A 288,358-nucleotide genomic window follows, 5' to 3' on the forward strand; every position below is an offset into this window, starting at 1 on the left:
CTCTTCAGACTCTGATTAAGACCAAAAGGAGAAAGACTATTTTTCTTTTTAAGTGACAAATTTAGAATGTGAAATGTTTGCTTTCATGACAAGTTGAAGCTTTGATTACACAATAAAACTTTGTGAGTTAAGACTGAATGATTCCTTCTAAAACATCCTGCCATAAATTGTATTTTTTTACCCTGATTTAAAACCCTACCTCCATATGACACACGCCTGGTTTGTGTTGACATTTGATTTATTGTGCTGCGCTGACATGTTATGGACCTCTGGTAGAAAGAATGTGCCATCTGTGGGACTTCCTGATCAGCTGCTGCCACATGATCGTTTAGAGAAAATGTTTGTTTTATTATTCCCATCTGCTTTATTCCTGCTGTCCACTTGGACCGCCTAGACAGGATTCATAATCAAGAATGATTTATGTTGTGACAGTGCATTCTTATCTTTCACTATGTTCAAAATAGCTTGCTGCAAGTCTTAAAGTGACATTATTGAGCCATTGAAAGCCATTGAAAAATAATTTTTTTGCAAATCAAAACGTGTAAAAATTTTATAAACTGCAGGGAGTGAAATATTTTAAGCATTTATTCAGTTTGGATGACTATTGCTTACATACATAAATAATATTATGCAAGACAAGTAATATATCTTAACAGAAATATGGGAAGCATATTGGAAAGTTGAATGGAAGGAAAGGTGCAGCAGAAAAACTTGCATGGATAACCGCAGTACTAAGATTTAAACAAAGCCCATTCTGAATTTGGTCTCAATAGCAAGGCAGTGTAGAGTGTGGTAGGACTCTGATCTTTAACAGCCACCTCATAGGTGAACCTGTCATCTTTCCAAAATAAATTAAACGCTTTATTCAATTTGGAAATCAAGCTCCCAAAGTCTGCAGGACAGAACAAAAGTTGTAAAAGGTCTAGTGTGGAGGTTTCATAGTCACATTCTGGGCCGGTGGTCCATTGGGTTTTATGAAGTCTAAAGTCAGCCATTTACAGGCCTTCACTCTTCCCAGACCCCAGAGACAACTAGGCTAATAACCTGTGATCTATTAAAGGAAGCTGGTCTTCTTTAACACCTGCAACACTGATGTAGCAAATGAAGTCCCATCCAGACACTGACTTCATGCATTGTACTTTATGTAGACATATTTCTGAGTAGTCCAACCTTCCTGTGTTAACATTTTTTCTTAATTGCTCTTATGTCATGTTAAAAATTTTCTAAGAAACTCACTTTTTATTTTTGTGAGTTATGCCAAAACAATTAACAGAGTTTTGCTTTTATTAATTTGACAACAGAAATAAATTAACTTCTCAATTATATTTTATTTTTATTATGATGTTCTCAATTTCTGAACTCTTTTTTTTTTTAACTATATCTCTAGTTTTACAGCCTTTGTCCAAATGTGATTCATCACGTCAAAAGCTCTACGGGGAAGATTATCTGTCAGCAGTTCTGTAAAATGACACCAGCAACCTTTCAGATATAGGTTTGTTTCTTTGTTTTTTTATATTTCCATTTTTTATTTTACTAAATTAACTAAAAAACTCATCAGAAAGGATTTCCTTGCTTCATCAAACAGTGTTATAATTTGATGACACGCTTACATAACAGTGTTAAATAAATCAACGAGAGACTCTACACTCAAATTATACCCCTGTGTAGAGTCAGCTTCCTCAGAGTGCCATGCAGGTTTCCAGTGGTGTGTGGGTTGGATGTATGAGGCTCTTCTGAGGCATGTCTGAGAATTCAATAAAGATGTGAATCTTAATACCGAGCCCCTGTGCTTCAGGACTACACCACTGAACCCATGCTTCTGGTCTGGAGCATTTCATCTGCCCACGCTCAGCTGTGAGCTGGCTTTCTCCTGGCTTCGTGTTGCTGGATTCCCGACAACTTCTGATTATAGCCATAATAATAATTTCTTCATTTTAAATAATATGCAATCAAATTCATATGTGGGAAAAATAATTTGAATATTTATAGGAGGTTATGATTAGGCATGGTAGGAGGCTGAAGAAAGCATGTTTGAAACGCCTGCATTATATAACACTGGGCTGTGAGATGTATAAAGAACAATCATCTCCTTTGATTTTAAGATGTTTTAGATTTCTTGAAAGCTATATAAACTAGAGGTGTGCTATGCTTCACATTTTGGTATCTATCCGATAAAGTAAATACTCAGTCAGTACCACCAATACCAATACTGATACTGATACTATTATTTAAGTTTGACATACCATCAAGCTTCTGATTGTTTTATGTTTTTGTGTTTTTTTCCTTTGAATTATTTTTGGTAATACATAGGACAAAATTTGGAAGACATTTATAGGTGTTTACAAGATACTTTAATAACAGACAAAATAGAAAAACAAATGTATGTTCTTTTTACTTCTAAATAAAATGTAAAGAAATCTAATTTGAGAAACTCCAATAGAAGAATAAAATGAAATTTAAAGATGATATCTGAAACTAAAGTATTGATTTTACCACACTAACACTGACCCAATACTGATATTGATATTATTGATATTTTGGATCAATCCACCCACCTCTAATATATACTTACCTGTGCAAAAATATAATTGTCATGAGTCAGTGTCTGACAACTGCCAGGCTTGTAGAATCAAGACAGTAGTTGAAAAGAACGTCTTCGACAATATAAATATCTGCCAAAATGTTAAGAAATACCAAGTCGATATCTGTCAGGGGGGAAGAAGTCATAAAGTCATCTGTAAGCGCAAGAGTTGAACCTGCTGGCTGACCAAAATTACTCCAGCAGCACATCAACAACTCAAGATCAAAAGAACAAAACATCTAAAACCCTGCAGGCCTCACGTTTTATACATGATTCAACAACAAGAAAGAGATTGCATGAAATTGGCATTCATGGGAGAATACTAAGGCAAAAAGCCTTAGAATGATGAGGCTAAAAGCACTGCAGTTTAAAAAGAAAACAAAGATACAACTCACATTTGTCAAAAAAAAACAAAAAACAATTTAATAATCCCAAGACTTTCGGAAAACATTCTGTGAACTGACAAAAAAAGAGAGAGAAACTTTTTAGAGGATGTGTGGTGGATGTTTGTCCAACTGGTGTAAAACTAAGCAAAGCAAAGCAGTAAAAAAAAACTACGATGAGATCTCTCCTAAGATTTTGTTAATGCTTCTATGTTGTTTTATATTTTATCCCGAGTAAAAAGAAAGTTATGAATTACAAATTAAATGTTCCTCAAAAAAACTGATCAGCTTAGAAAGTAAAGTTCAAATAAAAATATAGCCTTAAACAACAATACCAATTTGATTTTGTTAAAAACATTTTTTTTTTTCTTAAATGTGTTCATTATAAGAGTTGCATGTTCCAAAATGTTTCAGTGGGAGACGTTCCTGCTGCAATAGAAAATGAATTTACTTTAATACATAGTACATACGTTCAAACAGACACGTTTTTATATTTCTACAAGATGTGCCATAAATGTAATTGTGGTAGATGTGCTCTGTGTGATTTACACAAACTGGAATAGGGAAGAGATTTCTGTGAAAATGAAAATGTGAAAATAAATACATAAAGGCAATGGACTGCTCTTTCATAAGATTTTGTGCTCAGAGATTCCTCTCAGAGAAACAGCAGGATGCACAAAGTTATTGGATCATTTAGCATGTGAACTTAAATGAAGTCATTTAATGAATCCATATTCCAGAAATCCACTTAAGCATCTCAATCTCATTTTCATTTCAACTTAGCTATGGTGTCGATTTCAGCACTTTATCCCAACTGCAGGCGCCATGTGAAGTCTTTGCAACCCTTTCGCATCGTGTCTGACATGTGGGGTCATGGCCGCCCACCAGCTGACTTAGCTCTCATTTATTTAACTGTTTCAAAACTGTTTGTTCTGCTTTGTAGGAACTCAAAATAGTTGGATTTTCCAGCATGCACTGACATATTCTATTCTAGGAGTTTGTGTGGGACGGTTATACAATGATATTGTGGCTACTGTTGAATCACTGACAGCAACAATAATCTAAACTGTCTAGACTGTCAGTTTTTATGTGCGTTGGAGCTGCAGAGGGTTTGTTCCGTCAACACAAATAAACACTTTTTTTTATCACAGAGATTTGTGTTAGTCAGCAACCAGGTTAACATTATGTAAGGTTGATAATGAACCTGGGAAGTGTGAGTGAATTTAACACTAACAATAAGCAAGGTGAGATTTGTTAATATTGATGGACAAATAAACAAGGGGTGAAAAGGTTTTTCCTTTTTTTTCTGCTCATTAGCATCACATAATTTTCTTATGTATTTTAACTAAAAATATATATTTTTCCTTTGCACTGCAGTTTCAGTTTTCCAGGTTCTAAAAGTCAACTCCGTTTCTTACAGGTTTGGGAACATCTTTGAAAAATCTCTCTCCACAGGGTCCAATAAGCATCAAAGACACTTCCCATGAAGCCCCATCAGCATTTTCTTTAAACCCCACTGACTTTATCTAACATTTGACCTTACATAAATTTTGAGTTTTACAGCTGAATGGTTTAGGGGGCCGCAGGCTGGTATGTGCTGCCATGATCACAAAGTGACCAAATGAAAGCTGTCATCGAAGTGATAGACTCATTTGGATGTCAGGTGAGCTTGAACATTTCCTATTCTGTTCTTTTCTTCATGGACACATGATGGGGAAAAATCTCTATTTGGATCATTTAAATCCTGTTTTCTTAAAAACTACTTTCTAAGAGTAGGTTGTAATAGGAACTCATCTCTACTAATGTGAATAATTAGTTTCTATTCTTAATCTATTTAGATTAAGAATAGAAACTAATTATTCACATTAGTAGAGAAAAAATATCTTCTAATGTGAATAATTTTAATTCTGTTTTTAAGAAACTACTTTGGAAAACGGTATTATTTTTTTAAGCATCAAAAAGATGCCAAAGGTGCTGCATGTTTCTTCTCTAAATCAAACAAGTGGACCATGAATACCATTGAAAGTCATCTTAGAACTCTTAATAGCCTTTAAAAATTTGCTTCAAATACAGAAAAACGTTTTAGAAATCAAACTACTGTTAGCTCACTCTAGCTACATTTCTCCATTTTGATCACCATCCCAGCTAGTGAAAGGCATAATATTGTTCTATATTCCTGTCTAAATACTGTTAAAAAGATAATGTGCCTAGATAGATTTGTACTTATAGCAAACTAATCATCTAATTTGAATTGTTTTCACTGTTTGGGCAAGCAATGAATTTACAGAGGAGTTTATTGCTTACCTGTTTGATTTTTGCCAAACATCTCTGGTTTATATGTCCAAATCAAAACCTTCCAAAGGTCTTGTTGTTCATTTTAGATGCAACAAGTCATGCCATATTATCATGGCATTCTCCTAACAACCTTTCCAAGCAAACAATACTTCTGCAGTCCTGCATTCTGACTATTGCATATGACTGGAGGGAGTTTTCTGGAAATGTTAATATTAGTATGCGACGTTAGACTTTTGCAAAAAGCCTTGTAGCAATTCTGAGTTTGATGAGCAGCAGTATTTTTTTCTGTGAGGTCATTGCTGATTTGCTTCTGTCTTGATGTATTAACTCCTGCCAGCACGCTCAAGACCACCAAAACGCAAAGCATCCTGTTTCTATAGTCATACCTCCTGTAAATCTTCATTAGCAGCATCCCATTAAATACTCTCTATCAATAGAAAGTACAATCAGCAGTTTACTTTCACTCTGGTGTCTTGTAAAGTGATACTACTGTCTCCAATTACAAATATACAGAGAGAATTTAAAAGCAGAGAGCAACATCAATGCTACATAAAACCCCACTTAAGCAAGTGAACAATTTCTTTGGAACAAATGTTGTCGACAGAAACGTCTCGGATGTGAAAGTGAAGTCTTGATTTTCAGACAGCAGGATTGGTGGATGAATCACCATGGGAAGTTGTCAGGTTTCCAAGGGGAAGACTTTTTACATTATCGCCCTTTACAGGCAAAAGCTGTAAAGAGTTGTTATTGAAAGCAGGCAGCTGGCAACAACATGGTGTGAGCTGATAAGGATGCAAAAGACCCGACTTACACTAAGGTGCTGCTAAACAAAATTCTAACATCACACTGAGCAAAGCTAAAAGCAGACAAGGTTTGACATTTACAATGATTGGAGCAGTTAATTTCTTTGTGCAAATATGATTTCGTCTATGTAAAGTTTTAAACTAAATGTTGAAACTTGTGGAGCAAGTTTCAACATTTAGTTTAAATGGGACTTATATGTTCAAGTCCCAAATATAACAAAAAAATCTGTATTTGATATGGTACATTTCTTTTTGATAATTTCAGAATATAGTGCAATTTCAGAATATGGTGCAGGTGTTGTGGAACCAGAGCCAGACCATCTGCTGGTAAAAGTCCTGATTTGCACACAAATCAGGGCAAATCTCCAAAAAGATGTCCAAAATGAACGGATGCTTATAGCTGCTCCTGTACCACAAACAGAAAGTCTGATAATTATCTAAAATTGGTATTATTTTTGTCTGTGTTTAATCAAAACTTGCAGATACACATTTAAGGTGACATTAACTCTGAGGTGTTTCTTAGACTTTATTGAGTATCTTTTTATTTTTATTAAATGTTTATTCACCTTTTGTAATCAGATTCATTAGGTCCGTCTAAAAAGATCTCTTTATACAGAGTGGGGGTTTTCAACCCAGCAGCTTTAGGAACAAAAGGTTTCTTAGTCATTTTTGTAATTTACTTGGAACCTTTTTTGTATATTTTTTTAAAAGCTCAATTCAAATTCAATTCAATGCATATCTTTATTAAGGGAACTTTAGTGTTGTGGTAATTCATACCATCCGAGTTTCTTCAGAATCACTATAGATAATGATGGCTTGAACTCTTTACACAAAACCACCACAATTCATTCCATAAAGTTGCATTTCAAATTTAAGAAAATATGCTTTGCCCATGCCTTTATGTGTGCCCCAAGGGATTCCTATGCACACATCCACCTGAAGATTTACAGGAAAAGTCAGTGCCTGCTTGGTTATTGTAGCTTGTACTTTGCAGCTTATCAGTGTGTAACAGTGATCCCAGCTCAATGCCAAATCCCCAAGTACGATGCTGTTATAAGGGGTGTGACACCTCAAAATGCAGCACAGTGCTCATTAGAGACAAACCCCATTAAGGCCGGATAGTGCAGTCTTGTGCTCTACTATCAGGAGAGTACTGTTCACATCTTTAGCTGTAATTGCTCCAATCTGTACCACACAGCATACATGCTAGGGAGGGTCCTCCGTTAATAATTAATGTTTGGTTTTCTGCCATAATGTCTGTGAAAGGGAGGAAAGTTTAAAAGCTCAATTTGAGGGGGGAAACATTAAAAGAAAGTCCTCTGGAGATCTGTGGGAGGAAAAACATAAAAACACTCCCATACAAAGCACATAGCAGCGGAGAGGTTTGGGTTTCTCTGCAAAACATTAAAGCTGCTCTACAGGCTCCACACCTTCTAATGACAGTTTCAAAATGTTTTTCTCCCTGTGATTTGTCTGCTAATCTGCTGTTATCACACTTACTTCTATCAAATATGTGCTGAGAAGAGAGAGGCAGTTGATATCTGTCAACAACAAACTGCACATGTTGACTTTATTTTCCAGTTATCCTAAAATGTCACACCGTGGAATTACTTTGCATATTCTTTCACACATTGATGCAAGACTTTTATGTTAACGTTAAATGCAAATTTCTAATACTGACATGATAAGAGGCAGTTCAGCTATGTATCTAATTTTATATAACTATCTTATTGCATTAAACCATTTAAAATTAGAGGTTGGAAGCAGTCACTCTGAAACAGAGATGAACCAATAAATTAAGTCTAAACAAATGGGAGCTTTGATGGATTATTCCAAAGACTTATCTTGATAATGCTTGAATTTGATCGCAGTTTGGTAGCTTTTGGTGGAACACTGACTTTAAAAAAATTAAAAAGGCCTTTAGTTGGATTAAGATCTATGGAGTTTCATGGCTCAAGGTTCCAAATTTCAATATCTAATCTGTCCAGTTTTGTTCCTTAAGACTCTAAAGGTAAAACTGAAGGAGGGTTTGTAGTTAGATGTAACTTGGCATAAAGTAAAAACAGCTTCATTTATAAAGTAACAAATCATTTAAGTTGATAAAAAACAAATTAATATTTACAGTTATAGAAATAACTTGAATTATTAAGATAAAAACTAAAGGTGTAGTTTGAAAAACCTAACATTTGCTTTCCTGTCAAAAAGTTTGGCTGTGGGTCTTTATTGCAAAGGGCTTCCAATACTCCAAAATGTTTTTGTTTTGATTTTTATTTTATTTTCCTTTTGAGAACATAGGACCTTATGGCAAACCTTTCTTATTTTTGCAAGGATAAATCCCACGCTTTGATGCACATAACTGTCTCTGCACTTGTTTTTGTCAATACTTTTCAAAACAATGGTATTTGTACTACAAATGATGGTGGTTTATGGCTTCAAGTAAAAGAAATTGCATTGCATCATATTGCATCATATTTGTGTTATTTCTTCATGTTTGGCTTATGGGACATTAGGTTTGATAGAAAACAAATCCTTTATAGTCAGCATATCATTTTCATCATTAATCGGCCATTCATAAAGGCTGAAAATTCAAGCAGTAGAAATAATGTAAAACAGTCTAATCACAAACTTACAGCATGTTGCAGTAAAGTCACATTTTGTAAAACGTTAAGACTCCTCACACTTATGATTAACAGAACTGTCTCAGTTATTCCTGATATTATCAGGCAAGTGTCAAACATTACAACCTCAATTTTTTTAAATAAATTTCCACATGTGGAGGTAATGAGATTTTTTGATCCAAGATCAAAGCTGTGACAGATGTTGACTTAATTGCAGGTCATTATATCATATATACCCCAATGCTTTTTTCCTCTTCTTTGGTTCGCCAGGATGTAACTTTCCAGAGTTGCTGAAAGTTGTGAAAACTAAACTTTTTACCATTCAGCCGCTTGAGAAATATTGGTTATTAAATTTGAGGTGTGGACTGTTGTGAATTTGCTGTCGAAATGTTTTTCTCATTAATGTGTTTTTGTCATTTCTGCAAAGATCTCCACTCACAGCACTCTGTGAAAACACCGGAGACCAAATTAGAACGATATTAGAGGATAAATGGGCTTGATTGTTTTCAAATCATTTGTGATGTAATAGAGTTGGTGTTGCGTCCCTCATTGTACAGTAGGGGTCAGTGTTAAGGCAAAAATAAGAAGGTAATAATTAACAATCCAAAGTTCTTGCAAATGCTATCTTCAGTTATATCTCTACATTAATTGCTCGTAGGCAGAATAATTTCACAAATGAAAACCTTTTACATATATATTTCTCTTCTGCTGTATTCTGAGAAGTCTTTGGGGAGCTGACTGTTTCCATAATAATGCTCCATTAAGAATGAGTATGTTATTCATTCAACTAAAATATTATTTCAGCACTTTTTTCTAATGACTGTGTCTCACCAGCCTGACCAAAGACATTTAGATTTTTCGATTTTGAAGCTCTTCTTTCATTGATGGGTCTCAACTGTGTACAGAGCCTTATCAACAAGTAAGAATATTGAAAAATCAATTTATTTCAGGATCTTTGTCACCAAGTGAAACACATTATATAGATTAACTGCACAGACACTGGTGTTTTCCATCCTTTATTGATGTTAATTATGCTGATTTTCTACTTAGAGTTAGATAAAACATGAAATTTAAAATTAGAATAATTCCTCAGAGCAATAAAAAAAGGTTATTTAAATAATTAAAATGTAGGTTTAATGACAAGTAATACTTCCAGGTTGTAATTTCCAAAAGATACTTTTAATCTGACACATGAGACTCATCTGAATGCATATTCAAATTTACTGAATACTTGCAGAAACAGTTTTCCACCTGATCTTAAATGCCATAAACAATTAGTGACTCGGCTTTCATCTCAGCAATCTTTAAAGACAAAGTAAATATGTTTTTTTTAATAGACTAGAACCTACAGATGAGCGATATAGTTCACTGACAGAGAAAAATGTTTCACCAGTGCAAGGAAGAATACACAGAAATTATGTGAAGCAAACAAAATACCCAGGAGAACTCATTTGTGCATGAAACTAAATGTTTTCTTTTTCCTATGGAGATTATTCATGAATCATGTTTGTAAATGTGATCACTTTTTAAGTTTCCACTGAAATCCACTTTCTTAAATAAATTACAGATCACAATAATCATCCCCAATTGGCTGGAGACAAGTAGGAAGGATTCTTTCAACATACTGGTCAACTATTAATTGCCTAAACGTGCTGGTTTTCTTTGCGTCTACCTTGTAGCAACTAATCTCTGAGGGGCATTTACATTGTTCTTCCATTTCCATTAAGTAAAGTTTTGCTAATAAGAACCATTGTTTTTTCTAATGTGGATTTTCATCTAACCGCCTTAAACGGGGAGAAAACAACTTTAAAAACTTTTCACCAAGACCCCATGGTTTATGCAAACATAGATGCCAAACACAACCCCAAGAACTATTGTAAATGTACAAAACATCAATGTAAATTAACTGTAAAAGGCATGTTTGTTGCTCTTTTCGATTTTGCTTAAATTGTGATTTCCAGCAGCTTCTGTAGCAAACCACCAACCTCCACCCCCAAGCCTAACCCACTCGCACATGCTCTTTGGCTCTCATTAGACCAGCTTCAGCCCAGACACAGACAGCTGGATGTAGCACCCTTTAGCCACCCCCACAGCAGACTGTGTCTGGTGGCAATGCAGACGCACCTGTAAGCTACTGCAGGACATGGTGGCTATGAACAGTCTGTGAAACATCTCCGGAAAGTCAGAGTGCCAAAAGATTTGGTAACTTTTAATTGTTCTCTTATGATGATAAACTAAGGATTAATTGTGGGGGATACGGATTTAAAGTTTTATCACAATGTTCTGTGGTACTATTCTAGTAGGGATAAAAGTGACAAGTACTATTTATAACTTCTTTTTAAGTAACTTTATGGCTGATTTCATGACACAGCAATCATAGCCCCACAAACATGTATTACTTCTCTTAGCAGCAGGTTCTTCAAGTCCTGTAAACTGGCTTGTGGTACTTCAATGGGCAAGACTAGTTTGTCTTTGATTCCACAAATGCTCAAATTGAATCAAGTTTGGGGTGATTTATAGGGCATGTTAATACTTCACTTGTCTTGTTGTGCTCCTCTGAAACACTTTGCATTGTGACAGGGAACACGATCCTGCTGCAAGATACAGTCACCAGGAAACAATTTCAGTGAAAATGATTGTGATGGTCTGAAACGATGCTTAATAAATTATACATGTTAGAGTAACATGTACACAGATGGCAGGACCCAATGTTTCCCAGAAGAATATTGCCCAAAGGATTACACTGCCTCTTACATTCGTTTCTATGGTGTCCATATCTGGAGTCAATATAAATGTTACTGATGAGTAAAAAAAAAAAAAAAGAAAACAGATTGAAATCCATACAAACTGCATTCAAGGATTCTTTTTTTATTATTAAAATTGTGGCTGCTGGAGGAGGCAGCTGCGAAGAAAATAAACAATGTAACAGGTATCAGGTGTTGTGGTTTATCAGGAAACTCATAAAGATCACATAAGACACATTCTAAAGGACCTAAGTAAATAGATTAAGCCATCACTAGTTTGAACCTTCTTTGGCATCAGGTAACTTTTTATCATTCTTTCCACATTAGACTAATATTTAGCTGCCAGATCTGCATGTTAGTCTATTTCAGTTAATTTAGTATGAAAATAACCAAATAAGTCGGATCAATGAGGCTTTAGTCGAAGTGAAAGAATAAATTGTTAGAATGATTAAGAAAGATTTATTAGGAATATTTGTTTTTCACGATTAAAAATTCTGAGATTATCATGCAGGCTTGGTTTTTTGTTCAGTGCAAAGTGACATCAAGAATGATGGATTCATAGTTTTCTTATCTTTACCGTGTTATTCATTATTTTGTTTTTATTTGATTTTAATCATATGCCATATCCTTTATCCTTGTGTCTCTAATCATAAAATTTTGAGTAGGAAGAAGAAAAGCGAGGAATTGAAATTGAATCTGCCATCTAATGCCTCCCACCTACCCTTTTCTCTCCATTTATGAGTTTGTGTCTCTGTTCAGTGCCAAACATGATCTTGGTGCATTTCCTTTTCAAGCAGGAGCTAAACTCCAGTATGTTAAGGTCTTTGGTACTATTGTCCTTTAGCATTTAAAATTATTAAAGTAAATTTAAAAGCAAAATTCAGTTTTTTATTTTATACACCCTCAAATCATGCACACACACATACATACTTGGCATGTTTTTTTTGTAAAAAACAAGGTCCTTGTTTTACCTTGCGTTGACTTTAATTCATTTTTTATTTATTTCTATAGCCTAACCTTTGCCATTACCCTAAACATAGCCTAAAATCAATTCACAACTTAGACCTAAACATAACCGTAATCCAAAAACTCCGCTTCTTCTTATGGGGCTGTGCATTGAGCCCCATAAGGAACAGCCAGTCCCCATAACGTAGTATGTGTTACGAAAATGGTCCTTACAATGTATAACATACAAGGCCACACACACACACCAGCACTCTGATCTAGTATAAAGATCTTTGCCCATGTATGACTGCACTCCCACACACACACACTTTCTAACCTCTTGACTTTGCCAAAGATAAGCAAAGACTGTTTTGTGCTACCATTTGTGACTATTTCAGCCTGTGAGAAGCATACATCAGGAAAATTCCCACAACTAATTTTGGTTCCTACTAAGATCATGACCCATGCTTTTAAATCATGCCTGAAAGTAAGGGTATTTCTGGGTCACCACTGGTTCTTTTCAAGAAACAAACACTATATTTACATAAACAATTCATTAATTTTTAAAAGAGTGTATACACTTCCTTTGGATAAATATAACGGTCATATTTGAGTAAATATTTTCAGTGTCTGTTAGGAAAGTTAATCATACAGCATGTATAATGTTAGATATTCTCCTTTGAAACATTTCTCCTCTCTAAAAGATTCCCAGTGGGACAACATCTTAAAAATTTGTTCCCACCTGCTGGTTGCATTGTACACCTGTGATATTTTTATGTTAAGAGAACCACTAAAATTAATCATGTTGAGTAGACCAAAGCCAGCACATTAACTACTTAATCCTTAGTATTGTCCCACCATGGTTGTTGATATTGCTTCCCAGTTGCGCATCAGGATGCAGAACAGTGACAATTGTCAAGTATCAATGACATTCAGGTCAAATGAATGAGACCCGGCCGTAGACTCAAGTCTAGATATTGGATCTTTGAAAAACAAATCCAACACGTATCAGATCATTGAAAAGATCCGATACGTATCGGTTTTAGGACCATCGATGTGGTCAGGATATGTGGTCCACGGTTCAGATTTTTGAAAAAAAATATGAACTGTGTTGTTTAGACTGTCATGAAAAGATCAGATACATGTTGCATTAAGGTAAAACAAAATTTGGATTTGGGTCACTTCAATCTGCAGTGTGAATGTAGCAACCTCTTCGAAAAATAAAACCTGAATGATCAAGATTAGCATATCATTCCCCAGAGATGCACTAACCTCATTCTTTTCTGCTTCAGATTACTTCCTTGTCTGCTACTCAGAGCATAGGCTTCTTCCAGGCATTCTAGGATAATTCAATTATTCCTTAAAGCTGACTCAATGGTTTCAGTGTGTTCCTGCATTTTGATCAAAGAACCAAACCTCCAGCAATGGTAATGTAACACTTTCCCCTCAACTCTCAAACTATGTGAAATATTTTTATTAGTTGTCTCCTGAATATCTCTTTCTTGTATATCTGTATTTTGTTTCAGGTATCCTTCAGTCATCAGCAATACCTTTGTTGGCTATGGGAGGATATGATTCCACAAATCTAAAATGATGCAGGTTTACAGCTCAGAACCGTCATGGCGGTAAGAAGCTAATTGTGAATTTTTCAAGGAAAAATCCTTAAAAGGGGGACAGTGTGCAAAATGTACGTTTTGCACATTTTTGTACTTCCATTTTGGGTTTCTACTGCTTCTGAAAACAGCCCAAGCACTTAAAAAGGAAAAAAAAAAAAAAACTCACCCAGCCAGGTTGAAAATGAACCCATTTCAAAAACCTCTGGAATGTAAGACAAATCAGTAGGCACTTCCCGTTACCTAGCAACCCCAACAAAGCCTAGCCAATCACCTAGCAACCCAAACTGAGTTCCAGCAGGTTTGGACAGCTGGTTTCACTGCTTTGCAGTCATTTTCACGTGTGAGTGCAAACGTTAAGTTGGGGGGCGTCAGTTTATTTGCATTTAAAGTGACAAAAAGCCCTAAAACGTTCTGAACGAAGTTCAATACACTGAACTATTCAGACTAAAATGTCATTATCTAAGAATGATTTTGTGTAAAAATTTAACCTATTGTAACTTATTCAAGGAGGCATAACAGGTCAACTTTAAAACATTTTGTCATGCCATTGTGTAATATAGAGCCATAAAGGAAACAATTTGAAATTACATAACCCAAGAGCTAGCATGTAACAGCAGTTCCAGCACCACACAAAATATATAGCTTATTATATGTAATGTTACAATGTATCATAGATAAATAACCAAGGCATAGAAAACATAAATCTGATAAATGGAGCCAGATATAGCAATGCAATGTGTACCTAGCTGGCACATCCATGAGAATGTTTATGTAATCCATAATCATAGAGTGAACTTACATTAGATGCAGAGGCTGCAAAACGATGCTTTAAATGAAGACAGAATGTTGCTTGTAAACTAATGCTTAGAATTACATTGTGATTCATCCACCAAGCTCATGTAATGCTCCTATATATTTTTTCTATTATATATGCCTCTGGGCTGCTCACTGAATCTGACTGAGCCTGTTTCCCTCTCAATCCGTTTTTAGACACTTTGGGAGCATAAAGAGAAAGCATCCAGGTGGGAGAGAGCCTGAGCTGTGCTGAGACTCAACAATGCTCATAAAATGTGAACAGCGAACACATGTTGGAGATTATTAGCCTAATGGATGCAAGTTGTAGGAGACAGCATGATTTAAATGAAGCAGCAAAATTACTGCATAACTGAAGGGTTCTTTGCAAAAGCTGCATTAGTCAGAGCTGACAGATGGAGTTTCAGTGACAGTAAAGCAAAAAGCACAATATAGCATAAAAATAATTGTTTTTTTATTCTCTATCTCACAAAATGAACCCCAATTGTGCAGATGGCATTGCATAAAATGTATTTAGGATTATTTTTCACATAAATGGATCACATTTTCAAGTATCCAAATGTAGATCTTTACTGGTTCTTAATTACCCAAAACAAGCAAAATGTTAAGAGTTTGAAAGAGCTTTTATGTTTCATAACAATTACTATACATGGAGTGATGAAAATAAATGCTGTTATTGAGTTAAATGTTTCTGATCAAGTATAGAAATGTAAAAAAAAATTGTTGGCATTTGATGAATACATGAAGTCATTTGAAAATGATGGGGAAATGAAAGCATCAAAAAAGGAACAACATAAAATCGTCTGATGTACCAAATAAACAAGAATTAACAAAGGATTGCATATCTTTTTAATTCACTAAATGTCAAATTTCTGTCCATGTTTAAATAAGTTAAGCTTCCATTGAGAAAAATTGACAATACATTTATGCACAGTACCGAAACAGAACTAGGCCTGCATTTTCTGAAGTATAATCCGTACCAGCATCCTCATGACTTTCTGTCGAGCTAAAACTGAAATAATATTGAGGCACTGCATGTCACAGTGTGGCCCATAAGCTGCAATGTGGCAGATAAGATATCCATTATTCATTTCTCATACTGCCACAATCCAATAGCACACATTTTCAGTCTGAAAGCAGCATTTCATGTCTTTTGTTCTCAAAACCTTTATTACTTTTGCTTACATTTTTAATTTGAAAGCAAGATTTCATGTCTTTCTTCAAAAAACCTGTAATGCTTGTACTTAAAACTTCTCCTCGTGTTCATACTTGGTCTCTGCTCAGACTCTGCTCGCTTACGAAACATTTTCTGCTTGATTCTGGAACAAAAAAATGCACCGTCGCCAACCAACTCCCTACATTCAGTGGGTGGCACAGGTTGCTGCAAATGATAAAAGTCTTCAGTCTGGTGCTTTGGTGTCAACTAGCACCATTTTTGAAGGATAATTTTGTTTACAGAGACTTCATAATTCCTTTTATTTTTTATTTCTCTTTATTTTGGATGTTTAAAATGTTTTCCAGTTCCAGTATCAAATACTCAGAATTTAAAGAGTATTGATCTTTGAGAATGTGTTCTTGCATTACTATGCTATTGCCATTATATTAGTTGAAAATGGTATTAAAGCAATATCATCTCAATAACTTCTGGGACAATTTATGTTGACTGTCACAATATGCTAAGTTTGGCTGGATAATAAATTGACCCAGAAGTTATTGCAATAAATTATCATGTTTTAATACCATTTTCAATTAATGTAATGGCTAATAATGCAAAAGCACATTCTCAAACTTTAAATTCTAATGAACATTTAAAATATTAAAAATAATTAAACTTTTTTAAAAAAAGGAATTATTAAGTCTGGTCTCAACTAAGCCCTTTATTTCTGAAGGACCATTTGGTAATGATCGGGGTGTGCGTAAGACTGACATGACACAATGACATAAACATGACATAACACCTGTCTTGAAGATGGAGTCTTCATGAATATTTATCACTGTTGTCATTAGGTAAATAATGACACTTTTATTGCAAAGTTGCAATAAAAGCTGCCTTGAAAGTCCATTAAAAGTGCCAACTTTGTATTAAAGTGTCATTATTTGCAAAAATAATGCAAAGTTGACACTTTTAATGGACTTTTAAAGCAACTTTGCATTAAAAGTCTCATTTACCAAATGACGCTTCATGACAACAGTCAAACATTCATAAAGACTCCTTCACGTTTATGACAGTGTCATGTGAGTTTTATGAACATGACATAAAAATAAAGTGTTACCCACTATTTTGTTTACAAAGCACCAGACTGAAGACTTTATTCATCCAGTTTTTGGTAGAGAAACAATAAATCATGCAGATGGAAATTGAGTTTGGAAAGGTGACAACAGAACGACCTGCAGGTTCCAGGTCAAACAAAAGGCCAACTCAGAATGAAATCACTTTTCAAAAATACACTTCTAAATATCTCTTAAATAACAGCAAAAATACCTGCATCATCCCTAAGGAACAACATCATTGCTAAGAAAGTTTCAAGTCAAGATGGAAAACAATCAGGAAGCGTCACCTGGGAACGCTTCCAGTGTTTCCGCCAGAAAACTTGCTGAGCCTGGTGGAAGAGCAGCTGGGGTCGTCCATCAGCGGCCTGCTGTGCGTTTGGGTTAAAAAGGTCCAGCATCATAACTCAGAAATAACAGTAAAACCAACAGGCAACTGATGGGATGCCACAATTGGTTCACAAACCTTCAGTCAGTTCAATAACTCAACTATAAACATTTAGCTTAATCCGTCTTTACCATCACTGGTGTAGGGAAATCCTTACTCTACTGGGGTGTAGGGATTTCTACTAACAACCCATAGCCTAGTGGGGGGAAAATAAAGCCTGGTGGCCCACCAGGCTGATCAAACTCTGGGGGAAACTCTGACTTCTGTCTATATCTTTATCTCTGAGCAGAAATACTCTGTTTATATTTCTATGTGACCTTTGGGCTGCTCTTGGTCAGATCCCTCACCTAGGGCCTGCTTGCGTCAGCGGACCTGACCCAACTAGAGGAATGAAGCTTCTGACAGCTCATAGGATCATCGGGACACTCAAACCCCTCCACCACGATAAGGTGGCAGCCCATGGAGGGGAAAAACAAAGTCAGAAACAGTTATTAACTGATCTGGAGAGAGGCCAGAAGGTGGCGCTCTGGTGTTTCTAACTAAAACGTTTAGTTAGAAACAAAGCTTTTTGTCTTCTCAGTTATTTTTCTCTCCATAGAAGCTACACCTGGTCTGGCGTTATGATTGGCTGTGGTTCCTTCCTAGAGGACGGGCATTGGCTGACATGATGCTGCCATCAGCTAACCTTTCTATCTTTTCCTGCTGTTAATTTTTCACTTCCATGAACATACAAAGTTCTCCTGGATCAGATGATCTGTTGTTGTGTCTCTGCTCTGTAGTCTCTCAGCTCCAGTTGGTAGTGGCAGATGGCTGCTGGTACCGAGCCTGGTTCTGCTGGAGGTTTCTTCCTGCTAGAGGGGAGTTCTTCCTCTCCACTGTGGCTACATGCATGCTCTGTATGAGAAATTGCTGTAAAGTCAACGACAACACAATAGATTTGCTGTTGCCTCCTGCTGGTCAGGAGGAGTGAATGCCGTAAGTAATTACTCCATACAATCTACTGGGTTTCGTTTGGTACAAACTTTTTTAACCAACTTAATAATAAACCAAACCTAATGCATTTATAACTTGGATGAATAGTAATCTATGACAGAATTTTGCAAAATGCTTTGGCAACAACATTGTTGTGAACTAATGTTATATGTTTTGAACGTTTTGGTATCCTACTTTTGGGGTTTTGAACATTTTGGTATCCTACTTTTGGAGTTTTGAACATTTTGGTATACTACTTTTGGGGGTTTTGTTTGCTGGTTGAGGCCATTTGTTAGTTTGAAAGTAAAATTTATATATCACCAATTCACAATAAATGTTGTCTCAATGCACTTTGAAATAATTTTTGTTCAATCACATGTTTTCCAATTGCTATTAGTTTACAGTACAATAAGCTCAGTTGATTATGAAAGTAGTTTAAAAAGTTTGTACCAAACAAAATCCAGCAGATTGCATAGAGTTATCACTTACAACATTTACTCCTCTTGACCAACAGGGGGCAACAGCAAATCGCTTGTGTTGAGTCGATGTCACAGCAATCCTTCATTCTGAGCATGCACGTAGCGAAGGTGAATGCTCAGAGGGGGATAGTCCCCTCTACCAGAAAGAAACCTCCAGCAGAACCAGAACCGGGCTCAGTACCAGAAGCCTTCTGCCAGAACCAACTGGAGCTGAGAGAAGACAGAGCAGAGACAACAACAGGTCAACTGATCAGAAGAACTTTCCATGTTCATGCACTCATGTCAGCCAATGCCCTCCTCCAGGAAGAAACCACAGCCAATCAGAATGCCAGACCGGGTATACAATCTATGGAGAGAAAAATAACTTAGAAAACAAAAACAGTTTAAATAAATAACGTAGTACACACAGAAAATGACAAACAGCAGCATAAATACAGAGAAAGATCACAAACCCGTCTACGTCTTTTCATAATCAATGACAAACATGGTAATGCCATAATGATGCAAGAACATTATGCATCATTATGACATTTAACACTGAAATTGGAAGACATTTTAAATATCTAAAATAAAAACAACAAATAAAATTAATTAAGTCTCTAAACAAAATCGTCCATAAAAAAAAATTTGATAAATGTTTCAAGTTCAGCCATTTTCCTCTGTCAGTCGATGGGGGGCGATGAAGGGCAAAATCCTTGACAAAAACAAAATGATCCAGGAGGATTTCTGAAGGACAACAGGGCAGGTACAGGTTTAAGGTCAAACCCTTTAACAATCAGAATGAAATTGTAACTATTCAGAAACATCTGTAACTATCACTTAACAGCAAAATACCTGCAGCATTTCTTGAGGAATAATGCCGAACCCGATGGTTGGGTCACTAAGGTCATCCATCCGCAGGGGGGCCATGTTGGCCTTTTCCGTCGTCGTTTGAGCAATAATCCAGGAGGATTCCTGAAGGACAATAGGACAGGAGGACAACAAAAATACAGGTGCAGGTTTAACCTTTTAACAATTCAGTATGAATAGTCACTTCAAAAACTCGCACTTGTAAATATCAAACAGCAGCAAAATACCTGCAGCATTTCTTGAGGAAGAATACTGAGACCAATGGTAGGGTCACTAAGGTCATCCATCATCAGGGGTGTGGAGGGAGTGATGAAGGTCTTTTCTGTTGTCGCCGGAGCGATGAGGGCCTTTTCAGTCGTCATTGGGGCGATGAGCCAGGAGGATCCCTGAAGGACAACAGGACAGGAGGACAACAACAATACGGGTGAAGGTTTACCCGTCGGTCAGGTTCGTTTTCACACAAATCCCACCGAATGGCAACTGGCCCTTTACCCGTCGGTCGAGTTCGTTTTCACTCAATCCCGACCGAATGGCAACTAATCTTTACCCGTCAGTCGGGTTTGTTTTCACTCAAACCCCACCGAAGGGTAACTAATCCTTTACCCGTCGGTCAGGTTCGTTTTCACACAAATCCCACCGAATGGCAACTGGTCCTTTACCCGTCGGTCGAGTTTGTTTTCAGTCAATCCCGACCGAAGGGTAACTAATCTTTACCCGTCAGTCGGGTTTGTTTTCACTCAAACCCCACCGAAAGGTAGCTAACCCTTTACCCGTCGGTCGAGTTCGTTTTCACTCAAACCCCACCGAAGGGTAGCTAACCCTTTACCCGTCGGTCGAGTTCGTTTTCACTCAAACCCCACCGAAGGGTAGCTAACCCTTTACCCGTCGATCGGGTTCTTTTTCACTCAAACCCCACCGAAGGGTAGCTAACCCTTTACCCGTCGGTCGAGTTCGTTTTCACTCAAACCCGACCGAAAGGTAGCTAACCCTTTACCTGTCAGTCGAGTTCATTTTCACTCAAACCGGACCGAAAGGTAGCTAACCCTTTACCCGTCAGTCGAGTTCATTTTCACTCAAACCCGACCAAAGGGTAGCTAACCCTTTACCCGTCAGTCGAGTTCGTTTTCACTCAAACCCGACCGAAAGGTAGCTAACCCTTTATTTGCACCAAAAGGTCTGCCAGTAGCTTACTCTAGGAGAGAAAATTGGTTAAATACAGACTTAAAATACTGAAGGACAGATCCCAGTCGATCCTCTCTTCAGCTGAAAACCTGCAAATAAGGGATTACAGTGTGAACATTACCTCTGTGACCTCCGGCCTGCAGCTCCAGGTGATCTCTCAGTCGTTTGTCGTTGTCCAGAAGAAATGAAGGCGCATGATGAAATTGTACGAGATCGCGTGTTGTTTCGGTGCAAAAATTTATCGGTTTTCATGTTTAAATTGAAATTGTTGAACTTAAATGAAATTTGTTTGACTTATTGAATTATTAAAGTATGGACCCTGTCTTTGAAATATGTAGATTAAATTTCAAACTAAATATTAAGTAGGTACAAAAAATAAAAAAATTATGCATGTTGAAATGTAAAGACCTTATTTTCACCCAAAAATATTTGATAATATTCATCAGAAAGACAAATATTTTAATGCAGCTGTATTAATGTCAAAATGGCCACATTAAATTAGTACTAATAAGTAGGTATGTCAACAAGGTATGTTGAGCCTAAACTGAATCACTTCCTACAGCCTTTAAACTGAAATCCTTGGCAGCCATCTTTCTTTCACAACACTAGTGACTTTAAACCAAGAACTTCAGATTATATATCAAATTCTAGTTACACCTAAATCTCCACAGGTCATAAGACCTCAGCAACTGCTTCAAACAGCACTAAAAAAAACCCAAAGACTGAAGGATTTACAACAGCAGAATCCTTCTCAGTTCTCACCAAACCAGCACACCAAGAGGCCTAGCGTTGGCCTTCAACAAACATTACCAGCAGCAGCTTAGCGTAATGTGTAGCTAGCAAAACCCGCAACAGCTCCTACCCTGAGATGTCTTCTGGACCCGCCATTGCAACAGTTCTTTGAGTTAACCAACCTTTGATGGGTTGGGCGGATCCGCCAGGCAGCTTGTAGGGATTCCTCAGCTTGATGGAAGCGATCCTCAACTTGATAGTAGCATATCCATAATCGATCAACTGCTAGCCATCCTCAGCTTGATTGTAGAATATCAACTGCTAGCCATCCTCAGCTTGATTGTAGAATATCAACTGCTAGCCATCCTCAGCTTGATTGTAGTATATCCATAACAGATCGACTGCCAGCTCCAGATGCCATTATTTCTCCTCAGATGTTTCAGGGACGCCACCAGCCAAACAAACCACCACTGAGAGGCCATGGTCGGTCTCTTGTTTGCTGCTGTTTCACAAAAATGGCTTCAATAATATAATCGGGGGAACAAACAAACAACTTAGAATAAGGTTTCCCAAAAATAACTTACCGAATAACCAACGCAGCTATTTCAAACATGGCGCTCCTGCGGCCTTCTTGTCAAACTAGGCCTCGATCAAGACTGATACGATTTTAGTTGAATCAGTCATTAGGCTGGGCGTCCACCCGGATTCCTCATCTTGGGAAATCAGGAAATGTCTTTTTTTAATCCGGGTTCAGGCCGCCAGTTTCGTGACTCCGTGAGCTCAGGTGCAGCCGCGCCTTTTTAAAAAACACTTGCGTGGAAGCTGCGTCATATTTCTGTCCAACACGGCGCATGCGCCTCACGCTCATTAATGACAAATATGGCGCCGTTCGCGACGGTTGCCAGATTTGACATTTTCCAAGGTAAAACCCGTAAAACCCGGCCAACTGCAAAAAAAACAACAAAAAAAACAGTCTAAATCGCAGCCTCTAAGAAAGCTCATATTAATAGCGCTATAAGTTTTATCCATAGTCTATGTCTAATATAGTTTTAGAATAATAGAGAGAAACAGCAACATTTTATATTTATTTTTTATAATGTAGGACTGAATCCTTTTTTTAAGTTTTCAAAATGTTAATTTTTCTAAGAACAAGCCAGTTCATCTCTAATACAGTTTCAAAATGATTTAGAGAAACAGTAAAAAAATACTTATATATAACTATATCCCTACGTTCTTAACCCTAATCCGGGTTAAAATAAGGATAAACTTGCTTTTTCTTAGATTAATTTATATTTTCTAAGCTTAATACTAAACTGCTGCTCCAGTATGTCCTGACTCTTATGGAGAGTGAAGAGTGCCAAATGACAATATCTCTTATGAATAATTATTTAAATGTGTCATCAATTTATTAAAACTCTTCACTCTCCATAGATTATGGGTCTTTTCATCCATCTTTAAATAATATAAGTTTATTCATAAATCGTTTATTTAAAAAGTATAATACAGCTTTCTAAAATACTTTTTTTTTAAAATTTTGAGTAATTTATAAAAATATAAGTCAACAAATCGTAACTCTTCAGCTTGGATTTAATTTAAATGTAAATCATAAACTTCTTCTCGTTTTGATGTTTCTGAACTAACTGAACTGTATTTCCTGGTCAGAATCCAGAACTGTGCAGATTATTAGCCTACCAACGTCAGCTGTGATCTCTACAGAAACAGAGACAGTCGGCCTTCAGCAAACCACCAGTCAGATACGACGCAGCTGAAACACTTGCTGTTTTTGCGCCCTCGTTGATAATTTCTTTGCTCAGTGTGTCAAATTAGCCATAGGAAAAGTTTATGTGCTTTCACTGTGATATCCACTGATGACATTAACAAGACGAAAAAGTCCAAAGTATGAAAAAGGCATTTCAAACAGCTCACGAGAAACTTCTGTGAAAGAAAATATTGCTTTAGTGTAGACTTTGAGCTTTGAAGATGTGCAGAAATGATTAAGTAATTGGGGGAAAACAGAAAACAATCTTAAATCATTTTGAGATTGAGACTAAACCCTTTAGGGGAAAATTGGATATTTTACTATAAACCACCATTACAGGAAACAAATGACTCAATCATAGTTCTTGATTTAACTGTATAAACATCCACTGATTGGCAGCAGAATCGCATAATGGGCTGTGACGTACAGCAAATCGGACGGATCAAAAGGTGATCCAGAAGTCTGTGGGAATCCAGATCCTCGTCGAGATAGAGCGACAGAGTGAAAGCATGAGTGGTTGTGTGGGCTCCAACATGATGACGCTCAGAGCTCTTTCCCCCTGGAGAATAATGGGCTGAAAAGTGGAGGGACTGAACACAAGGAAGGCGCACACAGAGAGCGGCACGGCTTTTTCCTGAAGCAGCGGCGTCTCCCACTCGCCCTGTCTGTGCGCACAGAATGAATATTTTCTTCAACTTGAGGGGGACTATTGTGAGACAAATAGCAGAAGACAGAGCTGTTGCAGGTATGTTATGAGATAAATTACTTTTATTGCCGTGTGTGCAAGCAGAAGTTGTTGCAGACTTGTGGCTTCATAACTATTATTGAATCACAAAGATGAAACAAATGCTAACTTGTAATTTGTGCGTTGGTTCTGTTTTGGGGATGCTTTTGATTAAATCTGGGTTTAAATGTTTTACGGTTGCATTTACGCAGTAATATTTCTTGATGTAGAACCGCAGTTGCACTTTCTATCTTTACCACCAGATGACTCTGACTGATGTGGGCATCATTTGAATTTAATGGAGCAACACTGATATTTCACTCTGTTACAGTAACAAGAGGAAGCAGGGGGTTTTTTTCATACAAGAATCAAGATGAGTACTTAAATGAATAGGGACACAGATTTACGGCAATAATAACTCATTCCACTAAAAGCCCTTTTATGAAAGAATCCCTCTCAACATGAAACGCAATAATTTCCTCAGCAGAAAACGCACTACGTCAAGGTTGTCCAGTAGATGGCGAGACTCCAGTGAGTGACTTCAGGTTGGGAAATCAGCAGCCTTACCCCCGCTGTGACTGTTCAAGGGAGGATGCGGACAGGGATGTATGAAAACCGGGAGGACAAGCCGCTTTCATGACGTCCCTGTGTGAGAGGCAGAGGCAACATGGCAGAGGACTCCAGCGGAGAAAGCGCCAAGATGCGGCTCGGTTTGCAGCTGCTTTTTTAGATCAAGCGCGGTTATTATATAAGCGCGGCTGAAAGCGGTCACACAGAGAATGCGAGCTAATTGGAAAGAAGGGAAATGGAGAAATCAAGTTTTAACCTTCAGCATGTGGACTAAAAATAGCGTTAGGTGAACACGAACCGTCCCTCCGCTAAGTTATGTAGTTCGTCAACAGTAGCAAACAAAGTTGTTGCTAGGCGACGGCGAAGTCTTGACCCCGGCGGTGCATTGGTGGGTCGCGTATTGATATTTAGATTAACTGTCAGGTGTGCAGGTAAAAGCGGTACCCTTTTAGGAAGTGCGTCAACCAATCAGCTTTGAGTGCTGGGATTATTATTATTTATTTATTTATTTATTTTTTCAACTAAAACCAAACCTGCTAATGCACCATGCGGGCCTGTATATAAATATGTAAAACTGACCGTTTCTTTTTGTGAAAAGGATTAACGCTGGATTTGAATTACCCGAATCTTTAAGGTAACCCCGCTGGACTCCCCCGTACCTGAACCATCATGTAACTGTCATCATTTAGACATGGCAGAGCATTCGCTGGGATTTGTTGATGGAAAACAGGCTGCGTTATGGAGGCAGTGGTGTATGCACAGTTTATTTAAAGCAGGTTATCTAAACCGAACCTGTGTTTAGAATGATGGGACCTCGGATTAAAACGGGGACACCTTTAGGTAAACAAAGTTGCTCTAAGAACATTGTGCATGTTTTCTGGTGTTTTATCTGTCACAACATTTCTGAGATAGGTGTCTGTATTACTAAATATAATTTGTTTCTTTTTTTATTGATGTTCGTAGCTTGTTTTCTACAGAAAGTAGGGCATGGAATATTTCCTTGCAGACTACAATTAAAAAAAAAAATCTTTTTCTTTTCAGTTATCTTCAACCTTTACAAAATCATTCATTTTCATTGCTAAAATTGAGAAAAAAAATGTTGTTTAATATGTGGGAAAAAACGTGGACAAGGTGACATAAAATGTAATCAAAACTTGCTGAAGAATAGGAATCAAAGCATTGCACAATGGCTACAAGGAGAGTAGGGATATCTTGAATTTGGGTTCATAAAATGAAACTTTTTAAAGGAAATTTAGGTAAGTATTCTCTGAGAACAGTAGCTTGAAGACTTACCAAACAAGCATACTACCCAGGAGTGTAAAAGCACTCTCTTGATGAGCTCAATTTGCCTGTAATTGACTGCAGTAGTTTATAACTGCAGGTGATTAAAAAAAATGTGATTCAATTATTCAGGTAGAAACAATTTATGCTCCAATTCTGAACAGCATTGTTACTGGTATATGTCTGAACGTCAGCACTCCTCATGCAGTGATTGCACAATCTTTGCTTTAATCAGTGTTTACTTGTGAGCATATACATCAAATTATATTGTAAAATATGGGGGCAAATTTGGAAGATAAAGAGAATTAAACCTCTACTGCTACTGAATGTCACCATCTACTTTAGGTCCTATTTAAGCCAACAATTTATGACACTACATTGATTTAATGAACTACTCATATCCAATGTTTTTTCTTTAGATAGCAGCAACTACATACTGCGTAATAAGGCAATTTGAAGGGTTTAAACCTTTATTGGAAACAGTCCCTGAGATGCTGCTCTGACAAGTGGCAAGAAGCAACATCCATGTGTTTTCATGTTGCTGGCAGACAGTTTTGTTGCAGTGCTATCAGAAGTCACAAGCATTACCCTAAAGTTGTAATGCTGGCCAAAGATTTCAACTGTATTTTTTTTTTTTTTTTTTTAGGATTTTGGTGAAAGTGATGCAGCACTGTTATGACACTTCACAAGCTAATTAAGATTCTTTCCATTTTACATTTTTAAAAATGGGTTAGCAATTGTTCAGAGACACTTGTAAGGCTGAAACTGTACAATAGCACTGTAGCTTTAAAAACAATTCTGAGGACAATTCAGTCACACTCTTTAGCACAGCATGCCTTTCTGCAGTTAGTTTTGGCCCAAAATGATCGCTTCAAATTGATGCTACATATGTGGAGGCTGAAATGGAATTTAAAATGGTCAGGCCTCTGCAGTCAAATGTTTTCTGTCTTTTTCTTTTCCCTACTCAGATACGGAGAAAAAAAAAGTGTGGCCCTCTGCAGGTAATTGTTGTATTCGCAAGCGTGCACAGAGTTGCATGATGGCCTGACTGTTGCTTCCCTGCTCGAGTCATCTGTCTCAGCCATGGCATTAAATGTTTCAGGTTGTCTATTCCTTTAAATCCAATGTTACTTAATCCTGGTGCTAAACTTGTTTACAAAAGGAGAGAGTTTTTCTGATAGCTCAGTAGAAACCTGTCATCTTCATCTGTTTACTTCCACAGAGCTCATCTACATTTCCAGCACTAATTGTGTTTGTAGTAAAAGGGCTTTCTGCATCCTTTTTCTCTGTAGCTACACTTTCATTCCACAATTATCCAAAAGAAAGATTGTTTTGTCAATTTGCTTCATCATTCATACATGGGCATGACTCATGAAATTCTTTTTATGTCATAAATGTGTGATTTAAAACTACTTTCCACCATGAAAAAATGGAAAGCACAATGCCGATTTATTAATATATCCCACTTTGATAATTTTTAGGTTTCTTGGCTCTTTAATCTGATCATATTTAGTCCTTGATGTTGTGTTTTCCTAAATTATGTCTTAAAGATGCATTTTTCTACATATGTTGTATTTGACAAGTGTCATAATGTTTTTAACTATTCTTTTCAGAATGAACAGTATGAACTAAACAGCTTTGTTTAACATGCAGCAAATTTATTTCGATATGATGACAAAGTTAAGTAAGTTTGAAACAGTTGCGGCTTTTAAAACAGAATTTTAAGCACATCTGCTGCTTTTTACAGATATCGAATTAGGCTGCACGATATTAAGGAAACGATTATCATATCACTTATCAAAATTAACCCACATTCTGATCCATAATCTTTATTTTTCAGTATTTACTTCAGTCTCCTGCAGTTTTATGATCATGATTACAAAGAGTTATATTTGTTGTGGGCATAAAGGGCAGAAAAAGTCAATGTATGACTTGAAAGCATCTATTAAGTAAACGTCTAAAGAATCAGTTGTTTTTTCCCCCTCTTAAATAAAGGGTAGATTTCCACATTATGTTAATTTCTTTTTATAGTTTTCCAGTTATTTTTTTTTCACAACAACATTTATTTGCTGATCTCACTCTGCCCTTCCTCTGTCAGGACTTGTTAGGGTCTTTGTCAGCACTGATGAGGGAGATCATGTCTGGTGATAGTGGCCCACACTGTACTGTGATGACCACACAGGAACACAAACACACATAGTGCATAGATCTGGATGATTAACTTACCATTTGCCTAGTTGGTGATTGAGCAATGAATGAAAACAAAAGCGATAAAGAAAGTTCCACAAATACGAATCTGTCTCAATATGTTCAGTGTGACAGCTCATACATTGGGTAGGTGTAGAGTTTAGGTACAACAGAAGTAGGTGTCCTATTTTTGAAATTATTTATTTTTCCCCATTTGCTTCATAAGCAGAAAATAGGCTTAGAATCCCCTTGATATGAGGATTCCACGTTACCATGTTTCCAGAAATTAAATCCTACTCTAGGGTGGGTTTAATAAACATGTTCTCTATGTAGATAATGGCCAATTAACCCCTCCAGCGTTGTTGCTTTCCTTGTCATCAGAATGTACACCATAAATATAATTGCATTACAATGTGTCAGTGTAATTCTTCTCGGTTTGAAGAGCAGCAACCTGACAGAGAGAGAGAGCTTGCTTACCTCTGGGCAGTCTTTAACTGAGAAACAGTCTATGTAATCATATGGTATTCCTGCAAAGTCCTAAAGAAGTGTAAGTTCAATAATCATCTTTGAATCCACTTGTTCATGTTTCTCCCTCTTCTGTTTCTCTAATTTCTTGCTTCAACCCCCCCCCCCCCCCAAGAGGCAATCATGAGTCCTCCACGCCGATCATCAAGTTCCCATGCAGACAGGTAATTTCCTGAAGCATTTCCCAACATGTGCTAGGAACAGTAAAGGGCACTGTTTTGAAGTCAAAACTGTAGACTGTCTAACACTTTGTCCACTTTGATGGTAGGAAAATGGTTTGATGTTTTGAAAAGAATCCTGATATTACATCAGTATATTCAGTTGTTTCATGAAAAAGTATGCTACAGTATGCTATTCTTGAGAAACAGCCAACAGAAACACGTTTCTCCACAGCGAGATATATTTTAATCTTTATTTTTCAGTTTTGTTGCAGATTGTTTACTAGCTTGAAAAACACTGTAATATTCTGGGAAAGGTATTCATACCTTTTGAACTCTTCCAGATTATGTAATGTTACAAGAACAAACCTGTATTGTTTTCACATTTTATGTGACAGTTCAACACAAAGTAGTGTATAATTGGGAAGTATAAAGAAATTGCTACCTTTGTATTTATCTCCTTTACTCTGTTTTCTCAAAATCAAAACAACTGTTTTCAGAATTCACCCAATTAGTAAAATTAAATTGTGTAATTTAATCTCAGTCTGAATACTGTCGATTTCCAAAACCCTCCGATGTTTATTAGAGAACGTAAGTGAACAAACACCATTCAGACAAAAGTAAACATTTAGGTTGTAAAACTATAGCTAAAGTGTTCAGCTTCTCACATAGCACTGTTCAATTCATCATTTAATATGGAATGAACAACTGATAACCTACAAAGACAGTAAGTTTTCTTTTACACAAGCTATTTAGAAGAGACAGCAATTTGTTTGAAGTGAAACAACCGCTGCTTATCTCCCTCAGCACACTTGTTAAACAGCACCATGGTCAGGGCTGACAGGAAGATGGATGGACTTAAATACAGAGAAGAAAACCTGTCAGAGACAGCAAAACATACGAGACCAGAGTGGAGGTTCATCTTCAACAGTATAACAACCCTAAACATGCAGGTTTAAATAATTTATATGGCCCAGTTGAAGGCCAGACCTAAATTCAACTGCAAATGTCTAAATACTCTCCATCTGCTGTGACTCAGTCTGAAATATTTTGTGAAGACTGAGCAGAAACGTCAGTCTTCAAATAGGCAAAGCAGGTAGACAAACACTGTACCTGAAAAGACTTGGAGCTGTAATTAAAGTGAAAAGTGATTTCTACAAATTCATGCAACACTTTTCAGGCTTATATGTATCATATATTTGAAAACCATGTGTCATTTTTAAAACTATGCACTACTTTGTGCCAATCTGTCACATAAGATTCTAGTAAAATACATTGAGGTGTATTTGCCTAAAGGTCAAAGGACTAATAATACGATTACAAGAAGCTTTAAATCCTCCATTTTCACATGAAGATTCTAATCATCCTAATATATCCAACTTTGCATCTTACTAGCACATAAGGTTTTAGTGTAAAATTATGCTAAAATGTGACAGTTGCTCTACAAACGCTTATATGTTGATGGAACATGTGCTACTCTGCTTTTTGTTGTGCAGGTCCTCCTCTGAGACCCTGCAGAAAAACAATAGCAGCAACTCTGGTGTTATTCTGGATATCTCGTCTCTTAAGATGGCAGATGTGGATACAGAGGTGCCTCCTCTTCCACCTCGCTACCGCTTCAGGGACCTGCTGCTGGGGGACCAGACGTTTCAGAATGATGACAGGTAGCAGGAAAAGCTTGTATTTATTGTGCTATAACGTTTGATTGCTTGTCACTGGATATTTCTAGACTGGCCTCTGTGCACGCGTGTATTCTTCTCTCCTAGGACGAATATATTAAGTGAGGTCCACAACACTACTTGTTCTTTCTTTTTTATTTATGGCTTTGCTACATTTTCCATGATTAGTTTTTCTTATGAGCCCTTAGAGACAGCAGCAGGACCTTATATTTTGGTTTTATAAGTAGTTAAAATAAAACATAGAAAGTAAACAGAGCTGTAAGAGGTTTCTTTGGGAAAAAGGGTTTTGCTATTCTTCAAACCTTGACTGCTTTACACTTAATATTTGTAAAATGGCAGCAGAGAAATTAACTTTTTGGATGATTTAATAAACCTTCTCTAATTACTTTTCACATTTTGAAATCTTTTTTGTGCTTGAAAGACAGAGAATTAACCACAATGAATTCTGTATTAAAGTAATCTGTCCCTGAAGCAACAAAGCCATAAACCGATCAGACTTAGCTGAAAAAAGCTAGGAAAACCAGACTGTGACTAGTTTTTTTTTCCTTTTTAATATGAATTCTTTTAGTGCTGAAAAACATTTTGCTATTTTGCGCCACAGTTACTAGTGTTGGGGATTCTGGGAGTCTTTTAACACTGGGAGGACTTTTTGTCAGTGCTGCTGTTGGGGAGGCAGACCAACAGATGCTGTTTATGACCCATGAGAGGAAGAATTAGCCTGAACCGCCGCTGAGTACCCTAGGAGCTCTCCATGGTGCTGAATGCAGTCATTTCACTGAAGGATCAGCAGTCGCTGTTTCTCTGGCCGTAGTGCGAGAAAATAGAAGACTGCTGTGTTGCTGTGTTTTTGTTTTGGTATGTCCAGTAAACTTGCTGCGCTACATGTTTTTTACATGTTAACTTGTATTTTAATCTACTAGCTGGATATGACATAATCATAAAAGAATGTTGCCTCATGGACCAGTGTGAGCAGGTCTGCATGTACACCAGAGGAACAATTAAAGAGAACATATCTCAACTGAATACCTCATTTAGGCTTTTTTACAGATTTTGTACTTTTAGTTACAGCTTGTCTGAGATTTCTTTCTTTTGCATCTCCTTTGTGATCTTGTTGAATCATCCATCATTCGTTTATAATACAGAGCTGGTTGGTGATATAATAATTATTATTAAATTAAAACAAACACAAAAGTAATTTGGCATAATAAGCATCACCAACAGTAAAAATATAGCTTTGTGTGTATTTTCTTTAAAGTAGACCCTTACCTTAATTAACTGAGATTTCCAAAAGACTGACACCATTTTTTGTGACAAACAAAATTGTACTTTTCAAAATGATAAAACAGAGGACTTTACTGTAATACATTCAGCTTCCTATATCTGTAATGTATAATTTTTTGTTGTGAAAGCTGAACATCAGGTTTGTTTATTCTCAACAGAAGTCATGTTGCAGTAAATACACTGTGATTTATTTTAGGCTTTCTGAGCTGAATGAAAAATAAATATGATCAGATTTCAGTTTGAGTCAGAACATTTATAAGTAAATATACGATTCTGTTTACCAGCTCTGCTGCTCTCATGCCTATGTGTGTTCACTCTCTCTGCGTCTCTGGGGCTTCCTGCTGTAAATTGTTGCCAGTAGGTTTTCTATCAGTGCAAGGCCTTTGTCTGCACATAGCATCTAGAACGGCAGGGCTTTTGACCACCTCTCCCCCACAAATGGTCGTTTTGCTTTCCCAATAGGTCCAGTGATTTCTCTGTTGGCAGGTATATTCTCTCCAGTGGTGCGTGCCAGTTTTTTCTTTAATGTTGAAACATTTATCAATGGCTTGAATGTAGAGTGGATCATTCAACAGTTTATACACATTAAAGTGTTGAAAAAATCAGGCATTTATTTGAACTGTTTTATTTATGCTTTGTTCCATGTTGTATATATAGCTATTATAATATTATGATTGTTTGGCTCATATGAACGCTTCCTCCTGTTGGTTCCTGTTTTTGCTGATCACTTTTTAGCTCCAAAGGGAAATTAAAGCTTGTTGCTGGGCTACCAACAAATGATTGGTTGAGAAAAAGCTGGCATCCACATATATCTGTATTTGTATGTGTGAGTATATGTATGATGGATGCAACCACAGACCTATACCATTCTCGGACAAGGCCAAAAATTGCATTAGAGCGGAGACTTTGCTTCCTCAAATCAAATAAGCTCAGTTTCACATGCGTATGTGAAGGAGTGGGCAGTTTTCTAATTCCTGAAGTGGAATTTGAAACCATGACACCGAGCTTGACAGACAACATTTTTTATTCAATTTTTTTTATCCATTAAGAGGTTAATTAATTGTGATGCTAATTTTTAGTTTATTTACTGTCTGTCAGATTGCAGTGGATGCAAAGAAGGAGAATATGCAGTCCAGTGCTCTAATGGCCTTAGTCTTTTTTTCTTGTATTTATTACACTGGGTGTTGAGTAGAAGGCATAATGGCTTCCAGGTTATTATCAGGGGCAAGTGTTAGCTCACTAAGCACATCGTTATCTCTAATGGTGTTGGCAAAACATTAATACATTACTAATACCAACAAAAAATTTAAATAAAGCAGATTCTTTCTTTACATTTCTGTTTTACATTCACTTGTTTTTACCAATTCTCACTATAGTTAGCATAGCTAACAGATCAAAGCAGCAATCTGTGGAAAAACATTAATGGTCACTGCTTATTGCATAATTTCCAAGCTTTCTCTATGCATTGCTCAAATCCTGGCAGTTTATATCTTACAACACGCACGTTAAAAATGAAAAGAATTTGTTTTGTGATTTTAAAAAAATGGATCTCAGGAAACAGCGTGTCTTATATGTGAAAGTGTAGTCAGTAACAGAATCCATGCTGGTTCCATTGACCATTACTCTGTGTCAGTCTCTAAACTCGTTAGGAAAGGGGCGCGGACTGCAGCAGCAATGTCGTGTTTAGAGACACAGATATTAAACAAGTCTATTGGGATGAGAGGTAAAACCATGGCTTCTTTTTTTAAGTAGAAATAAAGCCGCACATCATATTATTGGAAAGACTGACTGAAGAGCAGCCAGCTGATAAATGTTCTCTACATTTTTCCTATATAGGGTTCGTTTTTTCCGCGTTGTCACTAACACTCACTAACACTTACACAGTAATAAAAGATGGGCCTGCTTGGTAGTTTTCTGGTTTCATCCGTGTTTTGTATCATTGAGATTTTCATTTAAGCTAGCAACAAAGAAGCTGCCTTCTCAAAACATTTCATTTTACATGACAAACACCAGTAGGATGCATTGCCCATTTGTGTTGGAATTGCCCCCACTAGAGCCCCGATTTACAATCCATTGCAAATTAGCATCTGGTCGCAATTAGAAAATAGCACCGTTAAACTGTTTATGCTTGTGTGAAATATCCCAAAGTTTAGCTAATCATTTTCACTCAAGCTGAAATGAATTTTCTCATTTTGAAGATCACTAACTTAGTTTGCGAAGGGCAGCAGAAATTAGTGCGGATTGCAAAATGACTTGATTATCAGACTTGTTATTGAACACCACAGCTAATATAAGCATTAACCAGGTCAAGCGTGCATGTTTGTTTTTCTTCTGCCTTTGCTTCTCCTGGCTTCTTGCTCTTTTGTTTCTTTTTACTTGCACTTTAAAGAAAAACCCCTGTAAGCACTATTCCTCAGTCCTGTGATGTCTCATGCAAATTCTGCTTTCAACATCCTGACTGACTTTTTACAGGTAAACCAATGGCCTTTCACAGAAACACAGAAAAACACACATGAAAAGTGATATTTGTCATCTTAAACATAATATTGTCATTTCAGTGACCTAACATTTAAAAAATGGGGATTATGAACTGAAAACATGGGCTCTCGCTACTTATACTTACACATTTATCTGCCTTGCCAACTCCTCCCTTCTTTCTTCTCAAAGAATAGAGATAAACACATAGTTAAATTCTGCATTGATACGGCATTATCTGATTTTAAATCACTGAGAATGTATTAGTTATGTATTTGATTTGTATACTTTTAAGAATTAATTGTTGGTTGTTTTGAGAATTAGATCATGGATAGCAAATCCAGGTCGACATGCTTATGAATTATTATCAATCTTAAAAGACCAAAGTGAACCGCAAAAGAAAATGTAAGGAATACAAAAATAAAAATCTAATTATAATGATGAAACCACCTTTTCTTAGGACAATAAATCCATTGAATATTTATTCCATCCTGAATCCTGAAACTAACTTTGCAGTAGAATTCAAAATGATGTGAAGTTCAACCTTATGAAAATACAATGATCTTGTTTTATTCCCTTTCGCTTTAGTCACTAATGTCCAACATGACCCTGTATATACTATTATCTCTGATACAGCCAGTGGTAAAGAGGGTACAGCAGCAGTGTATGTCTCTGACTGCCAGTGGCCAGGTGAGAAATAATTAGTGCCAGCAGTCAGGCTCTGCCAGCTACCTGTCCTCTGGGATCACCTCTAAGCAGAGGTGGAGGTGATTTATATCTGCCCAGAACTATTGTGGTTGCAAGCTGGCCTGTAAAAAGGTCCAGTGTAATTGCATGGGGCCTGTTGGGGCAGTGATCCAGATTTTGAGGGCATCATTCACTGGAGGACTGTACCTGTAAATCGTGGGTTTTATTGTATGTAATTATGGTTTATCTTTACCATCAGTTTAAAACCTTTATCTGGTTCTTTTATTGGTTTTGAAAAGTCATCCAGTTGGTTGTTACTGCTTGATAGTTGAAGGTCTCCTTCTAAAACCTCTTTTTATTCTTCTTTTATTATTATTTTACACCAGCATTGTCCATGGGATTTGATTGCGTTGCTTTGCGGTCAGCCCTGTTAATCATGTTAGCTTCTGTCCACACAGAGGCCATATTGGGTATATCAGCAAACGTTTTTAGTCGTTTAAGCTGTGAATCCACACAGATTCAGTGGCTTGGGAAACCAGAAACGATCATTTTTGAAACCGGGTTCCAGAGTAGATAAATTTCAGAATGCTGGTTTGGCCATGCCAGCCATGTCTTATTTAAAAACAATGACATCATAACTCCATCTCAGGCTCCTCACTCTCACAAATAACAAAAATGGCAGCATTCAATATTTTCTGTATCATTCTGTGCCAGTGTTACAGCGCCACCAATTGGCCCGGCATACCAACAACATAATGTTTCGTGCTGCTGCATCCTGTCATGTGGGCGCACATTTTTTTTCTTAATCGGTAACAAATGTATACATTGCTTGTCTCAGTTTGTTGAAGGCCATAGAGTGACCAATTTGTAACTCATCTAAGATTCGTCTAAGATGAGCGGCTTCTGGATTTGACTGTAAGTCAAATCATCTAAAAGAAACAATACTGTTTTTACTCTTTAGCCATAATTTAAAACTTCTTGAACGTTTGTACATTTTGTCAAGTTCCAAAAACATAGTCCAATGTATTTTATTAGAATTTTTTGTGCTGGACCATTCACAAGAGGTTGATGGACAGATGTAAACACTTGATTGTTCTAATGTAGAATGACCAAACAATCTTCAGATGACATTGCAATAGCTTAATGATCTTCTATTCAACAGATCTATGGAGATTTTGAAAATGCAGTGACCATACAAAATAAATTTATATGAATACTTAATGCTCTATATAGTTAACAAAGTACTTCAGTGCATGCTGCAGACCTTGATCACACTCCCTCCAGCTTTAGTTTCTTAGAATACTCTCCCTCTGAAAGTGTAAAAAAAAAAAACACACGGTTACGAAAGAAAAACAATTCCTCTTTTAGTCTTGGTTTGATATTCTGTGCCCATCGGATGTTGACTACAATCATCCTTCCCCGGGCGGACAGCAATACTGGGAGCCACTGCAAAGTTTTTCTGCAAGGATTTTCTTCAAGGATTTCATTTTCCTATCAACTCTGACCAACTTGCCTATTGTTACCTATTACTGTAAAAAAAAAAAAAAAAAAAATCACAATCCAATAAAGGGGGGTGTGTAGTGTTAGTTACAAATACAAAATATTGACAGCTATATACCCTGCCCTCTATTTAATAATTATGGATCATATTGTGTTATTATAGAACATAAAAATTCCTAATAAGCTGCTCTGAAATTGGTGGTTGTGACACGACAAAATATAAAAAAGTTCAAGGAATTAAAATGTATCATTTAACAAACATTATCCTTTAACTCGAATGTGAAATGTCCAACTCTTAAAGTAATAGCAACTTGAGAATCAATCTTTGACCAGAGCATGAATCCAAGCCTCTAATATTATTTCTCTGTAATTCCATTCTCAGACACTCTCATAACGTTGGTGAAGAAAAGAAATGCAATCTCCTGTGCTGGCCTCAGGAGAAACTGTCCCTCCTTAAATGACATTTCAGAATGTGGACGAGCTGGAGATTGAATCCCCGGCTCTCCGATTAGTGCACAAACGGGTTGAACCACCTGTGTCACAGTACAGCAGTTACTAATATCAGCTGTATCAAAACAATAGTTAAGTGCATCCATACAACACATCAAATGCAATAAAACTTGTATTGAGCTGCAAAAGTTTTTGTCATCAGAAGTTTTCAGAATAACTTAGAATTTAGTTGAACCGATTGCGATTAATTGTGAGGTTGAGGAGTAAATTGCAGGTTTTTGCCTTCATGATCATCCTCCTTTTTATATGAGTAAGTCTTAAAGAATAACTCTATCAGTTCTGCCTCACATCCAGTCTGGAGTAAGTTGGACTACAAGGTGAAACCCAGTTATTGCTGGTAGTATTTAGTTTTTAAATAACTCAGTGGGTTTTGTTTATGACATCTGTTACGTTGTTCTTTGCTTGTCATGATTATTCAGACTACCAATAAACTCCAGACTTTGATTGAGGAGCTCAGTTGAGTTTGGGTTGAAAAACAGCTAAAGCTCTAAATGTTGTTCTGGTTTTATCTGCCTTTATAAATCTTACACACGTTGAAGAATCTATTTCGATGCCTGTATGTGTTAACCAGGACCAAAGCATCATTGACTTCCAAAATCCTAATATTCAGGAGTTTTCTGAGGGTAGTAATAGTTTTTTTTTTTCCAAGTGTGTCAAATGCTATGACCTGAAGAAGGCTGAAAATAGTGATAGAGAATAACAGAAGGCACTGAAAATCCAGACATTTCCATACTAACATTTCCTCTAACTTTGGTCTGTACTGAATCTCAGTTTGTACTTTATGCTAATTTGTGCTCCACAAAGATTTACTTTTAATAAACAATACATTAAAAATCATTTGTTATATGGGTGATTGTGCACTTAAGCTATTAATTCATAGACCAAACATATTCAATTCATTTTAGGAATTCTAACATATCCAGTTCTGCAAGTTGTTTTCAGTTCACACCATCCCGCAATGTAAGTTCTTACAAAATGGCAGGAACTGTGGTCAAATGAGTTGATAACTGAGATTCATAGACTGAACTTTAGTGACTTTGCAAAACATATTGGCATAATTTTTATTCTATATGTCTAAAGCTGGTGGAAAGATACTAACCCAAAAGACCTGCAGTTGTAATTGCAAGAAAATTGAGTTTTACAGTGACTCAAGGAGACTGAATACAAATCTACACCACAGATTTGTTTGTACAGTCATGTATTATAATATATTTTATTGCTTGTCTCAGGCAAATAAAAATATCAGTATCACCTTGAATTTTATTATTCATGAACTGTTTTGAAAACCATGTACTGTATAATTTCCCTTCCATTTCACTACATGCACTACTTTAATGTCTCATGGCCCAAAGTTAGCATCACAATAAAAATATTTCAAATAAAATTCAGTTTTTATCTTTATGTAGATTTGTAAGCAAAGCTGTAACCTTATCCATACTTTAAAAAGCTACTAGCTATAATCTTAATCTTATCTGTACGTCTGGCTGATGCTCCTAGTTCAGTTAACAGTAGTTATCTAAGGCTGATAACATTTTGCATCTTCAAAGTAGTCGAGTTTTACTTTGCTCTAATGTCACCACATCTCGTGTGAATCAGCGCCTGTCACTGAGAATGAAATTGCCGGAGTGTGCTTTGGCAAAGTTTGTTGACATTTGTCACTTTTACAGTATCATGCCCTTCTGTGCTGCTAGAATCAGTGACTTCTTGTGCTGTTGTCTTTGTTTCTCCAATGTGGAAATGAGAGTACAGTTTGAATCTGTGCAGGCGTGTGCGTGTGTGTGTGTGGTGCATGAAATATCCTTCCTAGATTGTCATTATTATAAGGGTTGAGTGTCAGAGGGCTATAATGACAACTTGAGTGTGTGGGGGCTGAAGAGGAACAATCAAGCTGAAGCTATGTGTCTGACAAGCAATTAGTGTGTCACATGGTGTGTGTGTGTGAGAGAGAGGGGGGGTTCAAAGTGTGGGTACAGTAGTGTGCACACCTGTGGATCTGTTACTGAGTGTTTGGCTTTTATATGTGAGCTTATTTCTCACACTGTCATTCATGAAAGGGGGAAAATCTTTTTTCAGAGTCATAAACAGAAATTAGGCTCCTCATACAGGCGCATCTCAAAATTTTAATGCCGCTAAAAAGTTTACTTTATTGCGTCTTGAAATATTAAACTAATAATTTAATTATGCACAGAATAATCTGTGAATTTATGCCTGTTAAATTTGATGATTATAAGTTTTAGCTAAAGAAAATGAGAATATCACAAAACAGAAAATAAAAGGCATTTTTTAATGCAGACATATCAGCCTGCAGCAAAACATCTCTTTGTACTGCACAATATAGGCGCTCAATCATCGTCTGGGGCTAGTTTTGCATGAAGTATTGCAACAATGTGTGTTTTAGTGTTTTATGCAGTATGACATAAAACACACAAACACAGTTTTTTCTTCCACTTACCTTTCTTACACTTTGATAGTCTACTGTCTTACCTATAATTTTTTCTAGACCATAAATGAACAAATGTTTGCATGGAAGTGATTCTCTTACTTTGTCTTATGGAATGTTATTTTTTCTCATAAACTGAAGTTCAGGTGTTATCTATGAGCTATAATCTTAAGGTAATGATAAACATCTGTCTGATGAATCTAGGTATTAAGTAAACTTTTTTTTAGTTAAATTACAGAAATGTTTTGAGATGCCCTTGTATTTTACATACATGCATAGAAAACCTCTGCATATCTGTCATTATGAGGGGGGGGTGTTCTCATTTAATCAAGACAGTGTGTTGGTTGACACAATGTAAACAGAGTGAACACTTTTAATTGGTCACTTAATCAACTCTTAATAGCATGTTCAGTGTCAAAACGTGGCACTTGAAAGGAAGATGAAACACTAATGCTGACAGCAACAGCTACTCTCTGACATTGGTTTCTCTCTGGCATTCCTTTTGTTTTTGGATGTTTAATGTAGAAATTTGTTTAAATTGTACAGGAAACAAAAGCTATGATGTGATGTAAACTTGTTGGATGTTTTTCAAAGCAGCCCAATTCTAATGATACTGTAAGTCAAAATGACATGTTCAATTAAAGGGGGTTCTGGTTGACTCAGCCAGATACTGTTATCCAGAGTCATAAGCAGAAATAAAATGTCCTCAGACAATAGCCATGCTCTGATGGCAACAGCTGTTTTGTTTGCACCGATTCTGTAGCAGAGGGGACTGCTGGGACTCAATGCCTGCATTATTTCCATCTCAGTATGTTTACGAGGCTGATAAGACCAGGAACAAAGACAAACACAGAAATGAGGCGCAGTAAACCCAAAAACCCGCAGGAACAGAAGGATTATGTCGATTACAGATAAGAGAAAGGAAGGAAACAGGGGAGCAGATAGAATAGCTACTGAAAGTTCTAAATAAATAATATGTTTTGTGATAACTGAGCACCTGATTTCTTACAGTTTATCCTTACATTTAAAAATCAACTCCAAATAGATAAAACAGAGCTTGTTTGGTTTTTTTATTCTAGATCATTCTTTTGATCGTTTGTTTATAACCCATAAGAGCTACTCATATTAGAATCCAATTTAGTAATGTCATCAGAAAAATGTTCTGCTTTTTAAAGTGGCTGTTATTTCTGCCTACTTTTCTGTTTATGTGGAGCTACTAGAGCTTGCAGTTCAGACCATAGGTGGTATTAGTCATCACCATCAGCACAGAGTGGGTGGGCGACACTGAAAGTCCTCCAGACTTGTTCTCATCAGCAGCCTAATGGCTGTGTCTTAAACATGTTGTTAGTGCAAGGGTTATTGTTGTTACTGCAGTGGCACAGAAAACCCAAATATGTCCGCATAATGTTTTTTAGATTATGCTTTGTATTGTGTAAGGGTGTTTTCTTGAGTCGGTTGTTGGGAACATAAACAATCTGCTAAACAGGAATTTTGTTACAGACATACTCAAGTTGTGAAAATATAATTTTTAGCACTTTCTGTTCTGATTTATGTCTCCCAAGGGGCTTTTAGTCGTCTACATGTGGGATTGTGTGAACATTTCAGTGGCTCGGGGCACTTCCCAGGAGAATAACACACATGGGAAGGTTAATTAGAAGTAGAATCATCAGGGGACAGGCTCTGAAAAGAGAGAAAAATCTGTATTTATGTACCCCATAGAATTAGCTCATGTTCTGGACCATTACAACACTTGGACTGGAATTCTCTGATGCATTTAACATTTAACTCCTCTGCTTTGTCTTGCCAGTGTAATTAAGATCAGTGGAGGTGATTTTGTCAGGACTTAAATGGCGGTAATGATGGAGGCAGATCATTGGAGAGGATTTTGGTATTGTGGCGTTTTGTACAGCTTTCACCCATGGATATACTAGCTCTAAGAAATGGCTTTATTAATCCAAAATATTTTCCTCTTGTATAACATACAACATAGAATTAAAGTCAGTTACAACTGTCTTTTCTTTCTAGCTTTTTAAAGTAGTTTTCAATCAATCCGTCCTTAGTTGCCTGCTTCTCATTTTTTTATTGTCCAAAGCAATTAGGGAAATGTGTCATAATCACTGTCACATTCTGCTTTGCTGATTATGGATTTGCAGCATTAGTTTAGAAAAACGCCCAGTAGCAGCCTTTTAAACTCACGACTCGGCTGCCTGTCAGTTGACGGATGTATTTTTTATCTTCTATATAAACACAGTTGAAGTTTAATAACTGCAGCATTTTTTCCGTAATCTTTTTAATGTAATTCTTGTCCTCACTATTTAAAATTCTGGTCACTCTTAAGCCTGACATTCTTTGGTTGGACTCATGCAGGCTTCTGTAAGTTGCATCTAATTCAAAACAGGAAATAGGGTTTGGGAGTCATCACATTGTGCAATTTGAGAAAATTCCTTTTATTTCTTAAGTGTATCTAACGTTCTGAATTAAAAAATACACACTAGCACAATTCTGTTCCCAAGTATGATTCAAAGTAAACACATTATAAAGGAAATGTCAGATATGTTAGTGCTTATATTGCACTCACCAAATATGTTACTCAAGATATTTCCTTTGAATTCACTTTCTATCAACATGAATTCAGACCAGCACTGTTTCAAAACTATAAGCACCATTGCTACAAAATTGATTCAAATCTCCTGCCTAAAACTGACAGCATGACAGAATTAATTTGGTGGGAAATATTTGCGTATTTGATTATTATAGTGTTAAATTCCTCACCAAATGCTCAGCTGATTCTTAAAGCTGCAGTAGGTGATTTTTTTTTACTTTTAAATTGAGCTTCTCTGCTTCCTCCCTGTGGTCCTACTGCCATCTGCAGAAATACATTGCTCCCAGTCAGAAACAACCAGTCAGAGCCAGGATGAATTTCTTAGTTGACTGCATTCGTTTATAGATATTTTTGCCGTGCTAAATACTCAGCAAATACTGTGGGAGATATCTGCTGTATTTAATTATTAAGCATTAGTTGTTTCAGCTCAGTGTTGCTTGTCCTGTTCCTGCAGGTTAATGTGTGTTAGGCAGATAGGTTAATTAAAAGAAAACAGAAATGGAAAGAGATGTCATTTTTAATTGCACTAAAATGCTGCCAAGTAAGTGGCTCGATAGACAACTTCATAAGCAAGCAGTGAAACTCTGAGGGAAGTGTTTCATAATGCTACAATCAGAAGTAGATCCAGGCTGAGGAACGCTGGGATAGAGATGGTTTTGGCGTCAAAGATTCTTTCATTTAATCAAATCATTATTTGATTTCATGTTCATAGTTAGGTATACATAAACTTTAGATCTTTCCTACATAAAGAAATCTTCTGAAACTATCTTTGGATTTATCTTTTCTAAGATTCCTTATGAATTTGCCATTTTCTAGAAATGTCTTTTTTTTTTAAAAGACACTTTTACTATGTCAGCCCAGTGTGTCCTGATATATACAAGCCATTGAAATAAAAGAGGGAAGTGTGTTAGGCTAAAAGATTTGGTTTGTGTTTGTTAGAAAATGTTTGAAACATTCTCAATAGATGGCGCCGTATCACAGATGATTGTCTTAGGTGTGATTTATCTTTAATTTGGTACAAGTCAACTTTATTTATATAACATTTTCCAAACACAACTGTAACCCAAAGTGAAATCCAAGAAATACCTGATGTAGAACACAATTTAAAAAAATAAATAAAAGATTAAATTCCATAATACAATACAAAATAAGCTGTGCATCGGTTCATAAAATATGCAATGCAAATAGGTATGAGTTAGGGACTTTTTATTATTTCATGATGAAATGATGAAATAGTATAAAATGGGAATTTGACTGACTTTGCCTTTTTTATATATATATTTAATTTTTTATTTAAATATAATGTTTAAATCTTATGTGTTACAGCATAAGAAAAAATAGTGCAAAGTTATTTTTAAAAAATTGCATATCTTCACCCTCTGTAAAGTAACAGCCTTAGATTTTGCCAAAGAAGAAAAAAATCTACCTCTTTTTCTGCCAAAAAATGATTTAGGGGGGAAAAACAAGAACAAAAAAACAAGCCAGGTCATTATTTTTGGGAACAATATTGAGATTCAAAGAAATCCAGAATCTACAAGAAATGTATACATTTCTATATTTTAATATATATTTTTATATATATGGACGCACAAAGAGAGTTCTGCTTCATGCAAGGAGCGTAAAAGGGCATAACAAAGGTTCAACAAAAGGATCTAAAGCACTCAGAGACATTTAGCTAAAAAGACTAAATGTTAAATTTGAAGAAGTCACTGTCTGTAGCACACTCGTCTAACAAAAGTGAACATTCCCACTGCCTGTCATTTCTTAAAGATTATGCAAGGTTGCAGCAAACAAATGGCTAGTTTAGCCTTTTTGCACAAATGAGCCACAGGCCACGAAGCAGCAGGGAAAAAAATAACTGCCTGTGTAGCTTGGAAGTGTGTATATGTGTAAGACTGCCAGTGTCATTGGCTAGACTTCTTCCTCCTCTCTGTGCAACACTGTGCTCAGGCAGACAGCTCGCCCACAGCAGCACCAGCTCACCGCCCTAATATGTTTTGACAGAGGAAGCATTACCGCAGCTCTCATTGCCCTTATGCAGTAAAGCGGGAGCTGAGGCGTGCCCAGCGACTGTTGAACACTGATGGGATCACGAGCTAATCGATCATCTTCAACCATCTTAATGAGCAAAATAATTCTCCCCGGTTTGAGCCAAAAACAAGATATTTTTCCCATTTATTTATATTGTATAACTATTTATTTAAAGCAACTATAGTTGATTTAAATCAGTCATTCTCAGTATTTTGTACTTCATAGTATACTTCATAATGTCAAATCTTTGGCAGCTGTGAGACATCATAGCTCTCACAAACTTCTGTGTCTCCATTTTTGTTGTGCCATCATGTCAGAAGATAGCTATGATCTTGCAGAATTCATGAAGCTACTCCAGGCATTTTGAAGATAATTTTTTTCCCCCCTTAGCTGTGGCCAATTTTTAGTTAATATGCCTTGCTGCTTCATGTCAATATCTGCCATATCCCTGCATCAGGATTTACCTTGGGGCTGACATAATGTGTGTTAATATGAAGTGTGAGCATGAGACGGCGTATTTGATTTATCATGCTTATCATTAACCTTCCCTCGTATCGACGTTCAATCTGTTCTTTTTTTTCTCATTCTGCTTCATTAGTGTTCAATTTGTAAATTATTGTGTAGATTCTTGCTACGCCTGGAAAGGCAGAACAGGTTTGAGGAGCTGATCCAAGCGTTGTGCATGAGTGCAACCTCAGAAAACAAAACCTAGAGCTATACTGCCATCTGTCATTAGCTGTACAACACATGAAGCAAACGGTGACTTTAATTTTTCTCTCTCTCACTCTGTTATGAGATCAGCAACACACCACCTGTAGTTCTTCCCTTAGCCACACAGTGTCTCTGTGCTCAAGTGTTTTCTCATTTTTGTTTCTGATTAACTTTCTTAGATCAAACATTTTCATTATTTAATACTAGTGTTTTCTCTTGTTTATTTTAAATTGTTAGTTTAACCCTTAAAGGTTTGATGCTATTAATCCCAGAGAGAACATCTATACTTTAAAAATTCAACTTTTTATTGAAGTCATTTGACTTAAACCCACCCTTTAATTTCAGAGGATCTTTTTTTCAATCTTTTTTTAATAACACCAGAATTGGCATATATGTTGTGAATACTTTATACAAACCTGTTGGGCAACAGGGCAGCACGGTCATTTACTTTAACTTTTTACAATCCAGTGCAGGATGAGAAGGAAGCTCATTGGTTAATCTCATAGACTTTCTCTTCTTCTCAGCTCAGCCCACAGAGACATATAGGATTTGGGATGTGTAAAAAACATTTCTTGAGACTGAGTTGGTCATGGAACAAGTTTTGTTTTGTGTTTGAACAAAAAAAAATCCTCCTGAAAACAGAAGTGCAGTGGAGAATATTTCAAGGAATCCCTGCATAAACTGAAGTGAACAAGAAAAAAACAAGATAGTGGCAGCAAACCTACCTCTGAAATGAGAACAAGGACCCAGGAATGACACCAAACCCAATTTAGCCTTGTTGAAATTGAAGGTCAGAAAACCAGTGGGAAATGCTAAATGTTGTTCTGCATGATACGTTGACTTTCACTAATAGATGTTGGGGCAGCTCTCTATATGCAGTATAATAAATCGGCATTAATACTGTCATAAAACCTGGAGTTGTAAGAGAAAATCTACTAAACTAAAGTCATTTCAGTCCAGGAAACATAATGATGTAAATTAAACACCAATCTTTTTCAAAGATAATAAACGGCTCATAGATAGAAGAGATCTCACATTGGTTTGCATCAGCCGATACATCTTCCAGACTCCCACATCCAATTGGGGATTAAATAATCACACTCCCATCTCCTGCGTCCCAACATAACCAGATGGGTAATGTGTTTCCTGGAGGCAAAACTCAAAATATCATAGGATATGGAACATACTGAGTGCCATGTGCTTCCTAAAAGCATTAGTTGTGGAAGTGGTGCCTGTGCAGAAGATGCAACATTATTAGCAACAAACATTACGAAGAAGAAAACATCATCTAGCAAACTCTAGGTCATTAGTACGGCAGACGAATCGAGAATAGAAATGGGCAATATAAAAAATTGTATGTGTTAAAAGAGATTTAGGGAACTATCAGTTGGCTTTTTCGTTTTTTAGATTTATCAAACATTGCTATTAGTGGTGGTTAGCTAACACTGTCAGTTGTATTGTGCCACACATGTGAATTGTTTGCATTTCCTCAAATCCAGGCTTGAATGTTTTATTTATTTTCTGTTTATTCAACTGTTCAAACACAAATCATGTCAACTGAAGAGCAAATCAACTTAAGCAGAGTCTGTATTGTATTTTTTTATTTTTCTGATTGATAAGATCAGCGCACTGTTGACCTCAAAAACAACAGAACACTTAATTTTACTCGGCTCTTTGCTCTTATTACAGCTGCAGTGAGGAAAATTAGATCAGTTACTCTTTAGTAAGACTGTTGTTTGTTTCTCATGTGTACCAATAGGCATCACCGCACCCATTTTACGTGAACAAAGGCTCAAAGAATATCTTCTGTGCACCTGTACATTTCATATTCAAACCTCATCAAAATGTAGCGATTTAACAATAAAATGGCACTTTAAAAGATTCAGAGATAGATTGATTTGATAGAATATAAAGGAATAAGTAAATGGATGCATAATGAAACCAGTTTAGATATGCATCATAAATGATTTGAACGGTTCAAATCATTTGTGAACCGTTAGTTGGAAAACTTTGTTTACTAAACTTGCTTTTCCAAACTTGAAAATCAAAAATTTGTTTTTCAACATAAAAGAATGAAGTTTTACAAAAAGATATTCTTGTACTGAAGAAGCAGGTATCAGAAACATTCCGATGAATGTTGCTTGCTTTATTAGCATCAAGCAGCTTCTGCATATATGTTGCAGGTTGTTTGCTGCACATCCCACAGATACTCTGGTTATATATACAGTATATTTACTGTATATAGATAGATAGATAGATAGATAGATAGATAGATAGATAGATAGATTTGATTTTAAAAGTTGCCCTTTTACTGTTTATTTAAAAGCATTACTGCACCATATGTTAAAGTTTAAATCAAATGTGATTACATTTAAATTATATAGGAGTGGCATATGCTGCATTTGCTTTGCTTGCTGTTTCATAAATAAATAGAGATCAAACACTGAAAAGTTTGCTGCTGTATTAATAATCTACAGGCATTGCAATTGTATGATGGTGTTTGCAGACCGGGTGATCTGTGTTTCTATGCAAACCAGCAGGACCATGCCGTGGAGTGTTTACCTGGGCCACCTGCTCATTTGTATATGCGGGTTCTCATTACTCCTGACTGAACTGTGAATTGGATTCAAACAGAAGGCTGCATTGTTTTCTTGGCGTTTATTATTTCGTATATTCTAAAAGAACAATTGCATATGATGCCGTTTTCAGGTCATTAAGAAAATGAATAGCTTCTTGATCGTATGAGAAGAAAAACGCGATCAGTAACTTTACAATTGGTTATGTAACCCGTGGAAAAGCCCGTCGGGTTGGTTGAGCGCTTGACGTTGGATCGTGACGACGTGTGAATGTGAGCTGCACAGGGCGCTCTTATCTCCATCAGGAATGGAGGAAGACTTCACAACACAACCAGGAGTCTTGCTAATTCCCCCCTCAGTGCATCGGAGGACTCTGTGATGCGGCAGGGAGGGAGACGTCCCCCCTCCGTCTCCGTGCGCCGTCAGTGAGACCGGGATGCAGTTTTTCCTCGGCAGGGTCGGCGCCTGAACCGAGCCTGTTCTGACACCAGGAGGAGGAATCGCACTGCTGGAAGTATCGCTTGGCAAGCATGGCAGGCGCTAAACTGACACCCTCGCCATCGGAGATCGACCCAGACGTCAAGACCGACGTGCAGACACCCCCCGAGCCCACCTGGGTCAATCCCTCCAACCCTCTCCGGAGCACGGGCTCTTTTGGGAGCGATGTCGGCCAAAGGTAGCAGCCGCATATCCAAACCGCAGCGGCATGTTTCTGAATGCAGCAACCCCGAAATAACTCGACGCTGAGTGCGCATAGCGCCTCAAGTATTACAACTTATTTCGTAATTATGCATGACTGAAAGTTACGCTGCATTACTACTGACGCTTTCCATGCGTAAATCTGTATTTCCCATAGGAATCTATTAGAATGTGTCGAAGCGTAACGCTCCGTTTCTAATTGATATAGCTACCTCGTAGATTATTACATCTTGGGCAACTTCTACGTCAGCCTTAAAGTCCAGATCTTTATTTTTGCAAACACCTGCCAGTCATTTTCTTCACAGCATCACTGTGATTTAATGGCTGCAGTATAGCGCTTACATAATTCAGTGGATGCTGCATTCCTATCACAATTTTATGAATTGAGATTCTCTTTTTGGGTCAAATATATACCAGAACACTGCTTAATTAAAGTTAAACAGTTTTTTGGACATATTCTAATGAACTACATTCAGAATGGATGTTGAAATAAAAATGCAAATCACAAGAGATCGTTCAAGTCTTTATGTTTAACATACTCTACTAGCATGTTTTATTTTAACATGTGTAGAATCCAGAGAATCAGTCTGCTCTCTCCTGTGATTTGGTAAACAAATTGGATGTGGTACATGTGGGCTGGCTCACTGTGTCACAGCCGATGGACTTTTTATCCTTTGTCACACAGAGCGACAGAGATTCATGCTTTACATTGTCTCTGTTATCGTCAGGCTGCTGAAGACTGAAGGATTTTGCAATGTTGGCAATGTTGCATAAAGCTGCTCTGCACAGCCAAAACTGCTGGTGATGCATCCATATTTACACATGCATATCTCGTTTTATCGAATACCTAAAAGCAATAGTTTCAGTGAGAATTGTGATGCTATTATTTCTTTGAATAATTCTCTAAAAAAGTAGCTTCTCTAAATGCGTACTCATCTATTTTTCACCCAAAAGTTGATTTGTCCTTGATGTTTGTGGTGAGCAGAAATATTTTCTAGTCAGCTGAAGACAGAGCTCTCTAGGGAATTGAATGAAAATGCCATTTCCATGTTACCCCCTGGGGCAAATGTCACTTGTTTAAGCCTTTCATTGTTGATGGCAGGCTGGTCGGGTGTCACAGTTTGTTAGGAGAATTGGCACAACTGTCTAATGTTCTGAACATCCAGGTGAACATAAAATGAACACTTTGGGTCAGAGTTTGACTCTTAAGCTGGCAAATTTCCAGGTTTCTCTTTCTACGTTTTAAGCGGGAAACAGTTGGATAAAGGACAGTAATGTCAATTTAAGAAAAAATTATCAACAGCTTAAATACCAGTATCCCTTGTTGTGATGACGATGTTGATAGAAGTGGTGGTAATGAACTTGGAAAGGAAAGCAGAGAGATATATAACAGATGAAATTGCTAGAGGATGGGTAGTATAAGCTATTTCAAAAATCCCAAAAATGATTTGCAAGGATTACATGAGTGAAAATGAGATTTGGTGTTGCTGCTGTAATAGAGGTGATTGTAGTGATAAGTGATTATCTGTTTCTGATCAAAATCTATTTTCTGAAAACCAGCGATTCCACCAGCAGTCAAGCAGAACAGATTGACTCTTAGTAAACCCAGAAACTGAGTAATATTGCTCATACATAAATCTGTATGTATTCTAATCTAATACACAATATCTTTGAATGGCTCGGGCTCTAAAACCTAATGTATCATCTGGCTGGTTGCCCAGGAAACCAGATTTCAACCATTGTTGTGGTAAGGTTTCTATTGTTGGCAAGACGATTATAGAGATTAGAGGGAAATAATGGTTTTCCCTATAATTATTTTATTTATTTAGTTGGAACATTTTAGTAAGTTTTTATTTATACGTTTTGCTTCCTGGTTGGATTTTGTCTGGAGTTTCAGAGTTTCCTAGGTTGAGAAAAGTGATCAGTGTGGGATTTGCGTTCAGATGGCTGGAGAAACGTTGGAAGTGCAGTCCGTAAAGAAATCAATCACATTATACGCAATAGAAAACTTTTATCTGCATGATTTACAACATTTTGGAACCCTGTTAAACTTCAGCTAAGCAACAACAGACTAATCTTTTTAAAAGCCATGCATACTAAGTCATGTCAGATACATTTTTTCATGTTTTACCTTTGGATATTATTGAGCCTTATTCGTTTTGATGGTTACAGACGGCAGTATATCCATGTCCCAAACTAACTGGCTAACACGCAGCCAACTACTCATAAATCATAAGTTCACAATCACATTATCTTTACCTAAAAATCAAATCCACTGTTTTACAACTCATTCCTAGTTACACCTGTGTGATTTGTATTTACAGCTCCTATTTGATGCTATATAGCCTCTCTGCCACATGTTAGACTATTTGCTTTGTACTCTCTATAAACTGTATCAGTGTTAATCTTTCCTGCCTCCAAACAATCACGTTTGGACATTTATTAACAAACTCATGTCTCCAACTCAATGCAAGTCGGTAGGAGCAACCGTGTAGCCAGAATACTTTATATTTGTGAGCTGTGCATTGCTTGTGTTACACATAGTGAATGGAAGCAGCTGAAAGTCTCACTTTGGAACCCAAATGCAGTCCTTCTTTACACTTTTACCTTCAAAATAATACAAAACGTGGTTGATGGGAGAAATTTATATATTTACCTACATACAATCTGAGTACAGCTGCTGTCTAACGCTTTTTGTTAAATTTGATTAGGCGTTGAGAAAAATTGACTTAGAGGACAGGTAATTAATAAAATGTTATTTAGTGACAGACAATTATCTATTTTCCTGACATAGATAATTACCAGCCCTAACATGGATGTCAATAGTGCAACCCTTGGACTTCTTGTCTGTGGTCCACAGTTCAACAATGTTATACAATTGACCCGTCAAATGGAGCTGATGCAAATGAGCACTTTGTAATTTAGTTATAATGAGATTTTTATGTGTAATACGTGCTATGTCTGAGTTGCTAACATGCTCTATAAGCACTTGCTGCTGTTTTTTGTCTCAGTATTTGCCTTTTGGTACTAATAGTTTTAGGTTTAAAGTTAAAATTGTCGGTATAATGGGTAAATTTTAATCTATAAAACATTTTTAAACCCCAATTTACAACAAAACTCTACTTTAGTAAGTAGAGCTCAAAGACAACATTTTTGAAGACACTCATTAACTAATTTTAATTCTTTTGGATACTTAAACTGACCTTAATCTTTTTCTAGTCCCATGATCCCTCCAGTCTTTTTTAAAACTTTTTATTATCCCATTCTATTGAGCGTTCAAACATTTATCCTTGGGGTACTTTATATTGAAGATGTTTTTAGATGTGTTTAAGAGTGAAAAATTAACTAGACTTTATTCTAAAATTGCAAGGACAAGTCGCCTCAGGTAATGCATCTTCATCTGTTTGCAAAACTGGAAGAAAATGTGTTTTTAACTAAGCCACAAACCGATGTCAGGTAGTGGAGGGATAAGAGGAATGAAATACTCCAGCTTGTAGGATGTAAAACAAATGAGACAGCTGAATCTTTGTTGCATTTTCTTTGTGCTGTTTTTATTTAGTTTTATCATCACTCCAACACCATTTTTACATTTGTTCATATTTTTAAAAGACTCAGAAATGTTCAACTAATTACTTGTTCATGTCCTTTCTAAACTCACTGCTTGCTTGTTTCATAAAATAATGTTCAGTGTTACTCATTTTTTAGAGCGAGGAAGGTCGGGTCTTCCTCGGTTATCTTCATGTTTATTTATAGCTCTCAGCTTTCATGCCGTAATTAGCTTAATTTGATTTAAACACCCCAAACTCAATGGAGGGATTTAATTGCAGTAAACTGCATGCCATCTGTCATAATTGTTCTATAAACATTCAGAATAATGTCTCTTTTAAGGTCAGAACTTTAAAAACAAAAAATGTTTTCAGGCATATATGTAACCATTATACATACTGTATATGTCTGATATGTATATTATATTATACCATATATTTTTAGCAATATATGGATGCTATTATCCATGTCACATGCTTTATGTCAGTAAAGTAACTTTAGGTTGAATAATTAATTATTAATGAACCAGTGTTGGATTCCCATGAAATAATAACATTAAGTAAAAGTAAATTTAAAATAAAAATATTAAAATTGATCTTTTGCTAATATTTAAAACAAGAAAGAAACAATATTTAAAGAAAATAGAAACTTATAACAAAGTTAATAACATTTATTTTGATTTTCAAACATTTAACAAACCAAACAAACTGTGGCTAAATTTACTAGCTGCACTGAAGTAAATGTGTTTATTGAACTAAATGTTGCACCATTTTCATTTCTCCTGTAGAGTAACATTTGGTGTCAAAGCCATGATGTTAGCTCATTAATCAACTATCACCAGCTGCTGAAGAAAGACTGCAGTTGGCTGCTCAGCAAGCAGGCCTCTTGTATTCAGCCAACTGTCGTTTTAAAATAATGTTACCTTAAAAAGACGGATGGGTGGATCTCTTTCAGTTTCTAAACAAGGACTTGTCTGTTTTTTTTCTCCTTTTAAGCTTGGAAATGGCGTAGTAGCTTTTTTCAGAGCACTATATTCTATGACATGGGACTCCAACTCCTGTCATAAAAAGTCACCGTCCTGCCCCTTTTTGATACATTCCTGTTGAAAACACGTGAATCAAATGAATGCATCATTATCAAGGGAAGTTACTGCTGAGGAAGTGATGCAGCCATTTGATTCAGGTGTATTTGAGCAGGGACGCATTCAAACGTTGCAGGACAATTGACCCTCTAGGACTAGAGATGGAGACCTTAGTTCTCTACAGCTACAGAAAAACTCTGGTATCTCATTAAAAGGACTTAGAGAAACCTTATGGTTCAAAATTGCATACTTTTAAAAGATTAAAATATACTCAAATTAAGTAGGAAACCATCAACTTCCACACAATATATGAAAAATGTTTTTATCTGGGGGGTTGTAGTTTAAGAGGAGAAGGACATTTTAAAAAACAATGTATTTGAAAAGCCAATAAAGAGTTTTTGTATATCAGTGTGTGGAGTAGATTTATAGAATTGATCAGATGATGAGCTTAAACAAAGTACAAACATAAACCAACTTAAAAAACAGTTTTAAAAGGAGCTTATAGGATGGGTGTCTCAAAGACCAAAAATACTACTGTTGATATTAATGTATAAATAATTGTACATTTAAGGATGGAAATGTGAGGTTTAATTGACATTCAATAAGAGCATATCAAGTGTTTGGAGATTTAAATGTTTGTAGGTTGATGAATATGAGAGGAGCAGGAAAACATAAGATCTTGTATATTCTACCTGCTCCTTTTTGAATAAATAATGTAAAATTGCACATTATTGGGAATGATGATCTGTTTTATTTTTTTTTTTCTTGTTTTTAGTTTTTGTCTGTTCTAAATGAATAAATAAATAAAATGGTCAGGAAGAGCCCTACCATGGGTGGTTTAGCCAAGACAGCAACACCAAAACAATTTTACACTCAATAATCAAATACAAAAGCAAACAGTAAAACAGAGCATCACTCTTTAAAAGCATTTACAATCACATATACTTATTACCAACCCCATTAAAAACCCAGTATTTTATGAAGATTTAAGATATTCTGATTTGAGGTAGATGTCGCAGCATATTGAAAAGCCTTGTCTGCTCTTCATTTCAGACACTCAGGGAAAGTGACCTAGAAGTTTCTAGGAGTGAAGTGAATAACAGGACGTGCCAGTAATTTATTCTGATAGACGTGGGCGACTAGCCCACCCTATATAAAAACAGTGGTGATTAAGAGCTTACTGAATGGACTATAAATCTCAGTGTCATGATAGACTGAGTCCAACATATGCAGAGACTGAGAGGAAGCATGCATGCATTCAAAGTCCCCATAGTAGATGTATGAATCAGTGAGCAAAGAGAAACAATATTTAAATCAGTTAATGCTCCTTAAATGTTTACAGGAGCATAAAATGTTGCAGCCACTTCATAGAGTAAAGCTAAATTGTAATGACACTAATTACAGGCTGAAACAACATAATCACTACTCCCATTGTCAAAGGATATTACTTTCTGTGGCTGAACTTACTTCATATTTTAAATAAATAATTTTAAATGCCTCTGCAGTTCTCTCTAGTGCAGTCTGGGAAATGTAGTTTTTAGAAAGCTTTCAACAAAGCGAGAACCACAAATCGATTCTTGCTTGGAGATGATGTGGAGATACATGTGTGAGGTCCTCCCACTTTCAGTGTTTCAGCCCTTAAGGCGGTTCTCAGTAAAAGCAATTCAAGGCACGCTATGAAAATGCTGGTCCTCAAGGGTGCAGCTCATAGGTGCCATTTCAAATTTCATAGAAGGAGGTAAGGATCATTTCACCTCTTTTACTATATTATCTTAATTATAGTAAGAATGACAATTTTTTGTGCTACAGCATGTTACACTTTCTTTACATATGTTGGTTTCTTCAGTATATTTCAGTTTTAAGCTCTTCTTGTATGTTGATCATAGTTGCTGCACGCTAACAGAGCTTATAGGTTCAGCTGTTCTCTTTACAGCTGAACTAGCTAAGCTCTTAATAGCTTTATTGCACATCAAAGTGCTGACAAATAGCCACAAATGGTCAGTTGAAGCAGAAACAAGGAGCTAATGCTTTTGTTGCTATGTAATATCCCAGATATACTGTAGGTGAGCAATCACTTTCTGATTGCTTTATTTTTGTCTCATTAGTTGCCAGACGATTAAATCCAGACAGAAGAAGGGCCAGAAACATGAACGAGTAAATATTCCAACACTGCATACTTAAGTAAACCTGCAGGCTCATCTCTGCAGGTTTGAAAGGATCTTTTCACATCCTTTCAAAGTAGGAATTTGTTTTAAGTGTCAGTTTAACAATAAGAATATATTTTTCAAATATATCTTTTTTACATTATTTACTAGGTTATATAGAGATTTTATTTTGTTATGTTGTGATAAAACAAATTATTTTTAGAATTATTATTATAATCTTTAAGGATTCTTTTTGTTTTCCTCCATGTTGACATCAGTTATTCAACCATATATTACTTGTACAATTGTAAAACATTTTTACATACATTATGATAAATGATTCATTTTCTTCTTAGGCTGTTTACATTGTGAAGGCATTATTGACATTGAATCTTTAGAGAGTGCTTCCACTGAAAGCTTTTCCACTTCTCTGAAATCTGTCCACACAACATGAATCAGTTATTCTCTGTGGTTGACAAAATGATTGAGAGTCTCTGTCCTTTTGACCACATTCAACTTAAAAGATGCTCCATTTATAGATGCTTCTTTCAGACCAGACCTGGATCAACTAAATCCTCTGCCAAATATTGATCTTTTATGTATCACCTCCTTTCAAGGCTTAATACTCTAGACGATGATTTACAGCCCTGCAGGGAATAAAATTCTGCTTGCATTAAATATCTACGGCTTTAACAATTCATAAGTAGAGCATGTTGCTTCATTTTATCAGCATATTTATTTGCTGGTTTTATGTTTTTGCAAAATTTATGTGTGCAGAGTACAGAATAAATTAATTTTATACCTTTTTCTGTTAGCTCTGTCCATTAATTAGTCCTTTACATAAATATGTGTATATCTTCCACTTTTGTCACACATTTCTTTCTTACTGATCTCCTGTGGTTTGCATTTTCTATCAGCTGTCATTTCTCTTGCCAACATGTAAATAGCAAGCCTTTTCAATCAAATATATGTAATTATTTCTGGTTTGTGAAAACTGATTTCAGTAAAACCTTGCTGGGGATGGATCAGTAGCAGAAATGTAATGAACCGAGCACATTGAATGTTCAGCTGACTGAATTTAGCTAGAATACTCTTTTTTTATAATTTATATAATATACAGTGGCATCTCAATAAATAAGAATTTCATCAAAAAAGTTTATTTATTCCATTAAAAAAGGAAATGTTACATATATTTATAACACAAACAGGGACATGTTTCAATTCTTAATTTATGTAAATTCTGATTATATCCAGCCTTACGTCCCTCTGAAAATTAGTTTGTTACATAAGACCAATAATAATAAAAAAAACAGAACTATTTGTCTACTGAAAATATGCCCATGAAATATACAGTTTATGCACTCAGTATTTAGTCGAGGCTCATTTTGCTTAAATTGCTGCATCAGCATTGCGTGGCACTGAGGCAATCAGGCTGTGGCCCTGCTGAGGTGTTGAGGAACCCGGGCAGCGCCATTAGTCTGCGTGGTTGGAGCTGATGTTTCTCATCTTCCTCCTGACAGAAGCACAAATAGTCCCTGCAGAATTCAGGTCAAAACAGTTTGATGGTCAATCAGGCACAGGGACTCCATAATCATTAGATCAGATATTGATGCCTTTGGCAGTGCGAACAGGAGCCAAGTACTGCTGAAAATTTTAATCAGGATTCTTATAAAGCTTATTAGCAGGACTGTCATAACAAATTTTGCTGGATGATAAATGTCACAATAATTTGTTATCGTAACGAACAATAGTATTGTTTCAAGTAATATATCGATAAAGGCATAATAATAATGCAAGTTAACACTTTAACTGGAAGATATCTTAAAAATCCAAAATGAAATGCAACAAGCAAAAACAAATAAAACAGAAATGGAAAACTTACAACCAAAACCATAAATCATTTTGTCAACCAAATTACCCTTCAAAAAATATTAATGACCTGAATGGAAATTTTGAGCTAATTTTAATTTTTCATGTGATTAATTGATTACTTATGTATTGTGACAGGCTTGCTGGTTAGCAGAAGGAAGCATGAAGTGCAGTAAAATGTGCTGATTGTTTCTTGTTTTAAACGGGTTGCCGTCGTCGTCGACTGTGGAAATGTCATGTTTGATCTTAAACTATTTGGATTTTATTATTCTTTAGTTGCTCTGGTCTGTGACCTACATTTTCAAAAATTAACATTCAACTGAAAACCTGGCTTTCAGTCTAAACATTGTATTATAATAATTCTAGGTTTAGTTGCAATGTGGCTTTTCCAGCCACATTTTTTCCTTCCTCTCGACCCTCCAGTAATATTGGGATTATTCTGTACGATAATCTGAATAACCAGATTTTTAAGAATGATTTATTGTAGTTTGCCATCCTTGTGCAGGATGTCAGTAACTGTCTTCTGGAGAAATATAAGCTACAACTTTACCATAACATAACAAGTCTGCTTTGAGAATATATATATTTTTAGTAGTGCCATCTTGTGTTCTTGTTTTCTGAGAAACTATGTTTTTGCTTTTCAATAGTCGTAAATTATTGAAAGCCCCAAATAAACAGATATTTAATTTATAAATTTAAGATGCATTTCTTAAATGAATAAACTTTTTTATGATATCTTGACTTATTGAGATTTCCCTCTGGCACCAGTTCTTGCTTTGTTGTTTGTTGCTGCATAAACTGCTTTAGTTTGTGAAGGTTATGAATTTGTTTTGTTTTCCTCACAGCTGTAAGTACATGCAAATAAATTGAAGTGGGATCCCGAGTGGTCTTCTCTCCTGTCTTTTCACACTTTCCTTCCCTCGCCTGCTGTCTCAGACTCAGCCTAACATGTGCCTGTCTGTGTTCATGTGTGCTGCGTCCAGGTACCAAGAGGAGTACAGTATGGACTCAACCAATGCTCAGTAAGTTTATGGCAGCATCATGCTTGCATGGCATGGATTGTGTCTGCAGTGAGAACTGGACTGCAGTTTACATTGGGTTTACAAATTATTCATAAATGTGACAGATTTTGCACTAAAGATGGAAATTTCTCATACCTTGCTACCTTTTCACCAGTCATATTGGTAATATTTTAGAGCACACAGAAGAATTTTTATGTTATTATTTTACAGTACAAGGTGAAAAGGTAGCTCGAGTGTCTATCTGCGTACTCTTCGTGTATTGATTGAATGTGCACGCCAGTCTTTTCACACCTGGACTTGAAATCTCATCCATGTGAGCCGAGATATAAATAAAACCTCCAGCTAGTTTCGCTGGGTTGTAGATTTTTATTGCAATCACTTTGGGGAATTTGACAATCTCTGATGAAGCTATCAGAAAAAAACTTTCACTGTAGTTCCATAAAATAAATGAAAGTATAAAATGAATGGGTTAACATTGTGTTTCAGGGGTTTTTTTTATGTTCCCACCTCTAACTAAAACGTTCTGCTCAGCTGTTTTATAAAGGTATTTAAATATGAAAGTAAGTCACCAGATTTTACAGTACCCATCCCTTTGGATGTGTTAACCTTTCTGTTACTTTAACAGATCAATCACGACGAACAGAATTTGGCTTTTTAAGAGCACAGCATTGAACTGTCAACGCACTGTCACATGATTTCAAACTTTTTGTTTTCACACAAACCCTTCAGGGTCCACAAGACAAACCAAACTGGAGGAAACTCATATTTTTACTTGTTACAGCCCAAAATCAATATTTGCCGAAGTTTTGCTTAAAAATTTGTGTTTTCTCGTTTTCCAAAAATGTTGCATTTTGACTTTGGCTATTTCATCAGGCTAAAAAAGTTTTTCACTGTCATGGGGTAGTAATTAGTTTTAGCTTTGATATTGAAGTTAGTTTTTCATCAAAAAAGCTACATCTTATTGCTCATGATGGATTTGTAAAATCTTTCAACAGGGTAAAACATCCAACAGGGTGAATGCTTTTTGAAGGCTCTCTCATACAGACTACATTTTAACCTTATTTTTTATTTTTATAGTGGATCCTGCTTGTAAGTTGCATCACCAATGTTATCACTGTGCAATAGTGGTTCCGCTTGTGCATGATATAAACCATGTTAACAGATGAAAGGCGTCGTCTCTGAGGCGTACACTGCTTTGCTGTTGGATTTGTGTGCAACTGCATGATTTGAAAAAAAAAAATGTTTCAACTTTTGTCAAAACCAAGTAATGTTGGGAATTTGTGAATCGATAGTAAAGACAGATAATGTGTAAAACCTATTAAATGTTTTCTAATCACTTTGATTTAAAATCCAGTTAAAGGTTATTAGAAGAATCAGTCAGAGGTTATCACTGATCAAATCAAGAACTAAATTTATTAGTCAGGTTCTTTCTGATATTCTTTCAGTAATGGTTACTTGGTTAAAAAAGCATACTAACAAATAAAGTGAGAGAAAATGTCTACTTGTAAATAAACTTTAAAAATGTTGCTATCTAAACTAATAAAATATATAAAAATTACCAAAGGTTTGGTGGTTTCTCAGACACCTAAAGAGAGGAAGTTTATTTTTGAGTTCAGATTGTAATTTTTAATCTGAAACAAATTCTGAGAGAAAAAATGGAAAAAGTAGATTTGGAACCAGCCTTGATCCGTCAGATTTCAGCATTAGAAAAAATAAATTCTGAAAATACATTTTAAGTAATCAAATCCGTAAGGTTGATCAATCCTCTCTGAACTGGTCAAACATAGATTGGAAGATTCGGTCTCTGAAGACGCCTGCTTCCTGGTAAAGGAGTCCTCAAAAGGGACAGATCAACCAATCAGAGACATACCTGGTTAACATGACAATTACATATCATTGTACAGCCAACCAAAGGGGTTTATAGTAAAACTTCTCATTTAGATGTCAGAGAGACTTTTACCATAAAAGATATGCTGTGACCTCCTTAATAGATATTTTCTGCTGCTTTTGCACCTTCTGCCCACATGCTTTTAAATATTTTCCAAAGTGGACATTTTTGGCTACTATTTGTAGAGTATATGTCTTGATAGATAGATACTGCACATAGATGCAACCAGTTTGACACACATGGCAAAAGCTGTCTAGCTGGTGTACTGCTAAATCAAAAGGCTCTGAGATGTCTAGTGTCAGAGTCAAAGATGCAGGTTCTGCTCTAAATACCGACACTTCATTTTGCACAAACGTTTGGACTAAGGCACCTACTGATTCTCACACCTGTCGCTAGCAGCTCTGAAAGTAATTCACCTGTTGAAGTACTTCCACTGATTACCCAATGTATGCCCTTCTGCTTTGAAAGATTTTTAAAATAGTACATTAAATGTTCGTATTTTTTACTTTAAGGACAAAGTCAAATTTAAATGCTACAATCAGATTGTCTTGGCCTGAAAAATGTTTTTCTGAACTGACTCCAGCTCATGCTTCGTCTTTTTACTGGTTAAATCTCACATCGCCTCAGACAAACTCACACCTCAGTCACACGAATAGAAAGGCTAAAAATAAAAGCATCATCTTCATCTCGGCTCACAATCACGACAAGCGATGGTCTGCAGTTATCTCAGCCTTTTTAGTTTGATGGGATGAGACACCTGTCTACAGCAGTGGACTGTGTCTCTACTGGATCATTATGAAACGCTCTGCATTATTATAAGAAATAAAACATCAGTACATTATGAGAAAGATTTTGACGTTAGGTCTTGGCAGCACACCTCCTGCTGAGTTTATTACCTCCTTTTTTGCTTCTGAGAGTGTTATTATTCATCGTTGTTAGTGCTGAAAATGATATTGGAATCGGAGAGGATAAACTATACAACAGGCCAACATTCAGTGCCCTTATGCATTTGCTTCATTATGTTCAACCTCTTTTTGTTTTAATTATCTTAATTGAAATGTAGCCATGGAGAGCCTATTACATTTGGCATAATATAAAAGTTATGCACTAGAAAAGCTGTTCTTTATCTCACAGCCGGAATCGTTTAATTCAAGGCAACACATCTCAGCTTGCAGGTTCAAGGAACAATGATTAACTGCACTGTGAAACACATTCAGGTGCTGGTAATTGTTTTCCTGATGCAGTAGTTTATCATTTGTTACACAACCTTGAAGTATTCCCTGTAGTAGCAGAAAATGTTTTGAAGCTGTCAAAAGAGTTTTCTTCCTTTTTTATAATCCAAACAGATGATCATTTTACTTTCTTCTGTTAATAGCCAGAAGGATTGGAAAGCGGCGTTTAAATTGTTCCAACATTGCCCTTTGAGGTTTCTGATTCTAAACTTTCCTTCACACTCGATTAAAACGACCATAAATTATACTTGACCTCCAGGATCATTCAAATCTTGCAGGACTGTGGCTAATCGGTTGCACTTTAGTGGAATAAATTTAGCCTGAAACAAAATGTTGTACTTCTCATTGGTGCTGTCTGAAAAAATTATGCATCATTATGAAACGCTCTGCATTATTACAAGAATGTGTTGGTAAAGACGGAAGTTATGCTGCGGCTGTGAAATTATATTTATTTGCTGTTCCTGATTGTCTTCCTAATGCCTCCGAATTGCTGAATGTGATACCGGACTTTCTCTTTGGCAGCGTTTGCATTAGAACTGCACCTTGAAAACACTCACAACTTACCTACGCTGCTGACAGGCAACTAACCTATATGCACGATTTGGAGGTGTGTGCACTTCTCCCTATCTGGCAGCCCTGTTGTATGGGAAGCCGAGTGCCTATCAATCTCAATTTGCAACAACCCTGATTAAGGAGCTAGCTGTGTTTCTTGGTACGGAGATTGTGAGTTGTTTGCAGTTGCTGGATGAGATCATTTTGGTTGTAACTGGAGCAGCTGCTGGATGCAGTGAGCATTGCAGCTGTGCGTTAAATTGCGTTAAATTAACTTACTTGGAGTGCTGCCTGCCTGCCATGAGCATGATTGGGTTGTAGCTTTGGCATGACTTCAGCTTCAAATTCTCTTATGACCAAACCATGCAGGTGCAGCTGGACCAGTGCTGCTAGCATTCCCCGCCAAGCAGCATCCAGGAACTGGATGAGCTGCCACCTGGAAATGAACCATCAGTCACCAATCCCATTCCTCACCACAGACGTTTTCTTACTTGTCTAAAGCACTCAAGGAACTCTTATGCTCAGTCTCATTCATCTCCAGAGGATCTTTGCAAGACTCTGCAAAGATCACCCACATTCTGGCTGATTTGCAATGCCATGGTGCCCTAGGTCCAATGAGAAGGGGGCATAAGGCATACGTTCAGTGGGTAGGTTGTCATTTCTTATATGAATATTAAGCGGGACTTAGGAGTATTGCTCTAATGACTTTCACAAAAACTTTTTTTTTACCTCAAGCTGTAAGAAAATAGCACACTTTAGCTTTAATAACATAAAGCTACATATTTTTTAAAGTTTAATCAGTAACACTTTTATAACAAATTTATGTCAGATCACAATTTCTTGGTTAATGTCAAGTTGTCCTAACAAAGACATTTTGAATAATGTGAACTTTGTATTAAAAGTGTCATGATTTACCGAATGACAGTGTATGACAACATTCATAAATATTCATGAAGACTTACTCATGTTTATGACAGATGTTACGTCATGTTAATGACAGGGTCATGTCAGTCTTATTCACAACCCGTCAAATAAAGTTTTACCAAAATGGTTTATGACTCTTTCAACATCAATCATCCTTTGTCCAGAAATAAGTAATATTTCTTTTTCTAATTGCTAATTCTTGTTTCCACTAAATGCATACTTATTACAGTAGTTTGGGTTTGTTTTATTTATTTAGTTCTTTGTGTTGATGAAATCTTTAAATCAACCAGAAAGTAAGCTGTTAAAAACAGCAGGAACACTGCTCTTTTAACAAATTTTTTGTAACAAAATGTCATTAATTTTGGCCTCGTCAGTCTTTAAGCTCCCTATAGCACCTGTAAAACAAGAATGGGTTGGTAAAACAGATATATTTCATTTTCACAGACTCAGCATTTCAAGGTCCTTTCAGCCCAGTTTTGTCTTGAAGCCTTTTCAACTATTTTTGCACAATACGGACTATTGGTCTTTACTCTTCAGCTCAGTATAAAAAGTTTTAGCTTCTCCTCAAAGGATGCAGCACATAGCAGCAACGTGTCTGCTTAACATTCAAGTATTATATTTTTGGATCCCTGAAGATTTTAGGTCAAATACCTCTCAAAGTGATGATGCATGGGAAATCTTCTATTTTCAGCCATTTGTCCTGTGAGAGATGCATTGAAGCAAACCTGATACAAATACTGTTAAATAAATTATATTCAGGTTGTGTTTTTAACACAGTATCCTATTGAGAAAATTGTGTTTTTGTCTGTTTGCAGTTTCTGACACCAAAAGCTGAGTCTCATCACAAGCTGTGATCCAGTTAGTTGTTTCTATCAAACAACTAACTGTTTTATATTTGTCATTACTGTAAATTGTTTACCTTCATATAATGCTTTTAAACTTTAAGGTTCTCATGATTGGTTATAATGTGTTTTTTTTACATAGTCACTATCTAAAAGACTCCAAATCGATGATAAACAATTTGTACATGAAGGTGTGGCTCAGCAACTGAAGGAGTTGTCCTGCAATTGGAAGTTTGTCGGTTCGATTCTAGTTTCCTGTCAGACGTTGATGTCCCCTTGGGCAAGGCATTTAACCCCAATCCTCTGGAGTACAAACATGGGTTGGGGTGGATGAATGTGTGTGTAGTGTAAAGCGCTCCGAGTTAATTTTCAAGAAGCTCTTTGAAGCTCTTTTTAAGTCGAACAGTGTACGTTTTCACTGACATGTCAACATGCAACAGGACTTGAGTTAAACTGAGACGCTTCCAGTTTATTGGAAGGTCGCTTTAACTTGTTACTCAATTTATACAAAATCTCAGCAGCCAGTGTTTTTGGTTATTTTAGCTGTTTAAGTGAGGTAAACTGGGGTTAATGTTTGTGGATATGTAAATAAAATGCTTTCATCAGAGGCAGTAATAATACGTGGCTCTGCCTTTACTCAACAAACTGTTCATTATAATATAACCTTTAAGTGACAAGTAGCTAATGCTGCTGCTCTCTTGAATTTGACTCTTACAAATATTCTGTGTTGCACAAAGCACCTGTCAGCTATCAGTGTTTTCTTTTCCTGCAGCACACTGAATTAGGCTGAGACTAGGTTGCGTCAGGCAAGGCTGCATTAACTGAAAATTGTTCTGCATTTTGTGTACATTTGCAACCTGTACGATCTTTCACATTAGAACTGGTACATATCTTTACCGCCATTTTTCATTTGTTTAGTCTGTTTTTTTAAATGATTTTTTAATTAATATGAAGCTCCACTTGTGGCATTAACTTGCAGAATGGAGGCACAAGGCCTTATAATGCATATATTAAGACTGTGTGAACATCCTTGCCCATGCTTGGCATTGTTATAATTTAGTGAAGTGGGTGTTTCTTCAGCCTGCTGCAGATGCTGTGTGACTTCTTAAATGTGCACCCAGCTCCTGTTTATGTTTGACAGTGTGGCTGGTATCCCTACATGGCGAGTGGTGGTTTGCAGATTTTAGATTTGCTGCAGAAAAGACAGTGAGTACTTAAATGGTTTGCTGTGGTTCTTTAGCTGCGACTAGTCGTCTGATGATATTTGTTGCCTTAGTCAGAAGTGCAGTACTTGTAAACACAATGAAAGGCACTGTGCTTAGGAGGGTGTTTTGTCATTGTCTGTGTTCTAGTGCCTATTATGTGAACAAATACGCCCACGCTGAGGTCTGTCTGTTTGATTTCGACTAGTTTCCTTTTACTTAGGTCCTGAAAATCTGAAACAGTGTTTGAATTTTGTAAAGTTTCTCTTTTTCTTTTTTTTGCAGAAATTGCAACCAAAGTTGTTGAAGCAAATGTTTTTTGCTAAACTGTAAATCAGTACTCTTTAACTTAAACTCAGATAAACACCAATAATATTGTATGGATTTTGCAGTTCTTACACATGTTGTGATAAAAATTAATGAGTATCTCAGATTTACCAGTTTTACTGTACAATGGTCCCTTTAATCAAATTCAAATCAAAGGCCTTTCCAGTTGCCTAATTTGACTTAAACTGTGACTTTAAATTTGTCATTTTTAACAAGGAACTAACAACGAAGGCACCATTGAAACAGCATGTGTCACAACACAAATAAAGTCAAATCAATTCAATGGTATACGGTTCATTCAATGCACATAAAAATACTTTTTATTTTTTATTAGTCAAACAATTACTTTTAGTAAATAATTCATTTTGTTCTGTGTTGATGTTGTTATGCAGAGGTCAGTCTATGAGACCATGAAGCTCTATTGCTGCAGGACTCACACTAATTGACTGGTTCAGTGATAAATAACTTCCTTTACCAAATAGATCAAACTCAGACGTTTCACAGCGTTTAAAGAAAACACTCTTTTTCATGTTTTTCACATCAACATCTTTGCAGGACAAAGTTTTTGTTTTACTTTCTCAACATAAAAGCTTTGGTGCTTCTATGCCAGCTCTGCAACAACTTTTAGCAACCTCAAAGCATGTAGTATTGGATTTTCAACACAAGTGTGTTGAAGTTAGAAGGTGCAAACAACAACAAATAGGATGCCAAAGCACTTTACAAGACAAACAGGTTAATCCATATACAATTTTGTAGAAATATTTAATCCAGTATCCTTTATGTTGATACAATCTAATTATATAGGTAGATTTAGATCCAATTAAATAAAAACTGAATAATTACACGATACAGTTAAAAGCAATTGTCATAAAATAATCAATGGAAGCATGGCAAGTGCTTAATTTATTGAGAAGGAAATGTCTCATGACAAAGCATGTAGAGATAAACGAACATTGTTAGAAAAATTATCCTCCTGTTCATTTACTCATGAGTTTATTTTACAAGTTATGTTTTCATATTATTCTTTTCATATTATTCTTTTCATATTATTACTCTCATATTATTCTTCTTTTTATATTTACTTAACTTCTCTTTCTTTTGTAGTATATTATTAACTTTGTTTAGGATGTTTGCCTGGAAGCTGATAACGTTAAACATTCATGTGTTATTAGTTCCATATGTAACTGATTAGTTGTGGTCAGTCACATGCCCTTGTAAGGGCATGTCCATAGGAGGGTCCAGAATGTGAAGACGGTTGGTCAATTCTCTGTGTGAAGAAGCCCAACCTCCTTTTTCTATACAATAAAGAGAAATGCAAAGAAAGATTTAGCAGAATTGATTTCAGACAGTGTTTGACAGCGATTCGTCGCGTCTGTTCTCAATTCTCCTATTCTGCAGAAAAGAAAAGAAATTAAAAGAAACCTAATCTCTGTCTCTGGCTGATTCTTTGCAGGTTAGGATAAAATAAACCTATCAAACATTTTCCTTTAAACATGGAAAAACTCTCCAGCAGAACCAGGCATTGTATTAGCCACCATCTACTGCGCCCAACTTGAGGTTGAGAGTACAGAGGAACAAAAAAAAACACAGAAAAATTATGCTTGGGTATATTTCTGTTTTTGGGAAAAAATATTTCTAAAAGTCTAGAAGTTGATGTTGTTAAATTCAGTCTGTGTGAACCTGCAAATATATGAAAAACATTCTGAAAAGCTTGTTTGTAACTCACTTCACACTGTATGATGCAAGATCCAATAGATGTTGCCGGATTGTATAATTTCTTGCTTTTGCATCAGAATTGTGTCACAAGCAATCGACAGATATGACATGGAAATAAAGAAGGCAAAAAGACAAAGCTTGTATCAGAATAAGATTCTGATGCTGCTCGATATTTATCAAAGGTCGTCTTTGGTTGTTAAAATGCTAAATCGACTGTCAGTGATCGCCAAAGTCAAAAATATTCTCTCCGTTTCTTTCACAGTAAACATTTATTTAACTTTTTTTACCCCATACAGGGGGTCTTTTGTGGGCTCTAATGTCCCTTATATGAAAGTAGGCTGACAGGAAAGGGGGAAAGACATGCGGCAAATGTCGCCGGGTCCGACGGCCGCGCCGAGGACTCAAGGCCTCCAGACGTGGGTCGCGCTGTCCCCTACGCAACCACAGCAAACATTTTCAATCAATCAAGATTATTTATATGACACATTTTAGCAACAAGGCAGTTCAAAGTGCTTTAGAACATAAATATATAAAAATAATCATAAAATCAACATACAGTTGCCAATTGAGAAACCAAACATTACATTTTGTCGAGTTCCCTCATCAAAATCATCAAAACACATCAAATGTGTTGGTCAATTTTCCGTTTATTATGATTCTAAATATGGGTTTTTAGTTTGGATTTAAAGGAACTCAATGTTTCAGCTGTTTTGCAGCTTTCTGACAGTTTTTTTTTCCTTTTACAACTGAAGTTTGCACCGTGTGAATCTGATTTTTGATTGGTTGTAGCTTTCAGCTTGACTCCTTTAGTTAAATTGATTCCCTGATCTGGAATCAATCTGCTATCTGCTGCAGCTCAGATACTAACTACTGCAGGAAGCCACCTAAAAAAAGAACAGTTCGAACTTTGTACTCTCATAATAATAGGGGAAAATTAAAAAGCTATGACATAAATTATGTTTCTCTGAATCCTTTCCGTGTGAATTGTAGGTGTTTACTTCTTTGTGTACACTGCAGTAATCCAAATAACGCTGTCAGAACTAGTTTATATTGGTGTCATGCTTATGTAGGCTTGCTGAGTAAACACAAACCCTCCGCTGCCTTCATTAATTCCTTTCCTGCCTCTCAGTGGGCAGAAATATTAATAAAAGGATCTTGCCTGGCATAATGCATCATATAAAATTGTTTGCATTTATAGAATTCATAGTAATTGGAGTTAGAAGGGGGTTCTAGGCAAAAATAATTGTTTTTTGCAATCATCTCTTTTAATTTTCTAATTGCGAGAGCATAACACAGACAGGGGCATTTCCTGCAGTCGGTTGTCTCTATGGCAATGAATCTGGATGAAGGGGGAGGGGAAAAGCCCGCATCATACCTCATTATTTCTTGTATCCTCTATTCACACACACACACACACACACACACACACACACACACACACACACACACACACACACACACACACACACACATGCTGGGCTCCTCCCATAATAATTATCCAGTTGCTTCATCCTGAACTCGCTGTCTTTCTTTTCTTCCCTGTATTCATCTTCTCATACAATGGAGACGGCTCCAAGAAGCCGCTTTGTGGCCATTATTACTTCCCCTCTGTACTCATTAGTGACAACAAGTTCCCTGCCTCAAAGAAACGAACAATAGGGCTGCTTCATTACCTGCAATCATCTAACCTGCCCACGGTTCTCTGGCTACGTCACCAGGCCTCCTGAGTCTCTTAAAATACATAAAGTATTTTAATACATAAAGTATGTGGAGGTTGACTGTTTCAGAGGTTGATGTGCAGCTGTTTTTATGGAGAGAGGATTTTTAATTATTAATTAAAACTTTTCTGTTTCCGCTCAATATGAGCGAGGTTGTTGTGTTCTCATTTATTTATGGCCTGAATCACAAAGCCTGGACCACAAAGAGAGTGAAAGTGCCAATACATTTTATGTGATACAATTGGATTGTGAAAGCACACATTAATTATTCAGGGCAAATTGGTGTAATTAAACCTTGTTTGGAGATTTATGCTCGAGCTTCACGGGCTGGACTAACGTTTCAGTGAAGAAATCTAAGACCATTACCTGACTTTAAACTCAATAAGCATCATGTCTTTAGATTAAACATGTACATCAAGGTAAGTACGCTGTTATTAGAGTGTTGTTGTGTGGCAAAATGAATCAATATTTATACTTTAGCATCCTTTAGAAAGGAGGAGTTACGTAATATACTCACATCACGGATGTTTAAACTGAGATGCTTACACTGGCTTACACTGCCACTTGTTGCATTTTAAAAAAAAACATGGCACATTGTTATATTTGAAATGCATCATAAATGTTTCTAATATTTTTTCTTGCCATGACAAAAACATAAAATAATAAGTATAGTAATCTCATTGTATGAAAGGATGTGTTCTTTGTGCTGAAAATAATATTGTAAGGTATATTAGCAGTACTGAATCCATTCATGTGAACCTGCAAATTTGTTAAAAACATATTTTAATGTTTGCTAATCTCTGAAAGTTAGAAAATTTTTAGCAGTTTGCTTTATGTTATTGGTATTGTGCCAGTCCCATAGTCAGAATAGTTGACGTAATTAGTACAAATGTCATAAACACTCACATTGGAGATGAAGTAATGCTCCAAATCCATTAATAATGACTGACAGATTATGTGGTGAAGGTTTTTAATTCCTTTTTGAGCATCTGCCAAGTTGGTCATCTAAGTGGAGCCACTGTTTCATTATCAGGATCAAAAGATTTTAACTTTAAGCACTGGCAACATGCAAAGCTGGGTTACAGAACCAGGGAGTAGGGGTTCACTAATAAATCTGCCCTGATTTCCTTGATTTTTATAGACTGGGGATTTCTTGATTCTTACATGTGAAGGAAATATTATCTACCTCCGCAAAGATTTAAATATCAGACACTTTCTACTTTTGCTCTGCTGAGTGGACCGACCGACAAATCTTCCCATAAAGTCACATCTACATGTGTGCGGTTAACAATAGTCACCCCACTTTTGCCAATTTAAAGACTTTGTTTTTATATTTAGTGACTTTTCAGAGAAAGAAGAAAAATATTCCGTCCAAAATCGGAATCAACACATCAGGCTTTTTAAAGGTCGGTGATCGGCCAGAAAACTGCAATCGGTGCACCCATACCAGAGGGGTTGTCTGTCAAAAACAAAAGTACAGCCTTATCATACCTGCACAGGTAGCCTGGAAGAAGCAAGTCTACTAGCAACTGCAAATAAGCCATGTTTTATGTTTTATTCAGTAGATGAATACAAGCAGTGAGATGTCCTAATAGCAGGGAGATATTGGGCAGCTGCATTTTCCTTTACTACAGATGTGGCATCATTAACCTTCTGTGATTTTCTCTATAACAATTTCTTACAAAGCTCATGTTCAGCAAGTACCACAATTATACAGCACACTAAAACAAATACGTTGTATGGGGGTGGAGGGACAGCTTGCATATTTATGAGTTTGTCACAGTTTTTTTTCTAAATCCTTATGCACAACATATAGTAAATAAAAACCTGGTTTTTCGAGATGCATCATTGTTTATGGGGTGGATTGTTTATGCATGGAGTCCACAGGCTCGGCTGTGCATGTTTTAACTGAGATCTGATTGTTCCTCTTCCCGCAGGGTGCAGGTTGAGTTTTATGTGAATGAAAACACCTTCAAGGAGAGGCTGAAGCTTTTCTTCATCAAAAACCAAAGGTCAAGTAAGTAGCAAACAGGAAGCATCAGCCACTCTCCTCTCATCGTGTAATGAAAATGGTATGATCATTGCTGCATGATGATAATGAACAAATAACAGCATCAGAAGGAAACTGAAGTCAGTGATGCTGATCAGGTTACTGTTTCGGTTAGGGTATTGTTATTAAATTTGCTATCTTGTCTATTTGTTGTCTTGACTGTGCTTTTGTGGCCTGATATACAGATTATGGTCCATTTACTGAGAGGAATCTGAGCTGCAGTGTTTCTCTCATTAGAGCTTCAGCATCTGCTAAAACAACCACACATCAACACTTTGCTGTCTTGTCTTTGCAACTTATTCATTTGCATCTAGTTGTGAAAATGTGCACAGCAAAAAGCCTCCAGCAGGACAAACTATTAACATATCTTCTTCTCTGCTGACGTTTTCCAAACTTGCTGTTGTCTGTAAGCCACCAAAGTTTAAAAAAATAACAACACAACAGAGTCCAACAACAGATCCCTTCCAGGCCGATGACCTTTTGTTTGGTTTTAAACTGTTCAGACATTGATGCAGACTTCAACCATCAGGACAAATTTAGCAGCTGTTGCTGAGGTTGATTGAAATGTTTATTGCAGCTAGCACCACCCCATGGATAACATGTACATCTGCACCAGGTTGCAGCTTTACGCAGACCAGGCTATGCTGGTTTTGTGTTTACTTTTTGGAGGACTGTATGTTAGGGCTCATTCAGACAGATAATCTTGACTCCATAGAAGGCATTGTGCATTTAGATAATAACTCTGTAAATTTCAGACCCATCTTTCTTACCCTATATGCCTGCATTGTGCCCTTTGCCCCGAAAATGTTTGTGTTTTTGTTGGAGGATTTTAATGTGTGTCATGGAAAATAATTTAAGAGTGCCAGGGTGTTATTTGTTTCTTTAGAGTTATAGGCAAAGAAATAAAAACAAAATTTCCTCAAAGCAAGTTGTTTATTTTGTTTTTTATTTTTTGCATAAACCTTTCTCAGCCATATTTATAAGAATACATGGTAAGTAGAATAAAAATAAAATTAGTGTAGCAGCATAATCTCACAATGGAGAATGTTGGAACCCTTTCTGCCAAAACGTTTCCTAATGAGACAGGATTTTTCCTCTCACATTTGACAAAATTTAAAGCATCTTCTTTGCACAATCTTTCTGGATCACCAGGAATCCTCTTTTCCTTCTAATACTTTCCTCTAAGATTACCACAAAGTCTGCTGAAGGTATATGCAAGCCAGTGTATCATCAGTCAGGACAAGATGTTTGTTTTTGCTGCTCCACAGGCCTAAGAATCCGTTTGTTCAACTTTGCATTGAAGATTCTCACCTGTGCCCTCTACATCCTGAGAGTCAGCTTGGATAATCCCACAGAAAACAACAGTATCAATGGGTGAGCTTCACTTTCAGCAGTTCCTGCTGTGCATTTTAATTGTACTCAGTTTAAGAAAGCAATACAGACCTCAATAATGCATTTTCATTTCTTTATATGAGGTTGTTACATGTTTATGATAAATCATTTGTAAACTAAAACAGCAGTTCTGCTATTTGACTTGGAGACATGATGACATTTTGTTTTGTGGGTTTAGTTCAAACCTGGTACCAGCATGCGTGCTGGATAATTCAGTCACAGATAAACAAATATAAGCATGAATGTTCGTTCCTGGCAGACAGTACAGAGTTTTTCCATTATAGTGATTCCATAAAGAATCAATTTCTGATGAGGAAAAAAAGTTTACTATAAAATAAGTGAAATATTACCACTGAGAAGCTCATTACTTCCAGTAATTTAATTCAGTAAGTGTTATATAGATTCATTAAACAGGGTGAAAAATACAATTTGGTAAATTAATTACATTGAAAATTATTTTCCAAAATATCTGACAGCCCACAGTGGAAACAAAATATTAATTCTCTAATGTGTGAAGCTCAACATTTTCTGTTGTGCCAGAATTACCTCTCAGCTGTTTTTAGCTCTTATTTTGGTTGCAATCTGTTTAACTTATAAATATTTTTATAAATCTGCATAAATATGAGTGAATTTTCTCATAAATGTGTCTGCCCTGAGTTTATTTACCTACTTTGATGCTGTTGTTGTTGTTTTTGTATGTAATTTTTGCAGCACAACATGCCGAAACAGCAGTTCACTGAATTCTACTGAGGGACCTGAAATCAAATGGTATGTTTAATGTGAATTGAGCTCTCTGTGTTCAGTTGTTTCTCAGTTGTGAAGAACTTTGAGAGAAATTTTTATTTTCCTTTTGTCTTTGTTTGTTTTTTTGTGTGTGTGTTTTTTTCAGGAACCTAATTTTCTGGGTGAACAGACTCCAGCCTGTGTGGGCAATACAGGTGATGCTGTTGGCAATTCTGGGGCATAAATCGAATTGCTCTCCATGAGCTGAACGTGTAATTCAACCCTAAAACCTGACTGTCATTTATTAGACAAACCATAGCACATCGTATTTCCTCAGTGAAAGCTAAGAATCCAGAGGAGATGAGCCAGCAGATGCCAGGTTCATTCATCTCCTTCTCCCTCTGTGCTGCAGGTGACAGTGGCCTTAATCAGTTTCTTGGAGACTATGCTTATCACATATCTCAGCTACAAGGTAAGGGACTGCTTTCCTGCACAAGTTTTTCTCAGTCCTCATTTCTGCTGTGGTGCAGCTGGGATTTTGTTTGTTGTGTTTTGTGAACCAAAAGCTTCAAATGCTCAATTCATTATATGAGGTAAAAACAGCTTTGGTGCATTTTTATTTAATTTAATGTAATTTAAGTTTTGAAAAGGCTGCAGATTTGAGACACACAACAACCCTAAACATTTAGCCAGAGCAGCAGTACATTTTTCATAGATTGAACTGTATGTAGTATCTGGTCTTGTTAAAGTACAGATGTGCAATTAAAAATCTGGGACCAGATTTCAAAAATGATGCATGCAGATTAGTGATGGGAATTTAGATTCTTTTCAGAGAGCCTCAAACAGTTTTAATTTGTTATCATCTGCAACTTCATATTTTAATCTAACTTTGCAAATAGGAATGTTTTGTATGATAAATCCTTTTGCATTCAATGTTCCCTGTATGAGAATCCTTATCTTTCCTTAATTTTATGTATTTGTTTTGTTGCTAAATCAGACATTACTTTTGTCTGATATTTTTAAACAAACTTTTAATTTTACCGCTGCAGGCAAATCTACCAAACAGACCCAAAGTAATAATTTGTTATCATATAATATCTTTAATCTTCAGCCAGATGCTGCTTCTCTTATAAGTGTCATTTATATTTATGTATTTTTATGCACTCTGACATGAGCAGAGCCAAGGAAAGAGTGAGAGCTGAGCAGCAAAATGAAAAAAATGTCCCTCTTTCTTTCTCTCTTTCTTTTTGTCTCCATCTCTCGTGTGGTGTGCTCTCTTCTGTAGATGCTAGATAGATTCTGTAGGTGCTTCTCCTTCTGCAAAGCATTGACTGTTGGAGACTGAATACAAATTCACACGACACTCAGATTTTTTTATTTAAGAAATGTTGATAACTATGCACTGTTTTCTTTGCAGCTGAACATTATGCAGTAATCCATATTGGCTTAACTAGTAAATCTTTATGATGTCAACAGAAGTTTTTGGTTTAAGGCATAAGTACTGTGGAGACGTTCTGTACATCATAGTCCATTTACATCCAGAACTTTAACAGCTTCACTCCTAGGATGGTAAACATGTTGTACAGCTGGTTTAAACTGCAGTCATCCGGTGAAACGTGTGCTCAATTCTTAGTTAATCCTTTTATTTTCAACCGTGTCATATTCTTTTTGCCCCATGTGAGTAGTTTGGGAATTAGGAAGCATTTATGAAACAACGTCAAAATGTCGTGCTGTTCTTAGCTGGCGTTAAATTGAAGCCTTAGATATTTTTGTAGACATTTTATTTGCTCCTTCACTGCTGCATGTGATCAACATGCTGACCTGTTAATTTGTTGTTTCGTCGTTTTCAGATGTAACGTTGAATCTTACTGATTATCTGTTGTTATATTAGCAGTGTCTGTACGTAGGCTGCTTTTATATGTTTGTGAATTTACTTTTTCCGAGTGATATTAGCTACACATAACTTGGCATTAAAATACTAAAATTAGATGTTTAAACAGCAGAAAAAGCAACTTAAAGATAATGTAGATGGATCCTCTGTTGTTGTTTTTCTTGTTGAACACATACAGTAAAAGCTCATCTTTTTTATTCATTATTTTTCTCCTGAAAACAATCCACTCTCTAAACAAAATATTCAATCGATTCCCATATATTTCCATCCTAGGGGAACATTTGGGAGCAGATCTTCCAGATATCCTTCATATTGGAGATGATTAATACGGTACCATTTATTATCACAGTGAGTAATTCATCTACATTTACTAAATTTAATTTACCCTGCAAAACATTGTGTGTCTTGAAATATCCAAACTGAGAGGTATTCTAATGTTAGCAGCATGATATTAGAAATTTTACTGCTCATCGTTTTAATGCTTTATTTGCAAAAAAAAAAAAGAGAATCAGAAATTATTTTAAAAGTAATTGTCCAGTACATGCTTTTACTACTTCTCTACAATCTGTACAGAGAACATAATTTAAGTTTTAAGCTTTTTCTTGTCTACTTTTTACTTATTTAAGATCTTCTGGGCTCCATTGAGAAACATATTCGTCCCTGTGTTTCTTAACTGCTGGCTTGCCAAAGGTGCTCTGGAGAACATGATCGTAAGTCCTTTTTCCATTACAAGATTCTGTAGCTATCAGCTGTAAACGCTACTTTTTATAACTGTGAAAGGTATTAGCTTAAAGGTGAACAAAAAAAAAATATTTGCAGGCGACCTGAATAATAAAAATAAATAAATAGTTCCAGTTTTGTTCCCCCATTTTAACTCTTGACATTAAACTTTTAGGACATTCTGGCGTTGAAGCTAGTTAGTAATAAATGGAGCTATTTACTTTTACTTTTACTTTTTACACACTTTTTAGGGGCATTTTCAATATTAAGAATATTTTCACTGGTCTTGTGTCCCTTGTGAAAAACACAAGGTTTCAAAACCTTGTGTTGCAATAGTTGTATGTTAACCAAAAATAACAGTACAATTGAAAGGTACCTCCTCTTTGTGAATTGACTTACTGAAATAAATTAATCTTCCCAATAATATTCTAATTTACTAAGATGCATCTGCGAGGGATATTAGCCAAAAACCCCACAATAGGGCCAGATTTTTTAGTTTGCGGCCCATAAAGTTTTGGACGTTCCTGTGTGTATTTTTGCAAATCCCCGTTGTGTCCTGTTCCTTCGAAAGACGTTTTATTTTTCAGTATTTTCGCAAAGATTCCTCCAGGTGAAAATGGCTGATCCCAGTTCTGGTCAAGGTTAACGAGAGGTTTTGTTTTTCACAAATATAATGTATTCAAAGATTCAGCTTTTCATGGATTCTTTATGCCTCTTTAAATATTATCTTGTTCATTGACTTAAAATGTGTTGCTCACCTAAAATACTTCAGTTGCAGAATCTTAAGTTCATACAGTTTGTACTTTTGCAGGTTTTGATGGATCATTACCCTCCTAGCAGCTTTTTTAAAGCTGATTAATGTTGTTAGATGTGGAAGCTGTTGATTTTACCAGTGAACAGAATTTAATCGGATGAGCTTGTTCCTTCCTTTCGGGTTAGTTGTCGTCTCTCGTGTTGTAAATACATCTAATCTGTCCACAAGGCAGTGCATCTTTTTGAAGGCAGTAATACTGATGGCATCCATGTAACACTGTTAACAGAAACTCTGGGTTCTTTGATATATTAGTGTGCTGTTTAATTAGTTGGCCTTTAAAGCTAAAACCGGTGACTTATTCAGCTTCAGTCGGCTGATTCGCTTGAAGAAAAAATGCATTCACAACCAGTTAGAAGTTGGTTTCTGCAGCAGAGAAGTCATTTGTTTTGCCTTGTAGTGTTATGTATACATTCCAATAAATGTATGCAAGAAGAAAGGAACAAATGCAAAGAATTGTATCTGCCTGGATACTTTTAAAGGAGTCAGATCATATGTAACTGGTGTGATCTGTGCTATCACTGAGATTCAGACGAGGTCATGACAGGATGAGCGCTTCATGCCAAGGCTGCAGTCAGCAGATGGTAAAATCTGGGGTCAGTGGGGAGGAGGTGGCAGGATGGACATGCTAACAAGGTGCAACTGAGAACCACTCATTAGCTGCTTCATATGAAGATGGACAGTATGCTAATGTAGACACACTAGTGTAGTTTGCATATAATAAAAAGTATGTTAAATTTGCGCGGATTTGTGCACATAAAGAACTGTAATATAGAAAAATGTTGTCGATTTGTGGGTACAGTTTAGTTTAGTGTTGTGCTTTTTTAGAAAATGACCCAGTTACCGTTTATTCTAGACTACAATATGTGACAGTGTAAATATAAACCAAAGAGTTTCCTGTAAGGTTTGCATCAAATTCGGTCCTTTCGCTGCACACGTTGTAGTTTGTAAGGCATTAGAGAAACCGCATTTCATTTCTCAGCTGATGACATACAGAGTATTCACAGGAGAAAATATGGAGACAATAATCTTTTCTTCTGCCCCCAGAATGACTTCCATCGTGCCATCCAGAGGACGCACTCCGCAATGTTCAACCAGGTGTTCATCCTCATCTGCACCTTACTGTGTCTGGTGTTCACAGGGTGAGGGAACATCTGCTCTGTAAACATCTGCTGGCATGCTGTCACATTTCCAGTGAGGCCAGATGTGCGTAGGTTTTTCTGCAAGATATAAATCTACTGAAATACACCGCAGTAAAATATAAGCTGCTGTATATGTACTTAAAATTATTAACCTGGTAACTTCTACTGTAGTCAACCAAGTAAAAAACTGATTGATTAAGGCCTAAGTATAAAGGTAAGATATTTAGTTAATAAAGATAATTACTTTAATTCTCTGTGTTTATTAGACATTCAGCATTGAGAATTTTTCTGTACCAATATGTAAAGCTTTGACCTGCCAATTTTAATTGTTGATCATCCCTTTTTAAGATTTTTCCCCATAATAAATACAATGTTCTTTGAAAATTTACAAATAAAACAAACAGTTTTGGTTATAAACCAAACTTAGCTAAAATTTAATTCAGTTCAATTCCGTTCACAACAATAAAATACACCTTGTAAAAAGGAGCAATAGCTACCTAAAATTAATAACCAAATAACTTCTGCTGTAGTCAACCAAGTTAGAAACAGTCTGATTTATGGAGGCATAATATGTAGATTTTTATGTAGTTTTTAGATTATAAATTAAGCCTACCTAAAATTGAATTCAGTTTATTTGTAACGGCAGACCACAATACTAATATTTTCATACTTTTTGCAAAGTATTAAAATATTAATTGTTTTAATTGTATTAATTAATTAATTGTATTAATTGTTTTTATCTTGTAACCAGGTTGCTATGTATTGCAAATTTTTTGCTCAGGTCCCTCTTGAAAATGAGATCTAGATCTCAACTTACCTAGATCTTACCTGATTAAATAAAAGAATATAAAGTACCTTACTTTGCAGAAAGAAGGGGAAGAAGGAAAATTTTGTGCAGTCATTGTGGAGATTGCATTGAGTTATCAACTTGCAGCATTCACTCTTCCTGCACAAGCAAGTAGCGACATCTTATGTCAGTTATTTTCCTGACTTTAATCATCCTGCCTTGTATCTGTTCTGCAGTATCTACAGCTAACCCAGTAAAACACATGAACATTCAATTGTTCATCTGTTCTTCTCTTTGTGTGTTATCGATTTGGACTTTTATAGCACCAATTTATTTTAATCCAAGCGGGCTCCTCCTTGGCCATCGCTCTCTGGCGGTGTTTGTGAGCCGTGACGACCGCCCATCTACTCAGGCAGCTTCATTTCCCGTGTCTCGGGGTTTGATTAAATCTTCAATTTATCTTAGAAAGAAAATAACCAAATTAATTAGCACAGCCTCTGAAGGAGATTACCAAAAGAATAATCAATGTTGTCACTTCAAAATGAGACACCGAACAGGAGCTGCTCTGACTTTGGTTCCCTTTGGTCTTGATCAAATAGAAAACTAAATTGTGATCCTGAAGCAACTTGTCTTTGTGAGACATGCATCACATGTAGACATGAGCTTAAATTTCAGTAGAAATAGAACAGTTTCTCTCTATCATGGTATTTATATTTTTAAAGGTGACCTATTGTACAAAGTTGACTTTTTGCAAGGTTTTATACTTCCATTTAAGTCTCAACTGCCTCTAAAATAAAGCTCAAATGCTTTAAAAAAGACACCCAGCCATTTTTTGTCAATAAATTAATGCTTTTTGGTGTCTGGAAAGTGAGCTGTTTGAAAAACCTTCTGAATGTAACATCACAAATCATTAAATGTGCTGAGATCCAGCACATTTGGTCAGCTGGTTTTACAGCTGCATGTGCTGTACAATGGCTGCTGGAAAAGACACGTGTTTTGCTATTGACTTACCAACCAAAAAACACTTGGTTGATTATTGCTGATTGTGCAGGAGGTTCTACTTCTGCTTTTCAAAGGCACATGATTGTATAACTGCCCATCTGTTTGCAACCGAGTTTAAGCGTTGAGTTGGGGGCGTAGCCAACAGCAGTTTATTTGGATTTAAAGTGACAAGAGGCACTAAAACAGCTTACAATAAGCAGAACTGAACAAACTAAAATTTTATTATCTAAGAATGATTTTGTATAAAAAAATTCTTCATATAATAAAAAAAAATTTTTATAGTCGATAGACCAATTCTAACCTATTCAAGGAAGCATAATAAAGATCATCTTTAAAATAAAAATATATAACATGCTTTTATTTGAAATTGAATAACCACATTTTTTCCACTGACTATAAAGTAACGTTTATTATTCATTAAAATGATGTTATGTAAACATTTTTATTTGTTGTGTTTCCTTTGGCAACAAGAAATATTTCCAGTCAAATTTGTTATTCTTTTAGCCAAGGGTTCAAACATGATTCAGCTAGCTAACTGGTAGCCCGGAGAAACAGGTGGGGGAAGGGCAGCGCAACAACCAGAGAAACCTCTGGTTGTCTTAAAACTGCAACTTTTTTAAAACCTTGGTATACCATAAATAGCCAAGCCTTATCGTGTTTTCATTTCAGTCATCCTTTCCTGAAGGACATTGGTTTCATGTAAATAATTCATCCTATCTTTCCGCAGAGCCTGTGGGATTCAGCATCTTGAGAGAGCCGGGAAAAACCTGTCCTTGTTTGACTCCTTTTATTTCTGCATCGTCACCTTCTCCACTGTGGGTTACGGCGACGTTACTCCACAGATCTGGCCCTCACAGCTGCTGGTGGTTATTCTCATCTGTGTTGCTCTGGTAGTCCTTCCGCTGCAGGTATGCACCACGTGATTAATGAAACAAACTTCATATGAACCGTCGCGTAGAATTGTAAATTCTTTGACTTTCTGCAAGCAGAGATGTGCTTTTTATGAGTCTGTTATCAAATTTTAATGTGAAGTTGTTTGCAGCTGATGTGGCCGGACAACAAATCAAAAACTAATGAGGATCTTACATTTTCAGACTTTAGGCTACAGGAGGAGTTTTTGCATCTCAGTCAAAATGTCGGCCTAATTAGATGCTCGCTGCATTATCCGGCAATTCTGTCAACTCTGGAAAACTCGACTGCGTCACATTTTCTAATGAGATGTTTATGTAAAACTAATCGTGGGAGTTTAAGTCTTTTAAGTGTCCTGCCTAAAAACGAAATCGGTCCCCTTTATGGGTTTTTTAACCATTGTTTCTGTTTCACTGTTTCAGTTTGAGGAGCTAGCGTACTTGTGGATGGAGAGCCAGAAGCTTGGAGGGAACTACAGCCGTCACCGGGCGCAGACGGAGAAACATGTTGTGTTGTGTGTCAGCTCGCTCAAGATCGACCTGCTGATGGATTTTCTCAATGAGTTTTACGCTCATCCTAGGCTCCAGGTACAGAAGCCAGTGTTTTTAGAGTGCTTTTCTTTTCTGTGTGACACCTAAAGGCATTGCAATGTAAAACAGGGAAAACCAGAGTTTGAACCAACTAGCCCACCAGCATATTCTTAATTGTCTACAAATATTTCCTACTGAATTCACACCACACCTTTAGCATTGGCAGTTACAAGTTTCCAATTTGTCTGTTTGCTATTGTAAGCTTTTGCACAATGGGATCATTTACATTTTTGTTGCTTTGGTCTGTGGATGCAAATGTTGAGAAAATCCTGCTGGAGCATCCAAACTTAATTACATGATACTCTTTCTGTTAGCAGGAGGAAAAAATGTAATCAAAACAGTGCCTCAACAAAGTAGCAGTTTAGTCGTGTTTACACTAAACTAAGACACGTTATAACATTTCCCTAGAACAGGTTTGTTAATTTTAAATTGGTTGTGGAAACTCTTCGTCACATTTTAGCCTTGTATATGAAACTGTTGCTGCACAAGTTACTCAACAGGCCGTTGCTAGGTGACCAAAAAGTGAGGGAGTTAGTTGATGCCACCAAATTTGCTTAGCTAGCTGTCAGAGAGCTAAAGTCTTTCCTCTCCCAAATTGCTGTTTGGATCTCGATCGGGGTTCAGTGAAGTTCTTGAATATTCTAACAGATGTATTGAATCATATATTTTTCACCATATATATTTATATTGACTTATTGCCCAGTCCTAGTCTCACATAAAGTTTGATGATTTTAAAGGAAGTGATGGAATCCCTAAAAAGAAAAAATCAGTCTGTTTTGCTTCACAGGACTACTATGTGGTGATCCTGTGCCCGACAGAAATAGACATTCAGGTTCGCCGCATCCTGCAGATTCCTCTGTGGTCCCAAAGGGTCATCTACCTGCAAGGGTCGGCCCTCAAAGATCAGGACCTGATGAGGGCCAAGTGAGTTTTGGCCTGTACACGTCTACAGTATAATCTAAACATTTAAAAAGTCTCAACTGGTTGTAAAATCAAAGTGGACAAGTTGCAGCACAAAGCCAGTAGGCAGCAGTTACACGGTGCATTAGCTACAAGTCCTCTTGGCTGCCCTCTGCTTGCACATCAATGTAATAGGATTTTACCCTACATTTATCATCTGCACTGAACAAAGGCTACAGACATTAAAAACATAAGTTTCCCAGATTTTTTATCACCTACAATGTTTTTCTGTATCAGTAAATCCTTTGCTGTATAATTTTATAGCCAGATACTGTTGAATATCGTTTTACGACCGAGTCATAATTTATTGGTGTTAAAGTGCTTCACAGATCAGAGTGTGGTTCTGTTGGTAGAGGCTACACCCCATAATGTTGGTATCTTTGGTTTGATTAACAGTTTTGGATGATTTGCTGCATTTCTTCCCTTTGTGTCCTCCCCCTTTTTTATTTTAAATTAAGCAACAAAATATTGTTGAAGATTCAAATCAACAATTTCAAAATGTTTCAAACATTTCAAAAGGACGTCACGAAATGCCTTAAAATACACAAACAAAATTAAAACACGAATGTTCTGCAAAAAGATAAAAACAATAATATTAACTTCAAATTATTCCATCAATTCTATATCATTTAATATCATCTTGCAGATTATTTTATTTTATTTCTTTAGCTTTTGTGTGGGGACATTTGAACATTTTCAAACTGAGCATGAAGTTATCTAATTATTAAATTGTGTGATCAGCTGAATCCCTGCCTGGTTGTCTTTGATTCATTTAGGATGGACGATGCTGAGGCGTGCTTCATCCTGAGCAGCAGGAATGAGGTCGACCGAACTGCTGCTGTAAGTAAAGTAACGAGGCTGCTAATATAAGATCTCTGATGTATGGTCAGCTTACAGGATCCTGAATTAATAGAGAGAAAGTTGAGACTGTAAAATTCTTGAAAATTGTTGTGTTGGTAAAGAAAACCGATATTTCTCCTGCTGCAGGATCACCAAACTATTTTGAGGGCTTGGGCTGCGAAGGACTTCGCTCCAAACTGTCCTCTCTACGTCCAAATTCTCAAACCGGAAAATAAGTTTCACGTAAAATTTGCAGGTAAATTGAAAACATATACATATCTTCATGAATACAAAATGTATATACACTTTTCAGATCTAGAAATGATTGTAAATGATATCTTTTCAACAGATCATGTTGTATGTGAAGAGGAGTTCAAGTACGCCATGTTGGCTCTCAACTGCGTGTGTCCAGCCACGTCCACCTTAGTGACTCTGTTGGTTCACACCTCCAGAGGACAGTGAGTAAACACTACTGTTATTGTGAAACTTTAAACAATCTTCACCTTTTTTTGTAGAGTTACTTTATAATTATTCAACTTCAATTCAAAAATGTAACAACAAGTTCAAAACATTGGCACCTAGCTAATAAAATCTACTTTTACATCACATAAATGACTCATTTAAATGTCTATTTGTAATCTATAGGGTTAAACAAAGAAAACAAACATGTAGCATCTTGATTTACTGATCTGTAGAGGAGCTATCCTGTAGATGGTTTCTCTGAGACAAAGCCAAGCAAATGTTTGTTTACTGAACATGACTAACTCCTCAAAGGAGAGCATTTCTTACAGAATTATTCAGTGTTTTACTTTGAATATTGATGTTTGTATTTATGATTCTATCATGTTTAAGTAGGCAAAGAAAGTCACTGCAATGCAACTAAAATGTCATTTTGTTTAAACACTCAGAGATTTGGTTTTGCCATTTTTGTTGGATCTCAGCTTAGATTGAGAAAGATGAAGGAGGTGCTGCAGCAGCAGTGAACCAGATGAGAAAATAACATTTCCGTGTTATTTCTGTTCTAGATCTCTAAGATAAATTAGTTTGGCTCACAGATGTGGTATCAATACTTAAATCTCCTGTGTGGCAGGAAGAACTGTCAGTGATACCAGACTTAAAAGCAGAAAAACTGAAATTTTTCTAAACCAAATTTGAATTATTCTCTAATCCTGAAGAAAAAAAGCTTTGGCCGACATAGAAATAGTCTTTTGATGCATGAGGAGAAATACACCCTAACTTTTGCTTCCATGGAGTTCACCCCCATTTTCTGCATAGAGGGTCTTTGCCTCAAAAGTGCTTTTCTGTGTTGGAGATAAGCAGGCATCATTACTGCTGAAAGGGTGTCGGTTCCTGGAAACCAATCTGTTCTGTGATCAATGTGAGGGATTTCCAGGTTCTGCTTCTAAACGATAAATGTCCTCTTCCATAGATGCAGTTGTTTTCTGTCATGCTGTTGCATTTTATTTGCAACAATATAATTATCAATTTGGTAGCTGTATTTATTTAAGCAACCACTTGCTGCCAGTTTTTAAGGCGGTTCTTGTAATAATTTAGTGTTTGGCCTGAGTGTTATGTTTCTCCCAAGGTTTCACAGCTGGGATTACTACCGAGTCCAAACAATCAATAGCAATCAAAGGCCGAGCTTGAAAAACAAATGAGAGACTTCATGCTGGCCACGTTCTTTTCTTGTACTTACATTCTGGTCATTATTCACTTGAGCAGATTTAACTTTACTTGACAGTTTAATCAAAAATAAATTCAGTGGAAGCGTCTTTTTAGCTGCACAGACTCCAGACTGACTGATGCTCTGCCAGCACAGCAGAAATTGTGTCACTGAGCATCACCTGTTTCTACTTTTAGCCTGTAAATCTGCCCGTCTATTTGATCAGCTTCTCTCGCCAAATTAAAAGCATGGCACATCTGTGTCTATTAAGGAAACTTACACTGGCTTCTGCCTGTGAAGGTGACAAAAACTCAAAGTCAGTATATCAGCCACAGGTGTTAATTTAACCGCTGTCAACACAATTGAAAGTTATAGCATATGTGTCCAGCTTACTTTCATGTGTTTGTTATTGTGACTAGACCTGAGGAGGACGATGAGGACTGAGTAGGAAGGGATTACATTTTTTAAATTGTAAATATTTTGCAACCAAATTTAAATAAGAGCTTGAAGATGTTATGGTTCCATTATGTAGTTTAAGCATAAATTACTATTCTCATTCACAAGTCTACACAGCTGTGCTATAAACCTGTCAGAAACGGTGTGATGAAGGCGGTGAGGCAAACACTGTAGACCCAGGTTGAGATGATCGATGGTAGTTTTAATGATAAATAAAGTCAACACAGTCCAAAACTAGTCCAAAAACACAGGCAGCACGACTGCCAGGGCTCAACGCCGGTAGCAACTGATTTACCAATGGACACATGAAGAACTGAGCGCACATTAGACAACGACCCGACAAAGACACAGACACACAGGTGACACTAAATACACAGGGGGGTAATCAGGGAATGAGAAACACCTGGGAGCAATCACGACAACACGAAGACTCGGGGACACAGAAAACTCTAAATAAATACACAGAACATGACAAAACCTGGGCTGCTAATAATTTATGTTACTCCTCTGGAGTTTAATTAAAGGCTTAACGCAGTTCTTCGTTTCTACAGCCATTTATTGTGGACACGTCTTACAAAGTCCCAAAAATGCCGTCAGAACTAAAAACAAAAGGTAACACAAACCCAAATCAGTTCACAATAAATGGAGTATTTACATAAATAAAAGATACAAATAAACAAAACCGTACCTCATTAGCCACATTGACTCCAGAGGAATAAAGTTTCAGCTCTAAGTGTGCCAGATAATGCTTCCCCGGGCAACACATGGTCCGCGGAACAAAATAAAAGGTCCCCCCAAATTTGAATGTACACTTAACCGAACTTAATGAGCATCAACACAAATTTACTAAAACTACCACACATATTAAACTTAATGTTTAATATTAAATAAACTTTAACTCCTGCTACCTTAAACCAAACATAAAAACAATAAACCAGATGCAGTTGTCTTGACAGCAGCTACAATTTATCTGAACTATTCACACAATGTCAAATTTTTGATTAGTAAGAATTATGTGTACAAGTTGAATTATATGTTGTATTTTCTCTGCTTTCTCTGACGTATACATACAGTGACCGACATATTTTAAAGTAGTGGTTTTAATTAGTTTGATGCCATTTGAAGACTCTTATTGTGAAGGATCCCATAAATGAATTCATAATCAGACCCTTGGATCCGACGCTAGCAGTTCAGTAAATTAAACACAGCATTCCAGTCTGCAGAACATAAACATCCAGCTAACTGTTGACGTACTCTTCATCTGCCAGCAGGGTTCTGGTCGTCGCTGGACTTCTCGTTCCCTCTGCACTTACTGAAGACAAAACATCCTGAATAAGCTTTTCTGCTGCAGTTGTAAAGTCCAAAGTAAAACTATTTCTAACAGTCGGTGCTCTTTGGTGGTTGAAATATCCCTGCCCTACTTTCACTGGCAGGGAAAAGTAGTCTGAAACAATTAATTGATAATCAAAAAATTTTGTTTGTTTTTTTAAAGCTCACTATTGAAAATGTAGTTTTAATTAATTTTTTTTAATTAATTCACTAACTATACAGCTATGCTACTATGTCAGTAATCATTAAAAGAAGGCCCAATTTGATCTCTGCTACAAAAAAGTTGAACGTAATGAAGGAAAACAGAACTTGTGATCAAGAGTATTGAAACCTCAATGCATAACGTGAAGCCCAGCAGATTAAATTTTCATATTTTACTATACCCAACCTGCCAGAATCCCAACTTAAATCTGATTAAAATTGAATTTAATTCTTTTTTGTAATAATCCTGAAAAAAAAAAACAAGGACAATGTGACGTTATTGACCTTATAGAGTGTAAATTGCGTCTGTAGTCATCTATAACAGGATGATATGAATTGTTGCTATAAATAAAACAGTAAATAATAAAGTGCTCTTTTCCCAGGGAGGGGCAGACATCCCCGGAGCAGTGGCAGAGGACTTATGGCCGCTGCTCTGGGAACGAAGTGTACCACATCCATTTAGCTGACAGCAAGTTTTTTGGGGAGTATGATGGAAAGAGCTTCACCTACGCCTCCTTTCATGCCCATAAGAAGTCAGTGAATTCTTCTTTGCCAAATTTTGGATTAATTAGTGGCAAATATGACACAGAATAACTTATATCTGAGGTCCGTTTTGAATTTCCCTGCAGGTATGGTGTGTGTTTGATCGGGGTGAAGAGGGAGGACAACAAGAGCATCCTCCTGAATCCCGGACCGCGTCACATCATGGCTGCTACCGACACCTGCTACTACATCAACATCACCAAGGAGGAGAACTCGGCCTTCATCTTCAAACAGGAGGAAAAACATGGGAAGGGTCTCCCCGTCACCGGGCTCTACGACGCCCCCTCCAGGCTGCCTGTGCACAGCATCATAGCCAGCATGGGTAAGACTGAAATGACATGAAATAATCAGTGGGAGGTTATGTAGGTTGGTGTGAAAGAGAAAATAGATGTTTTATTTCTATCAAAACTGCATTTTGTACATTTCTGAATGGTGGCTGGCTTGTTGATGCTTTTGCATGATTTCTTTACTGACCTGCTTTCCTTTACTTTATCGGCTGACTTTATTGTTATGTGCCTGTTTTTGTTTTTTTTGACCTGTGAAAGTTGATCAGGCCACCTCATATGGTAAGTTCATGCATGATGCATCCTTGTTTCTTTTTACACCATAATGTTATTATGTATTTCTTTACAGTTTTAGGGATACCTTACTTAATCTGGATGTGCTGTACAAACAGCTGTACAGCACATACACTCAATTTGGGCTGCAACTAATGATAATTTTGGTAAATAATTATTCTACCTATTAATTAATTGGATTTAAAAAAGGAACATTCTGCAGATTTTTTTATTTTACCACCTGAGTCTTTTTTTGTTCAATATTAGAAGTACATTAAAAAGATTTTTGAATAAGAAACATTTTATTACCTAAATAACCTAAAGTGCAGCAACATAGTTCTCCTTTAGGATATGCTTGATCTTTTGTAGCAAAGGATGCACCTGCAGATAAATAAATCCTTTTAACAACAACATGTGATGTTTTTGCTTGACTTATCAACACAATGTAGGACTAATCTGTTGATTAATTTTTCAATTAACCGGTTAATAATTGAATAAAAAAAGGTGCATATTTAATGCAATTTAATGTAAATACATATTTTTTGTACAGTTTTGGCTTATTTACTTCTCTCAGAATGGCCTTTTTTTGGTTCTTTATACCCCAGCTAACTAATTGATTGACTATTTGACAAATTAATTGATTTCTAAATAATAGTTGACAGTTATTTTAATAATCAATCAATCAAATTAATTGTTTTAGTCCTGAACTCAACAGATGCATTATGGAGTTTTCATGCATCATACTATGAGCAGTTATATGATGTATGTCAAGAAAGTATTTTTTGTATTTATAGATAAACTTCTGTGACTGCAGTTTGCATGCTACTCTGTGTACACAAAGCATTTTTCTGAAAAGCAAGACATTTTCTCCTCAAGACGAAACAGGAAGTTCTGCTGAGTAGACAAAAAAAGTGTCAGAAATGTACAAATGGAGATTAGTTTTATGTGCAAAGAGCTGTAAAACTGTTGTGCATCATCTAATTTCTGCTTCACTTATGAAATAATCTAATTTAGTTGACGCCGCCCGTGTAATTTTTAGGGACAGTAGCGATAGATCTCCAGCACCCCGATCCTCCGGAGGAAAGTGGAAAACTGACCCTTCCCACCGAGAACGGAGCTGGAAGTCGAAGGCCAAGCATCGCACCCGTCTTGGAAATTGCTGACTCCTCCACCATCTTGCCCTGCGACCTCCTCAGTGACCAATCGGAGGACGAGACCAACCAATCAGATGAGGAGGGCTCCGTGGGGTTGGAGTGAGTAGCGCGAATGTGTTTCAGTGCATGAAGAAACACCGGAGCGCGGGAGATTTCTGGAGTTTGGGGTGTTTAGTGAGGCAGCTGCGTCCTGCGTATTGAAATTGATTGATCTCACCTTTCTTCCTCTCCGTCATCCCTCATTGGCTGTAGAAGGAGAGATAGATGAGGTTTCAGCAGGCGTATAATCGGTGTGTCATGATGCTGGAAAACGCAGTGACTAATATCATGACAGGAAGGTCAGCTTTTTTCTTCTAGTGATGCTGATGCTACTCGGATCCTTTTTGCCAATGTCCCTGACGCAGTCGACATCACAGCATCTCAAGAAAATCTTTAGTAATCTTTCTGATGACAGAAATGTGATAAATAGGGACTCGGATGCAGTGAGGAATCAGTCACTAATCCCAAACAGCAACTGTTTGACTGACCCCAACATTAGCAGGTCTCTTAAAGTTTCTCATAACATAACATGTTCTTCTGAGCCTCTGTTACTGCAGAGGCGCAGTGCTAGTGTTGAAACAAGTTAAGAAAAAAGTACAGAGTGAAATTCAAGGTCCCACAGTGCCATCATGTGGCGATTAAGTGGCAACTGCATCTACATTAATGCTGGAAAGTCAAACTGGCAACTTAACGAGATACAACTGATTGGGGTAATGCATCACAAATTAAATGAAGTAAATCAAGCTGCCACTTACATGCAAATCAAAAGAAGTCAAGTTGTTTTACTTTAACATGCATTTTACGCTGCAAGTCATTAGTGAATTGATTAAAGCTGCAGCAGAATCTGATAAAAGGCTGGGAACATGAAACTTTCTTCTGAAAACACTTATTTATGGTGAAAGATTTATTTTATTTTGAAACCAGATACCGGATGTCAAAAAAATAAATAAATAAATTCTTTGCACAACTTGAGGACATATTTCTAAGTCTCAATCTTGAACAATTTTTGTCATATTTCAACCACAAACCTCAATGTAATTTATCGGATTACATGGCTTGCAAATTATTTTTACAAATAAAAATCTGAAGGTTAATGTTGTTTTCAGCTTACTTTACTCTGATCTCCTTGAATAAATCCTGTGTCATCTCGGATTGCCCACATCTTTGCTTCATGTCTTCCTCCCTTCTCTCTCTGCCCATTTCCTGTCCTAATGCTGTCAAAAAAACATAAAAAAATGTGGTGAAGGTTAACTTTCCAGCAGGACAACAACTCTGAACAAAGAATGCTTTCGCTAACAACTAAGTCCTATTTCTGTCACATAAAATGTGTTGTTTATTTCACAAAATATGCAATAGATTGATAAAATTCTTTACAAGGCTTTGTATTTACTTTGTATTTTAGCACAGGTTTCAATCACCTCTAAATTTCTTTGTTTCCTGTCCATTAGCTTTGTGAAGGGCTACCCTCCAAACTCCCCCTACATCGGCAGCTCGCCAACTCTGTGCCACCTGCTGCCACAGAAAGCTCCGTTCTGCTGCCTTCGCCTCGATAAGGTGAAGCTGAAATGGCAGTGTAACATTTCCCTACATCCTTTCCCTTTCTTTCTTCCTCTTACTCATTACAGAGACAATAAGTAATGTGATTTCTCTGCTAAAAACCTGACGACTTCCTGCTGAACTTTGTCTCCACCCAGGGCTGCACACATAACAGCTTTGAGGATGCTAAGGCCTACGGCTTCAAAAATAAGCTGATTATAGTGTCTGCAGAGATGGCAGGAAATGGGCTCTATAACTTCATAGTTCCCCTGCGAGCTTATTATCGGCCCAGAAAGGAGCTCAACCCAATAGTGCTGCTACTGGACTATCCGTAAGACTCTTCAATTTCTGTTCCAGCTTCATGTGTGACTGTTTCACTCGTACAAAGATGCAGAACCAGTGGGCATGCTGTAATGGCATTAGGAACTAATGACTACACCTAATGACTTGTTAGTTTGCAGTCATTTCAAAACAAGCTTGAATAGCATCTGTACATCCCTTACTTTGTTTATGCAAGCATCCATTAATTTTTTGGATTAGTTCTTTTTCTGTTTAAATTTTCAATCACTTTTTCCAGAAAGCGAAAAAGAAAATCACACAAATGTGGAGCCAGGAAATGTCTTTTTCTCGATGAATTTCCATTAGCAGCTCATTTTTTAGCAAATCCTCCCACTGCTTTGCTCAATTAAATACTGATTCCACTTCTGTTTCGAGGGAAATTCTAGCAAATATTCCCATTCCTCATCAGCACGCAAATTTCAGGAAATCATTCAAATTGTCTCATAATCTGTCAGTGAGGTTTTGTTCCATAATTTCTGTTTCCTGCAGACCAGACAACCACTTCTTAGAGGCCATTTGCTGCTTTCCAATGGTTTACTTCATGCCTGGAACTATAGATAAGTAAGTGATCTGAAGTAGGACATGATGATTATTTGTTTTATTTGAATCAGAAAAGCAGCAATACCAGAATTCCTAAATACTTGTTTCTCAAATGCATCAGTTTGGACAACCTGCTCCAGTGTGGAATAATCTATGCTGATAACTTGGTGGTTGTGGACAAGGAGAGCACCATGAGTGCTGAGGAAGACTACATGGCGGACGCCAAGACTATTGTCAATGTCCAGACAATGTTCAGGTAACAAATGGAGAGGCTCATTGTTTACAAATATTAACTCCGAAACCTAATGCTTTAGCTCTAGTGAAAACAGGATTCACTTAATGGATTCTGTCTCTTTTCACCACTTCAGATATCAGAATGAGTTCATTTAAAACTTCAACTTAGCTGTGAAAGTACTCTTTTATGTAGTAAAAGAATTAAAAACATCCGTGGTTGTTCTGAATGAGCGTCTTCTGAGTACCAAGCTTTTATTTCAGTGAAAAAAAAGCCGTCATCTTTCCTCTTCCTCCTCCTCACTCAGATTGTTCCCCAGTCTCAGCATCATCACGGAGCTCACGCATCCGTCCAACATGAGGTTCATGCAGTTCAGAGCCAAGGACTGCTACTCACTCGCTCTGTCCAAACTGGAGAAGGTTGGTGTTTCTAGACAGATCTTTAACTTAGAACATCCTTTTTCTGTTTGACAAAGACAAAAATCTATTTTGCAGCTACTTGGTGAGCAAAGATATAACTTTATTGCACCATTACTTTTTTTTCTTCTTTTTTTTTGCATTGGTAGACCGTGCGTACCCGTATGTCTTGACTAGTTTGCCTGTCAGAAAACGTAATAGTTTAAGTATTTTTCCATCAGTCAGTAATGTCTGTTTTTAACAAAAACTTGTTCTATAAAAGCAGTCTGGTGTTAAATGAATAACACCTTTTGAAGAAAACAAAAATAATACATTTTAACATAAAAGTTACACTGGACAAAGATAAAACAAATTCACCTGGTGAAGCTTTGGTGAGTTATGTGTAGACCGTGTAAAAATTAGTTATTATACATTCTTGAAACTCAGTTCAATTGAGTTTATTTTAAACTTCTTGTTCAGCACAAATGTAACCTTATTACATTTTAAAAATGAAACAAGTTCAATTTACATTTGACTAAAAATAATATTTTTGTCCAAATCCAGTTCAAATCACTTCAGTTGATTCCAGAACAATCCACACATTTAAATTGAGTTAGAGCTAATTCCATCCTAAAATAACACAATAAAGTCTAGTTAAGAAAGCTGAGCTGTCGTTTCAAAATTATTTTTCCAATATCCCTCATCGAGAAACAAGAACATGGCGACAGTAGAGAGGAACCACTCCTCTTTAACAGGAATCTGTGTTCAAATTACAAATGTGTGCAAAACTTTGTCAATATTCTGTTAATCTCAAACAACACAATTTTGTAATTGCTGTGTTTCTAGTAAATAAGGAATTAGATATAAATCACATGTGAATAAGTTTATTCACTTGATAAGTCACTGAAAAACAAGCCGCGGGAAGGAGACACAGCTGAACAGAGACATTGACTACAGAAACTGTGGGTAAGAAAAACACTTTCTGTGGAGTCATTTCTGTAAAACACAGAGCTGATGACACAGTAGGTCCCTCAGTGGCTCTACCTTTAAACGAGACACAACTGAACAAAGAAACTTTGGGCTAGATGTGCACAACAGGCCAAAAGTTTGGAAGCTACATTCATTTTCCACAGATGGTTTCATTAGTTTACTTGGACCAAAATAAATTGCTATAAAAAAGGTCACTAATAGAATCTGTGTTTTGTTTATTTTCCAGTTATTTTTGCATGGACTTGGCTTTTATTCATCTAGTTTACTAATAATGGCATAACGTCTGCACGATATGCAACTGTATTTTTTATTTTTGCACTGACTCTGAGCATTCTTGTCAGCAATAAAACTAAGCCTCTTTTCTTTTAACATTCATTCAGCAATGGTCTGGTAACGTCAATTGTGGGAAATCGTGTATATCAATGAACGAAAAGTCTGAATATACAGTAAGTACTTACCACCTTTCTTAAAGACAAAAAGGTAATTGTGAAGAGAAGCTTAGAGTCACTTCCAAAACTGCTTGCAAACTTTTGGCCTTTAGTGTATTCCGTAGAAAACAATATTTGTCCATCCGATAATTTCTTGCCCTGCATCACCAAAAACTTATATTCAGGGTTTTTTTTCCTTTATGTAAAGATTCCTTATTCATTTTGTTAATGTTTTTTCAAATATTTCACATAAAACTTAAAAAGTATTTGAACTTATTAAACCTAACAATTTAAGTCTAAAATTGAATCAAAACATTTTTCCCTTCAACACTGCAAACACACAAAATCCTACAAAGTGTTTTTGTCTAGTTTATACCACAAATTTTATCTTATTCCAAGTGTACTAACTCATAAGTAACTTTTCACAAAGATTGAGGAGCTATTTTTAGTCAATAATACCCCAATATTGATTTTTTTTTAAAGTGCTAATTCCAACGGCAGATTTTTGTTTACATATCACCTTTCTAAAAACATTTTGCCAAACCTTTTTGCCTAAATCATCTTCAAAATAATGACTATTATTAAAAATGGTTATTTTAAGAAGGTGACAATATAACAAGACATTTTTAATAATAAAGAAACTAGTAGATTTTTATTAACGTTAAAGACTTAATATTATTGACTTAAAACCAACCTAAATCTTGCTGAAAAGTCACCTGTAAGTTGGTTTTAAGATATTTGCAGTAGAAACTTCACAAAAGCATTTGATAATTGTTTTGTGTTTTTGCAGAGCATGCTGGTGCAAAATAAAATAACAGCTGTTGAATAAACATAAAAATGTTTTCATTTCTACTTGGACATTTTTTCCCTCATTTTTCAGATTGAGCGCGATAAGGGCTCCAACCTGGCCTTCATGTTCCGGCTGCCGTTCGCTGCCGGCCGGGTGTTCAGCATCAGCATGCTCGACACTCTGCTGTACCAGGTGGGAAAGCAGACCTGCAGAGTTGACCTTTATAGAAAAGATTAAAATGATAATAGACCTGAGGCATATACAGATCTGTTGCAGAGCCTAATTTCTCTTGCTGTACCGCCGCAGGTAAATTATCACATGGGGGTTTTTTTCTTCTCTTTTGACAGTCGTTTGTTAAGGATTACATGATTGCTATTACACGGCTTCTGCTCGGACTGGACACCACGCCCGGATCGGGCTACCTGTGTGTTGTACGTAACAAAACCTGAGAGTTTCAGTAGATAAAACTTGTGTGAAATGAATCAACTCGATCGCTTTTTTCTCCGTCCTCAGATGAAAATCACGGAGGAAGATTTGTGGATCAGGACTTACGGCCGACTCTTCCAGAAATTTTGTTCTTCCAGTGCTGAAATTCCCATTGGGATCTACCGCACTGAGTCGCACATGTTCTCTACATCAGAGGCAAGCAAAGTTTAATGAATCGCCTCATTTCAGAAGCGGACCAAACCATCAAATCTGGCTTTATTTTCCATCTTATTTTTAAATCAGAGAGTTTTATTTAAATAGCTCTGTTAAGACAGAAGGAGTCTTAACTTTGGGATATCTTTATTCTTTCTCACTGATTCTTTCTATTTGCATTATGTTTCTTGTTATTTTTACTTTGCTCCACTTTAAATGGATTTTCTTACCTTGTTTGCTTCATTAGTTGTTGTATTAGATGAATGTTGCAAGCTGGCAGCAACTAATACAAAACAGAAGAAGAAAATTAACTTTTTGCCTGGTTAACTCTATTTATTTTGTGCTTTATTTGATGGTGATGAATTATTTCATTTAATTTCAAACTAATAAATTGGTTTCAGGTCATTTTACCCTTTTACTAATTCAGATGTTGAAAGTTTGTACACCCCTCCTGCAATGCCACAAGACATAAAAGTAATGGACAGATTTAATTTCAGTATTTTTCCACTTTTAGTTTACACATCCTGTATATCTTTAAAAATTTTCCTCTATAAATTTGTTTTTCAATTATATATCATATTGAGGATGTAAAATAGTTTTCATTTGGTACCTACAATTTCACATATTGTCTATTCCTGCTTCTATTTTGTTCCCATAAGTAAATAATTGCAAATAAGTTCATTTCTTTTCATACTAAAGTATTTAAAAACATTGTTGAAATGAATGGTGTAATTTAATTTGATTGCGTAACATTTCATATAAACTTTATAGCCTATTATAAAGTATGACAGGTTATGACCTCCAATCAAACCAAATTAACTATAAGTGGAGTTTTTTTCTTTTTTCTCAAAGTCATAAGTTATATCTCTTTACATTAGCCTATGTATACAATTTAGAAAATTACTTTAAATAATTTTTGTTGCCAAAGTGTGTATGAATTCACCCCCTAGTGGATTACGGATTCTGAAAAATTTGGGTACAAAATGACCAAAACAATTTAAATATAAATGAGTGAAGGGGTGAAAAGACCAGCAGCCAATTTAATTGCTAACTTGAATTTGAGTTAAATAAACATTAACATTTCTATTGTTAATTTCTTACTGTGTAAGTGAATTTTGAAATGGTAAATATACAATATTTACTATTTAACAAGCCAATTTTTAAGCTTCAATGATTTCCTTTGCTTTGAATGCTTCATCTTTCATTGCATCTTTCTTTGTTTGGATGTCTCCTTGGCCTTCTCTTTCAGAGGAAGGACAGTAATGCGCAGGTAAGTCTCTGTTTTGATAATCTACCGGGTTAGCAGAAGTAAGACAGAGAGAAAGATGTGTATCAGAGGCAAATGTTTGTTGCTTTCAAAGTTTCATAGAAAGGTGTTTCCTCTTCACCCTGCTGCTGTAGTCTCAAGTGTCCATCAACGCCGGACATGGGGAAGAGCATCAGGGCCGCGCAGGGTCCTGGAAAGAGAAAACAGCCCACAGAAACTCCACCACAAGTGACCAATCAGAGCATCCGCTGCTGAGGAAGAAGAGCATGCAGTGGGCTCGGCGGCTGAGCAGGAAGAACGCCAAACCAGCGAGCAGAGCGGAGCGCATTTCGCAGCAGAGACTCAACCTGTACCGGCGCTCTGAGAGGCAGGAGCTGTCAGAGCTGGTCAAGAACCGGATGAAGCATCTGGGCCTCCCGACTGTGGGATACGGTGAGCGCGACTGTTTAAGGAATGCAAACTTCAAACAATATTTATTGTGTAAAATACTTGAATACAGTTGTTGACAATTATTTGTGTTTATCTTTCTTCCATCCAATTGCGATGATCATTTCCTCTCAAAAATTATCAGTGCAACTGCCAATGTTTGCTGCAGATTGGAGGGGTAGTTCAATAAATAATTTGAATTTTGGAGGCAGATGTAATGTAGTTGGTTGAATTTATACTCAGTGAGCAAACTTTACACACATTTAGATCTGTAAATTGGTGAAATCTGGAAAAGAGTGAAGAGTCTAAGTTGTACATCTACTGATGTACAACTGAGACACTATTTAAAATGCAGAATCGACCAGAGAAAGCTAAACATCAGATTTGCGTTTTGCATTTTTTAATCGTCCAGCCCACTTTTCTATACATGATTAACCCGACTAGTCCACAGTCTCAACTTTTACCTTATCTTTTGTCAAACGCCAAAGTGTGGTTTGTTCCCACCAAACTGATTCCAGTGGTAACATGAAGCTAAAACACTTTTACCGCTCTCACACTATGGACTATCAGATTCTGTGGCCTAGGAAGACACAACTCCATAGTAAACAAATGCTCCAACACTAATGTTGCACCAATGACCCAGCAGCATTACTTAGTCTCACACTACGCTGTGCTGTCTCAATTGATATACTGTGGATTCACTCACATCAGCATGTCGGATGCTTGAAACTAACAGTAAAACATATTTTCTATTAGTCATTGGACCACTTGTTGGTGAAAACAACAATAAAATTATAAATAATTTTAAAATATGACATATAAATAGATTGCTAAACTGTCTTCCTGCATTACAATCATCCATAAAAATTCAGAACTTGAACTGGAAGCGATGTCTGCTGTAATGAAAGCTGGTAAAACCAGATAAGATCAAATTCATTCACCATTCTTGTTTGGCACTGGATTTGTTTTGGTGGAAGAACTATAAAGAGGGTTTTTATAAGACTTGATGTTGACAGAGACCTGTTCTCTGCTAAATTAACTCACTTTAAGTGATTTTACTTAATTTATAGAGGAATAGTGTTAGTCTCTCACTTTTTTGGCTCATATGGTTTGTACATTTTCTTTTTTGATGAAAAATGTGACAAAAAGCCTTGAGAGGATCCGTCTGAAACCAGGTATCAGTATTGTTTGAATAAAATAAGTATTGTTTACTTCCATCAAAACACCTGTTATACAGTAATAATATTACTTAAACTTATAAAAGTTAGAAGAGTCTACAAGGTCTCAATGAATGCTTTGCCCACTGAGGCTCAACTCAACCAGTTAAATTATTCTGTTGTGGGATCAGCTGTGTTTAAAACTCCAATCTGTGATACAGCTATTTTACCTCATCCCATTTCTCTCCATGGTGGATTTCATTAATTTCACTCAGTACCATGATCCTTCAGAAAATCCCATCTCCTTGGTAACCCTCATTAACATCCATGCAGCCATAATTCACACACATGCGATACAAACAAGTGAACATGAGCAGATACTGCATGATGATTCAGGAGCATTAAACTTTGAATGAGTTGCATTTTGCCTGCATCCTCCTTCAGTTTCATGCATTTTCTACTTTCTGCTTCATGCTTAAAATCAGAACCACTTTCCAGATGTGTTGCAGATGTAAGCCTTTGTGTTTAATGTGGATATAAGAAGCATACACACCTTTGTAAAAATGCAATGTTTTTGTGATTTAAAAAAACTTAAACCCAGTCAGCCTACTGTCATATAAGGGACACTAGAGCCCACAAAAGACCCCCTGGAGGGGTAAAACAAAAAAAAAAACTTTAAAAAAAAAAAAAAAAAAAAAAAACTTAAACCCTGATAAATCATTTCAGAAATGTTCAATGCAATGATTTTGTCCATTATCTTCCACTAAATATGGGTTTATTTTCTACAATCAACTCTTTTGTTTAGTTTACTTTCAAAATTGTCCCAGAAACAATGGCATTGTTTTTTGAGACCATTTTCAACTAACATAATGTTGATGGCATAATAATGTAAGAACACATTCTCAAAGAGCATTGGCTTTAAATTCTAATAATCATTTAACACTGGAAGATAATTTAGATATCCAAAATAAATAAACAACAAATAAAATAAATTATAGCGCTTCTGTAAACAAAATTGTTCTTCAAATAAAGAGCTGGTTGAGACCAAAGCACCAGACTGAAGACTTTTATCAGTTTCCTGTAGAGAAAAGAGAAAAACGATAAGTTATGCAAATGGAAATAATTGAGTTTGTTTTAATTTATCATGCAATTATCTGATTTATTGATTATTGTGACAGGCCCAGACAGGAGTCGGACTTGTGCTAGAAGTCTAAAAGAGAATGGAGAGAGTACAGTCCCCTGTGGTGCTCCAAAGATTTTATGTTGGATTTCATTTCAAAAGTCAAGTTCGTTTTGGTGAAGCTATTGGATGTTTAATATGGATGTACACATAATGTCTCCATCTTCAGTTTTTACCTGAAGACAGTTGAAGAAAAGTAACCCCATATCATGATGCTGCTGCCACCCCCATATTTAACTGTGGGTTTGGTGCTTATTTCATTTTGAACCAAATGTCACCATCATAGCACATCATTTCTAATGGTTTTTGGAGATTTCAGACAACTCTTAATGATTTGTTTGGGGGAAACGTATATGTGGGGAATACTGATACATATTTGATCAGTTTTCATCTGGTCTTTTTTACCACTTATGGTGAAGAATCCAGTTTTAGTAAGATTATTGTTGATAAACTGTAGCTTCAGCTAAATAATTCAAATCTCTCTATAAAAGCTCAACTTTTGTATTGCAGACTGATAGTTGTTTCACCAAATAGGTAATCTGAGTTTATTCCAGCTTTTCTATTTCTCTCCTCTAAACGTTTTGTTTGTTTATCAGTTTTTCTGTCACAATAGAGTTGGAAATCATCCTAAATTATTTACCTTGGCTGCTAAAATCACAAAAACTGGGCATTGTACCAGGGATGTTTATGCCTTTGCTGCAGGATATTTAAAAAGTAAATCATCTGGAGGTGTTTCCATACACACAGCAATGCATGAGCTCTTTGCTTTGCTCTCACGTGTCACCAAAAAAAAAGTTTCCAAAGCTTTCACTGCCTGCCTGATCTTTTTTTTATTTCTTCTTCTTCTTTTTGTTTTTCCCCTTCTTTCTCTGACTCCTCTGTCTCCCCTCTCTTGGCTTGTAGAGGATGTTTCTAATCTCACTGCGAGTGATGTCATGAATCGAGTAAATCTAGGATATTTGCAAGGTAATTTATGTCATTCATTACCCATTTTTTACAAAGTGAGTGCTTATGTCCAAGGTGGAGAAAGGAATTTGTCCTTTCGCCAGCATCCAGTAAAAGCCAGTGCTTTGAATTATTAAAGAGATTATCAAATAGTTTTGTATTATTACATATCTAATTACGTTAATGACAAGAAGAAATGAGGACGTTGACGTTAACAGTGAATACCGTTGCTTAGAGTTGCAGGATATCTCAGAGCAGCCGTATACAGAGGGGACAAGGCCGTCAGGTTAGCTGGTTGATCACAATACTGCAACTTCACTGCATGGGTGTGTGTGCGTGGGGGTGGGGGTGTTTCTCTGTGTGTGTGTGTTTCCTGCCAGAATGAGTGTTAGATCAGCAGCCAACCTCTCACTCTCCTGTCTCTCTCTCTCTCTGTCTATCTGGTCTTTGCTGCATTGTGTTCCTGTGAGGTGACGTCCCAAATGGCTAGAGTCCTGCAGGGCATCAGAGTTTGGCTTAAAGAGTGGAGTGGAGTGCATTATGTCTGTGGATGGAAGGTTAGACTCAGAAACAAAATTTCTTCTAAACTTAGAGGAGGAAACGACGTCCTGCTCTGCTCCGTAGCGTCCTGTTATCTGTAGCCTGTTTCTTTCTGAACATCAGTGAATCTCTGAGTGAATTATAGCTCCATCTATACCATGGTCATTAAATCAGTTCTGTAAGCTGGTGCTGCAGAGCATTTCACTGAAATGTTAAATCTGCTGTAGGAAAATCACAGAACATAACTGAAAACACTTCATGAACACAAAATCTTATTACGGTTTAGTTTCTAGTGCAAATATCTTATTGCACTTGAAATCAGACAAAACTAACTTACGCGTAACTTTTCAGCAAGATATAGGAGATTGTTTTAAATAAATAATTCCTTAATATTGATGAAAAAAAACTAGTTTCACTGGCTGATTATTTCACTTTTAACATCTGAAGGATTATTGACATGATTATAAGTGATAATCTGCCAGTGGAACTACAACTTTTTATCAATATTCAGGAAATATTGATTTAAAACAAGCTCTTATTTTTTACTGAAAAGTTACTTGTTAGTTTTGTTTGATTTAAAGTCCACTAAGATACTAAACCAAAATTACTTGGTATTTGTTTTAACTCGTATTTGAAATTCATCAAATTGATTTAGCAAGAGACAAGTTTTTAAGTTCTGGTAGCTCATTAATCTTTAATAGTGAAGTATTGTAACTTCAAACTGTAGTTTAAACAATTTTTTCACATTAGGTGAGATAACTGCTCTGAGGTACACATTTCTGTATTTTCACTCACGTTGTCAAGTTAGAATAACTACTTAGTTTAAGTTAGAAGTATTTAAATCCTCAAACAAATATCTAATCTGGTAATGCATTTTATTAAACATCACAATAAATTCTGCTTTAAAACTTTTAGTTTTAACAGGGCTTAAAGACGATCTCCGACTAACAGTTTCAAAATGTATATTTTCCTTAAAAACACACAAGAGGCATGTTAAAGTAACTAACTCACACATGATAGAAAACATGCTATTAACAAAAAGTTAACACAACTTACTACTGGATGTTTATCTTTCACAAACCCACACATTGAAGTCTAAAACGTTATTTGATTTAAAGAGTAGAAGTTAGTAGACACAACTGAAAGTGTCTCAAATGTTTTACAGTGTAGTATTCATCATTGTCGGATCAATAAATATTGGCAAACTGTCAGTAAAAAGCTGTTGGCCATGGTATATAACCCTGATCTAATCCTCTGAGGATTTTGTTGTTAGGTGTGGAATAGAAGAGAAACTAACAAAAACACAAAATCTTTCCAAATATTTTTGTTTTAGTTTCTAGAGGAAATGTTTGACACTTGGAATAAAACAAAACTAACTTTTCAGCAAGAAATATGAGCTTGTTTTACATTAGTAATTTCTTAATATTTATGAACAATTACTAGCTCAACTGGCAGATAATTTCACTTAAAATATGAGGGAAAATATCTTGTAAATGAAATAATCTGCTAGAGGAAAAATTACTTTTCATCACTATTAGCAAACTATACTGTCGATAAAACAGTCCTGAGTTCGACTCCCGTCCTCGGTTCCTTTCCTCCTTTCCCTCCACCTCTTCCTGTCAGATTACTGTCAAATAAAGGCCACTATTTTAAAAAATATTTTTAAAATACATCATTTGAATAAAATTAAAGTGCTGTGTACTTTTTACAACAGTAAATTATCCTTCCACTGAAGCACAGCCAGTTTATAGTTAACATTTCTAAATTACATTTTAACCAAATGACTTCTTTTATAATATTCAAGCCTTTCTGAATATCGTCACTTTCCTAAAATAATGGCTTAAGTTATTCTGTCAAAAAATAAAAAAAGAAATTCCTTTTGGCAAAAAATTACTTGGGGACTATTTTAGGAAAGTGACGATGTGAAAACTGAGACAATGAAACATTTTCTTAAACTTTTTTTTAAATTTTCATCTTCACATTCAAGTTGAGCATAGTGATTAATCGTAGAATGTGATTAATCTGATTATACTTTTTAATCGATTGACAGCAAGCTCTTATATCTTTTTGAAAAGTTACTTGTAAGTTGTTTTTTTTAATCTCATTTCAAGTCTTCTGAGATATTTGCATAAGAAACTCAACCCAAAATTCTTGGTAAGATTTAGGGGTTTTTTGCAGCGTGAACAAACGTTACGGTCAGTGAGTGGATCAAACCTGACCTCTTCCACTCTCACACTCCCGATGTGTTCTGCTTCACTCTCAGTCTGGTTTGAGTCGTTCTGCGTTTGGTCCGGTCTGACGGATGCTGGAGCATGTCCTCTGTGTCTGTGGGCTTGTCACCTGTCACCTCCGGGGCTTCAGCGGGGGAAGCTGAGTGTGCTGTCCTGTGGCATGGCCCCACCAGCCTGCTGCGCCCGTGTGGAATGCGCAGGACGTGCAGCGAATGCAATGGAGGGGTGGGGATTATATCTGTGGCGGACTCTGTCTGCATGTTGGCACCGTTCTGACGCTGCGCATGGTGGTTCTGTTCGGGTCAGCGGGCAGCATGTGGGCCTCCCCTTGTTCGACGGAGTGGCCTGTCAGTAACGGTTAGCCCTTCTCTCTTTCCCACCCCGCCTGGCTTTGTAAAGGGCCACAAGCAGGTGGGTGATGGAGACACACGCGCCCTCCTTTCCTTTCCTCCGTCCATCACAGAGTCCAGTAGGAACCACAGGCAGAGAGCACAGCACCAGCACACCAAAACACAACACACTGACAGAAACACTGAGACTTTCAATTCCTGATTTAATGAAACCTGTTCATTTTGCTCAATCTGGATGTATAATTAAAGTTCGCCAAGAATATTTAATGCTTAAAGATGTAGTTGATTTACAAATGTCACATGGTTCCTTTTAAGTAATTTGTACAAAAGAGGATTAGGACCACTGAGAAAAAAATTCTCAGGAGTTTTAAATAAAAGTCAAAATTTTGAGGAAAAAGTCAGAATTCTGAAATTAATATCAAAATTAGAAGAAAAAGAGTCAGATTTCTGAGGGGAAAAAATTAAATTCTCAAATTAAAATCAGAACTCTGAGCAAAAATTGGAATTCTGAGGAAGAAAGGAAATATTCTAAAAGATACGGCAGAATTCAGAAATTAAAGTTAGAAATGTGAGAAAATAAGTTCTAATTTTAAGAAAACAGTAAAAAAATCTGGAATTAAAGTCAAAATTCTTACATTAAAGCCAGATTTCTTTTTCAGTGGCCCTGATCCCAAATTTATGAGGTAAACCTACATAAATCTTTGGCTTCTTTCTTCTGGTGCTGCTTGTCATCAGTAGATGCAGCTGAATGTTTTCTATATTTACTGACAAGTTCACTTTTAGAAAATCCCAACTCGTCCCTATTAAAGCCTTATTAGCATTTTTTTAGAATAACTCATCTTTCGCATTTAAATTACATTTTTCAAACTCGAGAGGGCCACATAAGCGTTGTGTTCTTAAATTTCATTTTATTAATCAAATTAAAGCATGTTTTTGTATCTGTGCTTCCAGATTACAACAATATGACTTTAAGAAGTACTCATCGAACAAAGACAGCAATTTATTCATATTTTAACCATTTGTTAATGGGTAGTTTTATCAATACTTTCAGCCACAACTGGTCCAAAATGAAAATGAGTTTTTCACCCTGATTTAGATTTAACTCTTCAATTTGGAGTCGATTGGGTGAAATTTAAGATGAACACTGCCACCATCCTGCAGCTTGGAACAACTTCAATCTATTACACATTCATTATTTTATGTGTAAAACATGGTGGAGGCAGTATCATGGTTTGGTTTGATGAGTTATTAAAGGTTCTTATTTAATCTGGTAAAACACATTATGAGTGTGAAACTTCTTCTCCACATTATTCAGATTAAAATCTCTAACTTCAGAAATCTAGGATAGTTTTGCCTCTCAGATTTGTGATTTTTTTTCCCTTATAGATATAATTGATCTCTTTTGCTCCGGTTAAATTTGTGGTTACATAAAAGCTTGATATTCAGAATAAGCTTAAAGAAAGTTGCATCACCAGAAGCTTTCAAATGTTTAAATGTAAATTTTAAACTGAACTTGTTTAAGCAGAATTGTGACAAATTGTCTCAGTTTTTTCCACATGATTACTGCTATAAATAACAGACTGATGATACGAAACAAATTAGACTATAGATTTACATAATCATATAAACTTATGGTTCTTATTCATTCATTTCATAGATGTAAGATTTTCCATTTATTCTTTGCAGCACTTATTCTAGAGCATAATGTATACATCATGTAAGTATCATTATTCTCTAAATTCAAATACTGATAATGACTAACGTCTGCTTCTCAACACTAAATAATAAAAGAACACTAATAAAAAAATGCATTCTAGATGTTAAACTCAAATTACTTTGCAGACTTTAAGGTTTTTACAGTGTCCGAGTTTAGAGGTCGTGTTTTTTGGCTGATTTGTGGTCTAATGGAGGAGGATGAGGGAGGGCTGCAGAGCGGCTCTCATGGTCTCTCTTGTCTCTTTTTACAGATGAGATGAACGACCACCAGAACACGCTGTCCTACGTTCTCATCAATCCTCCTCCCGACACCATGCTGGAGATCAACGACATCGTGTAAGGACGCCGTTTCCTGTCAGGCAGCTTTGGTTGCATTTCGTCTGGTTTTACCTCCATCCAGGCGTCTGCAGCATCAATCTCAAAAAATTATCAGGACAACTTTGTATCAATATTAAGAAATTACTGATTTAAAACTAACAAACTAACAGTAGAAAAGATTCTTCTGTGCTTCTCTTTTAGATAGAGAAGCCCAGAGAAATCAACTATTAGCCATCAGAATATTTTCTACTTGACCTGTTCACTACAAAAACACAAAATCTTACCAAGTAAGATCTAGTTTCTAGAGCAAATATCTTGAAATAAGACAAAACTGAGCAAGATATAGAGGCTTATTTTAAGTAAATATTTCCTTAATATTGATATGAAAAATGTATCAGTTCCATTAGAAATTACTTCATTTGTAACGGCAGAAAAATATCTTGTAATAAGTGAAATAATCTGCGAATGGAACTAGTACTTAAGAAATCACTTAATTAAAATAAGTTCCTATTTCTTGCTAAAAAATGTACTTGTAAGTTAGTTTCATCTTATTTTAAGTGTAATAAGATATTTTCACTAGAAACTACACAAAAATGCTTGATGAGATTTTGTGGTTTTGCAGTGTAATCTTTGAGATATAAACTGAAAAAATAACTTCAAAATCTAATTAGTTTGAACGTGGCTTAAAGAAAATGCAAAAATGTTAATTTTTCATTTTGCATAAGTTAAACATAACTTTTTCATGGGGTTTAGTGGATACATTTTGCTCATCTGAAATGATGTTTAGGTTATTGATTCTGTCTGACATATTGATTCATGTGAGGTTATTAAGATATCTTTATGTTTTCAACATGAGGCAAACATTAAGATCAACATTAGTGAACATACAAAACATATGATAGAGACCTGTATCTTACTTGTAAATTAGTTTTATTTTGTGTATACTAATACATTTGCACTAGAAACTACACAAAAATATACTTGTGTTTTTGCAGTGCACTGATTCTGGTTACTGGCTGATTTTTTTTTTAGCTTCTGTATGAATGTTAGCTAGCAGGTATAAACAGAAGTTAAGCAGCAGGAGGTTGCATAATATTTTAATCGTCTTAGAGTAACAGATGAAGAATAACATGGATGATTTTGTCCTTACAGGTACATTATTCGCTCTGACCCTCTGGCTCACATGCCAGAGGACTCACAGATGGGACAGGCGGCCCGAAACACCAAGAACCAACAGGACTTTGGCGCACAGTCAAGAAATGAGACTCACCTTTAAAAGCTTTGAGTCTTTGGTTCTATGAGCGTCGATAGATCTCATATACCTCGCACAAACGAAGGCCAGACAGGGGCGGTGATGAGGTGTTCATAGTGAATGTGCATTAAGTGTCTCTCAGCCTGAGACCAGAGATTAGCCACATCCTAAAAGACGGCCTTGAGATTCCCGTTTTCATCAGAGCTGCCATTGGAGGATGCATGAAGAGTGCCTAGTCATCACTTCCCCTCACAAAACTCCCTGCAACCGAGAACCTGAACGCAGCTTCCTCTGTCCAGCCCGACTGCAGAGAGCAGAAGGGTTATTGGACGTAATCGGATGGTTAAAGCCGGTTTCTGTGCCGATAGATAAAATAATTTAATTTCATGTTTAGCTCAGGTGGGGGGAAGCTGCCCTTGTGCCACTATCAGCTTTTTGCCAATTTCTTCACCTGTTTCTGCTGATAATCAGAAACTAACTGAAAACCATTCACATCCGACAACTTAAACATCACAGTTTGCTTTTAAAGAGAGCTGATGATTTAATTGGTTTTCAACATTTTCAAGTATTACCAGGAAATTAAGGTACATGTGCAATTTTCTTCTTTTATGTCACTTTCATTTATTCTTGTGAACTTTTTGTCTTTACAGGCACATTGTTTTAAATTTATTACGTGCTTACACCAGTTGCACCTTTATTAGCCAAGATAGCATTTCTCTCTGTAATTTTGTCAGTTGTTGAAAAATGAACATTGTTAAATTATTTCCCTGTTAGAAATCATGACAGCTCCACATTATGCCGTTTTATTTATTTGTAAATACTGTTATTACTGTGCCATTTTTCTATTTATTTTGTGACACCAGTGGGGTTTTTTGTATCATTTTCAAACCTGACTGCAACATCTGCTGCTGCTGCCATGCAAAAAGTAAACGTACAGAAGAAAGAACATACAGTTAAGGAAATACATATTTTTAAGGAGGCTAATATACCAAATTATACCTGATCAGTGCCAAATTTAACCAACTGTTGATCATAGTACTTGCTATTTAAATCAAATTTGTGTTACTTGTTAGAAAAAATTAATTTAATGGAAGTTGACTATGGCCACTGGAAAAAAAATAATCTCAAAATTCTGACTTTATTTATTTTAATCTCAGAATTCTGAGCTTAATCCTAGAATTTGAAGAAAAAGTCAGAATTTTGACTTTTGTAGTGGCCCTAATCTTTTTCCATAGATTTTTTTCAAAAACTTAAATTAGAATTAATTATTTTTATTATTTATTGTGTTTGTCCATCCATATCATGGCTAAAGTTGAAAGAAATACTGACTTTTACAAAAAAATGTTTTATCGGTCTGAGAGTTTTAGACAGGAAAGTTAGATGTGAGAGACATGCAGCTAAGACTTGAGCTGTGCTTTACTCCTGCTCCTCCACACTACCCTGAAATACTGACTTTTTAAAATATTTGGGAGGAAATTTTCTTTTTTGTTGCAACATGTGACTCTTAAACTAGCAAACCATTAGCTCAGCTAAGTTTAGTGTGAAGTTTTAGCTACTGAGCATGAATAGCCAAACTCTACACATGCCGACTTCAGTGAACTGGTTGACATGTAATTTTTGTACATCTGAAAAAGAGCAAACACTTTTTCTCTGCACTGTAAACCATATAAATATATAAAGTTACAACTACAACTGTTTCAGATAGATCATTAGTGGAAGTCTTTTTTCTGTTTTTGAAAACTTAAAACCCGATTTGACAAAAAGAATCTGAGCTATAAAATCATTTTGATTGTAAACGACTAGCACACTTTAAATGGCCTTTTAAGTTCTGCACAGCAGGATATTTTGCACAGGTATTCACAAACATAATCTAGTGTTTGTCATACATTTTTAGATTTATTTTGAAAACTAAGTGCTGTGGTTTGTGTACACCGCAGTTTCAGTATTTATCCCCGAGTCATTAATTTTCATCTGTATCTTGGTTTAATCACTATAAATATGAATTGTATACATGGCTTTGTAGCCATGAAAAGTAAAAAGGACTTGAACTATTTTTGCACTAAGCTCTGTGGCGACGTGCGGAGCGTGACAGCATGACCCTTTAATTGGAATCTGTAGAACATGGACGATATTTACCGGCAAAGCAAAGACCCATAATGCTTTCATTAGCATGACTTCAGATGTTTGCAGATTTTAATTTTAGGTATGCTGTTCTTATTTCTCATTCCAAGCAATCCTAAAGTGATAGAGAAGGGATTGCTTTGTTTGTTTGTTTTTAAATGGTCCAGAAATCGTGTTTCACAGAGTCAGAAGTAACAGTTCAGTCAAAGCGACTGTGATGGAGGATGCAACCACTAACGTAACACCTTACAGGATCCTCACAACAAACCCTTATAGCACTGAAGGACTTCACTTGATGTCTTCTGATGTCCGGACTTAACACACGGGGCATGTTATCTCTTAAAAGCATGTTTTGATATAAAAAGCTTGCCAAGAACGAAACATTTCCTACTGTTAGCAGGACAGTTAGCGTGGCGTCCTGTCGCTAGATTAAAAAAACCCATAACTGAATCAACTGCTTGCAAGTTGGAGCCATTATTTGATACTCTGTATTTATATGAATGGAACGTGCATGTTGTCTAGATGTTATCAAAATGTATTATGTTTACCTCCACTTTGGTTTTGATTCATTGTCAAACAGAGGACGATTCATTTTGTACTATTTCTTATGAGAAGTGCACATACAGATATGAACAAATAAATGCTGCATGCAGCCAAATCCACCGACTGGAAGATGGTTTTATTTGACCTCACACTAAGTTTATCACCAGCAGTTTGAATGTGTCGCATCTATTTATTTCAACTCGCGAAATTATACAATTGTACATTTAAGAAAAGCAGAAGTAGAGGCTCCTGCACAATCAACAAGACTGTATATTTTCAGAACATTAAGTCAACAAACACTTGTATTTTCCAGCAGCGGTAAAACCAGTTGACCAAACGGGTTGCTTGTGTTGCTAGGTGACAGGTTGGGCTCAGCTGGGGTTGCTAAGCAACAGCGCAGTGCCCGTGGTAATCAGATTTGCTAGTCATGGGGCGTGCTGTGGTGGCGCAGGGGGTTAGCACGCCCCACGTTTGGAGGCCTTAGTCCTCGACGCGGACGTCGCGGGTTCGATTCCCGGTCCCGACGACCTTTGCCGCATGTCTTCCCCCCTCTCCTCACCCTCCTTCCTGTCTGCCTACTGTCTAAAAAAAATAGGAGCCACTACGCCGCAAAAACTCTTCCGAGAAAAAAAAGGAAAAAAAAAAAAAGATTTGCTAGTCACAGAAAAAAAATACAGTAAAAAGGCAGGCAGCTGAGTCCCAAATGGAAGGGGAAAAAAAGCATTTTGTATAATTATGAAGTGAATATTTTAACTTTAATAAGCTCTCTTGTAACTGTCCTGTTGTCTAAACTAATAATCCACTCTGACAGGATAATCTGCAAAGAGTGAATTGTTGAATCTGATTTCATCGCCGCTGCTTGTTAACATTATTCTGTTTCCACCTCTCTCTCGTCCAGCGGCCGTTGTTCTGAACCACTTCATGAAGCAGGTCCATGAAGGCGTATTCATTCCCTGACAGCAGAGTTTCGTCATCTGGAGAAGCGCCACCAGAGGGCGCCTTCGCCCCAGCAGCGGCTCTGTTTTCTGCCCTCTGTTTGACGATCGCAGGCCGCTTCTGGTCCTGCCTCACATCTGCCTCTCTCTTCTTCTGTGCCGGATGTTCCTCGGACTTCAGCTCTTCGCCGGTGCTGACCCAGATGTCTGTCTGTGTTGCAGAATCTGGATTCAGGTTCGTTTCTTCCCCCTCCGATGCGCAGACAGGAGTCTCCAGTGGTTTGAATGTGTCTGAAAGACTCAGATTTATGTTTGTTTCCTCGTCTTCACACCGGTTAGAGCTGCAGGGATGCTCCATCATCATCTCCACATCTTCTGAGACCTTTGTAGTTACACTCTGAGTCCAAACAGTGAACTCATCAGCTCCCTCTTCCTCCTCTTTGGCCTTGCATCTTGCCTGCCACTGAGCTGCAGTAGGAGGCCAGGTGGAGATCCTGATGAATTTTCCTCTCTGTCGACTCCGACCTGGACCTTCTCCAGACTCTTCATCAGGATTTGGTTTGTTCTGCTTGGTGCCGATACTCAAGTACGGTACAACGTCCATGTTAACATGATCACACTCCTGGTTTTCGTAGGGACTTCCATCATCACCTTCCTGCATCACACACTCCTCCATCGAGTCCATGGTAGTGAAAGTTTCTGGATGAACTTCTCCCATTTCAGCTCCCATGTTCTCTTTTTCAGAGTTTTCAGAAGTGACTTTGTCTTTCTCAGACACACAGAAAGGAGATGAGAGGATGATTGCATTTGCAGACTTTGCTCTGATGCCAGTGAAGGATTTTCTCCAAGCCTCTTCCAGACATCCAGACTGATCCCGACTCGACACGCCGTCTCCTTCCCGCTTTTCTTCTTCTGTTGGACATCCAGGCCTCACAGCTTTGTTTCTGCGATTCCTCCTATGCATCAGTGCCATGAAACACGCAAAAAGCAGCAGTACGCATAGGACCACTGCACAAGAACAAAGCCATAATCTAATATCAAGATGAGATTTTTCCAACCAAATTAACTAAAAATGCTCAAATAAAAAGAGGATTCATACCAATAGCAGCGATCAGAGTGCAGATCTTTGTGTTTGAGGTTGTGGATGAACCTGAGCATGAAGGAAATACAAATTAATACATTTGTTTTTAAATATGAGAGACTGATTCAGAAGAATCACACACACCTACGGCTCGTGAAGGTGTAGTTACAGGTCTGACGACTGATGAAAATGTCGTCACATAATGTCCTGTCAGCAACAAAGCATAAAAAATAAATAAAAACTCTACAAAATGAAACGTATAGCATCTTTTCTTACGGAAGAGGATTAGGGCCACTGAAAAAAAAAAAATTATGGCCCAGAAAAAAAAAAATCTCTGAATTCTCATGTAAAACAAACAAAAAAAAATTTCAGTGTCCCGAAAAAAAAAAAAAAAAAAAAAAATTTCAGTGTCCCAAAAAAAAAAAAAAAAAATTTCAGTGTCCCGAAAAAAAAAAAAAAAAAAAAATTTCAGTGTCCCGAAAAAAAGAAAAAAAAAAATTTCAGTGTCCCAAAAAAAAAAAAAAAAAAAAAATTCAGGGGGCTCCGTAACTTTCAGTGCGCATAAAGATAATTTAAAAAGTGTTGCTGTTTATCTCGATCATGCCATTTGATAGTTTTTGCAATGTCTGATAGGTGCCCTCTAAACAGGACTTCCTGCACTGCATTTAATTAGACATATTGTGTGCAAGCAAACATAACATTTTCGACATCATTCTGCTAGAACATGAAAGTTTATTGCTGTCATAATTTTATTGTAGAGTTCTGATTTGACCTGACATTAGTCTTCAAGCTGTTACTGTGCTGATAAAAGTAAAACATACAGTTTTGTTGACATGTTTTCATTTCCCAATCCATAGTTTGTTTTGCTTTCACACTGTCATTTGAAGAAACAACGCTGATGCAAAGTTAATTATTGTTCTATGATAATCAGTTATGTACCAAATATCAATCCTTTTAAATGGGTATGCATTATGATTAATGAAAAATATAATTTTTTTTCAAACACAATGCTGTTCTGTTAAACTAAAGATATTGACAATGTATGGTTGAGATGTGAACAAAATGGCAGTACAGCAAGAATTACGTCATACGTCAATTGAACACATGAAAACCAGTTCTTTGTGAAATACAAATGAACTTCATTGTTTTGTTTACCAAGAGTTTGCATAGTAGAGTTGATACCAGATATTTATGAGCAGTTGATTAATGTAAAAAAATATATATAATAAAAAAATAAATAATAATAAAAAAAGTCATGTGCAATTTTTTTCTCACCGTCTGACGTTATAAGACAAAACTTTTCCTACTTTTTAAGGTTTTATTTGCTCTTCCTTTGAGAGTGATCAGACAGGAGAGCCAGTAAGGAAGCTACACAGCACAGGTCATCAGTCCGGGGCTTGAACCTGTGATGTCCACATTCAGGACTGAGGCCTCCATACATGGGTTGTGCTTTTCCACCGCACCACCCCAACGTTTCTTGTTCTAAGTTAGTTAGAATTAGCAAAATTGTATTTTCTAAATTCCAAAAAACATGAGAACATTTTTAGAGCGCTTTTGTGACTTCCTTCAAATGCAACAGTTTATATATTTTTAGCAATTATCAGGGATAACTGTCTTTTAATGCATTTAGACTATAGCTTTTAGACCTGTTCAAATGGAAAATGAGCTTAATCAACATATTGAAAACCATACCAGGAAAGTATTGGGTAAAGTAACATTTTATTAGCAAAAAGTCAGAATTGTGGTTTCTGAATTTTTTTTTTTTTTTTTCTTTTTTCTGGGACACAGAATTTTTTTTTTTTTGGGGACACTGAACATTTTTTTTTTTTTTTTTTGGACACTGAAATTTTTTTATTTTTTTTTTTCGGGACTGAATTTTTTTTTTTTTTTTTTCGGGACTGAATTTTTTTTTTTTTTTTTTTCGGGACACTGAAAATTTTTTTTTTTTTTTTGGGACACTGAAATTTTTTTTTTTTTTTTTTTCGGGACACTGAAATTTTTTTTTGTTTGTTTTACATGAGAATTCAGAGATTTTTTTTTTTTCTGGGCCATAATTTTTTTTTTCAGTGGCCCTAATCCTCTTCCGTATTTTCTTGGTATAAGATTAATCTCAATTTAATTTTTGTCATGGAAGCAGTTACATGTTCCACTGGCGCCGCCTGCTGGTAAGAAACAGGATTCCATGCCAACTCTAGCACGTAATTTCTGTTTCACGAAGCATCAGACCCGACGAGAAGCGCAGTGAAGTACAGAAGTATTTGGCTGAATTTGTTATTAAATCACAATAATATATTTCAACTGCAATGGAGCGGCGACCTGACAATGACTGTTGGATCTCACAGAGTTTTATCCTGAAAATAAAGTCTGAATAAACGACTGTTGATCTGCTGGGCTTTTTTCAAGTCCGAAGTTACTTTAGACGCCTACCAGGAAACTTTAGACTACTTCATAATTTCTTAATTAAACAAAGCTTTGGCTCTGGCTAACAATACAAAAATCTGGCTTGACCTAAAACTCAGAACCCAAGAAATATTGTCAAAAGAAAGTTAAGAGAGACCGGAAATAAAGATAAAGATACGGCCGCTATGAAAGCAATCTGGGCTTCCTCAAGGCCTTAGCAGAACCACAAGCTGATCATCTCAATGCCAAAAGGCTGAATTTGGTGTTAGAAAAAAATTAATAAAAATAATATCCGAATGAAGAATGATCTGAAACATGTAATTTCTAACTATGACCGCTTGGTGGTGCAATTGGTCTCAAAGCCAATTTAACTTTATTCTTGATGCAGGAAAACTTTACTAGTGTGTTTGTCGTCCTTATTTTTTTCTGTATAAAATTAAGGCATACATGTAAACATAAAACAAATTCTACAAAATCATATAGCAATTATATAAATACCAGTCAAGAAGTATAATATTATCTGGGTATTTAAGAAAGAGCTTTTTACCTGGTGTCTAAATTATTTTTAGCTGAGTTTATATCTAATACAAATTCACAATTCAAATACCATAATATACATTTTTGATCATTTATTTAATCCAGCCTCCTTTTATACATCTTACTTGCCACATATTCTTTATTTACCTTTAAACTGACTAAATGTTTGCCCTTAGTTTTAAACTGATATAAAAAGACCCTAAAAAGTATCAGCCTGCACATACCAAGTAGGAAGAAATATGTCTAATGTTAAATAATTAGCCCAGATGTACCAGGGGATGAAGATGACGCTGTGGCACCAGGTGGTTTTGTTCTCTCAGTAGTCTCTGAAGAGGAAAGTGTTGCTGAGAGATGAAGATGAAGAAACATTACTTTTAAGAGATTAAAACAGAAAGGAGGAGAAATAATCCGCACGTACCCATGAGAGCAGAAGTTGTTCGAGTTTGGATAGTAGATTTGGTACTGAAAGATGTGTCTGTCTTTCCAGATGTTTGCTGTGAGCGAGTTGTTTGAGTTTTACCTGATGATCAAAAAGATATTCATAGAAAGCGATTTTTTAAAAAAGGATCTAAGAATTAGTCTTTGATCACAACCAAAAAAGTTAACCAAAATGAGAGATATACTGGTTGGAGTCGCTGAACTCCTCAATGGTGGTGTAGCAGTCGAACACACAGACACGTTGAAAACTGGTCGACCTTCCAGATGTGGAGGAGTCTTACATTTCACACTCATCGGATTCACCAGCACAGATGTATTCAGTTCTGAGGACAAGGAAGGAGTTTTAACCTTTAAGTGTTCTGAAAACACTTGGAGCTCTTAGTGTCACAAGTTGCAAACCTTTCAGAGAGTCAACAAAGACCTGGGCATCACAAGAGCAGTTCCAGGGATTCCCGTAAAGTCTGATGGACGTTAGAGACTTTAGAGACATGAAGATCTGCGGGGAAAGCCTCGTCAACTGGTTGTCTGACAAATCCAGATCAGTCAACTTCCTCTGGGACCTGAAGGCATCTGGATGGATGGTGTGGATCTTGTTCCCTCTCAGACTGAGCTTCTTGAGGTTTGAGAGCCCTGTCAGATTCGACTCGTTCAAATATTTAATCAGGTTGGAAGAGAAATCTAGCTCAGTGATAGTAGCAGGGTTTGTGAACCAGTTCTGGTTAACGCTGGACAAACTGTTACCATCTAAAATGAGAATTTTCAGATGTGAAAAAGAGCTGAGGGCATTCTCAGCGATTCCTGTGATACCCGAGTTTTGGCTTTCGAACTTGGTGATGGAGGAGAGGTTCACGCTTTGCAGAACCGTGGAGTTGATTTCTCCAACATTCTTTAAACCCACAAGCATGGTTGTACAGTTAGGGATGAAATCTGAGAGAAAAAGTGAAGCACAATGATACGTTTGTCTCCTTTGTTTTATAAATATGAAATACCAGCTTATATATTTGTCTACATTATGGCAAAATGAGTACACCTTTCTAGAGTTTAAAATGCATCATTAAACTGATCAGGTTTTGTTTGGAAGGAATGCCAAAAGAAAGACTTGAATATGAAAGCAAGCCAAAGTTTTAAAAGTTGGATTGAGAACATTTCAATCCAACACTGTTGCATTTTGTGAACCAGTAAGTTAAATAAAACCAAAACAGGTCATCTTAGGGAAATTATCTTCCTAATACAGCTGAAGATTTGATTTAAGATGTATAGTTTAAATACAAACTGTTGGATCAGAATCAAATTCCTACTACAGTCGTAAACATCAGTGTTTAAATGCAATAAGTTTCATAAAAGGTCATACCAGTTTCTCTAAAAACTAAATTTTAATTATTTTTCAGTAAAGCTGTTGCTGTTTAATCTGTCAACTTTATTCATTTCAAAGTTTAAAAGCTGGAGTTCTCACTTGTTAGAGCGTCAAGGCAGAACAAAACTGACTCCCCTTTTACACAGGGACGGCTGAGACGAACACTTCCCAACAACACGGCGAGCGCGACTACGCCTGTGGAAACGTAAAGCATCAATCACACGAAAACTCCGCATTTTAAATGGAAAAGCTCCTGGAGCAACAAATCTGACAACTCACCTTTCATTTTGAGTAGATGGATCGAACGCTGATCTCCGTTTGACTCTGGAAAGAAGCGTCCGCGGAGTTCGATGGTCATCACCTGAACAACCAGGACTGGTTGCCAAAGAGGATCATGTCTCGCCATGGTTACGAGAGCTGGCGTTAAAAGTCGCAGTTCCAGTTGGTTGGTAGAGTGAGCAGCGGTTTGCACCGGGGGGTCCCAGAGATGTGGTTAATTTAGAAACTTCAATGTAAACACAGGAGAACCAGTTTTCTGACAAACATTCCCGTGAAAAAGATGCAGTGGCATGACAAAGTAAAGCAAAAAGAGTGAAGCCAGTGCAGTGCCAGTAAAAGAAAAACAGAAAGAGTGATGGACAAATCAAACAGAACAGAAATGGAAAAAAAAGTGACTTTTATTTACTTGGAAATTTATTGTTTCAGTGCTTCAATTTTAAAATAAATAGATGACATGGGATCAAAGATAAAATCAAACATGGATGAAAAGTACAATAGTGTAACAAAAAAATGGTGATCAAATGCCAATACAATCTTTTAGTTAACATAAAAATATACTTTCATACATTTAAAGACCACTTTCCACCACTTAAGCACCCCTCCACACACACAGACACACACACACATCAAAATGCAGCAAATGATTCATCAAGTATTGAGTAACTTTTGGAGAGACAGCAGTAGCAACATTTCAGTGATGCCCTTAGCTACAGCCATCAGTATCAAATCTTTAGCGTTTGATTTTTCTTTATACAAACAGCAGTGTTACGGATTAGTTTGTCAAACTCTGAAACCGAACAGAAAGTAAAGTGCTTGTGCGACACTTCTGGTTGTTCGAGGCCAACAAATGGTTTATTTAACAAAAAGAAAGAAAAAAAAGAAAGGAAGAAGAAGAAGCACTTTGAAGTTTTGCAAAGACAGTGAAGAAGAGAGACGATGTGGCAGTGCTTGTCAACACCTTGGAGGAATGTTCTTTAATGTTGGTACACAACTGAGCCACAAGCCCTCCCTCTACCCCTCCCCCCAGCGTGAAGATATCAAATACTGTCAGTGGAGCAAAGCGAGAAGCACCCTTCACGACGAGAGTGTCCTCTGCTCGTGTGAATAAAGACGGGATGTAAATACTCAGAGGGGAGGAAGAGGCGGAGGGGTTACATTGCATGAAAAGAAGCTGTCGACAAGTATTTTGAGTGCACCTTTGTACAGGACAATTCAAGAGTGCTCGGTGGAGAGAAACAAAAACAAAAACAAAAACACAACTAAGCTCTAAACATCAGAGAATTTCCGTTATGATGAAAACACATAACATCTGAGTAAACTTGAACCACATCGCTTCAATAAAAACGATTTAAAAAAAAGCTAAAACGAAACAAAAACTGTTGTACCAAGGCCTGTAGTTTCCCCGTTTTTCTAAAACTCCTGAAGGGAAAAAAAAGGGATTCTTCAACAAATAAAAATGTAGTTAAATGATCAGTTTTTTCCCTTTTTTGCAACACACCTACCTGGTGCTACACGATCAGCGTCTAGTTTAAAAAGCGGCTGTATAAATGGATGATAGTACCACGATGTGTGAGAGAAGGCAAAAGGATGTCTGGAGTTTCCTCCATCCTGACAAAAAGAAGAAAAAAAAAAGTTCAGAGCAGCAGGATTCTGGAGATCGGTGGGGAGGCAGAAGTTGGCGATCCCAGCCTGATTCAACAGTCAACATGGGAACAGATTGACGGAGCGGTCCGATGATCCTAAACGGTTAAAACAAACGTCTCTCCACCTTCATGCCTACAATTATCCGAAGGAGAAGAAGGGGATTTAGTGCTGCGGCCGAGCTTTCAACCACGACAGTGCTGAACTAATAAATACTCCATGTAAAAATGGACGTTCTCTACATATTAGAGAAACAATGCCACATGCTTGCTTCAAAATAACTAAAATAAACCTGAAGCAATCACACCGATATCACAGGGAGGAGGAGATGATTCACCAGTCCCTCCACCTAGACGTCAATCCTCCCAAGCAGGTTTCCAGGCCAAGCTGGGCGGCGAGATAAGACGGTGCAGATCGGAAAGCGGTCCGCTACTTCCCCGTTTTCTTTGGCACAGCGCTTCTCTTGGCCTGCCACAGGTGGTTGTGGATGGTCAGGGCGTCCACGCTCACCGACACAGTCTTGGCAGGGATGACGGTGAACTGTTTGCGGTCCGAGCTGTACTTGTACAGCTTGTCGATCATCTTCTTGCTGATGCTCTTGGGTCCGGTGCCCGTCAGCTTGTGGATCTCTTCCGTGTCGGGGAAGTAGGAGTAGAGTGCCCGGAACTGGCAGCCGCCATCACGAAACAGGATCATCAGGTGGTTGGATTCACACTTCTCCAGCTCCTGGAATGGAAGAAAAACGTAGAGAAGAAATTCAAATCTGTGCGCAACAATTCAAAACACTGAAAGGAAGAAAAACCAAAACAAATAACACTCTTCCTAGGAGAAGCTTGGCAGACAAGTGAAGTTAAGAAGTTTAAGGATGGGTTGGCACATCTCTGAACATTTAGAAAAATGCAAACACTGACAGGCAGAGCAAGTGGACCTTTAATGAGGAAACTTTGTATAAACAGTTAAACTATGAAAATTCACTAATCTCATAAGTTGGTCTAGTTCAGGTAGAAAACTGACCTCCAGGATCTGGTTCTTCTGGGGTTCGTTGACTTTCCCCGCCAGGCAGCAATGAGAGATTGCATTGTGAATGATGGGCTTATTTGACTTGGCACTGGGCTCCTTGAAGAGTTTAGGGCCTAACAAAGCAAAAAAAGTTTATTAAATTATAACATAGCAAAACAAGACAAATGGTAATGTGTCAGAAAATTAAACATGAAGTTTTGAATTCTGAAAATGACCAACAAAAGCAAAGAAACTGAACAATTAGCTTCATTTTCAGTCAAAGAAACAAATGGCAACCTATTATTAAACCAGTGTCGACTAAAAACCAGCAGAACACACACTGTGTTCTCACTAGACCTGAAACTATTAATCGGATTAATTGGGATAAATCAATTATTGAAATAATCGTCAACTAACTGAGTAATTGGTTAATCAGAATATTCAGGCTCAAAAAAAGCCATTTGCTGAAGAAGAAAGCCCTTAGTTACTGCTCCAAGCAGTAATTGCAAAGTAACGCATTTCAATGAATTTTTTTGTTTTTTGAACAATAACAACTTTTGTTGTTAATCTGTTGCTAAGAGATGAGCGCGTTTTCTGGTAACCAAGTGCCACGAAGTAAATATCTGATTTTTACTTTTGCGAAATTTAATCAACTGTAAATTTCTTGTGTTTAAGCAGATAAGCTGTACTTCAAAACATTATACTTGTTACGTTTAATAAACAATAATATTACTTGTTTGATGTTAAGAGATGAGCGTTTTTTTTTTTCTGTTAACGAACTGTTATAAATCAGATTTTTACATTTGCATTTACATTTACATTCTTCAAAAAGAATGACTAAAAAAAAAAAAAAAAAACACTTTCACTTTTCTGAAAATTTCACCAACTGCACAATTCTTGGTAGGTAGTAAGTATTGTAAGATAAGTGGTATTTCAAAAGACCAGAAGAAATCTTATGTTTTTTGAACAATAACAATATTTGTTGTTAATCTGTTGCTAAGAGATGAGCGCATTTTCTGGTAACCAAATGCCACAAAATAAACATCTGATTTTTACTTTTGCTAAATTTACCAACTGCAAATTTCTTCTATCCAAGCAGATAAGTAGTATTTCTAAAGAGCTTTTGTTTTATAAACAATAATATTACTTGTTATTAATTTGGTGTTAAGAGATGAGCATTTTTTTTCTGGTAACGAACTGCTACAAAGTATAAATCAGATTTTTACATTTGCATTGAATGTCTGTTTTATAATATGTCCACTACCAATGACAAAAAACAAACATTTTCACCTTTCTGAAAAATTCACCCACTGCACAGTTCTTCTTCACTAGTATAAGTAGTATTTCAAAAGAGCACAGGAAATCTTTTGCTTTTTGAACAATAACAATATTTGTTGTTAATCTGTTCCTAAGAGATGAGCGTATTTTCTGGTAACCAAGTGCCACAAACTTAACCTCTGATTTTTACCGTTGCAAAACTTACCAACTGTAAATTTCTTCTATCCAAGCAGATAAGTAGTATTTCATAATAAGTAACAGAATATTACTTGTTATTAATTTGGTGTTAAGAGATGAGCATTTTTTTTCTGGTAACGAACTGCTACAAAGTATAAATCAGATTTTTACATTTGCGTTCAATGTCTGTTTTATAATATGTTCACCAAAATTACAGAAAAAAACAAACCTTTTCACCTTTCTGAAAAATTCACCAACTGCACAGTTCTTCAGTAGTACAGGTAGTATTTCAAAAGAGCAGAAGAGATGTTTTGTTTTTTGAACAATAACAATATTTGTTGTTAATCTGTTGCTAAGAGATGAGCGCGTTTTCTGGTAACCAAGTGCCACGAAATAAACATCTGATTTTTACTTTTGCACAATTGACCATGTGTAAATTGCTTGTGTCTAAACAGATAAGCTGTACTGCAAAAGATTTATACTTGTTCTGTTTTATTTGTAATAATATTACAATATAAACAATAATATTACTTGTAATTAAAGTTAAGAGATGAACGTTTTTTTTCTGGTAACAAACTGTCACGAAGTATAAATCAGATTTTTCCATTTGCTTTGAATGTCTGTTTTATAATATGTTCAAAGAGAACGACCAAAAAACATTTTCACTTTTCTGACATATTCACCAACTGCACAATTTTTATTAAGTAATAAGTAGAGTAAGATAAATAGTATTTCAAAGGAGCAGAAGAAATCTTATGTTTTTTGAACAATAACAACATTTGTTGTTAATCTGTTGCTAAGAGATGAGCGCGTTTTCTGGTAACCAAGTGCCACGAAATAAACATCTGATTTTTACTTTTGCAAAAGTAAAAATCAGAAGGGAGTGCATTAACATTAGCAAAACATTAGCAGTAGCCTTTTCCCTAAAATAAGCTTTTTAGCCATTTTGTTTATTTATTAGCCATGTTTAGCACACTGAATGGAGGAAGTCAGTTTAAGACAACATGCTAATTATACCCCACATGCCACTGGAAGCATTTAGGCTAACGTTAGCCTACACTAATTACCTTAGCTTTTAGCTAAGCTAAGCTTAATATACTGAAACTAGAAAATTCCTGAAGAAATTTAACCGGGGCCTGCCAAAGTGTGCCCGTCGGTTTGGACCCAGCGTTCTGATGCTAGAAATTAGCATCAATGCTAAAGAAAGCTGCAATCATATGAGGACAATGACAAGAATGTTGACTAACATGTACTTGCACCGTTCAGTATGATAAAGTAAGTGTATCAGCTAAAATTAGCAAAAATGCTAATGTTAGCATCATTGCTGTCACTAGCATGTGGGACATCACTAGGATGTTCTCTATAATGGACTTACTCCATTCAGTATACTAAACATGGCTAATATGTCAAATAAACAGCTAATAGCTTATTTAAGCTAAAATGCTAATGCTAATGAACTGCCTTGCTGCGCAAGGCAGTTCCCTAACCTGGGAGAAAAAGATAATGCAGAATAATATTATTGCACCGCCTGCGGCGGTGCACTAACCTCAGGGGCATGTTGAGGCTTTTATTTTGAAATTTTTGTTAAGCTTAATTTCAAAGGTCCACACTAATCCCATGTGTAATAGTCATTGGGTTAAATCAGTTATATAATGCTCAAAACACAAGTAGTTGATGTAAAAATATTCAAGGCTTTTATTTTGAAATTTTCTTTATGCTTCATTTCAAAAGCCCAAACTAATCCCATGTGTATCAGTGCTTTGGATAAAAAAGTCACATAAAGCCAAAAAGAGCAATAACATGATGTAAAAATATTCAAGGCATTTATTTTGAAATTTTCAGTATGCTTCATTTTAATATTCCAAACTAATCCCATGTGTAACGGTGACTGAGTTAAATCAGTTAAATACAGCCCATAGCAGCAAGTAGTTGTAAAGGCCAGTTCAGTCCTCCTGGTCTTCCACTATAGTTAGAACTACAGTGATGCGTATTTGTAGTCCTAACCAGCAGCCAATAGCCTCCTGAGTTCCGTTGCTATGGTAAATAATTCTCTCTGCCAACTGTCAGCTGTGAGTGAGACATGCAGGTGGAAACAATTCTCTGTTTGAGCCAGCCAGTTTGAACTAAAAAAAGCATTGGAAACAACTCCTTCCCGTTCGGGAACCGTAATACATATTCGAAAAGCGTTTGAAGCGTATGAGAGGGCTGTTTGTCGTCTCCGATAGTCCCGCAATTCATATCTCTACGTCACTCACAGTATTAACAGTGATAAGAGAAAGAAATGGTGTGCCCAGATCTGAAATTTTTGAGAAATATATGAAAATACATGGGAGAGAGCCTGAGAGAGCGACAGAAAATCCTGTCGCATGACTTTGCTCTGAAGCACCGTGACAGAAAACCGTAAGCCCTAGAGAAATTTCGAAAACATTTTACCGGAGCAGACAGGCGTATCAATGTCAGGACCGAGTTTGATACCAATCGTGCGATATTTGTGGGCGTGACGGCGATTTCAAAATTATTTTGGGCTCAAATATTCTCTTCATTTCTCACTCTAAAAAAGCGGCAGTTGGTGTCAGTTATGCTCTGCGTTTCGGCAGTTGGAAATTTGGCTCGTTTTTCGCTTTTTACGTCGCCATCGTAAGTCCAATTCCTTATAAAAATAATAGCTCCAATGCCGGGAATAAGCCGCACGTTTTGATACCACTTTTGTGGGTGGGCTCGCAGGGGTACGAGCCGCATTAACGGTAGCGGAATAAGTAACTATAATAATAAAGAGACATTCTATTGGGTGTAGAATAATAGGTGCCTGCCATGCAATGCATGGAGGCAGTACTGACTTGCTTCGCAAGTCAGTACTGCTCTCCTTATGCATTGCTATGGGCAGGCCCCAATAAAGTCCATGTTGCTCAGCATACTTGTGACTGTCCACAAGCTATCGAGTATATTGTAGCTTATTTTAGCATTATTGCAATTTTTTTTTATGTCTTTATTTGTTCTTTATTTTGTGTTTGACTGCAATTCACGGAGAAGATCGGAAACCTCTTAAATGCAGAGACGTCAAACTGAATGCAGCCACCATAGACGATGAAGGCAGAACGTATTTCTTCGCAGGTAACATCAAAAATATAGTTACATCAAACCCCAAGATGGTCTGGGAGAAGGCGGTGGAGAATCCAGGTCTTCCTCAGCTTGGACCAGCTCTATTAGATTGGTTTTATTTTCCCTGGTCCACCCATGTTTGTGCCGGTGTGTTAAAGTTTTCACTTCTTCACTTTATAATTAAATGGGTCTCTACGTTTTCTGATAGACCCTGTTGCCTGACCTGTTTTGTTGGGAAATTTCCGCCCGTTGATCTGGTGGAAACGGTTAGAGCTGAATTTTGTTCCCCAGAAAATAACAAGTCCCACAGTCTTCTCATCGCTGTTGTAACTGTGTATCAGACGGCAAAACCCATTGGAAAAAAGTAAACAATTGTTATTTTCTCTAGTTCTTCTCCGAACATGTTGCCTGCGTCTCTCGCCTGATGTCTGCTCCTCTCTGAAGTCTCTCCCGTCTGACTTCTTCTGCTGTGTCATTAATGCTAAGTTTTAGCATCAGAACGCTGGGTTCCAAGCAACAGGCACACTTTGGCAGGCCCCGTTTAAATTTCTTCAGAAATTTTCTAGTTTGCATTTAATATTGTATAAAACAACCTAAGGGATTGGATGAAAAACCAGCATTTTAAAATCAATAACAGATAGTTGCAGCCTTTTTTCTCACCAGTGTATTCAGCCATGGAAGTGATGGAGGACGCAGTGGAGCCATTGTCCCAGTCTCTCTCTGCGGCTCGGCTGTTGTTCCGACTGCCTGGAAACGACTCCACAGAGTCACAGCTGGACACAGCAACAAAAACAGAGAGTGAGAGAAATTATAGGATGTCGTAATTCATTACACAACAGATTCACAATTAACAAGATTATAATTACAAATGCAGTCGGGGTGTAATTTACCGCTGGGAGCCGGCCCCTCCGGAGTTGACGCTGTCGGCCTCGTTTGTCGCCGCAGAGGCCAGAGACAGATTGGAGCCTGACTGGGCGTTGATCAGGTTGTCTGCTGCAAAGAAGAGAAATTCAATGTTTAATGCAACTCAATTTGGGGTTTGGAAGGAAAATATATATACATATATATATATATGTCTTTAGATGTAACAAAAGTAAAGCAAAGAACTGGAAAAGATGTGAATGTGTGTGAAAGCTTTTATAAAAAAAATATGTTTTTTGACATGTCGTAATCTTATGAGACAAATATTCTATGAAAAGGTCAATTTCCTTCACCTCCTCCCTGAACTACTATTGTTGTATAAAAAAATGCAATGCTCCCTGTCAAAATCAACCAATCAGAGCCAAGAGGAGAGCCTTAGCGCTGTCAATCAACATCATGTACTTGCTGCTAAATGAGCTAATGGAGGAGAAACAACTCATCTTTACAGGAAAACCAATTATACACCATGTTTGGTGTAATAAGACTAGTACATGCTAACTAGCCTTAGCATTCACTGCAGGCTTTGCTAGCTGCAGCATAGCTAAATGGGGTAATGAAAAGGGAATGAGCAGCGCTACAGGAGATTATGATTTACAGCGCTGAGACCCACCTCTTGGCTCTGATTGGTTGGTTTTAGTTATCACTGGGAGAAGGCAGAGGAGCAAAATTTTTTCACAGATTATCTGTCTCATAACACACATTTTCAACATAGTGAGTTTCACCAAATATATCTAATAAAAGTTACACAATGCAGGTTAAATTGAAGGGAAGTTCTGATTTAATAGTCTCACGTGTGGAAGAGCACTTGGAGAAATGATCAGTGGCAGATTCCTCTCTGATAACTGCCTTGTGTTTGTGTTTCTGCTTGGGCTTGGGCGTTTTGGGCTTCACCAGGCCTTGCTCCTCAAACATCTCCTGCTGCTTCCGCCGCAGATACTCCTGCTTTATCAGCTCCCGCCGCGTCTTCTCCTCCTCTTTACGCAAGCGGTCCTCCTCTGCCTTTCGCCTTGTTCAAACCAAATACAAATTTTAGCATTTTGTGGGACGGTAAGATCCCTTGGCCATTACTGATTGGTCTACCTGGCTTCGTCTCGTTTCAGTTCGGATTCAGCTTCTAGTTGCTGTTTGCGAATACGAGCCTCCTCGGCTTTCTTCTGTTGTTTCAGCAGGAATGCTGCCCTCTTCTTCGCAAGTTCATCTTCAGCTTTCTGCTCATCCTAGGATATGGTAAAATGTTAAACATCATTTAACTACAAAACAAATAGACCAAATTTTACTGTAGAGATAAAATTAATACTTTATGACTATTTGGAGTGGTAATGCACCATTTCTCTTTTCAAGTACTCAACTAATTTTCCAATCCACCCTTAACAGAAAATACAATCCTTTACAAAGTGGTTTAAGATTAAAGCAGGGTGTGTCCATATTCAAAGGCTGCATTAGGAGACCGATTACGTCACAGCCATGTGACCAAAGTTCCTCCAAATTCATCCTTCGTTTCTGAATTTGAAGGATGGGCCTGGTATATCCTTCGCAGCTCATACTTTCCCAAGATTCATTGCAGGTCAAATAGGAGACTGTTGTTCTTTTAACAAAGCAAGAGAGAAGTACAGTTCTAAATGTACTAACCTTTCGTCGCTCTAGAGTATAAATCGCATTAGTCCAAAAATACGACATGAAGAGGGAAAAAAACAACATGTACTACCAGCCAAACGATGAAAAAAACTGAATTACAGTCCAGAAAAACAGAGCAGGTGTATTCAAATCTGCCATTAGGCATCTGGACTTTGAAAAATGTTTGTACAAAATTTTTGTAATAAGCTCCACTAATAATATAATTAAAGTGGATGAGTAGACAAGTAAAATATCACTTAGGCTTGGGACTGGGCAATAAATCCATAACAATATACAGTACAGACCAAAAGCTTGGACACACTTTCTCATTGAATGCAATGAGAAAGTGTGTCCAAACTTTTGGTCTGTACTGTATATTGTGGTAGACAAGCGACCAATGTCAATAGATAATCTATGTCAGGGGTGTCAAACTCCAGTCCTCAAGGGCCGCTGTCCTGCAACTTTTAGATGTGCCTCTGCTGCACCACACCTGAATAGAATAATTAGGTCATTAAGGCTCTGAGAACTGATCTGCACAAGGAGGAGGCAATTAAACCATTTCATTCCAGTGTTTTGTACCTGTGGCACATCTAAAAACTGCAGGACAGCGGCCCTTGAGGCCTGGAGTTTGAGACCTGTGGTCTATGTTTTAGAATAGAATATTCACTGAACGCTTCAGCTAAGCAAAGTCTCGATGAGTTTCAGCTAAGCAAAGTTGATGGCATCAACAAACTCACTCGGTCTTTGGTTGCCTAGCAACTCATTCGCTTTTTGGTTACCGAGCAACAACCTGCTAAGTAACTGGCACAGCAGCAGTTTAAGGTTTCACCACTGTGAATCATCACTGGTTAAAAATGATAAACAAGATCAAAAGATCACGTCACCTGTTTGGCAGTATTTCAGATATTTAAAAACAAAAACAATAATCTAATCGATAATTATCGATAGACAATTCTTGATATCAACTGATATGAAACTTTATATCATGATAGATGTTTCAGCCATTTTGTCCAGCCTTACTTCAAGTCATAAATATATAATCAGAAAAAAAAACAACAAACGTGACATGAGAGAAGGATTACCTTGAAGAAGAAGCCCATGACTGACTTCTGCTCTCCGTCGCCCTCCTCTGTCGCTCCGTCCTCGGCACCCTCCTCTTCCGCTGGGGCCTTCAGCTCGGACAGATCCACCTCGATCAGGTGGGTTTTGCTTCGCTGCGCCTCTTCTGACAGGACTCCCTCCTTCTCTGAGGAACTGACGTCGCCCTCTACCTGCGTGCTGGACCCAGACTCGCCAAACTGTTCCGATGCAGGCACGCATGCTAGGTCGACACGGGTTGGCAGGCGCATGTTGGCCTCGTCGTGAAGGCGGAAGGTGGCGCTTCTGACATGCCCAGATCCTGGTCGGTCCATCATCTCCGCAGCAGTGGGGTTTCGATCGCCTCTGGGGGACCTGCCCCCAGATAACTGCCGTGGGTTTGCTAACATTTCTGACCCGCCCTGGGACGGGGTGAGAGCCCTGGAGGCCGGTCGGCTCTGCTCCTTCGCTAGCTTCAGCTCGGATGGCTTGGACCTGGAGCTCCGGCCTGAGCTCAGCTTGGGCGGCTTCCTGGTGGGAGCGCTGCCCGTCCCAGAAAGGTGCTCCATAAAGTGAAAGCCTCCTGCCTTCGAGTCACCGTTTTTGTCTCCTGTGTGCGGAGGAGGTGGCGCTGCGCTGGGTGGGGATTGCACATTCTGTTTCATCAGCATCTCCTGCTGCAGCGACAGCTGCATCATCTGCTGCTGGATGCTGCCGATGGCTTCATTCAGCAGCTCGATGGAGCGGCTGCACTCGTTCAGGTCCAGTTCCTCGTCGAGATAAAAGCTCCCACCGTTCCCCTTCTTGTCCGCTTCTAAAGCACCCGTCCCCTCTACCTCTTTCTCACCCCGTAGCGTGTCGACACACATATCGTCTTTGCTTAAGGGTCCTTTCTCCCCGTTGAGATCATCTTTAGAGATGTCGGCTTTGAGTGAGCTGGGCAGCGTGTCACTCCGTCCACCTCCTTTCTTAACAATGTGCAGAAATGCTGCTTTCCCCAACTTCTGTCTCTGCCTCGCCGCCAGCACCTCCATCTTCTTCTTCTGGTGCTCGATAGCACGCCGCTTCTCCTCCAGCTGCATCCGGAGCTGAACGATTTCAGAGGCCAGCACGTTGGTGCCGCCGTCACCTGGACGACTGCACCCCCCCAAGGGGGAGGAGGGGCTCTGATCTCTCTTCAGTCTCCAAGACGACGACAGGGGTCCGCTGCTCTCCGACCCGTCCGGGGTCGTCCTCTGGGAGCTGGAGGCGCTGGAGCGCAGGTCATGGTTGCTGCCGAAGCGCTGCTGCTGCGCTTTTCGCTCGGCAAAGGAGGTCATGCGCACGCTGCCACTGGCCATGCTGCTAGCTTGGGAGTGTGTGCTGAGGCAGGGGCTGGAGCGGCCGCTGCCGCCATTAAAGTCTTTGTCTTCGTGCTCTTTGACATTCATGTCCTCCTGGAGCTTGGCTGACTCCTCTTCGTCTGCTTCACTGTAACCTTTCCTTGAGTCTTTAGTGGTCAGAGCTTCGTCCAGATCTTCCTCTTCCTCATCCAGGTCCTCCAGCTCCGCCTCCGGACATTGCACGCACTTTGGCTCGTCAGAGTCCGAGTGAAGGTAGAAACCGTCGGCTGACTCTCTGGACGAATAGTTAACACTGCTGGTTATGACCGGTCTGAACTCCGTCTGCTGTCGCTTGTCCGCCAAGCGTTCCTCTTCGCCTGGAGCGGGAAACGTCTGGTTGAGATCAGAGGGAGCTTTTCTGCGAACGGCTGCTGAAGACCCATCTCCACAGCGTAAGGAACCCCTACCTGCCGAGCGGGGCCCCTCCCCGCTCTCCTCCTCTTTGTTCAGACATACAGATTTTTCTTTAGCCGTTTTCAGAACGGCAGGCATCAGTGGTTCAAGGTAAAAGCCGTCAGCGGCAGGCGTGGAGTCGGAGGAAAGTTTGGGTATGACTGTGGCAGACGCCGCAGGCCCATCGGATTGTTTTGGGATGACAGTAGCGTTGGCGAGAGTTTCATCCCCGTCCTCCATGTTGACGTGACTCAGTAGGTTGTGGCCGTTGACTCTTCGCATGGCAGCGAGGGACAACTGGTGGACGGCAGTCTGATGTTTAGGAGTGACGTTGGTGACGTTCGACGCCAGGCTGTCCTTGCTAATGGAGCGAGCCAGACTCACGCTGTCGCCAGAGGCAATGTCAGCGTCGCTGTCAGTGGCTGAATGCAGCATGAAGGGGCTCAGTGTGGACAGGGGTCTAAAAAAAAAAGAAAAAGGAAATGTGTTTTTATGATTTAATTTCCCTTTGGATCAATTAAGTATTTTTGAATTTGAATGACGTACAGTTTATAATTTTTCCACTTTTGTGGTCAGATTAGGACAGAAAGAAAGTTGGCAGGAGGTGAAATTTGCACCATTTTTAAATTGTGTTTGACATTCAATCATTTCAAGGCCCCTGGGTTGAACTTTGGATACCAATAATTCAGGAGTTTGGTACGAATGACAGGCTTCCACACAACAGATCATGGTTGCAAATTTTACTTAGGGGTATCATAGCAATAAGTTTCCTTCCACTTTAAAGCCAAGCGCTAATTTGTGGTGATCAAATAAAATCCCAATAAAAAAGACGTTTGTGGTTGTAGTAACAAAATGTGTTCAAGTTCAAAGGCTGGGAATAATTACAGCCAATGTAAATACAACTTCGATTGAATAAAAGTGTGTCGTGTTTTTTTTTTCCATGTACCTTTGCCTTTTGTCGAGCCACGCTGCAGCAGAGCCTCTGAGTTGTTGTCCGTCCATCTGACTGAGAGAGTTCGAACGGTTTCTCAAGCCTATGGAGGGAAAAAATGAAAATGAAGTAGGACAAGAAAATGAACCAGAACCTTCATTCCCAAGAGATGTGAAGACTTATATTTACCTCCGCCGTCATCCCCTTGCTGCTTTTGTTGCCTCTGTCTAAGAGGAAGCAGTGGATGAGAGGGACTGAAGGGTGGACCGCCCTTACTAAGAGCAAGCAAAACAAACGCAGTGAGAAGTCTCTAAGAAACCCTTAGTGTAAAATACAGACAAAAAAACAATAAAAACAGTACATTTCAATATAATCCAATGCTTCTAGGGCTGAAACGGTAATAGTGATTGAAATTATTAGCAATTTAGGAACTGATTAATTGTTAACTGGAGTATACATACATAAAAAAGGTAATTTGATGAAAAGCATCATATTCAGAGTCGTAATTAAACCAAAACTGTACAAATAAGATATACATTTTGCCAGAACTTCTCAAATGACTTAGTTTAGCTTCACATAGTACAAATTCTGTAACAAAAATTTGCTCTACACTGTACTGATGTAAAATCAAGCAGAAAGGGCCGAGCTTTTCACATGTCAGAAATGTTTTAGTTGCAGATGCATCCTTTGCTAAAAAGGATCAAGCATACGGTGAAGGAATGCAATTTTATTGCATTTTATTCAATAAAATGTTTATTTTGTTGTTCAAAAAATTAACTGTATTTGTTTTATATACAGAATAATATAAGAATAAAATGAAAAATCTGCAGAATGTGTTCTGTTTAAAAAGAAATCTGATTAATCGTCAGAATAATCGTTAGTTGCAGCCCTAAATGCCTCACATTATATTTCAAGACAACACAGACAACACACAGCTGGAATGAGTTTAGACAACCATGACAAAGAATCCCATGAGAAAGAACACCAGACACCACTACATATATACCCATGTTTGAATTTACTGCAGCTGCTAAAAAAGGAGGTGAAGGGAATGTAGAGAAGACTTACAGAGGGTCAGAGCCTTCGGGGTGCAGGAAGTACCTGTTACAGACTTCGGGGTTGCTCTGGTTATCTGCCACGCCAGGACTAGTCAGAAAGCTGCGCTTGGTGGCGTTGGAGATGGGCACTGATGGGCGGGCACTCTTGGGATGAGCTATGGCTCGAGCTAAATGAAAAATAAAGGAAGAAATTACAGCAGTCTGCAACCTGCAGGGCCGCAAGTGGTTCTTTGGATCTTCCAGAATGGCTCTTAATAACTTTGGAAAAAAGTAAAGAACCAAGTAACAATGCGCTACGGGTTTTGTTTGTTGTGATGCTTACCATCTTTAAACTCTTGAAGGTCCCTGGGTTGGACGAACTCTGGCTTGACCGTCTCAAACCACCAGAACAGCTCAGCAATGAACACCATAACATTGTGCTGCAGACGGAATTAGAAGCACATCACAAATGCTTGAATGGAGAGAAGTGGTGACATTTAAAAGCAGCAGTACAAGTTGAGTACTTTGATTTCCATGAAAGAAACTAAAATATGTCAGATGTGGTTACCTTGAGAACAAGCGGTGAATAGAGCATGTCCTCCATTGTCAGATAGCAGCTTTTATTCAGATATTCACTGGCAAATTCTCTCAGCAGCTGGATGTTGTACAGGCTATCAGCGATGGAAGGGACTTCCTTCAGGCAAATATCTGATCAGACAGGCAGAGAACGGGTCACATCGGGATGCAGCTCTGTGACCGGATGACTATAAATGTCACGCTGAGAGGAGAGGAACTGTGAGCCGTGTGCGAAAAACAAAAATAGTTTAACACACATTCGTGCTACATTCACAGGGTTTGCACATTCTCCCACTGGAAAAATAAATCACTTTTCAAGCATTTTCAAGGTAAGTTTTTACATTTTTCCGGCACCACACCTTGAAGATAAAACCAAAATAAAAAAAGTTTTAATTCACATGTCATAACAATATGACATTATTGTTATCAATAAACTAAAATCTAACAAAATTTGTTTTGAAAATCTTACACACCTGATTGGTCTGAGAACAAAAATTTTACTAAATAAATCTCAATAATTAACATATAAAATATGCATATATGTGTTTATTTCAAAGAGATTAATAACTCATTAATCCATTAGGAATAATATTCATCACATTGAATAAATTGATTTGTGTTAAGGTAAATGACTTTTCTGCTCAAATCAAATGCCAAAGCATAATATAAATAATCACTTTACTTTCTGTAAGTAGTCTTTTCTCCTAAGTTAATTACATCACAGCCTGTCGCAAAAAGCAATAAATTAATTAAAACAAGCTCAATCATTTCCATTTGCATGATTTATCATTTCTCTTTTTCCTTTCTCTTTATGCCAAAAATTGGATGGGAATAGTTTTGACATTGGTCTCAACTAGCCCAATTTTGTTTAGAGACCTAATAATTCGTTTTGTTTGTTGTTTTATTTATTTTGAATATTTAAAATGTTTTTCAGTTCCAGTGTTAAATGTTCATTAGAATTTAAAGTTTATTGATCTTTGAGAATGTTACTTCTTTATTATGCCATTACTTTTGAAAATGGTTTCAAAACAACAATGCAATTGTGTATCGCAATAACTTCTTGGACAATTTATTGTCCAACAAAATTTAGCGAGACAGGCATAATTACAACTTTATTACAAAACAGTTCTGATACAATTTCAAAAACTTTCATGGCATTTATACAGAGGTTAAACACTTTCCAAACCTTGTAAACACCTCGTTGAAATTCAAGGATTTCAAGCTCCCATAAGTGTTTAATCAGAGGAAGTTTATTGTCGTTTTCAGAAACAAATTCCGTGAAGGCAACTTATAAATAGTAAGATGTTGCTCGAGATTTTGAGAGTGTAAAAGTGTGTGAACAAACTACATCTCACCCTCCAGCTTCATGATATCAGGGCAGTAGTAGTGGACCACGGTGAGCAGCGCAGCTCCATCACAAACATCCCTCATGAGGTCTTCCAGCAGCGGGAAGAAGGGCAGCTGGCGACCTGATGCGTGCTCTCGACGATACCGGACCTAACCAGCAGGGGGAGACCATTGGGGTTTCATGAGGATAAGAATGTCATCATGAAACATCCCTAAAGCAACAACACAGTTCCCCAGCTATAAATCAATTTTCCAATTAATACTGAAATGCGTTCTTCAAAGCACATTAACCTTGGAAGGTTCTCCTTCAGTTAATGCTCAAACTAATGAAGGCAGCAGGTCAAGGTTCCCCCCAGGACTTTGAAAGAGTGGGGGATTTACTTTATTACCCTTCAGCTGATCAGTTTATTGGTGTATTTCGAAAACATTACACTGCTGATTAGGCCTGTCGCAATAAGCAGTAGTCAATTAATTGCATGATGAATTAAAACGAGCTCAATTATTTCCATTTGCATGAATTATTGGGGTTTTTTTCCTACCAAAAGCTGGATGACAAAAGTGTTCAGTCTGGTACTTTGGTCTCAATTAGTCTGAAGGTATTTTTTCTTTTTTTTACAGAGATTTCAAAATAATTTTTTTTGTTTGTTTTGTTTACTTATTTTGGATATTTAAAATGTCTTCCAGTTCCAGCGTTAAATGTTAATTTGAATTGAAAGTCTATTGATCTTTGAGACTGTGTTCTTGCATTGCATTACTTGAAAATGACACAGAAACAACAATATTATCGTTTATAATATTCTGGGACAATTTGTCGTCCAGCAAAATTTGTTATCGTGACAGGCCTGCTGCTCACTGAAAACATCAAATTGTACAATAAATCAGTTCCAGTGGGGAGAACCCTGAAGACGGTTTACTGAGGAGATGGAGGTGAAGGTGTTGGAGTTGTAGCATGAACAGCAGAGTAGAGGAATCAACCTCTCTCTGGTGTTTAGAAGCAGATGGCCAGAGATGAAACCCAGTTAAACTACGCTGCATGAACCAGCTGACTGGAATGAAAACTGGGCTAATCAGTGGCCCACTTAGAGGAAGCAAGGATATTCAGCACTGAAAGTCAATCAAATTGTTGTGAGTCGGTTCAGTTCTCAATTTGTGGGATTTAAAAAAATTTAAAAACCAAGCTTAGATCATAAAACTTAATAGATTTAGGGTTTGTACACTTTTTCCACAGTAAAATTCAAGCTTTTTCAAGGACTTTCTAGTATTAGCAAATAGAAATAATGTTTGTAATTCCAACTGACTCTAAGCAAAAAACGTTTGGTCAAATTCAACCTCTGACAGTGAGAAAAGATTTTTTTTTGTCTTTTTTTATTATTATTATCTTTAAATATCTGGTTTCAACTATTAATCACGCTTTACAAATTTAGGATTTTAATCAAAAGTTACATCGCCCTTTCTTGCAAAACTGTGCAGAAAGAATATCAAGGACTTTATGCAGAAATCAAGCACTTTCCAAACCTTGAAAACACCTAATTGAAATTCAAGCAGCACCCATAAAAACCCTGTAGATTACACTGAAATTAAAAATGTAAATACCTCAGCAAAATTAATCAATAGTGATATTTTCAATAAATATTGTGGTGGCACTCTGAATTACACCTCATTTCTCATCTGCCGTTACAAAGAACCTCATCATGTCAGGAAAAACCATCTGAGTCAGGTTTAATCAATCAGGCTGAATATCTTTTGATTGTTGTAAACAAATACTGTCGTTTCACAATAGCACTGCAGACATGGTTACCGTGACAACATATTTACACACTAAACACAGCAACTTGTAAACAAACTGGATAATGAATACATTCCTGATTTCAAAGGCAGAGTTTTTCTCTGTACTGATAAGTCAAAGCTATGACACATTTATTCATATTAATTCATGTTAACAACAGTCACACCACAGTTGCCAACTTAATGACAGTCACTTTATTTAGTAACTTTTAAAACAAACAAACAAAAAGTTAAAATCGATATTGGCTAAAATCTGAATAAAACTTTTTAAAGAAAAATGAAATAAGTACACTATATCAAACCCTTAAATGCAAATAATAACCACTTTAAAGACAATACTATGAGAACACAAATACCACAAAGACTAAAGAAAAAAAGGTTTATTCTAAACACATCTCACATTCGGTACAACATAACCAAACAAGAAAAGTCTCTACCTAAACACACAAACACACACACACGATTAAAGCATTAACCAACGTCTAAGTCTGGGTCTTTTTGAGGCTTCATGAAACTAAAGGAAGTACTTAAGGTCATAAGAGAGGCTAACAACCAAACTAAAGGCTCTGAATGCAGTGCTGTAAAAATGCTTTGCAACATGATTCACACTGAGCAGATTTTGAAAGATTAGACAAAGCCAAACCAATAAAATACAAAATGCAGTTTAATGATGATTTAACTTATTAATGGAGGGGAAGATAATCCAAACCAACTAAAACACACATATGAAACTGTAGCGCAAAAATAGAATAAAAGTGAAAGTGGTGAAGGATCTGAGGAGGCCTTCCTCTACAAAAACTATTGATAGTTTTGGTAGATCATGAACTGAAAATGACAAAATAAACAAAAAGCACTGAAGGCCTTGTTTGCTTAAATTAAAGTCAGTGTTTGTGATGTAATAACTAAAAACTGAATCCACTAGAAGACCAAAAATAACAAAAAGGTCTGTTTCACATTTGAGAAAATCCCAACCAGATGGTGCCCATAAGACTTTGGGAAAAAGTGAAAGTGAAACTCTTTGTAAGGTGTGAATCCCATTACATCTGGTGTAAAACTAACTTCATTTCTGAAAAAGAACAATCAATCAAAGCTGGTTTGGGTAGATTCTTCCCTTTCCCCCCCATTTTAAAACCGCATTTTGTATTTCTTCTGTCCTAAAACGATTAATTGGATTAATTGTGATTAATGGATTATTTAAATAATCACCAACTAATTTAATAATCGGCAGATTACTAAATGGAAAATAGACTCCAAAAAGACCAATTTCTGGAAGAACGATGTATTCACAGCAGTAATTAAGACAAAACTGTACAAAAAAATATAAATTTCCATTTAAGATAAAAAAAAATCCTTTGTAAATATGTTCTACCAAGAACTCTTTAAGTGGCACATAGTTTTAGCTTCTCCCAGTTCAAATTCTGCAAAAAACTAAATCTCCCATTACGCACCTTTTGCTATCTAATTATTAGTAGGTAATGCAAAAGTTAATCAATGAATCTATAAACAATCAAAGACATAAAATGAATGTTATATTATTGCATTTTAGGCAGAAATATGTTTATTTTCCAATTTTAAAATGGAAATGAACTATTTGTTCATTTGCATCTTTTCTACAGAATATGCTAAATTGATTTATCCGATTAATCGATTAATCGTTCAAATGATTGATACAATAATCAATATTTCTGTCTCGTCTTAAAATTGGTTTTAAGATCAGAGAAACTTAGACAAGGAAAACGTACATAACAGAATAAATCTGAGGGAGAAAACATTTTTTACAGCACTACAGATAATTCTTCTCCTGACTAGAACAGCGCACTGTACCACTTCGTAGAGATCCGGCTGCTCCAGCATGCTGTGGGCCAGCTCGGGCATGGCATCAGGCTGACATACACAAAGCAGAGCCACTGTCAGAGGAAGCCGTGGGCACATTTTACTTAGTGTGAGAAAGCAGGAGAGAACGAGAGAGAGAAAGACTGGTGGGAGAATGACAAAGCAGATCAGTGAGAGGTGGTAGCCAAGGATGGGTCTGCAAAGCGAAGGAGACGTGTGGGCATGGGTTTTGCTCTTTACGCTCACTGTACAAGCAAATAACCACATCCACATGGCCTGACAATGCGTAGCAAAGGAAGCATGTTTAGAGCGCTTAAAAGGCTGGAATGCCATACACCTGTTTGGCATGTTAGCCACAATGGAAAAGAAATCTCCTTTCTCCCCCATTGGTGAGGCATTGGTGACAAACAGCACCACTGAATGAGCTTGCATGGTGGAGTGTGTGCGCACATCAACACAAAACTATGCGTGCAAAAGGGGGAGATTAAAAGGGTGTATGGGCGAGGGCTGGCATCCAACTTACAGGGACTAGCTTCCAATACCATTTGGAGGGAGACTATCCAGTTTGCAGGGACAAGAGGAGGAGGAGGGAGATATGAGGAACAGGAGCAGAGGGAATAAAAAGTCAGAGGTTACAAGCAAAAGGATCAGATCTGCTTCCAGAGTAGAGAAAAAGGAGCTGCAAAAACAGCAATACAAAGAGACATTTCCAAAGCCAACAAAGGAAGTTCCTGCTTTCTTGAATCAACCCTCAATTTTTCCCAGCTTGATCCGTAAATGAGAAGAATTTCATCTTAAAGTTAATAAAATTCTGTACAGTCACACTGAATGGTATTACCTTTTGGTGGCTGGGCGACTCCAGAGGGTGATGCTTCACTTTGTGTTCCCTTTCTGTCATCTCCCTCATTTTCATGTTCACCTGCAACAGAAACCAAAACTTGTTAATGTTTATACCCATAAAGAGAGCATATCATCAAATTTTAATTTCCCACCAGGCATTAAGTGACTTTAAATCTGTATTTATATTCAAACAGCTTTATGATTGCTCCAAAGCAATTTAAAAATACTTTATTGATCCCAAAGGGAAATTGTCATAAATTCAAAATTTTTCAGTTATTGTAAATATCAATACAAATCTATGCTGTAAAGACATCTAGGATGAAAACATTTCCTTTAGAGCATGCCTGCTCAAGTGCTTTCAAAGTTTTGTTTTTAGTGAAAATAAAAGTAGAAATAAAAAATAATAGTCTGACACATTCAGACATTCTTCCCATCAGCCTATCAAACATGAAGCAATACAAAGTTCGTTCACTTTTCCCACAGTAAAATTCAAGCACTTTTCAAACATTTTCAAGGCAAGTTTTCAAACTTTTCTAGCACCACGCTTTGGAGATAAAAACAATAGCAAACAGTTTCAAGTCACTATTTTATTTAGCATTTATTACTGTTAATATTTGTGATAGTATTCCATATTATACAGCAGAGACATGGTAAAATAAAATATAACAAAATTTTATGCCTTGAAACGTCTCTCTAACACACCCAAAACAGTTTTCAGGCATTCAGCAAATAGAAATACATTTTAATAATTCTGACCCAAAAAAATCAGACAGTGATGAAAAAAGTGTGCATGTCTTTTTTTTTAACCATCTTTAAATATCTGGTTTCAACTGTAAACATTTTCCAAATTTAGGCTTTTAAACAAGCCGTTACATTAGATTTACTACAAAACTGTGCGGTTATAAATCACGTATGAGAAAAAAAAATCAAGCACACCATTACTAAAATTCAAGCATTTTCCAATATTTCAAGTACCTGTACTAACCCTAGTAGTTTCCTCTGTCCATGCAGGAGTTTGTTTAAAGAAAAATAAAACCAGTCATTCTCTTGCTGGACTAAGTATTCTTCTAGAAAAGTCTTTGCAGGAAAGTTGTGCTCCACTGTTGAACATGACAAGATTTCAGGTTTTGTTTTTATAATCCTCAAATATTGTCAGGTTACCAAGATACAAACTACAGGCAGCAACACAGATTAGTCAAGGAAAAAAGGAATTTAAAAACATCCGCATTTGTGTTCTCAAGTATAAAAAACGTAAACTATTGGGAGTTTAGTTTGGATAAACTTAAAAATAAGAGGAAAAAAAATAAAACTCAGATGATCCTAAAAGACAACTAGATTGTTCAAACTTTTAATTACAGCTAACTAATCAAAGTTTGCGGATTTTAATCTCTGATTGTTGCATCTTTTTTAAACTTTAGGTCAGTATGTAAAACAAACTAAATGCTGAAAAAATAAACTGCAGAAGTTTATTTATGCAACAGAAGCTGAATGTTTCAGAGAGCTGACAGCTAGTAAAATAGGTCCTGTTGTGTTTCTAATATCTTAAAAGTTTGTCAGAACCTTGTTAATCCAGAAGACCATGGCGTCCTCAAGGTCAAAGGGCAGCTCCTTAGAGGCACTGAAGGTAGAAAAGCGCTTGACAGAAGCCACCACTTTCTCGATGCTGATCATCTCAACTGTGTAGGCCATCATGAGAGCATCGATCATTGAAATGTGTGCACTCTGTTAGAGAGAGAAACAAAATAATTCAATTATATTAAGATTTTTTTCCTCCAGGTCTCCAAAGACATTAACTTAGCCTAACACTGCAAGAAGAGATCAGAACAAAGGATCTGGCTGGTTTTATGTACAAGGAAACAATTCATCAGACAAGACAGGTACTTGCTAATCAAGAAAAGTGATGATGTAAAAAATAGATCATGCAAACATATATATAAAAAAGCTTTTTCATACTTGAATATAAAATGTAGAATTAACACTTCAATTTAAGTTTGCTTTTAAATTCTTAAAAGCTAATGTGATACGTTTCAATTCTCATTTGTTTTTCTGGTTTTTAAATGGAACAATGACCAACACATTTCGTGAGTATTGATGATTTTAACGATGACACTTGACAAAATGTATCATCTTATTGGTTTTCACAGCTGTTGGCAATATAAGTGTTTATGCTTTCAAGATGTAAACCACTTTGAACTGCCATGTAGCTAAAATGTTCTATGCAAATAAGCTTCATTGATTTTTTTGCACTTCTAACACTTTTTGTTTTCTCCATTCTTCATATTTGAGACCAAAAGTGATGTTTGAATCTTATTGCACTTAATAAAAGGAACTGACCACTAGCATTTTCTACTTCATACATTTCTTTTACTAGCCAAAGTAGCTAATCTAGAACGGACCATTTTTTATTTGATTACTAGTCAGAATAATCAATAGATTAATCAATTACTAAAATTACTGTTACAACAGCCTTAATTAGAGTCACACAATGTCAGGAACACGTCATTCGCACACAATTCCTGACATTTTTCTGATTTTTCCTTCAACAGAAACCACTCTGAGATTTAGCATCTCAGCAACTAAAAATATGAATTAAGTGTAGGTATCCAGGGCAGTTAAAACTATTGCTTTATCACACAAAAATATTAAAGGTTTGCAGAATATACAAGCAGAAACCTCAAAATATGAATACCCACAAAAAAACACTACTGCCATTTAGTGAATGTGATATTACGCACGCAAACTAGATCCTTTTTCTTGTAATGTTTTGGACATTAACTTGTGACAAAATATATTAATTCATGACGGTTCATCATGCTAATTGCACAGTACTCCAGAAGGCCATGTCACTCCAACCCATTACAGAACAAATCCATAAAAACACACAGCATTGTTTCTGTCAGCGCGTAATGAAACTCGCTCCCGGCGTAATCCAATTGCTGATGGAAGAGCACAGAAACTAAGCTTATTATGAGAAAATAAGAGTTATTCAGAGCTTTTCCTACAGCACAACCTACATGGAGACTAACAGAAAATGTTCTTTCAAACAGGCAAAGTTAGGGACAGATAAAAATTTAAATGTATTGCAGAAGTTCATCTGTTTTCTTTTATGCATCCAGAGTGAAGTTTCCATGATTTGTGGAGCGAAGTCATCTGCTGGGTGTTGGTCTATTGTGTTTTGTTGAGTATAATGTGAGCGCAGCTGCCCCACAGGAAATTTTTAAGCACTTTATGCTTCCTTTTGCTGACAAACTTTATGGAGACGCTGATTTAATTTTCCAGCAAGACTTGGCACCCGCTCACATCACCAAAGGCATCGACTTTAATGACCAGAGCGTCACTGAGCTTCATTATCCAGAAAACGAGTCGGACCAAAAGCCTATGGGATATATATGGAGTATATATTATATCATATTATTAAAAGGAAGACAAGAGACATCAAAGCCAACAATTCAGACCAGGGCTGAAGCAATCTGATTAATCGTGATTAATCGATTATTGAAATAATCGTCAACCAATTCAGTCATTGATTCCTGGATTGTACAGACTCAAAAAGAAAAAAGGCAAATTGCAGAACAAACAACTTATTCAGAGTAGTAATTAAGCCAAAATTGTAGAAAAATAAATTAGCATTAAAAGATGTTTGTTTTCTTATTTTAAAAGTTAAATTATTTGGTTCTTTGCATCATTTAATGTATTTCTAATTTTGAATAAAAAGGCTTAAATAAAAAACAATCTACAGAATGTAAAAAAATTTTAATCCGATAAATTGTCAAAATAACTGATGACTAAATTCAGACCATATGAGAACTGCTACTAAAGCAACTTAGGTTTCATAAACCCCTCAACTAACACAGCGTTAATGCAGTAATTCATGCCAAACGGGCGAGCAACGAGAATATTCTGTACATACGTTTTGATGTTCTTTTTAGTTTCTGTAATAAAATATTTTTATTTTATTATTGTCCAGATTAGACTGGTGAAAATGAATAAAAACCTGAAGAACATCATTTTAAAAGACAAGAATCTGTCCTCCTTTTGATTTAGGTTTTTGCTGTAGATGTTTTAATAGATCACATTTGTTGTAGTTTAAGAAATTGGAAAATTCTAAATGTTGGGTGATATCTTAGATTCCCAACAAAGGTTGATGGTAATCAAAATTCGTCCTTTGTAACTCACCCAATTGGAGTTGTAAAAATAAAATTTTTTAAAGTGTATATTTTAAAACTATATATGGATGTACAGGAAACAAACATTTAATAAATTCAATGTAGTTCGGTATAAAAACATCCAAATGTAACACCTGTATGTCAACAAGAACAACAAAATAAGAGCACAAAAAGGGGAGTAGAACTGACTACGTTCCCAGTCTTTTGTTTTCCACCGTGCTGCCTTCATTGGTGCAGGAAGCAGTCCTACTGGGAGCATGTTGCCCCGAGCACTGCGTCCATCTTGACAGACTTTGTGCACACATTCGCCTAAACCAAGCTGACCCAGGAGGGCGGCTCCCTTCAAGGCTTTAGAGGCTCCGGCTTTTGCCCCTAAACAACGTAGACGAGGCGCAGAGGAGCCGTCTGCAGGTGCAGCGGTGCCTTCATTCACACAAACACACGCTTTGAAATAGTAGGGAAACCGGTTGCCATGGAAACCTCCTGTCAAGTCAGCAAACCGGGAGGAGGGTTACAGCAGTCCATCAGAGATAAGCTCATAATTTTTCCATCTCCTAGCTAGGCTTTGTGTCTGGCTGCTAACACACAGGCTTGTGCGGATTATTGAGTTTGAAAGCCAGAATGTCGCGGTTACACGAGGTCAGTGAACGCTGCACTCACTGTGACGAGGTGCACTGAAAAGCAGCAGCCAAAAGTGGTGATGTTATGGAACATTTTGGCTCTCAGGGAGGTTTTTTTTATTATTATTTTAAAGTTGAGAGAGGAAAAGAAATAAGATAAAGACTGAGGCACTTTTCAAAGGTCTCAGTAGCCAACAAGTTTTACAGATGTTGCGGTGACCTCAGAGTTTCATCAGGTTCTGTTGTTCGTTCACAGCTCTAGTTTGTAAAACCCGACTTGCTTAGGAAACTGAATAGCACAATAAGTTACTGTTTTGTGTGAATTTCAGAAAATGGAGTAAAACTACAAAACAGTTTGGATGAGGAACTGCAATTCAAGAATGACACAAATTTCGCCGGTCCATCACAGGGGCTGGTGCAAACTTTTTATTTTTAATTGGGGTAAATCTATAGTAATATTTTACATTGTAATTTTCTTATAGTAGAAAATGTTAAGAACAACACAAAGTTAACTATGTAGAGGCTTTTACTGAAAAATCAACTTTGCTGCACATAAATCAGCTTTTATCTCAATTAACTTGGCTAAATATAGCAAGTGTTTTGAAAGAAAGTGACTCAGATCTTTTTCTTATAAGCAGAATAAATTTGTTCAATCTAACAGGCCCAAAAGAATTTGAAAACTAAATAAAATTTCCTATACAAGGGAAAATGTGCAAAAAATTTTTTAAAGTTTTGGATCTTTTCTACAAAATCAGATAACTAATTGCTTGATTTTTATTTTAATCTATTACAATTGAATTTTTTTTACATTTTTTTATTACTATCATTTTGGCCCACATGACAAAAAGTTTGAACACCCCTTCTCTAAAGAGCATTAGAAAGTAAATTAGGAATATTTCTGGCTTTAGCTAATGTAATATATTGTTTATGCAACAAAACAAAAAAATAACTGAGGGAAAATTAACGGCCTTGTTTCACAATAAACTGACAATTGTAAACAAGAACTGATAGCATAGCTAGGATTGTTTGAATATGTCCCTTTTGTTTATCTTTTTTAATCTAAAACATGAAACAGAACCAAAATGCAGTAGAAGTCTGCAGGTGTTGAAATAGCTGTTTTAGTCAAGGAATAATATTTTTGGTACAGATTGCATGTTGTTGGTAATAAAAAAAAAACAAAATATGTGCTACATTGATGTCATAAGACAGTAAAACCAGTAGAAATAATGCTGGTTTCCTTAATCAGATGCTTGATCAATCTTAGCCAGGCTTTAGTTAATAACTCTTTTGTGAAGAACTTTGTGTGGGCATGAAATCTATTGATCACGATTGCTCATAACACCAACAAACTGCACTTTGCATGAAAGAGTTGTGGACACAGTTTGCTGCTTGACTTGTTGGAACAAGCTTCAGATGATTTGGCTGTAATCTTATCTTTTCTATTCAAAGGATCTGGGATTTGACTGCCATGCCAGCTGCACAAAGACTCCCATTCAACGTTAGAGCCGTGATTAGGATTTTGCTTTGCGTGTTGCATCTCATCAGTTAACATTTCAACACCCGTAAGTTACATACATTACATAAAGTCAGTTCTTGTTTTGCAGAGTTAGTTAGGTTAGAAATTAAAAGAAACAACGTGGGATTAAAATTAGGACTGGGCAACATGGCTTAGAAATAAAATCTGATCTAAATCTGACTTTAATTAGTCTCTTTCTTTTCTTTATAAGAAATTGCAAATAACTTTACCCCATCAGGAAATGGACCTGAATTAATTTGGACAGCTTTTGTCCAAGTAAACAGAAGATATAAAACAAGATGGCAGGTCCTGGGCAAAAATCCAACTTTTCCAAAAATTTTACCCTCATAAACAGGAAATTAATAACCATTTAAATCAATCAACATTTATTGTTCTACATTTGTAGCACAAACAGCCGTTCGGCTTATGAAGCAGCTAATTTTCACATAGTGTCAGTTTGGTTTGGCCAGTTCTTTCTTCAATGAATGAGATTCTGATTTAAAAACCACCTTCAATTTGTTAAAAAAGCAAGAACAGAATAAATCCATAGGTTGGAGCAAATACTTCCACCACAGCATGTTAAGCTAAATTTTTGAGACACTTTCTTACCATTTTGATAGGAATGCAGGCCAGGTCCCCGTCTGTGACGGGCGTGTCGTCGCTCTCCATGACATAAATGCCCTTTCTGGACAGAGCCTGGATGACAGACAGGTGGGACTGAAGCGACGCGGCCTGCTCGGTCTTCAGGATAAGAGCGCACACACGGCAGTAAAGCTCGCAGGACAGAAGCAGACGGATGACGGGGGGTTTGATGTGCTCCTGGTCGTACTGGTCTGTGTAGAACGGGTCCCGCAGATCCTCTGGAATATGGTCTGCAATGGAAAGAATTTGGGCTTAGGTGACATAGGTGGCTCTTAATGAAGCTCTAAAAGAGGAATGTGAAGTCCTCCATTTTAAAACTCAACTACTCACATAGTTTCATATAATTAAGATAACAGTTTGTAAGGAACGGAGTTTGTACACTTTCCTCACAATAAAATTCATGATAAGTTTTCAAACTTTTCCAGCATAATGGAGATAAAAACAGAAAAAAAAATGAAGGAAAAAAAAAAGACAGTTTCAAATTCACTTAATTCACTATTAGATCATTTATGAGTTATTTTTAGTGATAATATTCTGCATCTACAGGACAGACAAGAAGTTTTGTAATGTCTCTCTCATACACAGTATATACACCTGACTGGTACAAGAACAAAACACTTTTAGCAAATAGAAATATTTTTTGTAATTCTAACTACCCTAAAATAAGAAAAGTTTAAACTAATTTAACTTCAGGCTGAGAAGTTAAATTAGTTTTTTGAGATGTGTCTGTCTTTCTTAGGCGTAAAAACAAAAAAAATATCTGTTTACAACTGTAACTAACGTTTTGGGTTTTTTTTTAATTTAGGCTCTTACCCAAACGTTGGATTACAAAACTGTGCAGTTTGAATATCAAGCCCTTTTCAAACTTTGAAAACACCTGCAAGCATTTTCAAAGATTTCAAGCACCTGCGTGAACCCTGAAGGAAGCAGGAAAATGTGTATTACTGGTGCCAGGCAACACAAAAGCATCTCTATCTCCAAATCATGATACCTGTAATATTTGTTCTAGGTTTGTTTATTGCGAGTAAACGGAGATCTTTGTAATTATAAGTGAGCGTGTTGCTTTAAGAGTAGATTGGGCCGCAGATCCTGCTAATCCAAGGCTGTTCAGGTGACAGCACACTTTGCCAATGCTTACTTAAAGTTGGAGCCACAAGGAGGAAAACTGTGACTAGTTCTGTTACTCCGAATATGAGGTCATTCCCAAAACCAGACGCCACTGCCTTACAAGGGCACAGAGCAAAGCAGCAGCACCAACCAGATTTATACTGGAAGGTAAGCCACATGTTTAAAAAAAAAAAAAAAAATCCTTCCAACATCCAGCATAAAATGGTGTGGCAGCAGAAATAACCCTGTTTCTGCTAAACCTGTTTAGATTTCTGCCAGAGATGTGATAACACAGCGAAAGCTGCATGTGTGTTTTGAAGGGTTCCTGGTTTTCACACTGTGAAGGCGGCGAGAAACCTTCTCATCAGCAACCTGCAGGTCAAATACTGGAGAGCAAGCAGGAAGGTTAAAAACATGCAGCAAAAGTAAAGAGAAAAAAGGGGGAAAAAATAATTATATAATTAAATCCTAAGAACTATCAGATGGTAACTTCGAGGTAAATACATCAATATTAGATTGTGAACAATTAGAGTGTTGATGGTCTGTGGCAAAAATAAGAATTTTTTGTTTCGTTACTGCAGAAAAGAAAAAAAAATCATAGAATTCAATGAATAAAATGAAATCCACAGAAAAGTGCAGCAATTAAGTTTATTGTTTGTGTACACACAGCTTTTAGCATTTGTGGACGTGACCTAAAGAGTTTGGGTTTTCAAAAACAGATGCACCAATTAGGCTTTTTCTGGATGATACAGACTTAATTTTGATCGATTTATAAATTTGATTGGAAAAGATGTGCTGTGAGTTTCTTTCAACGGGCAATACTTGTGAATCCAACAGAAAACAATGAAGGAACTGCAAGATTCTCCACATTTATCCATTAAAGGAAACGACACCAAACTGGAAGAAGCATCAACTGCATGATATTGATGCATGCATCTATAGATTAAAAAAATTAATTAAAATAAATAAATAAAAAAGAAACCCCAAAAAAGCTGAGTTCTGGAAGAAAGAAAAATCTGATTTTTTGTATTTATCCCATAATCAACACAGATAAATTCTAATCTACTACATCTCTGGTAATCCAAGTGTTTTTTAAAATTTTATATAAAACAAATGTTCACTCTAACACAGCAGCAAAACAAACCAGTGATTTTTACAGCTCACTTCTTACACCAACATCCGTCTGGAAACTACCAATCCGCTGCGCGATGCACTGCTTATAACACTCAATTACAACGTTCACACAGCACACTACACGTAAAACGGTAAATATAGCATGAGAATTACTCTCTGTACATTTTGTCCACATAATGAACAGAACACCTAAATGCAAATAAAAGAAAACTAGTCCTCGACTGCTCCAAATTTTAACTTGCTCAAGCCCTATGCAAAGAATCTCAGCAGAAAAATAGGAGTTTACTGAAAAACACAGCCATATGTGTTCAATTAGATAATAGTCATAATGATTTCTTGCATCAAAACACTATATCATAAAAAAGATTTTACTAACAAATGCCTAAAAAGGTATTTTAACGTGAAAGGTTTCAGGGTTTTAAAGCTCTTCTGACATGTTTTCCTTTCCGTCCTTCTTCTCACTGTATTGTCTTAGTAGACGCAACTTAAAAAGCTCTTAAAGGCTTTTGGTTTAATGAAGCAATTCTATAATGCACAGAAGATTTGTTGTGAGAACAAATGGTATTAAAGACCCCGCCTTTCTGCAACCCAGAGCAGGCTACAAAAACGCACCAACTGGGGCGGGGTGAAGCATCATGATGGAGCCTGGCAACAACAGCCAGGATGTTGTAGATCACACACAGCCAACCATGACCGGTGCCACACCATAATCTGCACCAGCAGAGGCAGACGGAGGGCTAACGACCTGCCTGCGAGCGCGACTGGTCCTCACTGTCAGCCAGAGTCAGCTTCCAAGGCCGGGATCAGCTGCGGCACAGCCAGAGGATTCACATCTGCCGGAAACGGCACAAGCCAAACAAATTTGGCTTGCAGCCAAATTTGGCTGCAAGCCTTGCAGCCAAACCATGCAGCATTTGCATCGTAGCAGACCCCATATGAGCCGCAGGGGAACTAGAAAACTGGACTAATTTATTAAGTTCCCATGGGAGGAAGGTAATTGCAGGTACACCTGAGAGTTGTTTTCCCTCTGGGCCTCCGAAGCACAACAGACTACGCTGTAGCGTATCATTTTTGTCTGCAGGAAGACGCTGCTATTATCCATCTATATCATTACCAAAAGCTCATGATGGCTGACAACAACAGAACCAAGTAAAGCCTTAATGAACAATGAAGGGAAAACAAAAAAAGTTTTCTATCCAAACCCTGTTTACCTCAAAAACTCAAATTCTACTGCCATTATTTTAAGTGAATGCTTCAGTGGCATTTGGAAATCTGTATAATGATCATAACAAACCACAGAGTATGAAGGAGAGCTTAATGACATACAATCTGACCAGAGATGGTGCTGATGTAACAGACATGCAAAGCTTGAATTCAGGAACTGATGCATCAGGCAGCAAACAAAGCTGCACTACTCTGTAGGGCTGAAACAATTAATCGGATTAATTGCAATTAAACGTAAATAATCCTCAACTAATTTAGGAATCAATTAATTGTTAACTGAAGAATACAGACTAAAAAAAGGCAATTTAATGAAAGAAAGCAACATACTCAGTAACTAAACCAAAACTGTACAAGTGGCAAATATTTTGCTTCCCTCAGTTCAGTTTCTTAAAAACGAAAATAAATCTCATATTGAGCATGTTTGGCTATCCAATCATTAATCAGTTAATCAAAAAAAAAAAAAAAAACAGATTAGCTCTACATTGATGTTAAGTCAAGCAGAAAAGGCTGAGCTTTTCACATGTTAGAAGTATTTTTTCTTTTTTTTGGCTGCAGATGCATCACCTGCTGCAAATGATAAAAGCGTACACTAAAGGAATGCTACATTATTGCATATTAGCCAACAAAACGTTTATATTCTTATTAAAAAAATATTCTGGTTTTTTGCATCTTAATCCATTTCTAACACTGTATTAAAAAAGCTTAAGTAGTTAAATGAAAAATCTGCAGAATGTGACAAATTTCTTTTGGCACATTTGTTTAATCATCAGAATAAATCGATTACTAACATAATTGTTCGTTTGTAGCCAGACTACTATGACAACATATATGTGCAACAATACATTCACCGTAAATAGTCAAAAATGTCAAAAAAAGAAATTTAGATCTTCAACTGCCATAAAGTTGGAGTTCTCCATGAGTCCTGGAAGGCCAGAAATTCTGTCATTTCTTGTGTTGATGCAAGAAAGTTAATATTTACGGTAAGATGACATTTGTTTTGCAGTGACAACAGGAGAAGCAGAAAGAAATGTTCCTTGGACATCTAACAAACCGGCACTGTAAGGAGAGACTTAAAAGCACTGAATGATACTTCTGTTCTTCGTTAATTTTTCACACTAGTGAATAGCTAATGACAACTGTAATTCACACCCTAACATTGTGTCATATTCAGGTAGTCAACAAAACATTTGCTCCAGTTTCCACGACACCAGAACTCCCATTTCTCTCATCACCATAACAGTCTAAAATTATATTAGTGAGTTGTGCAGTGCTTGTGTAAGCCTCAATTTTTTTGTACATAATGACTCATGAGGATAAAGCTACGCAGTTTTCTAAAAATTCTGAATAGTCTCATTAAAATGCCAAAATAAACTGTTTTAACCTACATGTTCTACTACTTGTTTCACATTTTTATATTTTAGTCAAAGACAGGTTACGAAATCCACATCAATCAAAATATAAAGTGTCTGTCAAAGAGAAGAGGAAGGGAGTAAAGGCCCAGACCCAAACAGCACCAATATGAGCCATCAATACAACAATAAAACTAATGAGGCGGGGCAGAGAGACAAACATAAATAACAAAGAAAAAATGCAACCTGAGCAAAAAACCAGGTTTGAAAGGAAAAGAAAAGCATTCAGGCTGACATCGATAATTAACAATGGGCAACACTATGGACTGGATATCCTGTATAAATCTGTCACAATAAGCAATGATTAATGGCATCATAAATTAAAATGATCTCAAAAATTTCCATTCTGACTATTAAAATTTTTTTGAATAGTTATTTTGTTTACAGAAACATCATAATTCGTTTAATTTATGGTCTCGGTTGTTTTTGTTTTTTACTTCCATATTATTTGTCGTTTTTAGTTGTGGTGGTTTATTTTGGACATTTAAAATATCTTCCAGTTCCAGAGTTAAGCGTTCTCTATAAAGTTTGTTGATATTTGAGGGACAAATTTATCTATATATTAATTAAAAATGGTCTAAAAATGACAACATTACTGTTTATCTAAATAATTACTGGGAAAATATACCAATCCAGCAAATTTGTTATTTCAAAAGGCCTATTCTTGTGAGATTAAAGCTTTTCCTGAACTACTTTTAAATTAAATCTGACACTTTCTGAATGCCAGGTGCCCTGCTCAATCAAATTATGACTTATTGTCTATTAGCTTTAAATTTCTCCTTCCCTTAAAACTGGTAATATTCTTGGATTTCCACTGAAGTGTGTTTGAGGTGGAACTAACATAATCTAACATAAAGGTCCTCTTACTAACGCAGGCAGCCTCAACAGGGAGTGTGAGTGACGGGACATGCAGATGAGTATTTTCCATCCACTGAGCACAGTGTAACAAATATAGATTAAGCATCAGTGACTGTCCCTCCGTCTGATTTAAGTTCAATCTCATTGGCCATTGGCAAAGATCTGGTGAGTCAGTGAGCGAGGTTTCAGCTGCCATTGGGGAGTTAGTGTTAGAAATACATGTGTGTTTTAGCTTTCTTTCTGGCTTTTACTTTAATTGTGTTTTTCTGCTGAAGCACCAAACAAACTGCTGACTGAATGTGTTGAGAATGTTAAGTTTCAACATCAAAATACTTGGTGTTAAGATGAGAAAAATAAATTGCAAAAAGGTTTGTCACAATAACAAATTTAGCTGGATCATAAAATATCCTAAACGTTATTGAGATAAATGATAATACTTATTGTTGTTTGGGGACCATTTTTGCAAGACAATTGATCGATCAAATTTTATTTGTGTAGCACATTTCAGCCACAAGGAAGTTCAAAGCATTGTTTCAGCTGTTTTACAATTTTCCAGAAGTTTGTTCCAGATTTGTGGTGCATAGAAACTGAATGCAAGTAATATAATGCACGTACACATTCTCAAAGACCAATAAACTTTCATTTTAAACTGTTCACATTGGAACTGGATGATCTTTTAAATATCCAAAACAAAATTAAACAAATATAATGAATACTGAAGCCTCTGTAAGCAAAATGACCCTTGAAAAAAAGAGGTTAGTTGAGACCAATGTAACAAACTGAAGAGTTTTTTCATCCAGTCTTTAGTAAAAAGAAATGGGAATGATCAAGCTTGTTTTAATTTATCACGCAATTAATCGATTTAGTGCTTACTACAGTTTTGTTTCATGCTCTCTGGTGTAAAATATGTCACTTGATAAGTCTGTAAGACTGAAAATACAGATTTCAAGCGACCAACACAGTTGCCAGTAATTCTCAAAGACAAAAATCGTGAGAGTTTGTGAAGGATTATTGGAAATTAACTTACCGATGCCATAGGCTTTGGCAAAAAGCCACCGCAGGTTTGCAGCTATTTTTGCTCTGGCAGAGTCGTACATCTCCAAAGGTACTACATCCATTGTGCCATCTGCAGCCACAGGTAACTCCACTTTTTTTCTGGTACCGTCCCCGCCGGCGCACAAGTCAACATCCATCCTTAAAAATAAATAATAATAAATATAGCATCAAAATTAAGCTGAACATGTTGAAAAAAAGAGGGGTTGGTTATTTTCCTACTGCATTATTTGGTACTTTTGCAGTTTAGGTTTATCTGTACCGGGTAACTTTGTACTTGCTACTTGAACATTTTGTACTCTTTCTGACAACTGATAATTAAAAGTTATATTCTTTCATCTGCTTACATTGTTCTTAACAGAAAGTGATTATCTTACGCTAAGATAAAACCAAGTACCAGCAGGAGGTCTAAAGGAATTATTTTTGGTTTAATTTGTCATTTTGTAAGAGTGAATTAATATCAAATGGGTGTAACAAAAAGGCATGAGAACCAAGTATTGTTTTAATTTATTTATCTTTCTAGTTCTCTGACAATGCCCAACTGCCAGGAGAAATCAACCAATACACAATTAAATGACAAAGTGTATAAATGAAATGCAGGTGAAAATTGGCAGAGGGACAAACTGAAGCAGAGCTGAGGAAGGACAGTGCAAAATGCTATTTTCTAATAGTAAAAGTGTGATTAAGTAATGAATCAATGAATCCAAATAACTTTTATTCCCTTTAAATAAAGTTTTTATTGTTTCCATACACTTTGGCACATGGCGAAACATTGATTATACAGTAAACACCTGTCTATGATGCACATGGTATTTAAGTAAGACCATTAAATCCCAAAAACAGTTCTAAATGTAGCATATATTCATGTCTACTGTGGAAGGCATCTGTGGATCAAAATACTAATCAACCCACACAATGTCTGATAACTGTATTTAATTTGAGACAATAGCTAGAATTGTGTTTTAAGTGTGGACTAAAGTAAGTCTAAAAAAATCATTCTGACAGATTTAAAAGCAAACAATTTTAGTTTAAACTAAAAGCTTGAACTATTAATTTTTTTCCATTGAAATAATTTTCTCTCAATTGTAAAATCTGTACAGATACAAAAGTTAATTACGGTACTCACATTACATACAGAGTACTATACCTCAAGTTAATATTTTTGTAAATTTTTCAGATGTTAAATACCCCAAATTCAGTTTTCTTGAAAAAACCCACCAAAAAAAGACTTTTGGACAATTGAAAAACAGTGTGGTCCTCTTTCGCATCAATGAATTCAATCTAGCCCAATTTGTGAATCTCCCCTAAACTCTTAAATATAGTCTCTTGTTTTTTTCCCTTTTTTTGCCTGTCAAGACTGCTTGTGCACTTCTTTTTAAACAATTTTTTCCTTCCAGTCAACTTTCTGTTGATATGCTCAAATACAACAATCTGAGCAGACAGTGTAGGGTGCAGTCTTTTCTGCATAGCTGAGATGCACCTGTGAATTCAGTTATTCACCATGCTTGTGTTTCTGGTTTACAACAATGAAGAGATGTCAGTTTTAATTTCTAAGCCAGTTTGATTTCCTTGTAGTTTTCTTTCTTTTTTAAATTGTGGCTTCAAATTGTTGAAACGTATAATTTAAAAGCGATATAAAGGTATACAATCTTTTAACAGGTGAACTCAAAACAAAGTGGTTACCTTTACCTGTACCTAAAAGACATTATTTCATTGCTGAAGGTAAATGTTTTCCCTAAAGAAAAACTACAAAAGGACTAAACTAATATTAGCTTACCTTGTTTTATAACCTGTAGCGTTATCCTTGCAGTACTGCTTTACCACAATGAAACTATTAACGGCCCAATAATGGCTGGCTGAAACAGCAGGGTAGCTGCTATGTAAATTACAACATAATGATAATATGTTCGTGTTACAAAGCCGTAATTTACAAGCAACAGCCATGAGCTGAAAATTAATATTGGCTGTAAACTGGGTTAGCAAAGCGGCTGACAATGCAAATGAATAGCGGCTAACTAACGCCAGCTAACTGTTAGCTTGCTAATACAACAGCCCCCCCAGCATTCACTGGAGCCATGAATGACGTTAGCTAGAGAGAACATTACCTTGAAAGGTGCTGCGTATTTCCAAGTCACCCTTTAGATACTGCAGGGTTACACAACCAATTAGCCAAAGACCTGCCTCGTTGTAACGTGGTCTGCTGTGTAGAAAATAAAACAGCCGCAGACACGCATCGTAGCCAGCTAATAATAATGCTAGCAGGGAGGGAGGCGAGTCTGTGTGGTCTCCTCCCAGCAACAGAATCCGATTCTCGGCCTGTGTGACAACCGCTCCGCGGCAGACTCACAGACGAGGCAGACGCCAGACAGAAGCAGTAAAACCGCGACGAGACTCTCTGGTTGAAATTTAAAAAATAAATAAATAAGAGCAGGTAATCTCTTGATTATGAACCTATCTCTGTATTAAACGCTTCATGGTAGAGAGGAGACACACGCATCCCGCGGTGTGTTCGCGCTCTGCCCATGAAAATCATTTTCATCCCTGCTTTTCTAAGTGAGACTGCTGCGCATGCGTGATTACCTTCCAAACTGTCAACAGTAAAACGGTGACAATAACGAACACTTTCGGTTTATATTTTCCAAAAATATGTATATTTGTAAATATATTAAAATTTGTGGGGGACAAACGTTCTGTCAACCTTTATCTTAAAATTGTGACCACTTTGGAAAAAAGAAAAAAAAAAAATCACTTTTCCAAGATGTCAGCATTGACTTTAATTAATGCTGACATCTAGTGGGGAAATGTGGTATATACACTTCAGCCGGTGAGATGATTCAGTAAACAGCACTAATCCCTGCTTATGAGTTCGAAAAACTGCATTTACTTTGTTTTATACCATAATGACATGTACATAATGACAGTATCATTTAATCCTTCAGCTGTTAGTTATGGACATTGTTTAATAAATATAAACTCTGCACTGAAAAGGATAAAACTGGGTATTAGTAAAAGACACATTTTTACTTGAAGTTTAAACCCGTGCTATGCTATATTTCTTCAGACGTAGGGATATACTTGCCATGCTCAAAACCCTTTTAAAAACCATTTTGAATTCCAGTAGCATAATTTCACACTAAAAAATAATCCAATCAATAAATATTAATATAACACTTTGCTTCTTGCTAAACTCACCTTGAGGGTTTGTTGGTAAGAAGCTCAACCTTAATTTCATCTGCAAGCACAAAGTACCACATATAGTGCCAGTAGAGTTTCGCATATTTATGTTTTTTCTACAATAGTGAGTTTTGGAGATTATCTTCTCCTCGTGTCCAGCTTCTAAATGCCATATGGACCAAAACAAACTATGTCACATTTATTACTCAATGAAACAAAAGTCAGAAATCAATTAGAGGTTTCTAGAAACCTAAATTTGTCTGTAAAAGCAAATAAATCTGGTCCTACAAACTAAATACACACACAGGCCACACTTTTCTTATTTTTACTGTAAGAAAATGTAAAAACAATGCATCTTTTTTAAACTTTGTAATTATGCGCTCCATTGCGTAGGTCTTTTAAGGGCTACATATTATTTTGAAAGGCACAGCACTTTAAGTTTGTACTTTATTATGTCTGCAACACTGATCTTTATTGTTCCCCAAAACAAAGCCGCCACATAAATCGACTCCAAACAGAATCCAACGAGCAAAGCCACAGAACAAATTAACTTTAATGTGAGAGTGATTTAGATGTCAGTAGCCTTGTGGCTGTTTGAATGAACAGACACTGAATAGATTGCATAGGTTGTTGATGTGGGTCAGTTTTGCATGACATAGCAGAGCAAAAATAGCTGGTAACCTCAAAGACGTTTTGCTTTGTTAATTTAAATTCCAGATGAATGTTTGGAAATGTTCTCTCTTTTTTTGGTTTAATGTTTTCTGTAAGAGCAGAATCTCTCAATGTACAGTTCTCAGCAGCTCTACACATCAACCCACCCTGTTCAAACACCACTTGAAATCACACCTTCACCAACAATTTTCATAATAGGAACATCTTTAAAATGACGTAAAACAACCTTTGAAGCATTTCTCTTTTCACATTTGAAGTGCAGCTTCGAGGTTTGCTAAAACTGTTAGAAATAAGACCAAGTTACGAGTTTGGCTTTGATATAAATAATGTAATAAAACACAGTTCAAACAAACACTTCCCTCCAAAACCATTTAAATATCTTCTTTTTTTGTTAAATATTGCATGTCTTGATGTTGCGCTCTGAAGAGACTTGCTAAAGCCAAACTAACATCGGTTGAGCAGGGGTTTGCCATGACAACAATCTAAGCCTCCCTGAGCAGAAAGTCACATCAGTACTACATTTTAAATAGAGAATAAAAACACTCAAAAGCTTGGCAAAAAAATAAAAAATAAAACAATCAACTCTGCCCTCCATATTGTTTTTTAGTAGAACTACAAGAGGCAAAGAGCTCCAACTTTTAACTGGAGATTTTGAGTACTCAATGCAAAGGCTAATGTTGTAAAACACTCTAACTCTTTCAGTTTAAACATCACTAATACTCATGTCAGATACATATCTTTAAGTTTTTACTATTGCACAGAAATACAGATTTTCTCCCCTCTTCACTGGGTAGAACTAGGGACAAGGCATGAAATACAGGAACATTTTGGTTTGGTTAATAGCATGAAGTGTTCATTGCTCTCTGAAGAAAACTGGAGACAAAAACTGTGTTTATAAAGACGCTTGTGTCCCAGCAGCGTGATTCAAACGCATTGTCATTCAAAGATTCAAATTAAAGGTTTAAAAGGCAAACCCCAACCCCACATTTTGATCAGGCTCAGCTTAATTTACTGTCCGACTCCAGACAATCCATGATTTGACTTCGTCTGTGCCGCAGTGAGCAGTGTTCCAAGAGGTGAACAAGTGCTAAAGAAGCGCAGATATAGTGACATTCAAGTCCACATTGACAACAAACACACAGGCCTACTGTAACATACTGTTGGAAAATCAGGACCGACACAACTTAGAGTACGAGGTCTCTCTGAAAAGGCAAAAAAAGTTTTATGTTCGCAGACGACAGAAGTTTTCCTCTTAATAAGTGAGACGTATACGACTTACAGTGATTTACGGGTGTCAAAGGAGAGGTAATGTATAACACAGTACCGGTCAGAAGTTTACATGCACTCATCACTGGCCTGAATGTCATTAATAATATTGGACTTTTAAAGATTGTCGTTCCTTTTCCACAGAGGGATGAAGAAAAAACCAACTGTGGAAAAGTTTTAATCTATTGTTTATTTTCTGTAATCTAAACAGTTTGAAACATATAAACAAATCTCAACTAACAGTAAATATTTTGTCATCATTAACAAGCTTCTGAATCATTAAAAATTAGTTTGTTTTCTGGCTTTTAAACAAAGCCAGGAAACTATAAATATTGTACTCATAGTTGAGGGATGGGTTTTTAGAAATTATCTTCATTTTAGCCAGCTAACTATATTCTTAAAACCTTTTGTAGAATGTTTGGGATCATTATCCTGTTAGGAAAACCAATTGTGTCCAAGTTGCATCCACGTGACCCACAATGTTGCCATTAAAATAAAGGAATCCACCAGGATTCCCTTATCAGGAGCAAAACAGCCACAAGAAACAGCTGAAAAACCAGTTTACGGACTACAGTAAATGAAGTTTTGCTGTGGAGTAAGAAAGAAATCCCTTCTCCAAACTCAACACATTTGTAGCTGCCTGCATATTGTCTCCTGATTTAACACTGTGAAGCAAAATAATACAAAGACTCAGCTGTTTGGCCACAAAAAAGATGTTTAAAGGAATTCAAACCAAAGAACACTAACAACTGTCAAAAACGGTGGTGGCTGAATTATGCTGTGGGACTGTCTCACTGTCTGACTAAATTACTCTAAATTCAACAACTAGATAGTTGGAACACTTTAAAACTGGTTTTGGAACAGGTAACGCAAAATTACATATTGGACGTCCTACAACCCTTTGTGAAAATGTGTGAATTAAACTTAAAAAGCTGAGCTGTGTCTTCAAACTAAACCAATTTAACCAAATGAACACAAAAAAATCAACCAGTTATGACAAGAAACGTGGTTAAAAATCCACAGACTTACACCAGAAGCTTCTTTTATAGCTGCAGGAAACATGTGGTGAATGTTTCCTGCATTCACCACAGGGAATGCATGTATTTTGATTTGGAACTTCTTTAGATGAGAGAAGATAAACAAATAATTCCAATAGTTTTTAAAATAACTGCATTTTTATGTTAAAAACCATTGAGGAAAAATTATGAAAAGCACAAGATTTTTCTGACATTCATGCCAGTGATGATTGTGTAAGCGTCTGAGCAGAACCGCATCTGAAAGCTCGTTTTCAAAGAGCTTCACGAACGCTTGACTCGAACAACAACCTGCTCTTCTGATGACGTTAGGAGTAGAAACCCAAACATCATTGGGACCAGAACTCCTCCACACATTCATTAATAATGAAATGTAACATTTTAAAGAAACAGAGAAGACTGTTATATTTAAATATTGCAAATCATACAAAAACTGTTCTTTAAAGTGTAAACATTAAATTGATGCCTGATGTCATTTCTTTACATGGAGAAATGATATAAAATAAATCATGTCTGTCATATATGTAAATTGTTCTTATTAATATGTAAAAACAACATATTAAATCTCAATTTATATTATCACTGTAATAATAATAATAATAACCTTCGTTTTGTACAGGCGTTTTACTGTATTGTTATAAATAGTGTAACATTTTAATTCAAACTTTTAACTCCTCTGACTATTTCTTTACAAGGCAAAAAAAAAAAAAAAAGAAACAAAAAAACCCCCAGTAAACTCTATTTGTGTCACATCCATACACACATTTCCTGGTATGATCATACATACACACAAGCTGCCACAATCACACGAGGGTAATCAGGAGGCTCTATGTGCGATTAAGGGTCTGGAAGATTCTGGATATTTGGAGCATGACCGGGCCGGTCTCGGGGTCGTTCATCCACTGGGTGCTGTTCAGAGGATTCTCCAGCATGTCTTCAAACGCTGCACAAAAACAAACAAGAAAAACACATCACAGGGTTATTGAACTCCCGTAGAGTTTAAAATGTCACGATGGTTTATGACAAATACTGAGATGCCACATCATGAGTTGGTGCTTAGAGGGCAACTTCCTGTACATTTCCCCAACTCTAACTGTAATCTAGAAATTCCCTTTATATTTTATATTTTGGTCACACTTAAAGAGTTCAGATAGTCACACACAATTTCACATAAGACAAAGTTCATCTAAATAACGGATTTTCATCAATGTCACACTGGAATATACCTAGCAGAGTCTTGGGATTTGTTAAACCCAACTGGACCACGGGGTTTTCCAGAATTGCTTGAAACAGAGGGCTGTTGGTATCGATGCCTTTATCTAGATCTTCTGGAGATGGTTTCCTGTCTCCCAGCAGCCACTCGCACTGCAGAATGAAAAAACACAGAAAAGAGAGCCGTCATTTCTCGCATTGATCCGGAACACATAAATATGATCAAACATCTTAACTAATTTCAATATATTACTAAATTAAAATAATTTGTGAATCTTGATCAGGTAACTTGTATATCAGAACTAACTCAACAAGAATCATCTGAGAATACTATAGTAAAAACAATAAACATAACCATAGTTCCTGGTGCGTTAGTGTGTAAGAAAAATATAAATCAATAGTTTTTTCATTTGAAAACAATTTGAATGAAACACATAAGCAAATGGGATATGTAAAAATGACATTTTATAAGATAATCCCCTGCCCTCAAATTAATGAATCTATAACATTTCCACAAACATTGAGTTTGATTACTAATTTTGAGCATTAAACAACCCAAAATGTTGACAAAACAAGGTAATAAAAATATGAATTAACTATGAATAAAATTCCATCATTTTTATGACATAAAAAAAGTAAATATTGAAATAAATCCACACACACTCATAAAATGCAAGCCATTTTGTTAATCTATTAGGGAAACATGTTATTTTTGCTATCTCAATTTGTAATCTGTGAAATAAAATTAAGTCCAACATTATTCTTACTCAAGCTAGATTTAGGTTTGAAATTATTTCTTAATTTTATCTGTTGACCGAATTCAATCTAATAGAGAATCTGTGGGGTCAGCTAAATATTAGGGTGATAGCAAAAAGGCTTTCCACCCTCATTAACAAAAATTAATTGTCAAATACCAGAGGAAACGAGCCAAAACCTGGTCAGTAAGTATAAGGGATTTTCACACTGATTATGAAGAGATGTGTACAATGTTTCATGTCGATGTCATTTCCTATCCAAAGCAAATTTAAAATTACTGTAGCTATAAAAAGGAGGATAAATAACAAGGGGTTTAATTCTACAAATTAGCTTTTTTAAATTTTTTACATCTTCATTTGAAACAGTTAACTTTAAATGTTTTGTTTTTCATTAAAAACAACTGCAAAGCTCTAGCTATAAAACTAGCAACTTATTCAAATAAAGAGAGGAATGAGAAGCTCCATGAACAGTGTGGTTATCATGTGTTGATTTTTTTGTCTTCTTTAGTTTCTCGCTAAGAGATAATCATGTAAATATGAACAAAAATAACAGTGAAGGTTTCGTCTTGTATGGGAACTTTGCATAATAACATTGTTGGCACTCCAGCGAAACAGCAGACACTGATTGTGATAACACCAAGGTTTATGTAATCACCTACCGCTGCATCTTGTTGGTTATTATTCACTCTGAGAGCATCAATCACTTCCTTTTCATCAAAGCCCATCTCCATCAATGCAATCACAGCCTGGAGAATCAAAGACTTGGTGTAATTATTGGACAAACAATTTTTAGAAACATTAACAGAGCCCTATAGAAAAGAAGAGATAAGCCACAAGCTTATATTTTTAAATCTAAATGTTACATAAAACCACTAACCCTGGAGTCTGGCCTGAACTCCCTTTTCCTGCGTATTCTCTTGAAGATCTCTGTGAGTTCGTCCTGCCGGCTGCTCTCGTCGGAGCTCGATTGCCTTGAGAGGTTGGAAAGAATGTTGGCTGAAGCGGAGGCTGAAGCTGGGGGGCCCGTTGTCGTCGCTGCCCCATCCCCTGATGCCCCGGAGGAGTCCTGTCCCGGTAGTGGTGCATCCACAGTGGGATCATCTACGTGTTCGATCAGCCACTCCATGGCCTGGGTCACTGACATGCTGCAAGAAAATAAAGGAAAAAGTAAAAAAAAAATAATAATAATAAAATGCGTGCTGAAAAATAATGCTGTTCTGAAGGCTAAATTTATTTAAAGGGACAGCATTATGAATTTTCCAGGCACATAGCACCATTTTATAGCAGAATTAAGTAGCTATATTGCCTTCAGTTGTTAGAAAAATGCTGTAATATATCAAATACGAGTTAAAAGAAATTTTACTTTGTAATTTAACGCTTTGAAATTGGGCCTCTGTCTTTTTAAAAACTCCTGATCTTTCTGAAACTCCAGGAAGTCATCACAGCGTCACTCTGCTATTAAACCTTTAACAACGTTTTTAGCAGCGCTTCACTGAGAAGTAGCTCGTATATTGAGCTCAGTTGATGCTGCTAGTCTGAAGGAGCTGAGTGGGGGAGTCAAGATCTGTAAGGCCAAAGCTCAGATCCTTGGGGTGGAGCTGCACCAGACAGGCAGAGTTAGGTCCAATAAGTCGTTTTGCACACCTGTATGGCTGCCGAGGACATTAAAGGCTTTTTCAAACATGCATGAAAGAATCAAGGCAACACTCCATGTTTATTTTTGATGAACGAATAACATTATAAAATGATGTCTAACTAAAAAAAGTTGGTTTTACATAATACTGCCCGTTTAACAAATGAATGGATAAAGACAACAATTAAACATCAGCCTTACTGGCAGAGTCTAAGCGCTTTGATGGCTCTGCTCTCAGGGAAACCCATCTCAGTGAGTTGCTGGAGGGCTGATTCATCCACACGATCCTCCTCATCTTCATCTAACATCGCTTTGATACAAAACACAAACAAATAAAGAAAGGCAGAATATCTCAGAACACAACAAATAAAGACGTTTTAAGCAACAGCACACACAGTTTAGAAAAGATGAAGAAAAACTACAGTTTATAGACATTTTTTGTTATTAAAGAAGCCGACTGGGGCCTTTGGGATGCTTTCAATCAAAGGCAGAAAAGTCAAGATAATAATTTTATTTTTCAGTGACTCTAATCCTCTTCCCTACATCAATATGGTCAATGTGTGAGCGTTTAGTTTTCTTCTATAAAGATTTCTCAAAATGTGTCCATTTTATGCAGACACATGAACTAAGATCTAAACCTGTCGCAATAAGAAAATAATTAATTAATCGCACGATAAATTAAAATGAGCTTGATCACTTCCATTCTGATCTTTAATATTTAGTGAAGAGCAATTTTGTTTACAGAGATTTTATAATCCAGTTTTACTTCCATTTTATTTTTTGTTTTATTTTGTGACGCTGTCTTTAAGCAAGCTGTATTGGTGCAGAGTTATCAAATACATTTGTAATTGAGTGTTTAAAGTAAAAGGTTTTAGTCCATTCAGCACTGTTTTTCTGTATCGGATCAGTATTAGCTGATCCTAAACCTCAGATATCTGTATCGGTATCAGAAGTGAAAAAAGTGGATCGGTGCATCCTCATCATAACTAGACTTTCCTGCTTACCATTGGCCTTTTTGAAGAGTTCAACAGCATCAGGGTTCAAGGCAAGAAGCTTCTGTGCAACTTCAATAAGAGAAACCAGGATTTTTCTAAGCTCCGTTTGAAACTGGAACAACACAAACATCAAAACACAAACATGTTCACAGACATCCATTGCTTTTAGTATAACTGCAGGGAAGCTAACTCGTCTTACATCTCTGATGTTGTGCTGGGTAACAGTGCGCTCAGTGTGCCGTGTGGACAGGCTGGCAGTAGCTTTCAGGATAGCATCTTTATCTGGAGCTTTGGTATCTTGTTTCTTCTGTTACAAACAGCAAAAAAAAAAATTTGTAACATGAAAACTTTAGGGTTATTTCTCACTGAAACATGATCAAGCTTACCTTTTCATCTGAACTAACATCTGCCATCTTGGGAGGGGTTGGCGGCGGTCTTTTCTTTATGAGCAGCAAAACATCTGCCAACATAAATGACACACAAACCCATATATTTCAAATATATTCAAACATAATAAAGGCATATTTGCTCGAATTTAAAAACATGCCACACGAGCAATGCCTACCTTTGTCTTTAAGGTTTTCATCAGCGATAGTTTTGGTGTCGGTGAGGACTCTTTCTGTAGCAGCGTGTATAAGTTTATGATGGGTAAGTGTTTTGGGGTCTTCTAGATTTCCATGAACATGCTGCAAAAAATAGAGAAAAAAATAATATATCAGACAAAAGACAAATCTGGGATTGCAGCTACTAAATATGGAGATTTAAATACAGATTTAAAATTTCATGTTTCTTCAGACTCCATTTTCCAGATCTTTTCATCTATTTCAGTGCTCAAAATGCATTTATGTGTTTATGCAAGATTTTTTTTTTTTTTTTTTACAGTGGTCAGGATTTAAATATGGAAGCTGCAAATCAGGCAAACTAGTTACAACACTGATCTTTACAAACCATGACCTTCTGATTCGGATTTTGGCCAACACTAATATGTTTTTAAAAGTAACTAGAAGTGTCCCAAAGCACCTTCAATGTTCCAGTTTTATTTTACTGAAAAACATTAAACTACACCCATGAAACTGCACATGAGGTATTGATCTCAAATATAAAAAGCTTAGAGCATTGCTGTCTAAACTACTAAACTAAATGAACAGTATTATGTATTTTCCTGGCACATAGTGCCATTTTATAGTATAAAAAAGTAAATATGGTATCTTCAGTTGTTATTAAAATTTTGTACATATCAAACATAACTTTTAAAAAATTTTACTTTGAATTTTAGCACCTCTGTCTCTTTAAGAAGCTCCTACTCTTTCCAACACTCCGCCTTCAGCATGTTATCACAACAATGCTTCTTCATTAAGCTGTTAACGACCGTCTTGGGAGAATAAAGCCTAGTAATAAAAAAATTATATTTTGTGTTGTACTTAACATATTTTATTGTAATAAAAATATGTTTGTAATAATTTAACCCTTATAAAAAAGTCTCCATCTGCATCAAACACCTGTACTGAATGGGCCAAATTTGCATCTCTCTTAAACTGCAGCTGGTGGGCCGCACAAAATCAGCTCAGGAGCCATAAATGGCCCCTTGGCCACATTTTTAGACACCCCTGAAATACAGAGAGCATCAGGAACTCATCCAGGAAGTAATAGAACACAGCACATATTAGTGCATAATTTCAAAGGATTGCTTGGATACAATATTGGTTGTGCTATTATTATATAGCAAATTCAATGTATCCAGACTCATCAAACCAATAATGTATCCTGCCATTTGAGAAAACTTTCAGTAATGCTCTCACTTAATATAGACTTTAGCAACCATTAGCGGTATGTTAAGCTTACTGAGAGAGCGAAGGGAGCATCATGATGATGTGAAAGAGAAAGGAAGAGTGAAGAAGGTGTGGGTTAATTGCAGTCAATTTCTAGGTGAAAGAACAGCTAAAACAAAAACAAATATGGTGCTCACATACATATAAACCGACTTTATTGTGCAGAATTTGTTTCTCTAATATAAATTTTGATGTTTTTCTCATTATTAGTCACAGAAATTGTGACAGGAATCTTTAATTTTAGTTTTGATGCCTTTTAAAAAAGGTCTGGGCTAGAAGATTTATGTACAAACCAACAATTGTAACGTTGCGTAATGTGCTATCCTTGAATTAAATTAAACAGAATGATGTCTTTGCAATATTAAACAAATATAATCGCAAAATCAGGTTTTCCTAATTGCCTCAGCTAAGGTCAGTGTTCATGACTCAACAAAAAAAGAAGCACTAGGCGAAATGCATCCCAGGAAAACACTGCAGACCAAAAACAGGACAAAGGTCCGTCTGACTTCCGCCAAAACGCATTTACCCTTTTAAAAAATATTAAACTTGATGTGACATAGCTGAAACTTTTTGGAAGATGTGCCTTTTATTATACGTAGCTTCTCATAAAAAAAGAAGAAAACAATAAAACATCAAGCTAAAGCCGAGCATGGTGGTGGTAGTGTGGTGATCTGTGGTTGCTTTGCTGTAATTGTTGGAACCATGACTTTTATCACGGGGACTTCAATGCATGTTAACTGTTGCGTTTATAGTGACGGCATTACGTTTATGCTGCTTCACTGTCACTTTCAACTTTCCCTTGGGAAAAAATAAAGTTGTTCAACTAAATGTAATTTAATTAAACGAACAGAAAATCCTCAAAGAAAATGTTTCGTAATAAGTTCATAAGATTATCAAAGCACACCAACTCACACCATGCAGGCTAAGCTAATCTACAATTTTCAGAGAAGAGTGAGCTGAAATTCAAACATTGAGAAGTAAAAGAATAATTTTAAAACTATTTATTCAAATTCTAATTAGTTAAGGCAAGGTTGATGTGAATACATTTTCCCTCAATTAATTAAATAATCGTTTAAAAACTGCTTTGTCGGATATTCGATGATCTGAAACATTGATTTAAGTGTGGAAAAAAGCAAAATCAGAATAAATACTTTTTTACTGCATTGTGCAGATTATTACAGTAAATAAACATTTCTTTATTTACCAGAAGTATTAATTAAAGGTGGGCAGTTATCATGTATTGTGTTAAATTTCTTATCGTGATAAAAATTTTGATTTCAGTTAATCCTGTTTAAAACTGTCCATATTGTCAGGATTGTTAGTGTTACTAGCTTCTCCACAGTAAAACAAAAGTATAAATAGATATCAATAAATTTTAAAATATTTGTGCAGATCAGAGATACAAAATTATGCTTCTTTATGTGAATATTCCAAGATAAGTATCTGTGATTACAATAAGAACCATACAATTCCCTAAAAAAGAACAAATATTTCTTATCATCACTTTTATTGCTATAAAATAGTACCACAAAATATTGTGAGAAAACAACTAGATAAAATCAACTAGATAACATTACAAATTTTAGTTTTAATTTCATTGTGTAAAACAGTAAAACTGGCAGCTTAGCTCAATCCAATGTAAGAAGAAAAAAAAACATATATAGCTACACAAATTATATTGGAACTCATATGATTCACAAAAACAAGAAAACATAGATTAAGACTAGAAATAATTGAATACTTTTGAGTAGTTTCAATAAATGAATGAATAAAGTTTGGGTATAGTAGAAATAATCAAACTTTAGCAACTACAAGACGAGAAAACTATACATAAACACTGTAGTAAAGTTAAGACAGAAGCGTTTAAGTTGACTATTATATTAATGAGGTTTCACGTTAAAAGGCCAAAAAAGGAGAGAGGGGTTGAGCTGTATAATAATAGAAAGGCTAAGAAGCAGCATGCCTCTCTGACTGGGGACACAAAAAAGGGCCACAGTGTTAGTTAGCTGAAGAGGGGTAGCCAACCTGCTAAATTATAAATAGCAGAGTCTACCCAGTTACTATAAATACAAAGCCAGTGACACTGACACTGACAGTTTAAAGAGAGGGAATGGCAGGCACATAACACCTCAGGCAGAGGAGTGACAGGACAAAAAAATGCAGAAGAAAACACAAACACCCCCCACTTTTAAAAAAAACCTACATGTTTCAAGCACCTCTCCTTCAGTTTTTCAACAGTGGTGTCTTCCGTGACCTCCTCTAGCCACTCTGTGCCGTCCATCGTGCAGATGTGTATTTTCAACACTTTGCCGGCGAATATCTTCTCCTCCTGCACGAACATAGCTGCTGCTGCTGCTGCTGCGGCGGCGGCGGCGGAGAGAACCAGCCCGGGGACGGTGGCAGGCGGACAGCCGTTGTTGCCGTGTCTGCTCTTCTCGGAGAGCTAGCGTGCTAGCGTTAGCACCCAGCCAGCCAGCCGTCGCTTGTAAATCCGACGACAACACAGGAAAGAAAGGAAGGGTGCACCGCTCAGCTCAGACCCATTTTTCGGGGTCCCGGCCCGGTTGTCGGTGTGGTGGGAACCGAGTGACGCGTTCTCCGGTCGCCAAGTTGCCGGGTTTTGCCGTTTAGCACATAAGCGGCAGGCAGCGAATATCCTATTTTTACTGTAATGTTGTGAACTGTGAACTGCAACTGTACTCGCGGCTGGGCATTCTGGGAGTTGGAGTTGGTTTCGCTTGTCCCATGTAAACGGAACAGAAAAACGGGTCAAACTAGTTTACTACACTAACATTTTAGTTGTTAAGATGTTATGTACTGCAAAATACGACGGGGGATTAGGGCCATTGTAGATAGAAAAAAAGTGAATTTTTACCCCCCAAAAATCTAGAAAAGACAACAAAATTTCTGAGCTTGCAAAAATTTTAGAAAAACTCCGAAAATATGTTTTTTTTTTTCAGGTTTTATTGGCTCTTTATTTTAGATTTTAGACAGAAAAGTGAGAGATTAGAGGGAATTTTTTTTTTTTTTTGATAAATTGTAAAGATTTTCTAGGTAAAAACTGGAAATTTCATTGTTTGAAAAGTCAAAAATGTGACAGAAAAATTCCAAAATATTTAGATTAATTTCAGACATTTTCTGGGGAAAACACTTGCGATTTTTGCGTTCTAAAAGTCAAAAATCTGCTTAAAAAACCCTCATATTTTTCAGAATATATGCGTTTTGTCTGAAACTTGTGCTGCAATGGAGAATAAGGGCCATAGAGGTGTAAATTTCCACTAAAAACTGAAAATTTTAGATTAATCTCAGTAATTTTCTAGAAAAAACATAGAAATTTTTGAGTTTCAGAGATTACATTTTTTAAAAACATTTTCTACTTTCAAAACTCAGAAATATCCAAGTTATTTTTCTCAAAAAATTCAGAAATTAATCTGAAAATTTCCTTGATTTTTCCAGCAAATTTCTGACTTTTGATGCAGATATTAGATTGTCTTGATCTATGTTTATCGTGTTTGTCTCTATAAAATAAACAAAATAAAATATTTTAAAAATCAGGCTTGTTATCTGCCATGTATTTAGAGCAAAATGAAACTTTAAAAATGTAGCAAATGGTGCTAAAGTTAGTTCTCTTTAGGATCTTAACTTTACACAATATTTGTAAATAAAGATGGGTTGGAACAATGCTAAATATTTTGTTGATTAGCTAATTGTAGCTGGCATAAACTTCATAATAGCTTGTAGTCGTTGTGATGCATAAATAAGAACGTTACTCAATTCCACCACTAGATGGCGACAGGCTAAAAGACGTTTAAATTCTTTCTGCTGTTACTTAAAAACACAATTAATCTCAAATATTCGATAATATAGCCTTTAATGAACAAAAGAGGCGTTTTCATGAAATTAAGACACTAATGTGTCCTTTATTATAGCAGGTAACTTTTATACAGAATGAAAATAAACAGCAAAAATACATTTAATGCGAATGATAACTTTACAGAGGAAGTAAACAAAATGCTACCACAATCTAACATATTCTTTTTCCTAATAATATTTCAAAAATCAAAACAGAGTGCATCTCACATAATATTTAAGTGGATACAACTGAGAACTTAGTTGGCAGTGCTTAAAAAACATTTCTGCACATACATAAATGGTTATCTCAGTGAGGTTTTGTGTTACAGAACAGTAAATAAATATAAATTTATAAAACCTCAATGTTTATGTATTTTTTCTTCATTTTGTGAAAACAATAACCTAACAATATATTTCATTCATTTGTGTATACTTCAAATTGATTTGTGCCTTTGGGCCAGAAAAATAGAAAATATATAATCTGATCTGTTTTACATTTTAGAGAGTTTTGACCAGTGCAGGATCAATTCGATGTATGCTGAAGACTTAAGATTTCTTAAACAAAATCTTGCTTACGAGGGAAATGCAAAGCATATTTACAGAAGAAAGAACACAGCCATAGGCTCAAACTAATCGGAGGGAGAAGGAAATAAATTTTCCTGTTCCCTCTGGACAACAACAAACATCGTGGCCAACAGGCCAGTTCTCCAAAAACCACAGGACTCTCAACAACTCAGGCCTGCGTTAGTTAACCGCCAATCTCCAAGATGGCCGTACAACATGTCACCTCCCCACCACAAGAAAACACAATAATGCGAATTTTAAAGGCACAGCGTATCGCTGCGTCGTCGATTTAACGAAATGTACAAAACGTCACTACGATTTACTGGATGTTTTGGATGCCTTCACAGGAATCTCTTCACACTTTCAAACTGAAATAACACTGAAACTTAAAATGTGCTCTAGCTTAATCACAATTTTTATTATAAACAGGATTATACAAAATATAAACAGAAGAAAAAGGACAAAGGCTAAGAGTGTTTAGGGAAATAAATACCCAGTGTGTATGCTGCAGAAAACAAACTCTAAAAGAAAGAAGTGTCTCTAAAGGACTTTCTCTGTCCTGCGTGTGACCCAAAACCACGACAGGAACACTGCAAAAACACAAAATATTACCAACTATTTTTAATTTAATATATATCAGCTAACTATAACCTAACTATATATATTTAATATAAATATCTTAGTACACTTGAAATGAGACAAAACTAACTTAGAAGTAATTTTACAGCAATAAAGAGGACATTCTTTCCTTAAAATATACAGTTTTTAAAAAATTACTGTATATGATGGGTCTCAGGAAGAGTAGCTGCTTAGTTAATTCAGATCCTAAACAATAAACAATATTGAAAAAAAATTACTAGTTCCACTGACCGATTATTAGACATTTTTTCCATATTGTAAGTGAAATAATCTGCCAGTGGAACTAGTAATTTTTCAGCAATAATACAAATTATTAACTTAAAATAAGTTCCTTTTTGCTGAAAAGTTACTTATAAGTTAGTTTTGTCCTATTTCAAGTGTAATAAGATATTTGCATTAAATCTAAACCAAAAATACTTGATAAGAGTTTTTGCAGTGAAATAAACATAAATACAACCTTAATAAATAAAAAAAAACAAATAACAGTAAATGAAGCACATATGTTGCTGTTAGTAGAAAAATTTATAAAAGTCCTACATCTTGATTACAGCTTTGCTTGATTTCCTTTTTCGAGTGCTTTTTTTTTAATACAAAATAAAAAATATATACAGCAGCTCATCCTCTGGGGTGCGGAGACTCTCAGCTTCCTACTTGAACTGTTCTGATATGTGTCCGATCTGGGACTGCATGCTCGTCGGTGGGCTGGAAATGCCCTCTGACCAGTCGGACATGTTGGAGTGGGGGGACGAGCTGGACCACTGGTCGGGGGACCCGGGTGATGGGGTCAGGAACGGGTGGTCCGGCACCTGGATCTGATGGCTGGGGGTATTGTCCATCGGGCCGGAGTAGCTATGCTGGGAGGGAGGAGTTAGGAACTGGGTGCTGGGCATGATCTGGCTCTCCTGAGGGAGGATGGTGTGTATGGGCATGCTGGAGTTGGCCGCCCCCTGCTGGAGCTCAGGGGAACTGAGATCCCCGCTGATGAAGTTCTGACTGCTGGTCGGGTTAGAGTTCTGGTGCTGCTGATGCAGCTGCTGCAGGTTCTGCATCTGCTGCATCATGTGGGTCTGCGGGCCCAGTCGGCTGTTCTGCAGGCCCTGGTAGGTCATCATCTGCGACAGGCTGGAGTTGGGGTGGCCATTGTGAAGCGGCGCTGCGATCATCCCCTGGTGAAGGCCGCTTTGGCCTCCGGGGGGCGCTCTCAGAGGGTTGAACTGCCCCGCCTGGCTCATGCCGCTGTGCATCCTGGCCAGCCAGTCGCACTGACCGCCCATGGCGCCTTGTGCGGCCGAGCCGGACACCGGCAGGTGGGTGAGGCGGGGAGGCAGCGGGTCGAACTGCATCCGGGCCAGCTCCTGCTTGTTGGGCATCACCATGTGGTTCACGGCCAGGTGGGGGTCCGCCATGCCCTGCAGGTGGTTCAGAGACACGGACGGCGACTGCTGGAACGGGGAGGTCATCATTGGCGGGGACGCCACGTCAGAAACGTAACCGTGAGGAGACTCCAGCGAGTCTACGGGCGACAGGACAGCTGAGCTGTCCAGGAGAGTCCCAGACTTCCCGTCCTGAGAGTTCTTCTTCTTCACCTTCATGTCTTTGCCATCTTTGCAGCCAATCCCTTTGTGACTGGGCTTGCGGGTTTTCTTCCCCTGGCCTTGACTTTGAGGCTGCGGCTGCTTCATACCGCCCAGAAAGCCACTGGGTGAGCAGAGCGGGGAGGACAGGGCGCTGCTCAGGGAGCCGCCGTGCATGGGGGGGCTTCGTACCAGGTTGTACTCGTCCAGCAGCCTCACGATGTCATGGTGCATCCGCTCCTGTGCGATGTCCCTGGGGAGCCGGTCCATGTGGTCCGTAATTTCTCTATTCGAGAAATGTTCCAGTAAGACCTTGGCAGTTTCATAGCTTCCTTCTCTGGCAGCCAGGAACAGAGGAGTTTCCTCCTGAAGCATGAAGGAGACAACGTGTTAAATGAGACAATAGCGCTGAAAAAATAGTTTTCTATTGAGCCTTTAGCCCACTCTGCCATGACGGTCGTCAAAAAAAACCTGTGCGCTCCCTAATATTGCTTCTATTTAGTTAAGTTTGGTTTGCGTCCTTGTCTGTTTGTGCAGCTGAACGCACATTTTTAAAGTGAAGTTGTCATTTTATTGTAAAACTTTTAATGAGGAAAGATATGGCAGCGATGGATAGCAGCTGTCAATCATAATAACTGTTAGCTAGTGTGGATTTGCATGGATTTTACAACGTAAGAAGCCTAATGTTCATATACTATATAAGTAAGTATGATAATTCTTTATGGAGAAGGTAAGCGGTTAGTCATTAGTAACCATGGAAAAATTACCCCACAATTACTTAGCCTAGCATGTACAGAGAAAGCTGGTAAGCATCTAGACTTTAGGGGAAATGCAGTTTATGCAGTTTATATATCATGTGGTGTCAATTCAGGCAAAGTTGGCAACTTCATCAAAACGTCAGGAGGGAGGAGGTACGGGTCGGTTTCTAAGCTAGCTATTTCCAACTTTTGTAAATACCACCATCTATGAGCCCCAACCACGTGTGTTACGTTCACAGACAAATTAGCTCGACTCGAACAAGAAAAAACAACTTGGATAAATCTCAGTCGCTCTGTTCAATCTGTCTGTCACTTCCTACATCCCTCATGGCGCCTTGAGTGATACGGTGATGGAAAGGGTCAATAGAAAACATTAAGAGAAGGAGTTTAAATATTTTTTAACCTTGTTGTTCTGCATGTCCTTGTTGGCTCCATTCTTTAGTAGAACAATAGCAGCCTCTACATTATTTACTGCTGCAGCCCAGTGTAGAGCTGATTTACCTGAAAAGATTTTTAAAAAAAAAGAGTTATTCAACCGTTGAGAGCAAACTGACCTAAATACTCTGACTTTTCCAGATAAAATCCTTTACTCTGGTACCTCTCCAGAGCTGGACAGTATGGCTGAAAAACTTATAACAATATAAGCGTTTCATATCAGTCGATATTGATAATTATTGATTAGTTTTTTTCTATCTGAAATACTGCCAAACTGGAGAGGCAACTTTTCCAGTTATATTCACAGTTTTCACTCAACGCCGTTGTTTTTGTATTAAACAGTTATGAGGCGCAATGGTGAAATCTTAAACTGCTGCAGTGCCAGTTACTCAACAGGTTGTTGCTAGGTAACCAAAAGACAAGTGTGTTGCTAGGTAACCAAAGAATGAGTCAGTCAGTTGTTTCCACCAACATGAGATTTTGAGCAGCTAAAGTCTTTACTCTGCCTACATCTCCCAGAATGCCGTGCGGTTCTGGATCAGAGTTCAGCAAATATTCTATATAATGAATATTGAATTTTCAATCAGACTTTTATATATCGATTTTGATCATCTATCTATCACAATATATGTAGTTATTGATTTATTGATTTTTAAAATTTTTTTTTACCAAAGTCATCGATGGCATTCACATCTGCGTGACAGTTGATGAGCTCCTCCACCATGCCCTCCACTGCCAGCCTGGCAGCTAAGATCAGGGGTGTGGTGCCATCATGCATGCGGGCGTCCAGATCTGTGGCGCGGTTCCTGATCAGAATCTAAACGGACACAAAGCAGATTAAAGGTGACCTGTTATGCTTCCTTCACCAGGTTAGAATGGCTCAATGGCCTAAAAAGAGATGTTAATTACATTTTTTTTGCACAAAATCACTCTTAGATAATGAGAATTTATCTGCTCAGTACTGAGCTCCTTTCTGACTGAGCTTTCGAATTTTAGAGCCTCTTGTCATTTTTAGTACAAATAAGCTGCTGCTGGCCACACCCCCCAACTCAACATTTACACTCACACGTGAAAATAGCTGCAAACAGATATCATAGAACCATACCTCTTTGAAAAGCATTAGTAGAGCCTCCTACACAATCAACAAGAATGCAGCAAGTGGTTTCTAAATGCTAAGTCAACATCAAAACCCTTGTCTTTTCCAGCAGCCATTGTATAGCATACAGCAGTAAAACCAGCTGACCAAACATGCTGGAGCTCAGCTTGGGTTGCTAGGTGGCAGGTTGGTGCTCCAATTGGGTTGCTAGGTAACAGGCTAGGCTTTGCTGGAGTTGCTAGGCGCCGTTCCAGCTGGTTTGTGAAATTATATCTGGAGGGTTTTTGAAATGGCTCCTTTTCCAGACACCAAAACATATTATCTTACTGTCAAAAAGTGGCTGGGTAGTTTTTTTTATGATTTGGGCTGTTTTTAGAAGAACTTTACACCCAAATGGAATTTTGCATTATATATCTCCTTTAAGTAGTTTCCAACATCCTTCGTTCCTATTATAAGAGAATACAGTGCAAAAACACAAAATCTATTATATATAATGTTGTTCTATTTTCCAGTGCAAATATTTTATTACACTTAAAAGAAGAAAAAACTAAGTTAGAAGTAACTTTTCAGCAAGCTACAGCAGCTTGATTTAAGCCCATAATTCCTTAATATTGATAAAAAGGTTCTTATTCCATTGGCAGATTATTTCACTAATAACAAAAGGACGATTATGTGTTCTTGCAGTGTATAAAAATGACCGTAGTCAAACACTATTTGAATTATTTTCTCTCTTAAATTGCTGATGCAGACAAACGGCGTACCTGAAAGACTCCCTGGGCGTCGGCGGCCACGGCGGCGTGCAGCGGCGTCCGGCCCATGTTGTCCTGGATGTTGGCGTCGGCACTGGCCTCCAGCAGCCGTTTGGCAGCGTCAGAGCGGGCGTACCGAGCCGCCAGGTGAAGAGCCGTCTCGCCGGTACGGTCGGTCTGGTTGTGCAGGTTAGCGCCCTGGTAGATGAAGTCGTTGATGACGTTGGCAGAGGCGTCCTCCTCTTCCTCGCTGTTGCCCGTTTCCAATCCTCCTCCGCTGCAGGATGCGATCATCAGTGGGGTGAACCCATCTGAGGGGAGAGGAAGCAGAAAGGCATGAAAGGCTGAACCTGTATTTGCACGGTCAGCACGGCTCTGAAACGGGCCAAGTGAGTGCAAGAGAAAAACAGGAGTGCTCCACTTCAAAGCCCTGAGCAGATCAAAACAAAGCAACAAACAAATCGAATGTGGATTTGACGCTTATGCCTGTGTTGAATCATCATTGCTTTTTCTTTCAAGAACGGATTCTGATGCAGGCGCCAGCACAGGAGCCTCAGAAGGAAAGCAGAGCTTTGGGGGTTTGCTGAAGCCAGACTGCTCCAATAAAACCAAGCTTCTAACCGAGAGAGGCAGCTCAGGCAGATGACTTGGAAAGGTTTTCTCCTCTTCAAAAGAAAAGCGAGCCCAAGATCTCACAGATTTGGTCGATTCGAGTGCATCGATCCATGACGGAGGCAAAAAGTGAGCTCTCGAGTTGTTAAATGAACTACTTTGATTTTTTTTGAGGAATCCTTCAGGGATTCTGGTAGATTTCTTTTCTTTTTTTTGCATTTGATGCCCTTGTTGGTTATTATAATGTTGAATACAGTTAAAAACTGAGTCCCATTACTGGTCAAATGATTAATCTGATCAGGAATCAGTGTTTTCCCCGAGGCGCTCGGTTTCCAGCTGGCTGCTTTGAAGAAGATCCTTTACCCTGAGGACATGGCGGGGCTTCAGCAGCTCTTTCACGCACAATTACACACACACACCCACACACACACTAAGAATCTGCTCAGAAATTTCTGCTCATTTTTTACCTTATGAACCCATAAAATCAGTCAAAACTTTGACAGTTTCACAGGATTTAGAAAACATGTCATTCTTTTGTTACTAAGGGAGAGAAAATTTATACATTTAATGTCTGGATCTTACAAGATAACCAAATAAAAATATGTAATGAGGATGTTATTTAAGTAATTTTTATTCGTTTTTCCTCCCAAATCACAAATCAGACAGACTGATTATATAAATACAGTGTTGACTACCTGGCCCTCGCACGTTGACATCCATGCAGTCGTTTTCGATCTCCCCCTGAGGGGGAGTGGGAGCGATGGAGGGGATGCGCAGATCAGCGGCGTCCAGGTGCTGCTGGGTCCACTGGCGGTGGTCCGTCTGGTCATCGGCGTCCAGCACCGCCTGCTCGTCAAGCTGCAAAAAAATCACACACAGCAGGAGTTAAAATTAAAGAAAGAAGCAAAATGTTGAAGTTTTCCTACAAGCACATGATAAAATTTAATATTGTAAATTTTATTTTAGTGGATTCAACATTTCCAGATATTTCTTTGGGAAATTGTAGCATACCATAACCACCACTGCTCCCAACAAACCCAGTAACTGCTTACATCCCTGGTGGTTTCTGTGCAACTTTATTTAGCTTTTTATTGTCACTAACTGTAAATATTTTTTTAGTGCTCAAAAAGGCATGCACATTTTTTAAATGAACCAATTCAGCTTGATTTTATAACTACATGTTGAATTTTTTGCTCTTACTGTATTCATTTTTTTGTTTTTCTATATATTTTCATATTTTGTCATTTTCCCCATTGCGGGACAATTAAGGATATTTCTATTTTTTTTATTTCTGATAAAAAAATATTAAACAACTTAAGAGTTTATAAATATTTTCTTACTTTGAAGCGTTTCACATCCACGGGTTCGTCCTCTCCCCATTCGTTTGGGTTGTCGTCCATCAGAGAAATATCAGAGGTGTTTTTCAGTGGCCTGTGTGAACGCAGAAAATTCAGGATAAATCCACTTAATCTGCTGCTTTTAAGCCAAAAAACAACAAACCACTGATTAAATTCCTACCCCACCTCTCTATCAGATGAGGTTAATGATCGTCTAAATTGTCTCAGACTCACTTATGATCATTGTAAAATTCAAAATTGTCCAAATATGAACGTCCAAAACAGGACAAACTCACTTCAGTCCGACTGAGTCCTCTCCGACGGGCTCCCGTCTCTTCTTCTTGCTGGTCTCTGTGGTCTTGAAACCCTCGGGAAGCCAGAGGCGCCCGTGCTCGTGGCGCCGCTTTCGGGCTGCCACCATTCCCACTCCAAGGAAGGCCAGTATCCCGACGCTGCCCAGCACCAAATACATGGCGTAGAGTCCGTCGGACGGCTGCAGGTCAACGCCACCTGTCAGGAAACGGGGCGACATCGTCAAGAGCGAAGGTCCTGACTGTCCGGCTCTTCGTCGCTCCAAATCGCACCCAGAGCCAGGGACTGACTGACGATCCTCGCTGCTTGTAAAGCTAGCTTCTATCTATTCAGTAATAATCAGAATAGCTAACCACTTTTCATCAAAAAAAAAAAGGGGATGGGGCGTGATAAAAAAGAAAATAGGGAAGAAAAGAGCATCACCACCTCCTCTCCCCCTTTTCAACTCAGGGTACCAAGAGACAACTTTACCATTTCTTCTTTAAGAGAAAAAAAGAGGGAGGGGATTAATGAACTTCAAATTACTGCACGCGCTTTAAGCTGTAAAGACGAAGGATTTATTAGGATTTTCGAGATAACAAAGACTCCCAACTTCTAGCACACTCCCGATCAATTTTTCCTTTTCTTTTTTTTTTTCACTAACGATTTTGAAATGATAAACTCCCCCAACCTAAACCCTTAGAGATACATTAAGTCCTGGTATTACATTCAGCGAGGTGAAGGTTGCAGCAGCCCTTCGCCATGTGGGATAAGGCGTGTGTGTGTGTGTGTGTGTGTGTGTGTGTGTGTGTGTGTGTGAGTTCGCTGTCAGAGGATGTATAGGTGCACATGTCTGAGAAAGAGGAAGCCAGAGACGCCCTTATGAAGTGAGTGAAGGGGGTGTGGATGAGTTGATTTGCTGCAATTAACCATTTTGGAGCCTGAAGCCATTGGATTTGCACACAGAGGAAGAGATTGATTGATTCGACCATGAGATTCACTATTGCATTTGTTCACTACTGCATAACAAATACACAATCAAAGAGTTCTGCGGGGAGGATCCGGCCACAGGCCGCTGCCGATCCTGTTAGCATAAAGCCTGTGTTTCTAAATATATTTCTGCTTTATGCACAATTTTACTCACTTTTCATGTTTTTTCTAACTTAATACACGTCACATTAATCCCACACTGCGGAAACACAAAATCTTACCTAATATTTTTATTCTAGTTTGTAGTGAAAATATCTTAGTACACTTGAAATAAGACAATACTAACTCAGAAGTGGCTTTTCAGCAAGATACAGGAGTTTGTTTTGAGTCAATTATTTCTTAAGAAAAATGAAAAAGTTCTGGTTCCATTGGCAGATTATTTCACTGACATTAAACAAGATATTTTCCCCATATTATAAGTGAAATAATGTGGCAATGGAACTAGTATTTCTTCATCAATATTAACTAGTTAATTACTAAAATCAAACTTCTATATATTGTTGCAAAGTTAGTTTTCAAGTGTACTAAGATATTTGCACTAAAAACTAGAACAAAAGTACTAAACAGTTTGCAAATTAGTGTCTTTATTGTTCTTACAATCCAGGACATCTTTGGTGTTTTTCAAAGTGGGAACTGCAGACTACATTTTCTTTTACTAATGTAGTCTGTTTTTTAATAATTATTATAAAACATAAGAAAAAATGACGAAGATAGAAGATAGAAATAGCCTTTATTGTCCCACACAGGGGAAGTTCAGAAAAACATTATTTGCTGGTTAAATGTATCAAGTTGCTTTGCTACTCAATCTAGAAATTGAAAAGTTTCTGACCAGAAAAAGGCTGAAGGAACTGTCCAGCAGCTCTGCTGCTGCAACAAACCTTAACTGTGGAAATTAAATAAAGTTTGATGGGATTAATAGAAAAATATTGCTTGTTTTCCTCATAAAAAGATTGGATTGTTGTAGAAGATTTTCTCTAGTAATATATTCAACATCAGATGAATATAGTCATAATAAATTACCTGATAAAATTTTTCACTACAAAATGTATTGCCAATTAAAATCAGGAGATATGAGGCAACATTTATGCTAAATTAATGTAATAAATATTGGAAAAAAATTTAAATTGATCGTTTCTTTACATATTTTGTACCATTTTCTGCAAGTTTAAGGGGATTTTAAAACTAGAGTTTTTCTAAAACTCTATAATTATAATATTGTCAAAACAATCCCCTTCCACAGACCAAAAGAAGAAAGAAAATTGTAATAAAATTATTTTAAATCTAAATCTCTCTCTCTCTTTCTCTCTATATTCCTTTACTGTGTTGAAAAAATACTTGGCAAAAGGCTTTCTGATTGTTTGCTTACATTATTGGGACATTTGATAAAAACATGTAAAAGTAATTAAAATAAGCACAACCTCTACTGCAGTAGCATGAGCAATTTGATCCAGATGAGGTAGAGTTGTGTTTTTTTGTCACAGTTTTTACTGTTTCTAGTTACTTCTCTGACTGTAGAAATGCTACATTTGGTATTTCAGCCAGAGGCTATTTTCTAAGATCCGTTTCCTGCCTTAGATGAATTGTATGTACTTTAGTCTTTCCCATATTCAAAGGTGGCCTTAGGAAAACAGGCCTCTTTTTATCTCTGCTTACAATAATCCCAGATGTCATTTTGAAAAGAAATTCTTAAAATTTCACCTACTAAACAAAAATGCCTGTGATCTTGTAGCAATAGATCAGAGATTTCAGTGAATAATACTCACTGTAAACAGCTTCAATAGTAAAGGGAACATCCAGTTTGCCGCTGGACTCCAATGCTCCGAGGAACGCAGCGGCGTCATCGGAGCTCTGGAAACACTCGTTGGACTGCTGGAAGCACTGACGGTTGTCCATCTCCAAGTGGACGATTGATCTTCAGGACAAACAGAAAACAGAGAAATAAGTCTTCACAATCTGTGTGGGCCAAAGTTAACGGGCCAAATGTAATTTAACGTTGACCCATTATGATTCTTTTGAACAGATTAGGATGGGTCAGTGGGCTTTACACAACATGTTTATTACAATTTTTGAACAGAATTATTCTTAGTTAATGAGATTTTAGTCTGCTCACTTCTGCCTATTTTGAGCTCCTTTCAGTATGAGCTGTTTTAGGGCCTCTTGTCACTTTAAATCCAAATAAGCTGCTGCTGGCCACCCCCTCCCCCAACTCAACATTTACACTGGTAGATGAAATTAGCTGCAAACAGATGCACAAATATATAACCATACAACTTTGAAAAGCAATAATGGAGCCTCCTGCACAACCAACAAGAATGCGGCAACTGGTTTCTAAATGATAAGTCAACAACAAAACACTTGTTTTTTCCAGGAGCCGTTGTACAGCGGTAAAACCAGCTGACCAAACATGCTGGAGCTCAGGTTGGGTTAGTTTGATAGGTAATGGCGTAGTGCCCATCCAATATGACTTAACAATTAACAAACATTAATTTATTTCCAAAAAATGGCTTGATGCTTTTCTAGGTGCTTGTAATGTTTTTAGAAGTAGCAGACACCCAAATGGTATAAAAACATGCACAACGTGTTTTTTTTTTTATAATAGGTCCCCTTTAAAAAAATGGATTGAATGGATGAATAACAGGCTAAAATATATTAAAAGTACTTTTTCATGCTCCAAAATGTTAAAAATTGTTAGAAAAAAGCTTAACTTCTAAGTGAGATACAGTTGTTTTCTCACCCTTTGACTTGCACATGATCAAGCTCCCTCCTGGCTCTCATGCCGCTGCCTGCCACGTCATACGGACTCCTCTTCATCACACTCAGCACCTTGTCAGGAATCTCAGACAAAGAGTCCACCGAACGCTTGACGTTGTACTTCTTGAGCTCGTGTTCGTTCCCGTAGTACGGGTAGACCATCATCTCCCCCTTTGTGTCCTTCCTGAATATGACGTTGGTTCGGAGGACGCGGCTCAGCTCGCGCAGGAAGCCGAAGGAGTTGTTGAGGAGATGATTGGGGGTGATGTGGACGACCACGACCAGCTGGCCCACGGCGAGCTTCTCAGGCATGTTGTTGGCGCAGTCCAAGCCGTCCCACTCGCACTCTGCATTGTTGCAGCCCTGGTCACAGTGGCCGTCAGCGTAGTGGTCCTTACAGTACTGGTCATACAGAGGACTGGAGGACAAACATTAGCATTAGCATTAAGGATTTAATTTGGGCTGATTAATCGTGATTAATCGATTTTTGAAGTAATTGTCAACTAATTTAGTAATTGATTCATTGGTAAATGACTCTGTTGTCTGAAAATACAACTTACTCAGAGCAGTAATTAAGCCAAAACCGTTAAAAAAAAGCACATATATTTTTCATTTAAGATGAAAACAAAAAAATCTTGACAATAAATATGTTCTCCTCAAAACTTCTATTCAAATTTCTGATGAAGCAGATTTTGCTATCCAATTATTGACTGGTTAATCTAAATAAATAATCAACACATTATGCCAGTCAAGCAGAAGGGCCTGAGCTTTTTACATGTTGATGTTAGAAGTATTTTCTAGCTGTAGATGCATCCTTTGCTACAAATGATCACGCATACACTAAAGAAATGCTGTTATTGTATCTTAGGCTATAAATATTTATTCTCTTATTTTAAAAAGTAAAATTTTCATGTTTTAACACATTCCTACTGTTGTATAAAACAAGCTTAATTTTAAAAAAAATCAACACAACGTGCAAATTGTTTTTTCCGATTAATCAATTAATTGTCAGAATAATAGATTATTTGGATAAAAAGATTAATCGATAACTAAAATAGTCGTTAGCAGCAGCTGAAGTTGTAGGTTTAGCTGCTAATAGACACTAGTTTTTCCTTAAATTTCACCTTCTTGTAGAAAATTCACCGTACAATCTAAAATCATAAAATCTGTTTCATAGAGACGTTTCACAGATTTGATTTGATTTATTTATTTTTTTCATTAGTGTGGTATACTAATGAAAGTGTGGTATACCACACTAATGATGTTAAATACATTTCCTTAAAAAAAAGTTGCTTACAAAAACAAATAAATAAATAATAATAAAATAAAATCTGTGAAACATTTCTATTGGTACAGTTAGAGAAAAGTGGCTTACTTGCACTGTCCCTCCAAAGTCTGGCAGTCAAAGCCGTCGTAGAGACATCCGGCGTTGTCACACTGCGAGTCGCATTTCCCGTTGTTGAAGTATCGCCAGCACTGCAGCGCGGCTGAGCAGTTCTTCCACGGGTCGTCGAAGTTGAGCGAGCAGTCGCCGTTGTCCCAGCCGCACGTGTGGTTGTTGCAGCGCGCGTCACAGAACTTGTTGTGCTTCAGCTCCTCGCACTCTGGGATGCTGCAGGCCACCTCGTAGTCCGTCGGCGGCGGGATGGTTTGGCCGAAGCCTCCGCGGAAGCCGTAGTCCAAAATGTGGCAGCGGAAGCCGTTGAAGTTGGAGGGGCAGACGCAGCGGTAGAACGGAGCCTCGGCGGCGTATTCACACGTGCCGCCATTGTAGCAGGGGCTGGAGTTGCAGAGGCTGTCGGTGGGGTACTGACACTCAGGCCCAGTGAACGACGGCAGACACAAACACTTCGGACTGTTGTGGCCAGAGATGCAGGTGCCCCCGTTGCGACAATGGAGGCTGCCGCAGGCCTGAGAGTCATATTCACAGCTGGAGCCAGTGAAACCCTTTATTTAAGAAACACAGAAATGAATACTGAGTTAATGGTAAAAAATTTTAAATGAGAAAGAAGTAAGTTTAAAGAGAAACACAATGTCTGTAATGAATGTACTGCAGCTTTTGAAGAAAAAAAAAGTTGCAACGGAAGAATATTTTAAGCCTAATTACTATCCATCCATCCATCCATTTTCTGTTCACCCTTGTCCCTAATGGGGTCGGGAGGGTTGCTGGTGCCTATCTCCAGCTACGTTCCGGGCGAGAGGCGGGGTACACCCCGGACAGGTCGCCAGTCTGTCGCAGGGCAACACAGAGACATACAGGACAAACAACCATGCACACACACACTCACACCTAGGGAGAATTCAGAGAAACCAATTGACCTGACAGTCATGTTTTTGGACTGTGGGAGGAAGCCGGAGTACCCGGAGAGAACCCACGCATGCACAGGGAGAACATGCAAACTCCATGCAGAAAGACCCCGGCCGGGAATCGAACCCAGGACCTTCTTGCTGCAAGGCAACAGTGCTACCAACTGCGCCACTGTGCAGCCGCCTAATTACTAATTAAAAGTAAATATACAGTATAACATTTACCACAACATCAATATCTCTATAACTGCATAAACATCAGTGTTCATAATAAAGGACATTTTCACACCAGATAGTCCGGTTCAGTTGGGGACTAAAACTGTTTTTGTTACATTTTCAAAACGCATTTTCAGCTGATGCGGTTCGCTTTCACACTGCATTAAGTTAATTTCAGCTACTAAAAGTTCTACAGCTGAGAATAAAACTTCATTTTATTCCTGGTCGCTCACGTCCAGCCCAGATGTGCAGTGGTTAGGATGCGCAGGTAAACCCTGCTTTCGCGACTCGAAGGCAAGGTATATCTGTGCTTTAAAGAGTCGCATAAATAGTAACACTGTAGCAACAATTTGGGGTAAAAAACAACATTTGTTCTCGTTGTTGTAACAACTATGAAGACATTTAAAGTGTTTAAACTGAACACATATATATCGAGTCAAAGATATATCTTTAGAGATTAATGGTACATATTTGTTTACTCACTGGGGGACATTTGCAGATGAAGCCATGCGGCGTGTTACTGGCTACAGCACAGGTGCCTCCATTACGGCAAGGTTTACCCTTACAGCCATTAAACACTTGGTCACAGCGCTGTCCTGCAAAGAGATCATTCACACACACAGTCAGGCAAAAAAAGTTTTCTATTAGGTTTTATTTAGAAAAAAACGACTATCTTGTTTACTCTTTTGGTCTGTATATTCAGCCCATTAGCAAAATGAGGGCAAGATGATGAAAATCTACTAAATGGAAGTGTTTAATCTACAAAAATACAATCATTCACTGCAAAAACACAAAATCTTACTTATCTTGAGTATTTTAGTCTAGTTTCTAGTGCAAATGTCTAATTACAGTTGAAATAAGACAAAACAAACTTACAAGTAACTTTTCAGCAAGAAATATGAGCTTCTTTTAAATTAATCATTCCTTAAAATTGATGAAAAATTACTAGTTCCACTGGCAGATTATACAAGACCTTTATAAAATGCCAGCAAAACTTATACATTTTCATCAATATTAGCAAACAGCTGACTTAAGTTTTGTCTTATTTGAAGTGCACCAAGATATTTGCACTAGAAATAAACCAACTTGGTAAGATTCTGTGTTTTTGCGGTCTTTGAGCTCCAGCCACAGACATGAGTACCTGTGTATCCGGTGCGACACTCGCAGCGGTAGTTGTTGGTCAGCTGGGTGCAGCTGCGCGTGCCCCGCGGGTCGCAGGGGTTGGACAGACACTCGTTGACGTCCCCCTCGCATCGCTCGCCCACGTACCCCGCGGGGCAGATGCAGTGGTAGCCTCCCACGCCGTCCACACACCTGCCGTTGTTGAAGCACTTGGGTTCTTTGGTGACGGGGTCGGTGGACGGGTTGCAGTCGTCCACGTTGATCTCGCAGTGAACACCTAGGGGTGTGAAGGAAGAAGTAGGGAGGTTTCACTCATTCAGTGTGTGTTCTGTCATGTTTCTTGCTCTGTGCTTACTGTAAGCGTTATTAACTATTAGAAGTTAATAACATTAACTAATAGGATTAATTGTGACTAAATAATTTAGTAATCGATTAATTGTTAACTGGAGTATGCAGACTCAAATAAAAGGTCATTTGCTGAAAGAAGAACACACTAAGAGAAGTAATTCAGTCAAAATTGTACAAAATATCCATACATTTTGCATTTATAATAAAAATAGATCTTTGATTATAAACATGTTCTACACAAAACCACTAAAGTGACAAAGCTTTAGCTTTGGTATCAGGTTTAAATTCTGTGAAAAAAATCTCCTTTTGCCATCCAATTATTAATCAATTAATCCTAAACTAAACCACAGATCAGCCCTGCACTGTATTGATGATAAATCAAGCAGAAAGCTCTAAGCTTTTCACATCTTGATGTCAGTGTTTTGATGCATATGCATCCTTTGCTACAAATGAACAAATGTTCACAAAAGGAATGCTATGGGTTTTTTTTATTTTAGGCACTAAAATATTAAATTTCTCTTTTGTAAAAGGAATTTAATTATTTGTTTATTTGAATCTTTTAATATATCTCTAATATTGTACAAAAGATGAAAAATCTGCAGAAAGTGTCAATCCTTTTATCTGATTAATCATCAAAATAATCGTTAGTTGCAGCCCTATTTAAAAATCATATCTGACTATGGACTGGACACAACAAAGTAAGTTGTGTCCAGTCCTAATTTTTTTAATTTTTAATTGCCTAATTTTTAAGATCCCTCACTTACAAAAGCACAGACTGAAACATGTTTGCAAAAAGGCCGAGCTGAATCACAAACTCCCTCAGCCAGCACTAAAAACCTGTTGGCCGCCTTGGGACGCTCCCAACTTGGCTGCCAATTTGAGCTGACCTACAACACACAATCCCCTTCATGTCGGAGAGAGAAATCAATGGCAAATTTGACAAGTGGAGGAAGAGTTGGAGGCAGGCTTGAAGGAGGGAGTTTTAATGCCCTGGGTGCTGTTAAGCCCTAATTAATGAAGCGTGGAGACGGGAAGGGGGCAGAAGGGGAGGTGGGTGGAGACAGAAGGATGTGGGAGGAGTGTGTGTGTGTGTGGGGTCTGCTGACCTTGGGTTCCTCGGGGACAGGAGCATTTGTAGGTATTGATCAGGTCAATGCAGGTGCCCCCATTCTGGCACGGTTGGGAGAAACACTCATTGATCTCCTCAGAACAGTTGGGCCCCAAGTATCCTGGCATGCACTGGGGGACAGAGAGAAGAAGAAGAGAAAGGCGAGTTTGATCAATGTCTTACATGAAACAAAGATGGGTTTTGTTTACTTTGCTGTTTTCTGTTCTTCATTCATTCCTGCCAAGGCCAGCAGAGTCTCCTCTCCAGGGAAGAATAACACAACTCAGCCGTTTACTTGCTATAATTAAACTGGACGCTTTATTAGGAGGCAGCAAAAATTAGCAGTAACATCAAGACCATACACAGTTAAAACTAAGGGTGCACCAATTGCAGTTTTCTGGACTATCGCCGATTACCGATTTTTAAAAACCCTGACCCTCTGATTTTGTCTGAAATGTTCCTCAATATAGGAAGAAACTGGCAACAGTGGACTAACTATTGTAACTATAAACATGCAGACATGACCTGGTGGGTCAGTCTATCGGTCAAAACTCTTTCACTGCAGACCAGAAGAGGACAGTAGTTGATTTTTAGAACTTTGCCGAGGTAAATAAAATCAGCGGATAAGATCGGCTGCACATGTAAAAATCGACCAATCACAGATCTCCTAAAATTAAAAATCGGTGCACCCCTAGTTAAAATTGGGCATAATTTTACAAAATTATAATCTACACCTACATGTTGGGTGTTTTCACACCTGATAGTTCGGTAGACTCCGTTTGATTAGGGGCAAAAGTTCTTACATTTTCAGCTGCTGTGGTTCACTTTCACACTGCACTGGTCAAAAACCAGTTCCCCTGCTCGCCTGTGGTGGTGCTACACCAAGAACCACAGAAGGAAAAACACAAAAAACTCAGAAAAAGATGCTGAACGCAATTTAATTCTTCACAAAATGTAAACAAAAGTGGAGTAGCGTCAGATTTTAGAGGTTCCAAGATTTCTCTTTTGTCTTTTATAAAAAACCAGAAGCCACTTCTCCCTGTAGCACTAGACTCTTGTTTGTATTTACCAAGAATGCCCTGCTCTGTAGTCTGATTTCTCAGCAATCTCCAGTTCAGTTTGCATTCACATATGCATAAGCTGAGCCAAATCAGGAACAAGCAAAATACGAAGGAACATCTGAGCAGATCACCGGCTGTTCATGTTTGTTTTTAGGGTCATCACCTTGCAGGAGTATCCACCCAGAAAGTCAGTGCAAGTAGCTCCGTTCTGGCAGGGGTTCGGCGTACACTCGTCCACCTGCTCCTCGCAGTAACTCCCAGTGTATCCCACCTGACAGCGACAGTAGTGGCGGTTTCCCACATCCAGACACTGACCCGAGTTTTGACAGAGTTGGTAAACAGCAACTCCTGAGCAGAAAAGGTGAGATGGAGCTAAATTTAGCTTCCTTTCACAAGAAACTGCTGAGGTTTTATCTCCCTCTTACCTCTTTGTTTGGCTGCAACCTCACAGGAAACACTCGGGACATCACAGTACAGGCCAGTCCAGCCGGTCTCACAATCGCAGCTGTAAGTGGTTCCTCTCTGCCGGCAAGATCCTCCATTTTTACAGGGAGACGTGTCACACCAATGAACCAAGTTCTGAAACACATAAAAAAGACAAACTCAGCTGAAAGACTCTAACATTTAGCTGAAGTTTAACATTGAGCTGACTAAAAACATTCAATTTATTTCATTTTTGCACATTATACATGTTTGATGATAGTAATTCCCCCTCATCTTACCTGACAGTTGAGTCCTGTGTAACCATGTAGACAGGTGCACTTGTATGTGCCATAACTGTCTTGACATGTGCCGCCGTTCAGACAGGGTTTGGAGTCGCACTCGTTGATGTCATGCTGGCAGTAGCTGCCAGTGAAGCCGGGCGGACATAAACAGGTGAAGGTGTTGATGCCGTCTACGCAAGTTCCTCCATTAAAACAGGAGCTGAGAAGGAAAAAGAACCAGAACTGGTTGAGAAGTAGCAAAGTGAATCAATAATTTATTAATCTGAGCTGCCAGGACTGAATCTGCACTTTTGTTCTTACAGCAGTGACCTACTTTATGTTTAAGCTTTTTGACAAAGTGAGAGAAAACAACATTTCTGACTTCTACTTGCAGGGCAGCTGCAGGAAGTGCAGCTTTGTAGCAAAACAAAATTCCACCACAGGGGGCAGCAGTGGACAAGAAAACCAGGATTACACTGATGTAGAAAATGAACCTGTTGATCAGACAAATCAAAGTCAAAGCTGTGCAGTTTCAGTTTGGGGCAGCGCTCTACCTCTCTGTGCAGTCAGGTGTGTTATTTTCACAGTGGATCCCACTGAAGCCAGGCGGGCAGGTGCAGGTGTAGCTGTTCACGCAGTCGGTGCAGTTGGCTCCATTCCTGCACGGATTGCTCTCGCATTCGTTGATGTCTTCCTCGCACTTCAGTCCCCGGAACCCAGGCAGGCAGGAACACAGGAAGCTGTTGACCTCGTCCTTACAAAGGCCTCCGTTGCTGCAGGGGTCTGAGGGAGGAATCACTCGACTTAGAAAAGCGACTTTCAGGTTTAACTCTGTAAATATAACTTCAGATTAACTCACTGGGATTGCAGTCATCGATGTCGGTCTCACAGTTGCGTCCAGTAAAGCCCGGTTTGCAGCCGCAGCGGTAGCTGCCCAAAGTGTTTTGGCATGTTGCTCCGTTGCGACAAGGATTCTTCACGCATTCTTTGATGTCAACTTCACATGCTTGACCTTATAGGGGCAAAAAATAAAAATAGAAACGTAAAATGTCAGAAATAAGACTGAAAATGTCATATCTCCTGATTAGTAAACAAATAGATCTATAAGACTGCATACAAAATGCAGTGAATTAATTCTTTTTAAGCTTTCAAAATCACGGAATGTATATGACAGAGTGAAGCCAGTTTAGTGTTTTAGACCAAAAATGTTTTTTGTTTGTTTTGCAATTTCAACATCCAGAACATTAATTTTTATAGATTTCAGAAACATCAGTTCCGCCGCTGACCTCTATATCTGATATTCGTAGAGCTGGACGGCTGAAAAACCTATCATGATATATACGCTTCATATCAGTTGACCTCAATAATTATTGATTAGTTTTTGGTTTTAAATAAAATACTGTCAAACTAATATCAACCTTTCCTGTTTTATCCATAGTTGTCACTCAACAGTGGCAAAACCTTAAACTGCTGCTATGCAAGTTACTTAATGGGCTGTTGCTAAGTAACCAAAGAGAGAGTGAGTTAGTTGATGCCACCAATTTTGCTTAGCTGGCTGTGAGAGGTTAAGCAGCTAAAGTCTTTTCCTCTGCCTACATCTCCCAGAATGCTGTGCGGTTCTGAATCGGAGTTCAGTGAAATTACTGATATTTTACCAAACATATTATCTATTGATTTTGACCACATGTCTATCACAACATATATTGTTATTGATTTATTGTCAAGCGCTAGATATACATCCACCAGAACTGTTTCCCACAGAAAACATTAGGAACAATCTTTTACATCTAGAAACAAGTTTTAATCTCCTAACTTCCTAATTTTATGATTTTGTTTTAATTTGAATGCCTGTCAATACCTGTAAATAAGATTGTTCTGATCTGATTCATCTTATTTTGATAATTCAGACTTTCAAAAAGCAATGAAGAAGCACTTTCAAGGTATCCAGAACTGTGTAACTTCTCTGCCGATAACTTAAGGACACTGTTGCATGCTGGGAGCTCACCTTGCCATCCTTCAGGACAGACACAGGAAAAGCTCAGGTAGTCCTCCGACTCCTGACATTTTCCTCCATGTTTACAGGGTTTGGAGCTGCAGGGAGCCATCAAGATCTCACAGTTTTCTCCTGTAAGACATGGAAACACATCCTTCAGCGAACTACATTGGATCTTTTAAACTTCACTCCGTGATCTCATCCAGGGCTTGGAGATAACCCAAACCAAACGGTGCTATCCCAGGATTTTCTCCAGGCTCTGTCAGTATCAGAGGCCTGGGGACGCACGCCTCTATCTGTTTCCACAAACGCTCGGCTCATACGGGAAGCCAACTCCGGCTTCCGGCCATTGTGAAGCCATTTGCTTTTCTGTGAGACAGGAAGCAGGCAAACAGGAAATGTGTCAAGCACCATGTTCCCACCCCAACGCCAGCAAGAGGCCTTTTATTATTTAAAATCCTGTGGAGGGTTCCAAAAAATACACTGCAAATACAAGACAGCCGGCCCCTTAGCCTTTCCAGCATTATCTGTTTGGTCAAAAAATAAGAGAGATTACATTAAAACATTTCCCAGATCTGTTTGGGGAGAAGTGTGACCCACAGAGGAATCCAAAGTTTAGCGTCTTTGAGGTCGGAGGAAGTCTTGTGACTGAACTTTACTCGACAGTTATTTCATCACCAGCATATTTTTCCTCTTTGGCAAATAACTTAAAGTACCCAAGTGGTTGGAAACTGCCCCCCTCAGTAAGGAAATTCCAGAATAACATGGTGACAGATTGATGTATTATTAAATAACTTCAATAATAACATCATACCGGTGTACGGCAGGACACAGTTGCACTTGTACCCGGCGACGTCGTCGATGCAGGTCCCCTGGTTCAGGCAGGGGTTGGAGGCGCATTCGTTGATGTTTGTCTGGCAGTTTGGTCCTGAGGTCAGAGAAGACAATAAATCACCTCCACACTCTTTAAAGTTCAGACGAAGGTCACCGGTCTGAGTACACAAACAGATACTGACCCGTGAAACCCATCCGACAGGTGCAAACGTAACCGCTGGTCATATCCTTGCAGGTCCCTCCGTTCATACAAGGGTTGGACTCACACTCGTTGTTGTTGATGTCGCAGTTTTTGCCGCTCCAGCCAGAGTCACACAGGCATTTATAGCTAACAAGAAGACAGCGGTAAGCTCAGTTAAAGTCTGCTGAAAAACTTTGGCTAAACATGAATATTAGCACTGTTCACTGCAAAAACACAAAATCTTTTTTTTGATCTGGTTTGTAGTGCAAACATCTTAGTACACTTGAAATAAGAAAAACAAACTTACAAGTAACTTTTTAGCAAGACATAGGAGATTATTTTAAGTAAATAATTACTTAATATTGATGACAAAGTACTAGTACCATTAGCAGATAAGACATTTTCCCCATGTTATAAGTGAAACAATCTACCAAGGGAACAAGTACTTTTTCATCATTTTTAAGGAGTTATTGACTTTAAACAAGCTCCTTTATCCTAGATTAGATTTATAAGCTGTACTATTATGAAATTAATAGTACAGACCTCCTTAGGGCATTTATAAACAGTCAAAACACATGAAACTAGAAAATAAATCAAAAGATGTCTCTTTGTCTGAATCTATGTTCCTGCTCTGTCACACTGATGGCAGCATTTTGGAGAAAGGTTACTTCTAAATTACTTTTGTCTTACTTCAAGTAAACAAAGATACTTGCACAAAAAACTAAACAAAAATCCTTGGTCAAATTTTGTGATTTTGCAGCATTGATGAGCGTCCTACCCGTTAATTTTGTCCTCGCAGTGACCGTGGATGCAGGGGTTGCTGAGGCACTCGTTGACTTGGGAGAAGCAGGTGGGATCCTGGAAGCCGTCCAGACAAACGCAGGTGAAACCGTTGACTTCGTCGATGCAGGTGCCACCGTTGTGGCAGGGATTGATGGCACACTCGTCGATGTTGATGTTACACATCGTACCTGAAGTCAAAAGGAAACTGTAGTCAAAACAACACTACGTACTCACAGAAGTACCTACCTACACCTCTAAGGATTGGGATTTTATGTGAAAGAAGGACACAAAATAACATATAACTGATAAAGATTTATTTAAAATATAATAATCTGAGAGAGGGGTGGAGAGTTTGTATATATTTAGCCTCTTTTATTTTGACTTTAATGCAAATTTGTCTACAGCAGAGCTATTAAGTTATTAGAGACACAGAGAAAAGCATAATAACTCTCATTTGCAATCAGCCACAAGAAAACATTAGTAATAGTTTTCTCATCAGATGACACCAAAACAAAACTTCAAGGTATACAAAAAAGACTTTAAAGTTTATTCACATGGATGATCTGCATCCACTCTGATGAAGACTGAGCTGTTTTATAACCAAAAAATGTGCAACGAAGTCAATCTGTAAATGTGCAAAGTCAGTGGAAACATGGTATTGATTCAATGAGTAAACCTGTCGTTTTCCATTTAATATCGTTGAAAATCAGCTTTTTTAAAAATGCTGAAAACATTTCACACCAAGTGTGAAGTATGCAAACTTTTTTCTTTTCTCATAAATTTTGATATACATAAAAATAAACCCTAAAAACATTGTCCAAGAGAGAAAGAGTGGCACTTCAATTAGTTTGGAAAAACTAGTATTATGGACTTCAGGCGACATCAATGTTTTGTTAGTTAATGCATCTATTAGTTGTGATTTTTTCCATCATGTATTCTTTACTGTTATAAATATTTTCCCACTCATATTCAGTAAGTGTTTAACCCTGACAGAAAATAAACAAGATGGCCGTTTATGTGACCTTTCTGGTCACATATCTGAGAATCCACAACAGCAGCCAGTGAAGTCGCACACAGGGCCTCCACACAATGCCACTAATATGGCACTGCAATGATTGTATCAATTTTCAGAAGCATAGCAGATCCGAAGTCCGTCTTTGTCGGCCACTTGAAGCATTGACGCCATTCAGGCCGGTGCCACGCATAACATAAAAGCAGCCCATTGAGCTTTACAGCACGGAGCAGCTTCCAAGCTTTTAAAAGCTCAACTTTCAGGAATCTTTCAGGGAATCTTTTCTCCTGCACAAATCCCCGGCGACTCGGTGTGCCAGTATGTGTGTGTGCCTTTTCTTTGTGGTGGGGCGGGCAGCTAGCATGTCCTAACAGCAGCAGGTTGGGGACAGGGTGGAGCTGCAAAGCGACACCGGGCAAACCTCAGAGGAGCGTGCGCTCACTCGCTCGCCATCTGTCACCCCCACTTTCTGCCACAATCAAGCTCCTCTGCCCGTTCCTTCAACTCTCCATTCCTGTACCTTAAACCGCTGCTTTATTTACATACCTACACCTACACGTGAAAAAAGAAAACAAGAAACAGAAACTGGAACAGAAACAGAGGATTTGAGGAAATCAAATTCGACCGTAAACAGGTATGGCAAGCAAAGGTAACCGAACAATGCTGAATCTCTTCTACTGACTGCAATCAGACATAATGACATAAAACAAAAGAAATTTTAAGTCATTCATCAGCCGGCAGCCATGACAGCATAATATATACAATACTTTGTCTTTTAAGAACATGCAAACATAAATTGTTAGCATCTGTCACTGTTTGCAGCTATAGCAACACCAAAGCAATTTTCAAGGCTAGACCTGGCTGTAAATGTTTGAATAAACTTCTGTGTGTAGCTAAGACTGGCTTTAGGTCAGTAAATATAAAATATAAATATAAGTTTTTATATTTCTATAAATATAAAATATTTCTATAAATATAAAAACTTAATGCATACCAATCAAGCACAGGAAAAAAAACTGTGAACCTGGATTATTTTGACTATGATGGGGCAAAAAAGCTATCTCGCTACCTAGCGAGGGTATCCTCAACCGCATCAAGTTACAGAATGCAATGACGGCGTTTGCGTGCCACTGAAAGTTTTTCCTGACAAAAAAGTCCCATGAGAAAAAAACACTCCATTAAACAGTCCTGCCATGACAAAATTTAAGACCTGTGAATAGTTTATTTAAGACCAACTGACCTTTTTAAAAATAAATCCAAGACATTTTAAGACCATGATTTTAGACACAAACTTAAGACTTTTTAAGAATACATTTTCTGCATGTTGCCCAGACCTTAACAACCTGCAGTTGGGTCTGTGCTGTACATTTCTGCCTTTGAAGACAAACTCATGCAGGGAAACTCAGTCACAGACTGGGCTGGACATGTCAGAAGTTGATTACTCCTTTTCTTGTAATTAAAAAAAATTCAGGTGAAATTGCATCTTTTACTGCTAACTGAAATTATTCTTGCAATTGAGCAAAATTTCTTGTAGCCTGGCCCTAACAGTCCGTCGTATGAATAACATGAAAAGCCACTTTTTGAAAATACTTTTCTGTTTTCAGAAAAGAAAGCGAGGAGAAAAAAAATCTATTAAAATCCGAAATTGGAGATTTTATTTTTGAGATATCTCACCCACAGCTAACTTTTAATATATTTATTTTACTTACCAGTGTAGCCAGGTTCACAAATACACTCATAGCCATTGATTTTGTCAATGCAGGTCCCGTAGTCACAGAGATTCCCCTTGCAGTCGTCAATGTTGACTTCACAATTGACTCCTGTGGAGAACATTCACTTTTAATCATTTTCAAGCTTTGATTGATTGATTTACTTGTCCTTTCTGTTTTGTTTTTGTTTTATAGTGCAGGCCAATGCCCACCTGTGGTTCCCTTGGGGCAGCTGCAGATGTAGGCGTTCTCTCGGTCCAGGCAGGTGCCTCCGTTCCGGCACGGCTGGCTCAGACACTCGTTAATGTTGGTCTCACACAGCCTGCCGGTGAACCCGGGGTTGCAGCTACAGCTGAACGAAGCCAGGCCGTCGATGCAGGAGCCGTAGTGGCATGGGTTCGAGTAACATTCGTTGATGTCCGTCTCACAGTGCCTCCCAGTGTAACCTGAAGGAAACAAATGTTGCCTTTTGAACCAGTGAATTCAACTGGACCAACTTTAGATGTATTTCTGACATCAGCAGGTTTCAGCAAGTCAAATTTAAGACTTTTTAAGACCCCTTTTAATGCCACCTTGAATGAAATTTGACATCAAACCACTTTAAATATAGAGAATGATTGGGGGATCTTGCTGAATTACAGTCAAGCTTCTGGGGTTTGTTTGCTACTCTTGGCAGCGGATTTGTGTTTCTCACACATAGCGCCAAGCTAATACGTTTTTTGCATCTAGCCTCGTATGGGTTGACAACAGAAGTGAGCCAGTGGAGAAAACAAAGGTTCTCCGGCCATTTGGCAGTAAATTTGCACTGAAAACGGAAAAAGCTATCTAGCTAAAAAGAGTATATTAGCAGCTAGTTAGCGGTAGCCTCAACCGTGCAACTCAAACTTTTGTCTAACATAAAAAGTCCCTCAAGAACAAAAACCTACATATATAAGATTAAATAGTCATTCTACGGTGAAACTTAAGACCTGTGACTCACATACTTACATTTTTAATTTAAGATCTTTTAAGTCCTTAATTTTAGTCACACAGATTTAAGACTTTTTAAAGACGCGTGGTCACCCTGAAAAACTTTTGGTTGAAGCTTGTTTACCTTCGGTGCACTTGCAAGTGTACTTGTTGGGCCCGTCTGTGCACTTGGCGCCATTTTTGCATGGTGTACTGGCACATTCATCGATGTCTATCTGGCAAAGATTCCCAGTAAAGCCTGAAAACAAAACAAGAGGCTGTTATTGTGTTTTGAAGAAATGTGTGTATGTGTGTGCAAACATGACTAATTTGTTCAAAACCAGATCGACAAATAATCCTGGATTCATCCTAAAGAGCTCTCAACTCATTACAAAATCTGCATATTAATGAGCAACTGTGCAACACTACAACCGCTCCCTTATCCTTCGCTGTTCCTTTCAGCAAAGCTAAAAACAGGGAGAGGCAAGAGCTGGGGGACAAGTTCGGTTAAAAGTGGGGGGGGAGAGAACAGAGGGGAAGAATGGAGGGAAGAATGAAAGAAGGAAAGTTGTAAGGCCTCCTGACTAAAGTCTGAGAAACAAAGGAGGGCCTGTCTGCTCAACACAGAAACAAACTGAGCGCGTTGCCTTCTTTGTCCCCCAAAACTTTTCCATCACAATGTGAATTCTCCTGTCTTAGTCGCACCCCCTTCCTGCCACTCCCTCCACTCCCCGCCCGCCTCCGAAAAGAGCCAGCTTGACCTCTGACATCGAACTTTTCAAACTCCTCGTTCATTCAGAATCTAGCAGCAGGCTTCCTCCTTTTTTTCCTGGAGTTATTGTCGTCTCGGATATTCCCGTCTCCCCTCAGTCCCAGTCTGAGGATGTTGTCTGATGAAGAGATATTGTGCTCAGATCCCCCCACTGAACCACAAGATCACAGAAACCCACAGGTGCGATAAGATAATCCGGAGAGGAAGTATTTGTGTGGCGGATACCGAGTTGATTACTCCCTGTAGGCGCTGTTTTTTTTGGGGGGGGGGGTTAAAGCTGCAAGCAGACAGTGAACTTACATGCAGGAAGTGGAATTAAACTTTTCAAACATTAAAAACACAGAGGAATTTTGCAACATAAAATCTCAAATTTGATTGCAAATTTTTTAAAAGGTGTTTTCAATAAATCTTTAAAAAGAACTCAAGAGATTTTTGTCATCTAATTTGTAAACAGATATATTACAATAAATTTAAACTTTAGTTTCTATTTCTTCTTTTAGGTTTAAAGATGTGAAAAGTGAGAAATGAAGTAAATAAAAAAAACTAAATATATGTCTTGACAAAGTAAAAAACAAATGTTGATTAGAAAGCACTTTCCAAAGCATTTACATCAAGTGCTACCATTTGTGTTCTCTGATTATTTTTCTAAAAGCGGATAAAAAACCTAAACAACACAAGATATAAAATTTTATTTGGCCAAAGCACTAAATGATATAATTTTTTACTATTTTTTGTTTCCTGTAGTTTGTGTCTGTAAACTTAATCAAACAGTATAGTGGGTCTGGTTACCTTGCAGTGTCAAGGAAGATTTACAGCACAAATAAGAGAAAGCAAAATACTCTTCCTGTTGCAACACTGACTTGAAATTTAAGACCTGTATCACAACAGAAATGTAAATTGCATATCTTTTACTGTTGTAATGTCAAGGTTTGTTGCAGAGAATGAATGCAGCAATCAATTTACACCAAAAGCCAGCTAGCTGCTACCAGCTAGTTAGGAGAAGCAATGAAGATGCTTGTATGCGACTCAAACATCTGCCTGACAGAAAAGTCCCACAAGAAAAATAAACTGCATAGAATATGAAATTAAACTGTCCTGCCACCCCAAAAGTTAAGACATGTTAAGGCTTTAATTTTATATAAATCATTGTAAACTTTTTAAGGATGCACTGACATCCAATAATATCAGATTTTTGGGGGCTTTGATCACCAGCTGAAACTAGTTTAGGAATAATTTTGCCAATTTCAATATCTCACCAACAAATACAGTAAGTGCTTCACTGAATTCATATCAGTAGACTGAAAGCAGTAAATATGTGATAAATAAAATGGATAATATTAGTACTTCGTTAATGAAAGAGTTTTAGTTGAGACATTCCCTGCTTGTAGAATCAAATGTAAAGTTTTTTCAACAGCGCCCCCTATGTTGATCTGTCTAAAATGATAAAGGCTTCAAGAATGAAAAATCCGCTGCAGAACTTTTTTTTTCCTTTTCTTTTTTTTTTTTTACACACACAAAAGGTGGTGCAGCCGTGCACAGAAACACACAAGCACTGCAGAGGAATTTATCCCGAGACATTTCAATGGCTCTCAGCAGGGTTTCCATGGCTATTTCATGTACAGGAATGAAAAGGGGGACCTCGCCTCAGGCCTCGCAACAGGGACAAATTTACATCTCAAGCAGGGCGGTTAAAATCCCTCCCCCTTGTTGCACCCCTTCTGCTTCAGCATAACGATCTGTGCACCCCAACACACACCCCCTCTCCCCCCCCACACACACAGATAGAAAAACACTTTCACCACCAATGTTTGAGCTGCTTCCTTGCATAACCCTCACTCAGTGCCGAACAGTTTTTTTTAGGTGTTAAGCTCTTTTGTTGGCTCTTTTCTTTTAAATCAAAAGCTTTCTTGTTGGGATGTTTTTTTTTCTGTCATTCCCTTTTCATTTCTTTTTCTCCCACTAGGAGAAATCCTGCTTTTCTGTCTTTGATCCACCCAATTTTGCAATTTTCCTCTTTGAAAGAGGAAAGAAAAATCACTTCCACCTTGGCGATCCCAACGAAAGAATTGAAAGTAAAAATGCCGTCCTTTTGCTCGCTCTATTTTACCTTGAATGAACTTGCTTCATTCTATCATTTCTGAACAAACTCTACAAAAACGAGTATTTTGGTCTAGTTTCTAGTGCAAATATCTGAAATAAGACTAAGATAACTTACAAGTAACTTTTCAGAAGGAATTAGAAGCGTGTTTTAAGTCAATAATTGCTGAAAAAGTACTAGTTATTAGTAAAATGAACTGTGAGAAAAAGTCTTGTTCCACCGGCAGATTATTTTACATTTATCTAGTAGTTTAACTTAAAACAAGCTTCTATTTCTTGCTGAAAAGTTATATGTAAGTTAATTGTGTCTTATTTCAACCATACTAAGGTATTTGCATTAGAAACTAGACCAAAAATACTTAGTAGGATTTTGTGGTTTTGCAATAAAATCTTTGAATCTCAAATGGCATTTATATGAAAAAGGCTGCAAAAACACAAACTATTACAAAGTATTTTTCATCTAGTTTCTAGTGAAAATATCTTTGTACACTTAAAATAAGACAAAACTAACTCACAAGTAACTTTTCAGAAAGAATTAGGAGCTTGTTTTAAGTCAATAATTGCTTAATATTGATGAAAAAGTGTTAGTTATAAGTGGAACAAAACATCTCAACTTATAATATGGGAAAATGTCTTGTTCCATCGGCAGATTATTTCATTATAACTACTAGTTTAATTTAAAAAAGCTCCTATTTCTTGCTGAAAACTTATTTGTAAATTAGTTTTGTCTTATGGTAAGATTTTGTGAAATCTTTGCATCTCAAATGGCATTTATATGAAAAGGGCTGCGGAACAGAAACCCAAACTCCTACTAAGTATTTTTCCTCTAGTTTCTAGTGCAAATATCTTAGTACTCCTGAAATAAGACAAAACAAACTCAAATGCAACTTTTTTCAAGATATAAGAGCTAGTTTTAATAAATAATCATTCAATATTGATGAAAAAGTACTAGTTCCACATGCAGATTATTTTGTTTTATTAACTAGCACTTTTTCATCAACATTAAGGAATTATTTACTTAAAACAAGCTCAGATATCCTTTAGAAAAGTTACTTGTAGGCTAGTTTTCTCTTATTTTAAGTGTACTAAGACATTTTCTGTAGAAAACTTGGCAATATGTTGTGTTTTTGCAGTGTAACTCTTTAGGGCTCTTTAGAAGAGCCCAAACCAGCCGTACTAATCATCAGCAGAACCCAGTGAACCACAGATCTAAGTTTTTTTCTCAATCATTAGTCTTGACGAAAGGAATAAGAAACTTGTTTAAAAAAGTTCACACTTCCTCGAGCCTCTCCCTATAGATTTTTCTAACCTCTCCTCCTCAACTGCATCGCCTTGCTCGGCTGCCCGGGCCTGCGTAAGCCTGCCTCAGGGCTGGGATTAGTGCCCGTCCGGAGAGGTGTTTGTGTGTGTTTGTGTTTGAGAGCGGAAGAGAGGGAGAGGGGAAGAAACACGAAGAGAGAGAAAAACAGACGGAGAAAGAGAGAGCTCAACCTCTGTGCCCCCTGGCCTTTCGCCCTCCTTTCTCCCATCTCCTCCCCCTCTGCGGCGCTACGGCAGCCTCACCTGTGGGGCACTGGCAGACGAAAGCGTTGATCTTGTCGATGCACTTGCCGTTGTTGAGGCAGGGGCTGGTGGCGCACTCGTTCGTATCGATCTCGCAGAACTCTCCCTCGTAGCCTGGCCAATTAGCAGGAGAGGAGCGGGAGGGAGAAATACAAAGAGAGAGGCATGATGCCAAATGCAGCAATTTTCTATCTAAATAAGCATTCATTATGAAAATCCTAATAGAAATACGGAAAGAGCTAAGATTAACTTACACAAAAGCTTATAATAATAAACACATGGAGCTATTTGTGTTTCTTAATATTAAAAATGTTGCACAAAAAGCAACTGGGAACATTTTCTTGTCTTTCCTGATCTATTTATATCATATTAAACCAATTAACAAAAATGAAGATATAAAACTCTGGGAAAAATTAAGTTTATCTTATTTTACTTTTCAGAGGTATATGTTTGAGTAAAATTAACATTGTTCTTTTATTCTACGAACTACTGACAACATGTCTGACATTCCAAGCACAAATGTATTTTTTATTTTCAGAATTTTATTTTCAAAATAGCAAAAGGATGCAGAGCTTTCAGACCTCAAATAGTGCAAAGGAAACAAGTTCATATTCATTTAGAAACAACAATACTAATGTTTTAACTAGTAAGAGTTCAGAAATCAGTATTTGGTGGAATAACCAGGAGGTTTTCAATGGGGTTCAGTGCAGCGGGCTCTGGTCTCTGTATAAGTAGGTAGTAATCATTTAATGATCCTTAGGTTTACTTAATTGCTTGTCAAATTATATTGAGGTAAACTATTGCTACACAGCAATCTCTTTCCAATATTTTACTTCAAAATACAAGGAAAAAAGCAGCTAAAAATAAGAAAAAGGTTTTATTTCACTTGTAAATGGGTTCAAGTAAAACTACTTCACTTTAGTTTTACTGGTGTGTTATTTAGATTTCAGAGGTGTTATGCCTTCATTCTGGTAAAGTTTGGACTGGCAAATCAGATTTCTAATGTAGCTTCTCACCTGGCATGCAGATGCATTGGAAGTCTCCTATTATGTTACCTCAAAATATAATTATTTTTATTGACTCGTTTGATTTTGTTCTTTTTTGTCACACTTAATTGATTTTAATTGCATTTCATATTTAATGGCAAATATGAAATTGTGTTTCTTCACCATTGGCAGAATATGGACAAAGTTTTGCACACATTTGTAAAAGAAACACAGCCACAGTGTTGATTCTCCAAATTTGATACTCTTACATAGAGAAATAAAACAATAATATTTTGGATTGTGTAAAAGCAGCTACGTATTTCATGTCAAAATGAAATGTTGAAAAATAAAATTAAACATCTACAAAAACACTTAAAGCAGTATCCATGGAGGTTACTTCGGCTCAAAAAAATTTATTTTTGGCTTTCAGAGGACAAATTAGTTCTTCTATTCATCATTAATATGCATATTTCATGTGTCATTTGATACTTTTTTGTGCTTGATTAATTTGATTAATTAAAAAGTTACATTACAATCAAAATACTGTACTTCCAATCTCAGATACAAAATAAAAAACTATATTTCTTTGCATTAAAAAAAAGCAGATATCATTCTGGTAAAGTTTGGACTGGCAAATCAGATTTCTAATGTAGCTTCTCACCTGGCATGCAGATGCATTGGAAGTCTCCTATTTGGTCCAGGCAGGTGGCTTCGTTCTTACACGGGTTGGACTTGCACTCGTTGATGTCCAGCTCGCAGCGCGTTCCCATGTACCCCCGCTGGCACTTACACTCGAACGAGCCCTTGGTGTTTAAGCACTTCCCAGCGTGCTCACACGGGTTGGAACCTGTTAAAACACATCCAGGCTTTCATTTCGCTTCCTTTAGGTGATTGCTAACAAGCAGCAATTTCATGGTAAAGCCAGCGCAATGTCTTTGAGATTACATCATTTTGGTGGTTTAATGTTAGAAAAAAAAAAAAAAGCTAAAATCATTAGTGTGATTACAGGAATAATACCCTGGAGGGTGTCATTTGCTGCAATTTGGGGTACAATTACACCCATAATAACAGGAGAGCCTGAGCTTGTATGTTGTTGGTAACTCTGGTTTTGTTACTGGGAAATAAATGGCTTTGGAGTTGGTTTTTACCCAAAGAGCATTCGTCTACGTCCTTATCACAGGAAGGACCGATGAATCCCGAAGGGCAGGTACAAATATGATTTCCTGTGACGGGGTTGGTGTCGCAGTTGGAGTCCTTTTTACATGGGTTACTGATGCAGGCGTCCTTCAGCTGGCACAGCAGACCTGCAGCAGCATCAAAAAGAAGAATATTAATGATTTCCATTGCTTTCACTTTCCAAACAAACATCAATCAACCAAACTGGAGGTTCCTGTAAGAGTCACCTGATGCCAACAAAAGCAAAACACTAAGAGAGGGCAAAAAAGTCAACAACAAAATATATCTTGATAAACACATAAAATATCAAGATCAAAAGAAAATACATTCCACAGAATATTCAATAATTTAATTGAACTCCAATCCAGAACCGCACAGCATTCTGGGGGATGTAGTTAGAGGAAAGGCAACCTCAACTCAACCTCTCACAGCCAGCTAAGCAAGGTTGGTTGCATCAACTAACTCACATGCTTTTTGGTTACCTAGCAACAGCCCATTAAGTAACTTGCACAGCAGCAGTTTAAGGTTTTGCCACCGTGGAGTGAAAACTATGGATAAAACAGGAAACAACTTGTTGAGTAACTTGTGGTTACCTAGCAACAAGCTGCTGGTTAACCTGCACAGTAGTAACTTAAGTTTTACCGCTGTGCCTCATAACTACTTAAAAATAAAAAAACAACAACATGGAGTGAAAACTGTGGATAAACAGGAAAGGTCATGCTATTGCTACCAGTTTGAAGGTATATCAGATATAAAAAACAAGAAACTAATCAATAATTATTGATATTGACTGATATATCATTTTTCATCTTTATCGTCCAGCCCTATTTTAACTCATTTCAATTTGATCATCTCTAGTTTAAAGTCTAAAACATTTATACACATCAGACCAAAAATAGATGATTTTATTTTCTTAATTTCTTTGAATGAGTTGTGTATTTACATGCTGTCCTTTCAGGCTGATTGGCTACATAATAGACAGAATGAGCTAAAACAGCTTACGACAACTGGCATTCTGTAGTTTCAGTCTGGTGTTTGAAAGTTTTTTAGGGTTCGCAGAGAGAGGTCAGGGGCTTTTTCCTTTGCTTATTTGGGCCCTGAGTGACCAGTTTTTCACTGAATATACATTAGTCACTGCAACTGATCTGATCTTCATAGGTTTTGTGACCTTAAAGATCATTCCTTTTTTAACAGGAATGCAATATTTTCAAGAAAAAAACACTATGGTGTGATTTTAAAATCTTATTGTTTAAGTTGTTTACCAGCTGTTTCCTGGCCTGACCTACACAATTCCACAAAATTCTCATCTCCCTTCACAGCACAGTTCGGGCTTTCTCCCACTGACTTGGATTCCCTCAGAAAGAATTTCTAGTGGGCCAATCAGCAAACAGAAGAAGAAGTTGTGAACAAATTGTAATCTGCCTGTAGTTTTAGCAATGGCAGCAGAGGAAGTAAACAAAGCCGTTCTTGTCCATGTGGGTAACGCTTCCAAATATTAAATTAACATTAACAGCCATCTGGCACTTCTTTCTTTGCAGTTTACAGCGCAAGCAGTTTCCGGTAAGCTTCACAGCGTCAAATTGGAAAATTACATACGTCATGGGCAAAAGTTAGCGATTGGGTAAAATTAAAAACTTCAACAGAGTCCACGCCTCCAGCAAACAATCACTTCTCAATCTTCTATAACACACTTCAAACTGCACAAGAAAGCACATCCAAAATAACATGGGAGCTGGAGAGTTATCCCATAAACCAAACCAACACACCTGTGCGGCCGTGGGGACATTCGCAGTAGAAAGAAGCCACGCGGTCATGGCAGGTGGATCCCTGGTAGCACGCCGCGCTGGCACAGTCGTCAATATTCTCGCTGCAGTCGTCGCCGGTCCAGCCGTTCACGCACACGCACTGGTAGCTGCCGTATGTGTTGTGGCATGTGCCGCCGTTCAGGCAAGCGTTGGGCATGAGCTGGCACTCATCGACATCGTCCAGGCAGAGCTGGCCTGTGGGGAAACAAACAGGAGTTATTTCTTTCTTAAATGGATGGATTCTTAAGTAATTTCACTTTCCGTGTCAGGTTGCTGTACAAACCTGTAAATTCTGGTTTACACTGGCAGTTGTAGGTGTTGACTCCGTCCACACACGTGCCCCCATTCTGGCACTCGTGACCCGGACAGTCATCGATGTTATGGTTGCAGTTCTTTCCTGAAAATCCTGAACCCAGCAAGAGAAATGTTGCCCTCTTAAGCACTGCAAACCTCAAAAATGTGGTTTCTCATTCTCCTGATGTGAAACAACTGCAGTGACACTTTTGTTCAGTTAAATGTGGTCAACTGTCTTTTCCTTCCCTAGAAAGAAGGCAGCTGTGCCCTTCTGAGATCTGCGGGAAGCGTGCCACGTAATAACATCCCTTCTGCTTCACGGTTGCACCAGAAGCAACCACTGGACCTAAAAGGTGGTGTGTTGGATTACATAACCCGCAAAGTAAAACCAACACAACGCGTAACTGTCACTTGCTTACAGTTTTTTATTCCTGAAAAATTGTATTTCAGTTGAAAACATGATGAGTATTTGCATATATTACCTGAATGAAATTTGCCGAGATGTATTACGTACAATTAAATACCGTAACGTTATTGGCACAGAGGTAGAGAAGAAGCGCGGAGGCTGTTTAGCCAATCAGGACGCAGAACACAATGCACTGTGAAATTTAATCAATTTTAAACAAAAAAAAACAAAACCATGAAAATGTTTATTCATGTATCAATTTATGTAGGGATGGGTGGATGGATAAAAAGATGGATAAACCAATGGATGGATGGATGGATAAAAAGATGGATAAACCGATGGATGGATGGATAAAAAGATGGATAAACCAATGGATGGATAAACCAATGGATGGATAAACCAATGGATGGATAAACCGATGGATGGATGGATGGATGGATGGATGGATGGATGGATGGATGGATGGATGGATGGATGGATGGACGGACGGACAGATGGATGGATAAAAAGATGGATAAACCGATGGATGGATGGATGGATAAAAAGATGGATAAACCAATGGATGGATAAACCAATGGATGGATGGATGGATAAAAAGATGGATAATCCAATGGATGGATAAAAAGATGGATAAACCAATGGATGGATAAACCAATGGATGGATAAACCGATGGATGGATAAACCGATGGATGGATGGATGGATGGATGGATGGATGGATGGATGGATGGATGGATGGATGGATGGACGGACAGATGGATGGATAAAAAGATGGATAAACCAATGGATGGATGAACGGACGGACGGACAGATGGATGGATAAAAAGATGGATAAACCGATGGATGGCTGGATGGATGGATGGGTGGGTGGATGGACAGATGGATGGATAAAAAGATGGATAAACCGATGGATGGATGAACGGACGGACGGACAGATGGATGGATAAAAAGATGGATAAACCGATGGATGGCTGGATGGATGGATAGATGGACGGACGGACGAACGGATGACGATAATGTCTCTAAGATGCATCATCGTGTTAAATTGGGCTTTAAATGTTTAAAGAAGCAAACGTCTCAGATAATCCAGAAAGTTGCCTTCATGTGTTTCAAAGAACAGAAGATAATCCTGAGAAGGATTGGAGATCTGCCAGAGATTCTTCACAAGAACATCTGAACTGACTAGGAAAAAGAGAGTAAACAAGTGGTTCTTGGGTGGCGGAGGGTTGTGCAGGCCTGAGCTTTCCTTCTTTCCACCATGTGAAACGGATGTTGTTCCTTGGCCATTTCCTCACGATAAGCTCCCGATGCCTTCCTGCTCCGCTTGGTTCACACACAAAAGCAGAAACACACGAGTGTACACGCACACCGAGGACACAACATAAGCAGGAAAAAACCAAGCCTTAGATGACATCACCGCTTAACCAGCTACAAGGAGTCCTGATCATTTTAGCTCCTCAGTTGGGATAGGAAATGACTCACTTCACTGCAAAAACACAAAATCCTCCCAAGTATTTTTGGTCTAATTTCTACTGCAAATATCTTATGACACTTAAAATAAGACAACACTAATACAAGTAACTTTTCAGTTAGATATATGAGCTTGTTTTAAATCAATAACTCCTTAATCGCGACATATTTCTTGAGGTTAGTATAGGCCTATGAGCTAAACAAAACATGTTAATTTTTTGCACAAAATCTTTCTTAGATAATGAGATCTTAATCTGCTCAGGTTATTTTGTTCTCTTTTCAGGCTGAGATGTTTTAACAAGCTGCTGCTGGCCACGCACAACAACAGATGCGCAATTAAGCCACCGTACATCTTTGAAAAGCAGAAGTACAACCTCCTGCACAAATAACAAGAATTCAGCAAGTGGTTTCTGGATAGTAAGTAAACAACAACCAGCCACTGTACAGCGGTAAAACCAGCAGACCAAACATGCTGGAGCTCCGATTGGGTTGCTAGGTAATGAGCTATTGCTGGGGGTTGCTAGGTGACAGGCAGGCTGATTAGTATTTGAAAGGTTTTTGAAATGACTCATTTTCCAAACACCAAAAAAACATTAATTCATTGCCAAAAATCGTCTGGGTGGTTTTTCACCAGGCAAGTAGAAAAACGTGCGACCTGTGAATTTTGCATAATAGGTCCCCTTTAATATTAACACAGTCAGATTATTTCATTTGAAAACATTCTTCCCATGTTATAAGTAGAAAGTGGCATGGCTTGTTTTATCTAGTTTAAATAAGCCGAAAGTTACTTGTAAGTTAGTTTTGTCTTATTTCAAGTGTCCTTGGACATTTTTACTAGAAATTAGACCAAAATACTTGGTAAGATTTAGTTTTTTTGCAGTGTTCAGTCACTCCTTAATTTATATTTGAATTAGTTTCACCAATTAAGTATTTTTAATATTTGCCTGAGGTTGAACGAGATTTAATGCTGGTAGCTAGAACTGATTGATTTCAAATACAAGGTCTCTAAAGTTACCTGGCACACAGGAGCATTCGTAGCTGGTTTCTCCCTTCTGGATGCAGGTGCCTCCATTCAGGCAGGGCGACGGGTTGCAGGGCAGGTAGCGGCTCTCGCAGTGCTTCCCCGTGAACTCCGGAGGACACTGGCACCTGTAGCCACCGACCTCGTTGATGCACAGCCCGCCGTTTTTGCAGCGTGGCGGGATGGTGTCGCACTCGTTGATGTCTTGGTTGCAGGTTTGTCCGAAGAAGAACGGGGTGCATGTGCAGATGAAGGTGGAATCGACAGAAGAGCAATGGCCGTTGGCACATGGGTTGGAGGCACACGGGTCGGCTGTCGCGCAATCTTTACCTGAGGTCGCGGGAAAATTATATTCACTCTTAGCTGTGAGTGATGAGCTTGTTACAACAGACTCCTCGTCTCTTACCTGTCCATCCAGGTGGGCAGCGGCACCTAAACCTCAGCAGACCATCTGGCTCACAGGTGCCTCCGTTGCGGCACGGCGAGCTGAGGCAGGCGATATTGATGGGCGTCATACAACGGCGGTCGGAGTAGCCCACCCCGCAGGTGCAGTTGAAGTCCACCGTGTTTCCCTTGGAGACGGCCCGACACGTGCCTCCGTTCATACATGGCATGTTGTTGCACGGATCATGAAACTGGCACCTGCTCCCCACGTATCCGTCCAGGCATCTGGACATACACAGTGAGTGTGGTCAGCAACAACTATGATTTATAAGAGTTTGAAAACAGGGTGGGTTATGATTGTAGTGTTGGACTCAGGCCTAATCATGACTCAGAACTTGAAACTGAAAAGTCAGCCATGTTAAAATGTGGTAATGCTAAAGGACGTAACTTCATCAGATGTGTCTGACTTTAGATGCTCAAGATGTAATGCAAATCAGCCTGACACAAAAGGCAACAAATCAATTAATTGCATGATAAATTTAAACAAACTCAATAATTTCCATTTGCATGATTTGTCGTTTTTCTCTTTTCTCTCTCTATTTCTATCAAAAACTGGATGACAACAGTCTTCAGTCTGGAGATTTGATCTCAACTACACCTGACAATTTGTTTACTTCGTAATTAATTTTGTTTGTTTTTGTTGTTTTATTCATGCATTTTGGATATTTTAAATGTCTTCCAGTTCCAGTTTTAAATATTCTTTATAATTTAAAGTTTTTTGATCGTTAAGAATGTGTTCTCTGTTTATTATGCCATTACTCTTATATTACTTGGCAAAGGTCTCAAAACAACATTATTGTCGTTTATTGCAATAATTCTTGGGACAATAAGGATTAAGTGTTTCATATATTTTATTCTGTTAATCTTTCTTTTCTATTAAGCAACTTAAGTTACAGTTCTTATAGATTTTATTTATGTCTTAGTGAACAATGTGTGAGAAAACCACAATATTTAGTTTGTATTTATTACAGCTGACACAACAAATTGCTAAAATAAAAGGTACTTTTTTAAATTCAGCATATTAAGACAAAAATTCTTCATACAAGAAAAAATGCAAGTTTTTAAGAAAATTCCCGCCTATCAAGCAACTATTAGTCGATTGATAAGATTAGATCAGATTACATTTCTTGTCATCACACATTATTTTTTGTAAGATTAATATCGCAGTTCCGCTTTTACAAACAAACAATCAAACACAACACTACACAGTAGGCTGAACTGGCAGTTCTAACAACCCATAGGAAAACACTCATTTTTTAAACTCAATTAATGAAGTCATTTATCAATGACTTGCGTCTCTAGTTTGAATAACAAATGGACGGGAAACATCCTGTCCGGCGGCCCCAGTCCGATGAGAGGGGGAAGAAATTTAGAAAATCAACTCATTTATGAAAACAAATCACAAGTTCTGTAGGTCAGCAAATGTCTAACTTTTCTTTAAATAATTTCATCATTACATTAGCAAAAGAAAAAGACTCCACTATCTTTATAGACCCAATCAAGACTAATGCCTCAAACAAGCAAATATCCTTTGCTTTGTGAGCAATTGCGTTTATAAATCAGTGACTGGAGCAAAAAAGATTGAGCAGCACAAGAGAACCTCTGCTTTAAAAGGCACATCCGCCTCTCTGCCGTCACTCCCAGCGAACAATGTGTCGAGGCTGTAAAACTGGGAGAGGAGGGGAGCGGGACAAACTCCTGTGATGTTTCTCACAGGTTGTGTCTGAGTCATAAACGTTGCACGGATCCCAGCGAACAAATGCCTGCAGAGAGAGGAGCCTCAGATCACACAGACACATTCACAATTACAACGAGGGGAGCTGAGGGCTCGTCCCCAGAGGATGCACACGGCTCAACAAAAGGGCCACACACCTAAAGTCTGAGTGAACAGCGGCGCACACACACTGCGGGATAATATGCAGGAACTTTGCACAGTTGCATGCATCTTATTGTTATTCAGTTCAGTTCTTATAATTACATGCAAATCCATCGATATCAGCTCTGTTTTCAACCAGCCACGATCCTCTAGTCTTGACCTTGGAGGTTTTTCTGGTTTCAACAAAGCAGATCTGCCAGCAAGTCTCAATCATTACAAACACAACACAAAAAAACTGCAGTATTTCAGATCTTCTGCCAAATTTTTCTGTTTCAAAAGCTGACACAGGAAAGAATCAGCCATCTCGGCACCATCCAGCATCTCCCAGGGATGAAAAGTGCTCATTTTGACCTTTTGTCAGCACTCATTCATCCTGAGGACAAGGCTTTGCCACAGTGTCTGAGCTGTGAGCCAACATTATGGTAACTTCAAAGCGCTATACCACCACCTCGCTGCTCTTATTCCTTCCTCCGCTGAGAGGATTTGCTCCAGCATCAGACAGGCGATGAAAAAATGTCAATCTTCAGGAAGGAAGAGTGAATTTCTTATTCTGTAGTGTCATTTTGTGTTTTTATCCCGGTACACTACAAAACCTTACCAAGTATTTTTGATTTAGTTTGTAGTTCAAAGATCTCAGTACACCTGAAATAAGATAAAACTAACTTAAAAGTAACTTTTCAGCCAGATGTAGAGGCTTGTTTTAAGTAAATAATTATTTAATATTGATGAAAAAGTGATTGTCCTATTGGCAGATAAATTAACTTAGAATATGGGAAACACTTTGCAAAACAGCAGTGTAGAAGTACTCAAACATTGCACTAAAGTAAATGTACAAATGAATAGACAAAGTAAACAAATACTTGCTTTTAAAAATACTTAAAGTGATGAAAGTAACCGTACATGCTGAATTTATTTTGTAATGCAATATCACACTGCAAAAACACAAAAAGTATTTATGTTCTATTTTCTAGTGGAAATATCTTAGTTCACTTGAATTAAGACAAAACTAACTTACAAGTAACTTTAGCAAAATACAGGAGTTTGTTTTAAGTCAATCATTCTTTAATATCAAAGAAAGATTATTAGTTCCACTGGCAAATTAATTTACATAAAATATGGGAGAAATATTTTGCTGCATGTGGAACTAGTCATTTTTCATCAATATTACGGAATGACTGACTTAAAACAAGCTCCTACATCTTGCTGAAAAGTTACTCTAAGTTAGTTTCATCTTAATCCAAGTGTACTAAGATATTTGCACTAGAAACTAAACCAAAATACTTACTAAGATTTTATGTTTTTGCAGTTATTAAACTTTAAAATGAACCAGCAAATGAGATTGGAGATAGAAGTTAGCCACATGTTCATGTTTATTAATAAATACAAATGTCTATTGACGTTTTTATCTATTTCTGAAGCACCAATTTTTTTTGAACAGTGTAGTGAGTTCAGCCTCTCGCAGACACAATATCATGAAAGAAACATCCTGTCCGGCGGCCTTCCCACGACATCAAAACCCAAAGTCGCTCTGAAATACCTGACTAAACCCGGCGAGGCTGTTAGCCCTGAGGGGCTGGCAGGACGCGTCCCCAAACATTCCCAGGGCGTCCAGCACCTTTGTGTGTGTGGGGGCCGAGCTGCGGCCCCTCTGTGGGGACAGTTGTGTGTTTACACAGGGTCCCCCTCTCAGGGGATTACGCAGCCTTCGGACTGTGACAAGGAAAAGAAAACATCACATGCTAGGCTCAATGCAACATAAACAGTAGCAGCCAGCGGTGGCAAGTCATCAAGCAGAGATCGAAACGTGGGACCTTGTCTGACTGTCGTGTTATTGGTGTCAACAAGAAGATCAAAGGGGAAGCCAAATCTGAGTCAAATGCAATCAAAGAAAACAGCTATGGAGGCGAAAGGCATCTGAGAACAACAAACCAAAAACATACTGTACACAAAGTCCTGTAACTGTGATAAATTTTGCCGGACGATAAATTACACCAGAAGTTATTGCGATAAACCAGGGAGGTCAAACTCATTTTCTGAATCTGAATGTTCTGAAAGGGCCGGTTGTCCCATAATGTACTGATAAAATCCACTAAACTGTTAAAATACCAATAAATAGCTGTTAGTTTCAGCATTCAGTAAGTGTTTCTTAAAATTAAATAATAATGAACATCTTTGGTCAGTCCATCCAGGATTTCATGATTGTTTTTGTGTTTTGTTTAAATCAAAATCACATATTTTTTGGTAATTTAGAAATATTTCTAAGGAATTGTTAAAATATTTGCACTAATGTATGATGTTAAATGTGACTTCATTAATTATTGAAGCTAATCAAGCTAATCAAGTAAGGCTGAGGCAGCAGTCACTTTTTTGGCCAATTGTAAGAAAAATTAGCAGTAAAAAAAACAGGAAACATGTGGGGATCTGTTAATTTTGTGTTGATTTTTTGTGAACAACAAAAGAATTGCGCATTTGTGAAAAACTGGAGGGACTTATTGGTGTAATTTGGAGTCTTAGAGGGCCACATAAAAAGCTAAAGAGGGACAGATTTGGCCCTCGGGCCTCGAGTTTGACCCGTGTGCGATAAACGATATTATGGTTCTTTTGAGACCATTTTCAAGTAAGGTAATGGTAACGGCATGGAAACGCAAGAACAAATTCCCAAAGATCAATAATTTTATCATTATATTTTGTGGTCCTATTGTGATAACAAAAAACATTGTGGTGAAAAACATCTTTATTAGGATTTTTAGCTTTCTTAGTGCCACCAACACAAATGCTGTTGTTGAAAAACGTTCTTCAGGACAACACCTAAAGAAGTTTGATTTATAGCAAAAAATGCACAAATAAAAATTTTTTTATCATATTTTCAAACTCAGTTAGTGGATAAAATAGTAAAAACAACATATCCAATAATTATTTAACTGTAATGCAAATTTATCAAGATAGCAATAAATCAAAATTATTGTCGTCATGATAAGAATTTTTCACGATAAATGATAAACAATACGATAAACCCCCACCGCTAGTCGGGAATAATTTTACCTTAATTACAATTAAAATGTCTCCATCTGTATCAACCCCAATTTTTATCTTGAATTGCAATTTGGGGGCTGCAAAAAAAGTCAGTAAAAGGTCCACAAATGGCCCACAGGCCGCAGTTTGGACACCCTTGCTCTAATACAATCAGCAACATGTCAAATTCTTCCACATATTGAGTGTCATGAAGAACAGTAGAGGCATGTGTGCTACATATCTGAGGCGGGGGGCTTCTCTGCTTGTGGGGTGGGAGGGAGGTCGGTCCGGTTAAACCCCAGCGGTGGCGAGTGCTTGAGTCGTGAGGCGCCACACGAGCTTGCTGGAAAAAGGCCGCAGGGAGCAGGTGCGCATGTTAATGAGGAGACAGCAGCTGCTGCCCCAGCCAGCCGCCTCCCCCACGCCACTCCTCCCCCTTCGTCTCCCATATCTGCCTCCTTCCTGCATCCTACTGTCCTCTATGTGCACATCCTAATAATATCAAAAAAATAATTTTATTACACTTCTTATATCAAATAAGGAATGAATCCAAGCTGGGACCTTCAATGTAGAGTGAATATTTGAATGGCCGCCCTCTTGCGTATGTTCTTCTAAGCGAAACGAGAAACAAGAAAAGTGGGAGCATAAGTGGGTCCATTGCCAACCCCCCAATTCCCCATTCAACGCTCGCTCCAGGCCCGGCGTATTCAGCTGTTACACCTCCTCTTTCCTCTCATTTCCCTCTTCTTTCTCCTCCCAGTGTCTCAGAAAAATCTTTCTATGAAACGTCCTCTGTTCCTGAACTGGCCCGCGCTGCTGGTTTCACTTCCTCTCTTAAAGTCCGAACAGTTGCTGGCATCCAATCCTTCATCTCAGTGCACCTTCCTTCCCGCCAAAACCAGTTCGCTTCACTCCTGTCTAACCGCCTCTTTTCACTGGTGAGACATCACATTCAGATTTATAACTGATGCTAAATGCCCTCCTCAGACTTTCGTCCAAGTGACTCCGAATAGATCCTGCACTTTTCTTTAAGTGTTTGGGGCCAAGAGCAAGCGAAACCAAAGCTGAAAATCCAAAACACACACAAACAGCGGGAGAAACAAAAGAGTCTGGAAGAAAGGCAACTGGAACGGGCTTGGTAGGGCTCTCAAAAGGAGAAAGGGGAAGCTGGTTGAGAAGGAATTTTTACTCTAAAGAGTCTCCTGGCCTGATTTTTAACCTCAATAGAAGCTCGTGAGCAGCTGCACATCGTGTTTCCTGAAAAAAAAAACATTTTAGAGGCTTTGAAACTTTACAAAACAGCAGTGAAGTACTCAAACACTTTAATTCAAAGTACAAGTAAACAGACAGTAAACAAATATGTGCTTTTAAAAATAATTAAAGTATTGAAAGTAAAAGTACTTGCTTATCGTATCCCCTAACGCAGTACCACACGACAAAAACAGAAAATATGAAGTATTTTTGGTTTAGTTTCTAGTGTGAAATGGAAATAAGCTAGATGGCTAATTTCCATCTCTGGTCTAATTGGCAGGTTGATGTTAAAGCACAATAACTGAAAAAACATAAAAATGTAGCAAATATTTTGGTCTATTTTTAGTGCAAATATCTTAGTACACTTGAATTAAGAGTAAGTTAATTTTCAGAAAGTAATAGGAGCTTGTTTTAAGTGAATAACTCCTTAATATTGATAAAAAAGTACTACTTCACTGGCAGATTATTTCACTTATAATATGGGTAATAAGATAAGATTATTTAATAAGATTTATTGTTATAAGCGAAATAATCTGACAAAAGAACAAGGACTTCTTAATCAATATTAAGAAATTAAAGTTACTTATAAGTTAGTTTTGTCTTATTTCAAGTGTACTAAGATATTTGCACTAGAAAGTAGACCAAAATTACTTGGTAAGATTTTGTGTTTTTGCAGTGGATTAAGTGTGCCTTCATATGTATATTTTTCTTTAATACGTCAGTAGTGTTGGGCTATTTTAATGAACAAACCTGTAGTTAATACATGTTTTTATTGTGTTAACTCTTTGTGACAGTTTACACTGTGCATCAGAATTTCAGGGATCGTCTGCAAAGTTAAACTAAATAAGAAAGAGAAGTGATTATACTTTTGAAGGTTATTATTTAACATAAAGTAAAACCAATGTGTTAGTTTAACTGCAGTAAACAGGTCCGAGTAAAATAGCACCAGACACATAAGAAAGGAATAGGAACTGATGATTTCCTTCAGTTAAAAAATACTGTATGTTCAGCCTAATAAAGGGTCAATAGTCAACAATATTTAAATTTCCTGACAACATTACAAACTTGGACCAGAGTTTGCTTTCAAACTCATAAACAAATTTAAAAAAAACAAGCAATGTGACTAAGCCTGTCACTATAAATCAATAAATTAATCGTATAATAAAGTAAAACCAGACACTTAATTTTCATTTGGGTTATTGTTTGTTTTTCCTTTCCACTTTCCACTAAGGACTGGATGACAAAATTCTTCAGTCTGGTAACTATTAACCTGGACGTTTTGTTTCAAGAGACCAACAGTAAATAAAGTACTGACTTTATTTACTGTTCCATGTGTTTATTTATTTTGGATCTTTAAAATGTCATTCATTCCTAGTGTTAAATGTTCATTAGAAGTTAAAGTTTATTGATTTTGAGAGGCTGTAAGTAACCCCTTCATTATTATGTCATTACCATTATACTCCTTGAAAATGGTCTCATGACAACAATATTATTGTTTATCGCAATAACTTTTAGGAGAATGTATCATGCAGCTAAATTTGTTATTGTGACAGGCCTAAACTAACTTGGGGCGTAACACATTACAGAAATGTAAAATGTAGTGGAGTAAAAGTTGAAAGTACCCACAAATAAATTGACTTAAGCAAAGTACAGATGCATGAAAAAATTTACTTAAGTACTGTAATGCAGTAATTGTACTGCAAAACAGGAGAAAGTCTTGCACAAGGCCAAGAAGACAAACAGAAAGACACCGCACCCTCAGGTTGACGAAAGCTCTATGCAAACAAGCTCCAGCTGAGGCGCCAACAGTCGGTCAACTGCAGCACACGCTGCGCAAAGAATGCTAACAGTTTGCTCTTTAACCTGGCAAAAACCTGTAAAAAAAACACACTTGACTCGAAACGGCTTTCAAAGACATAAAATCAACTGCTTCCAGAAGGTCTTAAAGGTGAACAAGATACAAGATATTCAGAGACTTCTTTATTGAGTCCTTTCTGTGTTCAAAGCAAACAGAGCAAAGCAGCTGCTTCAACAAGAGAAATCTGGTGGCCTGCAGAGCCAGATAATCTCAACAGCGGCAGGTAAAGGTAAATAAAGAAGACATGAAAAGACAGGCACAAATCAGAAGCTGAGCAAATATCAGGTGTTTGGGAGGTATAATGTAACTGCAGGATAGCAGTGGAGCTATCTCCGCAGTAAGGACGATACTGTTACTATCTCCTCTGTCATCCCTGAACCCGGCTGCGGTCATTGTTCTCCTCTGCGCTCACTTCTCTTCTTCACATGCTCCCACGGTAGCCCGTGGCAACAGGTCTGTCGCCGCCACGGACGGGACACACGAGAGCGCCGGGGCGGCGGCTCGAGCCTGCAGCAGATGTTGTGGTGACATCTGACCCCGGGCCTGGCGTCACTCTTAAAGGGGTTTTCCTGACTGCCGGGCCAATCTGCCATCTGCCATCTTTCTGAGGTCACACGCAGATGGAGAGATGTAATATGTGGGCTACACATGTGCACTGTACACAAATAAAAGCCCAGAGTGAGTACACAGATTCAGGCAGCTGCATGGAGATCGCTTTGGATGCTGTTTAAGAAGCTTAGTGAATTAGGTTGTCTATTTATTCAATTATTGTGACATGTAAAGCTCTGTGGGACACAAAGTCTGCGTCTGGTTACATGTAAATATTCCCTAATTTTATTAATAACTGCTGAAATGTGACTAATACTCAGACAACACTGACAAGTTAAAGCGAAAACATTTCAAGTTAAAACAAACTTATTTATTTATTTATCTGTCTTGTAATTTAGATTTTAATTTGGATTATTACAATATTAAATTACTGAATGTACAGAATAATTTGCCCAACTAAAGGAAAAGATTTGGGCAGGAAATGTGCCAAAGAATGGGTCTGGCCAGACATCAACCAGGGAAGCCACTGTTTTACTGGAACATTTCTTAAACGTTCAACCCAACAAGATACAATTACTTTATTGTTTGTCTTTGGGTTTTCTCACACATATACCTGGTCTGTTTTCTGTAATTCTCCAGTTTTCTCATTGGTGTAATTACATCTCAACAGGTTGCCAAAACAGGCTTCACAAAGGAACGCTTTCAAAACTGCTCATTTCTGCAATCATGGTGGTCCCAAGATTTAAAGGGCTTTCACTAAAATGTCAGGCTGTTTTCACAACTCATAGTCCAAACTCGGTTCGACTGAGAACCAAAATTGTAACATTCGTAACATTTTCAGCAGGAGAGATTCACTTTTTCACTGCACTGTGTCAAGCAATCCAAACTAATTGAAAAACCTTTTCCCCTTCTTGCCTGTGGTGGCGCTGAACCAAGAACTACTGAAGGAAATGTCACAAAACAATCTAACGAAGACACAGAGCGCAACTTCCTTCATCACGAAATCTAAACAGAAATGGAGTGGCATGAGAATTCAGTGGTTGTAGGATTTCTCTTTTGTCTTTGGTAAAAGACCACAAGCTATTTCTTAATCTAGAGTTAAACTCTTGTGTTTGTTTTGGTTGTATTTACTCAAAATACCCTGCATTATAGTCTGCTTCCTGCTTTTGGTGCAGTCTATAGTTCACTTGGTGTTCACATATGAATTCATTTGGTCCATTTCAACCAAACCAAGACCAAGGTTTGAAGACAGACCAGAGTTTCCTTTCAAAGTTTCCTTTCTTGTTCCGCAGAAGAGTTTGATTGAGCATTCACACGTTCCCAAACAAACTAAACTTTCTTGGCAAACAAACAAGAGTTTGATTAAAGTGAAGTAAACAGGGTTGGTGTAATACTTCAACTACCCAGGAATATCTACAAATCCTTGAAGGACATTCTAAAAAATGCCTAAAACCCCCTATTTTCATTGTTCAAACATCAAATACACCTCAATATGCGTTAGTCCACATAGTGTATATTAACAGAAGTAGAAACTAACATCCATGGTATTCCTTATCTCCACTCTTGGGAGTTCAGTCAATCAATGCCAAGGAAAGTGAATGGCGCTCCTGGATTGGCTGTTTTGCAAATGCCAGCTAGTAGCATATCGAATAGCATTGCACCAAGGTTTCCAGTTTTCCAAGCTGCATTTCCATTTGAATATTTTAAGGTAGGCAAATTTTCAGCTTATAATTTAGTTACGTTCCACAGAAAAATTAGCGAATAAGTAAATCCTTGTATCCTGAACCGTGAATATATTAGAGGGCAATGTTTTTTGCAAAAAAACACAGACACTGGATTGGCCACAAAAGCTGCCAATAATTAGCATTGCTTTAAACCACAGCTAGCAAGCAGCAAGTGGCAGATAACCTGACTAACTTACTAATCTTAGCTTACTAGTTTTGCACAGCATAAATGTTAGCAGAGTATCTAGAAAATGATGTTCTGCGCAATTAAAAGCCACTGCTAACTTTAGTGGGGCTTATTTTTTTTACATTTTCGCTTAAGTCTAACTATAAAAATCAAGAAATAATAATTAAGGTTTTTGACATCATTACAGTTATAATAAACAACAGGTTTTTTAGCAGCAGTAGGGATGGTAGTTACTGTCATCTGTTTGGAAAACGTACTCAGGCCGTACAGCCTCATGTCAATAGTCTGGTTTTTATGTCTCACATTGGCTGTGATTTAATAACCCGGCATTTTTTTCTTTGATGTCTCAGGTGTCTTCATCTGGGAGTCAAACTGGGTTAGTGGACCATGTTTGTACCTCTGACTTCCCTTCCCTTCATCCTGTCTGTCCCCCACCACCACCCCACTACTTCTCATTTCCTGGCCGTTTGCTTCTGTGCCTCGGTTAAGTCCTCTTTAGTCTTGTCTGATCTGTTTTAAAAGCTTCGCCCAAGGGGAGAGGGGCCTCTCCTCCCTGTTTTTCTCCCCTTTTCCTGCCCTCTCTTGTGCTTTCCCAGCAGTGTGTATCATGGCCAACCAGAGTGTCAACTTTACCACCACAAGAGAAGAAAGTTAGATTTAGCTGCAATCGCACAAATTGACTCTATTGGGATAAAAATAGCTTGCTGAGCAGAACTAGTTCTGTTGGAAAATCCTTGACTGTTTTTAGGGGAACTGAATTTACCGCTGAATCCCAACTGGCCGCAGAAATTACAGGACTCTCCAGCTCTTGCCCTCTTCTTATGTTCATCACTTTTTTCCTTCCTCTGTAATCGTACAGGAGAGCTGACCTGGCCGGCCCACATCTGGCAGCCTTCATTAGTGACCCTGTGAATCTCGGCGCAACACGGGATGCAGCCCATGGGAAAGAAGCAGCTCCCCCCAGGGACCAAACACTTAGCTTGTGTGTGTGTGTGAGTAAGTGTTTTTTGAGAGTCACAGTCGCCCTAATGACTTCTGCCACACAGTTTTACGAGGCTGGGAACCACTTATAGGCCTTCCGGAAGTCTAAAGGTGACACCGAACCCTCGGGATGTTAATGTATGTGTTGAGGAGAAAAATCCCATCTTTACTTCTTGTCTATGCTAAATGACTCCATTTTTTTCCCAGTGGATATATATTAAAGTTGCAGCTAAGGATTACCATAGTAATCAAGTTTCCTATTGATTATTCTGATGATTAATCGAGTAATCAAATAAAAAAATTGGAAAGTTCTGCAGAGTTTTCATTTAACAACTTATTGTTGTTTAATGTTATTTGGCATAACATTAAAAATACATAAAAATGGCAAATAAATAATTAAATTCCGTTTTTAAATAAGAAGATAAGGGTTTTATTACCTATAATGTAACACATAGCATTCCTTTAGTGCATGCTTGACGATTTGTAGCAAATGCATCTGCAGCTAAAACATACTCCTAATATCAACATGTGAAAAGCTCTGACCTTTCAGACTCAACATCAATACTGTGTAGAGATGATCTGTTGATTAATTTTTCAAATAATTAATCAACAGATCAACAAAATGTATTTTTTTTGTGGCTTAATTACTGCTCTGAGTATGTTGCTCTTTCAACAAATGGCTTTTTTGGGGTCTGTATACTCCAGTTAAAGATTATTCAATTACTAAGTTAGTTGGCGATTTTGTCAGTAACTGATTAATCCAATTAATTGTTTCAGCCCTAATATACATCCGTTAATTTAATGGCAGATATTTACATATCTCTATGCCAGTTTACCAGTTATCCACCTCTGTTTTTGTTACTTTAACAGTGAGGAAACTTTACTCATTCGTTACAATCTGTCATTTTCAGCAGTTGCAGATTAGAGATCATGTTTTGTAGAGCTATTGTTGGTGTGAGTAAAAACTCTAATCCTAAATAACATTAAGCATTGTAATTAGGGATGCACTGATAAATTGGCCTCGATTTCCTTATTTTTCAGAGATCTGTGATTGACCAACACTTGAGAAGCCAATCTTATCCACTGAGCTCATCTGCCTCGGCAAAGGTCTGAAAATCAGCCGCTATCTTTATTTGCTCTGCCGTGAGAGAGTTTTAACTGACAGACCCAAAAGGTCATGTCTGCACGTTCATAATCAACAATAATCTCCCTATTGCTGCCAGCTCTGCAACTTTGCTATATTTAGCAACATTTCAGACAAAACAATCAGCATTGTCCAAAATCAGCATCGTCAAGAAAGGCTACTTAAAGATCAGTAATTTCAGATTGGCTAGAAAACTGCAATCGGTGCACCTCTGCCTGTAGTTTCTCAAGTTTTCTAATATGTTTTCTGACTGAAGTGTAACAGTTAAATTAAGCAAACCGCCTAATTTTAAAATATTCTTAGTCACAGTGGACTCAGTTCGATTCCAGAGCAAAATCCAAACATTTGTTACATTTTCAGCCGGTGCGGTTTACGTTCACACTGCACTGTGTCAAACAATCCAAATTAATTGAAAAACTTGTTTCCCCACTCGCCTGTGGGGGCGCTGCAGCAAGAACTACTGAAAGAAATTACACAAAAACCTGTAAAGAAGACACTGAATATGACTTCCTTCTTCAAGAAATGTAAACAAAAGTGGAGTGGCATTAGATTTTAGTGGTTGTAGGATTTGTCTGTGGTAAAAGACCACGAGTCATTTCTCCCTTTACGCTAGACACAAGCATTTGTTTTGGTTGCATTTACTCAGAATGCCCTGTACTAAAGCCCGATTCCTGCTTTTGGAGTGGTTTCTGGTCCCTTTAGCATTCATATATTAACTCGAATTCGCCAGAGTTCACTTCAACCGAACGGAGACCTGTGTATTTAGGTGGACCAGAGTTCGCTTTTTTGGTCTGCTTCAGAGTTTGATAACGCATTCACACCTCCCCAAACAAAGCAAACTTTATAAACAAACAAACTAGAGTTGAGTTAAAATGGACTAAATGGGTGGGTGTGAATGCACCCTTAAGCAATGTGCTTGTCGTTTGGATAGTTAATCTCATTTATAATCATGGAGGAGATTGTAAAACCCTGATTGATTGATCCCATCCTGTAAAATTAAAATAATTGTTTAATTTACAATTGATTTCCATAAAAGCCCATCTCATCCCTTCCTCCTAAATATTCAGAGAATGACTTGTGTCCGGTAGTGAGAGTGACTAAAAGCTAAAAAACACCTGGCAGACATCATCAATCCGTTTTGTGTGGAGCCCAATGGGCAAAAACCACAAGTAATCATGGGTATTAAGGAGCACGCTGCTGTCTGGATGAGTGGATGGCCCACATGGTTGTTACACTTCAACCCACAAGCAGGTGGTCTGGGATGAGGAAAATAATAGAAAAGAGGAAGTGCGGCTCGGAGTACCTTTGTTTCTCAAACACACACACACACACACACCCTTACGCCGACTGTCAGTAACTCCAATCAGAGTTTATATGATTTGTCTTGGCATATATGCCAAACACAAAGGCTCAAATATCCACTGCACAGAGGATCCCTACCACCAAGTCGCTTCTTTCGGCCAGAAAACTCCTCTCAACAGCCAAAGGGAACCTAACACTGGCGACGGCGACCATAAAAAAGCCTTGCACTATGTGCTTCTGCTTGTGTGATGATATGATCAGATACGCCACCTTTTCTTCCCTCAGGCCACTTCGAGGCTGCTTCCTGACTCTGAATAGGAGCGCAGAGGGGGAACCGCAGGACGTGAGGGGGAGTTAAGATAGACTCATCTGACTGGGGCAAACAGAGGTGCCATTGAAGAATGCTCAGAACTGGAGGGACAAGGGCTCACTTTCATTGAGGTAAATGAATACTGTAGTAGGGACACATACCAGTGAGGAATTAATGGCTCAGATTGTTATCGGAGGCATCACTTGCTCAAACCCCTAAAAAGTCAACAGGTTTTAGCAGTAAAATTTAAGCCCTCAGGTTTTTAAACCCTTAATGGCTGCTGCTCTTCTTGACACCTCAAATCCCACCTTATAAATCCCCCCCAAAAAAAGAGGAACAACTACGACTGCTAGACGCTCCTGCAGCAACAGGAGTTTGAACTATGTTAGTTAAGGGTTCATTTATCTAAAATTTAATAAATTATTTCTTTTTTGTTGAAATCCTAATCTTGTGTCAAATTAGTGACTTCCTCCGGAAAACTTTCCAATACTTTCCATGCATGACAACTTAAACGAAAGGCGCAAACAGATGCTTTCAACAATCAGGTCAACTGAGGTGAGTCTTACACAACTGAGAACTCCAGTGTCTGCTTAGGTCACATTTACATAAAATAGTTTGCAGAAGTCCTAACGTTGACCCGTTTTTTAGTAAGGTTTTATAATGTTTTCCTGTAGACTGGAAGCTTTTTCACGCACTAAAATTTTCACATTTTCACTTTAACTTATGAATTATCCAGCAGTAGAAAGTCTGCTAGATTCCCCTAGGGATACACCAGGGTACTGTCACAACACAAAAGGCAATTTAAGAGAGAACCAGTTTTAAATCGGAGAGTTACGTGCTTTTGCCACTAACATCTTGTTACAAGGACACAGTCTGATTGTCTCTTCTTTTTTTTTTAGCTAAATCTAAACAGTTCCAAATGTAACAGTTTTGCAAAAAAAAATAAAAAAAATAGCATTTAGTACCATGCAAATGATCCCTGAAGAGCTACTGGCTAAAAAGTTGGCAAAACAGCAGATGATCAACTTACAGGGGAGGTTTGACTTCTTCTTTAACTTCTTCCAGGTGAGGTTTTTTTTTAAAAGTCATAAGCATCTAGCAACTTCCTGCAGTTCATCACTCTTGTCATTTTGAAAAGAATAAATAAATCTCAGACTCTCACGGCCAGCTAAGCAAGGCTGGTGATATCAACTAACTCACTCACTCTTTGGTTACCTAGCAACAACTTGTTGAGTAACTTGTGGTTACCTAGCAACAGTCTGTTGAGTGGTTACAGAGCAGTTTCAGGTTTCACCATCGTGCCTCATAACTGCTTAAAAATACAGAACCTCGTAGAGTGAAGGGAGAAAATAAGCACACGAGCTAGAGAGGAAATAGCAGATAAAACTGGTAAATTAATGTCATCATTTTGGCAGTTTTTCAAATATTTAAAACAAAAAACTAATCAATAATTATCGACACATGGACTTATATGAAACATTTGTGCAGTGACACCTTTTTCAGCCATATTGTCGTACCATAGGCAGAAGGCAGTGCGCTACCAGCATTGTTCTTGTCTAAAACATAAAATGAAGTTGATTTAATGGTTGGCTTAGATCAACCATTAGCTTACACAAATTAAAGATGCCAATAGAGTTATCTACTGTAATACAGTAGAGCCCCACTGGTTCAGTATTTGCATATTTCTCTTTTTTAATGCAACGCAATTATTTGCGGGCAATTTGACTATGTTTATGTGGAGCGTATTTAAAATATTGTAAGAATATGTGGCTGGGAAAACTGAAATACATAGGTGAAATGCTACATAACATGCTATAGGCTAGCACTTGCAAAGCAGCCAATCCAGGAGTCATTCACTTGGTGCTCATTGTTTGTATCACCAAGAGCGGTTAAAACAATCACAGATTCAAAGATAAGGAAGATAAAAATGTGTTTTCACATTCAGGTGCAGGTAGTGGACATAAAATGGTGAAAAATATGACAAAATCAACATAAAAATTTAAAAAAAAACAAAAGATATTAGTGATTAAATAACTTAACATTCTTAACAAAATAAAGATATTAAAGGTGGGTTACAACTTTTTCAGTTTTGTACGAATGTACGAAATATGAAACAACCTACAAAACTTGAAGCTTTGGTTTTCAAGCACCAAATCAATCCCATCATCACCAGTTCACATCACTCTGCAATCAACACAGTGCCAAAGGAGGTATGTGATCCCTCAACAGCATCCTTCCTCGCCCTACATCGAGTTGGCCCGATACCTCTCATCTCCCTGGACAGAAAGAAGCTCTGCCCTGAACTGCTTTGATTTGGGTCATCCATTGTACTACTGGAATCTGCAAGATATTATTTCTGGTCTGGACTGCTTCAGCTCAGTTCCCGCCTTCAGAAGGCATCACTGAATGGCTGATTAATATGAAAGCAGATCTTAAGCTTGTTAGTTAATAATCTTTGAGAAAATGTAAAGGGACAAATTATCAGCAGCTAAAGTAATCAAAGTATCCAAACTTTGAAAACTGCCCAAGTTTTGACAATCCTTTTACTGATAATTCATTGCTACAATAACAACCATCACAACAAGAGTGTAACACTGAAATACACAATCACTCGCTTGGCCTTGTGTGCCCGCTCAAACCCGACCCAATGTCCATCTCCGTGTATAATTGGAGACGTCTGAGGAGTGGGACAGTGCAGGGGCACAATGATGGCTTTGTGGCCCAGTGGGAAGGTGGGATGTGTGTGTGTGTGTGTGTGTGAGCAACGAGTGAATACATGACTGGGCCAAATTAAGATGTGGCGGAGGGCCAAGATGACTGCCCACTTGTTGCTGTCCGAAGCTTTGACCCGGTCGGCACAATCATTCAGCAGGGAGTGAACCTGACTGCTGCTGCTCATACCAATGTGGGCATTTAAACAAGAAAGCAAAAGAAAGTTTGGGTTTACACTTAAACTTTAAAAAATACAAATCTAGAAACCTTTTCTCCATGTTTTTAATGGGTTGTAAAGCGTCAAGCCATCTGTCTTGGGCAATCAGAGAGAGTGAACACTGAGGGCTTTTGAGGAGGGGACAAACTCCCAAGAGAAGGGTGTGTGGGGGGTGGCAAAGGGACGGGGTTTGAGGGTCTCTCTGGGAAGCCTCTCCCAGATTAGTCACACAGAATTAATCGCAGAGCAGAACAATGGTCGCCGAGCTTCTGGCAAACCCAGCTGTCGCTCCGTGAAAGAAAAGAAAAACAAGATTTAGGGCCGGAGAAGAGTTTGGCTGGAGAGACGACAGAATGTGGCGGCAGTAACACATACCCAAACACAGTATCTCACGGTGACCCCCTGCCCTCATCAGAGTCCACCACTCATTTCACTCCACATCCTCTGACCATTTGCCACCCAGAAATAGCTCCAGCAGTGTGAGCGCACACCGCTTCATCTCCTTCACATGCAAACCTCAAAACCTCTGAGTCATTTCAGTCGCCACAATCCCACATTCCAGCTCTTCTGTGCAGGCATTCGTCATAACTTGCACAATCACAAGACAAACGTGGACATTAAACTTACTTGCACTCTCCATTGCCATCTGGAGTAGCTTCACACCTCCCCTGGTTCAAACAAGACTCTGTGGGCATGGAGCATCTCAGACCTGCAAAAGCAACATTTTAACATATGTGTACTCTGCAAAACATCCTGAGTTTATTTTTAACAAAGCAGAGTTTTGAGCTAAGGTAGCAGAAAAAGCAATGGAAGATTTGCTTCTCACACAAATATTTGAAATTGCCCCGGTAATGCTTCTTAAATTTGATGTCTACCTGCGACATCTCCTGCTACCTCAGAGTGTAGTTTGACATCAGCATGCTCTAAAACGCAGCTTGACAGAAGTTGAAAAATATGAGTAACACAACAGTGCAATCGCAACAAAACACTAACCAAACCGCAGAAGCTTACATTCACACACTGGTGAGGAAAAAAAAAGTTTTTGGTTTTTGCTGGATAAGTCTGGAACAGCTGCCTGAGCAAAAAAGGAGCGCGAAAACTTTCCCAGGAGAGGTGAGTTTAGGAAAAGACGTGCTTTTAATATTAATAAGACAACAAGTGCAACATGCCACAAAAGTGAATTTAAAAGAATCTGTGTTGGCAGCTCAGTCTAACAAATCTGTGGCGTGTGTTCAGGAAGTTGGAGAAAGATTCCCAGGTTGACACGAAAGTTTAAAAAAAAAAAAACAGGTTGAGATTGTACCGAAGTTACAACAAAACTACACTTTCTCAAATATATTTTGAGGCATTAACGAACCGAAAGCTTCCCGTCACTCACCTCGTGTTACTCCTATCAGCGACAGCAGGAAAGTTAGTTTCACTAACAAAAAAATATGCATTCCTTCTGGTTTAAAAAGATTATAAAAATCCACGTGGGTTTTTTCATAGATCCAATATTATGTCTTCCTCCTTGACAGGGAAAAAAACAAACCCTTTACGTTCACCCAAGAGTATATCCACAGAGAGTTGGGGGGGGGGGAAAGTGAAGCGGACACCCGGCATGAGACGCCGTCACTTCAAGTCCCGAGTTGGAAATGATTTGAGGGACGAAAGTCTCCATCCGCTGCTCTTCGCTCTGAAGGGGCGTTTTTCTTCCACACCGACACGCTAACAATCACATAGTTGTTCCCCAGACAGGCACAAGCTGTGCAGCTTGATGAAGAGATAGCAGGGAGTTTGTTTTTTGTGTCCCCCAGCGGTTTTCCCACGTAGTAAACGGTTAATTAGCTGACACTTGTGGAACATCAGCGCCACAGGTTTTCCTCGAGATGCTAGCTGCTGAGATGCTAGCTCAGGCTAGATGCTACATAAAAACAGTAAAAATATAAATGTCAAGTTAGGCTCTACATTTATGTTCTTGACCACTTTTATATCAGATGAAGTCAAAGTTTACTAAATTACTTTTGTAGTCTTTTAAAATAATGTAGGCTATCTGGTATTTTTTTAATTTAGGATACTGTTAAATTTAGCAAATCTTTCTTTTATCATTTAAATGTGGCTACAATATGTCACTTTTAGAAAAAATATATACTTTTTTGACACATTTGTTAAAATTATTAGAATAATATTTTTTTCCTAGTAGGAACTGCATTAATAAGTCACTCAGTCAGAAACAACCAGAGATAGGAGGAGGGTCTTAGTGCTGTCAATCACTCTTGCATAGCCAGCTAGAAATGCTAAGTCTAGTTAGCATGGCCACCGATGATGAATGAACGGTTTTAGTGGAATGGTAAGCTCTTTCGCAGCCTTTAGCACATTTAGCAGCAATGATTCAACGAGTTAAATGGCTCCTCCGTGCTCTGATTGGTTGTTTTTGTCCAAGAACGATGCAATTCTTCATATGGCAAATAGTAGATCTGCTTTCTGCAGAGAGAAGGTGGAGCGGCTTGATCTTTTCAAATCTTATCTGTCTCGTATTATACTGTCGCCACATGGTGACAATTTTAACAAAGAGACAAAAAACATATTTCTGTAAAAGTTACGTACTGCAGCATTAAGTGGGTGTTTCAAAAAGACAATCATCCAGACCAAACCGGTAACCAAATAATCTTGTGTCCACAGCGACATGAATAATATCATGGAGTGACCAGCCCAGGGCCGGCTGATCCTTTTGGGACCCTACTTATATTTTCATTTCTAGCACCCCATATCATGCTAGCTTGGTGCTCTTCGGGGCCCCCTGTTGGTGCGGAGTTTCTAAGCAGCCGCTTAACTTGCCATTGCCATGGATCAGCTTTGGTCCAGACCAACCCACAGACTTTATCTACTCCATTACAAAATGTGGAAACATACATTTTCAAACATTTGTTTGGTTTGTACAATAACTGAGTTCATAAAAAAAACAGCCTCTTTCTCCAATTTCTGTTTCAATAATTTTTCTTTGGATTAAACTGCATACAGTTGCATTCAAAATAATAACAGTGTGTTTTTTTAGAGAAAGGCTCAAAATCCTTTTAGTAGTGACTCGCAAATTTATCGGGAAATGCATTTTATTCCCACATAGAGGAATAAGAAATATGTGTCAAGTCTATTATTATTATGCTGTTGTTCTTCAGGGAGCTCTCCTAGATTTGTGCAACACTCCTGATTTTCTTTTTTAAAAATTCTATTGCGTACTTGTTTTAAATTATCCATCTCATATAATTTATTTATTCTTTTCTTGTTGTTTTTGTGAAGTTTTTTGTGATTTTTGTCAGTGAAATATACAATTTCTTTACCTTTTTAACAAGAATTGTTACAAAAATTCTTCAATCTGCATTTAATCTTCACCTTCAAGGAACTGGCAACCATAATAGGTAACAGATTTAGGTTTATTACAGCTTTTATTAGATTATTATCTAGTAAAATTAATACATTTATCAGTTAGACTTTTGTTACAAAAACATTGTAGATTATTTCCTCCATAAAAAGCACCAACATAACAAAAAGAAAGCAGTATTTACATGGATAGACGTAAATAAAACATAAATGATGACCTGATTTGAATCCAAGTGATATTCAAATAATCTTGTGTTTGCACACATTTATCTGCCCATCTCTCACCCACCCTGACAAATGCTGGGAAGAAATTGTGTCACCTGTTAGGATCTGATAAATAAATGCTGACGGTGCCTAAAACGAGTTTCACTGAGTAAGTTCAGAAAGTCAGCAGAAGCTGGAGTACATTCCCATCAGGTGGTGTATGAATACACTTTTAGGAGCCTCACAGTCATAAACAAAATAGACCGATAACAAATTTACAGCATGTGGGATTACATTCTATTGGAGTAATTATCTGATATCATCTCTGGAGCAAAGGAGGGGATTTGTATGAATCTATTAACCTATTAAACTAATCCAAATGATTTCTCCAATGAGAAGTAATTTTATAGAGAAAACTCATAGTACTATCTTAGAACAAACAATTAGAACTGCACAGAGCATCTTTGAAGCTGACCTTCCCTCCAGCCAAGAGATATACATGCCTAAAAAAATGGCAGCTCACTGCAGACCCCACACATTCTGGACACAAAAACTGTTTAGACCAGTGGTCCCCAACCCCCGGACCGCAGACCGGTACCGGTCCGTGGACCAATTGGTACCGGGCCGCGCAAGAAATGGAGAATTTTTTATTTTGAAAATCCTTTAACCGGATTCTGTCGGTTACGTCTTGTGCACCAACATTGAGCCCACAAGAGCAGCACAATGAGTTAGAAATAGCAGCAACAGCATCGGTGTCAGTCGTCTCGACTTAGTTAGTAAACACACTTTTTTTTTACTGAAACAGGGTTCATTGGGGTTTATACCTGTAATTATCAATCAATTAGGCTTATTTGTACAGAACATTTAAGCAACTAGGCATTTCAAAGTGCTTTACATTGTAAAAAAAAAAAAGTAACATTACAAAGTCATAGAAACACAGTCAACAATTGAAACATTACATTTTGCCATCGTTACACATCAGAACGTTGATTGTTTCATTTATAATGTTTCGAAAGCAACTTCAAACAGGTGGGTTTTTAGTCTAGATTTAAAGGAACTGTTTCGGCTGTTTTTCAGTTTTCTGGTGTTTGTTGCAGATTTGTTGCAGACCACATGCACCATGTCGATACAACATGGAATGTCGATGTTGTAACGACATTCCAGAAGACCTGAGAGGTCTGGAATACCGATACAACAACAGCAGATCTTTAATGCTGTTGTTGTATCGAAGCCGTTCAGTGATTTATAAACTAACAACAGTATTTTTAAGTCTATTCTCTGAGCTACAGGGAGCCAATGGGGTGATGTGCTCTGTTTTTCTGGTTTTAGTCAGAACTCCAGCAGCAGCATTCTGGATCAGCTGCAGCTGGAAGATGGATTTTTTTAGGCAGACCTGTGAAGACATTGTTACAGTAATCAATGCGACTAAAGATAAACGCATGGATGAGTTTCTCTAGATCTTGGTGGTACATTAGTCCTAAACGTTCTTGAGGTGACAGAAGGCCGACTTTGTAACTGTCTTTATGTGGTTCTGAATGTTCAGGTCAGAATCCAACACTACATATGAATTTTGTCCCTGATCTCTGGTTTTTAGTTGTAATAACTGAAGCTGTGTGTCGACTCTAGATCGTTCCTCTTTAGGGCCAAAAATAATAACTTCAGTTTTGTTTCCGTTCAGCTGGAGAAAGTTTTGTCACATCCACACATTTATCTGTTCTAAGAATCTGTTCAGTGCTTGGATGACTTCAGAGTCACCTGGTGACATTGTAATGCAGAGCTGCGTATCATAGGTAGTCATGGGAGCTAATCTAGTTAAGTCACTTTCTTTCCCAGAAAGATAACAGCAAAATGATGAGATATAAGTATGTGAACATTTCTTTAAAAAATGAGTTCTAACAGGGTTTTATTACTTTTACCTGACTGAACCACCATGGGGAGAGGCATGCAGAACCCAGTGTGTGCTAGAAGACATGAAAATAAGAGAAAGATGTTAACCGCAGACATGAAATTATATACACCCACACTGATTGAGGCACATAAGATTATTGTAATGCAGATTGTTGAGTTTGACTGTCTTTGTTACATTAAGTGTATAATCAGCTTTGGTTGGTTACTATGAGTACTTCATATGAAAAGTTTTACAAATAATATATTGACAAACCATAATATCAAAAATAAACAGATGATGTGTGATCCACACACAGTGTTCAGCACTGAGCTCGACCCAAGGTCCAACTGAGCTGTTTATCAGGGTCATTTTGTCATTTTATGAGTATTATGAAAACATTTTGCAGTGACTATCATCTTAAAGCTCAACCAGTGCCAGATCTAACTGCACTGCTGTAACACAACACTACAATACAGTCGCACATATTGCTATTTATAAGCTTCACACTTATTCTTAAACTTTTCAGGCTTCACAAAATCTGTGTTATACTGACATATCTATTGTGCTTCTGTTTACTGTGGGAAAATGGGGGAAATGTGTTTATTGCATCACATTGTTTTGTGGAGAGTAAACAGGATTTGTGTTGATTTCCTTTTCATTGTGTTAAACTGGGGGGTTGATGTTTTTCCCTCCGACTGATACAGCACAGATGGAAGGACCTGTTCCACTTTATTACCATAAAAAACAAGCATCTGCTAATTGCTGGATGAAAACACACTATAATCTGACTGATGATGCTGTGGCCTGCATCCTCATCCATATGTAATCATGTGAGAAGCTCTACGATCCAGGCCAGTCCTAAAGACATAATGGTCGTAATTTTTCTGTTTGACAATAATCAGGAGGCGAAGAGAGAACTAATCTGTTTATATGTTTTGCTACTTTATCTACGTCTTATGTATGTAGTCTCCACAAGAACGTTTGATTTATTTACTGATTTTTATAGAAGAACTCAAACTTTCAAAATACTTTCAAATTCAAGTGATAGTTCAGAATTTTAACCAGCTTTTCTGGTTAAATTATAATATTGATAACCTCAGGACAACTCAAATCTCAAAAATGTTTTGTCACTAAAACCGTCTTTGTCAATTTTCACAAAAAGGGTGCATTCATGCCAGCCCTGTTTAGTCTGCTTTGATTTCCAGGAAGTCCAGTTTGTTTGGTGAGATGTGAACGTGTAATCAAACTCTGAAGCAGACCAAAAAACTGAATGTGGTATTTTTATTAGCTGTAAGCTGAAAATCTTCCTAATTAAAAACATTAATGTATTAAAAACATGATTCTGCGTGTAACTAATCTATGTAACGAGTTTCATTTATTTATTAAAATAACTTTTTTTAATTTATTGAATATAATTCCACCCTTACAAAATCCCTTGCATGACTGTTCAGTGTTAAAAAGGTCCTTTTTAAACAAAAAATCAATTGTACAGTTCATCAGGAGGATTCATGGTTGCATTTGAACATTTAGGATCCCAGCAGCTGCTGGTGACATAATTTAAACTGGCTGCACTGACGGTACATATGAATTCACTGCTAATGCCAAGAGTGTAAAAAGTTAATACTGCTTTGCAAAATGGCCCTCTGTTTGAGAGGATTGTGGGTGGCCGTCTCCTCGCCGGCCTGCAGCGGCAGATGTGGCGCATAAAGGGACAATTCTGGGCATGTTCGCACATCCGCTCAAGTCTGTCATGCTTATTCAGTCCACACCGTGCAAAGAAACAACAACGATATTTCTTAATTTCTGCTAAAAACTGAAAAATATTTGATTTGCATGATAAATAATAGACATGGTTTATATTTTAGTTGTTCTATATCTGTTTACCTGCTGAGAAGACTGCATTATTTAGAAGGAATCCACATTTTTAATAAGTCAGGCTTTAGATTAGAGAAAAGTACAAATTACTTGTAATTTCTTTTTCTTGTAAGTGGCCTCACCAAACATCTGCAGCTTTCCCCACTAAAGCTTTCTCCAGGCTTTTACCACAGACCAATCCAGTAATTTTCCTCCTTTTAGCCTCCTTTAGCTAAAATAATAAATGTCATAAGATAAACTTGAACAGTCCAACCTTTCTGCTCCTTGTTCCTAATAAAATTCTTCTTTTTTTTTAAAGAAGTTATTATTCTTTTTTTGGTTCAGCAATAAAAATCTATATTTGGCACTTTTAAATAAATTGGTTTAATACAAGGGGCTATTTGAGTTCCTATTTGTCAGTGCTATATTATAGTTACACATAAGATGCCACTAAGAAAGGAAAACATGGAGTCCCAGAACAAAGCAGCTGGTATATTGTACTAAACTATCCATGTGGGATACAAACTACAAACCTTTATAGGTCGAAGTGGGAGTCACCATCCTGACTTACAGATTAAAATGGACAAAATGGTAGGGGCCAACAATCAGGAGTTGTGATCATTGGAAAGCAACAGCAGGACGACGTGGTGACTGATGTATGGACCAGTGAAGCTAATTAGCTTTACGCCGTTTTCAGCCAAAGGGAAGCATGGTTATTATTAAACGTTTGGTTAAAGTCAATGTAGTATGAAGCCAACTTATTGCAACGGTGAATTATCCTTCCACCAAAGCACAACCAGCTCATAGTATTTAAATTAAGTCTGAAAAAATATATATTTCTTTTAAACCCTACCAAAATATGAAAACCTGGAAATCTGAAATGTTTGGTTTAAGAAAAAAACATTTTCATGGATTTTGTATATTTCCTAGCGTACAAAGTTAAGCATATGTAATTGTGATTAATCACAGCTCTATTAAGGTGATTATATGAAACTATTTTGTATGCAACTATTTTGTTAGTTTAGTGTTGGAGTGTGCTTTATCTGCAAAAATACTTATTTTTAATATTAAAAATTAATCACTGGGCGTGCCGTGGTGGCGGAGGAGTTAGCGCGACCCACATTCAGAGGCAACGTGGCCTCGACGCGGCTGTGCGGGTTCGACTCCCGGACTCGACGACGTTTACCGCATGTCTTCCCCCTTTCCTGTCAGCCTACTTTGAAAAATTGACACTAGAGCCCACAAAAAGACCCCTTGAGGGGCGATAAAAAACAAATAGAAAAAAAAAATGAATTGCCTAGTTTCCAACTGTCATGGCTATAACACGTTTCATTGCGCGCTAAATTAAGGGTAAAAATGTATAGAATGGTCGTGAAATGGTTATGATCAGCTTTTAAACAATGATAAGCACACAAAAAACGGAGGGTGAATACTATTACAGTCCACTGGATAAAGTTAAATATAAAGTCAACCATTAGAACACAGATGTCTCATAGTCCAAAGCTCCCTGTTGCTTTATTGGGAACATTGTGATTTTGTTTATTTTCCATCAAATTACTGGAGCTATGCTTTTTAATGAGTTGGTCTCAGTTTTTAATGTTAATTACACAGTCTTGTTTACCACTTGCAGTTTTAATGGCTTGTTAAAAAGTGAATGACTGGAAAAAATGTACAACCTTCATCACTTCCCAGTCCCTGAGGGACTTTCACTTCTTAGCTCAGTTTGTTTTGTTTTTTTTCTGAGCTCAAAGCACATTTAAAAGTGATGTGTTTCGCTAGACCAACCAAAAACATTTAAGACGGTTCAGTGGTGAATCATTTTAAGGAAATGTTTTACTCTTGTTTTTAACGTTTTAATCATGACATATGCAAAAACCTAAAGGGGACTTGAGTTTATACTTTTATTTGGATTTTTACTGCTTCTAAAAACAACTTTAAAAAAACACCCAGAAGGTTTTTGGGAACAAGTTAATGTTTTTTTTGCTGCCTGGAAAATGAGACGTTTCAAAAATATCCTGATTGTTTAGTCACATTCGACAGGCATTTCTCCATTACCTAGCAACCACAGCTGAGTTCAGCCTGTCACCTAGCAACCCAAGCTAGGTGACAGCTAGCTTGTCACCTAGCAGAGCCACAGGACGTTTGGTCAGCTGGTTTTACCGCTGTATATAATATGCAATGGCTGTTGGAAGAGACGAGTATTTAGTTGTTGACTTTCAAAAATGTTGTAGGATTTTGTTTGCATGTTCAGGTTTTTACTTGCTTAAGTTTTTATGTTAAGTTCTTGTTTTCATCCACGCATGTACATACACATGTAAGGTTAAGGAAATTACGTCACAGGGAAACGGTGAACTATTTCTCTGTTGATTCCATAAAGTATTTTTACTTATTTTTGCTTGAACAAATTGGATTACTGCTTTTAAATCTGTTTCTTGGTTATTCGAGACGATCCCTCCTGAAAAAGAGTCCAGGCGAAACAGAAACCACTTGCTGTATTCTTGTTGGTTGTGCAGCAGGCTCCACTTTTGCTTTTCAAAGATGTACAGTTGTAGCATTGTGCATCCATTTGCAGCAATTTTCATGTGCAAGTGTAAACATTGAGTTGAGGGGCGTGGCCATCAGCAGATTATTGGGATTTAAAGTGACAAGACGCCCTAAAACAGCTCATTATGAAATGAGATCAAAATAGGCAGAACTTTTTAGACTAACATCCCACTAAGAATGATTTAAAACATGTAAAAAATTAAGCACCTTTAAATAATGCAAGAAGAAACTATTTTTAAATAAATTTTTCAGAAGCAATGTTGTGCAAAGTGATGAAACAGGATAACTTTAGTTCAATCTGGAGAGACTCAGACAGAGATAAGAAGACAATTAGAAGAGTTTATTGACAAACAGAATTTAAAGTCTTTGGCGCTCGGGCCCCGGCTGGGGATAACGGTTATCGCAGCGTTAGCGATAGGCTTCAGATGAGCATCCCCGATGCTGTTAGGAACGTCATCCCCCAGGGCCCGGCACTGGTGGTGGAGGTTGAAGAAGGGTGCGGGCCTCAGGACCGGGCGAATGGAGGAGAAGGGGTGGTGGTGGGTTGAGCTCGGCTGGAGAGCGAAGAACACCATGAATGAAGGTCCTTATCAGCTGGGACTTGGTCGATGATTGGACGTGACGTGGCTTGGTCCGGCGTTGATAGGTCAACGATTGTGGGCAGGTCGCTTCAATTAACGGGTCCCGGTGGGGATAAAAGAGTCTTCCAGTTTGAATTTGCGCCTAGGCTTCATTTCACATTTTATCTATAAAAATCAAAGTATGTGAAACGTAGAAAGGCTGCTTGTTTCCTCTTTCCCACTAAACCAAGCTGCCATGTTCAGGGCCATACATTTAACAAAATCCACCTCACATCCAGGACAAAGAGTTCTTAAAGGAACGGTGCCCAAAGCTGAGCTGAGGGAAGGAAAATTGGCCATTGTATTGCAGTTGTATTATTTCCTTAGTGTTTCAAACGGGGATTAATGTATCCTGGTGTTGCTGTATTGTTCTTATTAACGACTGATAATGACTTTAAAGCTGAATTGTGGATTATGTTTCCCAATGTGAGGAAATGCAGGCGAGGGTCCCTGGCTCCTGTTTTCCTGCAGTTGCAAGGTTATGGGAAGCAGATAGTCTGGAAGCAAAAAGGTTTTGTTGGGAAAGTTTGGAAAATCTCAAATTGACTGGGCTGGATTTCTACAGGTCAGTCCTGACCTTCTAAAAGCCTGGAAAAAAATGCCTTAGTTACTGCTGCAGCGAGAGTTTTCCCACAGTTTTTGTATATAAATAAAGTCATCCGTCCATCCATCTATTGTCTACACCTGCTTGTCCTTGCAGGTTCCTGCCTAGCAGTCATGCTAGAGATGCTAGAGATAGGCAGGAACCTGCATGATTGCTATAAATAATCACAATTTTAATAATTGTGATTATTAAAAGAAGACCCCAGCAATACTCTCCCAGAATTTGAGTTTAAAAAGATTTTTTCTATTTAAATTCTGAGTTTTAATTTAGTTTTGCATTTACCTGGTGATTTTGTTGAAATAATAAGGAATAAATCAATTAATCGCATGATAAATAAAAACAAACTTAATCATTTTCATGTAAAATATCTTCCAGCTCCAGTGTTAAATGTTCATTAGAATTTAAAGTTTGTTGATCTTTGACAATGTTTTCTTTAATTATGACGCCATTAGCATTATAATATATGAAAATGATCTCAAAACAACAATATTATAGTTTATCAAAATAGCTTCTGGGACAATCTTTCGCCCAGCATAATTTGTTATTGTGACAATTATATTTTTATATCATATGATTTGTTTTGGGGGGAATTTAGGTTAGCTTTTGATGAGTCTGTTCAGTTCAAATATGTTTTTACTTGTTTTGGGCTTTTTGTAATTATTTTTTTTTTTTACAATTTACAGTTTTGTATGTTTAATTTGGTTAGTTAGATAACTTTCAATTATTTTTAGTGTACAGTCATACCTTAATTAATGTTTGAATTAATTTTTTTATTTCTTTTGAAAATGATTAATTCGGTTATAAGTCTTGCATTTCTGGGCGTTTTTCTCTAATATTTTGCCTGAAAATTCTGTAAAAGTTCAATTAAATTAACTAAAAGTCACTTGCTATCGCTATTCTTTCCAAATATTCCATTGAATAAGGTCGCAGTAAAACAGCGACACTGTCTGTGCCAGCTTGTTAAAAGACCGGATTAGTTTAATAATACACATTAAACTTGTAACGATAGATGGTGAATGCCATGCATTTGCCACGTTCCTGTTAGCTGCAGCTGCTTCCCAGTATTGTGGCGCCCCGGTTACCGAGCACAATGCGCGGACAGCTAGACGCAGTGGGTCAGCGGCTGCCTGGCCTCAAGTGGAGAGTCGTGGGAGGTCCAGAGACCCTGGTTCTGTTTTTGGACACATAATCACAAACAGGAAGTCACTGCAAACCAGTCACACAGCTCCACTTCCTCCCTTTGTTTACGGGTAGGGGGGTTGAATTAGAGTCTCAAAGGCAAAGTGTTTTGTTGCCCCAGCTTCACTTTACCCCCGTTGTTGAAACTCTTTGCTCCCAAAATTTTGTCAATTAAAAATCTGGGAAAGAAAAATAAAATCAGCACATTACTGAACTAGTTCTTACAATTGCACTGTCTGTCTGGGATGAACTTTCTGTCATTATTGTATCTCAGCATTCTTTTTAAAATAGTTTTAAAAATGTTGCAAAGTGCCTTAAGCCAAACCAACAATGTGTTCTTGTTTTCTGAATGTTTCTCACTTTATCTTTCCATCAGGTTCTGGTTGTTTAAATTAGTTTGTAGTTTTAAAATGACTGTACTGTAGTGTTTGCTATCAAAGCAGTTACAACTGCTAAAATGAAAGGAAATGGTTATTTTAATCCCAAAGAATTTGCTTTTGTGTTTCAACTGTTCATCTAAAAATCAATTTTGGATCACTTTGTTTTTGTGGATATGTTAGAAAACTTAACTTTCTTTTGAGAGCACACAGCCAAGGAAACTCACCCTGAAGATCAGTTTATTGGATTTCAAGCAGCCTTCTCTGGAAACTGCAAAAAATATTTAACACATACAGCAGTTTAGAGAACCACACAAAAGATTTATTTACACAAGTAAAGCATTTATATTTTGTCTAATGAGCTCAATCTACCATCTATTGTTCCCTAAATATTAGATGCTTATAGGAGATGCTTATCCCTTTCTCTGCATACCAACCTGCGTTAAAAGGGGACCTATCATGCCAAATTCACATTTTGCACATTTTTATACTTCTATTTGAGTCCTGAAAACAGTCCAAGTGCGTAAAAAGAACATCTAGTCATTTTTGGGCAATAAATGAATGTTTTTGGGTGTCTGAAAAATGAGAGGTTTCAAATACCTCCCAATCATTAAGTCATATTTGACTGGCACTGTTACCTAACAACCCAAGCTGAGTTAAGTGAAAAGAAAAGTGTTTTGTTGTCAACTTACCATTAAGAAACCACTTGCTGCATTCTTTTTGGTTGTGCAGAAAGCTCTACTTCTGCTTTTCAAAGATGTACAATTGTAAATTTGTGCCTCTGTTTGCCTCCATTTTCACCTGTGAGTGTAAACGTTTAGTTGGGGGCGTGGTCAGCAGCACATTATTTGGATTTAAAGTGACGCAGGCCCTATAACAGCTCATTCTGGAAGGAGCTCCGAATAGGCAGAACTGAACAGACTGAAACGTCATCTGAGAATGATTTTGTGCAAAAAAATTTGATGAACATATTTTTGTAGCCCATAGAGCTATCCTGACCTGTTCATGGAAGCACAATATGTCACCTTTAACTGTCTGAGCTCTGTCTGCTGTGAATTCATCTGACTGTTACATTGTGGAAAGTCTCAGCCATTATGTAAAAACCCCGTTTTGGGAGGAGCGTGTAGATTAACGGAAAAAGTAATATCAGAAGCTGTGTTTTTAGGATGAAAAGGCTTCCCAAGGGGATTAAGTGTTGCTTAAAATGTTGGTTTCCCAAACATTAGTGCGGTGAGTCAGGAAAAGAACTGCAGTGTGTGAAGGAGTTTGAGAAGTATGTGGCCTTTCCCTTATGTGGATTTTCCCAATGGAGCATAATCCCACTTTGCCTCCACTGCTTCCTCCATCATTCACACCCAGTCTCTCCAATATTCTGCTTTACCTTTGCCTCTGCCATATTGATGTAATTTACTTTCCTCTGCTTTATTCCTTCTCCTCTCTTTCCAGGACTGTTTTACTCCTACACACCCAACTTTCATGCCATGTGTCAGAAATCCAAAGGGCATTTTCCCAAGTTTGAAACAATTTTCTTTTTTTATTAATCACAGCTCTTCTCGTTAAATATAAAACACAGGCTGCAGATATAATTCATATGTAATTTTTGTGTCTGGCTAAACATTTGCTAGGAAAATTTGCCTTTTCTGAATACACCTGCAAAAATACAGTCTTGATTACTGTTGACCTCATCTTGGTTGTGAACATAAAAGTGAGTTACATCTGAGAGTTAAAAAGCCCATTCATGGATGCCAACATTTACAAGGTGAAGTCACCAAAGAGCATCATATTCTCCAACACTGAATCACTTCCTGCAGAATAGGAACCACCACCTAATTTTTACTGTTAGGTGTGTCACTTTCCCCCAGTCACAGTCCATTTCACTCCAGTCCTGGCACTTCCCACATTTCTTTTAACGACTCTGAAAGAGCCCTGCCCTCATCCTGGATGCATTTTTGAGACGTTAAACAGACAGAGGAAATGGAGCAAACAAGCAGTAAAAGTAGAACGTGAGAAACCTGCTTTTCTTGGAAGTCTGAGTAAGTCTGAGTATAGATCTTTGAACCAGGTCAGGGGGGGAATTGATCAGATTTTTGGCATTGGGAGGAGGCAGAAAGTTGGAAAGGAGACACAAGAATAGGCAACATTAAACAAATTCCTCCTGGTTTTACCACTTTGGCATCTCACAGGCAGTTTTACTCTGGGTTCGGTAAGAATGTCACAAAATGTCCTCTGCGGTCTATAAAGATAGTTTTAACCACGGAGAATGATTTGGAAAGATAGAAGCTAATCACTGAAAATCAACTTAATGAGAAAATTCTACAAAAAAGTAGATGTTTGATTCTCTCATGTTTAATTTTTAATACACAGCCAGTGAGATGTATTTGAAAAACTACATTTCAGTTTATAGTGAATTTACTCTTATTCACATAGACATACATGTTATGGACGCAAATGATCAATTAATCAGTTAATCTAAAGTTGATCAATCTTACCAAATGACTAATAATCAATTGATAAGAGGCTATTCGCTTAAAAAATAGCTTTCTTTTGTTTTAAGGGGGCAACTGTCTTTCCATAACATGAAGGGTTACATTTTTCTTAATATACTTTGTTTCAACACGACACATCATTAAATTTCAACATTATTTTGTGCTAACTGGGTTAAATACTGGCTGAAAAAAACAAAAAAATGAGGTTTTATCACAATAGTAAACTTAGATATACGTAAAATATAACAAAACAAGAATCTAGGTCGCTGAATATAAAAATAAAGAATGAAAAGAGTAAAATATGCCAGAGTAGAGATATATTCATACAGAAGTACTGTTTGTGGTTGCGCTTTAGATAATGTTAAAACTTTGCACCATGAAGTGCATTATCTCACAATCAATTAGCGTCATGTATTTTTCCCCCCCATATTTTTCAGCGTTATAGTCTCGGCTTTTCTGTCAGCGCACCTTCGCCTTCATAACGAATCAGTATTTTTTGATTGAGAAGTGGCTGATACTTGTCGAGTGTTTCTATTTCAAAACAGCACCGCATAAAGTGCATTTTTCCACCCCCAAACCGGACTCTGTTTCAGTTTACCCGTTCTGGATTATCCGCCATCTTTAATTCTGTATCAACTGTCCGGCTCCGTTTAAGGATTACCAGTGGAGCCCTCTTCTGGATGGCGGCCAAACTACAACACTAATGTAAATTGTGAACGTGTAAAATCTAATCTGATTACATGGATCTCCATTTTTATGAAAAATAAACATTCATTGTACATTTTTAATATGGCCATTTACAAAAATATTACATAACATGTTATGTACCTATGACAATTTTGTTTAACCATCAAAAACGTATCCATCATTAAACTGTCTTACAATAGCTTAAGTGTCTTTGCCAATAGTACAAAGTTAATCTTTTCACTTTTATTCTAAAAATCACAAAGAACTGGAGTATTGTGTTTATGAAGGGGATATTGTGTCATACCTATGGTTGTGATATTATCATTATGAAAAGTTTATGTGGTAGATAGTGTGCTCTCAGGTTGCTTGTATGGTACAGAAATCGCATAAGATTCAATATGTTTCGAAAACTGTGCTTTAAATGTAGTCAAAGACCATAAGGCTTGTAAAATTGCTGACAACCAGTTTAACATTGCACTCTACTATTAAAGGAAAAAAAGAGAAAAACCTCGATCAGAAAAGAAATGTCATTGTCATTTGTTGTAGAGAGATGTGTACATTTTCCTGAAGCTCACAGGTGGTTTTTATCCCAGTTCCACCTGGTTCCCTTTCTCTTTGTGTGGCATCGGGTCATGAGCTCCCACACTGTTCACAGCAACATACAAAGGTGCCCTAATCCTCACTCTTCCTTCTCATCCATGAACTGCAATTATGCGATTAGTGTTGCAAACAAACATCGCATAGACACGCAGATTACTGGGGCTTGCAGTTATATTGTTCTAACCCTGAGAAGACTTTTAGTCTCAGGATAATAAACTCTCAAAGCATCAAAGTCTCATGTAACCAGTTATTTTCCAGCAAATGTTTGTCATAAAACGTTTTGCAATGGGAAAACACAGAAAGTGCCCCTCAGCCCAGGCATTAACTATGAACTGGATAAGTGTATATCAACTTATGATCTAGATGGGGGACATTTCATCCCCATGACTGAACCTCCGATATTTACCCACAATCCCACAGGGCCACAGAGTCAACCCGGCCAAGCTGCGTCCAAGCTTTAGTGCAAATCAGTAAATATTACACTAGATGCACTATATTTCTAAATGTATTTACTTGCCTGACTGACATATTATTCTTAATCCATTGGATTTAAAATTATATTGGCATGCTCTTCTCAGCTGAACCAGCATTAACTCTTCTGGGAAGGCTTTAGATTAGATTTAGGAGTATGTTTATGGGATGTTTTTTTTTTCCACAATCATTTCCGGAGGTCAGACATTAATGTTGGACGAGAAGGCCTGGCCCAAAGTCTCTCCTTCAATTCAAATTGGTCACCTCTGGTACTACGTGCCCTCAACTTGCCCAACCTGTGACTTTTATGGCCTATTATTTTCAATTTTTTTTATAATACCACCCACAGCTAACAGTAGTTCAAAATATACTATCAACTCTTACAAAATGTCTTTTTTGCCCCATTGATGCTTGGGATGGGCTTAACACAATGTGTTCATATAACAATAATTGTGCAAAGGAACACAATTATTGTGTTTAATAATAATATGTGTGGGGTTTTGACTTAGTTTGTGTTGATAGTAATATCTGTTTTAAAAATGTAGTTATAATGGTGTTTTGCCTCTTTTTCTGTTTTAACAGCAATAATTTGGGTTATTTAGTCTATCATAAAAGAGAAAATAATACAAAAAAACTTCCATCAAGTTATTTATTCCTTTATAAATGTCAGAGTTTCAAACTAACTATTTAATTAGCAAGCTACGTATCTAGCTCTAACTAAACATTATTGGGCAGTTATTAATCAAAGCTTACTTACGTGCCAATAACCGGAAGTGGATTATCAAAATAAAAGCTGGATATGAGAATGAATAAAATGGTGAAAAAATGACTTTGAAAAATGAAACTCCAGTTGTTTATCTTATGTTAAATAACCCAGATTTGCTGTTCACTGTGTAACTTTACACATTGCATTTTTAAAAAATGTTTTGGACAATTCTTGATGTGTTCAAAGTCAGGTTTTAAAAATAGGAAATAGAAGTTTGTGTGATCATTGTATTAGTCTCGTTTTCTTTATCTTCACTCTTTTCACGACGACTGTTTATTTTTATTTAAAGATGAGAGAGGAACTCCTGCATTCATAAAAAAATCCCTTAATGATGTTTCAACCTATTATTGTGAGATCAAAAGCAAATAAGAAGTGAATTATTCCGTCCACTTTATTCATCTTTTATAATCTATAATTTGATAATAAGCACCATTAGCGTGCAGAAACAGGTCCTGCTCGTCTTTATGTAAATGACAGAATCCCCCACTGCGCTGCACGTACACACTCCTCAGGAAGTCAGTGTTTGCTTTCTGCAATTAAGGCTCTTGGCTTCTTGTTTTTGCGTTCTCATAAATACATCCACAGGATCAAAGATATGGCTGACTTTTGTTCAGAATTTCCCCTTTTACCTGCTGGAGGCTTGACAAAATTCTTTTGTAAATTACAGACCAGCTAGCTGTTAATGGTGTACATAATCCTGCTCTCAAAAAGAAAACAACTATTTGAAGCTTCCATGCATAGTTATCATGAAGGTGGAAACAAAAGTAAAAAAAAAAAGAGAAAAAGATTGTAATCAGTCTGAATTTCACCTCAAGGCTCTCATGAACAAGACCACCTCACGATGGTGGGAAATGCATTTTCCAGCAGGAGACATAAAAAAGTGGTGTTAATCCTTAAACTACTGCTGTGTGAGCATTAAGCCGAATAAAAGAGTTGTGTTTCATCTTATGACTTCTAATAGCTGTGAAATGGTGATTACTTTTCAACAAAACAATGCATCATTGTGAAGTTTTAAGCATTTTCCCAACACTGACTTTGCATGAGAGTTTGCATCACTCACCATCTGTTTTTCTTCAGGTTTAAAAGGTTCATTTGTCTCATCAGCAATAGGTCTTTAAAATTCACGGCAGCCTCCACGTTTATTGGCACCACTTCTTTTTAATTTGTACAATGTTTTTTGGCTAATAGGACCAGGCTACCAGAAGGATGGAACATCCATATTTTTCACAATTTTTAAAGATTATCCTCATCTTTAGCTCAACTCACAGCTTTTCTACAGAGTTACAACTGGAAGAATATTGACAAACACTGATTCTGTTTTAATGTACTTATAGGCACACTATGAAGAAAACCCCCCGTCTCTAATTACTGTAAAATACCAGCAGTTGTATTTATACAGAAGTTTACTGTATAATTACTTAAATGGTAACCTGCTAGTATTTTACTATAAATTAGAGACTTTTTTTTCACACAGTGCAGAGAAGAATATACGTAGTGCTCAAAAATTGTACTGAAGTAAGAGTAGCTCTACTTCAACATATTTTTATTCAAGTGAAAGTTAAAAAGTATTTGGTACTCAAGTACTGAGCAAATGATCAAAACATTCATCATTTAATACTTAAAAATTACATCATCAGATGGACTAAAATATGAAGGTATATGGAAATGTTGGTATTTTAATGACCAAAATGAAAGTAATTAATATAAAGAGCATAATTACAAAATAACAAAATCAGATTATTTCAATATAACATTTATGAAACTTTAACACGAACAGCAATACTTCATATTAATAAAATTACTGAAGTAAAAGTAAAACATATAGCGTAGTAAAAATCTCAAGTAAATGTAACAGAGTAAATGAAAGCTAAAACGAGGATAGGTTACTTCCATGTTTTCAACAGAATTTGAAAATTAAAAATTACCTTGTATTTCAAATAGCTCATGATGCAAAGGTTTATATTGCCTTTGGAAGAGAAATAGGCCCATAGCATCACTAATCTCACACCATACTCAACAGTGGGCATTGGATGCTTTTCCACATATTCATATTTTGTTTTTTTTGTTGTCAAAAAGCTAAATTTTGGTCTTATCTCACCAAAGCCGAAGTAAAGGTATACATTAATAAGCTCTGCATTTGTTTGTTTGTGATAGTAGGTTTCCTGTGATAGTTTGTTTCCTGCATGACTCCCAAACAACCAGTTGCCACAGAAATGGTTTCTAATCGTCTCTATGGAAACTTTGTGACCCTAAAATGACACTCTGCTGCAGTTCAACAATGAGGTTTAGAGATTTTTACTGAATAAAAGCTGAATAGTTGGATGAGCAGACATTTATTTCCGATGTAGCTCAGATCTGTCTGTTTGTCCAATCATTTATTCATCCATCTATCTCATACGTAGCACCAAATAGCTGATAATTATAATCTATCTCAGTATAAAGCCTATTATTCAGCCTGCAGTCCTCTTAGCTCTTGTCCCACCAGCTGCCAGCCGACGCTTTCACACACTGATTAAGGTATTTAAACCAGCAGTGACCCAGTGACATGTGGCTCAGTCTCACAACATCAGACTTCAACAGCAAACAAAAGACAATAACTTCATCACAACCAAACACAATAATTCCTCCAGTCAACAGAAACCTGAAAGGAGCTACTATGTGTAAGAAAATGGAGTAAAACACAATGTGATATTCTGTATTATCATTTATCATCACACAACTCTCCTCTGTTTCTCAAACCGGTTTTTCATATCTTGTCATAATTATCATTAATAATTACCTTCTTAAACACATTTTAAAAAGGAAAATGTGCAAAACTCATCAAAGATGCTGTTAAAGAAATACATGGCAGTACATTTAAAATTCTAAAAACAACTGACTCTTTATCATCATACTTAGCTTTTTTATCAAGAAAAATTATTCAGTTGTATGAATTCCTCATATTCACATTTATAGCAAAACAAATCAACCCAAAATTTAGCTTGTGAGTGATGCTGCTAAACTAGTAAATCAGTTTGTTTAGCAAAAGAAAAATATTTTATTAAGTTGTTTTGCTTAAGTTCATTTCTTATTTGATCAAAATCTGAGCTGACAAACTTTAGCTTAACTGTGGAAAGTTTTGTTATTCGTCAAACCATTGTACAGTTACCATAGTTACAATTCATGCATCGAACAGATGCATGAATTTGCCATAACTTTCTCCAGCTCAACAGAAAGAAAACTGAAGTTATTCCTAAAGAGGAACGATCAAGAGAGACAACCAAAATTTGGGTGTGGCGATGAACTCAGACCTGAACCTTCAGAGTCAGATAAAGACAGTTACAAAGTCAGTCTTCTATCACCTGAAAAACATTTACAGGATTAAAGGACTAATGTTCAGGAAGATCTAAAAATACTTATCCATGTGCTTATCTTTCTGCAACAGTGTCCTCACAGGTCTGCATAAAAAAATCAATCCTCCAGCTGCAGCTGATCCAGAACGCTGCTGCTGCAGTTCTGACTAAAACCAGGAAAACAGAGCACATCACCCCAGTTCTAAAGTCCTTGCACTGAGAGAATAGACTTTAAAACACTGCTGTTAGTTTCTAAATCACTGAATGGCTTAGCACCACAATACATTAAAGATCTGCTGCTGTTGTATCAACCTTCCAGACCTCTCAGGTCTTCTAGGTCTGGTCTGCTCTGCATCCCAGGAACAAGAACCGAACAAGTAGAAGCAGCATTTAGCTTCTATGCGCCACAAATCTGGAACAAACTTCCAGAAAACTGCAAAACAGTTGAAACACTGACTTCCTTTAGATCTAGACTAAAAACCCACCTGCACAGAGTTGCTTTTGATTCATAATAACACTGACTAACATGTTTGATATTTATTGATTATTTTAATGATGGCACTTGACAAAATGTCTGTTACTGGTTTTCACAACTGTTGACTATATTTGGGTTTTTTTATGTTTGGACTGCCATGTTGCTGAAATGCACAATACAAATAAACATGATTGACATCTCTCTCCAGCTTTTCATTAAATAGATGACCTCCAGTGTCTGGGAGTCTGAGTTCCCATCAACATCTGCAGAAGGTGGAAATTAGATGTCTGGCGTGAGCTGAATGGAAAGGAAATGGTCATCTATTTTCAGCCAAGGTTAGGTGTAAAATAACAATTAAAAGAAACTTTATAAGCACACATGCTGTTGAGGATATTGTGTGTTTCTACATCACAATGTTTTTGGTAGACAGATTCACCGTCCAAGTTCAGCAGAAAATGTAAGATTCCCACCTCCAGCAGCTCCAGCAGCTCTTATCTAGCCTGGCATCAGTTTCCCACACTGCGTCCGCTGAGCACAACATTCCTGCTCTGTTTGCGGTTGTTTTGCGAATGCTTACGCTGCATGATTTATTTTGCTGCCAGCATCAGGTCAGGCGTTAACGCTTCTTGCTTCCCGCCACAGGTACTCTCAGAGGTGACACCTGCCATCTTGTTTCTTCCCAGCTTGTGATCCCTGCAGCATAACGGAAAAACGCCTGAGGGTTTTCACTATTGTTTACCCACCAACCCCCATAACTTTCCACCTCTCCGTACACATGATTTGTGGGAATTTTTTTTTTCTTCTTTCTGGAATCGTTTTGGGAAAAAACCTGCATGAGAAAATAATATTGCTGTTTGTGTTCAAACAAGCTTTTTGATTTGAAAAAGGCTTGGATTTCACTTTGTTTTGATTTTAATTAGTCTAGTCACACCTTTACATTTTACGTAGCTCATGTTTGACAACTCCCTTCTGAATGGGGGTAAAAATAAAAATAAATAAATAAAGGGCGTCTATATGATCCACCTTTGGCTGCAACAGAAGACAGTTGATGACCTAATCTAGCAGATGGTATCATTTTCATGAACATTATCCTTCAAACTGCACCAACGCCGAGTGACTTTGCATAACTGAATTTAAACAGTTCAGCTGTGTAAATGTTTTGTGTCAGTTTAGCAACAGAACAAAAATATTTATTTCAGCTGAAGATGGAAAGCTCCAAAGGATTTAGTTGTCTTTCCAGCATTTTTCTTTCCTTATTAAAAAATTTACATAATCCGCAGTGTTTTTCAGTCTTGTGATGATGTTCAGGAATATTCTGCTAGCTACATAAAGTTACCAGGTTTTGCTAAACATGCTAGGTTAACCAATTGGTTTCCCTGTGATACGTTCAGTAGGTATGAGTGTAACAGAGTATTATTTAAGTATTATTATAGATGTAAAGTTTGTCAGAATTGACTTAATATTCTTAAAATTCATTTTGTTTAGTCAAAAAGTTATTCCTCCTAACATTTACGATATAAGTTAGCTATGCTGCGCTCGACGGTTGGTGGTTACCATAGTAACCAGTAACTGACAGCTCGTCCCCTTTTCCCCTTGTCATCTTCAGATGTTATTTCTTTACAAGCATTATGTTTGAACATATATTTTGGTCTTATTTATTATATTTTTCAACAATTTTAACCTTTTATAAATAATTTATGATCTTATTCGTTCATTTAATACGACGGAGTATTATAGCCACACTAAGAAAAGGAAAAAATACATAAAAATATTATTACATATGAAAGCCCGTTTCCGCAACTTTGATTAAAAAAATATCTCATTATCTCACTATAATGATTTAATAATATTATAATTTTTTTTATCAGAATAGCGGAAACGGGCTTTCATAATTACGAGAATGCAATAGTATTATGATAGTATTACAAGAATTAAGTCATAATATTACGACTTTATTCTTCTCATATTATTACAACTTCCTCCTTGTATTACTACTTTATTCGTGTGATATTATGACTTTATTCTTGTAATTTTATTTTTTTTAAATTCCCAGTATGACCCTAATGCTTCATCATAGTTTCCCAGTGATCAAGAGATAAACAAGTTTTATGTTATCCACCCTCAGTATCTGAAAAATGCCCATTTAGTGTAATGTTTGTTGCGCTCCCCTCTCACCCCAGACCGGTACAGATAACTGTGCGGACCTCTGCAGGGCAGATGACCTCCTGATGGGGGTGAACTGGTCATTTTCTCCATCGTTGTCTGCTCTACGCTGAGAATAAAGGCTCTCACTGTGCACAAACGGCCCCGGTCGAGAACAGCCAGGCGCCTGGATCTGACGCAGTCGAACCGGCGGCGGCGAGAACCACACAGGCTCCCCGCCTTTCATCGCAGCTCTGTTCGGCCCCTTCGCTAATTGCTGAAAGCTGGCCGGAGTGAGGCGAGGATGGGGTTCAGACTTTTATTGAGCAAAGGACACTGGGTCACAGCCACTGGTGCTCATTAGTGATTGAACAGTGGCCAATCTCCCAGCTCCCTCAGCTCCACACAGAGATTACTCAACATCTATCACACAGTGACTTGTTTCGACAAATGTTACTTGTCACTTTCTGTCAAGAAGATATGTAGTTTATTTTACAATTTTACAGTTTCTCCTTCCTTATGTCTTAGTACATTGTATATTTTCTTGATAGCTTCTTTCGACTTTGTGTGGACAGAAGGGAGGACTGCACTCGTTTTTCAGAAAGACAGTAGTTGCGTTTCCATTACAAATGTACGTAAAACCTTGTCAATTTTCCGCTAATGTCGAAAAAAAACTTCATAATTGCAGTGTTTCCATTAGAATAAAAAACATGAATAATTTTGTCTTTTCCAGTAGTTTTAACATCTGGCTACTGATCACATGTAATGCGAAAAAAGTGTTTGCAGTGTTGCAGTTTTGCGAAATACACTAGTTTCACACCACGCCCCTCACCCCCACAACTCAACGTTTACACTCGCACGTGAAAACGACTGCAAATACATGCACAATTATACAACTGTACACCTTTGAAAAGCAGAATCGGAGCCTCCTGCACAACCAACAAAAATGCTGCAACTGGTTTTCGATTAGTAAGTCCAAAACAAAACACTTGTCTCTTCCAGCAGCCATTGTACAGCAAATACAATGGCTGGTAGGTAATGCTAGCAAGCCCTGCTAGGTAATGGCTTGGGTTAGTAGGTAACAAGGCAGTGTCTTTTTTTTTTTTTTCCCCTCCAGGGGGTCTTTTTGTGGGCTCTAGTGTCCCTTATATGACAGTAGGCTGACAGGAAACGGGGAAGGAGAGGGGGGGAAGACATGCGGCAAATGTCGTCAGGTCTGGGAGTCGAACCCGCGATGGCCGCGTCGAGGACTCAAGGCCTCCAAATATGGGTCGCGCTAACCGCTACGCCACCACGGCACGCCCCCAGGCAGTGTCTTTTGATTGTGACTCAACAAGGAGGTGGTTTTCGAAACGGCTCGTTTTTCAGACACCAAAAAAAAACAACTTTTTACCAAAAAACAACCAGTTGTTTTCATTAAGTGCCTGGTTTGTTCAGAAGCAGATGAAACCCAGATGGAAGTACAAAACATGCAAAATGTGAATTTTGCACAATAGATCCCCTTTAATTTAAGCCTAGTTGTTGTTTTTCTTGGAATGAAAATCGCAATGTTTCTTAGTGTTTTACATTAAGACAAGTAAAACAATAGGCTTAGAGTTATGGGTGAAAGTTTGTGTATACATCAGCTTGTTACTGCTGGACCAACTCCTTGTGTGTTGGCGGCCTGACTGAGGTCATGGTTCCTGTAATGATAAGGTGAATTTCAAGCTTGATTGTGCTCAAGAGTAAAAAAAAAAAAAAAAAAAAAATCTCCGGAAAGTATAAAGTTTGTTCCCTACTTGCAGTCTGGTGCCTTTCAGGAGGAAGCCAAAGTTGATTTCACTGCAGAAATGTGAACAAAACAATTAATCAGAGAGGACAGAGCTACTGGGCATGTACAGAATGCTGCCTTTAAAAGTTTAACAGTTTATATAATAAATGAGTTTTTCTAGAAAAGGATTTATGTTTTCTGATGTTTCTAAATAATTTCTCTTTTTATAAGTGAATTAAGTGAAAGAAAAAAAACAACAAGATTATATATCTTTAAATGGTGTTGCAAGAAGGGAAATTTAGAAATAATCTTGAACATTTATTTTGGGATGATCTGACCCAGAACAAAGGAAATGCTTGAGGTAAGTTGTAAGATCAGGAGAGGACATCAAACGCAGGGAGCAAACCTATGCAAACAGGAAGTGGTTATTGTTAAAGCTCAGAATGATAAATCATCCTTAAAATGCTAAACTCCAAATTAAACTACAAGGTTCTGATAGCAAATAAGGGCAGAGTAAAGAGTAGTCTTCAATAACATACTTTATTCAAAAAATATTCCCTTGATCATGCTGAAGAGTTTCTATTTAACCTTTAAACAAAATAGCCAAACAACAATAAGCGTTGCAGTAAAATAAAGCGGTTATCTATGTTTAAAATCCTGCTACCAGGACGAACGAGGCGCCAAATCTTGTACATTTATCTTCTCCAAAACATAGCTGACAGGCTTGTTGTTAACAGTAGCTCAGCACTACAGAACAGTCAGGATATACTGTACACTGCTTAACTTTCTCCAGAGGGAGTTCTCAGTGATTTATGTCACGTCAGAAATGTCCGAGCTCAGACCCGGCTTAATCTGTCAGCATATGTCTGCCTCTGACTGAACGCCAGCCATGGCTGCCATGACAGGAATGTAAGGAACCCCATGCTACTTCTGTGTCTTCTGGTAGACTGACTCACTGGACTGAATCTCAGAGAAAGAAAGCCTGAATAAATACAAAAGACACATTTGAAATGTAAATTTGTATTTCTTAAAGCTGAAGTATGTAGCTTTTATATACAGTAGAATATGTTTGTTTTTTTTTACATATTGGTTAAAACCGTCACCATATTATGAGAAGAGGCTCTTCCACCTCCTCCCTGAGCTACTGTGGCCTTCTGAAGAAATCTGCTACTCCCGACCAAAAACAACCAGTCAGAGCCAGGAGGAGGGTCTTAGTGCTCTCAATCAAGCTCATGTATTCACTGCTAAATGTGCTAATGGTGGAAAAACAACTTACCATTACAGGAAAACCGTGTATCTGCCATTATCAATGGCCATGCTAACTAGCCTAGCATTCACGACAGGCTCTGCGAGCTACAGCTTACAGCTTAGCAGAGAGCAAGGTGGGGAGGGAGCAGTGCCACATGTAGGGTGATTGACAGCGCTAAGACCCGCCTTCTGGCTCTGATTAGTTGTTTCTAGTTAGCACTGCAGGCAGAGGAGCTAATTTTTTTCACAGATGGTCTGTCTTAAAACAACCTGTCACGGCATAGTGACAGTTTCAACAAACAAAACAGTAAACAACGTATTCTTTATAAAAGTTACATACTACAACTTTAAGAAATATAAATTCCATTTCAAAACCGTGTGCTGTGTTTTTATTCCAGTTATCTCTGCCTGAGATTCAGTCCACTGGGTCGGTCTACCAGAAGACACAGAATAAGTTTGGGGTTCCTTACATTCCTGTAAAGGCAGAGTTTTTAATTGTTTTTTTGTTGTTTTTTTTAAATAAAAGTTACATACTGCAGTTTTAATGGAAACATGACAATTTAAAAATATACAAATTTTCAATAAAGTGTTTTTGCACTTGTGTGAATTTGTTTTTCAGCTGTGCAATTAATGTTTTTTTTGTTTGTTTTTTTTTTAAAACTGGAGTCTAAACAATTTTTGGATCACAGAAGCAACTACTGGCGGAAATCACAAAGAAGATGACAGGAAATGGTAGGAGGATTATGGCGTTGCATGGTTTTTAATAACTTATGTGAACAAATTTATTCACATGGGATTTTAATTGGATTTTTTCCTTGTTTGTGTAAAATTTATAGCTCCACCTCCACAGATCATAACAATTTAAACATTTTAATCCAAAGCATCATGGTGGAAATAGTGACTGCCTTATTATCATCCATGGAAACTTGGTAAATAACAGAAGCTGAGCTGTCAGAGTTGTCATTTGCTGTGTGAACATGTTAAGGTCATCGCCCATCATAAACTGCAGTCCCTGACATCTTCCACTGTCTGCCAGGAAGAAGCATCTGATGTCATAAAGGTATCCTGTTTCCTGCCAGACTCACAACAAATTAACATCAAACGCATAAGACATATTTGACAGATGCTCCAGTTTCTCTGAGCATGTCTGAGATGCTGTCAGGGGGATAAACAGGAATTTCTCCACATGCCGGAGTGTGTTTTGTTGCGGGTAGCACTTGTCTGAGTCTGGCAGAGTTTCCTGTCCCATGCTGTCAAATTATAATCAAGTTCAAATATATTGTTGAGTATTTATTCTCAGATTTTAAGTGTCAAAGCTAATATACAGACATGTCTACATCATTAGGGAACATCATACACCAGATTTCCTCTTTAAAGAGGGAGTATTATGCAAAATCAACTTTTTAAAACTGTATATCATGACATAATGTTATTTCCTCATCAAAAACATTCAGGTTTTTAAACTATTCCTGATATAACTGAAGGTAATATAGTCAATTATGCTAGAAAATGGTATAATATACCACTTTAATTAAGCTTACGCAAGATGCTCATTAAAGGGAAACTATTTTTCAAAAATCTAAATTTTTTCATGTTTTGTATTTCCATTTAGGTCTCTTTTGCTTCTAAAAACAGAAAAAGCACACAGATGTTTTTTTTTGTTTTTTTTTTGCAATAAGTAAAAAACTTTTTTGGTGCCTGGAAATGAGCCGTTTCAAAAACCTCTGGAATGTAACGTCCCAAATAAGCAGGCACTGCCCATTACCTAGCAACCCCAGCAAAGCCAAACCCATTACCTTGCAACCCAAACTGTGCTCAAGCACATTTGGTCAGCTGGTTTTATTGCTGTATGCGCTAATGGCTGCTGGAGTGCTTTGTTGTTGACTTAACATCGAGAAACAACTTGCTGTATTATTGTTGGCTGTGCAGGAGGCTTCACTTCTGCTTCTCAAAGATGTGCAGCTGTAAGTTTGTACAAGTGTTTGCATCCATTTTTATATGCGAGTGTAAACTTGACATGGGCAGCAGCAGCTTATTTGGATTTTAAGTGACAAGTGCCCCTAAAACAACTCATTCTGAAAGAAGCTCAAAATAGACAGAACTGATCAGACTAAAATCTCATTAGCTAACAATGATTATGAGCAAAATAATCAACATTTTACACCTTTCTGAAAGAAGAAAACTATAAAAGAGTCAATATCTCACCTGTTCTCCTGAGTAATCTGAAAACACTTCCATCTTATCTTTTCTCTGCCCGATATCTTGCTGCTTTTCCATCCTTGTGTTTTGCGCTTCAATAATGATATATAAAAAAGGAAATTGTCACCGTCCACTACTTTATTGGGCAAAAGTGTGATTTCTGGAACGAATTTTTCTCTAATAGTATCGCCACAGACCACTGGAGCAATTAGCTGTGAACATAAGAAGGTGGCTTCCATGCAAGCAGCTGGCTGCTGTTTTGTGGTCACTGACTGCAGGCCGTGCATGCTGCCGACAGCTGCAGCGCATGCATGTGTGCAAGCCCACAGCCGTAACAGACGTCTTTACACACACAGGGTGCCATTGTTAGCAGCTGGCAGGGATCTAAGTGCTGTAGTACTTTAGGCACGCAATGGGAGGCGAGATAATGTGGCGTGGTAACATTGACTGTCAAAACTGTGAAAAAAAATGAAACAATGCTGCATGAATGCTCATTTTGTTTGTAGGGGATAAGTATAAATCAAGAAAACATTGTAATCCCTCTGTAACCAAGTAAGAACATAATCATGAATGACACAGTGAAAAAAAAAGTTATACAGTTTTTTTTGGAAGGATACTGATAGGTATTTTCCTTTCTAACCTTACTGTGTTTGCTGTAGTGAGAGGAAATGCTATCTGTCCTTGCTTTGCAAATTAAATCGCAGGAAAATAACACCAAAAAGACAGGAAATGCTCAAACACAACATACATTTTTAGTTTGCTAGAAGATAGCATGGGGCAAATGATGTGACAAAGGTATGTTTCTCCTTCTTTCTCAACAAAACATGCATGTTAGTGGTTTAGTTTTTTCACAAAAGGAGAGCAAAAAATTTATTGCTGCGTTTTCTTGCAGCAATACAGCAATAATTACAAAGCTTTAATTAACTTCTTAAATTAACAAGGCTAGAAAAGCATCCAGGTTTACCTTGTGTGTACCAAAGTGGTATACACAGGTTAAAAAAAAAGTTTTTGAAAGTGATGAACAAACTCTTTGGCTCATCAAGTCATCTAAAACAACACTTACACCAAATTCACATTAGTCCTGTTTAGTCCTCTTTAGTTTGTTTGCCTGGAAAGTGCGGTTCATTTGGGGAACTGTGATGTGGACCAAAACCACCTAAAAACCTAGTTCTTTGTTCAGTTGAAGTGAACTTTAGTGAGGTTCGTAGCGCAGGGCATTGTGGGTAAATACAACCAAAACAAACACGAGAGTCTAAACGGCTTCCGATTAAAAAAAAAAAAGACAAAAGAGAAACCTACAACCGTTAAAATTTGACGCTACTCCATTTTTGTTTACATTTTACGAAGACGTATCTTCGTCTGAGTTTTTTTTCGTGATATTTCCTTCAGTAGTTCTTGTTGCAGCGCCACCACAGGCTGGGCGGTGAACAGGTTTTTCACCACCCCAGCTGGAAATGTAACAAATGTTGCAATTTTGGTCGCCAATTGAACCGAGTCTTAATGGAAACACCCTTAATTTCTACCTTATTGGTGTCCAAGTATCACAAAGATTATTAACATGAAGAGTTTAATGTTCTATTATTCTAGTTTTAATGGATCCAGTAATTTTGGTCAGGTAAGGCTGAGACCTGCACATAATCTGTCATGTTTATAGTCATGTTTATAGTAGAAAGCACCCATATTTTAGGGTTAACCCTAACCCTAAAATATGGTTGAAACAGAGTGCTTAAATAATAAAATGCTTAAATAAAAAACTTTAATACATAGGCAGATGTGGAAAATCACAAAGATTCAGATGAGCTAATCAGCAGAAATGTGATGCAGCTGTGGCTAAGAGAACAGCACAAAAAGAAACTAAAGGACTTGGAATGTTGTTCCAGTGTGTTTTATCATAAATCCTGGCATTTAAAAATAAAAGAATAATAATTGGGTCTTTCAGCAGAAAATGACTCAAATCCTATAGCTGAATCACCAGAAGTCAAATATAAACATAATTTGTGTTTTTTTAAGTATTAGCTGGACAGAGCATTAGAATAAGAAGCTTCTTTTTACCATACAGTTATCTCATTAAATATGACTAACTTATATTTTGGTGTTAAAATCATTAAATTTTAAATCTAATCTCTAATACGCTTCAACTTCTCTTTTTGAATCTCACGTCCTTGTTTGTCTGTAACTCTTTCCTGAAAAAGGAGCCTTGGATAAAATTAAACTTTTCATTCCCATGGAGTCAAATACTGCTGTTTTGTCAAAGTTGGCTATTTCCCAAGAGAAAAAAGAAAACGTATTTTCATTTTCCATGACACAAACAGGGAAGGCGGTACTGGGAGGAGTGGACATAATGGGAAACTTGTGACACTTTTTCCCTTAAGTCCGGTCTTCAGTGAGATCGTTTTATGTCTCTTATCTTCTGGTTTGTCTTTTTAACCCTAAGCTGGGTTTTAAACAACAAATCCATAGATCATATAGAACTAAAATGAATCCAGATGTATAATGTAAGCTGAAATTAAAAGGTAGCACTTTAGTTTTCTAAGGTTAAATAACCAAGGCAAAGCCCTGACTTTGAAAACATTTGATAAGAGACAGATAAGACCGAGGGAAGGGCTGACCCGAGGAGAATTTTGCTGATCAGCAGCACAAATACAAGAGGCAAAGACTTAAATGTGTCACACGGAAACAAGTGAGAGTGGTGGGGACCCATTTCTGCGCAGAGACCAGTAAGAGCACTGGGGGTGTGGATGAGCATAGTTCCCATGCCCTGGAGGCCCCTGGGGTGCGGTGGTGGCAGATGTGAAGTCTAGGGGCCAACCTCCTTCTCTTCATCTCTGCTTCTCTTCCTCTCCAGCCTGAATGTCGCTCCTCCATGTCCCAGTTTGTCAGACTAAATCAAAATGGTTTCTAATCCATCACTTTATGCTCTAGAAGAGACTCATTGTTTACTTCCCAGCAGTGACACAAAGTCTTAATCTATTGTTTCTTTTTTCCAGATTGCTTTTCTCTTTTGTTGTTGTCTTTTGTAATGTTTTTTTCAATTATTTTAATTCAAAAATACTTTGCTGATACTAAAACAAAACTTAATAAGTATTAGATATTATGTAAAGCATTTTTAACAGTGCAAACTGCACATAGATGTGCTATAAAAACAATATTTGCTTTCTTTTATTCTTATCTTTGACTTTTTCATGTGGAAAAATATTGTTTATTTAATTCACATTTTGAGCGGTTTTGGTTCCATTTGGGTCTAAAGTGCTTTTGAAAACAGCCCAAGTGTTTAAATAATAGACCTAGCAGTGTTTTTGGGCAATGAATTAATGTTTTTTCTCCTGATTCTTAAGTTACATTCCGGGGGGGGGGGGGGGGGGGCGTTACCTAGCAACCTCAACCAAGCCCAGTCCTGTTACCTAGCAACCTAACCTGAATTCCAGCACATTTGGTTTTACCGGCTGCTGAAAAAGAAAAGTGTTTTGTTGTAAACTTTACCATCCAGAAATCACTTGCTGAATTCTTGTTGGTTGTACACGAGGCTGTATTTCTGCTTTTCAAAGATCTACGGTTGTTTAATTGGGCATCTGTTTGCAGCCATGTTTGTGCCAGTGTAAACATTGGGTTGAGGGGCTTATTTGGATTTAAAGAGATAAGAGGCCCTAAAACAGATCATTCTTAAAGGAGCTCACAGTTAAAACACATTTTGTACACCCAGCAGACCTATTCTAACCTGTTCAAGGAAGCAAAATGGGCAAAAAAAGTTTGAACCCATTAAAATATATTTAATTTGTCAAATGGATTTATTTTGAGGTATTTAACACTTGATCTGTTATTTATCAATCATTTTCGACATGCTTTATGATGCTTGTTACATCCCTGAACATATGAGGACAGTAAATAATAAAGTGAGCTAATATGTGTCAGAGCCAACAGCTCCAGGGTGGATAAACGGGTCTGTGTCACTGTTTGCTTCGAAACAGCTGTTTGCTCACAAGCTGCAGGCAGCTTTTGATGTCACCGGGTTTAATGGACTGAGTGTCTGAGCCACAAGAAGACTGAATTTTAACTTCTGTGTCTCCCTTTTACTGGTTTATTTCAATTTTATGGGGCAGAACATGTCAAATTTATGTAAGATTTAAATTGTTAAGACAAGAAAAAAACCCATCTTGGGTGGTATTGGCCCATCCTGTCTGTTATGGATGGTCCTCCATGTTCTCCAACTGGTTGTGATTACCATGAGCCCATCTGACACTATTTGACCAATAATTCCTCCCTAAAAATACTCTGACATGATATTTTGCACAAGTTTTTTTTATTTGTTAAATACAAGTACAAAAATGTCTACATGACATATTTGCTCTGCTAATGGAAAGTCAAACCGTAAACTTCAAAACACGGAAGGAACATTGTCTTGAGTTAAATAAGAATATTTTATTGAGTAACATTTAAAAAGTCTGACTTAACTGTTTTAACCAGATATTTACGATAAATAATCTGTCTCAGTGCCCTCATTAAAAATACATCGTTATATTACCGATAACTATTAAACTACAGCGGTATTTTTTTTTAAAATAATGCCTTATTAAGTAGAACTACTTAAATCATCTTTTGGGGAAAAATGACGTTTTGCCATTTGGGCCAAAAATGTTAAATTGAAAGCACTCAAGCGCCACGTTTATTTCTTAAGACTTACCATATTCTGAATAGGCAATATTATAATAAAGCAAAGTAGTTTTACAGTAAATGAATCAATAAATCCTTGTCCATCCAAAATATAAGCAGGGTCTTGAACAGTTGCTGTTTTAACTAACAGGTAAACATTTTTGAAAACTGTTTTGGGATTTATTGTCCTTTCATGTAATTATAAAAGCTATTTATGACGTTGCAATCTATTGCAGTAACATGATGTATTATATAAATATGAGGATGTATTTTGAACAATGAACGTTTGTAATCAGTTCTTATTTTGTTGGGGTGGCAGCTCTACTTTTCCATAAAGGAACGTAAAAGTTCTTTTTTTATTTTAAACCTAAATATAAGTCCTTATGTGGCAAACAGATAAAGAAGACTCACATCTTTGATAATTCTCGTGTCTGAGAAACTCTTGAAAAATTGCTGAGGCCTTGCGGAGAGGTGAACTGTGTTATGAACCCGAAACCTCAAGGAGTCGGATGATTAAAGAGTTTTCAGGGTAAAAGTGAAGACGGAGCTCAGGAAAGTGTGAGGCTGCGGAGACCTGAAGAGGAGATACGGCGGCGGAGAGGGAAGGGATCAGTTTTTCCAAGAGTCTGTCAGCATGAGACAGCTGTGAGGAGAGGCCTTTATCTCGCTAATGCACCGCATTACAGCAGGACTCTCGGAAAAAAGCCCTGCCTCTGTGCGGCTGGATGAAACAGATCCGGCCTGGATGCCCTCTCTCCTCTGAACAGATTAGGAGCCTGAGAGCAGTCACACATCTGCAACATTCCTCTTTGAAGTCTTGTTAAGTGGCTGTCGACACCCATCAAACATGGCAGCCGGAGCGAGGCCTCCAACGCTTCGCCGAGGGACTACCTCTCAGAGTCTGAAGGCCAGCGGGCGTCTTCCTCCGAGGCCTCTGACGGTCTGTAAATAACCATGTTTAAAGTCCCACACTGATAAGAACCAGCCGGCTCTTTGTGCCGTGTTGTCACCGGGAGTTAGAGGAAAAAGAGGTGATGGAAACGTAACAAATTAGGAAATGGCTTCCTGGATCTTTGGGAAACCACTGCAGAGCGTTTTGTAGCTTGATTGCGTCGGGAACAACAAACAGGAAATGAGCTCAGATCCTCTAAGATACGGTTACTGTAAAACGGACCATTTGAGATCAGGAGAGCTGTTGCCTACGGAGGAAGATAAGGGCCACTAGAGATTTAAAAAAAACTAAAACAGATTCTGAATCGTTCTCAGAATTGTGACTTTAATCTGAGAATTCTTACTTTTTTAAAATCAGAATTCTGATTGATTGTAAAATCAGAATTCTTACTTTTTAAAAAATTAGATCTCTGGCGTTGGAATAATGAGATTTTCAGGATTCTGAGATTATTCTCAGAATTATTTAAACAGTTACTATTAAAACAGATTATTCTCAGAATTTTGGCGTTAATCTCAAAATTCTGACATTATTCTGACTTTCCTTTTCATAATTCTGACTTTAACCTCAGAATTCTGACTTTTTTCAAAATTCTGATAAGTATCAAAATTCTGACTTTCTTTTTCCTGAAAATTCGGACTTATTTAAAATCAGAATTCTGACTAAAGAATTTATTAAAACTCTCATCATGTTGTGACAGTTTGTTATGAGACAGGTGATCTGTAAAAGATTAATCTCCTTCCTTGAGCTACTATTGCCTAATAAAGAAATTCACTGTTACCGGCAATAAAACAACCAATCAGAGTCAGGAGGAGGGTCTTAACGCTGCCACTCATTATCATGTACTCGCTGCTGAATGCTAATGGCTAAGAAACCACATACTGTTAGAAGAAAAGCGTTTATCTGCCATCATCTGTGGCCATGCTATTTTGCCTTGCAAGAGGATCTGCTGATAGGAAAAACCTGTAGCAGTAGCAGAGTGCAAGGGGGGGGGATCAAAACAGGGATGAGCAGCGTCATACAACATTGTGATTGACAGCGCTAACACACACCTAAGCACTAAGAGAAAGCAGAGGAGCTAATTTTTTCACAGATTATCAGTCTTATACCATACTGTCACAACATGGTGGCAGTTTCGACAAATATGTTAAAAAATTATATATATCCAACAACAACAACAACGATTTATGATTTTGTTGTTGGATATATATATATATATAAATATATATATATACATATATATATATCTGAAAAGAAAACAACAACAACAACAATAATAATAATAATACAGACCTTTGGGCACTTAAATAACTTAAAAACAACATTATATGTAGGAGAAAACATAAGATACAGAAACCCTTCAGCTGTGAGTTTGACAATGTTTCTGAACATTTCCTCCTCCAAGGATATATATATATATATATATACCAGTATATAAAAATTACATACTGAAGCTTTATTATCAGAATTCTGACTTTAATCTCATCTCTATCTGATTCTGAGAAAAAAACTCAGTGGCACTGATCCTCTTCCGTACATGGACATTTTTACAATCATGTGAACTGCAGAGCTCAGAGTTTTTCCCCCTTCGGCCCCTGTGGGGGAACACCACTTTCTGCAGCACCTGTTACACATTGCAGGGAGGATGTTCTCTCATCCTCCAGCCTCTGACCTCCACATCACAATACAGACAACGCTGCGCTCCTCTGGAGCACAAACACGGCATTAAATATAGACCTCAGAGCACTTGTCCCTGTGGAGCGACTATCTGACACTATTGTCTCTGGGTAAAGTCACACCAGGCTGAATGCATGAGTGCAGCTTTAGCAGGAGGTGAGTGGGTCAAACACAGGGTAGTTTGTCCCACCAGGGTGCCTTCCTCTCTGCTTCATCATCACTGCTGAAACTGTGACAGAAAAATCCTTCCAGCATCACACAGCAGTGGAGGGTTGAGTTTAGATGTCAAGGTTTGTTTCTAATCTTCAGAATTTAAAAAAATTAATAAATAATCAAAAAGAGTGAGTAATGACTCTACTGCCTCCTTCTGGCCATGCAAGGTATATCCTGACATTTCTTTTTTTTTTAGAGGCACTGATTTTCACTAAAAGTGTTGGATTATGACTGCTTGACTATTCATAAAGTTCTTAAATTCATTTATTAGCAAATGTTGATCTATAGAAATGATGTAAGTAACCATAAACTATCACTAAAACAATTATGAGACAGAGAGCCGCATGAAAACTACTTTCATTTTTCCTCAAACAGTTAGTTTTACAACTGATTTTTTTTCTGTTTTGCTTTTTGTCACACCTAAATATTTCACGTCATCCACATCTTGTAACATCTGTAAACTTGAGAAAATACAAAAGTCACATAAAGCCGTCCGAACTGAGAAGAGAATGCTTAATGAAGATCCTATGGGAATTTGTGCAGCGTTAGCTATTTTTCTGTTCTAAAATTTGTGAGATTTTTCTTTACAAGTCAAAGAAAGTTAGGAGTTATCTTCCAGCTGCTGTATTATTTTTTGGTGGGCTGGGCAGCAGGGAGGTGCATCCTGGCTATGTTAGTTTACACCCACAAGGCAGCTGTGTCAACAACAAGTCCCGCGCCAGAGACTGATAATGTTATAATGTGTTACGGAGGGAAGATCCCAGATCCCAGATCAGTTTATAATACACACAAATTCTTGAAATGAACAGTTAATGTTTACACTAATAAAGTTTCACTTTTTGGATCCTCTACTCACACAAAAATGTGTGGAGCTCTAATTAAATAACTTTAAATGGCTTTTATTTTAAATCCCCATATGGATTGTATCTGCTGGTTTTATTAAAGGGTCTGGACCCAGGTCAGAGGTCACTGAAGGTCAGTAGAGGCTCGTAAATTTCTTCCCATCACAACTGCAGACAAAAAGCTTTGCTGTGAATTTCTCAGTTTATCTGCACAAAGAAATTAAACAAGCTCCTTAAAGTCAAAGGTCTGCTGTCACTGGCTAGAGGGCAACTTTAAAGCTTATTTGTATCCAGTTACTGAAATGCATGAAAAACATATTTAATGTTAAAATTATAGTTTAAAGTTCAAAAGGAGAATTCAAAGATTAGACTGAAATTGATACGTCCTGGTGTTAATGGTTAACTTTGACTTTTAAGCCCAGTTAACAAACGTACTGGTCTTTAAAGTGTTTGTTCTCAACTAACAGGGGCTAATGTGGCAAAGGTCAGAGGTTAATCCACTGAAGCGGGCTCCCAGGACAAAAAGCATTCCCCTCAAGTAAACTAGCTCCTCTGTCAGTGTTCCTGTGTGTGTGCGCGAGTGATGCATCTTTTCCAGCGAAGATCTTGGTGGAGAACCTGGGCATCCTACACAGGTGGAGCTCATCAGCCGCATCAGAGTGCTGGGGATAAAGGAGCAGCAGAGCCTGCACTCAGTGCTGGTTGATTAACGTTTACTGGTCATCGCTCTGGCCTCCTCTTGTAGTCAGCTGCCACAAGCTTTGATCTGTCTCTTGAGCATTTACCAGAAGGTTCATAGTCCTTGTGTTTGCTGCCTCTACATTTGTCACTGGATTTTCCAAGAGGGATCAGTTCAACTGTTTTCTCCTTCTGTGGATCCCACCGCCATTCCCCCCTTCTCCACTCTGCTCCATCAAACCTCTGGCTCTCTGTGTCACCACCTTCCTCGCACTCGTCTCAGGAATCACCATCAACCATTCTCCACACAGGACCCTGGGCACCTTTCCCCCACGCTTCACCCAGAACCATCCTAAGCCCCACCGATTGCGTGACACTTACCACTTCCCAGAAAGATCAAGAAGATCTGTAAATTGTTGCTTATTCTTTTGAAAATAAAACCAATTTCTTAACTTGGACTTTGTTGATTCTGCATGTGGGTCAGAAAGTTAAAACCCAACATGTCAACCTCATTAGAGTGAAATGGAGACTTGAGACTATTGATTGTGGAAACAATAACAACTTTAAAAGGCCAGAAAAAGTTTAATTTGATCTTCATCTGGTTTAATTTGGTAACAAAATGGAAAACTTTGTTTTTTCTTCAGAAATATTTTATCTTTGTGATTTGGATTTACGTCAGGTTAGGTCTCTTGGTTAAATGAAGAATCCAAAAACAAAAATAACTTATAGTCTTATAATTATACGTATGAAGAAACGTATTTCTTCATATGCAAATGAAGAAATACGAAGAAACACTCAATTCAGATTTTTTCTGAAATCTGATTTTCTTTTGTGTAGTTCACGTTTTAATGACATTTTGTTACATTTTGAAGCCTGATTTTATTACATTACTGCACCGTAGTAAGTCAATTGGCTCTAAAAGGTCGCATCAGAGGTCACCACTTGACCCCACCAACCTCCAGTGCTTCATGGTGTGCTTGTATTGGGGAAGGGAGGGTGGCACACCACACAATAGTATCAGCTTTGCCCCATCACTACAAAATTCACTCTCCACTTCCCGGGCATGTGGAGGGATGACATCAGTGGGCTGCAGTGTTTGTTTCTCCCTGCTGGAACAAACATGAGGACGGAGAACAAACACAGAAAGGGAAACGCAAAGCGCCAGAGCTGACATTCCTCCTAAAAAGCTAATCAGCAATGGCTGAGACAAGTGAAGGAAATGGTTCTGTAACCCATAGGAACCAGAGTTAGCATTCGAGTGGGACTGTAGCAGAAACGTCTGATACCTTTTGAGCTGTCAAAAGGTACAAATAATTTCCATTAACTTGCATTCCACACTGTGCTTTAAAGGGGACCTATCACACAAAATTCACTTTTTGTACATTTATATTCTTTCAGTTGGGTCTCAACTATTTACAAAAACAGCCGAAGCACTTAAAAAACCCACCCAGCCATTTTTTGGAAATATTAATGTTTGTTGGTGTCTGGAAAATGAGCCGTTTCATAAACCTCCCAATTGTTAAGTCACAGTCGTTACCTAGCAACCCCAGCCATGCCCAACTTGTTACCTACCAACCCAAGTGGAGCTAAAAGATGTTCAGTCAGATGGTTTTACAATGGCGGCTGGAAAAATCAAGTGTTTTGTTATTGACTTACCAACCAGAAATCCCTTGCTGCATTCTTGTTGATTGTGCAGGAGGCTCTACTTCTGCTTTTCAATGACATATGGTTATTTGATGGTCCATCTGGTTGCAGCAATTTTCATGTGTCAGTGTAAACGTTGAGGTGTGGGGGGTGTGTCAAGCAGTTTATTTGAATTTAAAGTGACAGGAGGCACTAAAACATCTCATTCTGATGGGAGCAGACTGAAATCTCATTAACTAAGAATGATTTTGTGCAAAAAATGTAATGAACATATTTTGTACAGCCTACAGAGCTGTTCAAAGAATAGATCACCTTTAAGGTAATCCTAAATCATTTTAACATTTTTCAGGCATGTAGTTCTTCATTCAGTATGTTGCCCAGTTAGTGCCTGAGGCCTCCAACGTGTGTCTGCTGTCTGTTAGCTGGAGATATTATTACTACAATTAGCAAAGAGCAAATATGTTGGCACATGTTCCTCCTCAGTTTCTCTGTTTGGTAACAGTTACAGCATTAAGCTGGCCTGAGGAGAAAACTGCTGCACCTGCCTCTGCTACAGTGTAAACAGCTTTTCTGAGCAGGACTGATTTGCAGAAAAGAGATCAAGTTGTCAGGGAGCACAGAGGTCATCTGAAGAAACACCTTTCTCTTATTTGACGTAGCAGATCGCCAGGATCGCTGGAATGAGTCTCAATTACTTACTGATGCAAGTGTGAGGGACATAATGCAGGAGGTTGGGGTCTTTAGATCTGAAAGGTGTTCTATGGTCTATAGAAATTATGTTCATTACATTTTTTGTACAAAATCATTCTCAGAAAATGAGATTTTAGTCTGCTCAGTTTTGCCTATTTTGAGCTGTTTTAGGGCCTCTTGTCACTTTAAATTCAAATAAGCAGCTCCTGGCCACGCTCCCCACAACTCAACGTTTACACTTGCACATGAAAATGTCTGCAAACAGATGGACAATTATTCAACAGTACATCTTTGAAAAGCAGAAGTGGAGCCTCCTGCAAAATCAACAAGAATGCTGGACTTCTTGTTGAAAGAAGTCCAAAGGTTTTAAGGCACTAGAAGGCAGCCATCATGAGCCTTCGATTCCAGGATCGCAGCCAGGTAACGAGCAGATCAGAGCGGCGTGCGCGGGTTGCAAGGCAACACAGATAACCATCCAGTGGTTTCTGGATGGTAAGTCAACAACTGAACACTTGAATTTTCCAGCAGCCATTGTACAGGACAAACCAGCCGACAAAACGTGCTAGAGCTCCAAATGGTTGCCAGGTAATGGGGTGGGCTTTGCTGTGGTTGCTAGGTAACCACACCAATGTTACATTCTGGAGGTTGTTGAAACGGCTAATTTTCCAGACACCAAAAAACACTAACTTATTGCCAAAAAACATTTGTAATGGAAGAACAAAAATTTTGCTTAATAAATCCCCTTTAAAGCCTTTTTTACTCATCCTGATCATGGAGTGTCAAAAAATGTGATGGAAGGTGTTAATTAGATTAAATATATCAGTATTTGACAGCACTGACTGTATTTATATCTATAGTGTCTAAAAATCATGCTTTTAAAGTAGAAAATTCTCCAACAAAGTAATAAATTTGTCATTTTATAGTAGCTAGCTTTACCTTTCAGATGATCCCTCATCTAATTTGTAACTTCAAAAGTTACCTGAACTCTTTGCTGCCAGGATATTCGCATAGGTGAACGATAGGAGAGAAGAAAAGTAAAATATTTCTTAATCTGAAGATTTGCTCTTTCTGTGTAGAGTGATTTTCTTCAACTCCACAGGCCAAATCGAGGCAGGAAAAATGGAAAAACTGCCAAACAGAGAGCTGTGATTTTGAGAATCCCGCCTCAGGTTAAAAGACGGTGAACTATCGCAGACTTTGATCTGTGTTCATATCCAGGCAGAATAACGATGGCTCCTTTCACCACAGCTAATGAAGCTTCTGCAGCGCCTGAGCACGCTGCAGAGGGGGGATTTGTATCCACTCCGGCACCTTTAATGAGTTTTATTTGTTTTGTTTCATCCCCCTCCACCTCCCACTCACCTTAGCGCACCAAGTAATGATGAAGCAGAGCTAGTGCAGGATAAAAGCCAGCCTCTCCTTCATGGGGCTAATTATCCAACCCTGTGGATCAAGCATTGTCTCTCAGCTTCACCTAAAGGAAAAAGAGATTCCTCTCCCTCTCTTCCCATAATTCAGTTTCAACCCTCTTTGTTAGTGTCTGTCTGTTTGCATGTGGTTATTTTTCTTTGGCATCTTATTTGTTAACTATTCCTTGAAACTAGCAAGCAGAGCAGGCTGCCTTATTACTGCTGAGTGTTTAAATAAACGTTTTCCTCCATAATCCCAGTTGGAACAAGGAAACCATAATCCTTCATCAACATATGTGTATAACTGTGATTCTGTTCCAGTAGAAATTATATTGGAATTATGAATTTATAAGGTTAAATTATTAAAGAAGAAACAAAAGAAAGGAAGATAGGAAGACGGGGGAAGGAAGGAAGGAAGGAAGGAAGGAAGGAAGGAAGGAAGGAAGGAAGGAAAGAAGGAAGGAAGGAAGGAAGGAAGGAAGGAAGGAAGGAAGGAAGGAAGGAAGGAAGGAAGGAAGGAAGGAAGGAAGGAAGGAAGGAAGGAAGGAAGGAAGGAAGGAAGGAAGGAAGGCTTCTCCACTTCCTTCCTTCACCCAACAAGAAAGCATAAGTGGTTTAACTTATTGCCACTTATTGGGTGTTTTTTTTTAAGTGTTTTGACTTTTGTTAGAAAAACAAAAGTCAAAATGTGAATTTTGCACAATAGATCCCCTTTAAACTTGAGTAAAACTTTTATTGTGATACTTTTATGAATCTCTCTGCGGCCCAGATTAATCTTTCTGTCCCACTTCAGAGTAATTTCTCATAAGACATAATTAGACATTGCTTGGGAAGCGTGTCCTTTAACAGTAATCGGTCACAGCACCTTCTCCACAACGCGCTCCTCTATCTGTCTGTCGGACGGCAGGTCCCAGTCCATCCCATCCTCATTAAACATATGTCTGATTTTCCATTTCAGATAAGAGATAACATAGAAGTGCACACAAAAGCACTATTTTCAGGCCCTTCTGCTCAGCTAGTCTGAAAGTCTAATGAGAGCGGATCAAATAAAACTGACACCAAGGGGAGACAAAGGGAGTCGTAGCCCTGGGTGAGAGATGAGGCCAGCCAGAACAATGGGCCTGAATGCGCCATCATTGCGCCGGTTTATGGAGCACCACCAGAAAATGCAGATGATTCTGTAATGAGGGATTAAGTGGTGGATTATGGGTCTTTATTAAGATGTTTCTGATCCTCATTAGGCTGAATCTTGTATCGGGGCATCGATTCCCCGCTCGGCCGCTGGATTGGCTGCTCTCTGGAGGAAGAAGAAAAAATAAAAAGATGGAGGAGGAATGTTAGAAAGTTGCGCTTGTGAAATCCTCCTTTGAGGAATGAAAACAATGTGAGATATGAAGGGATTTATGCTATCCATTTTACAAAACTAAGAGGCTGCTTTGAAGAACTGGTAAGGATGGTTTGAGCCTGGAGATGAATCTGTGCAACCAACGTACAGATCCTGCTCTCAGAAAATGAATCAATGTCTGAACATCCTGGGTAATTTCTTGTGTACCGTTCGTAAAGTCCCACTGTAAAAAATTAACTTCGATATTTGGTTTATTTAGTCTGTCAAATAGGTTAAAAAAAAATTGGTGTTCATTTCTAAAAGTCACCTACATTTATAAATGTCAGAGTTTCAAACTAAATATAGTTCTGAACTAAATATTTAGCTTGAAAACTAAATATTCAATGTGAAAGCTAAATATTTAGCCCAGATTTAAACATCAAGGTCGAAACTAATTATTTAGTTTAGAACTAAATATTTAGTTCTAAACTAAATATTTAGTTTGAAAGGCAAACATTCAGTTTGTGAATTAAATATTTAGTTTGGAACTAAATATGGAGTTTGAAAACTCAATTGAAAGGCTAATATTTAGTTTGTGAATTAAATATGTAGTTGAACTAAATATCTAGTTTGCAAGCTAAATATTAAATTTGAAAATTAAATAGTTAGCTCAGACTTAAGCATTTAGTTTGAAACTAAATATTTAGCTAATTGTGTTTCCATTAAACAGATTTGTTTTTAAAATGTCACATTGTGCAATTGTGTGGTAAATTAAAAAGTAGCTACTTACTTGAATTGCATTTAGCTACTAGAAAATATAGAATGATTACTGCATGACATTTTACAGGGTTCATACAGGTGCTTGAAATCCTTGAAAATACTTGAATAAGGTGTTTTCAAGGTTTTCAAGGTGCTTGATTTCTGTACGAAGTCCTTGACAGCACAGATTTGTAGTAAAGTTGTAATAAACCTTTAGGAGAGCCGACTAAAAGAAAGTCAAGTGATTATTTATATTGTGTTTCAGCATTTAGTCTGAACCGATTTGATTTCCTGAACATTTATTAATCCTAATTGATCCGTGTAACTGAAGTGAAGGTGGTTTTACATTTTTTTTAAGTAAAGTTAACTAAATTGGGGATTTTTCTTTCCGTTATTGTTAAATTTGTGTTTTGTTCTCAGACCACGTTGGTCTACAGGGAGTGAGGGAGAGTTTTTAAAACATAAAATGTTGCTATATTTTACTTTACTTTGTCGCTGATAGAATACCATCACAGGACATTATTACCAGTAATAAATGATGTCATATAATAGTGAACTGAAATTGCCTTCTTTAGTTCATTTCTATTGTTTTATTTCCAGAATGTGCTGTTGGGAAAGTTTGAAAATTCCTTGGAAGTACTTAAAAACAGCTTGAATTTTACTGTGGGAAAAGTGTAGAAATCCTGTTTTATGTGAGTTTATTTCCTGTTGGATAATTGTTTTAGAGTGTTTGCACATTGATTCCAGCACTTTTCTTTTCTTGTTCACAGATAAACAATCTCAGGTGGTCCAACATTAATATTTATGCTTCCAACAGCTGAGCGGCACTAAAGCCAAATTAAAAACAGAGACAGATGGAAAACTATTATACTATTTAGTCTGTAAACTGGAAGTTTATACACAAATGCTACAGGCATAACAGTTTCATTTCCTTTTGGATTCAGATTAAAACTCTTCCAGCTCAGTGTTTGGCACCTTTATTGTACCAGGAAGGCAGCAGCAGCAAAGCTCTTTGGCTGAAACTAATCTGGCCATCAAATCTTTTTCATGTTATCGTTATTTATTTATGTTTTTGTGAATTAACTCATTGTTCATGTATGCACAATTTCTGCAAACAAATTGCAACTTTGTAAGATGTGTTTCTCTAACATATGTGGACATATGGTTAGTTAATGTACATTTTAACAAAACTGAGAAATTTAATTACTATTTATAAGTAACAACTGAAAAATGAAACAATATTCTATGTAAAATGTGATTTAAAAAATCTGGTGAGGAATAAGTTAGGACACCCCACACATAAATTCCCTCTTAAAATGGCAAAAAACAAAACAAACAAACACAAAGACATACCATAACAGGTACACATCATTAGAAAATTATTACTTTGAAAGAGTTTTTCCTGATTTAGCAACATGTGCTCTTAAATGAAAATATTCATATTTAGCACCCTGTGAATGTTATAAAAAAGATCTTGAAATAATCTGAAATCGGACACTGCATTGCACTGGAAACAGTCTGAAAGTAAAGGACATGCAAAAACCTTTGCTAAGATGCTAATATTTAACCATCTAACCAACTTCACCCTGAGAGCAGACTGCAAGATGCTAAGAGAACTTTACAGAATCTCTAAAAAATTATATATTATGAGAAACCAGCCAAAACCCAAAAGAATATTGTTTTTGTTGTTGTTTTTTTAGTAAATTAGAAGATGGATCACGGTGAGTATCATTTGTCAGATTGAAAGTATATTTTGAAATTAAGAATCTTTTTCACTTAATCCACCGACCTGTTTTTAAAAATAGTTCTTTATTGATCTTTTGTAATGTTCTGATTTTAAATGTAGTGATTTTATTATCTGTTAGCAGAAAATCATCATGAGTAAGAGAAATAAAGGTGTCTGTCTCCGTCTAATTAATTTATGCGTCTCACTTTGTGATGAGGCTACTGAAATAAATTAACTTTTCAATAATATTAAAATGTATTGAATGTGTCTGTAGTCTGACAGATTGATAAAACTATTCCTTGAGGCTGCTTGAAAATATTATTAGAAGGTCTGACTCCTGATGAGTCTGACTAATATTACAAACCAAACAATAAGTCAATAGAAATTGATTATTAAAGTGGTGTTTGACGTCTATTTGTGATTTTTATCTGAAACACCCTAATGAAGACTATTGAAACCACATGGAGTCAGAGAACACAATACATACAGAGAACAATCACATAAGTTTCAAACTGTAAAGTTATTGTTTCCTCAACAAGAAGAGGATATTTCACTGTCTTAATTAATCAAATTTAAGAGCATAAAGACTAAACGCGTGATAATGTGATGCAATGGTTTTCAAACTGTTTTCAGTATCGTTTGTTTTTAATTGCACATTGTCTGCAAACTGAATGTGCTGCTGTTAAAGCTGACAACGCCTAAATAGTGGTGGTGACTTGTGCAACTTTGCACTTTATTGCCAGTTTTTCTCAAAGTGTGACCACTATTCACAGACTCAACAATAAACAACAGAAAATATATTAAAACAAAAAGTCTGAAGACAAAGAGGTAATTACGGAGCCCTCTAGGGGACATGGGGATTTTTTTTTCTTTTGCGTTACCTCGCAAAACTTTTGCGTTCCCTCGCAATACTTTTGCGTTACCTCGCAATACTTTTGCGTTCCCTCGCAAAACTTTTGCGTTCCCTCGCAAAACCTTTTGCGTTACCTCGCAAAACTTTTGCGTTACCTCGCAATACTGTACTGGTCAGTTATGCAGCATAATTGAATACTGCCAGCCTTTCTTACGGTGGGCGCCGTACTTTATGCTTTAATATAAGGTTATGTGAGGTTTTTCCATGAATGTTAGAATCTTTTTGTGAAATATCTGAAGTTTTATATCTTTCTTTAGGATAGAAAGGCACCACAAACCTACGATATAAACAGAAACCTTCCGTAAGTAGGAAAGAAATAAAAATACATTATAATTTGGACTATTTCTGAGTTATTATCGCGGGTAATAAATCATCTGACAGTTTTGATTGTGTCTCTGTTGTGTTCGTAGTCTGAATGGTTTAAAGAGCTGCTTTCAGTGCCGCTCCATCTCAGCCTTAACAGACATAAACATGCAGTAATAAATCGATTTTCAATCAGTGTTTTGCACCAAACAGTTTTTACTGTTAACAAGTTTTTATTATTAAAAACACGACAAACTAATGATGGTAAAGGGCCGCACTGGGTTAACTCGGGGAATCTCATCTGTCCGTTTATCAATCAACTCCAAACCTTTTCTTTGTTCTGTCACAATTATCGATTTATTCCATTTTGATGATCAGGTTCCAAACTTTGCAAGGACTGACCGCCCCGCTCACCGCTTCCTAATACACACAAAGCCAGTATCCTTCCCATTCATACCTGGTGACGTCACGCCCACATCGACACACCCACCACACAAGTGTCAAAGCCGCTGCTCCTGTCATATCAATAATTACTTATTTCATTCATATGGCTCTTACAGAGCCTCAGTGAAAACTTGTTTATTATTATTAACTGTTTGGTGCAAAACACTGATTGAAAATCGATTTTTTCCTGCATGTTTATGTCTGTTAAGGCTGAGATGGAGCGGCACTGAAAGCAGCTCTTTAAACCATTCAGACTAGAACACAACAGAGACACAATCAAAACTGTCAGATGATTTATTACCCGCGATAATAACTCAGAAATAGTCCAAATTATAATGTATTTTTATTTCTTTCCTACTTACGGAAGGTTTCTGTTTATATCGTAGGTTTGTGGTGCCTTTCTATCCTAAAGAAAGATATAAAACTTCAGATATTTCACAAAAAGATACTAACATTCATGGAAAAACCTCACATAACCTTATATTAAAGCATAAAGTACGGCGCCCACCGTAAGAAAGGCTGGCAGTATTCAATTATGCTGCATAACTGACCAGTACAGTATTGCGAGGTAACGCAAAAGTTTTGCGAGGGAACGCAAAAGTTTTGCGAGGGAACGCAAAAGTATTGCGAGGTAACGCAAAAGTTTTGCGAGGGAACGCAAAAGTTTTGCGAGGGAACGCAAAAGTATTGCGAGGTAACGCAAAAGTTTTGCGAGGTAACGCAAAAGTTTTGCGAGGGAACGCAAAAGTATTGCGAGGGAACGCAAAAGTATTGCGAGGTAACGCAAAAGTTTTGCGAGGTAACGCAAAAGAATTGCGAGGTAACGCAAAAGAAAAAAAATTCCCCATGTCCCCTAGAGGGCTCCGTAGGTAATAAATCAAGTGATAAAAGAGGAATTTTCTACTTACGGTTCTTTCCTATCGCAATACTTTTGATTGGTCTCCCCCTAGTGGTCATGTAACACAGTGCAAGTTTAAAAGCGGTTTCTTGTGGACTATCTTAATTTTTGTTTTACAAATTTTGTCTCATACATAATCTATTTTGCTCTGTTTCCAACTTAACTTAAATGATTCCGGTTAAGGTAACAAATTTAACCGGAAAAGGTTCATATATGTGAAAGGAATTTGACTGAATTTGAATGTGAGTTTAAATGTATTTGCTTGAACTGTAATGTACTCTACCTGTGATTATGCTAAAGTAAACTACTAGATCCCTTATGCCCTCTTACTATTTGAAATGAAAAATTTAATGTGTTTTATTTACTTTGCTGATCAATTTTTAAATATTAAATGATTGATATTTAGATCAGATACTCAATACTTTGAGTAGTGATTTTACCAAATACTTTTTTACTCTTACGTACTTTCTTGGACGGCTACTTTTTACTTTTACTTAAATAAATACAAGTTGAGAAATTTCTACTCTTACGTGAGTGTAATTTTTGGGTACTTTAGACATTTAAATTTAATTTATATTTTGAAAGCAGGTGTGATTTTCTTTCCACTTCACTTTTTTTTTCTAATTTGTGTCACCTAAGTAGATTCTTTTTTTTAAAAAAATTTGATATTTTAAATGTCTCAAACTTTTCAAGCTTATGCTTTCATCAATAAGTTTGAAAAAAAAGGTGTTTGGAAATAAACAGTGGCTTCAACCCAGCAGGAGTTTATTTTTTGACAGCTTTATTCAGTGCAAAGAGAGTTTAGTAGTAGGAGTCGGTGATGCGCCTCATGCTCATCCACCTCATCCCGCTCCCGCCCATGTTGCTGAAGCTCCGGTACTCGCCAGGCCTCATGTACATCATCCTGCCTCTGAAATGGGGCTGCTCGTACATCAGCCAGTGGCCGTCCATCACGTTGCAGGACATGCAGTTGGACATGCGGTAGCGGTCCATGATGCTGTCGCAGTCGTCCATCATCTCGTACATCTGGCCCCCGAAGTTCTCCCTCTCGTAGATCCTCATCCTGTAGGATCCTCTGTACTGTGACGTGAGACAAAAACAGGGTTACAGCTCAGAATATTACAACAACGCTGTAAAACATTTGAGCCGCAGTTAGTTGTGTCTGCTATCTTCTAGTCTTTAAGTCAAATAAATTGAGCCAGTTTTAGATTTTGAACCTAAATGTGAGTTTGTGTAAGATAAACTTATCACAACGTTAACTATTAACGTTGTGATAACGTTAACACAACGTAAGTTGTGTTAGCTTTTTATTCATTTGGTAAAACCTCCAAAAGTTGAATAAACCACAGTTTTTAGGCACTTAAAAAACTGAGACAATAGAAAGACAGGTGTGGGAACTATTTCCCAGAATGCTTAGCGGCTTGTTTCTGTATCCTGAGGTGGAAGTCCGTTACAATGATCTGACTCTTATGTTTTATTAAGGCAAATGTGTATATTAATGCAACTGGAGAATAACATCATCTTCACACTAAATGTTTTAGGTCAGAATTCATTGTGACATTTAATAAAATTCATTATCAGAAGAGAAATTTTGTTCATGCAATTTGAAACAAGAATTGAAGTTATTCTAAAGTTTAACTTGTTATTGTGAGTGAAAATAACAGAGAAATGTGTGCTCTTTAACTAGGTGACGGCAGTTCATTGGCAGATAAATTAACTCATAAAATGGGAAAAATGTCTTGTTATAAGTGAAATAATCTGACAATGCAACAATACATTTTCATCAATAATAAGGAAATATTTACTTAAAACAAGCCTCTATATCTTACTGAAAAGTTACTTTTAAGTTAGTTTGTTTTATTTCAAGTGTACTAAGATATTCGCTCTAGAAATAATACCAAAAAATACTTAAGATTTTGTCCTTTTGCAGTGTATGAATTATTACTATTTAGAGAATAATGTCGTAAGAGAATAAAATAATAAAATTACAAGAATAAAGTCATAATATTTACAGATTAAAGTAAAACTATAATTTTATTTATCTTTTTGCTAGCATTGTCCTAATAGTTTGTGCCACCCTTTCACAGTTTGTGCCCCTGCTTGGGCCCTTTAAAAAAAAAGTCTAGTCACGCCCCTGGCTGAGTGTGGGATTGGTTACCATGGGGATCATGCGGCAGGACCGGATGCCGTCGCTCATGCCCATCATGCTCATGTAGTCGGCGTACTCGCCCCTCCTCATGAAGTACTGGTTGCCCATGTAGTTGGTGCGGTCGTAGACCATGAAGCAGCCTCTCTCCACCCGGCAGGAGTGACACCTGCTCAGGTAGGACGACATGTCTGGGCAGTCGCTCATGCACTCATAGGAACGACCCTGGAAGTTCCGGTCCTCGTAGAAGACGACCTGAGACGGGAAGACGTTGGTTAGCTCCAGGGTTGCGTAGGAATTAGCTACATTTACTCAATTACATTTAGTATTTTTACTACGCTGAACTTTTTATTTTTACTTGAGTAATCTTATTTTATAAATATTATAAGTTTGATAATTACTACATTTAATAAATGATATAAATGTGTTAATTTACCAAATTTATTTAATTGTTAAATTTTATAAATTATTTACACACACTCTTTTTTAATATGCATATCTATATGTTACAAAAATTATTTTATTATTATTAGTTTTTATTTGAGTATTAAATCAGGGACTTAATCTGGGACCTGAGTCTGAATTTCATACCACAATCAAGTAAAGGTGGTATGACATTAAAAAAGTCTGTGAATCCTTATTATGAAGTATCGCTACTTTTATATGAGTAAAATTTCTGGATTCTCTACTTCACTAAATAAAAGACAAACATGTTTTAACCGAAAATTCACCATAAACAGACACAAACACCTGCAGTGTTTTGTTGAAGTTTCATAAGATTTAAATTTTTAATTGAAAGATTTTTTTATGCCTGATTTTGTTATTTTTTGTCATTTTCCTCCTTAAAATACCAAAATTTCCATTTAACTTTATATTTAGTTTTGTTTTTAAATATAAAATGATTAATACTTTGATTAGTTACTCAATACTTGAGTGGACCTTTTACCAAATACTTTTTTACTCTTATTTGAGTTGGATGGCTACTTCTTACTTTTACTTGAAAACAATTTTTGGGTTCTTTGCCCACATCTGGGTAACTCGAGTTGTTTCTTTAAGCCAGAAATCAACATTTGTTGCAGCTCTTTTTGGGCTTCATCTACGTTTCGGCTGTTGAAATTCATTTTTAATTACTACTGTCATAATTGCATTTTATATGTAAGAATTTCTTGTTCATTGTAGATTGTAAATTTGACATAATTGATGTAATTAAGATATTTCAAATAGGCATTTGGTCTAGTCAAAAACATAATGAGAGATATCTTCATTTACTAATACTTATAGTAATAAACCAATATCAGATTTCTGGAATGTAAGTGCGGTGAAACTGATTTTATGTTAAATTGGCTTGCCATAGAATACCTAGCTAACAGCAGCGCGTTACATGGTCTTGTACTGCGGTCAACAATGCAGCGTTGCAAACGCCAGTGAAAAGATGAGCCAGCAGAGTCAAAGTGGTGCGATCTGTGCTCAGATGGAGGTTTGGATAAAACTAAATATTGCAACGATGAGTTATCTTTCCTCTGAAGCACAAGCAGTTTATAGTTAACATCTCTACATTAAATTTTGGAACAATATGTAAACCTGGAAAACAGACAAAAAAACCTGTCTTTTTAAAATAGATATATTTTGAAAACATGCATATTTGCAACTCAAGCTTATACAAAGTTGAGCGTAGTGATTAATCACGCTGTTTTTATTTAATTTTTTTATAAGTTTTCCTCAAAACACATAATTAAAGAATGCCAGACTCACCCTGCTCATCATGTTCATTCCAGGAGAGGTCATTTTGGTTGTCAGTCGGCTATGGCTGCTGCGGGAACTGCTGTTGTTCTTTCTCTTGCACTAAACTGTGCCTTACTTGGCTTAACCCTTTCCTTTTATACTTGACCCAAAGACTGCCCCTTTTTGTTCAAACTCCCTGAGCCAGCAACAATGCCATAGAAAAACACAGAATATGGAAAGAGTCGTCAACATTCCCGGGGGGCCAGCCAGCTCAGAAATCCATTCAGCGGCTGTTTCTCATGAAAAGTGTCTGCGGGTCACAGAAAGGATGGCTGGGTTAACAATCGGTGCTCTCACCTTGACGTTGTCCATTCACCGTGACCTACCTCAGCATCAACAGCGCTCTCTTTTTTGTTTCCTCCTGACATAATGAGCTTTGTGCAGTCAGTACTTTTGGCATGTTGCTAAGCGTGTGGAAAGTTATTGTGTTTCCATTAAAAGTTAAAACAATTTGAAAGAAAAGATCGAAAAGTGCTAACACAATACTAATTTTTTTTTTTATTTATTTACTTCATACTGACAAAAAGTAAAAACTAGAGAAAGTAAAAGTTAAAACAAATTATCATGCCCAATTGACATGCAATTTTACATTATCTGTTCGAAAAGAGCAGAAGATACAAGATCATCAATTTACAAACATTTAAATCTCCAAACATTAGACAAACTTCAATTATTTCCACATTATATGACACTAAAATCTCACATTCTCATCCTTAAATGTACAATTATTTATACATTTTTAATATCATCAATAACATTTTCGATGACACCCAGACCATGTTTCCCAATAAGCTCCTTTTTAAGCAGTTTTTTAAGCTGGTTTATATTTCTATCATCTAGTCCATTACACACTGATAAATGTTCTAATACATTGGTTTTTAAATTATAACTCCCTTCTTTGTCACAAAACATTCATGTTTGTTTTTTTTTTTTACTTTAAACGTAAATGTTACAAGGTCTAAGAATTTTGGTCCATTTGATTTAAAAAATAACAGGTATGTATGTTCTCAATATCCCATTTTATGTTGTATTCAAAGTTATTTATTTTTTTCGTATTACGTACAACGGTTGTAAATTTGTTTTGTATGTATTGCCCCAAACTTCCACACAATATGTCAAATGTGGTACAATGTGTGTATTATACAAAATAAATAACAATTTTTAGTAAATTCTATAATGATAGAAAAAAACTAAAATACTATGTATAGAAATTAAAGCAGCAGACTTTTTATTTAGTTTTAATCTATTTTAATCTACTCTGAATAATTAATGGAGAATTCTGTACTGTTGATAACTGATAACTAGGATCAATTGAAATATTTGTGTGATTGAATTTAAATTGAGACTACGTTTGTTGTCTCTATAAAAATAAACCAAATTGCTCATGTGTATGATTTTTTTTTTTAAATTGGTGCATCCCAGAAATAAATTAAGGATGATTCTACATTGGGTTTAAGGTAGCCATTTTTCAATATTCAAAATTATTTAAATGTTTCCATGTTTCAAGTTTGAGAGAAACATATTATGTTCTGCCGTCTCCAAAGATATTAAGGCAAAAATAACTAAATGTGATCTAAAATTAAACCACATGGATCAGAAAGTCTTAACAGAAAAAAAAGAAATGACTTGGACAAAATATGTAATACTGCTTTTAAAAAACTGATTTTATGTTTTTGGATTTTTGTCTTCCCTGGTTTGACTTGACTTTTTTTTTTTTATCAAATAAATGCAACAATAACTATAGTTACTTTTACTCAGTTACATTTACTTGAATAATTTCTGTGGGGAAAAATACTTTAGGAGTAGTTTTACTACATCTTACTGCTTACTTTTATTTAGATAATATTATTATGAAGTGAGTGAAATTTCAGGATACTTTTCCTACTGCACTAAACTTCACTGAATAAAGAAAAAACGTGTTGTGTTAAAGTGAAACGTCTTATTTGTACTCTAAGTTTATTGTTGTCTTTTTTATTTTTTTTATTTTCTTAGCCTGTTGTGACATTTTGATGCCAAAAAGATACAGCAAGGAGCAAATATTATCACCAGAGCATATTGATCTGTAAAAAGAAATATCTGTTGTGAGTTTTAGTTTCATAAGATATTTATATTGAAATAATTTGACATTGAACATGTCAATTTTGTTTTGTTTTGTCTGACTGATAACATAATTTTTAAGTACACTGCTCAAAAAAATAAAGGGAACACTTAAACAGGTGTTTAACACTTAAAGTGTTCCCTTTATTTTTTTGAGCAGTATATTAACTCAGACCTGATCAGTTACAAAATAGTTTTTTACTCTTAATTTAGTGATTTCGTGGATGGCAACTTTTCACTTTTACTTGAGTCAAAATATGTTGAAGTAGTGCTACTCTTACCTAAGTACAATTTGTGTGTACTCTGCCCACCTTTGACTGTAAAATATCGGTACTTCATTAAGAAAATTAAAAACGACTATGGAAGTGATTGAACAGTTGTAATATAGCTTTATGACTGAGGGGGGCGCTGTGACGCATCTCAATCCAGTTTTCTTCTGTCTTCTTGGCAACAAAATCCGTGTTGTTAAACGTTGCTAGGGAAGTCGCAGAGCTAATTTTAAAATTGCTACTCAGATGTTGACAGTTCACTGAAGGTAACACTACATTATCATGATTTCGATTTCTTTGAATAAAGGAACTCAAATAAACGGAGACTTTATGTTAATCCGGCTGAAAAAGATTTAACAGGAACGTTATTTAGCTCAGCTAGCTAGAATATATTGTTGCTATTAGTTAGCATTTAGCATTGCTAACCACAGCAGAATTGCTACCCAGGGTCCATAAAATAGTGGAAATGAAACAGCTGCTTTTGTTGTGAAACTTTCTGGTTAGAAAGTAAAACGCGTAAAAGTGGTAAAATATGTTAAAGTTAGAAATAACTTTATTTTTGGCAAAGTAAGTAAGTAACAATGTTCGCTAGCAGCAGTGATTTAACTGATTGAGTCAAACATTTGAGTTTTTAACCGCTAAATGTGACATTGTTTAGCGATGTCAGCTATAACAACAACATCTGAATTATATTCTGCGCTGGAAGGACAATAAAAAGCGATACTAAACTTAAAGGTTTGGTTTTCAAATCACAAATCAGAGTTCGCTTGTGTGGAAAAGTTACAGATGAAAAATTTATTTGTAACGGGCAAATTTGTTAGACCAAAGTAACAATATATGTTGTTAGGGATGTACAAAACGAAACAGAAGCGCTTGATTTATGTAGAAAACGTTTTTGATGGTGAAATAACAGAATACCGCAAACTTAAATGGAATCTCAAAATGCAGATAGTCCACCAAATTTAGCAATGATACATATAAAAACTTCAGGACACCAGATGTTAAGCTGGAGCTCCCTGATCTAAACCTAACTGACGTAGCAGTGGTTACATGTTCAGGTTTGAATCTTAACATCTAGGATTGCTTTGAAATTTCCCCCAGTTTACCCTAATTTCCTTCCCTCTGTCTGCTGAAAAAACGGCATTTCTGTTTAGATGCTGCCATGTGGGTCATGGTGGTAGATGTAAGTTTAATTTTCTGCTTTTAATAATATTCTGCATGTAAATATAAAGTTTAATTTCACTTTCCTGTCATCAGACTGTCTTCTTCCACGTATCTTCTGTATTTCAACAATACCTTTCCTATTCTCTGCCACCTCAGCTCCTCTAGGCAACTTATTTTACATTTTACTGAGATACTTTCTGTTTATTTGCAGGTCTTCTAATAGCAATGAACAAGCTTTGTCCAGCTCTCCACAGCTTGTTTCAGACATGAAAAAAGGATGACTGAGAATGGAGAGGACTGTACTCTCAACCGCCCCTGTGAAGCTCCTGGGAAAGGAGACTATGGTGACGTAGAAAGCAAGATCCCCAAAACTCCTTTAGTTGATGTAAAATCTACCAACAAGAACAATGATGCAGGACAGGCAGACAGGGAGATCCCTGTGTATCTGCCTCTCCCTCCATCAATACCCAAAGTCTCAAAGTTTGGCAAAAGTGTGTCTGTGGAGGATAGCATGAGGACCAGGAAACTGAGAAGCAGCCAGGAGAGTCTGAGTGACAGAGCAGAGACAGGTTCCTCCACAGACTCTCTCAAAGATGATCGAATATCTCAGAGAAATGAGCAGAACTTCAACTCCAGACCCCAGCCTGCATTCGCAGTGGGATCTCCGGTCTTCCAGGACAGGAAGAGCCGGCAGCCGCAGCACGAAGCTCAGCCGTACAGGCAGCACAGCGTCTCGGACGACCAACGGGGGAGAGCCGCCAAGGCGCGGCTGTCTCCAGTGCAGCCCACAGGGCCGCTGCCCACTTTGGACAGCAACTTTGCGTCAGCCACTTTACGGGCAGCTAATAGGATTGACAGGGATTGTTTGGATTATGGCATGCTGGTCAAAGAGAAGGGCGGTGAGTGTCTCCACAGGAACCTGAGCGACAGCCGGCTTCTGGAGAACATGGGGTCGGACAGCACCTCGGTAAACTCCATGAAGTCCATCTACAGCGTACTAAGCCCCATCAGACCCCAGGATGTTCGAAACAGGTAAGGTGGACTTAGGACGCCGTGTAAGTGCCGGGCTCACATTACCATCAGGTTGGCATTAAGGGTTTTTTGTGTAGCTTACTCTTCCTGGTATAACAGGGTCATTAGATGCTGATGACTTTTAGCAAGGTTGATATGGATGCTTAAAATCCTTCAAAATGCTTGAAATTCACATATTTTTTCAAGGTTTGGAAAGGGCTTGATATTCAGACTACACCGTTTGAACATTATTGTTTTAGCATTTAATTTGAGCAGAAACGTAATTTACCTTAAAATAATTTGTTTGGATTGTTTTAGTCTAATGAATGTTTCTTATTCCTAATGATTATTGATCTGTGTATTTTAAATAAAGTTTGGCTTATGTTTTATACGCTAAACAACATTATTGAAATTGGGGGCTTTTTTTTCATTAGTGTTTTGTTTTTGGACCAGTCAGGTGTTCAGGAGAGACACATTTCAAAACATAAGATTTTATTTTATTTTAATGTACTTTGTCCTTAGTGTAGAATGTAGAATACTGTTACAAGACATTACTAATAACAGCTATAAGTGAAGTCATATAATTGTGAATTGAAACTATCTTTTTGAAATTAATTTGCATTGTTTTATCTCCAAAGTGCAGTGCTGGAAAAGTTTGAAAACTTACCTTGAACAGGCTTGAATTTTATTGTGGAAAAGGTGTATGAATCCTGTTCTAGGGTTACAGATTAGAAATAAAGAGAATATATTGATAATGGCATAATAATGCAAGACCAATAAACTTTAATTTTGTAAATAATACTTACCATTGTAACTGGAAGATATTTTAAACATGCAAAATAAAACGTGACAAACAGACACAATAATAAAACATAAATAAGAACCACTTACAACCAAAATAAAGTAGATTATAATGTCTCTATAAACAAAATTTCCCTTCAAAAACATTAATCATTACTGAACTTGTCAATTCAGTTTATCATGCGATCAAACGCTTAATTGCGACAGGCTTAATTAATACATTAACACAAATGTCTTCTCGCATCTTTATGTTGTTTTTCAAAAACGTCAAAGAAAAAAAATTGCAAAATACCAACATTTTCCTTTTCTGTTGTGTTTCCCTGCAACTTCAGGTTTTACAAATTTATTATGTGCCAACATCTTGAGCAGGAAGAGTGGTGTTAGAGAATATACTTGTTCAGCCTCATTTTTGACAGGAATGAAGCCAAAAATGGGTCACAGACTATGATAGTTTTTCTCTTGTCAGCAACTATTAAAGACAAAGTTTTCAGCAGATTGTTTTTGGGTTTTTTTTTCCCTCGTTAGATGTCAGCTGTGATGCAGAAACTAATCCTAATTTTGTTTTCTCTCAGGAGTTTCCTGGAGGGGAGCATGCTGGGAAGCGGTGCCTTGCTCGGGGCTGAGGAACTGGACCGCCACTTCCCCGACAGACAAGTCGGTGTTTACGTCGTCACCTGGAACATGCAGGGAGAGAAGGTAGGAGGAAGCATCACACACCCTTACAGCATGTCGTTGACCTCCAGGTCATAACCAAACGTCTGACCTTTCAGTTCTTACCAACCAACCTGAACGATCTCCTCCTTCCGACGGACTCTGACTTTGCACAGGATTTATACGTCATTGGGGTTCAGGAAGGCTGCCCTGACAGGTACGTCCAGGTAGAGGGTTTTTACGATTAATGTTGAGTTAATGATCAATTTGTATGCATGTGTTTGCTTGTAGGAGGGAGTGGGAGACCTGTCTTCAGGAAACTCTGGGACCTCACTATGTTATGCTTTACACGGCGTCGCATGGCGTTCTCTATCTTACCATGTTTATCAGGAGAGACCTCATGTGGTTCTGTTCAGGTCTGTCCTCCATTGTCGCTCTGCTGCTTATCTTTACATGGTGAATCAATCATTTCAATCACTTGAAAATGAAAGTCCACCTGCTGCCTTGAAAATGCAATTAAAGTCAACAAGAAAATTGTTTTGTTTTTAACTCAGAAATTAAAATTCATGAAATTGATTTAACAACAGGAGACAAGTTGTCTAAACATTGTTTTTTTTAAGTTCATTGGTCTTGAATTGTGAGTTTTAACTAAATACTGCAATTTAAACCAAATATTTTTTTCACAGTATGCAAGAACAAAACTGCCCTCACCTAGTTAAAGAGCCACATTTCTATATTATTTTCTCTCACAATATCAAGTTAAAATAGCTGCTTATTTTGCCTTAGAATGATTATATTTGTTGTTTCAAATTGCCTGAACAAAATTTCTGATCCGATCATAAATTTTATTAAACATCACAATAAAAACATTTAGTGAACAGGACATTATCCTCAAGCTTTACAAACTGGCAGTTTAATTAAAATAAACATACAAAAACATGCCGCTAAGCACTCTGGGAAATAGTTCCCACTCCTGTCTTTTTCTTCTTTCAGTTTTTTAAGCGCTAACCTAAAAACTGTTGGTTATTCAACTCTTGTAGGTTTGACAAAATTAATAAAAAGTTAACACAACTTACTACTGTAAGTTTATCTTTCACAAACTCAAAATATAGATTCAAAATCTAAAACGCACTAAATTTATTTTACTTTGACTTTGTTTTACAGTTTTAAAGTCTTATCATGATATTTTGTAGTAATGCGATAACGATTAAAAGACGATAAGAATTATTAATTCTCTCTTTTTTAAGCCACTGCATGGCAGTGACTGCATGACAAAGTGCTTCTTTAGGACTTTGGTCACAAAGAAATGTGATTTGCATCTCTAAGCTGCACAAGTTAACGGCTTTTAGTCATATTGTCAGATAATCGCATGATAAACAAAACTGACAATTTTGATTATAATAATTAATGTTTTTTGAAGGGAAATTTTGTTTAGAGAGACATCATAAACTATTTTATTTACGATTTTGGTTGTAAGTGGTTCTTATTTATGTTTTATTATAGTGACATTTATTAATACTGTCAATAAAAAAATCATGCTAGTAATGCATACAAAGTGAAGTTATGTATTATAGCCACAAACTTTGTCTTTAGAACCAAATTTAGTTCTAAAAACAAGTTAGTTTGACAGTTTTGGGGAAGTTTAAACATGATAAAGAATACAAAAATTCGCACTCATACAAGAAACTATTAGAGTTTTTCTTTTTGCTCCTTTCAAGTTTTTGTTGAAGTCCTTAAATAAAAATTGCAACATCAATTTGCTATGATATAAGCAAGTTTCTCATTGAACCACTAACGTTGAATAATTGTTTTAATAATCTTAACTTTAACCCTTAGAATATTCAGCATACACCCAGATTTTTCATACTGATCCTCAGATTACAGTTAAAAGTCTCATATTTTTACATTTGTTCAATCCTTGTTGCCCTTGTCGCTCTCCTTTCATTTTTGAGAAAAGCGACTGCCTGCATTAAGTTGTTTTGTGTGTTTTATTCCTGGGAAAGAATTATGGTAAAACTGGATTCTGGTAGTTTGTTTATCGAATTGAAATATTCTGGTCGCCTTGTCTCAAACACCAACTAATTTGAGAGTGTACGAGTAACAAGATTTCAGGGATTTTTCATTGAACTGTAATAATTGAGAACTGTAAGAATTGAGTTTAAAAAAACAAACATAAGTTGAAACAGTTACTTAACTTGCTAAAGTCTTTAACTATGTAAGTGTTTCGGTTATTTTTCATTATTAAATTTAAATCAGAGTGGCCTTAGAAATTCTTACAGAAAAATACAGAAATTTTATGAACAATTTCAGGATATTATACATGTCTTATTTATTTTTTGTTAATTTTGGTTTTTAGTCACAAGCTTTTCTTATTGTTTTGTTAAAACAGAGGTGGAACATGCCACAGTCACGACCAGAATCATCTCTCAGATCAAGACGAAAGGAGCCGTCGGCATCACCTTTACCTTTTTTGGAACTTCCTTTCTCTTCATAACGTCCCACTTCACATGTGAGTAGGTGTGTCTGCTGATGAAGATGGTAAAGAAGGTGTACTAAGACTAAACTGTTTTGTTGTTTTTTTGTTTCCTCTTTATCTCTGGATGATTCTGTTTCTTGGTTTTTCCTTCAGCTGGAGATACCAAAGTTTACGAGAGAATACTCGATTACAACAAGATCATCGAAGCTTTAGCTCTGCCCAAAAGCCTTCCAGACACCAACCTTTATCGCTCCTCGCCAGGTAAGACGTTACAGTGTCTTTAAATGTGAACAAATTAAAACAACAGCTGTGATTATGAATGAGGTCTTTTTACAATGTAAACAAACGTCTTCCTTGAACATTTGAACATTCTTATCTTTATTGAATAAAATATATAACCAAACCTTTTCATTCACAAACAAAAGTTTGCAAATTAATATTACGCATTTCCTGCCAGAACTAAAATCTCTGACTGAACCCCTCAAACTAATTAATAATAAAAACAATGTTTCTTTCTAATTACAAAATATTTTCCCAAAACTTCAGTCTTTTTTATTTAGTCATTTATTTGGTTTTTTGATTGTATGTTTTTTTTTTCTTATTTTTCCTTGATTAATTTATTTTGTATTTTTATATTTCTTTTCCTTAAAATATGTATCTCCTCTTGCTTAAATTTATCCTTTAATATCTCGCATATCTCCCTCTTTATGCATTATATCTCGTCCTTGCTTTGGATGCGCTGTCCTTTAAATCAAAACCTTTTTTATTTCCCGTGGAATATTTTTGTTTACTTGCAGCCGATGTCACCACAAGGTTCGATCAGGTCTTCTGGTTTGGGGATTTCAACTTCCGGCTCGGTAAAGACCGGGCGGAAATAGAAGCCATCATGAAGCGAACTGTAGGGGGCGATATGAGCTCTCTGCTGGAGCACGACCAGCTGTCAAACCAAATGAAGGACGGTACGTATGAGGAAGGCTGAAGATGGCCAATATGGCTGCTTGGTGAGAAGACAGAGTATTAAAGCCATGCTAAGAAAATAAAATAATAAAATGACGAGAATAAAGTCCTAAAATTATGAGAATTACGTTATAAAATTACAATGAGAAAGTCTTCAAATTCTGTGAATAAAGTCATAAAATTTTGTGAATAAAGTCGAACTATTAAGAGTATTGTCCTAATATTAAAACTTAATTCTTCTAATATGATTCTATTCTCGAAATATCGACTTTATTCTCATATTTTCACAACTTTATTCTTGTATTAATATAACTTTATTCTCAAAGTATTTTAACTTTACTTACATAATATTATGACTTCAACCTCAAAATATCGTGACTTTAATCTCATATTATTGCAACCATATTCTCATTATTTTGACTTTATTCTTGAAATATTCTGGCATTATTCTTGTATTATTACAACTTTCATAATATGACTTTATCCTCACAATAAGACTACAATCTAAAAATATTACAACTTTATTCTCCTATTATTTCGACTTTATTCTCATGCTTTCATGAATATCATGACTTTATTCTTTCAATGACTTTTATCTCAAAATATTATAACTTTATTCATATTCATATTCTCTTCATATTCTTTCAACTTCATCCTACTAGTTTACCTCATAATTTTATTTTGTGTTTTTTTTCTCAGTATGACCCCGGTACTCTGTCGTATTTGGTTGTCTGTCTCTGTGCAGGTTCGATCTTTAAAGGTTTCCAAGAAGCACCGGTTCACTTCTTCCCAACATATAAATTCGACATCGGCTGTGACAACTACGATACCACCTCCAAGCAGAGAACGCCCTCATACACAGTAAGAAGACAGCCTGCTGTTTTCAGCGTCTCGTTGTTCTAGGTCTTTGTGTGGTTTAGCGCGCTTGTTTTCTCAGGACAGAGTCGTGTTCAGGAGCAGGCAGGCCACCGACATACGAGTGCTGAAATACAACAGCTGCTCCAGCATTAAGACCTCCGACCACCGACCCGTCATCGCCGTCTTTCAGGTCAAACTCAGGCCGGGAAGAGACAAGTGAGTCCATTAAAGACTTTTTTCTGTAGGTCACCTAGTCCCAATGTTGTTCACAGCCGCAGCAGTTTTAGAATTTAAATTATTTTTATTTAACTAACATGTTTGCGATCATTTTTTTTCAATCACGTTTAATAAAAATGTTTTCCCTTCTCAATAATGAATGGAATCATAGCAGTCATGTACTTAACATGGCTGACCAGCTTTTAGTATGTTTCCAATAGTTTTTTTTGACCATTTCTCTTTTGTGCTGAGCTCTGAATGTTTGCTGTTGGAAGGCCTTCAGGCCATCACCCTAATCTTTAACATCCTCCACAGATCTTCTATAAGGTTCAGGTTAGGAATCTGTTGGGCAGGAAAAATAGTAATGAAACATGTTTACACCTAAAGCTGTCAGGGATATGAATAACTGCAAACTGTAAATTTAAATGGGTAATATTTTAATTTGCTCAGCTGATGGGATGAATTTGGATTTGTTGATTTTTAAAGATTGCTTCTCAAGAAACAAATCTGAGAAGAGGATAAAATGGAGCTAAATTACATTACTTGGAAATTTCTGAGTTTCAAATGTTGAATTTTGAAAAGAAAATCCTTGTTTTTTCTAGAAAGTCTTTGAGATTAATCTCAAATTTTCCAAGTTTTGTCTGGCAATATTTTTTCTTTTGGAGCTCAGAAGACTTATTTTTCTAGAAAATTTCATTTTTTTTTTCTAGAAAATGCCCACCTTTTGAAACTGAAATTTCTTTGTTTTTTGTAGAAAATTTCTGAGATTAATCCCAAAACTTAAGAGATTTTCTAACAAAGTTTTGACTTTGTTCTCGGAAATTTTCGTGGTTTTTTTGTAGAAAATTTCAGAGAATCTCAAAATGTTGGAGTTTTTTTAGTTAATTTATGTATTTTGGAGCTCAGAACAAGGTTTCCCCCAGGAAACTTGCCAAGCCTGGTGGTTGAATGCTCAGCAGTCATTCATCTGGCAGCTGTTGTGTTTTTGAGTTAAAACAATGACAGGAAATTTTAAAATATCACCTGATAATTATGTGTTATTGGAAGATTAATATTTGAACACCAGCTATAGTCTAAAAAATGCAAACATTAAAAAAAAATTAATAAATAAGCAAAGCTAAGTCTGGTGGGGGCACAAGTAAAGCCTGGCGGCCCGCCAGGCTTATAATACACTGGAGGAAACCCTGCAGAAATTTTTTGACTTTTCAAACTCAGAAGTTTTTTTTTCAGAAAATTTCTGAGATTACGCTAAAAAATTTTGTGTTTTTTGGTAGAAATTTACTGGAAGTAATTTTATTCTAATAACCTGTTAATTGATCATGGTAATTTGATTTTCCGTTTACTGTATTTGCTTGTGTGTTGGTCAGCATTCCTCTGTGTGGAGGACTGTTTGACCGGAGTTTGTACTTGGAGGGCATCAAGCGGAGGATGACGGCCAGAGAGCTGAAGAGGAGGGAGGCCATATCGAGCCAAAGCAGCACCATCTGCGCCATCTCTTAAACGTTCCCATGGACTCTCTGTGCCACGCGTGGAAATGGACCAAAACGAAAACCAGTGTTGTCTTAGCTGCTGGGACGACGGAGTGCGAGGACCATAAGGTCAGACAGATACGAGGTTTGCAGACATCAGCAGTCTGGCCTTTACTTATCTAGCCTTCTTTTCTCGAAACACGCAAAGTGAGAGGATTTCTCTTCGCACACATGCTTCGACTGACTCGACATCATTCATCCTAATTTGTGTTTCACTAACATCTTTAGCCATAATGTTGCATTTTTATGATTAAAGGATCAAATGCCTTGTGATTTAAAGTGCACTGAGCCTAACTATTGTGAAAACGCAGCTGTTTGGCTTTTTTTTTTTTCTTTTTTTTTTTTGGTCATACAATTTCTACCGAGGTTAGTAAAGTTTAAAGAGCATGAAGAAGAAAAAGGAAGGTACAACTTGTTTCCATTTCAGGGAAATCTGATGTTTTTATTTATATGAAGAACTTTAACTTTTCTTCAGGGAACTCACTTCTGTAAAAACTATGTTGAAATGTTTACCATCATTTAGGCCATCCAGTCCTCATCATAAACACTAACTTTATGCCTTACCTCTCATCTAATCCCATAAATATTGTAAACTTTGAATGTACTGTATGTAGCACAGCTATGAACCTGCATTCCGAGCTTAAAAAGCATTCTATATTTTATTTAAAAAATAAAAAGTGCCTGTGGGTCTTGGTATCATGTCAACATGACCCGTCTTAATTTGCAACTTTTTATGTAAACTAATGTGTAATATCCGGTAATAAATGTATGACAAATTTAATTTTTTGCTTAATTTTATTAATGGCTGCAAAGTTTTACTGATGTTTGTATTTATTTTTCAGAGTGGAGACATTTATCTTTAAATAAGAGAATAATAAAGTAGAGAAACTTGCTAAATATGAGCCATTTTACAGTAGTGGCCTGTTTATTCAGGGCTGCATGACATTTGATCCAGGATTTTTTGGGGGTAGTTTCAATAGAGATAAGTTTAACCTTCAATGATGTGCAGATAATAAATGCTACATTATCAGTGTGAGGACACTTAGTTGGAACTGCAATAAATGCTTTAATTACAGCTACAAGTCCAAGTTTAAGTTTATTTCTTTCTGTTTATAAAAAACAGAAAGAATGGAAAAACATGTTTCAACTCTAAAATATTAGATTATTATCAGCATAACAAACTGACTCTCATTTTCCTCCAGTTTATAGATTGACCATAGATTTCTCCTTGAATTTTGCTTCATTGAGTTAAAATTCTGTGAAAAGAACCTATTTAGCACCTTTTTTACCCAATTATTTACCAAAAAACAGATTAGTAGGCAGTATTTTGCAGAGCGGTGCACTCCATCCTGAAGCCGAGCGGCGACCTGAGCGGGGCGGAGAAGCGGTTAGAGGACGGGACGCTCCAGGTGTTCGGCACCAAACACAGCATGCTGGGGGGGGTTTCTAAAATCCTGTTTAGAGTTTTACAGACAATAGAAAAAACACACAAAAACAGGCTAAAATTACTAACGTTTTTTCATATTTTATATAGGTATGATATTCTAATAAAATGATTAGTACATACATCTGTGATAGCTTTTCATGACACTTGTTTATTTAAAAATACCAGATATCGACCCAGTACCTCAGAGAGCCGTTCTGGTGCATTCTCAGAAGTGTACTGAGGAGCCATTTTCCTGCATATTTAGCCGATTTCCCAGCTTCCTGATTTGCAGCAGCTCTTTCTTCAGAAAGCCTTTCCAGGTCCTGGATGTACTCAGACAAAAAGGCCTGGAATTCGTCACACTCAGATCTAGACAGTCTGGTCACCTTTATTCCAATGTGTTCATCTCTACATATGTCCTCAAGGGCATTCAGATGTTTGTTGAATTCTTCAAATGTCATATTTCTGATCCTGTTACGGTCCTCCAACCTGTCTTTAAAAATAGGGTTCCTTTGCTCACTCATTGTTATTCCGTTCTGTCTGGACAAATACAATAAAAATTAAATGTTTTCTATTATTTTTGCGTTAGGAAACACCAGAAATCTTACGTTTTAAGTCTGTTGTTCAGAAATGAATCGTTTTCTTGGTTCTGTAAGGCTTGACACTGTAGCATTCAGGAATGCAGCTTTATGATAACACAAACCGATGTCATTGTGTCAGCAGAACAACCAGAAAACTTCAGAAATATGAGTGAAAACTATTTGTATTTTCTATTTAAAATTGTAAATCTAGGGGGAAGAACTATAAAATGCAAGTAAAAATGTGAGAAACCAGTCATTTTTATATAAAACATTTATACTAGTCATCAATGAAATATCAATTGCTTCTGAGCAAGTGATATTTTCTGAAGATCTGAGATTTAAGACAACTGTACAAATGTTTTATATATTATTTTACAATAACCATGAGGTTATTCCACTAAATATTTCTGAACTCTTTCTGAGTTTAAACATTAGTATTGTTGTTTCTAAATGACTATGAACTTTTTTCTTTGCATTATTTGAGGTATGCACAATCCTGCAGACACTCTGTGTATTTCTGCTTATTTGGGTGCAACATGACATGAAAAAACACATTTTCACAAAAACAGCTCAAATTAAGTTGTAAAGATTTAAATAAACTCATTTCTTTTATTATTACAATACATTTACAGTTCACAATTTTGAAAAGTAATATCATAATTGTCTGGGATTTCTACATTATGCTTTATAGCTGAATATTTGTTAATTAAAACCAAAAGTGTGCAGCAAGAACAGAGACAATAGATGTGAGGAGGAGGAGGAGGCCTGGAGAGATGAATAAGGGATGTGCGTCGTCATGGAGTTCAGTTAAACACAGAGCCTGCTCCAACATCTGGTGAGTCTCAGCGCTGATTCCTGAAACATAGTAGACTTATCAAAAATCAAAAAAATCTAGTTTATTTGTGCAGCATGTTTCAGCAACATGGCAGATCAAAGTGCTTTACAACGTGAGAACAAACAATAAAAAAAGCATAAATACATAAAATATGTTGGTCAATGTTTCGTTTATTACGGTTCAACTTTAAAAAGGTCGGGTCTCTACTTTGATTTAAATGAACTCAGTGTTTCAGCTGTTTTGCAGTTTGCTCCAGACTTGTGGTGCATAGAAGCTGAAAGCTGCTTCTCCATGTTTGTTTCTGGTTCTGTATCCCCAGAACAACGGGAGTGTTCAACAACGGGAGATCTTTAATGTGTTGTGGTGCTAAACCGGTCAGTGATTAATAAACTAACAGCAGTATTTTAAAGTCTATTCTCTCAATGTAGGGACTTTAGAGCTGGTGTTATGTGCTCTG

The 288,358-nt window shown here is 37.3% G+C and overlaps 7 protein-coding genes and 1 long non-coding RNA gene across 34 annotated transcripts; 2 read left to right on the forward strand and 6 right to left on the reverse strand.

Annotated features, from left to right (window-relative positions):
- The first annotated feature begins 23,884 nt into the window (after nt 1-23,884).
- On the forward strand, nt 23,885-107,937 carry kcnt1b (potassium sodium-activated channel subfamily T member 1b). 21 transcript variants are annotated; one of them, XM_028033678.1, is made up of 40 exons: nt 24,634-25,355; nt 25,411-25,561; nt 26,971-27,003; nt 28,830-28,878; nt 30,369-30,536; nt 57,687-57,725; nt 70,064-70,143; nt 71,445-71,550; nt 72,280-72,336; nt 72,458-72,506; nt 72,704-72,763; nt 74,456-74,530; nt 74,809-74,892; nt 76,761-76,855; nt 79,372-79,552; nt 79,976-80,140; nt 80,931-81,067; nt 81,880-81,943; nt 82,091-82,199; nt 82,293-82,401; nt 85,976-86,125; nt 86,222-86,457; nt 86,681-86,701; nt 87,732-87,945; nt 89,334-89,439; nt 89,580-89,752; nt 90,250-90,321; nt 90,422-90,556; nt 90,840-90,951; nt 92,298-92,363; nt 93,226-93,327; nt 93,483-93,566; nt 93,649-93,777; nt 95,024-95,044; nt 95,176-95,473; nt 98,708-98,770; nt 98,985-99,035; nt 101,920-101,931; nt 103,838-103,922; nt 105,057-107,937. In XM_028033678.1, exons 2-40 carry the CDS (start codon nt 25,525-25,527, stop codon nt 105,178-105,180), a joined length of 3,951 nt encoding a protein of 1,316 aa, XP_027889479.1. In that variant the 5' UTR covers nt 24,634-25,355; nt 25,411-25,524; the 3' UTR covers nt 105,181-107,937. The 21 variants fall into 21 exon arrangements, with proteins under 21 accessions (XP_027889492.1, XP_027889473.1, XP_027889482.1 ...); XM_028033671.1 differs by lacking the exons at nt 24,634-25,355; nt 25,411-25,561 and adding an exon at nt 23,892-24,172; XM_028033675.1 differs by having other exon boundaries at nt 24,634-25,561.
- LOC114154532 (uncharacterized) lies at nt 84,601-85,966 on the reverse strand. The gene is made up of 2 exons (XR_003597578.1): nt 84,751-85,966; nt 84,601-84,661 (listed from the first exon to the last, which is right to left on the reverse strand). It is a non-coding gene; the product is annotated as an uncharacterized LOC114154532 (long non-coding RNA).
- On the reverse strand, nt 107,429-114,157 carry LOC114154531 (uncharacterized). Its single transcript, XM_028033695.1, has 7 exons — nt 113,611-114,157; nt 113,397-113,534; nt 113,192-113,293; nt 113,046-113,117; nt 109,981-110,043; nt 109,855-109,905; nt 107,429-109,763 (listed from the first exon to the last, which is right to left on the reverse strand). The coding sequence occupies exons 1-7, from the start codon at nt 114,113-114,115 to the stop codon at nt 108,667-108,669; spliced, it is 2,028 nt and encodes a 675-aa protein (XP_027889496.1). The 5' UTR covers nt 114,116-114,157; the 3' UTR covers nt 107,429-108,666.
- Nucleotides 114,158-115,224: 1,067 nt separating this feature from the next.
- On the reverse strand, nt 115,225-152,061 carry camsap1b (calmodulin regulated spectrin-associated protein 1b). 5 transcript variants are annotated; one of them, XM_028033261.1, is made up of 19 exons: nt 151,609-152,061; nt 149,478-149,644; nt 142,686-142,948; nt 137,335-137,496; nt 135,773-135,853; nt 135,458-135,490; nt 131,325-131,466; nt 129,962-130,101; nt 129,737-129,833; nt 129,425-129,581; nt 128,546-128,631; nt 128,372-128,459; nt 125,656-127,885; nt 124,040-124,176; nt 123,751-123,965; nt 122,929-123,031; nt 122,699-122,811; nt 117,500-117,618; nt 115,225-117,211 (listed from the first exon to the last, which is right to left on the reverse strand). In XM_028033261.1, the coding sequence occupies exons 2-19, from the start codon at nt 149,641-149,643 to the stop codon at nt 116,915-116,917; spliced, it is 4,629 nt and encodes a 1,542-aa protein (XP_027889062.1). In that variant the 5' UTR covers nt 149,644; nt 151,609-152,061; the 3' UTR covers nt 115,225-116,914. The 5 variants fall into 5 exon arrangements, with proteins under 5 accessions (XP_027889062.1, XP_027889059.1, XP_027889061.1 ...); XM_028033258.1 differs by lacking the exon at nt 151,609-152,061 and adding an exon at nt 151,281-151,533 and having other exon boundaries at nt 122,929-123,028; XM_028033260.1 differs by lacking the exon at nt 151,609-152,061 and adding an exon at nt 151,281-151,530 and having other exon boundaries at nt 129,458-129,581.
- A 1,151-nt stretch (nt 152,062-153,212) lies between these two features.
- ubac1 (UBA domain containing 1) lies at nt 153,213-164,803 on the reverse strand. Its single transcript, XM_028033262.1, has 10 exons — nt 164,277-164,803; nt 160,810-160,930; nt 160,631-160,704; nt 160,444-160,551; nt 160,254-160,356; nt 159,451-159,559; nt 158,494-158,761; nt 158,276-158,362; nt 156,876-157,014; nt 153,213-156,592 (listed from the first exon to the last, which is right to left on the reverse strand). The coding sequence occupies exons 1-10, from the start codon at nt 164,412-164,414 to the stop codon at nt 156,477-156,479; spliced, it is 1,263 nt and encodes a 420-aa protein (XP_027889063.1). The 5' UTR covers nt 164,415-164,803; the 3' UTR covers nt 153,213-156,476.
- A 2,920-nt stretch (nt 164,804-167,723) lies between these two features.
- On the reverse strand, nt 167,724-223,003 carry notch1b (notch receptor 1b). 2 transcript variants are annotated; one of them, XM_028033981.1, is made up of 34 exons: nt 222,582-223,003; nt 221,831-221,912; nt 204,043-204,305; nt 203,631-203,966; nt 200,730-200,852; nt 200,408-200,641; nt 198,614-198,769; nt 198,127-198,312; nt 196,480-196,593; nt 192,193-192,306; nt 191,312-191,545; nt 191,100-191,210; nt 188,374-188,566; nt 187,597-187,742; nt 187,395-187,508; nt 186,593-186,712; nt 185,447-185,599; nt 185,142-185,370; nt 184,606-184,807; nt 184,309-184,462; nt 184,047-184,231; nt 182,821-182,953; nt 181,386-181,643; nt 180,728-180,840; nt 179,097-179,668; nt 177,705-178,139; nt 176,734-176,882; nt 173,986-174,199; nt 173,693-173,783; nt 173,048-173,210; nt 171,753-172,051; nt 170,565-170,712; nt 169,864-169,961; nt 167,724-169,068 (listed from the first exon to the last, which is right to left on the reverse strand). In XM_028033981.1, exons 1-34 carry the CDS (start codon nt 222,640-222,642, stop codon nt 167,776-167,778), a joined length of 7,476 nt encoding a protein of 2,491 aa, XP_027889782.1. In that variant the 5' UTR covers nt 222,643-223,003; the 3' UTR covers nt 167,724-167,775. The 2 variants fall into 2 exon arrangements, with proteins under 2 accessions (XP_027889782.1, XP_027889783.1); XM_028033982.1 differs by lacking the exons at nt 198,127-198,312; nt 198,614-198,769; nt 200,408-200,641; ... (3 more) ...; nt 221,831-221,912; nt 222,582-223,003 and adding an exon at nt 197,496-197,521.
- Nucleotides 223,004-269,850: 46,847 nt separating this feature from the next.
- On the reverse strand, nt 269,851-273,118 carry LOC114154124 (gamma-crystallin M2-like). Its single transcript, XM_028032931.1, has 3 exons — nt 273,001-273,118; nt 271,261-271,503; nt 269,851-270,182 (listed from the first exon to the last, which is right to left on the reverse strand). The coding sequence occupies exons 1-3, from the start codon at nt 273,031-273,033 to the stop codon at nt 269,904-269,906; spliced, it is 555 nt and encodes a 184-aa protein (XP_027888732.1). The 5' UTR covers nt 273,034-273,118; the 3' UTR covers nt 269,851-269,903.
- A 2,447-nt stretch (nt 273,119-275,565) lies between these two features.
- On the forward strand, nt 275,566-285,840 carry inpp5e (inositol polyphosphate-5-phosphatase E). 2 transcript variants are annotated; one of them, XM_028034824.1, is made up of 12 exons: nt 275,577-275,662; nt 276,551-276,579; nt 276,772-277,592; nt 278,945-279,068; nt 279,143-279,240; nt 279,315-279,439; nt 281,413-281,532; nt 281,653-281,760; nt 282,297-282,458; nt 283,202-283,317; nt 283,394-283,530; nt 284,898-285,840. In XM_028034824.1, the coding sequence occupies exons 3-12, from the start codon at nt 276,838-276,840 to the stop codon at nt 285,028-285,030; spliced, it is 1,878 nt and encodes a 625-aa protein (XP_027890625.1). In that variant the 5' UTR covers nt 275,577-275,662; nt 276,551-276,579; nt 276,772-276,837; the 3' UTR covers nt 285,031-285,840. The 2 variants fall into 2 exon arrangements, with proteins under 2 accessions (XP_027890624.1, XP_027890625.1); XM_028034823.1 differs by lacking the exon at nt 276,551-276,579 and having other exon boundaries at nt 275,566-275,662.
- Nucleotides 285,841-288,358: the final 2,518 nt, after the last annotated feature.

The sequence above is a fragment of the Xiphophorus couchianus genome, chromosome 12, assembly GCF_001444195.1.
Source record: "Xiphophorus couchianus chromosome 12, X_couchianus-1.0, whole genome shotgun sequence".
NCBI classification, from domain to species: domain Eukaryota; kingdom Metazoa; phylum Chordata; class Actinopteri; order Cyprinodontiformes; family Poeciliidae; genus Xiphophorus; species Xiphophorus couchianus.

Excerpts from the sequence above, each read along its gene's own strand:
- inpp5e (XM_028034823.1), top strand. The coding sequence starts at position 276,838 with ATGACTGAGAATGGAGAGGACTGTACTCTCAACCGCCCCTGTGAAGCT. Across the intron at positions 279,241-279,314 it reads CAGGAAGGCTGCCCTGACAG|GAGGGAGTGGGAGACCTGTC; the intron begins GTACGTCCAGGT and ends GTTTGCTTGTAG. Across the intron at positions 283,318-283,393 it reads AGAGAACGCCCTCATACACA|GACAGAGTCGTGTTCAGGAG; the intron begins GTAAGAAGACAG and ends TTGTTTTCTCAG.
- camsap1b (XM_028033257.1), bottom strand. The coding sequence starts at position 151,447 with ATGGCTGTTGCTTGTAAATTACGGCTTTGTAACACGAACATATTATCA. Across the intron at positions 149,645-151,280 it reads GCTACAGGTTATAAAACAAG|GATGGATGTTGACTTGTGCG; the intron begins GTAAGCTAATAT and ends TTTATTTTTAAG. Across the intron at positions 137,497-142,685 it reads CCTGCATTCCTATCAAAATG|AGTGCACACATTTCAATGAT; the intron begins GTAAGAAAGTGT and ends TCTCTCTAACAG.
- notch1b (XM_028033981.1), bottom strand. The coding sequence starts at position 222,642 with ATGCATATTTTTTTGTTAGTGAAACTAACTTTCCTGCTGTCGCTGATA. Across the intron at positions 192,307-196,479 it reads CGTCTGCCAGTGCCCCACAG|GCTTTACTGGGAATCTTTGC; the intron begins GTGAGGCTGCCG and ends TTTTGTTTTCAG. Across the intron at positions 179,669-180,727 it reads TCATCTGCAAATGTCCCCCA|GGTTTCACTGGCTCCAGCTG; the intron begins GTGAGTAAACAA and ends TCTTAAATAAAG.
- kcnt1b (XM_028033671.1), top strand. The coding sequence starts at position 24,106 with ATGAATATTTTCTTCAACTTGAGGGGGACTATTGTGAGACAAATAGCA. Across the intron at positions 27,004-28,829 it reads AAAAGTGTGGCCCTCTGCAG|AGGCAATCATGAGTCCTCCA; the intron begins GTAATTGTTGTA and ends CCCCCCCCCAAG. Across the intron at positions 95,474-98,707 it reads CCTCCCGACTGTGGGATACG|AGGATGTTTCTAATCTCACT; the intron begins GTGAGCGCGACT and ends CTTGGCTTGTAG.
- LOC114154531 (XM_028033695.1), bottom strand. The coding sequence starts at position 114,115 with ATGCTTGTGGGTTTAAAGAATGTTGGAGAAATCAACTCCACGGTTCTG. Across the intron at positions 113,118-113,191 it reads AACAACTTCTGCTCTCATGG|CAACACTTTCCTCTTCAGAG; the intron begins GTACGTGCGGAT and ends TTCATCTCTCAG. Across the intron at positions 109,906-109,980 it reads TACACCTTCACGAGCCGTAG|GTTCATCCACAACCTCAAAC; the intron begins GTGTGTGTGATT and ends CTTCATGCTCAG.
- LOC114154124 (XM_028032931.1), bottom strand. The coding sequence starts at position 273,033 with ATGACCTCTCCTGGAATGAACATGATGAGCAGG. Across the intron at positions 271,504-273,000 it reads GAATGAACATGATGAGCAGG|GTCGTCTTCTACGAGGACCG; the intron begins GTGAGTCTGGCA and ends TTCCCGTCTCAG. Across the intron at positions 270,183-271,260 it reads CCTGCCGCATGATCCCCATG|TACAGAGGATCCTACAGGAT; the intron begins GTAACCAATCCC and ends CTCACGTCACAG.
- ubac1 (XM_028033262.1), bottom strand. The coding sequence starts at position 164,414 with ATGTTCGTGCAGGAGGAGAAGATATTCGCCGGCAAAGTGTTGAAAATA. Across the intron at positions 160,552-160,630 it reads ATGTTAGTTCAGATGAAAAG|AAGAAACAAGATACCAAAGC; the intron begins GTAAGCTTGATC and ends TGTTTGTAACAG. Across the intron at positions 158,363-158,493 it reads AGTTCAGGCCAGACTCCAGG|GCTGTGATTGCATTGATGGA; the intron begins GTTAGTGGTTTT and ends TTGATTCTCCAG.